General features: G+C 35.5%; 1 protein-coding gene and 1 long non-coding RNA gene across 6 annotated transcripts in view; both read left to right on the top strand.

The window, feature by feature from the left end:
- Positions 1-46,878: 46,878 nt before the first annotated feature.
- Positions 46,879-222,388, top strand: GRB14 (growth factor receptor bound protein 14). Of its 5 annotated transcripts, XM_007494274.3 has the most exons (15): positions 46,883-47,220; positions 48,527-48,659; positions 105,582-105,632; positions 162,025-162,181; positions 179,690-179,811; positions 186,357-186,431; positions 189,830-189,967; positions 205,316-205,426; positions 205,628-205,723; positions 210,522-210,602; positions 215,381-215,497; positions 215,696-215,765; positions 215,898-215,985; positions 220,233-220,326; positions 221,862-222,388. In XM_007494274.3, the coding sequence occupies exons 1-15, from the start codon at positions 47,042-47,044 to the stop codon at positions 222,006-222,008; spliced, it is 1,659 nt and encodes a 552-aa protein (XP_007494336.1). In that variant the 5' UTR covers positions 46,883-47,041; the 3' UTR covers positions 222,009-222,388. The 5 variants fall into 5 exon arrangements, with proteins under 5 accessions (XP_016289153.1, XP_007494336.1, XP_056649942.1 ...); XM_016433667.2 differs by lacking the exon at positions 205,628-205,723 and having other exon boundaries at positions 46,879-47,220; XM_056793964.1 differs by lacking the exon at positions 105,582-105,632 and having other exon boundaries at positions 46,887-47,220.
- A 59,270-nt stretch (positions 222,389-281,658) lies between these two features.
- Positions 281,659-288,358, top strand: part of LOC103105504 (uncharacterized) — a 7,342-nt gene continuing 642 nt past the window's right edge. Inside the window, exons 1-2 of the long non-coding RNA XR_008911223.1 lie at positions 281,659-286,330; positions 288,278-288,358. The exon at positions 288,278-288,358 is cut by the window's right edge and continues 642 nt beyond it. This is a non-coding gene — a long non-coding RNA (uncharacterized LOC103105504). The remainder of the gene's footprint in view (positions 286,331-288,277) is intronic.

Raw genomic sequence — 288,358 nt, 5'->3', positions numbered from 1 at the left:
CTGAGGTCAGATTTGAACCTAGGACCTCCGGTCTCTAGGCCTGGCTCTCAACCACTGAGCTACCTAGCTGCCCCCTGAAAGATGATCTTTCTTCTAAAAGCTATTTTCATTTTTTAGGGATTATGCTTGCTACTGAAGAGAGATTCTTATCTGCTGAGAAAGTGACAATGATGTCACCTATCTCTTTCCTCCATCTGTCACTACTTTCATGCTCCTTTTTTGGAACAATGAATGACCAGGTGGATTTGATTTCAGCTTACAAATATGAGCCAATTATATCATGCCATTTGAAAAAAGACCATCTGAGGAAGCCAAGCTAATATGCAAGTAATGGAAGACTTTTAAAATGAGTTTACTGAGAGTTTTTTCTTTGGTATACTGTGCCCATTACAATGTTGAATCTTAAAGGTAAAGTAAATAGGCCAATGCCTTCCAGGAAATTTGGATAAGCCTTAATATACCTACATGTTATTCCAATTTCATTTTCTATAAACTCCTTCTACAGTTATACCTAGATTTGGTGATCAGATATTTTGGGTAAAGCAGATTTAGGTGAAATGAGATCTATAGACATTCTGTAGCTTTGAGGATAAAATCAGAGAAGGTAGACATGAAAAATTACAAGACAAATTGAAAGATTTGGGTGAGGAAGGCATTAAGAGGTAGTTAATCTCATGATATTAATTCATCCATAGTATTATGCTTGCTAAAAAGTATAATATTTATTTAAGATACTTTACTTTTCTCAAAGAATACTTTCAGAACTTTATAATACTTTCCTAAATCCCAAACCTTCCTTTTACTATCAGTTAATCCTATCATCTCAACTCTACTCCAACCACAGGGATTCCTCCCATAACTTGACTTATATCAGGAAGATGAATCACTTAGGACACCTTTTCTCTTCTCAAAAAACTTTTTACATTATTTCCTAATTCAATTTCCCATACTTTCCCACCCATTTTCTCTAGTATTAGGACTTGACTTCAGATCCTGCCTCCAACATTTAAAGTCTGTAATGCCTTGGGCAAGTCACTTAACTTCCTTGGGCTTTAATTTCTTCATCTATGAAATCAGAGGGATTGAATTCATTGAATTCTGAAATTCCTTCCATATCGAAATCTATGAGCCATGTATCTGTGAATGTCCCTGGACCTTGCTACACCCCTCAAACTATTATAATTCATCCACTGATTTTTTTTCATTCTCCTTCACCTCAGTAGTAATTCTGGTTGCTTCCTTTCCCTAGTGTCAAGACTTGTGAAATTTACCTTTTCTCCCATCAAATAAATATTTCTTGCTCAGGCCTTCACCACTTTTACCTAGACCATTGTGACAACCTCTTACGTAGTCATCTTGTCTACTGGCTCCACTCTCTACAATCCATTCTCTTTAGAGCTACCAAAGTGATATCCCTAAAGCATAGGGATGATCACATCACACCCTTTGCCCAAAAAGCTCTTGTGGCTCCCTTTTGCCTCTAGGATAAAGTACAAAACCTCTCTTTTTTTTTTTTGGCATTTAAGCCCTTCACTGTCTGACTCCTGTTGACTTCTCTAGGTTTATTACACATTACTCGCCTTCATGTACTCTGTGTTCTAGCCAAACTGGCCTCCTTACTGTTCCCAGTACAGGACATTCCATCTCCCTTTCTGTGCCTTTGGACAAGCTGTCCCCAATGTGTGGAATGTGATCTCTCTTCACCTCCACCTCCTAGAATCCCAACTTCCTTCAGGTCTTAATTACTTGGCTAATTCAATTCAATTTAGTAAACATTATGTTTTTGCTATTTGAAAACATTGAGCTAGGAAAAGTTAACAGTCCCTGACCTCAAGGAGACATGATATAAAGAGGCAGCTTGATGTAGTGGATGGTATGATAGAACTGGAATCAGAAAGACCTGGGAATCAATTCTGACATTAACTAGCTGTACAACCCTGAGCAAATCTTTTAATTGCTTTAAATTTCAGTTTCTCCACCTATTAAGTGAAGAAGGTGAACTAGATGACTTCTAAGGTCCCTTCTAGCTCTGGTTCTATAATATTATGGGCACTCATAAGGAATGTACAGACAAAGAATAAATAGATAAAACGAATAAAATGAAAAGAGAACACCTGTTGACTACTTGCTCATCCTTTAAAACCTTAGATCCTTTGATCTTGCTATCAGCTTATATCTCTTCTGTCTTCTGTACCTAAACTCCTTGAAAAGGCAGTGCACAAATTTAAGAGTCTTAGAAGAATTGCCCAAGTCAAAAGTGGCTATGGTGATGGTGGTGGTGACAGGCAGCTGAAGAGGAACCCACAGACTCCAATGATCCCAGCAACTGAGTTGGGAAATACTGAAGAGACCAGGCCAAGAGGGTAAAGTAAGAAACACTTGAAAACCACCAACCACCCTCCAAACCATGGCAAAAGAAGAAAAATACCTCAAAATTAATACTGGAGTGGTGGAATCAACAGAAGAAGGGGTAAATCAGTGCTCTGGTCCAGAATAATGTGGAGAGAGAGCAAAGAGGATTCATCTCCCTGGGAAATGAGAAGAGACCACTGAACAAGCCTCATTGGAACTCAGGTGCAATATAGCTTAAGCTTCATTATATAGGCAAAATAAGGGGGGAAATAACCACTAAATGAGGAAAAGACAAACAAAAAGCCCAATGCTAGAAAAATACTTCAACCAGAGAACAGACCAAAATTTAAATTCAGAAGAGGGCAACAACATAAAAATGAAAACTTGTGAAGCCTCAAAGGAAAACATGAAAGGAAGTCAATTACAAAATGAACCCCTGGAAAACTTCCAAAAAAAGGACATAAAAACAAATCATTAAAGAACTGAGAAGAAAAATTATAAAAGAAATTAATAAAAAAATTATTTTCCATCTTTGCCTCATAATTGGGCAATCTGCATAGCTGCTTCTGTGCCTTCCTGACTTGATTAACTCCTGTTCAGCCTCAACATCCCTTGCTTTGGAACTTCATGTTCAAACACTGTATGACAATGAGGAGGTTAGTTCAGAGAGTGCACAAGGAGCAGGGCCATTGCTGACAGAGCTGGTACTTCTTTGTATTTCAGCCTCACTCCAGAATATGGTAGACTTTGAGGAATCCATGCCCAAGTCCTACATGATCAGCACTGATATGGTCCACACCATGCTCACTAACTGTGAATCTTAAAATTTTTCAGACTACTTTGTAACATTTGGCTAAGGCTATTCCCTATTTTAAACAATGGAGGTACTAGGTCAGGAATGTATTAGGAACTCTAACATTACTCCACCCATACTTAGGCATACTTTCGGGGAAGATAAAGTTGTAAACTCCTGATGGAACAATGAGAAAAAGTCCCCAACCCATACTTATAGTGAGGCCAAAACCCTAAGCTAGGTGGTCTATTTTAGATCTAATACAAAAGGGTGCTAAGTACCTATAAAGGTTAAATTAATCACTAAAAGGTCAAGCAACTTTCAAAGGGCAAGCTTAGCAAGAGGTATGAAGTTTTAGTCTACTCAGAGAAGGTGATAACAAAAGAAGATGTGAATTATGAATGGTCAGTCCTGTGGAAAGCATCTACTGTGATTAGTAGATGTGAAAATTTAGGGGAGATGACATAGGAGAAAATTTCTCTTTAAAAGGAGGTCAGAAGCTCAGAGCTGGGTCTCTGAACTTAGTTGAGTTTGGAAGCTGAATTGGAGGGTCTCTCTGAACACTAGAGCTTGCTTGAAACAATCTTGTGGTGAGTGATTAAGGACTGACTAGTCTCTCTTAAAACTCAGGCCTAGGCCAATATCCTAGGCCCTTTCCTACTATTTCCTCTGCCTCTCTCTCTTTCCTTTTCCTTAATTCCTTCATTCGTATTAATTAAAATCTCCATAAAAACCCAGCTTATTTGGGTATTTCATATTTGGAAATTTTTCCCATGACAACCATTTATTTTTGATTTCTGAACCCAGAAGACAAAGTGTATATTAAGAATTTCAAGTGTACTGGAGCAACTTGGCCTTCCTGGGAAGGACCATTCCAAATATTGTTAACTACTCCAACATCTATAAAGGTTGGAGAAAAGGACTCTTGGATTCATTGCTCACATGTGAAGAGAGCATCTTCTGTTGAGACTGATTGACTGTATCCTATCACATGCATTGGAGATAATAATCCATAGATAAGTGGATGCTGTTTTTCGAGAACACATTGAATTACTGATTTTTTCCTTATTTTATTATTGCTTTTCTTTGATTAGAATAATTGATTTTTCCTTCATATTCTTGCAATAATGTCAATGCATATCCAAAAGCTTTAAACTATGGGAACCTGCCATTTATTGATAAAATGTTATGGGACTGTGATTAATGTTTGTATCTGATTACAGAAAATGGTATAAAAACAAGGAGCACAGACTTAACCTGGAAAGTGCCAAAAAGAGCATACATGTCAAAATGAAACCAATCCATGTGGGATTGATGAACTTCTACACCAATATGAAAGGAGTTGAAATTAGTGTGAGACTCGAGGTGGCGACGCTTGACATATGTTAAGTCATAGGACTTCCTTGTATCTACACTCTTTGCGAAGTACTCATACAAGTACAAAATTTGACTATAATGCTGGCTTCCTATATCCCTGAGAGTGAAAAAAGTCAGATGAGGGAATGACACTTCCCTATCAAAATAGAATTCTAATTCTTTTCTTCTTATATTATGGCAACTTCCTGTAGTCTTGGCTGAAAATGGATAAGTGAAATATTACTGCATTCTGTCCTACAGACTTGTAGGATAGAAATTACTTTAAATTGGACGTATACAAGGGCCTATTTTGATTTTTTTTTCTCCTTATGTTTTTTGTTGTTTTTCTTTTCTTTTGATAATTGACTCATACACCCCCATAACTCAACATTGCATCCTGAGCTGAACTGGATGTTTTTTTAACACCCACTTCAGGGGGATTGTATTTTAATTTAAAACCCAAGATTTTTGATCTTTTGTTTGAGATTGTATTTTAATTTAAAATCCAAGATTTTGATTTTGTTCAAGAAAAGATCTTCAAGGAAGAAGCTTGATAACTCCTAAATCCAGAGATTATCCAGAGAATGAACTGTTGCAGAAAGATGCCAAAAAAAACCCACACTACATGAAGAAGATCAAGAATGAACTTTGGGTGTGGTTGATTGAACTGAAGTTTGATTGAATATTTATTGTAAATATACACATTTATGCCAAAAGGGACTGCCCCTAACTTGGCTTTCTGTCAATGCACCTAGCAAAACATTGGTTTTGCTTTCTTTCTTTTCTATTCCTCCCTCACTACTCTAATTTCCTCTTAGAAAATTGAATATTGTATATATCTGTAGTTAGAAGTGCATTTAGGATTACAAAATGATTATGTTAAATGATCAATGGGAAGACTAGTCTCCCAATCATCATCAGGGGGGATTGTGAATCTTAAAATTTCTCAGACTTGTGAATCTTAAAAATTCTCAGACTCTACCTTAGAACATTTGGTTAGGACCATTCCCCATTTTAAAACAATGAAGGGACTTTGGTCAGGAATGTGGGAACTCTAACATTACTCCACCCATACTTAGGCATACTTTAGGGGAAGATAAAGTTGTAAACTCCATGATTGAACAATGAAAAGTCCCTTCGTGATCTCCATAAACTGTTACAGACAAAAGAATGGTTGCCATAAACTGTTACTGCGAATATGGTTTCAAGAATTTGAATAGCCAAAACTGTAAAGATAATTTTTGTGTGTCTTGATTTTATATTAAAAATAAAGTGGAAAAATTCCCAAATATGAAATACCCAAGTCAGCTGGGTTTTATGGAGATTTTAATTAATACAAATTAAGGAATTAAGGAAAGGGAGAGAGAGTAAGAGAAATATAGTATGAAGGGCCTAGGCCAAGATGGCCTAGGCCTGAGCCTTAAGAAAGAGAAGAGTCAGCTTTGGTAGCTGAAGTTGGAGCTCGGACTAGTTGGAGTAGCTGGGTCTCTCTGAACACTAGTGTTTTGCTTGGAAGGATCTTGTGGTGAGTTGATAAAAGACTGACTAGTCGCTCTCTTAAGGCTCATGGCCCTCCATACTATATTTCTCTTACTCTCTCTCCCTTTCCTTAATTCCTTCAGGCAATTATTGAACCCTACTCTCATCAGAATTGACACAAAGTGAGTATAATAGCCATATTTAGTTAGGTATAGAAATCTCTCTTACAACACACTGGGGAAAATCTTTTTAACAAGTCTTTCTGAAAAAGGTCTCATTTCCCAAATATATAGACCATCAAGTCAAATTTATAAGAATACAAAGCATTTCCCAATTGACAAATGGTCAAAGGGCATGAACAGGCAATTCTTAGATGAAGAAATTAAAACTATCTTAATCACTGAAAAAATGCTGCCAATTACAACTGATTAGAGAAATGAGAATTAAAACAACTCTGGGATACCACCAGACACCCAAAGCCTGTATAACATGACAAAAAAAGGAAAGTGATTGGAAAGTTGGAGGAGATGTGGAAAAAAAAAGACACTAATACATTGCTGGTGGAGCTATGAAAAATACAATCACTTGGGAGATTTCTCTGGAACCATGCCCAAAGGGCCATAAACTTGCCAATCCCTTTGACTCAGCAATACCACTACTAAGTCTATATCCCAAAGAGATTAAAGAACCTACCTGTACAAAAAAATATTTATAGAAACTCTTTTTTTGTGGTGGCTAAGAACTAGAAGTTATAGGGCTATCCATCAATAAGGGAATGGATGAACAAATTATTGTGCTATATGAATTGACAAACAAGAAGATCACAAAAAACCCTGAAAGACTTATATGAAGTAATGCAAAGCGAAGTGAGCAGAACTAGAATATTTTATATAGTAACAACAATAATGTATGATTAGCTGTGAATGACTTATCAATAAGGCAAGGATTTAGGACAACTCCAAGACTCGTGACAAAAAAGATATTCACCACAAATAGGAAGAACAGAATCAGAATGCAAATTGAAACATACCATTCTTTACTTTATTTCTTCCATGAACTTTTCTCTAGAGTAAGCAATGTATGTTTTGTTTCATAACATGATAAACATGGAAAAATTGTTATATGAAAATATATGTACAATCTATATCATACCTCCTGCCTCCTTAGAGAGGGGGAAGGGTTTAGGAGGAAGAGAGAGAACAAGGATTACAAAATGTCCGAAAGCAAATATTAAAAGATTATATTGATGTGTAATCTGGAAAAAATAAAAAATTATTATAAAAAAGTCAGTGTACAATAAGTGCTTCCTCTTTCTCTCCTTTCCCGTTCTTCCTAACTCTCTATGCACTGGCTTCTGACTTCATCATACCATTGAAAACGGCTTTCTCCAAAATTAATAATGTTCTCTTAATTGTCAAATCCAATGGCATTTTCTCAGTTCTCATCTTCCACAACTGCTCTGCTGCCTTTTAAATTGTTGACTGTTCTCTTTCCAACTAACAGTCACTCAGTCAATCAATCAATCAATATCTATTAAACACCAACATATGCCAGACACTATGATAAACAATAGGGATACAAAAAGAGGCAGAAAACAGTTCCTATCCTCAAGGAGTTTATGATCTAATAGGAAAGAAAATAAATATCTACCATGAAATTACATACAGGATAGATGATAGAAGAGAGAAGGCACTAGAATTGAGAGAGATTGGCATTTTAGTTGAAACTTAAAGGAAACCAGGGAAGGGAATAGGTGGATGAGGAAGGAGAGAATTCCAGGCATGGGGCACAATCCAAGAAAAGTCCAAGTCACTGAACTAATCTGAAACTACTCTTTCAAAGTTGACCCTTGACCTATTTATTTCCAATACTCATTGTTCCTGATACCATTTCTTACTGTCTACTTTTTTATATTCTTTTGTCTGGGGGAAGAAGATAAGAGCTTCTTCCTCAATGCTGTATGGTATCCCTTGTATGAGTGAATTAGTGAATTTTTTTAATCTTTTATTTTCCCAATTCCATAAAATAACAATTTTAACACTTTTTTTTAAGTTATAGGACCCAAATTGTCTTCTTCCCTTTCCTACCCCTTCCTTAAGATGATAAGCAATTTGATGTGAGTTATACATGTACACATGTATATTCATGCAAAATATATTTCTATATTGGTCAAATTGTGAGAGAATACACATATAATACCCCAAAATAAAAACATATGCAAATAAAATAAAGTGAAAAATAATATGCTTAGATATGCATTCAGATTCTATTAGTTCTTTTACTGGAGATGAATAACATTCTTTGTCATAAATTCTTCAGAATTCACTTGGATCATTGTATTACTGAGAATAGCCAAATTTTCCAGAGTTGATCATCCTTAAAATATTGTTATTACTATGTAAAAATTTTCTTGGCTCTGCTTACTTCACTATGCACAGTTCATGTAGATCTTTTCCAGTTTTTCTGAAATCATCCTTCTTATCATTTCTTATGCCCAACAGTATTCCATCACAATCTCTACCATAATTTATTCAGGCATTCCCTCATTGGTGGATATCCCTTCAAATTCCAGGTCTTTGCCACCACAAAAAGATCTACTATTTTAATTTGCATTCCTTTAATTAATGTGATTTAGAACTTTTTCTGGTACAACCATAGATAGGTTTGGTTTCTTCATCTGAAAATTGTCTGCCTATATATCCTTTGACCAGTTCTATGACACAATTTCAATACCCTTCACAAATCTGGCTACCCTTTTCTTTGTACCCTCCAGGTTAGCAGTGTTCCTTCTAAAATATGGGGCCCCAAACTGAACATATTTCAGATCTGTTCTGACCAGAGGAGAATAATCCAGTACCATCATCTATTTTGTTCCAATTCATTGCAATGCTTTTAATAAATCTTAACATTGCATTAGCTTTCTTGATTCCAATGCCATCATATTAAGCTTACATTCCACTAAAAACCCAGAATTATTTTTAGACAAGTTGCTATTTTAAAAATGTCTTTTGTATTTCTGCAGTTGTTTTTGGACCCAGTAAATAACTTCAGCCTTTTAAAATCATTTCATTTCATTAGATTCAGTCTAAAATTCTAGCTTGTCAAGATGTTTTTAAACTTTGATTGTCACTGAGTACGTAAATCATATTTAATTTCCCAGTGTAATTCTTAAATTTCTTTAAGCTTTTTTATTTGTCTTGTGTTCTTAAAAGAATCAATGTCAATTCTTGCTTAATTTATTTTAATATGTTGCTTATTCATTTGTAGGTGTCTCTTGGAGCATCTTGTGTGGTCTCTTTTTCTACCTCACTGCTTTAGCTGATTCATTTGCTCTACAGTATTTTAAAATATATCAGAATACATCTTTGCTCATATTTTATTTTGATTTGTTTTTATTTTTCTTGTTTTTTTTTCTCCTTGTCATTTCTTTTCTATTTGGTATTGGCTTATTTGATAGGGGCATATGAGGAGCCTGGTTCCCCCTGCATTCTTTCATTCTGGAATTGTGGATTCTGATTCCCATGAATGGTTTTTGAATTATTGAAATACTTATTGAAATTTCCCACCTTCCATAAAGTAGAACAATCCCCACTTCCTAAAAAGTGTTGCTTAGGAAAATGATTTAACTGAGAAATTGTAATGGCAAATCCTGTGGGAAGGTGTCAGTACATTTATGCCAATGTGTCTGTGAAAGAACCAAAAGATGGGGGGTAGGGAGGAGTGAGAAAACATTTGTGAAAATGTTTGAAAGGTTTATATTTAGTAATAGTTTTCAAATTCCAGGTTTGGTGCTTTGGCCCCAAAAAAGGGTCTAGAAGCTGTTGCAGTCCTGGGCCATTAGATAGAGCAGGAGTTCTTAATCTGGGACATTGGATAGATTCAAGGGGATCAGTGAACTTGGATGAGAAAAATAATTGCATCTATTTCACTATAATTGGTTTCCTTGGCAATGCTATGTATTTTTAAATTTTTATTTTAAAACATTATTTTGAAAAGGGGTCCATTTTCCAGCCTGCCAAAAGGGTCCATGATACAAATAAGTCCAAAAAACCCTGTTTTACAGCAAGACTCCTCAAACCCAAGCCCAAAAGGACCATTTCTAATTATGTTCTTCAGACAAGCCTGTTCCATGGAAGTTATTATACACTGCTAGGCAACCTCAATGTTGGCCAATCAAGTGCCTGCTGTAGCACCCAACTGGGAGCCTTGTATGATGGGCAGCCTGACCCCAGGGGACTTCAGAGAGAGATTGTAGGATAAAAAGGAATTGGGAACAAGGTAGCTATGCAAAGGCAAAGGAATAAATATTAATTCATTTTGCCTCCCCTTATTCCACCTCAGAGAGTGGAAAGGAGTTGGAGTTTCTACTCATTTAGTTTAATCTTTGCACTTTCCTGAAAGGGAACAAAGCATGCTCCTCCCTATAGGAAAAGTTTTCCATGATAAATTAATTATGTGCTGGGAGGTTAAGCAGAAAATTGTAGGTTTTGGTTGGTCACACATATGTGTAACTAGGGGGTCTCAAGGCCCATTTCCCAATGGTGGAGATTAATAGCTTGGTGCTGGGTATTTGCATGTTCAGTGTTTGAGGGGCTAAGTTGGAGAGGCCTTTGAAGATAAGAGTTCCTGGTCTTTTTGCTCCCATTGCAATAGAGGTTAAATATAGTTCCAGATTCTCTTTGGTGAGGGGTCTCTGAAGGGAAAGGCTCTGGGAAGTAGTCAACATATAGAGGAACTGGTATCTGAATCATCTCCCTATCCCCAGCTTACTCTACTAGAGACTTCAAGTGATTTCCCCTTGGATGAGATCTGGAACTTTCTGGATCAAGATATCTTACTTCCAGTGGATTGCCTGGTAAATTCTTGTCTGTACAACTTCTCTGATTTCTATTTGCTATAGACTTGGATAAATGGGTTTGTTTGTTCTTCCCTATCTGTGGTTTTTGTGTAACTAGTGTTTGGTGGGAAGAGAGTCAAGCTTTTGGATATATAGCTTGGGACACATCTTCCATGTTAAAGAGATAATGATCAGAGGCACAGCTTGAACTGCAAATTATTTACCTAGACTAAAGCTCAGAGAACAGTGACCAGCTTTGTGGCCCCAATCTCCTGCATCCCCTCATGGCAGGATCAGAAGTCACCCTCGGAGAAGGAAGGGTGGAGACATGACAGACCTTTGTAGCTACCTGGGCAACATACACATAATTTAAATATGTATATGAAAAGACAAGATTAGGGTTATACAAGAAGGAGAGAAAACCAAGCATTTTGATCCTTAGCTTTAATTTTCTCTCTGCTTTCCCTTTCCCATCTCCCCATACTCAACTCATTTACCTAGGATAGTAGAAGGTTTTTGAGGAATAGAAAAACCAAAGAAACCCATAATTCCCAGAGCCCTTGGCAGCATCAGCAAGGAACCCTAATATAAATAATGACCATTATGAGATTAAAATTGGGAGGTACATCATTGAAAACCAGAATAAGGGAAGGTCAATCACATAAAACCAAGCCCAGTGACCAGGATAATTCATTTCAAAAAGCCAAATAAGTCTAAGGGCACCATATCTTTTATCTAAAGAACTTGGCACCTGGAATAGATAATCTTCTACTGGATGTGAGATCCTCTATAGCTAAAGCTATACTGGTCACTTGGTAAGGGAAAAGATGAAGGAGGTTGTTTTCCCTACAATAGGCTTTTATTGGTCCATAACTGGGGCAGCCATTAAAAAAAAAAAAAGCTTTTTTAAAAAGTATCTGGCTCTGAATTGTAACAGCATAGAAAAGCAAAGATTTAAGATGAACCCATAAGCTGGAAGGAAAGAGAAATTTCATGGTCACATACCCTTTAGCATTTTGTCTGGCAATGGTCAGAAGACATCAACATCTACTAGAGATTTTGCATTTAGTCAAGACCAGAAGATAAGCAGTGTGTTGACCTAATCAGAAGATGTAAGAGGTTCCACTAAATTTCTATTGTGTGGGGTTGTCCCTTTACATGTGTACCTTAGCCACACAGATTATTTATATAACTCTTTACGGGAAATATTTTTCTTTTATTTTTGGCTTCTACGAACAAGTACTTTCTGAGAAGGTGAGGCAAGGATTCATGAACAACAATACCCCCCCATCCCTGAACAGAAGGAGCACTCTGCTATACACTTCCACTCAGTCCTGAGAAAGTGGATCCTTACTCTAAATGGTTGCTATAAAACATTCCCACCCCAGAAACTCAAGAGTAGTGTGGCAAGGTGAGACACTTTCTGATGTTGGGATCCCTTTTCTTCTTTGTAGAGTCCCTATTCAGTTTACTTCTGGGTGTGGTATAGGTGATGAACAAGCCATTCCCTTGTCCTGCTGGTCTAACTCCTGGCTTGAATGGGTAAAGGAAGCCACTCTTCAAAACTCCTTCAAGGTCTCCTAAATTAGATTCAGTTATTATTGCCACTAGCTCTAGCATGTCAGTCCTCAGCCTTGGAAACTCAGATGGCTTTGATGAATTTCCTTGTATCACTGGACACCTGGGTATTTTCATCTCAGGATACTCATTCACCTGAGAGGTAAGGGAGAAAAGACGTCAGAAACATTGCCAAAAATTCAAGAACAGATGGCCACTAGTTGGGATGCAAGATAACCAAAGCTTCTGCCCCTCCTCATGAATGGAGTCTAATAGGAGTTCTACTGCCTCAAAAACAGCTGTGAAAAAGTGGGCAAGCATTTTTTTTTCCGTTTGAATAAGTTTACTTAGTAAATTTAGAACATTATTCCTTGGTTACAATAATCATATTATTTCCCTCCTTCCCCTCCACCCACTCTTCCCACAGCCAACATGCAATTCCACTGGGTATTACATGTGACCTTGATCAGAACCCATTTCCATATTATTGATGTTTGCACTAAGATGTTCATTTAGAGTCTACATCCCCAACAATATGCCTTCAACCCATGTATTCAAGCAGTTGTTTTTCTTTGGTGTTTTTACTCCCACAGTGTTTCCTCTGGATGTGGATAGTGGTTTTTTTCATAGGTTCCTCCAAGTTGTTCAGGGACATTGCATTGCCATTAATGGAGAAGTCCATTACCTTCGATTGTACCACAGTGTATCAGTCTCTGTGTACAATGTTCTCCTGATTCTGCTCCTCTCACTCTGCTTCAATTCCTGGAGGTTGTTCCAGTTCATATGGAATTCCTCCACTTTATTATTCCTTTGAGCACAATAGTATTCCATCACCAACATATACCACAATTTGTTCAGCCATTCCCCAATTGAAGGGCATCCCCTCATTTTCCAATTTTTTTGGCCACCACAAAGAGCGCAGCTATGAATATTTTTGTACATGTCTTTTTCCTTATTATCTCTTTGGGGTGGGCAAGAATTTTTTGAAGAAAACTTTGTTTTTTTTTTCACAAACCATACAAGGGAGAAAATTCATTCTTAGGGCTTTTTTTTTTTAATGGTGAGACTAACTTCCTTATGTGAAATTAAAAAAAAATTATTAAATTGAAATATCCTTCTGACATACCAAAGATCTCTTAATTGCCAAGTCTAAAGCCTTCTCAGTCTTCATCCTTCTTGACTTCTCTGATTTTGATACTGTTGGTAAGTGTCCCTTTTTAGGTGTCCTGACTTTTTTTTTATTTGTCTCCTTTCCTGGACCTTTATTTGGGTCATTTCCTCTAAATGTTAGTGTCCTCCAAAGCACTCTTCTGGACCCTCTACTCTTCTCTTCTATTATCTTACTAGTAGCTCCTTTGATATCTCTGTGCAGTTAATTCTCAAGTCTATTTAGTCAGCCTCAATCTCTTTCTTGAATTATAGTCTTGTATCACCAACTGCCTTTTGGATGTCCCTTACTGGATAACTTATAGGTATCTCAAACTCATCATGTTCCAAATTGAACTTGTTATCTTTTCTTCCAAACCCTCTCCTATTCAGCACTTTCCAGTTACTATTGATATTGAGAGCACCACCTGTCTCCCAGTTTCTCAGGATTATAACTTAAATGTCATTGTTGACTTTTCACTCTCATCCCCCATACCAATCTGTTGCCAAGCCCTGTAGATTTGACTGTATATGCCCCCTTTCTATCCACTGACACTGCCACCAGCTTGGAGTAGACTCTCATCTTCTCATACAAAAAATACTGCAAGTTTTCTGGTTGGTGGTGCCTCCTCAAGTCTTTCCCATTGAAACTGCCAGTGTTCTTCCTAAAGCAATATGACTATGCTATCTTCCTACTCAATATATTAACTACAGAAGCCCCCTAAAACTCCTAGAATCAAATCTAAAATCTACATTTTTAACATTTTGAAAAAAATTAACCTTTATTTATTTTAAAATGAAGAATGTCTTATTTTTTTTTCAGTTCCAAATTCTCTCTCCCTTCCCTGTCACTGAAAGGGAAGACAAAAACTCAAAACATTGTAAAAGTATGTATAGCCATGCAAAAACAAATACCTGCATTAGCTATGTTTCAAACAAACAAATAAAAAGGAAAGAAAAAAAGAAAGAAAAATGTTTCAATCTTCCTTCTGATTCCATCAGATCTCTCTTTGGATGTAGATAGCATGTTTCATCATGAGTCCTCTAGAATTGCGATGGGTCATGAGGGGTACTAAGTCTTTTGAAGACAACTTTAAAATACTGTTGTTACTGTGTAGATTGTTCTCCTGTTTCTGATTATTTTATTTTTTTTTTATTAATTCACACAGGGTTTCCTAGGTTTTTCTGAAACCATCTCCATCATTTCTTATGGCACAATAGTATTCCATCACATTCATATGCCATAACTTGTTCAGTCACTCTCCAATTGATGGGCAAATTCTTAGTTTCTAGTTCTTTACCACCACATAAAGAACTGCTATGAATATTTTTGTACATAGGGATAATTTTCCTTTTTCTGTGATCTCTTTGGGGATATCTCTAGTAGCAGTGTTATTGGGTCAAAGGATATGCACAGATTAATAGCCTCTGGGACATAATTCTAAATGGCTTTACAGACTGGTTAGACTAGTTCACAGCTCTACCAACAATGAATTAGTGTGTTTGTTTTTCCCCCATCCCCTCAGAAGTTTGCCATTTTCCTTTTTTGTTATTTTAGGCAATCTGAAAGGTATAAAATGGTAGCTAAAAGTTATTTTAATGTGTACTTCTCTAATAATTACAGTAATAATTATCTAGTTATTATTGATTTAGAACTTTAAAAAATATGATTAGAGATCACTTTGATTTGTTCCTCTGCAAACTACCTATTCCTATCATTTTGGCCATTTATCAATTAGGGAAAGATTCCTTTGCTTCTCTTGTAAAGCCTTTCACAATATAGTCTCTTTTTTACCTTTCTAATTTTTAAATACTATACTTTCCCTAACTTTCCCTACATGATCTAGTAACACTGGCTTCCTTTATGTTCCTAGAGCAGGACACTTCATACTTTTTCATAGGCATACCTGGAGTGCATTCTTCTCATCTCTGCTTCCCTGTTTCTCCTTCCTGACTTTTCCTCAACGCTTATCTCAAATTCCACCTTCTACAAGAGGGCTTTCCTGTGGACTGATTATTCTTTCATTTAAAAATATTTTCATTAAAGCTGGAAAGATCTGGGGGAACTGATGCAGAGCAAAATAAGCAGAACATTGTACACAATAACAGCAATATTGAATGATGGTCATCTGTGAAAACTTGGCTACTCTCAACAATGCAATGATAGGGACAATCCTGAAAGACATGATGAGGAATGCTATCCATCTCCATAGAAAGAATTGTTGGAGTCATATTTCACATCAGTGTACCTTTGGGGTTTTTGTTATTTATGAGTGTGCTTTTACAACAATGTCCAATATGGAAGTGTACTTTGCATGAAAATAAAAAATGAAAAAAAGTAAGTAAAATATTTTCATTTAGAAATTATTATAATCAAATACAGCACAGAAGTTCTGAGCTCAATTCCTAACACCCACATTGCACTAGTAAGCTGAATCTCTAGTCCTCAGATACTTGGGGGGGGGGGAACCTTTAGGATTATCATTCACAAGCTCCATCCACTGTATCGCAGCAATATTCCACCAATTAAATATTGGCCCAATAATAATCACTAGTAATTACTGCCCCCAATATGATGTTTAACTATTGATCTATTCACATCAGTAGCTTTAACAAAGGAATAACTACTGAAAATATGTATATATATATATATATGCATATATATATATATTTATTTACATGTAGTCAAAATTAAGGACAAAAATCTTTGAAATCAGGAAAGGACTCCACAACTTCATCCCTGGAAAGAGTAGACTCAAGTTTAAGTAGTTGCTACTAAAAATACTGAGTTTGCTTCTTGATGTGGCATTACTTTAATTGTCTGACTTTTTGTTTGAATTACCATGATGGGCTCACTATTGAGCTGAATCAAGCAGGTTGTTTCTTATGACTGTCTTGTTAATCCTGTTTGGCTACTATGGCTACTGCCACACTGCCATGGATTACAGTAGCTAGAACACTAGTGTTTTTTTTTTCCCTTTCAAATATTACAAAGTTATAATCTGATGCACATTTTTTCTCATGCTCATTTACTTAAGAAAGAGTTGTGCCATGTGTTCACAGTCATGTGGAGACAGATGGGAGAGAGAAAGGACCTCTCTTCACCTGGAGACCTATAGCAATTGCTCTTCTCCCTCACCTAAAAGCTGGCATGGAAGAGGGGTTGTCCTTTTTTTCTTGTTTTTTTTTTAACTCTTTGCATGCACATTTATTTCTAGTTCATTATCTATTTTTATCACTACCCAATAAGTGGAAAAGACGCAGTCATAGGATACCTGTACATTCTCTGAAGCAGTGAAAGTGCTCTCTCATTAAACTTTCAAGGAAACTGCAGCCAGTCTTCTTGGAAATTGCCACCTTTAAAGCACATTCTACATGCTCAAAGCATAGACCTCCCTTGGCCAGTCCCCCATTAAATAAAGGAGAAGATTTTTAAACAATTAATGTTGGATTTTTGTTTATAATTCCATTTTGAATATTAATTAATCCAATCAGAATTAGACTATAAGAATTAAAAGGAACCTCAGAGATTATCTAGTCTAACTCAGAGCCAAAGAAGAATCCCTTTTTTAGAATATTCAACAAGTGATAATCTAGCTTTTGCTTGAAGACCTCTAGTGAAAATTAAATTACCCCCATACTGAGTCTGATTCAAAATCAGAAGAGTTCCCTGGTAGTTTAGGTTCAATACAGGAACTAAATGAATACTCATGAATCATTCAACAGTTAACCAAAGGAGATTCATTTAGTCATAGCAGAAGAATATTCCACAAGAATGGGTATTGGGGACACTTCAAGTTGACTTCCTTGTCTGGGTTTCCATCATTATTTGACAGTCATGCTCATAAATAATTCAGAGAAATTCAGAGTGCTCCTGGGAACTTATTTTTTTTGCTTTGTACTTAGGGAACCAGGAAGTACTGCCAATAGTCTGAATCTTTAATCTGAGGAGCCAACAAAGATTTGAGGATGGTCTCAATGTCTTTTAAGGGAAAATAGGCTAAGTAGAAGAGGAGAAGTAAACAAAAGCCCTTTGCTTCCCAAGGTATCACATTTCACATTATAAAAACTCTGTTAGGAAGTTTTTTTCTTTATGTTAGTCCTAAATCTGTCTCTTTATTATTTCCATTCATGCCCCTTGTTTTGCCTTATGGGGCCAAAGAAAATTAATCACAATTACTTCTGCTAACTTTTTAGATATAGAATGGAATTTTTTTTCATTTTATCCCTCCTGCAATTTTTGGTTAACTAAAAGCCTGCCTTCTGTTAATATTAACCTCATTTGACCAAGACCTGTCCAATAGGCTGTGACAATTTACTTAAATATTCCTTAGATAAGAAACTAGAAGAATCTCAACTGTCCTTGAGTCCTTGGCAATATGTAATTCTTCCCCCTCAATCAGCCTATTTATGAACCTTTAAATGTAGTTAGTTTTTTAAAATTAAAGTCAAATTTTATTTTTTAATTTAATTCAATTTTTACTTGTCAATATAATTTTAATAATCATTTCCTGACATTTTGAGATCCATGATTTTGCCCCTTCCTCTCTCTCTTCCACCCTCCCTTAGAGATCAGATAGCATGATATAGATAATACATATGCTATTATTCAATACATATTTCTATGTTTGTCATTGTAGGAGAGACAAGTATTATTTGTAAAAGAAAAAAATTTACGAAGGAGACAAAGTGAAAAATGATATGGATCAATTTGTATTCAGATTTCATCAGTTCTTTCTCTGGTGGTGGATAACTTTTTTTTATCATGAGTCTAGGAGTTGTCTTGGATCTTTGCATTGCTGGTAATAGTTAAGTTATTCACAGTTTATTATCATACATTATTGCTGTTACTGTGTATGATATTCTCATAGTTCCACTCACTTCTTAGTGTATCACATAAGTCTTTCCAGGCTTTTTATGATCATCCTATCTATTATTTCTTATGGTACAACAGTATTTCATTATAATGATATTTTTAGTCATTCCATAATTGATAGACATTCCTTTAGTTTCCAATTCTTTGTCACCACAAAAAAAGAACTGCTTTGTATAAATAAGTCCTTTCCCCCTATCTTTGATTTCTTTGGGATTCAGATCTACTAGTGCTATTGCTGGGTCAAAAAGGGTATGCACAGTTTTATGGCCCTTTGGACATGATTCCAAATTGCTCTCCAGAATAGTTGTATCAGTTTATAACTCCACTAGTGTATTATTGCTCCAATTTTCCCATATCCCTTCCAACACTAATCATTTTCCTTTTTTGTCATATTAGGCAATCTGATGGGTGTGATGTAAATGTAGTTTAATCTGTAACATGATTTAGTTTACCAATAGAATTAGTTTGATGAGGTTTGTTTCCTCAGAGGATTGTGAGATTATGACTTTAAATAAATTTGTTCAGCTTTTATGACACTGAAGAAAGAAGGCTATTATAAATGTCTTTCCTTTAACTTTGATGGCCTAATCAGAATGTGCAAGAATGCAACATATGTAAAAGAATTATTCCTCTGCTTTTTTTGATATAATTTTGCCTATAAGAGGACCTGTTAGAATCCTAATAGTTGTTCAGGAATGTATATTTTTCTCTTTGAGACTGAAACCTATATTTGAACATAATAATAAAGACTAGGTTTTTATCTTTATGTTGTCTGTGTTGTGATAATATAGGTGGGCATCAGTTATCTACCACATAATCTCATAAAGGAGATATATTTCCCATAAGAGATATTTATAGCTAGCAATCATGTTCAGCCTACATCTCTATTCTAAACATTTCTCCTTTACTTTAACCTATTTTCATCCATAGAGCAAAACAGCTAATCTAGATGACCATCTTTTGAACACTCTCCAGTTTATCAATGTCTTTTCTAAAATATGGGGTCCAAAATCGAATATAGTATTCTATATGAGGCCTGACCAAGGCAGTGGATAGTGGGACTGTAACCGTCTTTGTTCTGGACATTCTGTCTCTATTAACGCAACCTAAGATCACATTAGTTTTTTGGCTTCTCCATTGCACTGTTTAGTTATATTGAGCTTGCAAGCGCATTGCAATGCTGATTTTTGTTCTCAGGCTAACTTCCCCCTTCTTGTACTTGTGAAGTTGGTTATCATTCTTCTATATTACCTCATTAGGTTCAGCTCAGTGTTCCAGCCCATCAAGATCTTTTGGGATTGTGAATGTCATCCAGTAGATTCGATGCATCAAAGACCTTTTGCTTCATTCAGGCAAAAAGGTTACCTAGTCCCAAGTACTGTCTCTGCTACTTAATGGCCATTGGATCTTGGCTCTGGCCTTTCCTGTGTAGTGGTTTTCTTATATATAGAATGGGGTTCACCCTACTTCACAGGGTTGTTGTGGAGGGATGCATCTTGCATAACGCAGAGGGCTAGGTAGGTATTCAAGTGCTGAAGAAATATAGTCAGATAAGTATAATAAGGGCTAGTTTTAAGTATGGAGATTGTGAGGATTGGGTGAAAAAATGGATGGGAAAACCATAAAAGTGCCATTCAAATATAAAGTATAAATAGTGGGCACTTAGGAAATGTTTATTCTGTTGAATAATAACAACAACATATCTGAATAGGATGGAAATTAGATACCCAAAGGAAAGACATTTGAGAAATAGTATAGAATAGTAGAAAAAAAAAGTACTGGATAAGAAAGCTTCCTATAAAACAATTTTTAAAGATTTAGAGCATGCAGAGACTTCCCATGATCTTTAGTCTAACCTTTGGCATAGTGAATAGAATACTTATTTTGGAGTTGAGAAAGCCTAGCTTTCATTTCTGCCTTTAACATTTACTTTAGGATGTAATATGCAATTAAATTACAGACCATCTAAGTTCTGGGATATTGAAATCTATTTTCATTGATACTGAAGGATTTATTAATTAGTTGGAGAGGAGAATTTTTGCCTACTATAATGTCAATAAAGATTAAGATTTAATAAAAGGCAGTAATTAGATGATAAAATTATTTTCTTTTGGAAGAAAAATCTTTTATAGATTCCTAAAAAGGAAGTAGCATTTTTAAATTATGGCTGTTAAAAAACATATTACTAGTGAATGGTAAAGATTAATTACATTTCCAAAATTATTAGATAGTTCTCTCCCTTAAAGCCACATATTTTAAGTCTAGTAAGAGTGGAGAACATGAGAAAAAATTTGGAGGTTCTCTTCCTTGTATTTATAGTGTGTTAGTTGGTATTAGTATCTTTTTGACCAGATTGGGGAGAATTAATTCTATCATAGTTCCTGGAAGGGACATATACATTTCTACTTACCTGATCTTGACTATTCCCAAAATAACATCTACATTCAGGTTTTCAATTATCAAGAAGTATTTTTAGATAATAATGCTAAAGGCAACTAAGTGGCATAGTAACCTGGGTGTGGGATTTGAAGTTATCAAAATCTGAATTCAAATCCTACCTCTGACATTTATTAGCTGTGTGAGTCTAGGCAAGTCAATTAAACCTCTCTTTGTCTGAATTTCCTTATCTGTAAAATATAGATAGTAATAGGGCCTAACCCCAAGAGTTGGAGTGTTAACATGAGGTTGATGTGACTTAATATAGAAAAAAACATTTTGAAAATCTTAAGACAATATGTAAAAACTAATTAGTTATTATTAGATTCCTACCACAAGAACTTGCCCTTCAAAAGTCCTTCTTTTTCTAGCTTTTCTGTCATCATTCAAAGACTTTTATTCATTTTTAGAAAATCTTTGCTTCCATAAAAGCACATCTCTGGTGCTACCTCCTCAGAGAGGTCTTCCCTGATCTCTCCAACTGTCAGTACTTTCTCCCTTTTGAAATTACTACATATTTACTTTGCATTTACAAAGGTCATGGAAAGATTCGCAATAGATAGTGAAATTCTTTAGGGGCCCCCATGTTCAGACAATGTTAGCGCTATAGAACCTTCTGAATGATATCCATAATTACTCAAAAGAATTTGTCTTAACTGTGTAACACCAATATTGTTCTAGTGCTATCGTATGACTATGAAGCATACAATATGCCATAGTTTCTAATGAATTAAACTGTCTGATTACCCAAGAGTAATGGAGAAGCAGATAGTGGACATGAGCGGGTCACAACACATCACACAAGAAGGTATGTAGGAGAGGCAATGAAAAAGATGTCATTAAATAAATTAATGACAGAAAAAGATCAGTTGGTCACATGGAGAGAGCATAGGAGAACAGATGGATATCATGTCTATTCACAATGTCAACAAAAACTGAAGAAGTCCTCTAACATGTTGGATTGGACTCCTTGTGGCAAACCTATGGTGGGATAGAGAGAAGAGTGACTCTGGACGGGCAGGGATGAATGGATTGTGATTTGCAGGAACAGATCTCACATAGACATCATAGAACCAAGAATCAATACATTTATACAGCTCCATCATCTACTTTTCATTTACTTATCTCTGTCTATAGATGAAATAGGATGTAAGTTCTTCAGGGCAAGGATTATTTCAAAAGAGAAATAGAAAATAAAACAATTTCTCTTTTGAATTTGTATCCCCAGGGTCTGGTTTAACCTGTCTACAGAGGTTGTTATTATTGAGGTGTGGATGCTGGTCATGCCACAACTTCTTGAAGCCACAAGTGAGAATTAGATGGCAGGTGGGCACCAAAGGTAGTTGGGTTTAGTAAGTCCCTCTTTGGGGAAGTGCTAATCCTCCTGAACACCCCATATACTCCAAGGCTTTAAACCTGTTGGTGATCCAAGAGAATATTCACCCCATGTATATAGAGACTTCTGGAGGAATGAGAAGACGAGAACAATTTGTCCCAGTGCTCACGTAGCTAGCGGAAGCAAGCACTGTGGAGTATGTGGAGCTTAGTAAGATATCAAGGATGCCAAGGGCATCCTTGGCTGTCACCAATCATCCTGATTTTTGTCTGGCTACTGAACTTCAAGACTGGAAGAGAGAGTGAGGCTGTGGTTCTTGTGCAACTCTGCCTTACTAAAATCTAATTCACACACAAGTCAAAGCATTGCTCATCATGATTTCATTAGTCTTCTTTGAAAATGAAGGATGGTGGACAAGGTGGCTCAGTAGATAGAGAGCTAGGTCTGAATATGGGATGTCCTGGGTTCAAATCTGACCTCAGATATTTCCTAGCTGTGTGACCCTGGGCAAGTCACTTAACCCCCATTCCTAGCTCTTGCTGGTCTTCTGCCTTGCAACTGATACAATGATAAGGGTTCCTAAAATAAATCAAGAAAAAAGGGGGAAAAATGAATGACAATAACCACAAGAACATCCCCAAGGTTTATCACAGTTCCTTGTGCATAGAAGTCACTTTTAAAATATTCATTGAATTGAATTGAATTATAATCAGAAAAGAAAGTACCCAAAGAAACATTAAAGATTATAGCTATACTACTAATTGGCTGTGTGACCTTGGATAAGTCATACAGGCTCTTGACCTCAGTTTCCCATCTGTCTATGAGGGATTTAGGCTAGATGATTTCTAAAGACTCACTGAAGCTCTAAGAGTCAATGATTATCACCTCTATTATTTTTTCAACAGGGTCATTATAGCTTTTTATTTAATAAGCAATTCAGAAAACAATTTATGGACAAAATGAACAATGTGCTATCCTCATTTCCTAAGTTTCCTAAGGGAATTTCTTCTTTCACTTACAAAGTCTCCTTGCATATTTTTTGAAAGTTGACTAATGTAATTTTTAATCTTTTCGAAAATAGTGCCTTTTAAAGCAACCTCTTCTCCTCTTGCCCATGGGTGGGTTATATGGTACAGCACATTTCTCAGCTTCTTTTCTTCTTAATTTTTGCCCAAACCCATCTCAACTGCTTTTGTTGAGCAGTGATTCTCTAGGGTTATAGCAGCACCTCTGCCACAAATCTTTCATGTCACAGGGACCATTTCTGATTATGCTTCTTCTATAACTTGTTGAAAGCTCTGTCATATACAGCCTTCTTTTGGTAGCTAACAACCATGTTGAGAGTCATTAAGAAATATCAAACGAGTTACCTTTAGTAATGAGATTTTTTTATTTCTCCCTAACGATGGTTTCTTCTATAAGTGTTCCATCTTATGGCTAGTGACTAAGTAGTCACTTTGAGGAAAGGAAAAAAGGGCATGGTTTCAAAACATTATTGACTAGAACTCTAAGATATATAGGTCAAACCACAATAGATATGCTAAGAAAAAAATAGTTTTTAGAAAACAAAATGCACTTAGGTGCTTTAGGGAAATGAATAATGGATGGGAGGAATTTGCTCTCAAAAGATTTTCCTTACTTTCAAAGAGTGTCTGAGGGCCTACTTTTTATTTAATACATGCATATAAAGGAAAGGAAGACTTTTGGGTAGCAAAGCTTCCACTTAAGATCTAGAATAATAATAATAGTAATAGCTCACATTTGCATGATGCATCATAGTTTCCAAGGTACTTTTTACTTATTCATTTGATTCTAATATCTAATTTGATTCTCCCAATAACCTCGTGAAGTAGGCAGGGGCAGAACTATTATCCCCATTTTAAAGATGAGGAAAATAATGTTCAGAGATGTCAAGTGATGAGTTAAAATTCATATCCACGTCTTTGGTCTTCTTTCAAAATAAAAGAATAACAATAAAAGTCACATTAGCGTTAATCCTGGAAGCTAGGTTAGAGCCCAAATCTGCTGACACTTAATTCAGTGCTTTTTATAGAATAACATGCTTCTTTTTATTCCAGAAGAGTGCTAAGTACTGCTACCAATATATCTCATTTTTTTCTTCTGAATTCTAAACATCTCATATAAATATCAAATAAATAAATAAACATCTCAAATAAATATCAGCTTTCTCAATCTTGGTCTCATGGACTCTCTGACTTCAAAACACTGTTCCTTAAATCTGTAGTTGAGCATTGTAAATCTTGAAATCTCTCAGACTTGTGAATGTTAAAAATTTTCCCATCGGGGAATTCTTAATTGGAACAAATTCCCTACTGAGAAACATTCCCCATTTTGATGTGAGAACTCACCAGGATCAGAAATGGGAGGCTCTATTCCACCCGTACTTAAGACTGCTTTAGGGCAGAAAACTCCTTGCTAAACAAAGAAAGTACTTGGATCCATGCTTATGGTGGGGCAAGGAGTTCTTTGAGCCAGGCCTGTTTTTAGAATTGATACACTGAGATGCTAGGTACCTAAAAGGGTCGGGCAAGTTTTGTCTTAATGAGATTAGTTGACTCAGCTGTGTTTTCACTGGTTCAGACTTACTGAGGAGATTTGTCGACTTAGCAGAAATTCAGATGGGCAGTCCTTTGGAAAGTGTCTACAGTGATTGGTAGATCTGTAGGGACTTAGGGGAAGTGACATGGGAGAAAAACCCCTATATAAGAAAAAGCAGAATCTCTTGAGGAGATATATCCATTTGGAGAAATCCCTTTGGAGGATCTCTGATGAGGATTGCTTGGGAAGAATCTCTTGAGAGAGGCTCTGGAGAAGGGAAGCTCTTGGAGGACAATCTCTAAGGAGGTCTCACTGGAGCTCCTCTAAGGGGACTCTGTCCCTCTGGAGGCTCTGGAGAGAGGCCCTTTGGAACAGTCTCTGGCTGGAAGGCTCTCTGGTGAAGTCAGCTGAGATGGAGCTGGCCTGGTGTCACTAGAATCCTTGTTTAGGCAGACCTTGTGGTGAGTGTTAAAAAACGGACTGACTGATTCTCTCTCTTAAGACTCAGGTCTAGGCCATATTGACTTGAGGCCCTTCATAATTATTCCTTTCCTACTCTTTCTCTAATTCCTCATTATATTATTAATTAAAAATCTCTATAAAACCCAGTTGACTTGGTATTTGAATAATTGGGAATATTTCCCTGGTGACCACCTTATATTTGATTTAAAACCAAGACACTGTAGTGAAACATATTTTCTGCAGTCAAATTTACTCACCCTCTCTTATATCTATCACAATTTATATCTTCCACCATTTTAACTCACTACAGTTTATGGGTTTCACTATTTTAAATCTCACAGCATCCATGCATATCCATCTTGACTGCCCTCTAGCATCTGATGATGCCAACTAACCCTTGTTGCTGGATACTAAGTCCTCTCTGTGGTTTTGGGGTACTACTTAATTCTCTCATAGCTTTCCTCCTCCTGACTAGGATCATCTTTCTCCATCCTTCTCCATCCCCTTGGCCATATTATCATCCATTCCCTTACTCAGGTGCATCTGTTTACCTGAAATGATCTTTCATGGACTCTCTTCTTTCACTCTAATCTGTCTCTGCAATCTCATGAGCTTCCATGGACTTGACTATAATTTCTATGTATATGACCCCCAAATCTATATCTCCAGCTACTCAGTGTTTCTCCTGAGATGCCCATCATCAATGGCCTAATGGAGATTTTGAATTAGATGTCTGTAAGACATCTCAAATTCAGCAACTCAAAAATGGAGTTCATTAACTTTCTCCTAAAGAAATTTAACTCAGTTTCTCATTTCTCATTTCTATCAAGGTCACAGACATCCAGATTCACATCCTAAGATCTATCCTTATTTTTTTCGCCTCTTTCTATGTCCTGTCAAATCCAATCATCTGCCAAGACTTGTCCATTCTACTTCCACATCTCTCATACTCATTCCCCTTTCTCTACTTGTAGATGTCTCATCTTAATATGGAGGAACAAGATAGTGCAGTGGAGAGAGTGCTGGGAACAGAGTCAGGAAGACCTGAATTCAAATCCAACTTTATCTCAACCCCAGTTTCTGCATCTATAAAGTGGAGATAAAAATAGAACCTTCTTTCCCAAGTTGTTTTGAGTATAAATAATATGCACAAAGTACTTGGCAAACCTTCAAGCACTATATAAATTTGTCATTTGGTAATCACCATCACCATTATCATTACTACTACTACTACTACTACTACTACTACTACTACTACTACTACTACTATTACTACTACCCCTTTCATCTAAAACAATTACCATAGCCTCCTAATAGTTCTCCTAGGATGCTATGGCTAGAGAATAGTTGTTCTGAAAAAGATTCAGGGGTTTTAGTGAATAGCAAGCTCAATATGAGTTAGCAATGTAAAGTAGCATACAAAAAGCTAATCTTATCTTGAACTATATTCTAGGAATAAAGAGGTCCCATAGTATTATATTTTTGCCAGACTTCATCTAGAGCAGTGATGGTGAACCTTTTAGAGACCATGTGCCCTGCCCTGCCCCCTCAGTCTGTGTTCAGTGCCCCACCTCCTCCCAGAGACCCAGTGTCATAAATGCTCCCTGTCCACCCCCCACTGCTGCCTTACCTCTGATAGGGGAGGGATAGAGGAAGCCCTGAGAGCTTTGTTCAGGGGAGGGAGTAAATGGTTCCATTGGGCTGCTGGTCAGAGGGGTGGGGAAACATAGTAGAGAGGGGAAAGGAGCAGATCTGCCAGAGTCTCTCTGCCTTTCTTGTAACTAACTCTGGTAAGCAAAGGTGCATATGCCCACAGAGAGGTTTCTATGTGCCAACTTTGGCATGCATGCCATAGGTTTGCTACTATAGATCTAGAGTACTGTGTTCAGTCTTGGACACCACAATCTAAGAAAGATATTGATAAGCTAAAAAGTATCCAGAGGAGGATAACAAAGATACTAAAGGACCTTGAATCAATGCCATATGAAGCCTGGTTGAAGGAACTTGCATGTTTGGTCTGGAGGAGGTAAGACTCAAGATGGATCCCTATGGTAATGTTGCTTAAGTACTTGAAGGGCTGCTATGTGGAGAAACAATTAGATTTGTTTTGTTTTGTCCACAAGGGCAATGATTGGAGTGCCCAAAGAGGCCAGCTAGGCTAAATGTCAGGAAGCCTTTTAAATGATGAGCCCTCTCCAAAAGAAGAACAGGCTGATGGGCTCCCATACTGGAAGGACTTCAAGCAGAGGTCTGATGAACACTTATTAGATATGTTGTAGTAAAGATATTTTTCTCGTATAAATTAGATAACATGGCTGTTATGTGGTCTCTTCCAATTCTCAGATCCCATGATTTTAGGAGGTATTTCCCATTTCAAAAATGAATATTTCTTTAAAATTGAAAAAATTTTTATTGTCATGTACAACATACTTGAGCATGCTCATACGTAATCAAAACCCCAAAATAAAACCATAAATACACTGATGTGACAGGTGACTCCAACAGTTCTTCCTCTGGAGGTGGATAACCTTCCCTGTCATAAGCCTTTTAGGGTTGTCATAGATTAGTGCATTGCTGAGTAGCCAAGTTCAAAAACTAATATTTCTCAAGCCCAGTTCTGACTATGTCTTTCCAAGAAGTACCAATGACTTCTTTTTGCTTCTAGAATAAAATAGAAGATCCGCTGGCATATAAAGACCTTTTCAATCTGGTTTGAGTCAATGCTTATTGAGCATAACTGTCCTTAATTTTCTCTCTATTCCAGCCAAACTGACCTATGTTCCTAGTACACAGTCTGTCCTCCATGCTTGGAAATACATTTTATCTTCACATCTATCTCTTTGAATCTCAGACTTCCTTCAAGTGTCAGTTTAAGAGCCCTTTCTTATACAAGACTTCTCTGGATTAGGCAGCTATGTGGGCAGTGACTAGAGCACTAGACCTAGAGTCAAGAAGACTTCAGTTGAAATATTGCCTATTTATTAGCTGTATGACCCTGGACAAGTCACTTAACCCCTGCCTATCACCTTTTCCTCAACTATAAAATGGGAATGATAATGTATCTCCTTCTCAGGTGTTGTGAGGATTGAAGGATAATTGCAAAAGTGAAGTGCTTGGCACATAACTGTCACATAATAAATATTTGTTCCTTCCTTGATCCTCCAATGTGTTAGTGTTCTTTCCACTAACCCAGAAATTACTTTGCATTTCTTTTGTACTTGCCTAGACATGAATTATTATGGCAAATGCCGGTGAGGAACTGGTTGCCCCCTTCCAGGTCCAATTACAATTTTAGCAAAGGCAGCTCCTGGGTGAAGAAGGAAAATAAAAATTAAGAGCCGAGTAGAGCCAAGCAAGCCTGTTGCCTAAACTGCATTGTTGCTATCATTCTGTTCCTTTATTGCTATCCAAGACTCCATTCCCTTTTGAAGTTCAGTCTTTTCAGCTTTCATCATTTTCTCTTTTGATTTATTCTCCAATCTCTTCTGCCCATCTGTTCCTTCCTATTAGGTATATCATGAGTACAGTAACCTCACATCCTAGATATTCTGGGACATTCCCAGTTAGACATGTTTTCTTTTCACAAATCTGTGATCATGTGTCCCAAATTTTTTACTCACTGTAACATATTTTCCACATCTCTCTAAAGATCATTAGAGAGGAAATCCTCTCATCAACATTTTCAGCTGCTATCAGTATCCTTTAGCATCAGACCCTACAAGGAACAGGAGTGGCCTCTCCCCAATCCAATCAACATTTAACACTGAACTTACTTTCATCTGAATCATACAAAGGAGAGTAAAACACAACCCTACATTCAAATATACACAATAATGTGTGATATATTTGAAGCACATTCACCTCAAGAGGGTCATAGGAAATAACTAGGAGGAAGGAGAAACAAGGAATAAGAAGGCAAATAGGTTCAAGGAGTGACATACCTCGTTTTATTATGCTTCACAGATACAGTGTTGTTTTTTTACAAATTTAAAGTTTGTAGCAACCCTGCAACAAGCAAGTCTACCGGCACCATTTTTCCAATAGCATGTGCTCATACTGTCTCTATGTCATATTCTGGTGGTTCTCACACTACTGAAACCCTTTTTGCTATACTTATGTCATTTATGATGATCTGTGATCAGTGATCTTTAATGTTACTATTGAAATTGTTTTGGGGTGTCACAAAGCTCCACCCACATAAGAGGGCAAATAATAGATAAATGTGTATATTCTGACTGTCGCCTAGACTTACCATTCACTGTCTCTCTCCCTTTCCTCAGGCCTTCCTATTCCCTGAGACACAACTTTATTGAAATTAGGCTAATTAATAACTCTTCGATGGCTTTGAAATGTTCAAATGAAAGGAAGAGTCAATCTATTCAACAAACGCCATTGATGTTTTATTTTAAAAAATCTCCACAACCACTCTAGCCTTCCGTAACCTTGTCAGTCAGCAGCCATCAACCTCAAGGCAAGATCCTCTACCAGCAAAAAGATTATGACTCATGGAAGGATCAGATGATGGATAGCATCTTTTAGCAATAAAGTATTTTTTAAAAGTATTTAAAAAATGAAAGTATGTGTATATATTTAATATATAATACTATCATACACTTAATTGACTAAAGTATAGTAGATACATAACTTTTATCTGTACCGGAAACCAAAAAATTTGAGTGACCTGCTTTAATGTGATGCTTACTTTATTGTGATGGTCTAAATTGAATTTGTAATCTCTCTGAGATATGTCTACTAGCAAGACATACATTGTGAGTTGGTTCATGAGAGAGGAGAAATGGATGGAAAGAAAAAAAAGAGAATCTGTGATCTCAGTCTGGACAAAGGGAAACAGGAGAGTGCAGACTTTTTTCTTTTCTTTTTTATTGTGGATTTTTGAATGGTTATTTAATTTTTTCATTTTTCATTTTTTTGTTGTCATGACAAACATACTTCCATATTGGTTATTGTTATAAGAATACACTCATAAATAACCAAAACCCCAAATTAAAAACAAAAAAAAAAACCCCACTGATATGAAAGATGACTCCAACAGTTCTTTCTCTGGAGGTGGATAGTATTGCCCCAGATTTCATATTCATAGTTATTTCCCATCTCTTTTCTAATATATTTTTTTCCTTCCCTTTTCTTTCTACTGTCAAGATCATAAAAATATAACAAAACCATTTTTTTTTATGACCCTTCATGACATTGGAGTTCAGGGGGACTCAGGTGGACACATATTTTTTACCCCCATACTAAAATATAAATACCTAGGTGACCCAGTGGATAGAGAGCCAGGATTGGAGACAACAGGTCCTGAGTTCAAATGTGGCCTCAGTCACTTCCTATCTATGTGACCCTGGACAAGTCATTTAACCCCAATCATCTATCCTTATTACACATCTGCTTTAGAACTGATACTTAGCATCAATTCTAAGACAAAAGGTAATGGATATATCTCCAATTATTCAAATGTATTTCTCCCTTTTATGTTTCTTTTAACTCTCTCATTATAATTTAAAATGTCTACTCAGCTCTGGTTCTTTTCAATGGGAATGCTTGGAAACCCTCTTCCATTAAAGGTCTATTTTATGTACCACATGAAAGCTACTGTGTATATCTTGGCAGGCAAATTCCCTGAAGTTATTTTAAATGGAATTTTGCTTTCTACCTCATTTTTCTGGGTTCTGTTTACAAAACAGAGAAATTATGATAATTTACGTGAATTTATTTTATACCCTATGACTTTGTTGAAGTTATTGTTTCAATTATTAGTAGACCAGGGTTCTATAACGTGTAGTTAGAAATTCTTGAACCCCTAAACAAAACTATATTACCCAAAGTTCTTTTCTGTATGGCTAGAATCCTTTTTCCTTTTCCTGCATCCCCACATTTTGCGTGATTGTATTTAAGTAGTTGTAACCCCTCCCTTGCTCTCTCTTGGACCTGGGACCAGGCTGAAGTCAGGCAGTTCTTTTGTTTTCGTTATTATTAATAAAACTTTATAAAATATAATATTTAGTTATTGATTATTAATTTTAAAACCCACACTAAGTAAACTACTATGCAAAAGTGTGCTTTTTGCAAAAAGTGGTAATTTTATTTGCTATTTGCTTTTCATTTTCTTTTTCTTGTCATTTATTTTTTCTAAACCCTTACCTTCTGACTTCGAACTGAGACTAAATATCAGTTACATGGCAGAAGAACAGTAAGGGCTAGACAATTGGGGTTAAGTGACTTGCCCAGGGTCACACAGCTAGGAACTATGTGAGATAAGATTTAAACTCAGGACCCCTTGTCTCCAGCCTGACTCTCTATCTATAAAACCACTTAGATGCCCCTTCTTATTATTATGCTAGTTAACATTTCTAGTAATATATCAAATAATCTTGCTCATTTTTGTTTAGATTTGACTAGCTCGGGAAGGGATACATGCAGGATCTTCACTTTCATAGGTTTGATGCTTATTTCTTCCTGTACCTCATTTATCTTTACTTTTAAATATTTAGTTTTTATGGATTTTGGTGTATATGTCTTAATTTACTATTACTATTATTAGTAAAATATTATTCTGAAAGCTACCATAGACAAATTATTATCAATATTTTATTAATATTCACATAGTTTCCCTGTTTATCCTTTTTTATCAAGTCTATTTTTTGTTGCCTTATCTGAACTCACAATTGCTACTTCTGCCTTTTTTTTAACTTCAGATAAACATAATATATTTTGTTCAAATCCCTTATTATTATTTATACAAATCTTTATGTTTTAAGTGCTCTTCTGCTAAACAATATCTTGTGGAAGGATTTTGCTTTTTCTAATCCATTCTGCTATCTTCTTCCTTATTATAGATGAGTTTATCCCATTCAAACTCACAGTTAGGACCATTAATTGTACCTTCCTTTCCATCTTATTGTCTTATACTCCCCCCCTCTTTTGTTTTTGCTTTCCCACCTCTATGTTAGAAGAGAAAGAAGATGGGTTAAAAGAAGAGTATGCTCAGCACCAGTGTTCTATGCTTAGTTCATTTTGCTTCAGTTCCTCTGCCTCTCTTCTCTTTTTCTTACCCAGAGCCCAATCACAGGTTCTTACCCTTGCTTTCAATTCTTTCGAACCCTTTTGTGATCCATCCTCTCAGCTTAGGGTCTGTTTGCCTTAGGACAGATTCTTTCTTCTGTCATCATTCCCTCTGGATTTCCCTTTGAGTGAAATGTTCTTCTGAACCCAATTCTTTGTATGTAGGTGCTTTTGACTTCTTTGGTCAGTTTAGAATAAAAGTTTCATTGTAACCTGCCTTGCTTTCCTTCCTGTTGGTACAGTCTTCTATTTGCCCACCTTGATTATGTAAGATGATTTCTCTCCCATTTTCCCATGTATATTCTTTTTTTTCTCCTCCTTTCCTCTCTTCTTTTAAGCTCATTAAAACATAACAAAATAACTCCCAGAGCCTCAGTCTTCTTTAACTAAATTTGTGACCCTCATGACATTAAGATTCTGGGAAACAATTGTATCATCTCCCATTCATATTTTCCTTTTTAATGTTTCTCTTGCCTGTTGTGCTTGCATTTCAAAGTTCCTATGCAGTTTTAATTTTTACATCAAGAATGCTTAGAAGTTCTGTGTTTAAAATATATTCATTTTCTCCTCTCGAATTATATTGAGTTTTGTTGAACAAAATATTCTTGGTGGTAAGTCTATATCTTTTGCCTTTTGAAATACAGTATTCTAAACTCTCTTCTTCTTTATAATGGTGGTAGCTGACTGCTAAATCTTGCTTGAAGTTTCTTAGTTTCCTAGATCCTCTCTTTCTGGCTACTTGTAGTACTTTTATCTTTAACTTAGAAACTCTGAATTTTGACTAGAGTTTTGCATCTTAGAGTGTTTTTATTTTCAGAAAGCCATTAGTGGAATCTTTCTATTTTTACTTTATCCTATCATTTTATATTATCAGATTCTAATAGTTCTGGACAGTTTTTGTTTATGATTTCTTGAAATAGAGTATCTAGTGTTTGTTGGTTTGTTTGTTTTTTTTTGTTAGAGTTTTCAGGTGTTTGTTTTTTTCCTTGACATGTTTTCCAGTTGTTATATTTGAAAGGAAATGCCTTGCATTTTATTCAATTTTTTCAGTCTTTTGATTTTGTTCCAATATTTATTGTTGTACCATGGAGTTATTTATTTCTCTGTGGTTCATCCTAATTTTCCAGGAATTCATGCACTTCTTATTCCAAGCAATTTATTCTCCTTATTCTCTTCCTTCCTCTAGAATAGTGGTAACAAACTCAAACAGAAATGGATGCCTACAGGCCACATATTGACTTAGAAAACCTTATTATCTCTGTATTAACCTTATCTATATATATTATATCCTTATTTTGTTAAGCATTTCCCAATTACATTTTAATCTGGTTTGGGAACATCCTGCATTGGATGCAAGTTTCACCTTTTTGTTCTAGACCTTTCATTTCTTTTCCATTTTTTCCTTCTAATGCCCCCCCTGCCCCCCATTTTACTTCTAATTATTGTTTCTAAACCCTTGCTTTATTTCTTCTATGAATTCTTGTTGAACTTGTAGTCATACTGAGTTTTTCTTAAGACTGCAAATATATGTTGTGGAGTCTTCTTCTTCATTGATATCTTTGGGTCCGTTTTATATATATATATATATAAAACGTATATATATATATACATATATATATATACACATACTGTAAAATTGAGATGTAAAATTGAGATTTGAACTCTGGAATTCAATCCTCACAAGCCCTTGCTCCACTTCCCCAAAATGCTTTGTAATCTCACGGAATTCTGAGGTGGGTGAGATCGAGACAGAATTTAAACTGATGGCAAAGGCTTTTGAGCTCTTTTTGGACTTCCGTTTTGGAGCAGACATGGCTCTTTCCATAATGTAGGTGAGGTCTTATCTAGGCCTCCGGCCTAGGCATGTGTTTTTTCTTACTTGTATATTCTTTAATCCTTAATCTTCAATAAACCTTTAAAAAATATAATACTCCTTGCAGAGAGAAACTAATTTCTACCTGCCTCAGTCTCCCCTAAATTTTAATTGTTACAATACATACATATGTGTATGTATATAGATACCTATAATGATATATACATATGTGTATATATACATATAGAAACATATATATATATATATATGTAATATATAGGTAATCATTGACATCTTCTGTGACTCATTTTTCCAGCTTTATTTCCTAAACTAGGATTTCGTGTCAGGGTTAGGCTCTGAACGCTTCTAAAATGAATGAAAAAGTCTTGTTTAGTCCTGATTTAGATGATCTATTATTTTGATTCTTTTGGATATTGAGTCCTGTGTTCTTCAACAACCAACCCCAGTTCTTCAGTTCAGCAAACTGTAAACTTTCAGTTCCCCAAGCGATCTGATCTAGGGAATGGAATGATAACTCCTTTCTTGGTCTGAGCTTTTCAGGCTCCAGACCCTGGATTAGGGTCTGAGTGATATTACTGTAAGCTTGCCACTAGTCAAAGCTCTTCAGTAAACAGCTGTTCGCTCCAATCATTGTCAGCATGCCAGAGGGTGCTGGCTCTGAATCACTAAAATTCAGGCTTTCTCCTGGTCCAAGTTCTCAGTCCCAGATCCACATCTGTAGGGCCTTCCCTACCCCTCCAAATACATTTCCTAGGCCTCAGGTCTGAGTGACACATCTATACACTGACCTGATCCCTGGCCCATGGTATGCTCTGGGTCCCTATAGTCCCTATCCCTGTACACAGTCCCTAAAGACCCCTGTGTGAGCCTTATGATTGGAGCCCTTTTCTAGTACCCATATACTTTTTATCAATTTTCCTGTAATAAGATGGGATAGCTAAAAAGCACTCATTTCAGTTTTCTTATGGATTTCACTATCACCACTCATACCAGTATAGTTTCTTGATCTTTCCTAAAGTATTCATGTGACAGAGTTTTATCTTTGGGTTTCATCTCACTTCATCCTCTTGCTAGCTTTACTTGGAGCCTTTATAACTGAAGTCTATCTGCAGACAGGGCATATGGAGAGTTCTGGACAATCCAGACCAGGAATGCTTTATGGAATGTGATCTTTTGGGGAGGAAGTTTGGGATTTCTATTTTCTCCCCTCCCACTGACTATCTAGCAACAGAGCAAAGCTACTTCCTTAGAAGAAGATACTTCCTGTTGACTGGGGAATGGCTGAACAAATTGTGGTATCTGATGGTGATGGAATACTATCGTGCTGAAAGGAATAATGAACTGGTGGAATTCCATGTGAACTGGAAAGACCTCCAGGAATTGATACAGAGTGTGAGGAGCAGAACCAGGAAAACATTGTATACAGAGACTAACTCACTGAGGCCTAATCCAATGTAATAGACTTTACTGCTAGCAGCAATGCAATGATACAGGGCAACCTGGAGGAACTTATGAGAAAGAACACTATCCACATTCAGAGGAAGAACTGTGGGAACAGAAAAACATAAGATCTATCACATAGTTTGATGAGGATATGATTAGGGTTTGGATGTTAAAGGATCACTCTACCGCAAATATGAATAACATGGAAATAGATTTTGAACAATGATACATGTATAACCCATTGAAATTGCTTCTCAGCTCCAGGCAGGAAGAGGGGTGGGAAAAATCATGAATCATGTAACCATGGAAAAATATTCTAAATAATAAAAAAAAAAGACGACCACATTGAGCAGTTTGAGAGAATTTGAAATAAAAATAAGAGAGAAAAGATTTATATATAAACATAGATTGAGAGGCAGTTATTAGAGGATGGAAGCACTTCAAGGAGTTTGACCTCTATTGGCAAAGAAGAGAACCAATTATGGACTCAAGAAAGCACTATTTAGGCCAATCAAGAGCTAGGCTTCAGGGAAAGACTCTGGAAGCCTAGCAGATCTTCTTGACCCAAGAGGCAATATGTAAGAACTCCATAAATAGAGAATAGACACTGGAATCCTAAAGTATCATAGTTACAAATTGTCTGAGACATGTGAGCACCCTACATGTGTGCCTCATTGTCACTGTACTCCAAGTTTGTGGCCACTCTTCCCATGTACATTTTGCTTGTTGGTGGGGAAATTCCCCTGGAGATTTTTTGGGGAAATACTTTGTCACTGCTTTCTTTACTGTGACATTTTAGTAAATGCTTTTCTTTGACCTTGGGTGTCTGAATGGGTAGCACATTAGACAGGAATTGTGAGCAAAAGTAGCAGGTGTATACACCCACAAGCTACCCTAGAACATAGGAGAGTAGTTATCTCCCTGGTGTCAACATCCACTTCAGGTGGGAGGTAGACCCAATCTGAAATCAAGTAGCTCTTGTCTCCAGAAGCCTTTCCCAGTATATCACACCCTCCTTCCAAAGATAGAACTCAGGACCTTCAGCTTGCTAGGCTGAAGCACTATCTACTGCACCAAAGCTGAAGTGGATGTCTATTGTCTGGTGAAGAGGGACCTTCCCTCAGGGGGAAACCTCTCCTGTGACAAGGTCACAACCTGGGGTTTTTGCCTTTAAACTAAGTAAACTGGGGATTTCTAGATTTCCATGTTGACACTGGGAGTGGGTACCACACATGGGTTTTCACCCTAAAAGAGGTTTGAGAATGACTATTATGGATGAACTAATTGGGAGATCTCAAAGCATTTCTTACCAAAATTCTCTTGCACTTTTAAAGTTTGGTTGAGGTCTAATGTACACTTTTCCAAAATAGTATTAAAGATTATTTATTATATATATGTTATATATAATTATTAAAGATTAGTTCAAGTCCATTACAGTTTACACACTATATTCTTATTCTAGATCCCATGAGAAAAAAGAAAATCAGCCAAAGTGGATGAGAAAATAAACCATTCTCAATAGCTAACAAAACTGAAATTTCTATCAGCTGCCCAAAGAAATTTCACTACTTGCTGCAAGGACATTAAGAAGATCCACAAGGAGAATGAAAATTCCTATGTTGAGTCTTCAAACATTATTTTTAATATACCTTCTGACTTTGGAGAACGATAGCCTTGTGGATAGGCATTATGGTTCCTAACTTTATTTCTCCACAGTCTCCCAAGCACACTCTGTCTACTGTGGTCTCCTCCATGTCTCACAAACATGCCATATTCTTCTACTATGTATTTCTTTATTTTTTTTTATCCTTGATGAGAATCTACTCCTCAAAACCCTGTCCATACTTTAAGGCTGAGATCAAGTAGCATCTCTTCTACTTCTTTGATCATGCCACTCCTTTCTGAATTCTCTATCCTATGAACTTCTCCAGTATTTCAAGTCTCTACCAGATCATTTAGCCCAGAATTATATGAAGTCATCTATCTATCTATCTATCTATCTATCTATCTATCTATCTATCTATCTATCTATCTATCTATCTATCTATCCATCCATACATAAATGATGATATTGTGTGTGTGTGTGTCTGTCTGTCTTCTCTTCCCATTTAGACTATAAGTTCCATGAGGACAGAGACAAACCTTTATTTTGCAATTATATTTCTCAAACAGTCTCACATGGTCCTAAACCCAGCACTAAATGAATTCATTCTGCCCAATCTGGAAGTGTGTATGGGGGTGTGTGTGTGTGTGTGTGGTAGCAAATAAATGGGTAACTCAATCCATTACAAAGACTTTGGGAAATTTAGAGGCAGAGCAGCCAATAACTTGAGATATTAAGAGCTTAGGGGTGGGAGGGGAATAGAAATTCATTACAAAGGATATATCTGGATCACAGACATTTGAGATATAAAGGTAAAACTAGATTTCTGAAGAGGAAAGGATGTATCTGTGACTGCCAGAATAGGCACATCTACGTCTTAGGAGAGATATGTCAGGTCATGATAAGTGAGAGAAGATAATCATGGATGCTCAGTAAAGTGTCAATTAGTAAGATTGCATGGGAATGGAAAATGTCCAGATACTGAAAAATCTAGAAAAGGGAGGGAGTTCCTGTTCAGAATTAGTAAAAGAGCTAGAAGTAAAGGAAGGCTAGCTTGGGCATTTCCTCAAAATGAGAATTCTGGGAGGACTATCATTTGTATAGCCCTTCCAGAGTTGTGGGGACCAAGTAAGATAATATTGAATAATCTGATTTGTAACCCTTAAGTGTGTGGGGAAAAAAAGACCCCTAACCCCTTATACTTGATTGGATTTTAGTGATAGTGATAGGTTTAAGATAATGAGTACTGTGATTCCAAAATGATTAGTATAAATTCCATTATAATCTTAATACAATCAGTAAAAATTCATATTTTACAAAGATTTCTAACTAAAGCATAAAAACTGTTTCTAAGGGGATATCTAACCCCTCCCTAAGTTTGTACTTCCCTTTATCATAAGATGCTGACTATCCGGATCTCATGTCCAGATATGGCACAAACATCATGCCCCCTTTTCTGTTTGGAAATAGTCATCCCTTCCCCCAGATCATATAAGAGAGAGGTAACGGTCACTTGACTTGACTAAGTCATTAGTCAAAGGACTAATATGGGCTTTCCAAAATGAACTAACCTATCAGCTTTGTAATTGGGTAACTGTTTCTAAATAAGGTCTATATGATGTTATGTCTTGTGATCTTGTATTCATTTTGTTATAAAAACCAGGTCTCAGCCTCTGGGCGTTGTCTCTTGCCAGGGTCCAACAATGTGATACATGCAAGAGACCATTTTTATTGGAGGACTTGGCCCTCTTCCAGTAAAATCTTTCTACCTTGACTTGGAGAAATTTGGCTTTTTGACTTCATTTACCTAAATTGTCTATATGGAGTCTGTGGGTTTCTATTTTACAAGTGCTATAAAAATGTAAGTGCAATCTCCATTGGGAAAAGTTCTCTCTGCTCTGCAGCAAGCAGAACCATAACCTCAGGGCACTTTCTTATCTTTTATGAATTAGACCCATAGGTGTGGATAGCTCACACTGTGAAAGCCCTCAGGTCAAGTCTGTCTTTTGAAATAATTCCAATTAGTTCTCCCCAGAAATTGAGGTAGGCCAGCTTAATTTGGGGGCTGGGGTGAATACATTTCTTTCATCTCTCATCCTGGTCCTAGCAGCTAGTGACAAGGCCATGCAAATCACCCTGGACTGCCACTTAGCAGCATTGGAGAGGGTGGGGCATAATGGACTGGCAACCATTTTCTTGATCTCTGCTTTCTTTAAATAAGTATTGGGGCATTTTAAACACACCCACTTTGGAGCAGCTTGGCAAGGCTGGAAGGAATGGAATAAAGAGCACTTACATAGTTCGGAAACAGGCAGCATTGAGTTGACAAGCCCCAAGGGACTGGAGATCATTTTCTATCCTAACATCCTAATTATACACCTGAGAATCATAGACCTTAAATAGAAGTCCCCTGGGATTGAAAAATAAAAACACAAACATTTACTACAGCAAATATTCTTAGGCCTCCCCAAGGAAAAGCATAAATGCCGAAGAAAATCAAAAGTGAATGAGAAGGGAAGAGTGTAATATGAGTCTCATTTAGGTCCACAGTCCAATTTTCTCAGTCCTCTGAGCACATGAAACAGCTCTGAGTTCCGTTGCTGGTTTAGACAGTTTGGCCTGAAATTTTTAAATCCAGGAGAAAAATCTTCTAAAGCATTTACTAGTGCCAATTTATTGTAATACAGCCATACTCTTTTTTTAAACCTAAACCTTTTCATTCTTTTCTATCTAAACTTGGTACTGCCATAAGATACACAGCCTACTCATTTGATTTATTGGCAGGATTCTCTTTAAATAAGAGATGCCTCATTTGTTCACATTTCAAAATAAAAAAAATCAATACGAAGAGAATTATACCCTAGCCACTGGAAATAATAAAAGCTGAACCATAAAGTAGCTACATACTTTAAAATTTCATTTAAAAAGTTGTTGTTGGAATCACTGCAAGCCATCTGGAATTCAGGAGTCCAAGAGAGTGTACATTTTTTGATCTAATAAAGGCGTGCCACAGGTGCAGAGAGAAGCACAAGATTGAAAGTAGTGCTTCTAGGGCTGGAGAATAAAGCATGCTCCCTAGGGTAGTGTTGTGTTTTTCTTTTCCACTTTTAAAGAAATGAAATTATATTGAATGTAGCACTCATAAAAGTGTCAGTCTGATAGGCCTGCAGCCTGAAATTTCTTCCCCTCACAAGGCAAGGGCAACACAGGCAAGAGTGTCAAAAATTTACAAATACCATCTTGGTCCTGGACCTTAATTGACATCCAAAGAGAATGATCTAACTAGTAGGTCTTTTTACATGAATTAGGTCAAACTCTTGGAGGGCTTTGACAGGATGGGGAGGGGAGAGGTCACAGAACTGTGAAATGCTTTAGTCTTTTGTGGTGATTCATGGGATCAAAGATGGAGAGCAAGGAGGAACTCCAGAGGTCATCTCATCAAACCTGCCTATTTGCAGATAAGAAAACTGGGTCTCAGGGAGGTGGAGTTGACTTGCCTAAGGACACACACAGGTAATAATTGTAGGAGATAGGATTTCAACTCAGGTCCTCTGATGCCAGAACCAGGGCTCTTTCCATCATACAGTGCTGATTGCATTTCTATTTCATGTCCTTTTTAAGGAGAGAGAAAATTCATTTTAGAATAGCTTACTTTAAACATTTGGTTGAGAAAATACTTGCTCAGGCTTACCAGGGCAAAAATGGGGTTGGTCCTACAAACTGGTAAAGTAGATCACTTTAAAGTAGAACAGTATAATTTGAGGGGTACCAGAATCCCCTATCTATTTGAAAATATACATTTTCCCCCCTCCTCTGGTTTGTCATAGAGCTGTTGTATCTACATTTATGGGCTGAAATTCCCACCATTTGTGTCTCCTGGTTTGTATAATGAAAGTATTGGCACTGTCTTTAAGGGTAAGCTTCTAAGTAACTCAGTGGATGGAGTGCTGAGTCTGCTGGAGTCAGGAAGAACTCAATTCAAATTCTGCCTCAGACACTTCTTAGCTGTGTGACCCTGGCCAAGTCCTTTAATTCCACTGGGTCCACTCCAGAATAGGATAAGAAACCATTCCCATATTCTTATCAAGAAAACCCCATGAATAACTATGGTCCATGGAATCATAAAGAGTTAGACAGAACTGAACAACAATTCTCTTTAAGAGACTGCTATTAAAATGCATTTATTACCTCAATCAGAGAGAAGCATCGTGGTCCTCTTCCATTGTACAGATTATTAGACTAGACAGTCAGTCAATCAACAAAAATTTATGAAGTGCTTACTATGTGCTAGGCACCATGCTAAATGCCAATGACAGAAAAAGAGCAAAAACAATCTTTGCCCTCAATGTGCTTAGATTCTAAAGGAAGGAAACAACATGGAAATAATTAGCTATATATGTGATAGACACAGAATAGTTGGAAGATATTCTCAGAGGGAGAAGTACTATTAGTTGCGGGGGCTGGAAAAAACCTCAAGCAGAGGATGAGACATGAGCTGAACCTGGAAGGAAGGCAGAGAAATTGAAGCAGAAATTTGAAAGTCACTGCAAAGGAAAGAGCCAGGAGTGGGAATGATTTGATTGAGGAAAAGTAAATTGGCTGATGGTGCTAGATCATAGAATTTGTAGAAGGACTGAAGACTGAAGAGTAGGAATGGCCCAGATTAATAAAGAAAATAGAAAAGCCAAAGAGAGGATTTGGTTATTAGTTTCTGGAGGTAAGAGGAAGCTACTGGAGTTTATTGAATGGGGTTAGGGTGCAGTCCATGGTAGGACCTGTGCTTTAGAAAAACAATTTTGTTGGTTGAGTGGAGGATGGATAGGAGTAGAAGATCTGAGGTAGGGAGACCCCCAACCCCTATTCCCAGAATGCCATTTCAATAAATTAGATGATGAGGATCTGGGTGAGGGTAGCAGCTGAGTGAGTAGGGATAAAGAGACATAAGCAGTAGATGTTGTGGATGTAGAAATGATAAGATTTTGTCATTGTGAACAAATGTAAGAGAAGAGGATAATACCTAGGCTGTAAGCCTGGATAATTGGGAAGATGGTAACCTTCAACAGTACTAAGGAAGCTCAGAAAAAAGGGCTGGTTTTGTGGGAAAGGTTTTAGGTAAAGTTATGTTTTTGATATGTTGAGTTTTAGATGCCTATGAGACATCCATTTAAAATTGTCCAAAAAAGCAGCTGATGATCCAAAATGTAGCTCAAGAAAGAGATTGGCACTGTATATGTAGGAGTCATTTGCATAGAGAAAGTAACTGAACCCTTGAGAGCTAATGAAATCACCAAGTGAGCTAGTGTAGTAGAGAGTAAAAAGAGAAGAGGTCCCAGCTGAGCCTTAAGGGCAGTGATGGCAAACCTTTTAGAGATCACATGCTGTTCTACTTTCCCCCCAGATACGCCCTGTGCCCTGTCCCCTACCCCTCCTGTCCCCCTTCACTGTGTGCCACCTCCCCCCTACCCTGACAGGTGGGTGGAGGGGCTCCCATTGTGCTGCTGGGCAGAAAAAATGTCCTCAGGCACAGTGGAGAGGGGAAAGGGGAGCAGCTCCACCCAAGTCCCTCCACCTTTCTAGTAACAAACTCTGGTTAGTGAGCATCAAATGGAGAAAGAGCCAGTAGAAGTTACCTATAGAAATGGAACCAGAGATGGTCCAAATTTAGAAGTGACATTTTCCTTAAAATTTTAAAAATCTCATTGCCTGTCCTTAACACTTTTAAACAATCCAACTGGATTATATAGATAGAAGATGAGAGAGAGAGAGAGAGAGAGAGAGAGAGAGAGAGAGAGAGAGAGAGAGAGAGAGAGAGAGAAAGAGGAGAGAGAGAATATTTATTAAGTGTTCATAAGTGTTCATTATGTGCCAGGTGCTGGAAATGCAAATATAAGCAAAATAAGAAAAAATAAAGATAGTCAAGGAGCTTTCATTCTAAAGAAATAAGTAATTCCCGCCCCCTCCCCCACCCCCAAGCTGAAAAATGAATATGGTGACAAGGTATTAAAGTTTAAAGAGTGAAAAACAGGACCTCAGAGAAGTGAATGTTTCTGATCCAGGGAATTTTCTCAAATGGAGATTCTGGTCAGGAACTCACCAGTTGAAGGAAGGGGCACATGGATGGAAGCATCTCCATGGTAATAAGGCAGCTAGGACAGAGGTAAAAAAAATCTGGAGAGTTAGGAGCAGAGATAGGAGAAAAGAAAAACCAGAAGAGAATGAGAGAAGAGTTGGAATAATCTAATGAAGATATTTTTCTCAAGGAATTTAGCAGCTAATAGGAGGAGAAAGATAGTGTGATATATTGTTAGTGGGGATGATAGGATCAAGTGAGGCTTTTTTTTTTAGGATGGGAGAAGACATGGACATGTTTATAGACATCAGAGAAGGAACCAGGAAATATGGATAAGTTGAATATAAGAATGAGAGAAGGGATGGAAATAGGGAAAATCTATAGAAGACAGGAGGGAATATGGGGATCAAGGGTGTATGTTGAAGGACCTTGGCAAAGAGAAGGCCCACTTCTTCATCTGAGATATGAATGAGAGGAGATAGTGAGGAAAATGTCTTAGTGATGTGAGATGAAGAGGTAAGAAGGGAGAAGCAAGACTCATTTGAGAGGATGAGGGTTTGAGAAAAGATGAGAACATTTTGAAGGGCTCCTTTAGAGAGTTAGATAGTGAATAAATTTGGGGAAAATAGAAGAATTGCTTTCCTTCTGTGACAGTCCATTTGAGATTATATAACATAAATTTGTAGTAGACACAATTGGCAGTTTTGTGATTTCCTCTGTTCAACAGCATGTGCATAGGAGTAAAGGAGACAGATGGTGATAGTTTTATAGGTTTGGGTTTTGGCAAGGGCATGATAGGATATAGGACAGGGGAGCCAGGAAATCAAAGGCAGAGGTTAATGCTAGCTTGGGAAGGAAGAACATATAGCCAATAGATGATTGATTGCCTGGCAAAATACTGATCTCTTTCAGAACAGGGTCTGCTTTCTGTCTTTATTTTCCCAGGGCTTAGGACACATAGTAGGTGCTTAATAAATGTTTGTTGACAGAGCAACAGTAGCAAGAGGTGGAGGGAATTAAAGGAGTCAGAAAGCATGGAGAAAGATGGAATGAGAAAAAAATCATTAATAAAATAATTTCAGTTAGAACCTGGATTTGATAATTTTCTAGAAGTTCTAACTTTAAGGCAATAGGATAAAGGATAAATTTCACTGTAACAGGGAAAAGATGAGTACAATGGTAGTAGCATGGAGTACTGGCAGGTGAGGATGATAGTTCTAGGTAAAGTGCTTCTCTACAGAGCACCCTGGATATCCAGGGTGGGGCAAGGCATAGAGAAAAATCAAACACTAAGATTTTAGGCAAGGGAAGATGATGAAAGGGGTTAGAAGTGCCTGAAGAGAAAAGTTATTTAAAGCAAATTGATGACTTCATGATTTTACCTAGACTTGACCTTTGACCAAAGTCTGGAAATCATCCAGGAATCATACCAGGCTTATTTGGTGATCTCTTCTTAGACGCTGTAAGTTATTATCTCAAAATATCTCTTTTTTCTCTTTTATTGTTAAATTGTAATAACTTTTTTTTTTGCTAGTCAGAATAACTGCAGGTTTTATGACTGCAAGAGTCTTTTCTGTGGAACCTGATCTTATAAACCACTTAGAAATGTAAACTCATGTAATTTGTTTGCTCATGGGTTTCCTCTGTGTGGATTATAACAACACCAGTCAGGCTTTGTAAAGACTATCAAGGTATTTCTGGGAGCAAATTCAATATTTTAGTGTCAATCTAGAAGACCCTAAGTAATTTAGGTTCTGGTTACCTTAGAAACCCTTTTTTCCCCTTGTGAGTTGCTGTTGGCTGTCAAACACAGGACTGTTTTTGAAAGTCCCTAATTCTTTATTCCTGTAGCTAAGGAGAAGTGTTAAGCTTGCAAATGAACACAGTCAGGATTTTATTTGAAGGAAAGAAAGAGTTCTATTATTATCTGGGTGGAAGGAGAAGGGATTTAGAACTGACTTTAGCCAACAATTTTAATTCTGAAGGTTTGAAAATTAAACTGAGGAGGAGGAGAAAGATATATTGAAAGCAGCTGGACTGTACTTACTTTGATTCTCTGTTATCTCCTGTCTTTTTCTTCTGCAGCTTTAGGGGAGGAGGGAAGGTAAACCAGAATATGGTGGGAATTGTCCTTAGCCATCAATTTAGCTTCTTCTCTGATCATAATAAAATTGACTGCAAAGAAATCCCACGAAAGAGAAACAGTCTTTGAGGAGTTTGGGGTTGATAGGATGAAGCTTTGTAAAATATATCCTTTTGATTTTTTTCCTTGTGAATTTCTAACTCCTCTTTTGGAAATTATGCTAACTCTGATCTACTTGCATACTCTCCAATACAGACATTCCCTTACATGTAAATGAGAACAGAATGAAATCTATGGATTCATTTTAGTATCCTGAGTATAACTTTTCTCCTAAATTCTGGCCAAAGTGTTAGTCAGTCAGTAGATTTTAGTTTTAGTTCTGACTCTGTCACTAACTAGGTGATCCTGGGTAAGTAATTTTCCTTCTCTGGACTTATGGTTCATCTATAAAAGAGTAAATTGAACTAGGTCATTTCTAGTCCCTTCTAGCCTTAGGATTCATGTTGCAGTGTTTCTCAGACTGGAGGTGTGGTGGGGAATGGCGTGTGGGGAATCTTAGGCTTTAGGAGAAGTTTATAGTCACAAGGTTCAAGGTTTATTCGTTTACTCTGGAGGCAAAATATGTTTGGCACACTAGTAGGTGGTGTTGATCAGAAAGATTCTGGTGAGCTTATAACAGAAAAGGTTCTAACAGATCAGACCACAAGAGCTGCCTGATTTAGAGAGTAAATAAGGATTTAAAATTGGAGAAGCTTTATATCATTGTGTTGTTTTAGGGGGAGGAGCCATTACTACTTTATGAAAACACTAAACATTTATTCCCTGGTGCCTCTTTTTCAGTAGTGTCTTTCTCAATTTCATGGATATTTTAAAAAGGAATTTCCAACTCTTCAGAACACTAGGTGATGACATATATGTAAAAAGAACAGAGGAAGGTTTCTTTTTCTTTTCCTGGAACTGGCATTTCAGAGACTAGAATACAGCAGAGGGAAAAAAAAAAGGCTAGCAGCTGGACAGGGCAGCTACCCTAGTCCACAGCTGGTTCTCCTGGAAAGGCTCTGGGTATTATCTGTTCCTGCCCCTGAAGTAAGCAGAGCTACACAAGTCCACCACCCTCCTCCCAGTGGCATGGACTCAACTATGGCAGCACGGCTTATAGCAAGGACCCGAAGGGCCCAAACGAACACCACTTTTCCAGCTGGTAAAGCAAGGGGCTGGACTAGCTCCCAGGGAGGAGGAGAAGTTTTTGCTTATCCAAGCCTGAACCGGAGACTACAAGCAAGGTACGTCCACCTGCCTGAGACGGTGGCTAATGCCCCAGGTATAAGGATTAGAAGAAGCCCCGGGGTCCTCTAGGAACTCCAGACCTAACTCCTAGAGGTCCCTCCTCCCTTTTCTCTCTTAGGCCACGTGCTGGAGGAAGGCTCTGCGGCAGCCGCCCGGGAGGAGCTGCAGCACCCACTCCGCCCACTCCCCGCCTTTCCCCGGTCCTGGCCGCCCACCTTGCCGCTCCGCCCCTCCGTCCGCCTCCTCCTCCGCCTCCGCCTTCCCAGGCAGCCCAGCCTCTAGCCTGCACCGCCCTCCCGGCCCCGCGAGGCTCCTGGTGAACCTAGCCACCGCACCTGCCAAGCCCAGGGATAACCCAGCCGGGGCCGCCCCGGTTTCCTTTCTCTCCCTGTCTCTTTCCTCTCTGCAGGGTCTCCTATGACGCCTGAGCCTAGCCCCTACACCTGCTAAGCATGACCACTTCCCTGCAAGATGGGCAAAGCGCCCGGGGGAAAGCGGCTGCCCGGGGCTTGGGGCTGGCCCAGGTGTGCGGCGCTGCCCAGGGGAGGGGCGACGCCAGCGCCCTGGCAGTGCGCCCCCAGGGGTTGCCCTGTAGCACTCGGGAAGGCGCCCATTTCTGTTCTGCAGACAGGTAGGTGGCTTCGGGGGAGGGGAAGCTGGGCAGCGACCTGGGGTGTGAGCTGACCAGGTATGAGAAGGACGGTCCTGATGGGAAAACCTGGGCTAGAACTCTGGCCAAGTTTGGGAAAAGTATCACAAGACAAACCCCCTACTAGCTCTCTCTTGGGATCGGTAGGACATTGCGATCTCACTGTGCCTTCTCATAAATAGCTTTGCCCATTCATTGAGAGCTGCTTCTCTTTCTCGCTCCTGACACCCGCCTCTTCCCATTAGTGTAACCAGAAGGCAGTGAAGACTCCAGGTTGATTATTTTTTTCCTTTCGAGGCCCTGTATTTTCTTAATAAACACTTGGTTTCTTTAAACTGTAGCATAAAGAAACCTCGCCTCCCACACAGACATTACCGGTACCTATCCAGAAAAAGCAATGCTCTAGATGGATATTTGATCAGTCTTACTGCCAGCAGGGCTAGGATGGAGTTGTGGGAAATATTCTCCAATCTTTACACCATTCAGCATCAAGTTCATTTGTAGCTGACTATGTCCAAGTAGGGGCAAGAAAAAGCTGCAAATCTATAAAGCCTACAGATTAAACCTATTATTGACCTTCATCAACTCAGATGGCACAGATAGAGCTTATTTATTTAATTTTAGGTACATAGCATTCTAAACTCTTGCAAAGTTATATTTCTTTTCAGTATCACCGCAGTGTACATTTATACTAGCAATATCCACTAACTTAACTGCTTTCAAAGACTCAGTACTAGTTGCTGTTTTGTAGCTTAAGCATTTGAGAAGTCAACAGACTGTGTGTGGGCAACATTTTGAATGAAATTTGAAGTGAGATGAACCACAGCTATAATTAATAAATATAACTTTCAAAATGTGATTAGTAAAGTATAATAGAACAAGTTTCTCCAAATGAAGTTAAAAAGATTCCCATGATTTCATTGAAGCTTTAAAAGAATTTCTTTTTTTTTTGTTTTTGTTTGCTTAGAGCAGTTTCCATAATAACTGCTTCTACAATTTTGGTCTATGTATTTTTACTTCAGAAAAGTTACCCAAAACTGCTGTTTACCCACATGCCTGATGGTTTGTGGAGGGTCAAGAAGTGTAAGGCTATTACAAAAGGTTTAAGTTTATTAAAGTGTTTAAAAAAATAATCCTGAGAAAATACAATAGAAAGTCTTTCAGTGTACTTTATATAATATTAGGTCTGTCACAGTACTGTTTGGCCTTAACAGTTTTAGATTCTGACAGCAATTATATTTTACATTCTGCTTTATGTAAATTATATCCTATGTTCTGTTGGTTGCAGGAGAAAAAAGAAAGATCTCAATGTTCTAGAAATGCCATCTATTCCAAATCCTTTCCCTGAGCTTTGTTGTTCTCCATTTGCATCTGTGTTTTCAGCAAGCTTATTTCCCAAAGCAAATTCAAGGAAAAAACAGGTATGAGTTTTTAGTTTTATTGTTAAAACTCTGAGCATTTATAAAATCTCATAACATCTTAACAAGCATTCAGACTTCTGATTTAGGTTTTTGTGTCTTGATTACTTAACATTAATCCTGAAAATGAGGCAGGCTTTCCTTATAGTATTAGCTTCATGGCTAAAATTTCCAATACAATCTATGAAAAATCAATATGCATTTTAACAAATTATAACATACAGTATAATATTTAAGACCAGGACTATATATATATATATATAGTATAAATTAATAGCATAATCTCCCCTTTCTCTCTAACAAATATTTATTAAGTTAAAAAAAAGCCAAAATGCAATGGTGCCTGCCATCAGAAGTTTATATTCCATTTGACCATGAGGAGGGGAACATCTGCTTACAAGTACTTACACAAGTAAACAATGTAAAGTTTCATGCAAAGTAATGCAAGAGAGAGAAACTGTTAATGGGAAGGGATGATTTTTTTAATAGCAAAATCTTTATGTAGGAAGTGGCACCTGATTTATTCCTTGAAGAAAGACATTTCTTCAAAGTAGAGATGAATAGGGATAAAGAACCCTTGATCCTCCATCACCTCTGTCAGACTTCTTTAATCTTTGAGATCTTCCTTTCCACCCATTACCTTTATCCCTGTTTTTCAGTAATTCAGTTACAAAGTTAATTGGGTTCCAAATCTTTCCCATTGCCTTATCTTCAGCATTTTGAGCTCATGTGAAAGGTTGCTTAGAGTGAAAGCCTGGAAGCTTCTGACTGTAGAGGGGAATGGTGGACAAAGATCTGAAAGGTGATATTTAGGCATTTAGGATTTTTTCCTTTTCCTGGCACATAAATTAATAATGCTTGGTGTCTTTCAAGATTTAGCATTGGGTTTATAGAGCTGTATTGTGGGGGAATAAGGATTAGTCAGCTTTACATTTAATTGTACTAATGACTCTATCCACAGGCTTGGGGGTGCATGGGGGATCAACAGGTTTCTATCTTCGGTCCAAAGAAGTAGGGGAGAAATAAAAACAGCAAAAAGAGGCTAGAGATGTAGTTGGGGAGGCAAATTTGGGCTTGATATTTGGAAAAACTTCCTAACAATTAGAGATCTCTGACTCCATGCAATTGATTACTTTGGTTTGTCCTCATCTATATTTTCTATGGTCCTCAGGCCAATTCTCTGATTTGAGATAACTATTCTTTTTACTCAAAAGTGCAGTGGACTTCCTTGATAGATGATGGGTTCCTCTCTCCTTGGAGGTCTTCAAACAAAGTATGATGACTAATGTTTGGGCACGTTATGGTGGCAAGCTGTTTTGAGTATGGTTTGAACTTGAAGGCTGCTGAGGTCCTTTCCAACACTGTAATTTTATAATCCCAATAGCAATGGAAACGTGACTGCTAACTAGTTTCCTTTCCTGCTGGTAAGCATCTAGCCACTTTATTTCACATTTGCTTCCAAAGTCATGTCAGCAGCTCAGTGCTATTTTCAAACAGAAAAACAGTACTCTTTTCAGAATGATAAGACAATTTTTTCAGGGAAGCCTTCCTTCTTAAGGTTCCTATATATATGTGTATGCATGAACATGTTTTTGCTGAGCAATTGGTTCTTCTCCATGGCTCTCTTGGGACTAGTCCTTCAGTGAGATTGTTCTTGATGCTCCTTATGCTAGGATATGCTCTCTTGTTTGTTCCTAGTCCCAGTATCCCTATGACATGCAGAATGACAGTTCACTTTTCATGACCCTTTCCTGCCTCTCTAGTCCCCAATCCATGAAAGGTACATTTGAGTTTCTTTTTTTTTTTTTTAAATATATTTTATTTGATCATTTCCAAGCATTATTCGTTAAAGACATAAATCATTTTCTTTTCCTCCCCCCCACCCCCCATAGCCGACGCGTAAGTCCACTGGGCATTAGATGTTTTCTTGATTTGAACCCATTGCTTTGTTGATAGTATTTGCATTAGAGTGTTCATTTAGAGTCTATCCTCTGTCATGTCCCCTCAACCTCTGTATTCAGGCAGTTGCTTTTTCTTGGTGTTTCCACTCCCATAGTTTATCTTTTGCTTATGAATGGTGTTTTTTTCTCCTGGATCCCTGCAAGTTGTTCAGGGACATTACACCGCCACTAATGGAGAAGTCCATTACGTTCGATTGTACCACAGTGTATTAGTCTCTGTGTACAATGTTCTCCTGGTTCTGCTCCTCTCGCTCTGCATCACTTCCTGGAGGTTGTTCCAGTCTCCATGGAACTTCTCCACTTTATTATTCCTTTTAGCACAATAGTACTCCATCACCAACATATACCACAGTTTGTTCAGCCATTCCCCAATTGATGGGCATCCCCTTGTTTTCCAGTTTTGGGCCACCACAAAGAGCGCAGCTATGAATATTTTTGTATAAGTCTTTGTGTCCATTATCCTTTTGGGGTACAGACCCAGCAGTGCTATGGCTGGGTCAAAGGGTAGATATTCTTTTGTCGCCCTTTGGGCATAGTTCCAAATTGCCCTCCAGAATGGTTGGATCAATTCACAACTCCACCAGCAATGAATTAATGTCCCTACATTGCCACATCCCCTCCAGCATTCATTACTTTCCTTTGCTGTTATGTTAGCCAATCTGCTAGGTGTGAGGTGATACCTCAGAGTTGTTTTGATTTGCATCTCTCTGATTATAAGAGATGTAGAACACTTCTTCATGTGCTTGTTGATAGTTTTGATTTCTTTATCTGAGAACTGCCTATCCATTTCCCTTGCCTATTTATCAATTGGAGAATGGCTTGATTTTTTGTACAATTGATTTAGCTCATTATACATTTGAGTTTCTTTAGGAGATGAGCCTGTGCTTCTGTGATTGAATTGTTAGACTGTGTCAAATTCAAAAAAGAAACAGTCCTACTATACTGCCCAGGCCAAATATTGACTTAGAAAACCACATATTATCTGTATTCCACTTTATTTTAATTTACTTTGTTAAATATTTTCCAAATACATTTTAATCTGGTTGAGGCTCACTTGACCATGTGTTTGATACCTCATTGTTACTCTTATTTTATTGGTAAAGAACCTTAAAGGAGGGCATTGAACCTTATTTTTTATGATGTCAAGTTATTTTTCTTTGTTACACAGCCTCTCACAGGAAGAGATCATATGTATATCTCATATATTCCACAAAAGTCCTATACTGATGCCTAGGTTGGTGTTGACCATCTTGAAATCTATGTTATTGGAGCTCAGCCTCTCCCGAGTGTTACCCAATTGGAAAGACTATAGCCCTAAGAGTGCCGGTCATTAAGGAATCAACATATAGTATAGTCAGGACATTATCAATTGACTACCACATGATGAACTTTTTCAGCCATCAGAAATTTGTGGAGCCCATCTATTAAGGGATGGTGGAGAGAGTACTTAAGTGTACAAAATAACAGTATTATTGTCTTATAGCACTGAAGTGCTCGTGTGTACAAATAAGTCTTCTTTTCAACTAAAATCCTTAGATTTAGTGGTATCCTTATATTTTCTTGGCTAGGTTATTTGATCTTGTTAAATATGTGATGAAAGAAACTCAAGATGACAGATTCTTCTTATTTATATTATGGTTGAAACATGGGAGAGCAAATGTTATGATTCTATTCTGCTTGTCTTCTCATTTTCTATTTAATCATTTATCTTTTTTTTGAGGTGATAAATTCAATTCATTTCAATAAATATTCATTTGGGGCTTTATATATCCAAGACACTGTGGGTGTTTAGCCCTCTCAAATAGACACATACTTCCAAATAGCAAATTTTGAAGGATTCAACAGAAGATTTAGAAAGAGTTAAAACTTTGTTTAACCATTAAAAAACACAGTTTAATTCATTTTATAGACTATAAATATTTTTTAATAGTTTGAGATGCCTGCATAATGCATGAGTAGCAAAGTGTATTGAAGCCACAAATAGGATGTGCTTTATCTTTCATAACAAATGAAATACCCAAGTATAAAACATTACTGGTCTTTCTTCTTTTGTATTAAAAAAAATGAGTAACTGGATTCTTTTCTATCTTTCTCCTTTTTATTATGCCAACTAGAGATATATTTTCACAGGCAAGTCTATTCATGTTCTTTCACATCCCTTATTTGAAGATTGCCTTCATTTTTTTAGTAGATGTTTGTGCAAAGTCATATATAACATTGTGTATTATAAATGGACTACTATAACTGGCTTATAAGATAATTTTATACATCCTTTATCTTAATTTTTTCTGACCTTCATTTCATAATGACTTCTAATAATTTTATTCCCTAGTGGGTAGAGAATAGAAATGTAAACAAAACTCAACACCATTCTGCTAGGGGGGGAAACCTGGAACTGAAAGGCAATTCTGACCCTTGGTTCGGCTTTTTTTAATGGCACATGATGTCATACTATGCTGGTTCTAGTCAATATGATAATTCTCAAAAATTTCCTACAATTTTTGTGACCCTCTTATAGTTTAAGAGGAAAAAAAGGTTATATTCTGGACTTGGTAAGATAACTTGGTAATTCGTGTTTTCTAGGCTATTTTGATCGCATACCCCATTAGTAAAATGTTTTTGAGTACATATCCCAACATATGTACAATTTTTTTATAAATTATATATGTATTATTCTACTGATATACTTTATAAAACACATAAAAGAAAGTTTAAAAGAATGAAATAAGGACAAAAATATTAAGATTCTATTTTATGCATAGTACAAAAATCTTTTGGTTTTGAGAACAATGTAATTATATTTTAAAAATTCCATGCATGTCCTCAGGATAGGGTGAACTTATAAATAATAATTATAACAATTGCTAGTAATTCTTCAGTTTATTTGATCAATGTAGATAGCCAAGCAGGAAAATTTCTTCTCTTTCTTTTTCTTCCTTCTTCTCTTAATTCTCCTCCTCCTTTTTCCTCCTCCTCCTTTAAAAAAGTACTTTAAAAATACATAAGCAGCCATGAGGTGATCTGTGGTTAGGGGACAGTATGTTAAGAGGCTGGAATTTTTCTAATGGCCCTCGTGCAGCTGCTGTTATGAGTGCCTAGAGTGTGGTAAAGTTATAAATCCCTGAGAGGGCTAATCATTTGTGCAGAAGTGGAAAGATTTGTAGCTTGTCCAGTTGTAGTAGTGGTGATGGGGAAAGTCAGAGAGGATTTAGACTGACTCCATTAATGGCAATCATATATGCTACCTATCTTACAATCCTTTCTGGTGGACCATACATCACTTGGGATAATGCTATGGACTACCAGGGGACTGGGGCCCTGACTTTGGAGACCATCACTTTGTTTATATAGGGTTAGAGCTTCATGCAATATTGCTTGACTTTTAAAAAATTGTTACCATAAAATATTTTGTGTTGAAAAGATGCCAATATTGTTATTTCAGAATAGGAAATATTCAACTTAAACACTGGTTCTATTCTGTTCATTTTTTTGGTATATACATTGTTTGGTAGTTGAATACATTTCCATTACAGTGTTATAAATACTGGTTAGATTTCCAGGCTATTCCACACAAAAACCTATTTAAAATACAGTGCCATACATTTTCTTTTTTTTCAGTTATGTGTAGAAATAATTTTAAACAATTATTATCTGACATTTTACTCTCCAGATCCTTTCCCTTTCTCCTTCTCTCTTCCCCTTCCTGAGATGGGAAATAATCTGACAGGTTATTTTAGTGCTGTCATGCAATATATATATCTATATTACACATGCTGTGAAAGAAGACAAATTCAAGAAAAAAACTCATGAAGGAAATAAGGTGAAAAATGGCATGCTTTGATCTGCATTTAGACTTCAACAATTCCTTCTGTGGCTGTGGATAGCATTTTTCATCATGAGTCTCTTGGTGTTATCTCTACCTTGCATTGTTAATAATAGTTTAGTCCTTTACAATTGATCATTGTACAATATTTCTGTTACTGTATACAGTGTTATTCTGGTTCTGCTCACTTCAATATGTGTAACTTCACATAAATCTTTCCAAGTTTTTCTGAACTCATCCTGTTCATTAAATCTTATGTCACTGTAGTATTCCATTACAACCATATACCCCAACTTGTTCAGCTTTTCCTCAATTGAGGAATATTCTCTTTTTCCAATTTTTTGCTACCATAAAAAGCTGCTCTAAATATTTTATTCAAATATGGCCATTTCCTTTTCCTTTGGACTCTTTGCAGTATAGATCTAGTAGTAGCTGGGTCAAGGGGAATGCATAGTTTTATGGCTCTTTGGGCATGGTAACAGATTTCTCTCTAGAATGGTTATATCAGTTCACCAATTTTCCCACATTCCCAACAACATTTATCACTTTCCTTTGTGGTCATATTAGTCAAGCTGATAGGTGTGAGGTAGCATCTCAGAGCTGTTTAAATTTACATTTCTCTAATTGATAGCAATTTGGAGTATTTTTTCATATGATTATAGATAGCCTCAATTTCAGTTTCTTCATCTGAGAACTGCTTGTTCATATCCTTTGACCATTAACTGGGGAATGATTTCTATTCTTATGAATTTGAATCTATTCTCACTATATATTTAAGAAATGAGGCCTTTGCTCTTATAATCAGAGAGATGCAAATCAAAACAACTCTGAGGTGTCACCTCACACCTAGCAGATTGGCTAACATAACAGCAAAGGAAAGTAATGAATGCTGGAGGGGATGTGGCAAAGTAGGGACATTAATTCATTGCTGGTGGAGTTGTGAATTGATCCAACCATTCTGGAGGGCAATTTGGAACTATGCCCAAAGGGTGATAAAAGACTGTCTGCCCTATGATCCAGCCATAGCACTGCTGGGTTTGTACCCCAAAGAGATAATAAGGAAAAAGACTTGTACAAGAATATTCATAGCTGCGCTCTTTGTGGTGGCAAAAAATTGGAAAATGAGGGGATGCCCATCATTTGGGGAATGGCTGAACAAATTGTGGTATATGTTGGTGATGGAATACTATTGTGCTCAAAGGAATAATAAAGTGGAGGAATTTCATGGGGACTGGAACAACCTCCAGGAAGTGATGCAGAGCGAGAGGAGCAGAACCAGGAGAACATTGTACACAGAGACTGCTACACTGTGGTACAACCGAACGTAATGTACTTCTCCATTAGTGTCAATACAATGTCCCTGAACAATCTGCAGGGATCTAGGAGAAAAAACACTATCCACAAGCAGAGGACAAACTGTGGGAATAAAAACACTGAGGAAAAGCAACTGCTTGATTACAGGGGTTGAGGGGATATGACTGAGGAGAGACTCTAAATGAACACTCTAATGCAAATACCAACAACATGGAAATGGGTTTGAATAAAGGATGTGATACCCAGTGGAATCACATGTTGGCTATGGGAGAAGTGGTGGGGGGGGGAAGGGGAGGAAAAGAAAATGATCTTTGTTTCCAATGAATAATGTTTGGAAATGACCAAATAAAATAATGTTAAAAAAAAAGAAATGAGGTCTTTGTCAGAAGATACTTGTTGTAAAACATTTTCCCCCAGTTTTTGGTTTTCCTTCTAATCTTGATTGGCTTTATTTTTACAACATTTTAAAAATTTGATGTAATCAAAATTATACATTTCACTTCTCATAATGTTTTCTATATCTTATTTGTTCATAAATTCTCCCCTTATCCATAAGTCTGACAGATACACTGTTGTGTGTTACTCTTAATTTGTTTATGGTATCACCTTTTATTTCTAGATCAAATATCTATATTTACCTTATCTTGGTATATGGTATAAGATATCCTAGTTTCTATCACACTATTTTCCAGTTTTCCTTGAAGTTTTTGTCATATAGTGAGTTTTTCCCCACCAAAGCTTGGATCTTTGGGTTTATTGAAGACTAAGTTATCATGGTCATTTAATGTGTGTTGATTACCTAACCTATTCCATTATTTATGACTCTTATTTTTTTTAAATTCTTACCATCTGTCAGAATCTTTTCTTCAGTTATATGTAAAAAAAAAATTAACATTCATTTAAAAAAAAATTTGAGTTCCAAACTCTCTCTTTCTTCCTCCTTTCCTTCCTTATTGAGAAGATAAACAGGATATAGGTTATACACATGTAGTCATGCTAAACATATTTTCATATTAGCCATGTTGTAAAAGAAAATACAAATTAAAAACCCAAGAAAATATAGAATTTTTAAAAAAGAATGTTTTGATCCATCTTCAGATTCAATTCTTTCTCAGGAGGCAGATAGCATTTTCTTACTGAATTCCTTTAGAATCAACTTAGATCACATATTGCTGAGAATAGCTAACTCATTTATAGTTGATCATCATACAATGTTGCTATTATTGGTTCTTCTGGTTCTACTCACTTCATTTTGTATCAGTTCATATAAATCTTCTTTTTATCACCACTCCACTTTCCCCTCCCTCCAGTTAACCCCCCTTCCCTTATCTTATTCCCCTTCTACTTCTCTGTAGGGTAAGATATGATTTTATACCCCAATGAGTACTGTTGTGATTCCCTCTATGAGCTAGTTATGGTGAGAGTAAATTTTAAGCATTGCTCATCACCACCATCATCCTCCCTTCCACTATAATAATTTTTCATGGCTTTTTATGTTATATAATTTACTCCAGTCCATCTCTCCTTCCCTTTTCTCTTATTGAAAAAGCCTCTTTTTCACCCCTTGATTTTTTTTTTTGCATATATCATCATAATCAACTTACTTCCTCACCCTATGTCTAAGAATATTCCTTTTATCTGCTCTACTACAAAGAATAATGTTTAGGAATTATAGATATCCTCTTCATGTGTAGGAATACATAAAGTTTGACTTTATTGAGCTCCTTAAATTTTCTCTTTCTTATTTACCTTTTTAGGCTTCTCTTGGGTCTCACGTTTGGTCTTGTAAGTTTTAAATTAATATCCAATAACCCCAAGTATTATATTTTATAAAGTTTGTTAATAATCACTAGAAGTAGAAAGAAAATAAACTAAAATAGAAGTTCAAACCTAATTATCTAACAAAAAGTAAACCCATGTGTGTAGATTCTCCTGGCTGGCAGAAAGCCTGCTTTCCCAGCTGTGTTCAGGGGAAAAGAGAGAGGGAACAGAGCTACACAAAACTTATATCCTCCCTACATTAGCATGTAATGTGAGAAGGAACATGGGAAGCTGGGATTTAGAGTCCTGGGGAGAAAAATCTAATTATACAGACTTCAAGTTTTTTGTTTACGTCTGATTTCTTTTTCAGGAGTGCTTATAAATCTTCTGTCTTATTGAATGACCATTTCCCCCTGAAAGAATATACTTAGTTTTGCTGGATAGATGACTCTAGGTTGTAAACATAGATCTTTTACCTTCCTGAATATCATATTCCATGCTTACCGATACTTTAATGTGTAAGTCTCTAAGTCCTGTGTGATCCTAATTGTAGCTCCATGGTATTTGAATTGTTTCTTTCTGGCTGTCTACAATATTTTCTCCTTGGCTTGAGTGCTCTTGAATTTAGCTATTATATTCATGGAAGTTGTCATTTGAGGATTTCTTTCTGAAGGCAATTTGTGGATTCTCTCAATTTTTATTTTCTTTCCTTTTCAAGAATATCTGGGAAGTCTGATAATTTCTTGTATTGTGATGTCCAAGATTGTTTATTTTTGATCATGGCTTTAAAGTAGTCCAATAATTCTTTAAATTGTCTCTCCTGCTATTTTCGAGGTTATTTGTATTTCCAATGAGATATTTCACATTTTCTTCTTCTTTTTCATTCTTTTGATTTTGTTTTATTGCTTCTAGTTGTCCAATTCTAATTTTTAAAGAATGATTCCTCTGTTAGCTTTTGAGCCTCTTTTTTTATTTGGTCCATTTCTTCTTGCATCATTTTTATTTCTTTTCCCCATTTTTTCTTTGCCTCTCTTAACTACTTTTTGAAATCTTTTTTGAACTCTTCCAGAATCTGTGTCCAATATATTTTTGACTTTATGTGCATTACCTTGTTTTCACTTTTCCCTTCTGTGTCTATGCCTTATACTTTGTCTTCATAAAAATTCTTTAGAGTTAGGTGCTTTTTTTTCCCCCATTTTCTGCTCATTTTCCCAACCTTTTTAATAGGTAGGCTCTGTTTTCTGGGAAGTTAGGGTACCCACTTAAGCTTCAGTCCTTCTTTGATGCTACCAATAGCTTTTCTCCAAATTTTTCTGAAAGCATCCTGCTCATCATTTCTTATAACACAATATTATTCTCTCACAATCATATACCACAACTTGTTCAGCCATTCTCCATTTGATGAGAATCCCATTGATTTCTAATTCCTTGCCACCACAAAAAGATACTTCACAAATATTTTATTACATGTAAATCCTTTCCCTTTAAAAAAAAACAACAGCTCTAAGATATAGACCTAGTTGTGCTATAGCTGAGTCAAAGGGTATATGCAGTTTTATAGTCTTTTGGACATAGTTCCAAATTACCCTCCAAAATGGTTAGAGTAGTTTACAACTCTACCAATAGTGTATTAATGTCCTTATTTTCTATATCCCTTCCAATATTTGTCATTTTCCTTTTCTTGCATCTTAACCAATCTGATAGGTAGGAGGGTGGCACTTCTAATCTGTTTTAACTTGAATTTCTACAAGAGTTTTAATTTAGAACATTTTTATATGATTATAAATAGCTTTGATTTCGTCATCTGAAAACTTACTGTTCGTACTCTTTGAGTATAAGTTGGGAATAATGACTTGCATTCTTAGAAATTTGACTTAGTTCTTTACGTAATTTGAGGAATGCGGCCCATATCAGAGCAACTTGGTATAAAAAAACGTTTCTTAGTTTTTTTTTTTTGCTTTCCTTCTAATCTTGGCTGAATTGGTTTTGTTTGTGCAAAAACATTTACTTTAAGGTATTCAAAATTATCTGTTTTATGTCCCTTAATGCTATCTATCTCTTGTTAGGACATAAATTATTCCCTTATAGGTTTTTCAGGTAAACTATTGCATGCTTCTCTGATTTGCTTATGGTATCACCCTCTATGTCTATATAATGTATCCATTTTGACCATATCTTGGTATGTTGTTTAAGATATCAGTCTATACCTAGTTTCTGCCAATGTGTTTTCCAGTTTTCTTAGTGGTTTTTGTAAAATAATGAATTCTTTTCTACAAAATGCGAATCTTTGAGTTATAAAACACTAGATTATTATGGTCATTACTAGTGGGTATTATAAAACTAATCTATTCAACTGATCCATTACTCTATTTCTTAGCCAGTTCCAGATTTTCTCTTTGTAATAGTTTGAGATTAGCCAACCCATCTTCCTTTTAAACATTTTTTTTCATTGATTCCCTTATCCTTCTGGATGATTTGGTTATTTTTTCTCGCTCTATAAAATAATTTTTTGATAGTTTGATTGGTATGGCACTAAATAAATAAGTTAATATAGGTAAAATTATCACTTTTATTATATTGGATAAGACTACCCATGAGCAGTTAATATTTGTTTAAATCTGATTTTATTTGTGTGAAAAGCATTTTGAATTTTGTTCATATGTAGGTCCTAGGCTGATAGGTAGACTCCCAAGTATTTTACAGTTATTTTACTTATTTATTTAAAAACCCTTACTTTCACCTTTACCTTTTTTCTCCCCATTAATTCCTTTGACTTTTTTTTTTAATCCTTACTTTCTGCCTTGGAATCAAGTAAAACAGTGGTAAGGGCTAGGTAATGGGAATTAAGTGACTTGCCCAGGGTCACACAGTTAGGAAGTTTCTGAGACCAGATTTTAATCCAGGACCTCCTGTCTCTAGAAATGTCAGCTATTTCTAGGCCTCACTCTCAATCAAATGAGCTACCCAGCTTCCCCCTTACAGAGTTATCTTAATTTGGTATTTTTCTTTCTCTTCCGCTGACTGCTGGTAATACATTGATATGTTGATGTTTTATGTGGATTTATTTTATATGCTGCAACTTTGCTAAAGTTGTTAGTTGTTTCAAATAGTTTTTTAGTTGATTCTCTAGGATTCCTTAAGTATATCTTCTGCAGGGAGTGATGATGTAGTTTCTTCACTGCATATTCTAATTTTTTTTCTTATCATTGATATAGCTGGCATTTCTAGTACAATATTGCATAATAGGGGTGATAATAGGCATACTTACTTAACTCCTGTTCTAATTGGGAAGGCTCTCTCATTTTAAATAATGATTGCTGATGGTTTTAGACAAATGTTAGTTATCATTTTGAGGAAAACTCCATTTATTCCTATGCTTTCCAGGGATGAGTGTTCTATTTTGTAAAAAGGTTTTTCTTTTTCAATTGGGATAATCAGATGATTTTTTTTTTGTTTTTAATCCTGATGTTGAATTATTAATTGAATATTGAGCCAGTCTTGCTTTCCTGGTGTTATAGTATATATGGTTTTTGTGAAATATTACTATAATTTTCATCCTAGTATTTTATTTAAATTGAGGTATTTGGGGTTATAGGGAGGACTAACATTTCTGTGTGAGGACTTGCTGAGCCCTTTTTAGGCTGCTCATCCACCTTTGGTATCTGCCTTTCACCCAAGACTCACCTCTGGCTCCAAGAAGCTTTGTCATGTAATGGCAGCCACTGCAGATGGGCTATACCAAGTTGAGAGTAACCTACAGGCCTCAAACCCATCTATGAGTTAGGGAGGTACCTTGCCCCAACCATGTGAAGACTTTCCTCAGTCTAATAGGCTGCTGAGAAAAGTTTGTTCCATTGGCCAAGAAGGCAGCTAAAGTAGGTATTGTGTAGTGCTTAGAACTTGATCAGCCACCAGATACCATGGTAAACCAATATACTACTGCATATTTGGCTATTGCCAGTTGTCCTAACTTTTGCTTGCCACTGGACTGCTAGTAACTCTGGAAGAGAGAACAGTGAGGCTGATAGTTTTGTGTAACTCTGCCTCATTAAATCCAATTCACATGCAAATTAAGACATTTCCTTGTGATGTCATTTTTCTCTTCTTAAATAAAAGATGAACAACATTAAAAAGGTTTTTTTTTTGGTATCAATATTCTCTAGGTAAATCGGTCTATAGTTTTCTTTTTCTGTTTTTCCTCTTCCTGGTTTAGATGCCAGCATTTACATGTCACAAAAGGAATTTGGTAGAATTCCTTCTCTGCTCATTCTTTCAAATTGTTTATATATCAGAATTAATTGTTCTTTAAATGTTAGTAGAAGTAACTTGTAAATACATCTGGCCCTGGGGCTATTTTTTTTAAGGGGCTAATTGATGGCTGATTAATATTCTTTTTCTAAGATAGGATTATTTAAGAATTCTATTTCTTTTTATTTAGGCAATTTGTATTTTTATAAATATTCATCCATTCCTCTTATGGTATTAGATTTTTTGGCATATAACTGAGCAAAACAATTCTTAATAATTGCTTTATTTTCATCTTTATTGATGGTGAATTCATACTTTTTATTTTTGATACTGGCAATTTGATTATCTTTTAATTTTTAGAAATCAAATTGACCAGTGGTTTATCTATTTTAGTGTCCCCCCCCCCTCCATAAAACCAGCTCCTAGTTTTCCCTGAAATATTATAGTTATTTTTGATGTTTAGGTGATACTTGTTTGTATCCTAGTTCATTTGCCCTTTAGAACATCATATTTAAAACCCTCTGTTTACTAAGTCTCATATATTCTGACTGTAGCTCCATGATATTTGAACTGTTTCTTTCTGGCTGCTTGCAGTATTTTCTCCTTGACACAGGAACGCTGGAATTTGGGTATAATATTCCTGGGAATTGTCATTTTAGGGTCTATTTCAGAAAGCAATCTGTATAATCTTTCAGTTTCTCTATTTTATTTTCTGGTTCTAGGATATCAGGGCAGTTTGATAATTTTGAAGAATATGGTTTCTAGGCTCTTTTTGTGATCATGGATTTTAGATAGTCTAATAATTCTTAAATTATTTCTCCTCAACCTATATTCTAGGTCCATTCTTTTCCCAATGAAGTATTTCCCATTTTCTTCTATTTATTCATTCTTTTGATTTTGTTTTATTGTTCCTTGATATCTTATTGTCATTAGCTTTCTATTTGCCCAATTCTAATTATTAATGAATTATTTTCTTCAGTGAGATTTGCATTTCTTTTCTCACTTAACCAATTAAGTTTTTAAAGGCATGCTTATCCAGTGGATTATTGTGCCTCTTTTACCTTTTGGAACATTCCATTTTTTAAGATGTTACTTTCCTCAGTATTTTTTGTGCATCCCTTATCAAACTGTTGATTATTTTTTCATGAATTTTCTTGCATCACTTTAATTTGGTTTCCCAATTTTTGCTCTGCCTCTCTTATTTGGTTTTTGAAAACTTTTGAATTCTTTCAATTCTATTTGGGCCTGAGAACAATCCACATTTTGCTTTGAGGCTTTGGATATAGATGTTTTGATTTTTTTCTTCTTTTGGTCTTGTGTCTTGATCTTTCTTTTCACCATTGTAACTTTCTTTGGTCAGGTTTATTTTTATTTTTATTTTTTTGGTGGTATTTCCCCAACATATTTCTGGATGTTTAGCTTTATAATAAAGTTGAGCTCTGCTCATGGAGTCAGTGAAGCAGTTTCCAAGCTTCAGATTTTTGTATTGTTGTTTTCAGAACTAACTCTGGGTGTCTGGAAATTTCAATTCTTCTAAGGTATTATGATCTAAGGAGACATATGGTCATTTCTCTCCTGGTCTGTTCTCTGATCTGTGAATAATTGTAAGCATTCTTTTCCAGGCTGGAACTATGAGCCTGCTTGTGCTTTTCCTACCCTTGGACAGATATATATGTGGTTATGGGCAATACAGCAGAGGCCTGTTTCTAGTGTCAGCAAAGGGTCCCTTGTAATCTCCTTTTGAAAAATTTTTTGACTCCCTTATTATGAGTGACATTATCAATTGCCAGCACAACAGGATTTAGTTACCTCCAAGATCTGCTCCTGGCTTGCCAGGCAGGACCTTTGCTTAATGTATGCTACTCTCAATCTAGTGAGATCAGCTTTTCTAGATAAGCCTATACATTGCCATGGGATAGAATATTGTTTCACCCAATCCTTTTATTGTTTCTGCTGCTCTAAAATTCATTCTGAGACATTATTTTAAGCTTATTTGGAGGGAATTTGGGAGAGGTCATGCAAATTCTTTCCTTCATGTTTCCATTTTTGCTCTAGATATATTTCTTTTAGGTGTCTACATATCTTTGATAACAAATTCTTATTCAGAAAATTTGATATAAAGTTTTAATCACCATTTGACCATTTCTTTTGTTATCTAAAAAGCATATTTTCTTTTCAATATCATGTAATCAAAATCATATTTTTATCTTTAAAAAGTTCTAATTTTAATTTTTTTTCCAGATTGCATTTTGATATAGTTTTAATATCAATTTCCTGACATTTGCAGTTAGTATTCTTTTCTTCCCTCCTACCTTCCCTTCCCAAGAAAGCAGGTAATGTAATTTTTTTTGTATTTGTACATTATTTATATTTGTATTTGTACATATATTATCACATAATACATATTTCCTAATTCCTTATGTTATAAAAAAAGATACATATTGCTTATAATAGAGAACAATTCACGAAGGAAATAAAATGAAGAATATATTTAAATCTGCATTTGTACTGTTCCTTCTATAGTGATGGATATCCTTTTCTGTTATGAGCCACTTGGACTTGTCCTGGATCCTTGCGTTGTTGATAATAAGTCATTCATAGTCGAGCACTATATATTATTGTTGTTACTGTTTACGGTGTTCTCCTGGTTCTACTTTCCTTACTTTCCATCACTTCCTAGAAGTCTTTCCAGGTTTTTTGTGATCATCCTGTTTTTTCATTTGTTATGTCACAATAGTTTTCATTACAGTCATATCACTTGTTCAGTCATTCCTCAATTGTTGGACATCCTTTCAGTTTCCAGTTCTTTGCTAATACAAAAAGAACTATAGGGGGCACCTGGGTAGCTCAGTGGATTCAGAGCCAGGCCTAGAGATGGGTGGTCCTGGGTTCAAATTTTACCTCAGACACTTCCCAGCTGTGTGACCCTGGGCAAGTCACTTGACCCCCATTGCCTAGCCCTTACCACTCTTCTGCCTTGGAGCCAATACACAGTATTGATTCCAAGATGGAAGGTAAGAGTTTTATTAAAAAAAAAGAGAGTTATAAATAATATTTTAGATCATATAGGCTTTTTTCCTTTTTCTTTTATCAACTTAGGAAATAAAACTAATAGTGGTATTACTGAGTCAAAAGATATACATAGTTTTATAACTCTTTGAGTATAATTACAAATTGCTTTCCAAAATGGTTGGATCAGTCACAGTTCCACTAACAATGTAGTAGTACTCATACTTTTCCCCATTCCCTCCAACATTTATCATTTTGTCTTTTCTTATTTTATCCAGTCAGATAGGTATGAGTATTTTAGAGTTGTATTGACTTGCATTTCTCTAATCAATAATGATTTAGAGCACATTTTTCATATAGTTATATACATAAAACTGATTTTTTTCATCCAAAAACTGCTCAGATCTTTTGACTATATATCAATGGGGAATGACTTTTATTCTGATATATTTAACAAAGTTCTCTATATATTTTAAATATGTGACTTCTATCTAAAAAACTATAAAATTTTTTCCTAACTTAACTGCTTTTCTTCTAAACAAGGATGCCTTACTTTTATTTTGTACAAAACCATTTCAGTTTAATGTATTCAAAATAATCCATTTTATATTTCACAATGTTTTATATCTGGTTTATTCATATCTTATCAAATTCTTATCTGTAAATATGATAGGTAACATGTTCCCTGTTCTAATTTGTTTATAATATATCCCTTTATACATAGATTATGCATATAGTTTGACCGTATCTTGGTAAATTGTGTAAGATATTTGTCTATATCTAGTTTCTGCCAAACTGCTTTCCAGTTTTCCCAATAATTTTTATCAGATAGTAAATCTGTATTCCAGAACTTGTATTTTTACCTTAATCTTTTGAAATTGTCTCTCTCCATGTTTTTTTTTTAATTTCAAATACTACCATAATATGAATTGTATGCATATAGATTAATTTTTCTGATGAGTTCAGTGACTCCTACATGATCTGTTTGATCTGTTTTCCAATTCAATTATTTTTGATATTGGAAGTCTTTTATTTCTTTAACCATTTGTTTTGTCAGCTAGGTGCCAAAGTGGCTAGATTGCTAGGTGTGAAATTATTAAAAAATATCTTCAATTCAAATCTGGCCTCAAATACCTACTAGCTTTGTTATCCTGGATAAATCACTTAATCCTCTTTAGTTCAGTTTCCTCATCTATAAAATGAGTTGGAGAAAGAAATGGCAAATCACTTCAGTGTCTTTGCCAAGAAAATCCCAAGTTTGTTCATGAAGAATCAGACCTACAATTACTGAACAACAAAAAAAAATTTGTTATTTTCTAATATTTTGATTTTTTTTCAAAAATTTTCCTTTTTTGCTTGCTATCTCATGGAATCATTTATTTCTATATCATCAATTCCAATTTTTAGGGAATCTATTACTTGGTAATATTTATCATTTTTTCATCTAAACTCTTTATCCTCCTTCCATTTCTTTCCTTCAGAGCTTTTTTGTATTTTTTTTTTTGCTTCATTTCTTTTAGATATTCATGTAGTTCATGTGAAAAATCCATTTTTCTATTTATGTAGTTGTTACAAAGATGGTCTCACCTTCTTCTGGACAATCTCTTTATATTTACAGTAATTTAAAAAATACTTAGTGCCTTTTTTGGTTTGTTTTACTCATTTCTCTAGCTGCATTTCCTGAATGGGGGCCTTTGTTCCAGGGTCAGGCTCCTATTTCTGCTGCATTTTTAGGTGAGATGATCAACCTTTTTTGGGCTTGCCTTAGAATTCCTTGACTCTCTTGTTGACTTCTATCTCTTGAGATTAGATCCCTCTGTATTTTGAGGTTCAGAATGCTTGATCTTCATCTGCCTCTGTGATATCTTAAGACAGAGTTCTAGAGACTTTATAGCCTTTGAATGCCTGGGCTGTCCTGGTCTGAGTGTTTCCTTGTACCACTGATCCCTGCTTCTTCCTATGATTCTCTTTTTCTTCTGATGCCTTTGGGTCATCTGTCCTGCCTGAGGTTTTCTTGGCAGTCCTGTTTGCTCTTGCTGCCTCTGGACACAGTCTTTCAGGCTACACAAATCTTTGACCCATATCTAGTTTTTCTGGGAGGTAAGAAGCTTGCCTGAGGTGGTTTTTCTCTCAGCCCCCTTTCTAATTGTCCAGGGTCTTCTAGATTTTTCCAGCAGTTTTGGGGTGGTAGTGGAATAAATCATTTGATGTATTTTCTCATAAAATTTCTTGATCGTGATTTGGTCTGGTGCCAATTTTATTTTTTTCTGGAATACTAATATGTTAGCTGAGAGGTTTGCTTCTATATGGGCAGCCATCTTGGCTAGAATTCTCAGCAGTTTAAAAATTGATGACACTTTTTTTCTCAAATTTACTTCATGATTTATGAATATTATATAGACATACTATTTGTAGAACTATTAGTTATGAATATTCTTTTACTTAATGATGGAAAGAGGTAGGGGTGGAAGGAAGAAATGGAAAAGAGAGTTCTTTTATTTTTAATTTTTATTAATTTTTATTATTTTAAACTATTTTTTTCATGGTTATATCATTCATGCTCTCTCTCTCCCCTCTTTCCTCCCTCTCCCATAGCTGACAAGCAATTCCACTGGCTTATGCATGTATTATCACTGCATATCTATTTCCATATTATTCATTTTTGTAATAAAGTAATCTTTTAAAACCAAAACCCCAAATCATATGCCCATATAAACAAGTGATAGATTGCTCATCTTTTTTTTTCCTACTCCCACCGTTTTTCTTTCAATGTGGATATCATTCTTTCTCATAAATCTCTTGGGATTGTCCTGGATTGCATTGCTGCTAGTTGCAAAGTTGATTACATTTGATTGTCCCACAATGTTTCAGTTAATGTGTACAATATTCTCCTGGTTCTGCTCATTTCATTTTGCATCAGTTAATAGAGGTCTTTCAAGTTCATATAGAAATCCATCAATTCATCATTCCTTGTAGCACAATAGTATTCCATTACTATTAGATATCACATTTTCTTCAGCCATTCTCCAGTCGAGGGATATGCCCTCATTTTCCAATTTTTTGCCACCCCATAGTGCAGCTTTGAATATTTTTGTACAAATATTTTAAAAAATTTCTTTGGGGTACAAACCTAGTAGTTGTATTGCATGCATTCTTTTAAAACTTTTAGGGTATAATTCCAAATTGCCTTCCAGAATGGTTGGATCAATTCACAATTCCACCATCAATGCATTAATGTCCCAATTTTGACACATCCCCTCCAACATTTATTATTTTGCTTTACTATCATACTGGCCAATCTGCTAGGATTGAGCTGATGCTGCAGAGTTATTTTGATTTGCATTTCTCTAATAAGGAGAGATTTATAACAATTTTTTGTGTGATTATTGATAATTCTGATTTCTTCATCTGAAAACTGCCTTTCATATTCCTTGACCATTTGTGAATGGCTTGGTTTCTTATACACTTGACTTAGTTCCATATATTTGGGAAATTAGATCTTTGTTGGAGAATTTTATTATAATTTTCCCCCCATTTGTTGCTTCCCTTCTAATTTTGGTTGCATTGGCTTCATTTGTACAACACCTTCTTAGTTTAATATAATCAACATTATTCATTTCACATCTTGTAATTTTTTTTTGTTTTTTGATTGGTCTTAAATTATTTTCTTTCCCATAGATCTGACAGGTATACAATTCTGTGTTCCCCTAATTTACTTATAATTCCCCAAAGAGAGAAGTTTTTAAGTTGAGTAAGTGTTGGAGAAGAGATTAAGAAATACACTTCATAATTATGCTTGTGTCAGCTGAGTTTGATGAGACAATTTCAAGGAGATAATGAGAGATGTTGGATTAGTTCCTCATCATGACCACCAGGTGGCATTATTCTTCCATGACAGCTAGGATATCATCAGGCTCAACAGATTGGGAGTTGGAAGTGATTTCAGTAGTCTCTTCAAGTGGTTCAGTGGCTTCATTTTAGAGATAAAGAAACTGAGGCACAGAGATAACAAAAGCTAATATTGGTAGAAAGTACTAAATTAATTATTGGCTTTCTAGTCCTTGGACTTCACAGTTTTACACTGTTCCTTTAGTAAGCAGATTTTGAGGCAGCCTTGATGAGTTTTTTTGTGTTTTATTATAAATAGGATAGGGACTGATCCTGTGTTTTCATTGATGAAAGGAACTCTTGGATGAGGAAATCCCCTTTTCAATGCAGGTTAGCTCTTTCTCTGCAACTTAGTCTTTGAATGTTGCCTAGAACAATAAGAGGTTAAATAGTTTTCCCAGTGTCACATAGTCAGTATCAAAAATGGGCTTACACTCATCTTTTCTTGTCTCTGAGACTGTCTTTATCCACTATGCCATGTTGGCTTTCTTCAATATAATGAAAAGCCTTTGATAGTTTAAAATACCTCAGTGGATATGTGATTTAATGAATGAAGGTATACTCTCCAATAATTCAGATGGAAGCTCATCTTTGTCTTCCTATAATTTACCAAGATTTCTTGACATATCAAGGAGCTGGGGAAGTTGTCTAATGGTTCTTTCTCTCTCTCCTTTCTTTCTTTTTCTCTCTTCTTTCTTTCTTTCTTTCTTTCTTTCTTTCTTTCTTTCTTTCTTTCTTTCTTTCTTTCTTTCTTTCTTTCTTTCTTTCTTTCTTTCTTTCTTTCTTTCTTTCTCTCTCTCTCTCTCTCTCTCTCTCTCTCTCTCTTTCTTTCTTTCTTTCTTTCTTTCTTTCTTTCTTTCTTTCTTTCTCTTTCTCCTTCCTTCCTTCCTTCCTTCCTTCCTTCCTTCCTTCCTTCCTTCCTTCCTTCCTTCCTTCCTTCCTTCCTTCCTTCCTTCCTTTCTCCCCTCCCTCCCCCTTCTCTCTCTTCCTCCTTCTCCCTCCTTACCTCCCTCCCCCTCTCTCTTTCTTTCTCTTTCTCTCTCTCTCTCTTTCTCTCTCTCTCTCTCTTTCTTTCTTTCTTTCTTTCTTTCTTTCTTTCTTTCTTTCTTTCTTTCTTTCTTTCTTTCTTTCTTTCTTTCTTTCTTTCTTTCTTTCTTTCTTTCTTTCTTTCTTTCTTTCTTTCTTTCTTTCTTTCTTTCTTTCTTTCTTTCTTTCTTTCTTTCTCAATGTGACCAGCCCAATATGTTTTCCAACTTTTTTTATACTTTTAAAAATATAATTTATATCATTACTTCTACAGAATTCTTTGTTTGTAATGTTTTATCTTACTTGCACCCACAGCACACAGTTCCAATATGCACTTTCAAAGCAACTCCCACAGATTTCTAGTATACTTTAAAAATTAAATTAGGATCCCTCAATTAATTTTTAAAATGTGCCAGAAATCTGTGGGAGTTGCTTTGAAAGTGCATATTGGATAGCAAGGAAGATGCTGTTGTAAAGCATCTGATTGTACCTGAGGAGGGGAGAGGCAGGGCTGGGATTTGGCTACCAACCCATCTTCTGATCTTTCTTCTTATTTTTTTTGAAACCATACTTTCCATCTTAGAATCAATACTGCATTTTGGTTCCAAGGTAGAAGGGGAAGTAAGGCTAGGCAATGGGGGTCAAGTGACTTGCCCAGGGTCACACAGCTAGGAAGTGTCTGAGGCCATATTTGAACCTGGGACCTCCCATCTCTAAGCCTGGCTCTCAATCCACTGAGTCTCCGCTAGGTGCCTCCTCTGCTCTGACCTCTAAACAAGGAATAAGCAGAAGAGGAACCTGGGCCAGAAGGGGAGAGGTTGTATTGTGAAATGAACAGGAGAAAAGGGGCTTAAAAACAAATTTGAATGGCAGAAGCTTCAGAGCAAATGGAAGAGAAAAGATGTATGATTAAATAGTTGGTCTATAGTATGGAAGTCTGAAGCAGAACCTACTTAGAAATAACTTGGACAAAGGTGGAAGGAAAGAATACTGAGAATTGTTAAGTGAAAGACTTTCCACTAAAGGTTTGCTTCAATGCTTCCTCACATTATAGAAGTAACCCTGAATTTTTGAAGATGGTGCCAGTGAGAATATCAGCTCTGACAGATCCTTTCAAGCTGCAAGAGCTCTGAGAAGGCACCACTTAGAGACTGTATTTCTGTCTGAAGAAGACCAAGCTAGCTAAAGATCAGAGGGAGAGCTAACCACTAGGCAAAGAGCAGGTATACCAATAATGCATTGATATGTTTGATTTTTTTTTGTCAGTCACCTATTAAATTGTCTTATAAAGTTTAAAATTGCATTTTGCATCAATAAAGGTGATACTCACTTGGATGAAATTATGGATCTTTTGAGGATTATGAATAACCATGACTAACATTTATATAGTACCTAAAGGCTTGGAAAGCACTTTACAAATATTATCTCATTCAGTCCTCACAACACTTCTAGGAGGTAAGTGCTATTGTCACCCACATTTGAAAAAGCTGAGGCAAATGGAGGTAAAGTGATTTGCCCAGAGATAAGTTTCTGAGACAGGATTTGAATTTAGATCTTCCTTATTTTGTCTGGTACTTTATATTCTTTGTTACCTAGTTGAGGGGAATAGGAAAGCCTGTGCTGCAAGCCAGGGAGAGAAAGATGAGTGAGAATACAGAATTTTTTTCAAGCAAGAGCAAGGAAACTTCACTTTAATGTAAAGAAGATAGAAACAGTAGAAGTGCCATTTTGACCAGAAGCTTGAGGGCCAACGTAGAAGAAAACTTTCCTCTTCTCTAAATATGATCCAATAATGCTAAGATTAAAAGAGGAAACAGTCAAGGTTCCACTTTATCATGACTGTACATATTTTGAGATTTAGGAGAAGGTAGTGGTGAACCAGAAGGAGGAATCTTAGGTTAATTATCAAGTAATGAGGTCTGTGTAGAACAAGAATGTTGGTCCCATTGGATTGTAAGCAACTCGAGGAGGGGGACTGTCTTTTGCCTCTTTTTGTATCCCTAAGGCTTAGTGCCTGGCACATAGGACATACTTAATAAATATTTATTTATTGATTTCTAAATATTAGTTTTTCAGATGGAAAACTCATATTAGGATTTTGCTATTGATGCACACGTTGGATTGAAAAATTAAAGAACATTAAGTGGAGAAGCTATGTGAAAAATTAAAGAACATTAAGTGGAGAAGCTATGTATGAGCATGATTAACAACAAAGGCTCTGTATGAGTTTAAGATACTTGACAGGCAATAAAAGATTATCACAATGTAATACATGAAAGAAATACATGAGTTCTCTAAGAAGGAATCGTATGAAGTTGGAGAAGATTATGCTAAAGATTTTTGGACTGTACTTAATTTTAATGAAATGATTGTTTTTACAATTTTAATAAATTTCAGTAAATGCTATCTTAGATATCATTTGTACCTGTTGAATTGAGCTCAAAGCACTTCAGTAATCATTGATTTAAGAAAGTCTGGTCTAGTCAAATATATTGTTAAATAGAGGCATAAAGGTGGCTGAGCAGGTAAGAGTGAAAACTTGAATTCAAATCCCTTCTAAGATACATAGCTGTACAACTATAGATAAATTGTTAATCCTCTCTCAGCCTTGGTTTTCTCTTCTATAAAATGGTGAAAATAATAGCCCCTAATTCACACAATTATTATTAGATTTAAATGAGATAATGTATTAAGCATCTTGTAAGCCTGAAACTGTTGTACAAATGGTAGCAATTATTATTACAAATTATCTTAGAGAAGGGATTATATTTTCATATGATCAAAGTGCCTAGCATAGTGTTGCACACATAATTGGTGTTCTTCAATAAACACTTGACGAGTGGATTAATAAATGAAGAATGTGACTTAGTCCTAACCAGGTTAGAGGTAATATCCTTACTATTTCTCCTAGTGCTATTCTTAGATGATATTGCATAAACTGATTTTAATCAAAGAGTTAGAATACCATTTTGTGATGATTGAAGTGACACCACCAAAAATTGAGTACGCATTTTATCAGAATAGTACATTAATTCCTTCTAAATCAAGGGCCAGTATTGAAGCACCTATCTATGTTGGGGAATTCATCTGTTTTTACATGAATAAAGAGTTTAAGAGTGACACAGTTCCTGCCCTTTTACTTTCTGTACTCATCATATATTTTATAATTAAAAAAAAATGTTATACAGGCTTAAATCTCATGACTTTTGACCCATTTGGAGCCTAGACACTGTCATTTGGATAGTACAGAATCTGTTATAGCAACATTTGGTGGGGAAATTGAGGAAGAATGGAGTCGTTATTTGTATAGATGACAGCTGACATTCTTAGCTACATATGTAGGCTGAATAACAGATAAGTTTCCTTGTAGGCTATTACAAAGGAAAAGAAGTTTAAGACTAGTATAAAAATTGAGGGAAAGATGGGAAATTTATAGACATTGTTTAAGTGAAGAAACAAGATTGAGACACTAAAGAAAACCTATGAATGTTGGTTCCAATCTCCAGAAGTGTAGCTTGATTATTGGATGCTGATAGAGAAACTTATCAGAAACAGAATTGACTGCTAATGAACCCCTAAAACATTTATCCTAAATTTGAATTACTCATGTTCAGAATGAATTCTCTTATTTTTAATTATTCTCTTATTTTTGTTGCATCATGAACATCATCAACCTCATCAACTCAATTATGTTAAAGTTGATATTTTTATGGTGGTGCATTATTGAAAAAAGACTTATTAATGAATCTGCATTTCTAGTTTATGGAAGATTACTTCCATTTTTTTGGAAAATGAGTATCTGCCTGAGAAATATTCTTCAGACAAAAAGTTTTATGGTGGCATTAACTCTGTATTGGCACAGCTCTGGTCAGTGTCTGATTCCTCTTTGGAGGCATTGTGCATTACATTACAGTATTCTTCCTGTGTATTGCCAAAGGAGATAAGGTCAGCCAGTACATTGTATAGATATGTAGGTTCAGAGAAGAGATCCTGGTGCATGCTAGCAAAGGCAAGTTCCAGGGTAAAAAAAACAAAACAAAACAACTTGTCTGAAGCATGATGGAGAAAAAAGTCTAGAGCATGACCAAAGGAAGGGGCTATAGCAAGAGGAGCATTTCCAGCATTAGCAGGCTGCTCAAACATATTAAAGAAAATAGCTTTCAGATTGAGAAAGCTTCTGGAACATGGTAGAGAAAAATCTAGAGCGTCAGTAGCGAGCACCTGACAAAGAATGAAGGCATAAACATAGCAGCTAAGTAGATGATAAGGCATCTTCTTTAGTTTAATGAATAAAACCACATTTACTTCTGGTTATTGGATCATTAACAGGGCCAAAGGCTGGAGGATATAGCATTGGATTAGGGTTTAGGAAGACACCTATGTCAAATTCTGTCTCCAACACCAGGTATATAATTCGAGGTAACTCAATGGATTCCTTAGAGTCTTATGCAAGTTCCTAGAACGGTCTTTCTAAATTATAGTTGGGTTATCATTTGATGAAGAGTCTCACATTCTGATTAAATCATGGTATTTGATTAAAAGGAATTATTAGCTTTATTAGAGGATATACATGCAAATCATGGTTCTGACCCACTTCCTATTTATCCCAGAGAGCATAGGTCAGAACATATTCACCTCAACCAAGTAAAACACACAAAAGAGTTAATCAAATATTTTATTTTGACCTTATTTATTCCTAATTTAATGCTCCTTGGACCAACAAGACTAATTACCTGCTATGGAAGTGGAGATTTGTCAAAGGATCTGTTCTAAAAGCAGTGTGGTCATAAGGCTAAGATGATGGAGTAAGGAATGCTTGAACTTGCCAACCATCCTCCAGATAAACACAACAAAGTCCCAAATGCCTCAAAACAAATCCTGGAATGGTAGAACCAACAGAAGACAGAGTGAAGCAGTGCTCCAGCCCAGAACAACTTGGAGGGATAGCAAAGAGGACCCATTTTGCTAGTGGAGGAGGGAGAACATGGTCCAGCATGTTGGGTCAGAACTCAGGCATGATATAATGAGCAGCTGGAGAACGAGCTGGGACTAGTCCAGCTTCAGGAGGAGTAAGAGAGAAACCTAAAGCTATGTGGTCAGTTATCAGCTGGTCAAAAACCATTAAATGTATTCTTGTGTCATATGTTTCAATACATGTTAGAGAAAAATTCCACAGCACAAAATCAGAATATTGATGTTTGTTGTATTTCCACTATTATATTCCACTATGATATTTTAAAAAAGAAGTTTCTTATCACTACTAATGAGATTTGTCATTTAATTTGAGAGAAGGCTAATTTTTTATAATGTTTTATGGTATAAATTGAATGGACTGAGAGTCTAAAGGGGAATATAGTTCTCAGGGTACTATACAATTAGGGAAGATTATTTAAGGGTATAGCAAGGTTTTATATTTATGTACAAAATTAATTTTGTGTTTGTGGTTGCTATAATTTTACTTCAAAAAGGCTCATGTCTGAGTGGTAACAATTGCCTTATTCATGTCAATGCTAAATTTGTTTGAATTGGAAAAAGTTTCACTTATTTAAATAGAGTAATCATGGATTAATAGGTATTTTGTTTCATGGGTTACTTTTTCCTAAATAAAAGCTCATCCTTTTTGACGTTGATATTCTTTCTGTCATTCTGTATGGCACAGTCTCCAAAGAAAGTTTTGAGTCATTCTAATGGTAGTTGAGAAGTAATTGGTGAGTTTGAGCGGGCTACAATAAATTAACACTGTAGTAACTCCAAAGTTGTTGTGGGAAGGATATTTTCAGGGAGGTGTATGACCAGAAAGAGGAGGTGGGTTGGGAATGTTGTGTGAACAAGGGATTACTAATGGAGAACTCACTTGACTTTCTTGGTAGCACTACAATGCTTTTTATTTTGTGTGGACTCATGGAAGATGGGGGAATGTGGACAAGAGTTGCACAGAGAGAAAAGGCATGGATAGGTTATATCTGCACCCATAGAGGGAGTCCCCTCATCAGAGATCTATTTAAGTATCCAGTTAGAAGGCAGACTGTGTCTTATTTATATTTTATGAAGTCTAGTAAAATAGTTCACAGAGAAGGATGTTCAATGTGAAAAGTGAAATCATTAGATTGTGTTTGAAAGTGACCAATAAGGGGCAGCTAGGTACTTCAGTAGATAGAGAGCCAGGCCTGGAGATAGGAGTCTTGGGTTCAAATGTGATCTCAGACACTTCCTAGCTGTGTGACCCTGGACAAGTCATTCAACCCCAATTTCCTAGGCCTTACTGTTCTTCTGTTTTGGTTTTGATACTTAGTATAAATTCCAAGACAATAGGTAAGGCTTTAAAAAAAAAAGAAAGAACACAAGTGACCTATAATAGAGATAATGTGTTAAATAACAAAAATAGGCTGTGAACCCCTTGTTTTCACTATGTGTTGATCTAGGTTTGTGTCTATGCCATTTCAACTGTCAAATTATTGAGATATCTGATGGGAAAGTGTTGAAACCTAAGAATAAACCTAAAGTCAGTTATTGCAGTTTTATCACTTAGTGAATTGTGTATTAAAATATTTTGGAAAAAATTATCTTGAATTTGTTTATTTCCTTTTTCTTTGGGTAATTCCATTAATATTTTGTACTTTACAGTTGCTTTCATTACTCAACTTCATATTGATAATAGACCATTCAAATTTTCTAGAAAAATGGTTTTCTGATGCCAGTGATCTTTTAGACTTGGCAGTAGAACATCTTGTCAGATTGCACATGTTAAATCACATGAGATTTCTTTTAAAAAAGAGAATAATAGATTTAACATACAGCTTCAAAATATGCATTGATTAGAGGGCATATAAAAAAAGTTATATCAATGTCTTTTTATATCATAGTCATTTCTGAGTATACTCATTCCACTCCATCCCATCAACTCACAATTGACACTGATTAGCATCTAATAAATTATAAAACATTTCACAACCTTTGACTTACACCATTCCAAGGAAAAGAGCCTGGTGTGGGTTTCCTTGCCTCTTCTTGGGGCTAATGACTAATCATTACAACCACATCGACTTCACTTTTGTTTTTTTGTCTCTTTCATCTATACTATTATAGTGAGTATAATGTTTTTATGCATCAATATCACTGTATCAGTTTATGCTAGTCTTTCAATATTTTTTCTGAAATCTTCATAGTCAAAGTTTTTTCAGTACTCAAATAGATCTGTGATCTCATTATTCCTGCTCTGCTTTTTCTGTGGTTACTTTCCTTGGCATCACAAGGGTATTAGTTAAACACTCTGGCTGTCCACTTGTCATCCCTCAATTTTTTTCATTAATTATCTCATCTTCCCTTTCTGTCATATAATTCTTTGATACAAATTGCAACAACTTGAGATTTTGCATAACCCCAATTATATTGGCAAAGTGCCAAAAAAAGGAAAATGACAACTGTCAAATGGAAGGATGGACACATGTGAATTGATCGAACCATTTTGGAAAATAATTATCCTCCCTTCCTCTTCTTTTGTCTCCTCAAAAGAATGACTAAATTGCCCATACCTTTTGACCCTATCATACTACTTCTAGATATCCCAAAGTGTAATGGGAGAAGTAATTCAAATGTACTTACTCTAATTACTTATCCAAGATGCTTAGCTAATAAGCTGATATTGTATTGCAGGTCTTCTAATTCTCAGTCTACATGCTGTTATTTTTTTTAAACCCTTACCTTCTGTCTTAAAATCAGTACTACGTATTGGTTCTAAGGTAAAAAAAGTGGTAAGGGCTAGGAAATTGGGATTAAGTGACCTTCCCAAGGTTACACTACTAGGAAGTGTCTGAAATCAAATTTGAATCCAGGTCATTCCAACTCCAGGCACCTGTCTCTCTATTTCCTGAACTACCTAGCTGCCCCTATATGCTATTTTTCTGAATCTTTCTCAACGTACCCCTGCCAGATCTTCTATTAATGTGGACCAGGGTATGGTTTGACAGTCCCCATCAATATTATTGTTAATAGTAATATTGTTGTTAAATATTAATACTTTAAAATAAAAAAAGTTATAACTTTAAAGAGTTGAGTGGGGCACCAAGGACTTAAGTGATTTGTTTAGCTAGTCAGCATTAGAAGCTAAACTTGAACCTACGTCTTCTGGAGTCCAAGATTTCTCCTCCATCCACCATGATACATTGCTGCTTAAAAACAGTTTTGCTATATTTGTCATAAGAAATTATAAAATTTTAAATATTCTATAATTATTAAGCGATAGTATGAGAAATAAAGGTTATGAATTCCCATAGACCAGAAAGAGGCATTGCTTTATTTTTGTCTTGTTTGTAGTACATTTAAGTGCCAATAATATTAAAAAAAAGATTTCAATCTGCTTTACTGTTCATTTAAAAATAATAAGTAGGAAGGATGGCACAAAAGCAGATGTTATCTCTCTGTATACCCTTTCTCTCCAAAAGAAGTTCCTAGCCTACATCTCTCCTTCCCTTCCTTGCCTTCCTTTCCTTCCTTGCCTCCCTTGCATTTCTTCCCTCCCTCCCTCCCTCCCTTCCTTCCTTCCTTCCTTCCTTCCTTCCTTCCTTCCTTCCTTCCTTCCTTCCTTCCTTCCTTCCTTCCTTCCTTCCTTCCTTCCTTCCTTCCTTCCTTCCTTCCTTCCTTCCTTCCTTCCTTCCTTCCTTCCTTCCTTCCTTCCTTCCTTCCTTCCTTCCTTCCTTCCTTCCTTCCTCCCTCCCTTCCTCCCTTCCTCCCTCCCTCCCTCCCTCCCTCCCTCCCTCCCTCCCTTCCTCCCTCCCTTCCATCCTTCCATCCTTCCATCCTTCCTTCCCATCCTTCCTTCTTATACTCCTTTCTTTCATAACATAGGTTGTATTTGAAAATAAGTAAATGTCTATTTCAAGTCTTTGCCAGCATGTTTCAGAGATAGAATCTGAATCTAATTCTTCTCAAGGCCTTTTCTGTTGCCTGTGCCATGTAACCATTCATAGCACACAATAGCCGTACCTCATTATTTTATGTTGCTTTATTAATAAATGCTTATTGACTTGATTCCTATTTGGGGGAGATGTTCTAGATACAAGCATTTTACTTATCAATGGATGTACATTTTGAACGGAGTTACTTAAAACTTAGTTTTAAGAAGACAGTGAAATAGTGATAAAATTAGATTCAAAGATCATGAACTTTAATTACTTATCAAGTTTTAAAGCTGTGACAAATAAAGATTTTTAATAATGAATAATACAATCCCCTAGACTGGTGTTAGGAATGATAATCAGAGTATTGGCTTTGAGGACAGAAAGGCTTAGGTTCTAATAGTGCCTATGACACTACACTTAATAGCTGTGTAACCATAGGCAGGTTACATAAACTCTACATGACTTAGACATCTCTCTAGCACTAATTTACTCAGGCTGAACCCCTCTACCCCCAGAGATCCTTTACTTTTTGATATTAAAATAGATTTTTTCCCCCTTTAGTTGTTTTACTTAAAGAAAATGTTAACCTCTCAATAGGACAGGCATTATTTGAGAGTTATAGATATTCCTTGCCAAATAGGGCCAGGGGACCTATTTCTTCAGGGGTGTTTTTATGATAAAGTAGACTGACATCAGTCATTTTGTTATGGGTTAGATGCTGCCTACAATATTAGAGAATGGATATGGGAACTGAATGAGGTTGCCAGACTCATGGGATACATTTATCTGATTTTTTTCCCCTTGTGAAAAGCAATAGAAATGATTTATTATATTTCTTCTGATAGATTGGAATGATTCTAAATAAAATAAAGCAATTTCTTCTAGGTCTTGGGAACTTGTATATGGCTAATAAAAGGTTTCATTTTATTATTAAATATAGATTAGATCAACATTAGTAATTTGAACATCTTGGCTATTAATGTAAAAGTGATTCCATTTTGTGGGATACATGTGGATTAGATACACTTTGGTCATCTTTTTTATGAGTAAGACTATATGCCTGCATTAAAAAAAAAGAAGGGGAGTAACACTGAAATTAACCAGCTAGTGCTTTCAGAATAATGTAGATGCATATATTTGGGACATATGTCTCAATTTTGTCTTCAGTGCATACATAAGTAAGATTTTAAAAGTATCTTTTCTTTTCCATTTCTCCTTTGCTCTTCCTCTCCCCCAAATGATCTTCTCTTAATGTGCCATGACTGTTTTGATGACATTGAACAATAGGGTTATGTCATACTTAGGCGTGTGGCTAATTTACTAGTAGTGAGGGAAATAATCAGTCATTAGATGTTCCAGACTCTTTTAGTCTGATTAAATACAGTTAAATCTTTTGTAGTTTATTTCAGGGATTAAAGACAGGAATCTGTGAAAAGTTTATTTTATTCCGCTGCCTTTTTGATGAAAAATCTGTTGCATTTTTTAAACTCAAACAGCATAATTTGCACTGAGTGACAGCTCTTGTTTGCTCAAGAATAAGACAAAAATTGTACTAAAGAAGTTCAAGGTAATTTTCAAGTTTAATGTTTCCTTGTGCCTGATTTGAAGTATAAAAATAAGATGCCAAGAAACCCCAAGTTGAAGAACATTTTATTCTACAATAATGTTATCTTTGTGTATTTATCAGTTTTTTTCTCTTGCCTTTCTAAACTATTTGCTATTTTTATCTTGTTAGACCAAATGTACTTTAAATAACTCCAGAAGTCATCAGGGAGGCCAACATAGTTATGAGAGAACCCTAGATAAATATTTCTTTAGAAACTCTAATCTGAAAGAAAACCTTTGTAAAAGATAATTTCAGGAATTTGAATTCAGTTGCTTTGGTTGAGATTGATAATTATGTTGGATTATTTACTTAAAATTATTAAATTGATTCCTTTTCTTTTGTTGATAGTAAGGGTCAAGGTCTTTTAGCAGTTCTTTGTAGGAAAAAAACATCTTTACAGTTTTAATATGTCTTTTGCATTCAGCAGTTTGAGCTGTTTTCTTGTATTGTTTCTTAGATTATGGAGTTCAGGTTTTTTGACTTGTCATGTTCTGGGATTCTTAAATTGTTTTCTGCATCCTATCTTTTTGCAAAAAAAAAATCATGTATTCTTTTATTCTCTTAACATTACTGCCTTTTGCTTTTCTTCCAGTTTGTTCTTAAGTTATTTGTATTCCCAATTTGTGGTTCTCTCATTTCTTTGGAGAGACTTGTCCCATTCGAATCAAGTTTTTCCTATCCTGCTAATCATTTCTGCTTTACATCCTATAGTATTCTGCCATTTTCTTTCTTTCAAGATTCTGATTTCTCTCTTGAACCATTCCAAATCATGCTGCCCCAGTTTCATACTCACTTGGAATTCCACAGATTTCTGTAGGTTTAATTTCCTTTGTTTTGTAATATTTATTTTGAGAAGCTTGAAAGTCTTGGCACTCATCTTCCTTTCCAATTTTAGTATCTTTTTTGTTGGTTTATCTGCTTGTGCTCTAGGTTTTTTAACTAAATTTTCTTTTTTCTTCATGCCCCAGGTTTATTCCCTGGGGTTGTACTTCAAAGTCATCCTAGCGTCCTCTCACTTTGAGGAATTTTTCAGTCCTTAGTCATGTCCAACGTAGTTTCTGAGGAGAATAAGACTAGCCCCAAATGAATTCCAGTCCTCTTTCCTTCAGGCTCATTGTAGCCCTGTAGGTTAACTTCCCTCTGTTCAGCCTCAGTCAGCAGGAAACTCAGTTCTCCTTGTGCCCATCATTCTTGGTCATTTTAGGGACTGAACAGAGTTGAGGTCTACATTTTGTTACAACAGTTAACTGGAAGAAGCTCAGAGTATTCCAGCAAAGATTGTAGCTGCAGAGCAATCCCTTTTGGATTCCAAAATACAAACCAGTGGATTGGTTGTTGTACCTTGCTAGAGTGTGGAGGTTGCTGGGGAAAGAGTGCTGAGTGAGTTCATTAAGGTTAGCATTCTCCTCAGTTTATTAATAAGAGAATTAGCTTGTTGAATTTCTTGTTTTCTTGTCTTACGTATATTAACTATAACTTTAGCATATAATTCATCTTTTTGGTGTTTTTTGAGTGGTGACAAAATGGCTAGTCTTCTATTTTATCAGTTATGGGACTCAGAAGTAGAGGGCTAGGTACTATGTAGTTGCTTAGTTTATATTAAACTTGATTTATTTTTTACAAACTTTAACTGCTAATGCATCAAGTATTATACTGTGTAAAAACTTATGATGAGAATTCCTACATGTAATATGGAATTAGAACATTATAGTATTCTAATTTTGAAGATCCCTTGGAAGTGCCCAAATAAATTTAGCTATATCTAGTCCAACATTGGTCATTGGTTCCCATAAAAAAGTGAATATAGGGAGCACTTCCATAATAATAGGTTTATAAATGGATTAGATGTTTTTGGTCAATACAAACATAATATGCAGAATATAATAGCAAAGGTCAAATGATATATAATTTATATAATGTTATTACCAACTTCCATCTCATTTAGACCTCTTCCTATGACTTTTTACCTTTTATAGCCCTTTGGAGCATTCTCAAGTAGAGGTTTGGGGTTAGAAGGAAGGAGTAGATGATGGGAAAAGTACTTTGAAAGGAATTTAACTCATTATAACTGTAATCTATTATTATTATAATCGGGTCTTCCCTCAATGATCAATGGGGATATAAGAACAAAGAATGAAATAATTCATTCTTACAATGAACTTCCATTCTAATGGAGGAAAATGCAAGGACATTTAAAATATAGTCAGCATAAATATAAAGTTAATATATATTTATTCCCACTTAGAATGTGAGCACCGACAATTGGGAGAATCAGGAAGGGCTTCATATAGAAGAAGGTGCCTTGGTTGCATCTTAAATGAAAAGAAGGATGAGGCTAAGACAAGAAAACAATATATACCAGATATGGGAAATGATTAGTACAGATGCATAGAGATAGGAGATGGAATACTTGGAGTGAAGAACAGAGTCCAGTTTGGATTCATAATATGCAGGACAGAAAATATTCAGTAAAGCTGGGGAAGTCAACTGCATTCAGGTTATGTAGGGATTTAAAAGCTAAAGGAAGGAGATTATAGTTTCATCTATTGTTATTGTTATTTATTAATTTTATGTGATGCTTTTTTTGACAGAACTGTAATTTCCTTGCTAATCAGCCCTTCCTTCTAATAAAAAGTTAAATAATACTATTGACACAATCACTATACAGATACAAAAACACAAATACATGCATTTATGTGTAAATAGACATAGGTATGTGAGGGGGGCATTTTTCTGAGGAGGGCATTTTTATTGAGGGGGGAGGACACTAGGAAAAACTTCTGGTAAAGCTAGGATTTTGGCTGAGATTAAACCAAGGAAACTAGGAGGTAGAAATGAGGAAGAACATTCCTGACAAAGGGAATAGCCAGAGAAAATGCATAGTTTTAGGAGTGCTCCTTGTACAAAGTACAGGAAGAAGGCCAAAGCCAGTGGATCACTGGATATGTACAAGACTGGAAAGGTAGGAGTGGGGTCAGGTTACAAAGCACTTGAAATAGAAAACAAATGAAGATCATTTTGATAGCTGAGGGGAGGATTAAGGGAGAAAAGGGAAGGGAATAAACAACTATATAGTGCTAAGCACTTTGCAAATAATAATTCATTTGAACTTCACAAGTTAGCAAGCCAGATGCTGATATTATCTCCATTTCCTCATTGAGGAGATGAGGCAGATAGAGTTTAAGTAACTTGCCCAGGGACACAGAGAGTAAGTGTCTAAGGTAAAATTTGAACTCCCTAACACTCTATCCACTGTACCACCTAACTGCCTAAAATGTACTGTCATGGTAAGGAGGGCATTTCCTTCCTTCCTTCCTTCCCTTCCTTCCTTCCTTCCTTCCTTCCTTCCTTCCTTCCTTCCTTCCTTCCTTCCTTCCTTCCTTCCTTCCTTCCTTCCTTCCTTCCTTCCTTCCTTCCTTCCTTCCTTCCTTCCTTCCTTCCTTCCTTCCTTCCTTCCTTCCTTCCTCCCTCCCTCCCTCCCTCCCTCCCTCCCTCCCTCCCTCCCTCCCTCCCTCCCTCCCTCCCTCCCTCCCTCCCTCCCTCCCTTCCTTCCTTCCTTCCTTCCTTCCTTCCTTCCTTCCTTCCTTCCTTCCTTCCTTCCTTCCTTCCTTCCTTCCTTCCTTCCTTCCTTCCTTCCTTCCTCCCTCCCTCCCTCCCTCCCTCCCTCCCTCCCTCCCTCCCTCCCAGGACCTTCTTTCACTAGGCCTGGCTTTCTTTATTGAGCCCTAGCTGCCCTTTCCCATTCATTTCTAGAAAAACTTTCATGGGAGATTATAAATAGATGGAGGATGGGAGGAAGATGCCCAACTTTCTTCGTGGACTATGAATGTCTACAATAGGTTCCAAAACCAGCTGATTTTGGCCAATGTGAAAGAAACAACTGTTTTAAAAGCTTCCAGAGTTATGAAGAATTTTACTGATAAGTAACTGGGATTTCAGCCATCCTCCACCTACATATATGACTGTTTAATTACATCCACATGGGTTTTCTCTAAGCTTTTGTTGTGACCATTGGCATGAATAGCCTGGAAGACCAGATGGTCTGTTAGTGTGATTGATTAAAAAGATCTCATTTAATTTAATAGTCTTTCTTAGTTTGCTAAGGAAAGAAAGTTAAAGATAGTGTGGATAAAGATAAGGTGCCCTAACAAAATTTCTGTTTGTTTTCCCTTGCCCTTAGGCACTGTGGCTAGTTTTCTGTCAATTTAGAAAACTTTCAAGGCAACTATAGCAATTGAATAATGAAAATGGTTTTCAATATGCCTAAATCTAAATTTTCAGAAAATAATATTCCTATTAACTCTGTAGTATAAAAAAAAAACAGAAAAAAACTTCTTAGTATTTGAGAATTCAGTGTATTAAGTAATTCTGCATTCTGGAGTTGGATAGATACCAGTTATTTATTTATTTATTTTTGTCTCAAATCTTGAGTAATGTTTTAGGTACTTTTATGAAGTGACCCCTTGATAGAGAAGGGGTTGAAGGATTCAGTAGACTTAACCTTTTGGATCCAAGAAGCAAATATCATCAGCCCCTGCCATTATTTGTACCCACAATCTAAAACCATTTTTCAATGTTGCCATGAACCCAACTGAGTTCTTATCTTGCCTCTTTTTAGTGATGCGTGGTGGTGATGTCATTTCACTTTTTCTTGGCTTACACTGGTTTTGTTCTTGCTTCTCTGTATCTTCACACTTTAAAAATAAAATCTTAGTTATACTTATATGTCTCAACTAACCACATGTTTGATACAATGGGAAAAATAAATGGTGTTAAAGTAAAATTGTTTTTAAAATAATAATGTAGCAGTGGACTGGCTAAACGTCCCATCCTTGTTTCAGATTTTTTGAACTTTGCCACCATGCCTTCTGAATTCCCATCTCATCCTGGAATTTACAAGGGCCTCCTCACTCTGTGAGGTACATTTTATCCTTGCAACCTTCTCACCTTGGAATGCCTCTCCCCTGTAAAAGTTATAAGAATTATAGGGTACGGGGGATAAGGAAGATTTTATAACAAAGAATGGAGGAGTTGAAGGGAGAGAGGGAATATGGCTGTTGGTGAGGTAAAAGGAGGTACCCCCTGCTGAGAGACTATCTTTGAAAATTGGGGTTCCTGAGGAATGGGCCAACTATGATAGCCTGAGGGAATGTCTTCTCTATTGAATGATGTTGAAGATACCTAGAGCAGGTAGGCATGGATCCCCCTGAGGGACAATCCTCCCCCCCCCCCCAGACCATGGTCACCTAGCAGGGGTCCAATAAGGACCGTTTATGGTTGAATGACTGTCCTTAGGTTCAGCTCTCACTGTGTTCCCTGAAATGGCAGTACTCTTATCTAACTGTGGTTATTTAAATAAAGATGAATTTTAATAACAAGTTTGGATTGGGAGGTATCAGGGAAGAGGGAATTGGAATTTCCCTAGATGGGGTTTGAGTCTCTCTCAGTTTTTGAACTTAGCTCAGGCCCTGCAGCCTGGTGGAGGGTTTCTTTTATTCCTGTTTATGCTAATCTGTGCTAGCTTTCTTAAGTTTAAAGTCTTTAGCAGTAGACAGCAAGAGGAAGAAAAGGTTCTGACTTTCAGAGCTGGTTGGGCCTGTCTCTTTGGGCTGACACCCCTAAAGACTGGCCTTACAGTTCAAACCACTCCCCTTAAGATCTTTTGTCCCATAGCAGATCATAGGGCTCCAGGTAGAGCACACAGTTGGGGAAATCCAAGAATAGAAGTCTTCTATACTGAGACAGGGAGAGAGGCTCCTTCTAGTCCGAGGGCCAGGAAAAGAGTCAGGAGATCAGCTGTCACTTCCAGAAGCCCCTCCCCCACCAACTGTCATTTTTGTCAATATCGTCTAACATTCCAACTGCTGTTTGTTCCATCTGAGTGTCAGAAAGTCCAAAACTTGCTTCAGTTTTCCTTTCCACACACCATATTGGTCCCCTACTCCCATTGGTTAGGTTCTCAAAAGGTCTCCTTCATTTAGGAAAAAGGCCCAGGCTAGCCAATCTTTATTTCCTTCCTGGCTCTGCTTCTGACTTTCTAGATGTTGACACTATGCCTTTAGGAACCAGTATCTTTTTCCCCCTTTCTTCACCCTAATTTTCAGTTTCTGTTTTATTTTGTCTTTGTCTATTAGAAAGTAAGCCCCCTGAGGCGATAGATCATCTTTCTTTTTGCTTATATTTATATACTTAGTGTGGTGCCTCGAAAATACTGTGCTTAATAAATATTTGTTGCTTTAGAAACATTGCTGGGTGTATTTCAGTGCCTAGCAAATTATAGCCACTTAAATTCTTGTCAGTTAGTGGATCGGTTGAAACTATCATCATCATATCTATTTTACCTTACCTCATAATGAGTAAAAGCATTAAAACAGCACAAACATGTGTGCACACACACACACTCACACTGTATCTGACCAAGTCTGCAATATCCTAAAGCCAGTTTCCCAAGTTTCTATTGAGAAGAGAGCAATATATCACCAGCTTTCTAGGAGCTTGATTAATTAGAATATACCTGATAATAAAGTTTTGTTTTCACTTACATTGTTGTAATCATTATTTATCATTTTTCTCTTGATTCTACTTATGTTGTTTGGCACCAGTTGATATGAATATTATCATATTACTCTGAATTCCTGATATTTATCTTTAAAAAAAATTTTTAAACCCTTACTTCTTGCCTTAGAATCAATATAATATTGATTGTAAGGCAGAAGAGTGATAAGGGCTAGGCAATGGAGGTTAAGTGACTTGCCCAGGGTCACACAGCTAGGAAGGGTCTGAGGACAGATTTTTTTTTTTAAATATATTTTATTTGATCATTTCCAAGCATTATTCGTTAAAGACATAGATCATTTTCTTTTCCTCCCCCCCCACCCCCCATAGCCGACGCGTAAGTCCACTGGGCATTAGATGTTTTCTTGATTTGAACCCATTGCTTTGTTGATAGTATTTGCATTAGAGTGTTCATTTAGAGTCTATCCTCTGTCATGTCCCCTCAACCTCTGTATTCAGGCAGTTGCTTTTTCTCAGTGTTTCCACTCCCATATTTTATCCTTTGCTTATGAATGGTGTTTTTTTCTCCTGGATCCCTGCAAGTTGTTCAGGGACATTACACCGCCACTAATGGAGAAGTCCATTACATTCGATTATACCACAGTGTATTAGTCTCTGTGTACAATGTTCTCCTGGTTCTGCTCCTCTCGCTCTGCATCACTTCCTGGAGGTTGTTCCAGTCTCCATGGAACTTCTCCACTTTATTATTCCTTTTAGCACAATAGTATTCCATCACCAACATATACCACAGTTTGTTCAGCCATTCCCCAATTGATGGGCATCCCCTCGTTTTCCAGTTTTGGGCCACCACAAAGAGCGCAGCTATGAATATTTTTGTACAAGTCTTTGTGTCCATTATCTCTTTGGGTGCTATGGCTGGGTCAAAGGGTAGATATTCTTTTAGCACCCTTTGGGCATAGTTCCAAATTGCCCTCCAGAATGGTTGGATCAGTTCACAGCTCCACCAGCAATGAATTAATGTCCCTATTTTGCCACATCCCCTCCAGCATTCATTACTTTCCTTTGCTGTTATGTTAGCCAATCTGCTAGGTGTGAGGTGATACCTCAGAGTTGTTTTGATTTGCATCTCTCTGATTATAAGAGATTTAGAACACTTCTTCATGTGCTTGTTAATAGTTTTGATTTCTTTATCTGAGAACTGCCTATCCATTTCCCTTGCCCATTTATCAATTGGAGAATGGCTTGATTTTGTGTACAATTGATTTAGCTCATTATAAATATGAGTAATTAAACCTTTGTCAGAGGTTTCTATGAAGATTTTTTCCCAATTTGTTGTTTCCCTTCTGATTTTAGTTATATTGGTTTTGTTTGTACAAAAGCTTTTTAGTTTGATGTAGTCAAAATTATTTATTTTACATTTTGTGATTCTTTCTATATCTTGCTTGGTTTTAAAGCCTTTCCCCTCCCAAAGGTCTGACATGTATACTATTCTATGTTTACCCAATTTACTTATGGTTTCCTTCTTTATGTTTAAGTCACTCACCCATTTTGAATTTATCTTGGTGTAGGGTGTGAGGTGTTGATCTATTCCTAGTCTCTCCCATACTGTCTTCCAATTTTCCCAGCAGTTTTTATCGAATAGTGGATTTTTGTCCCAAAAGCTGGGATCTTTGGGTTTATCGTATACTGTCTTGCTGAGGTCGCTTTCCCCCAGTCTATTCCACTGATCTTCCTTTCTGTTTCTTAGCCAGTACCAAATTGTTTTGATGACTGCTGCTTTGTAATATAGTTTTAGGTCAGGGACTGCAAGGCCCCCATCATATGTGTTTTTTTTTCATTATTTCCCTGGATATCCTTGATCTTTTGTTCTTCCAAATGAACTTTGTTATGGTTTTTTCTAAATCAGTGAAGAAGTATTTTGGTAGTTCAATGGGTATGGCACTAAATAGATAAATAAGTTTGGGTAGGATGGTCATTTTTATTATATTGGCTCGTCCTATCCATGAGCAGTTAATGTTTTTCCATTTGTTCAAGTCTAGTTTTAGTTGTGTGGAAAGTGTTTTGTAGTTGTGTTCATATAGTTCCTGTGTTTGTCTTGGGAGGTAGATTCCTAGGTATTTTATTTTGTCTAAGGTGATTTTGAATGGGATTTCTCTTTCTAGTTCTTGCTGCTGAGCTGTGTTGGAGATATATAGAAAAGCTGATGATTTATGTGGGTTTATTTTGTATCCTGCAACTTTGCTAAAGTTGTTGATTATTTCAATTAGCTTTTTGGTTGAATCTCTAGGATTCTTTAAGTAGACCATCATGTCATCAGCAAAGAGTGATAACTTGGTCTCCTCCTTGCCTATTTTGATGCCTTCAATTCCTTTATCTTCTCTAATTGCTACTGCTAGTGTTTCTAGTACATTGTCAAATAGTAGAGGTGATAATGGGCATCCTTGTTTCACTCCTGATCTTATTGGGAATGCATCTAGTTTATCCCCATTGCAGATGATATTAGCTGTTGGTTTTAGATAGATACTGTTTATTATTTTTAGGAATGACCCTTCTATTCCTATGCTTTCTAGTGTTTTTAATAGGAATGGGTGTTGTATTTTATCAAAGGCTTTTTCTGCATCTATTGAAATAATCATGTGATTCTTGCTAGTTTGCTTGTTGATGTGGTCAATTATGTGGATGGTTTTCCTAATGTTGAACCAGCCCTGCATCCCTGGTATGAATCCTACTTGATCATGGTGAATGATCCTTCTGATCACTTGCTGGAGTCTTTTTGCTAGTATCCTATTTAAGATTTTTGCATCTATATTCATTAGGGAGATTGGCCTATAGTTTTCTTTCTCTGTTTTTGACCTGCCTGGTTTTGGAATCAGTACCATGTTTGTGTCGTAAAAGGAGTTTGGTAGAACTCCCTCTTTGCTTATTATGTCAAATAGTTTGTATAGTATTGGGATTAACTGCTCTCTGAATGTTTGATAGAATTCACAGGTGAATCCATCAGGCCCTGGGGACTTTTTCTTAGGAAGTTCTTTGATGGCTTGTTGGATTTCAATTTCTGATATGGGATTATTTAGGAATTCTATTTCCTCTTCTGTTAGTCTAGGCAGTTTGTATTTTTGTATATATTCATCCATTTCTCCTAAATTGGTGTATTTATTGCCATATAATTGGGCAAAGTAATTTCTAATGATTGCCTTAATTTCCTCCTCATTGGAGGTGCTGTCCCCCTTTTCATCTTTAATGCTGTGAATTTGCTTTTCTTCCTTCCTTTTTTTAATTAGATTGACCAGTACCTTGTCTATTTTGTTTGTTTTTTCAAAGTACCAGCTTCTTGTCTCATTTATTAAATCAATAGTTCTATCACTTTCGATTTTATTAATTTCTCCCTTAATTTTTAGGATTTCTAATTTGGTTTTCTGCTGGGGGTTTTTAATTTGATCGCTTTCCAGTTTTTTCATTTGCATTTCCAATTGATTGATCTCTGCTCTCCCTTGTTTGTTAATATAAGCATTCAGGGATATGAATTTACCTCTGATTACCGCTTTGGCTGCATCCCAAAAGGTTTGAAAGGATGTTTCGCCATTGTCATTTTCCTCGATGAAATTATTAATTGTTTCTATGATTTCTTCTTTAACTAAACGGTTTTGGAGTATCATATTGTTTAATTTCCAATTGGTTTTAGATTTGGTTTTCCATGTACCATTACTAATCATTATTTTTATTGCCTTGTGATCTGAGAAGGCTGCATTCATTATTTCTGCTTTTCTGCATTTGTGTGCTATGTTTCTGTGACCTAATGTATGGTCAATTTTTGTGAATGTGCCATGTGGTGCTGAGAAGAAGGTGTATTCCTTTTTATCCCTATTTATTTTTCTCCATATGTCTATTAATTCTAATTTTTCTAAGATTTCATTCACTTCTTTTACCTCTTTCTTATTTATTTTTTGATTTGATTTATCTAAATTTGATAATGGTTGGTTTAAGTCTCCCACTAGTATGGTTTTATTGTCTATTTCTTCCTTCAATTCTCCTAGTTTCTCCATTAGAAATTTGGGTGCTATATTATTTGGTGCATACATATTGATTAATGATATTTTCTCATTGTCTATAGTCCCTTTTAACAAAATATAATTACCTTCCCTATCCCTTTTGATCAGGTCTATTTTTGCATTGGCTTTATCAGATATCATGATTACCACTCCTGCCTTCTTTCTATCAGTTGAAGCCCAGAAGGTCTTACTCCATCCTTTAATTCTGACCTTGTGGGTGTCAACCCGCCTCATGTGTGTTTCTTGAAGACAACATATGGTAGGGTTTTGGATTCTAATCCATTCTGCTATTCGTCTACGTTTTATGGGTGAGTTCATCCCATTCACGTTCAAAGTTATGATTGTCATTTGTGGACTCCCTGGCATTTTGATAGCCTTCCCTAATTCTAACCTTTTCTTCTTCGGCTCTACCTTTTAGTCCAGTGATTTACTTTGAAACAGTCCCCCTTGTCCCCTCCCTTGATGTTTCCCTTTTTAGTCCCTCCCTTTTTGTTCCCTCCCCCTCCCCCCTCTCTTTCCCTCTCTTTTTGTTCTCCCTCTCCCCCTCCCCCCCCTTGGTTTTCCCTTCTCCTTACCCTTGTTGGGTAAGATAGAATTCAAGATCCCAATGGGTCTGGATGTTTTTCCCTCTCAGAGCTGATTTCCCTGAGATTGAGGTTTAAGTAACCCCCCCCCCCCTCTCTTCCTCTCCTTCTTATAGGAGTTTTCTTCCCCTCCCCTTCCCATGTGAATCTTTGTGTGAGAATGATTATTCTATTTGGTCTTTCTTTACCCCCTATTTATACATTACATTTTCCCCACATATTAGTATACATAGGTTGATATAAATGTAGTCCTTATAGAAGAGAGTTTGAGTAAAAGAAGAAGATAACATTTTCCCCTTTCCTTAATATTTACCTTTTCAGGTATTCCTTGCTCTTTGATTTTCGATATCAAACTTTCCACAGAGCTCTGGTCTTTTCTTTGCAAAAAGTTGGAAGTCTTCTATTTTGTTGAATGCCCATACTTTCCCTTGGAAGTATATAGTCAGTTTTGCTGGGTAGCTGATTCTTGTTTGGAGACCCAGCTCTCTTGCCTTTCTGAAGATCATGTTCCATGCCTTACGATCATTCAGAGTAGAACTTGCAAGGTCTTGGGTGACCCTGATTGGCATTCCTTTATATCTAAATTGTCTTTTTCTGGCTTCCTGTAGGATTTTTTCTTTTGTTTGATAGCTTTGGAATTTGGCAATTACATTCCTGGGAGTTGTCTTTTGGGGGTTTAGTGTAGAAGGTGTTCTGTGAGCTCTGTCAGTGGCTGTATTGCCCCCTTGTTCTAGAATCTCTGGGCAATTTTCTTTGATTATATCTTGTATCACCATGTCCAGTTTGGTGTTTATTTCTGGCTTTTCTGGGAGTCCAATTATTCTTAAATTATCCCTTCTCCCCCTATTTTCCAGATCTATCACCTTGTCGGTGAGATATTTTATGTTCTCTTCTAATTTCTTGGTATTTTGGCTTTGCTTTATTAATTCTTGCTCTTTTACACGATCGTTGTCTTCCAGCTGCCTGATTCTGGCCTTTAAAGCCTGGTTTTCCTTTTCAGTTTCATCATACTGGTTTTGTAGATGCGTGAATTTCTTTTGCATTATTTCCAACTTTTCCTCCCAGAAGGCTTCCATCTTTTTGGTCATTTCTGATTCAAATTCTTCATAGGTTTGTGGAGAGTTTCCATTTCCTTTGGAAGGTTTTGGAGCATTTTCTTTTATATTATCTTCTATCTGCTCTGTATTTTGTATTTTGGCTCCATAGAATGTGTCCAAAGTCGCCCCTTTCTTCTTATTTTTCTTGGTATTTTGGGGCTTCTGTGGAGTTTGCCATTTCTGAATGTGGAGGATTAGTTTTTCTTGTCTCTGTCTGGTGTTCAGAGGCTTTAGTCCTGGGCAGATGGTTCTATGAGCTTTCCCTGGGTTAAACTGAATATGCCTCACTGGAACTGGAATGGAAGGTTCGGACCACGAGGCCACACTCTCCCCCCGGCTCGCTTTCCGGAAGTTGCCTTCAGAATCGCTGGCCGTGAGGCTGTTTCGTTGGCCTGCGGGGGGATGGGCTGCAGCTAGCCCAAGCTCTGAGGGCAAGGACTTTCACTGAGACTTGGATAGCAGGATCCAGCCCGTGAGGCTGTCTTGCCCGCCCTGAGGGTTGCTGTTGTTTCGACCAGCTCTCTGCCGCGGAAGCCCCAGGCAGTAACTTTCACCGGGACTGTAGAAGGCCCTGAGGGTTGTTGTTCCGAGGACCCTGCTCTCTGAGCCTGGCCCGGCTGCGGCTTCCAGGAGCCTTGGACTCTGCGCTCCTACCCCTGAGGTCCGAGGGATCTCGGGTTCTGGCTTTTAAGGGGAGCCGTACCTTTTGATCCGGGTCCAGGTCCAGGAGGAGGGTTCCCAGGGTCTGTGCTGTTGATCATTTTGAATTTCGGCACCTTAGGAGCTTATAGTTTGAGATCGGTCGGAAGGGTTTTCCGGAGATCTGAGCTTTAGCTTTCTCTAAGCCGCCATCTTAACCGGAAGTCCTGAGGACAGATTTTTGAACCCAGGACCTCCTGTCTCTGGGCCTGGCTCTCAATCCACTGAGCCATGCAGCTGCCCCCTTCATCTTTTCTTATAGGGCAATAGGGCTAAGGACTAGATGTACCATTTCAGAGCTTTAGGGAGCACTCAGTTGGGGGAACTGCGTCTTCTGAAGCAGATTGGCATCTTCTCTTCAATTTATAATATTAGACAGTTGTCAGGGATGCTGAGAGTTTAAATAAATTGCCTGGAGTCACACAGACAGGATGTGTCAGAGGCAAGACTTGAACATAGATCTTCCCGCTATACTGCTTCAAAAGAAGACAGCATAGAGTAGAGCCAGAAGCTCTTATAAGTTTTACCTCTTTCCATTTCTAGGTGGAAGGCAATTGCTGTCAGTGAAGCTCTTGGCCAGTGAAACTGATTCTTTTTCTTACAATGAGCAATCACTTAACTGAAGCCTTTCATCACTAGACTGCTTCAAACAGTTAAACCTCTGACAGATCAGTTTGTCAGTCTTCCTAATGCATCCTCAATCCTCTGATTCCTATGCCTGACTTCTAGCCTTCCATGACTTTAATGAGAGCCTCATGACTCGCAGTGATTGACTTTCAGCTTAAAAATTCACATCCCAAATTTTCCCTATGAAATTGATTGTTGCCTTTTTTCATACCCCAATCTCCAAGTGTTTTTCTCATTTTTTTAAGTTTTACCTAAAATACATAACACAGGAAAGTTGAGGTACCATAATGCCGTGCAGCCCTCAAGTTTTCATCATATTCTTCCTGTGATATCCTTGAAACTGTTTCTTTATGATTATATTCCTCTAATTTTTAATGAATGAAAAAATGTTTCTCAGAGTCTTCAAAATATCAAACTATTACCATACAAGTGTATGATCATTCTCCATTATTCCAAAGGTGATTTGAGTCTTTGTATCCATGGGGTATATGTTCCAAAATGTTCCATGAATGGTGGACTGGACAGAAAAAAGAGAACACCTGTTACTAACCACGAGTAACTGAATCAGTGGATTACTGAATCAGTAGATATGTGGGCACAATTGCTCTACCTAGAGTGCTACTCTTGATCTTTGGGGCCATTATAACAATGATAGCACCACAGTACGTAAGATTAGCAAGAAGACTAGAGGCAGACTGGTAGGAAGTTTTGCTTGAGAGTATAGGAACAAAAGGAGATGAGTCAGGCAAGGACTTCGCTGTTATAGCCTGTATTCATTGGGCAGGTGGTTTAAAACATATGAGCCATTTATTTTTATATTTTCTGAAAGGGTCCAAAATTTCTAGTTTCTTCATTTTCTTCTCATGGTTAACCATGGGTAACTGAGTCAGTGGATACTACATCATTCAGTATGGGGGCACAGCTTTATTTCATTTTCCTCCTGAAACTGCCTAGATTCTTTTAAAATCTATGCTTCCTCATATAAATTTTTAAAGTGTTTAATAAAACAAAAGTTTCTTTCCTACTTCTCTTAGGTATCATTTTTCTTATATGACATTGGAAATATCTCTTTTGACAGCTAACATACACTTTTTCCTTTATACACACACAAAAATTCTTTTACTTTCCCTTTTGACACTAAACTGTTGCATTTATCTTAAAAGGGACAGTTCAATTTACACTTGGAATTTATACGTTAGAGGTAAGACTTGAACCCACATCTTCTTGATTTCAAGAAGATGCTTCTATATTCACCATGACATATTGTTTTATATACAGTTTTATTTTAATCCTTACATTCTGTTTTAGGATTAACACTGATTATTGGTTTCAAGGCAGAAGAATGGTAAGGGATAGCCAATGAGGGTTAAGTGAGTTGCCCAGGGTTACACAGCTAGGAAGTATCTGAAGTCATATTTGAACCCAGGACCTTCTCATATGGTTTTAACACTAGACCCTTAGAGATATATGATGCGGATCTTTTTCTTATTTACTAATTTCTTATTCTAGCTGAAATTAATTTGAATGTTTATTAAGTTATTAAAATTATATTTCTTATTTTAATGATTTTTCCCTATTTCTTTTCTAGCTAAGGGTTTTTTTTTACACCAATAGTTATGAAAGTTGCCTTCAAATCACTTTTCTTAATGTGACCTTTTCTATTTAGAACATAACCATTTGGAGGTTATTGTAGTATATGGTGTAAGATGTCATTCTGAACCTAATTTCTGCTAAAGTACTTTCTGAATATTCTCAGAAGTTCTTGTTAAATATAGTCTTTCCCTCAGTAATTTGCATTCTTGGGTTGTCAAATACTGCACTAATATATTCATATGCTTCTAGGTCTTATTTATCTAATTTTAAGAGGCAGTGTAGTAGATAGAGCACTATACTTGGAGTCAGAAAAACACAGTTTTGAATTCCTACTAAGATACTATTATGGGGAGGGGTAAAGAAAGGGTTCAAACTATAAATATAAATATAAAATAAAAGTTTACTTAACTAAAGGGAGAAAGGAAGGGAAGGGAATCAGGGAGTGACTTACTTCTAACCATACCCATATATTAAAACTTTAAACTTTATAAATTATCTTAACCTAACTAATTAAAGGAATAATTAAATATAAAGAGGGATTTGTAAAGTCAATAGGGTCCAAGATTCTCATGACACCAGAGTTCTCCTTTGGGTCAAACAGCAGTCTCAGGATGAAGGGTCCTCATAGAATTCAAGGGGGAATGAGGATTAACACACACACACTGTCCACCAGTGTGGGGTAATCACTCACTCAACCACTCCTTGAAGATGGTCCAATTCCCTGGCAGCTCCAAAGTTGTTTTCCTCAGGGAGAGACACCTTCACACCTTCTCTGTCTTCTGCCAGGGAGGCACACTCAGTTAACAACTGTCAGTCCTCAATTGCCTTTCAGCTACCCAGTGCTTAGAATGTTGACCGAGGCCTTGCTCTGTGGAATCTCAGTTTAGCAACAGCCCATGCAGTCAGCCTGTCTTGTTATGCCCTGCTAGAAATCCCTTACTAGAATACTTACTAGTTGTAGAATTTTGGGCAAGCTACTTAATTTTCTTTTATACTCAATTTTTTTTAAATCTATAAAATGAGGACAAAAACATCCACTTGAGAAGATTATTATAAGGGTCAAATGAGATAAATATGTATATCTATAAATAAAGTACTTTGGAAAAATGAAAGTTTTATATAGACATATATGTATGTGTATAGATTGTTCATCTGTTTTTTTCTAAGTAAATCCTTGTATAATGTTCTAATACCTTTTCTTTATTCTTTTTGCTTTATTGTTATAACTAATATTGCTAGATCTATATAAAAGTAGTGGACAAAGATGGTATCTTTGCTTTATCCCTGTTCTTTTCAGGAAAAGTTTGTTTCACTATTATTGATATTATAATATCTATCTGTCTATGTATCTATATATGACATAGAGTTTTCCCCCGGCCCAGGTTTCCAGGGCATTATAGTGTCTGGCAAATAGTAGGTACTTGATAAATGTTTATTGGTTATTTTATTAATTTATGACATTTATTTTCATTCAGAATCATTTTCTTTTGTTTTAGTTTTTAAAACATTATTTTATTTGGTCATTTTCATACATTGTTCATTGGAAACAGATCATTTTCTTTTCCTCCCCCCAACCCCCCTGCCACCCCTTCCCTAGCCGACAGCCGATTCGTCTGGGTATCACATGTGTCCTTGCTCTGAACCCATTTCCTTGTTGTTGGTATTTGTATTAGGGTGCTCATTTAGCATCTCTCCTCGATCATGTCCCCTCAACCTCTGTAGTCAAGTAGTTGCTTTTCCTCGGTGTTTTTACTCCCTCAGTTTGTCCTCTGCTTGAGGATAGTTTTTTTTTTTCTCGTAGATCATTGCAGATTGTTCAGGGACATTGTAAAGCCATTACTGGAGAAGTCCATTATGTTCTCTTGTACCACAATGTGTCAGTCTCTGTGTACAATGTCCTCCTGGTTCTGCTCCTCTCAGTTCCTGGAGGTTGTTCCAATCTCCATGGAATTCCTCCACTTTATTATTCCTTTTAGCACAATAGTATTCCATCACCAACATATACCACAATTTGTTCAACCATTCTCCAATTGAAGGGCATCCCCTCATTTTCCAATTTTTGGCCACTACAAAGAGTGCAGCTATGAATATTCTTGTACAAGTCTTTTTCCTTATTATCTCTTTGGGGTACAAACCCAGCAGTACTATAGCTGGATCAAAGGGCAGACATTCTTTTATCGCCCTTTGGGCATAGTTCCAAATTGCCCTCCAGAATGGTTGGATCAATTCACAACTCCACCAACAATGAATTAGTGTCCCCACTTTGCCACATCCCCTCCAGCATTCATTACTTTCCTTTGCTGTCATGTTGAACAATCTTCTAGGTGTGAGGTGATACCTCAGAGTTGTTTTGGTTTGCATCTCTCTGATTATAAGAGATCTAGAACACTTTTTCATGTGCTTATTAATAGTCTTGATTTCTTTAACTGAAAATTGCCTATTCATGTCCTTTGCCCATTTATCAATTGGAGAATGGCTTGATTTTTTGTACAACTGGTTTAGCTCTTTATAGATTTGAGTAATTAGATCTTTGTCAGAGGTTGTTGTTATGAAGATTGTTTCTCATTTTGTTGCTTTCCTTCTAATTTTAGTTACATTGGTTTTGTTTGTACAAAACCTTTTTAATTTGATGTAGTCAAAATTATTTATTTTGCATTTTGTGACTCTAAGTCTTGCTTGGTTTTAAAATCTTTCCCTTCCCAAAGATCTGACATGTATACTATTCTGTGTTCACCTAATTTACTTATAGTTTCCTTCTTTATAGTCAAGTCATTCGCCCATTCTGAGTTTATCTTGGTGTAGGGTGTGAGGTATTGATCCAAACCTAATCTCTCCCACGCTGTCTTCCAATTTTCCCAGAAGTTTTTATCAAATACTGGATTTTTGTCCCAAAAGCAGGGGTCTTTGGGTTTGTCAAAGACTGTCTTACTGAGGGCATTTACCCCAAGTCTATTCCACTGATCCTCCTTTCTGCCTCTTAGCCAGTACCAAATTGTTTTGATGACCGCTGCTTTGTTTGAGATCTGGGACTGCAAGGCCACCTTCCTTGTATTTTTTTTTCATTATTTCCCTGGATAGCCTTGATCCTTTATTCTTCCAAATGAACTTTGTTCATTCAGAATAATTTTTAATGATTCCTTATTTCCCTTGTTTAGATAATAATTTTTCTTTACCAGTAGTTATGAAAACTTCTTCTTGATCTCCAATTTTTATCATCTCCTCCAACTTATATTTATGTACCTGCATATACATATGTATATATACATACATATAGATAGTAAGGAAGCATGTGTGCATATTTTATTAATGAGAGGCAGATTAGCCTATTCAGAATAGTAGAAAGGAAGAGAACCTCTTTCACATGACCCTAGGCAAATTACCTAACCCTCAGGTTTCCCCTGGGAACCCTTCTTTTTTAATTATAAAATTAATATATTTGTTTGTTGGTTATATTAAATTCCCATGTATCTCTCTTCTTCCCTCATCTCTCTGCACTTGAATCCCCTCTATATCTGTGTGTACATGATAAATATTGTATATTTATGTGTATACATATGTATATAGTAAACTCTGTCTTAGGTATTTCTTTTTACCAGTTCTTTTTCTGGAGGGAGACATTCACAAGTTATTTTTCAAATATTAATTTTGTAGCTGTATATAATGTTCTCTTGGTTTTACTCATTTCACTTTTCATAATTTCATGTAGGTTTTTTGTGTTATTAAAAATTAATCTGCCCATCATTTCTCATGATGTAGTAGCGTTCCATCACAATGATATGTCTTAACTTGTTTAACCATTTCCTAATTGATGGACATCCTCTTAATTTTCAGTTCTTTGTTACCATGAAGAGACAAGTTATAAATATTTTAGAACATATAGGTCCCTTTCTTTTATTTCCCTGATTAGTTTGGGATAGAGATGCAACAATGGTATTACTGGCTCTGAGGGTATATAATTATTTTTATAACTCTCTGGACATAATTCCAGATTGTTCTCCAAAATGATTGAGTTAATTCACAGTTCCATTAACTCTTTAAGACTAACTTGCAGGGCAATTGCAGAACTGTACTGAGAGAAGTTTCTTTACCTGAAGTTGTCTATATCAATCAAGTCATAGATCCTGTCCAAAAAATGATCTGTAAAGTATGTGTTAAGCATCTCTGCCTTTGTTCATTTATTTGATTTCTTCATGCCTCAGGACAGAGAAATATATTTAATTTTAGTATTCCCATTCAGAATAGATGCCATAAATCTTTAAGCTCTAAATTCTTCAATAGCTTTTTTCCAGTTCTGTGTTTTCCTTTTCATTTATCTTCCTGTTAGATTTATCTAGCTTTGTTAGCAAACTGAGAAAAGTTATGAAAGTATGAGAATGGAGTATATATTATCAGGGGGACAGTTGTTTAGTTTTGCTGTAGAATGGATGGGAGTATATGTAATATAACTAAAACATTTCATTGTAAAGGGGGAATAAAAAGATGTGAGACTGTTCTTACTCAAAAGAAATTTACAGTTGAGTGGCTAGGATAAAATAGCAAACAGACACATTAGAAGGCATGTGATGAGTCACACATGAATAGTTTCATATTCCTGTATTGTAAAAGGTGGATTACATTGAATAAGTATGCCATTTCAGTACCTTAAGTGTGAATAGCTGAGAATTACCATGTCAAAAAATCTTCTAAAATGACATTTTTTTTCTTATATGAGATCTCTTTAAGATGCTGAGTTTTAGTCATAGTGTAATGCTTCTCTGCATTTAAAGAATAAACCACAAAGACTCCAACTGACACATTGGATATTTGATAATAATTATAAAAATTTTGGAAAAAATGTAAAATACCTCTTTTAGGGAGCCAGGGCCCTATATTTGCAAAAGAAGGATTTAAATAATAAGTATTACAAAAATATTTTGTAATCTTTCACTTTAAAAATTTAGGACAGATTTAGTAAGGCAAAAAAGTATATGTAGATATGAAGTACAACCAAGAGCCAACTTATAGGTCTAAATGGCAAGGTTATTCTTTATAGGTTTTCCACTAGTAGAAGATGTTGGAATATAATAGTTCTCCCATTTTATATTGAGACTTTAGATGCCTCAAGCATTTATCAAAGCACTGATATGATTCTGAATAGTTCTAATATGAGAAACTTGTTAGTTCAGGTTAACTTTGGGGTGAAAATGAGATGCTCAGTTGTTGAATGGATAACAAAAGGTTTTCTGTCATGGTGACATAGTCTCTCCACTTTTTTACATAAAGAAGGTATATGTAATGAACTGAAAAATCTTAGAGAGTTTCCTTGCATGCTGAGGGGTCCATTGGTTTACCCTCGTGCACTCAGCTAGTATTTTCCATAGGCAGGACCCAAATGTTGAGATTCCTGATAATGGGGCTGGCTACCATCCACTCTATCATGCTTCTTCTTAACTCAATATTTTTAAGTTGTAGTAATAGTATTTATCATCAATCTTTATATATATATATATATATATACATATATATATATATATATATATATATAAAACTATTCTGACTTCTTTCAGGAAGTCAATATTATTTTTCAGGAAAGCAACATTTACACATTTTTTCTTCTTAGAATTGGAAGCAACTTTGGAGATAGTGATCACCTGTGTATAGGTATATTTTAGAGCCAAAAGTGTCTTCTGAGGAATACAACACCCTTACGTTATAATTAAAAAAAAAACCCAACAAAAACCGAAGTAAGTGACTTGCTTGAAGTCATAAAGATAGTTGACAGCAGTATAAGGATTGAAATCCATGCCACTTGCTTCATAAGCCAGTATTCTATTTCATATTTAACTTAAATATGATAAACCTTAATTTAAGTGCAATGTAACTAGGGAAATTTGAAGTGGAATTTATAGTCAATTTTGTCTCATGTGCCTTAGGTCAGGGCATCACTCTTCTCTATTTATTACCTTCTTCATTATCATTTTTGGTTCTAAGGCAATAAAGAAGCATATACTAATACTTCCTCATAGTAAAATAAGAATCTCTTAATTAACTTGAGAAACACTAAAATTTAAGAATACCTTGATGGATCAAGGTAAATAATTTGTTTGATGCCATACTTTTTTTTTTTTAATCCATAAGGCAAGGGAAATAGTAGAATGGAAATTGTATTTCAAAGTAAAATTATATTTTTTTTCACTGATTGATGTCCTTGTTCACCCTAATGTTAGTTTCATATCATTTATTTACTTATTCATTATTTTTTGACTTATAAAATGTATTTAATTAATTAATTTAGAATATTTTTTATGGTTACATGATTCATACTCTTTCCCTCCCCTCTTTCCCCTCCCCATAGCCAACAAGCAATTCCACTGGGTTTTACATATTACATATTATTTAATAAATATACTCGAGAAGCTCCTCATAAGCTTCTCTTCCCAACCCTCACATATTTGCATTTTTTGTGTATGTATTTCTTAACTTCCATTCACTTAAGCTTAAATAAATATCACTGACTACTCAATTGAATAACAGTACAAAAAAGAGTATCTAATAATCATCACAGTTACTTGTTTAGAATAAGTTAAAAAAAGTTTCTAAAGATTCTCTTACCTATGACAAATAAAAAGATAGAGATGATCAAGGGGGAAGTACAATGGATAATTCTGATCATATAAATTTAAAAGTTTTTACACAAACAAAAGCAATACAGCCAAAATTAGAAGGAAAGCAGGAAAGTGGGGAAAATTGACAGCAGGGTTCTCTGATAAAGGCATAATTTATCAAATATATAGAGAACTGAGACAATATAAAATAAGGACCATTCTACACTTCATATGTGATCTAAGGCTATGGGACAGGCAGTTTTCAGAAGCAGAATTCAAATCTAGGAGCTGATTTCCAGTTGCCAAGTTGGCAGAATGCCAACCACCCTCCAAGTGGCCACAGACTAAAACCAGGTTGAAATAAATACTGAAGCAGCAGAAACAACAGAAGAAGGGGTAAAGCAGTTCTCTGGCCCAAAGCAGAATGGAGAGATAGCAAGGAAGGCCCATCTTTCTGGGGGAGGAGGAGAAAGTATTGAGCAAACCTCAGTGGAATGCAAATGTGATACAGTGCAAGCTAGCTCAGTCCAGCCTTAGCAGGGGAAGAGGGGAAACCAAGGCAATACAGAACAGGTGGCAGCAGGAAGAATGAGGATCCTTATAGTCTAGTAGTTACAGCTCCCAAACTAAATAGCTACAGGCTTCCCCATGTAAGGCCAATTAGGTTGCAACCTTCAAATGTTCAATCTGGGAATGAGACAGCTGAACCCACCACAGACTCTGTGATAGATCACAGTTACAAGTAGAGAACAATGCTGCACTCCAAGCATGAAGTTAAGCTTTAGCCAATAAGCAAAATCAAGGGAAGAAATAACTCCCAAATGAGCAAAAGGCAGAGAAGAATCCTGACCCTAGGAAGCTATTTCAGCAACAGAAGATTAAAATGCAAGCTCAGAAGAAGACTAATACAAAAATGAAGTGTGAAGTTTCAAAGGAAAATATGAAGACATGTCAAGCCCAACATAAACTCCTGGGAGAGCTCTTAAAAAGAATTAAGAAAAACACCCCAAATAAGAAACTTAGAAGAAAAATTAGAAAAGGAAATGATAGAAAAAATCAATAGTTCAGAACAAAAACTTAGGGAAAAAATAGCTTTCTACAAAAGGAAATCCTCCAACAGGAAAATTTCTTTCAGAAAGGAAGTACAAAGCCTCAAGGAAGAAAATGGCTCCCTAAAAATTAGAATTAAACAAATGGAAGCTAATGATTCCATAAGAAAAACAAATTTAAGAGGATGAAAAAACAGGGGAAAATTTGAAATATCGCATTGGATAACGACTGACCTGGAAAAACATTCAGAAGAGATAATCTAAGAATCATTGTATTGCCTGATACCAGCTTGCAAGAAATTATCATGGACAACTGCTCTGATGTTCTTGAATAAGAAAGGAAAATAAAAATTGAAAGAATTCATCAATCACCTTGAGAGAAATTACAAATTTAAAAATCTCAGGACTATTATAGTGATTTCAGTATTCCCAAGTCAAGGAGAAAATACTATAATTATCAAGAAACAAAACAATTCAGATATTGAGGAACCACAATCAAGAGTACATAGGTTCTAGCAGCTTTTACCTTAAAGGTTCAGAAAGCATAGAATATGATATTTTGCAAGGAAAAGGATTTAGGCCTACAACCAAAAGTCACCTACACAGAAAAACTGAGCATAATACTCCAGGAGGAGAAATAGATATTCAATGAAATAGAGGACTTCCAGGCATTTCTGAAGAAACAACCAGAGATAAAAAGAAAATTCAATAAGGAAATGCTAACTACCTATGGAGAGAGGACCAATGAACTATAAGTACATATCAAAGCATATTTTTTTTCAATTTTTTTGTTCCCCTTCTCAAATGGCTAATATGGAAATATGTTTTACATGACTTTACATATATAAATTATATTATATGGCTTGACTTAACAATGGTTGGGGGTAGGGGCTAGAGAAAGGGAGAAAACTTGGAACTCAAAAAAAGAATATTAAGAATAAATAATAATTGAGGGGAGGTCTCTTTCTTGTGATACAGTGGCAGTGTTCATAGTCGCTGTGGTATGGACTCTTACAGTTGCTGTTACAGATATATATCTGGGAGAAAAAAGTTATGTGACCAGTTATGAACAACCCTTTATGGTCTGTTGATATCCACCTAATGACAAGAAAGCTTCTTTTTCCCCTTTTCTTTTTTTTTAGTATTTACAGGACAATATGATAAAAGTAAATATTGTGATATCAGTTATGTCAGTGCTTTCATGAAATATTTACATATTCCTTATTCAGTGAAAGAAGATAATATCAAATAGACAAAAAAGCTCATGAAAGAAATAAAGTAAAAGATAGTGTGTTCTGATTTGCCGTCAGACTCCAACAGTTCCTTTTTTGGCTGTGGATAGCATTTTGTATCATGATTCCTTGAGGGTTAAACTTACACTTAAAAAATGAATAATCAGATCAAACTTTGAATAAATTTCACATGTTGAAACTAAATATTCAATGTTATCTCCTAGCATCTTAATTTTTATTGTAATAAGGCTAAAGAGTTTCCCTAATATTCTTCTCCCCTCACCATCCTGTACACACATTGATTTTTGAGGAGATAGTAACTACTGTATCTTTGCAATTTAGATAGATTTGTTTTCTGATATTAAATATATATTCCTCTATGCCTATACTTTGTAGGGTTGGTTTTGTTTTTGTTTTTGTTTTTTGCCTAAATGAGTGTCAAAGTACTTGGTCAAAGGCTTTTTCTACATCTATTAAGACAATTATGTGGTTTTTTAATATGCTTATGTTAATTGTTTTCCTAATGATGATCAATCCTTGCATGGCTATTATAAATCCAACTTGGTTATAGTGATTTCTTCACTGAATTGTTCCATATTGACAGGATTCATTTATAGTTTTTGAATTAATGTTCACAATGTTAATGATATATTACTTTCTTGTGCTTTAACAATTTCTGGTTTAGATATTGGAAGTATATTATATAGTAAAAATAATTTGGTGGGGAATTTCCTTTTTCAATTTTTGGGAATAATTTGTATGATACTGTTACTAATTGTTCTCTAAAAGTTTGATAGGATACTCCTGAATCTATGAGGAAAGACATTTTTCCCTTTGATTATTCTTTTTTTAGCTAGTTTCTTTTCTGAGATTGGAGTATTAAGGTATCAATCTGTTTTTCTGAATCTTGGTATTTCATAATTTTTATGGTATTCCTCTTTCTTTTGGGTTCTCCATTTTGTTAACATAGCTATAAATAGTTTCTGATTTATATATTCTGATTTTGTTTTTATTTTTCTTTATTTACTATTTTGTTGATTTGTTTTTCAGTTGTTTTTAATCAGATTGACTGAAAGTTTATTAGTATTTTTAAAGGATTAGCTTTTTATTTTTCATTTCTATAGTGTTTTTTTTTGGTTACTACTTTATGTCTTCTTTAATTTTTTCAAGTCATCAAGCATTTATTTTTTTCTTTTTCCTTTACCCCTACCCCCCAGATTACAAGTAGCCTCTTTTAATTTTTGATATTTCCTCTTTTGTAGTTAGTTTAAATTTGCTTACTTGTCAGCTTTTTAAGTTAAAAAAATACTTATTTAGTTAATTAATTATCTCTTTTTCTATCTTGTTAATATATGTTTTCAGGGAAACAATTGTTCTTCTGAGGACTGCTTTAGCTACATCCCAGAAATTTTGGTATGTTGTTTCATCATTATAATTTTATTTTACATAATTATTAATTGCTTCTCTGATATGTTCTTTGACTCATTATTTGGGATTTCATTGTTTAGTCTTCATTTATGTCTATCATTTTTGCTTTTTGAACTCATTACTATTTTTATTATAGTCTATAAAGAGTCGTTTTTTACTATTTCTGCTTTTTTTACTGTACTTGCAATATCTTTGTGTCCTTAACATATAATCATTAAACTTCCAAATGTTTATAAGAATATGCATATTCATTAGCATTCCCATTTAGATGATATCCTCTGTATTTTATCTCTTATTTCTCTAGCAATTCGTTTTATATTTTCCCTTTTCATTATATTTCTGTTAGCTTTATCTAAAACTGAGAGAAGGATAATGAAATTTCCAGTGACTATTGTGTTAGTATCTATTTTCTTATATTTTAGTTAAATTTTCCTTTATGAATTTAGATACCAAAGCATTTGGGACACATAATTTTAATACTAACATTGGTTTGTTGATAGTGATTCTGTTTAGCATTAATATAATGTTCTTGTTTATCCCTTTAAAAGCTTTAAATATTTATTGTTGTTTTGTTTCATAGGATGATTCTAACTCTTGCTTTTTTTTTTTGGTTCATCTGCTATTCAATAAATTTTTTCTAGCTTTTCTTTTTTCTGTATATATTTTTCTTTCTTAAAAATGGATTTCTTTAAAAAGTTAACATTTTATGTCCCCCATATATGAAACAATACTTTTAGCATACATTTTATGAAAAATTATGAAATCCAAATGATATATACCTCCTTCCCTTTTTTCCTCACTTGCCAAAATGATAAACAATTTGATCTAGGTTATACATGTGTAATCATGCTAAATATATAACATTTCCATATTGATCATGCTATGAGAGAATATTCATATAAAACCAAACCTCCCAAATAGAAGCATAGACAAATAAAATAAAGTGGAAAATGGTATGCTTTTCTCTTCTTTGAGACACCTTCAGTTCTTTCTCTAGATGTGGATAGTATTTTATATCATAAGTTCTTGAGAATTGTATTAGATCCTTATATTGCTGGAAATAGTTCTCTTTTAGAATTGATCATCATGCAATATTACTATTACTGTGTAACGTTCTCTTGATTCTACTTACTTCACTCTGCTTTAGTTCATGTAGGTCTTTTCAAGTTTTTCTGAAATCATCCTGCGCATCATTTCTTAGTATTCCATCAAAATCATATACCATAATTTTTCAGTAATTCCACAATCAATGAATATCCCCTCAATTTCAAATTCTTTGTTACTACAAAAAGAAGTGCTATAAATATTTTTGTACAAATAGATCATTTCCACTTTTTGATCTTTTTAGGATATAGATCTAGTAATGATATTGCTGGGTCAAAGGGTATAAACAGTTTTTTGGCCCTTTAGCCATGGTTCCAAATTGATCTCCAGAATGGTTGTATCATATACATATCATATACCATCAGTGTATTAGTGTCCTGATTTTCTAAAATCCCTTCCAACATTTATTATTTTCCTTTTTTTCATGTTAGCCAGTCTAATGGGTGTGAGATAGTACTTCAGAGTTGTTTTAATTTGCATTTCTCTAATCAATAGTGATATGAAATACTTTTTTTTATATGACTAAAGATAGTTTTAATTTCTTTATCTGAGAATTGTTCTTCATCTCCTTTGATCGTTTGTCAATTGGGAAATTATTTGTATTCTTATAAATATGAATCAGTTTTCTATATAGTTGAGAAATAAAGCCATTGCCAAAGAGACTTGCTATGAAATTTTTTTCCCCAGTTTGTCATTTAATTTTGGTTGCATTGGTTTATTTATGTAGAAACTGTTTAAATTAATGTAGTCAAAGAAATCTATTTTACATCTTTACGTTCTTTATGACATCTTTTGACCTAAAATTCTTCCCTTATCTGTAGGTGTGACAGGTAAACTACTTTGTGCTCTCCATTTGTTTGTGGTATGTCACTACTTATTTCTAAATTATATATGCATTTTGACTTTACCTCAGTATGGTATGAAGTGTTAGTTTATGCCTAATTTCTGCCATATAGTTTTCTAGTTTTCTCAGTAGTTTTTAAAATAAGATAGTGAGTTCTTCTTCCAAAAGCTTGAATCTTTGAGTCTGTCAGACACCAAGTTATGGTCATTTGTCATTGTATGTTGAGTGCCTATTCTATTCCATCCATCCTCTGCTCTATTATATAGTCAGTACCAGGTTTTTTTGATGGTTGCCACTTTTTAATATGGTTTTAGATTCAGAAGGTACAGCTAAGTCACCTTCATTCATATTTTTTGCATTAATTTCCTTAATATTCTAGGTCATTTATTCCTCCAGATTTATTTTGTTTTATTTTTTTTCTAATTCTATGAGATAATTTTTGGGTAGTTTGATTTGTATAGCACTGAATAAGTCAATTAATTTAGGAAGAATTATCATTTTTATCATTTTGGCTCAGCCTACTTATGAGCAAAAGTTATTTAATGAATGTTTTTCCAGTTGTTTAGATCTGACTTTGTGTGAAAAATGTCTTGTAGTTGTGGTCACATAGTTCTTGGGTTTCTCTTGGTAGATAGATTTACAGGTATTTTATATTGTCTACAGTTATTTTAAATGGGATTTCTTTTTTTATGTCTTGTTGTTGGGCATTGATATAGAGTTATGCTAATGATTTTTGAGGGTTTATTTTATCCATTTACCTTCTTGCCCTTTGCCTTATAGGTTCTCTTCTTTCAGTTAGAATTCAGGAGTTATTTTTCTTCATTGTGGACTTTGACTTAATTGGAGTTCATCACATATGCCCCTCTATGTTCTTTCTCCCCTTCTAGTTTTACATACGCTGACATAATAAACTTTAGTCCCACAAAACAAAACATTGATTTACGTAACAGTGTGTGTGTGGGTTGTGAGTCTTAGTATGTGATATTCTAGGCCTATTTCTCCACCATTACTTCTATTTGAATTCTGCTTTCATCCTTGTTTCTTGTTTTGCTTGTAAAAACAAAGCTATTAATGGTCTTTCAGTCATTTTGTTTATATTTTTGTTCTCAGTTGCTATATTTGATTACCCTTCCTTTAATTCTGGTGTCTGGAATGTTTAAGACTAAAAAAACTTCTTCTGGGCTGGTGTATTTTCTAAAAAAAGTTTTGAATGTCTCTTTTAATGAGACATGAGACATGAGACATGGCTAGGCTTATGTCTATAGTGTGTGCCATCTTGGGTTGCATCTTGAGCTTCTTTACTCTTTAGAATACATTATTCCATTCTTTCCTTCAATTTGTGGTGGTTATCAAATAGTCTTGTATTATTTGAATTTTCTTCATTTTATATTTGGGTATCTTTGCTTGAAGAATTTGTTTTTGTCAGTAGTATTGCTATATTTTTAACCACTCCGTATCTTGGAGTTTGCAGTATAAAATTCTTTTCTACAGAAAAATTTGTGGATTCTTTCAGTTCTAGAGAGTTTTCTTATTTTTTTGCATTATGGCATTCAAGTTTTTTGACTTTTCATGTTTTTCTGGGAGACTTACAATTCTTAAATTGTGTCTATGAATTCTTAAAGAAAAGATGTTTTGTTTGGATGGCAAGCCCATTATCTATTAATGATTTTGCCTTTTGCTTTTCTTCATCCATGCTATCTTTCACATTGTATATTTGTATTTCCAATCAGTTGTCCTCTCTATTTCTTTGGTAACACTTGCTACCATGAATGGAAGTTTTCCTATTTCTAGTCATTTCTGTTATACCTCATAAACTTTGCTTTTACAATTATTATCTCTCTTTTAAGTCACCTAGCAACATTTTTCTCTTTTATACTTTCTTGCAATTACATTGGGATTTATTCCCTCATTAGGTATTGATTCATTTTACCTTGTCAGTGCTCAACTGATATGAAGTCTATATCCCCTTCTAGTATTAATAGCTTTCTTTTTGGTTTATCTTATCTAAAAACCCTGTTCAGGGTTTTTAATAGTGTGTTTAAACAAAATAAAAACCCTTACCTTCTGTCTTAGAATCACTATTATGCATTAGTTCCAAGGCAGAAGAACAGTAAGGGCTAAGCAGTGGCAATCAAGTGACTTGTGCAGGGTCACATAGTTGGGAAGTGACCTTCCATCTCCAAGTCTGACTTTATCTGTTGAGCCATCTAGCTTCACTTTTTTTTTTAATTTTAAACATTATTTTATTTGGTCATTTCCAAACATTATTCACTGGAAACAAAGATCATTTTCTTTTCCTCACCGCACCCCCTCCCACCACCTTTCCCTCTCCCATAGCCAACGCACGATTCCACTGGTTATCACATGTGTTCTTGACTGGAACCCATTTCCCTGTTGTTGGTATTTGCATTAGAGTGTTCATTTAGAGTCTCTCCTCAGTCATATCCCCTCAACCTCTGTAGTCAAGCAGTTGCTTTTCATCGGTGTTTTTACTCCCACAGTTTATCCTCTGCTTGTGGATAGTATTTTTTAGATCCCTGCAGATTGTTCAGGGATATTGCATTGCCACTAATGGAGAAGTCCATCACCTTCGATTGTACCACAATGTATCAGTCTCTGTGTACAATGTTCTCCTGCTTCTGCTCCTTTCGCTCTGCATCACTTCCTGGAGGTTGTTACAGTCTCCATGGAATTCCTCTACTTTATTATTTTAGCACAATAGTATTCCATCACCAACATATACCACAATTTGTTCAGCCATTCCCCAATTGATGGGCATTCCCTCGTTTTCCAGTTTTTGGCCACCACAAAGAGTGCAGCTATGAATATTCTTGTACAAGTCTTTTTCCTTATTATCTCTTTGGGGTACAAACCCAGCAGTGCTATAGTTAGATCAAAGGGCAGACAGTCTTTTATCACCCTTTGGGCATAGTTCCAAATTGCCCTCCAGAATGGCTGGATCAATTCACAACTCCACCAACAATGAATTAGTGTCCCCACTTTGCCACATCCCCTCCAGCATTCATTACTTTCCATAGCTGTTATGTTAGCCAATCTGCTAAGTGTGAGGTGATACCTCAGAGTTTTTTTGATTTGCATCTCTCTGATTATAAGAGATGCAGAGCATTTTTTTATGTGCTTATTAATAGATTTCTTTTATTTAAAATATATTTTATTTGATCATTTCCAAGCATTATTCGTTAAAGACATAGATCATTTTCTTTTCCTCCCCCCCACCCCCCATAGCCGACGCGTAAGTCCACTGGGCATTAGATGTTTTCTTGATTTGAACCCATTGCTTTGTTGATAGTATTTGCATTAGAGTGTTCATTTAGAGTTATTAATAGATTTCTTTGGCTGAGAACTGCCTGTTCATGTCCCTTGCCCATTTGTCAATTGGAGAATGGCTTGATTTTTTGTACAATTGATTTAGTTCTTTATAAATTTGAGTAATTAAACCTTTGTCAGAGGTTTTTATGAAGATTGTTTCCCAATTTGTTGCTACCCTTCTGATTTTGGTTACATTGGTTTTGTTTGTACAAAAACTTTTTAATTTGATGTAATCCAGATTATTTATTTTGCATTTTGTAACTCTTTTTAATTCTTGCTTGGTTTTGAAGTCTTTCCCTTCCCAAAGGTCTAACATGTATACTATTCTGTGTTCACCTAATTTTCTTATAGTTTCCTTCTTTATGTTCAAGTCATTCACCCATTTTGAATTTATCTTGGTGTAGGGTGTGAGGTGTTGATCTAAACCTAATCTTTCCCACACTGTCCTCCAATTTTCCCAGCAGTTTTTATGAAATAGTGGATTTTTGTCCCAAAAGCTGGGATCTTTGGGTTTGTCATATACTATCTTGCTGAGGTTGCTTTCCCCCAGTCTATTCCACTGATCCTCCTTTCTGTCTCTTAGCCAGTACCAAATTGTTTTGATGACCGCTGCTTTATAATATAGTCTGAGATCTGGGACTGCAAGGCCCCCTTCCTTTGTATTTTTTTTTATTATCTCCCTGGATATCCTTGATCTTTTGTTCTTCCAAATGAACTTTGTTATGGTTTTTTCTAAATCAGTAAAAAAAATTTTGGAAGTTCCATGGGTATGGCACTAAATAGATAGATGAGTTTGGGCAGGATGGTCATTTTTATTATATTGGCTCGTCCTACCCATGAGCAGTTAATGTTCTTCCAATTGTTCAAGTCTAGTTTTAGTTGTGTGGAAAGTGTTTTGTAGTTGTGTTCATATAGTTCCTGTGTTTGTTTTGGCACATAGATTCCTAAGTATTTTATATTGTCTAGGGTGACTTTAAATGGAATTTCTCTTTCTAATTCTTGCTGCTGAAATGGGTTGGAGATATATAGAAATGCTGATGACTTCTGCGGGTTTATTTTGTATCCTGCAACTTTGCTAAAGTTGTTGATTATTTCAATTAGCTTTTTGGTTGAATCTCTAGGATTCTTTAAGTAGACCATCATGTCATCTGCAAAGAGCGATAATTTGGTCTCCTCCTTGCCTATTTTAATGCATTCAATTTCTTTTTCTTCTCTAATTGCTACTGCTAGTGTTTCTAATACAATGTCAAATAATAGAGGTGATAATGGGCATCCTTGTTTCACTCCTGATCTTAATGGGAATGCGTCTAGTTTATCCCCATTGCAGATGATATTAGCTGATGGTTTTAGATATATACTGTTTATTATTTTTAGGAACAACCCTTCTATTCCTATGCTTTCTAGTGTTTTTAGTAGGAATGGGTGTTGTATTTTTTTTTTTTTTATTTTTAAAACCCTTACCTTCTGTCTTGGAGTCAATACTGTGTATTGGCTCCAAGGCAGAAGAGTGGTAAGGGCTAGGCAATGGGGGTCAAGTGACTTGCCCAGGGTCACACAGCTAGGAAGTGGCTGAGGCCAGATTTGAACCTAGGACCTCCCGTCTCTAGGACTGGCTCTTAATCCACTGAGCTACCCAGCTGCCCCCGGAATGGGTGTTGTATTTTATCAAAGGCTTTTTCTGCATCTATTGAGATAGTCATGTGGTTCTTGTTGGTTTCCTTTTTGATGTGGTTAGCTTCACTTTTTAATAGTATTTTTGTTTTTGTTTTTGAAGCCTTGAACAATTTTAACCTTTCCCCCCTAATGCACTATTTACTTTTTTACTCCTTCATTTTTAAGTGTGGTTTCTCCAGCAGCTAGATTACAAAATCATTGCATTCTCCCCTCATTCTGGGAAATTTACAGGGTACCAGCCTTGGTCTCTTCTCTAAGTGACTTCTAAGAGAACAGACTGGCCTCAGCTAGATGGTGGATTCTTTCCTTCAAGCTGAGTTCCCTTTGTTCTTTAATTCTCTGACTGAATTATGTTGTGTCAGTGTTGATAAATGCTGTTCCAACTAGAGCAAACTTCTGCCACTTGGAATTCCACAGTACTGGGAAGCGGGGTTGATCATGTTGAGTTGAATTCTCTTGTAAGCAGTGGGTTGGCTTGTGCAGCTTTGCTCCTAGAGTGTAGTGAACTGAGTTTGTGAAGGAATTAGTATCTGATCCGTTAGTTCAACAGGTTTTTATTTCATTTGATTTCTTGTGTTTTCAACCATGGAGATAGATGAAATTGCTTTATCTCTTCTTAATATTCCTGTTTTGGAGAAGTGTGAGAGGTTGTGTTGGCCAGAGAAAATATCCAGTCCTCCATCTTATTGCTCACATCTATATATTGGGGATCAATAAAATCCAGGCTTTAAAATGTAAAATCTGAAACTTAGCTTTTTTTTTTTTTTATTAACAGAGAAATAATTTCAACGGGATCTAGTTAGTTTTAGAGATGCTATCGTCAGAAGCCCACCACTAGTCTTTGTCCATCAGACAACCACCATTGTATCCAATGCCATCTTCAGCCTGGCTGATCATATCATATGTGTTTTATAGCAAAGATTTGCAGACTATGGCCCAAGGGCCAAATCTGCCCCACTTTCTGTTTTGTACGGTACATAAGCTAAGAATAGCTTTTTTACCCCCCCCCCCTTTTTTTTTCCTTTTGGAAAATTGTATTTAGTTAGTCAATTTAGAATATTTTTCCATGGTTACAAGATTCATGTTCTTTCCCTCCCCTTCCCCCAACCCCCTCCTTTAGTTGATGCGCAATTCCACTGGGTTTTGTATGTATCATTAATTAAGCTCCATTTCCATACCATTATTTGCACTATGGTGATCATTTAGAGTCTATATCCCCAATCATTTCCTCATCAACCCTCATGATCAAGCAGTTGTTTTTCTTCTGTTTCTACTTCCATGGTTCTTTCTCTTGATGTGGACAGCATTCTTTCTCATAAGTCCCTCCTAATAGTTCTGGATCATTGCATTGCTACTAGCAGAGAAGTCCATTACATTTGATTGTACCACAGTATATCAGTCCAAGAATAGCTTTTTTAATCCAGATTTGGCCCTTGGACCATCGTTTGCCAACTTCAGTTCTAGAGAGAAGGGATTTATTTATAAGGAATCCTACTTTAACAGAATCATTTCCAAATTCACATTCCATAGTGGTGACTTCATATGTTATGGTGGCAAGTCCATCTACATGGAGAAATTTACTGAAGAGGATATCAACCTGAAGCACACTGGTTCTGGCATCTTGTCCATGATAGACGCTGGACCCAATCCAAATTGGCTTCCAATTTTTCACCTGCACAGTTAAGACTGATTTGCTTGATGGCAAGATTACAGTCTTTGACCAGAGAAAAGAAGAAATCACCATTGTAAAAGTCTTGAAGCATTTCAGATTTTAGAATTTCAGGACTGGGAAGTTATCTGGTCACTTTTGTGGTGGATAACTCTTAAAGGTTTTTCTTTTTTTATCTTGGGGTCACTCTGTGATTGGGAGGATCTCAAACCTAATTTGCTTTCATGCTTGTGCTCTCCCTTGCTGTAGTTCCCTTTGTATTTCTTTCATTTTCTCTTTCAAATATCTCACAAGAATGAAGAATTATATTTATTATTATGAATTAAAAACTAAGCTACAAAAAAGAGACCTACGCCAACCAAATTACCTTTCTTATTTTGTCTGTTTATCTGATTTCTTTGTTTTATTAAAATGCTTCAGGAACATTTAGAATCATGTAACTTGAGATATGTTATGACTGGAAGATATAAATTTGAGATTATGGTTTCCATTTCTATAATAAAATAATATAGTTTAACTTTTCAAGAAAAAATCATAATCATTGCAAACAGGATGGGGTCAATGTTCCATTCTTTGGTTTTGCAGTGTGGGGATGGTTGTAAAAGAATACAAGTAGTATAAAAAGAAAAGTTATTGCTGATGAATAGGATCATAGAAGATCTTATAGGAGTAGCATTTAAATTGAACCTTTAGTTATTGTAAATATTACAGAAGCTAATGTGTCAAAAGCTATCACCTATTGGCATATGCCTCAAATATCAGAACCATATAAACTGTGGGAAATTAAGGAAACAAGCATTTATTAAAAGCTTACTATATGTGACTATATTTTCAAATGCTGTCTCATTTGATCTTCACCACAACTTTATCTCCTTTTTACAGTTGAGGAAGTTTAGGCAGACAGAAGTTAATGTGTTCCTTGTCCAGGATAACAGAGCTAGTAAGTGTGTGAGGAGAGAATTGTACCTAGATCTTTCTGACTCCAGTCCCAGTGATTTAGTCTGGGAAATAGTAATCTGTGACAGTTTGCAGAAAGAATGAGTACACATTACTTTGTTTTTAACTTATATTTATACATGTTTTATCTTCCACACTTCTTATTTCCTCTAGTAGAAAAAGAACTTTTTGAGAGTTAAAAACTTTAATTAAAAAAATAATATTGTACCTAACATAGTAGTAGATGTTTTACATATCTCTGTTAAACAACTAAAATAATTAATAATTAAAAAATAGAGTTTATTTTTTCAACAATAATTTTACATGTTTGTTGAAAGAAAGAAATATAGAAAATTTGTTATTTTTCCTTAAATAAAACAGTTTGCTGTCTGTTGTTTTTGGTACCATTTGTTGTCCTAAGAGAGTATGCCAAGCATCCTCATGACTAACTTGTTGAATTAGAGCTACTTTCCTTCCCAGTGACTTTGTAAGCATTTGTATCAGTTATCTCTTAAGAATTAAGTAACTCTTACTCATTTTTTCTACTACATCTGCCAAATTAATCTACAAAAATAATTTTTAAGTCACCTTAAAATGTATAATTTGTCCAGTGTTTATTAGTTTCAAAGAAGGCTCAATAAAATCATCTACTTTATTCACTTGTTCAACAAACATTTAGGATAAAAAATTTGGAGTAGGAAAGCATCTCATAGATCACTAAATCCGGGCCATCCTTTCGTTTTACAGATGACAAAATTGAAGCCCTAGGAGTTTTTAATTACACAAAGCCACCCAAGTAATAAGTAGCTGAGCTAGATTTTGAACCCAGGACTTCAGACTTCATATCAAATGCTGCTTTTTAGTACCTGCATAGTGCAAGGCACTGTAGAAGAATATGTTATGGTTTCTGCCCTCAAAGAATGTACAGTTTAATAGAGGACACAAAATTAGTACAAATAGGTGTCATAAACAGACCATCATAAATGTATTAAAGGAGCACAAAGTTCTCTGCTAGTTTAAAAGAAGAAACTCTTGACTAGCAGAATCAAAGTGCATTTTAGCCTTCAAGGATGAGTAGGATTCAACAGAAAGAGATAAGATAAAGACACTCTAGATATAGGGGAAATGGTGTGTGTGCGTTTATGGAAATAAGCAGTTGTTCTGCTTGACTGGAGTGTTGAATATGAGGCAGAGAAATGTGAGAAATTCTTTGAATATGTGGCTAAAAAGTTTGAACTTCAGTTCTTCAGTGGGAAGTTATTGAATATTTTTGGACAGTGGAGGTATATGATTGTGATGATGTATTAGAAAGTTGAATCTGGCAGTGTTGTTTTGGATAGATTAGATATAGGGGAGAATCAGAGGTGGGAACTTAAGTATGGTGTTTAAATGAGAAGTAATGAAGGCTTTGGGATGGGGTTATGTTGCTGAGTTAAAGCACATAATGAAAAGATGGATGGGAAAGAGAATGTGAAGATACTAAGATTTGATAACTAAAGAATGTATTTTTTTAATTAAAGTAGGAAATATACAGCAGAACAAGGAGCTGCTTATTAATAATTTATGATGAGTTTTCTTGATTAGTGATTTAAATACAAGTAATTCCATTTTTATTGTAGGGAATCAAAAAGGAATAAGAAAATTAAAATAGTTTGATTGCCATTTAGACCAAATGAATGAATCCTGGATAGTTGAATCTATTAAACAAGTCACAAAATTTATATCCTAAATATCTTTTAAGTATATTTCTCCCCTTAGCCTTCACCACTACCTCAGAATTTACTTGTTATATGTTAAGGTTAAAGAAATAAAACATGTCTGTATAGTCTGGAATTAGGTGTATTTATTAGAAAATTAGACTGAATTAGAAAATGAAGTTTGAAAAATGATTTTTTGTCTGGTTTGTTAATATGGGCACTTAAAGGTCTGGTATTGTTAAATTCAGATGGAACAAAAACACGTGGAGAGAGTGAGGAAGGAAGACAGACATGTTTTTATGACCCAAAGATGCCTTTCAATGTTTTGATGAGGCAAAAAAGTCTCATTCAGATTTCTGAACTTGAGAAAAGTTGTCTCTTAGTGAAGAGAGGAAGAGGAACTACTCAAGTTTCTAAAAGTGTAGGGTAGTTTAGGTTAGTAAAGGTAAATCTTTTTTTGTATGTCTAAGAAATAGATCCAATTTGAGATTTACTATGTTGGGAATAGATGAGAAGTAATTCAGAAAAGAATCCTCTTTCTATGTGAGACTTCATATTTTATTTCTTTAATTGCTGCTAAGCTATACTTAAAACTTTATTATTTATGTATAGCGTCTTTGAAAAAGAGAAATCTACTTTTGATTTTTTTAAACCCTTACCTTCCATTTTGGAATCAATACTGTGTATTGGTTCCAAGGCAGAAGAGTGGTAAGGGCTAGGCAATGGGGGTCAAGTGACTTGCCCAGGGTCACACAACTGGGAAGTGTCTGAGGTCAGATTTGAACCTAGGACCTCTCATCTCTAGGCCTAACTCTCAATCCACTGAGCTACTCAGCTGCCCATACTTTTGATTTTTTTTTAAAAATGTAATTTTTGGTTGTATATTCAATACTGGTCCCTTATGCTTATAATAGTATTTCTAATTACCAAATAGTAGGAAAGTTTGGAGACCATCAACGGCCTAGTACAGAAAGTGGAACTTGAAGTGAGCTTTGAAGGAAGCCAAGGACATCAAGTAAAAAGCAGAGCATTACAAGAAAAGGACACAGTCACTGAAAAGTCACAGGCACTGTCATTTTGTGGGTATAAGCAAAAGCAAAAAAAAAAACCCCATAAAAACCCTGACCTCACGGTCCCCCCCCCCAACCCCCCCACGCCGTCTCGGAGCTCAGGGCCTAATGGGGAACTAAAAAAAAAAGAAATAACAATCTTGGATCAACAAGATAGATACAAGAGAAATTGGAGATAATTAATACAGGGAAGCATTAAGGGGAACTGGGAAAGGCTCTTGCAGATGGTAGGATTTTAGTTGAGCTGCACATACCATGAGCTTCTGAGTCAATTACAGCTCTTGCCATTATTCCTAAATGGGGTATAAAATGGAGAAATCCTTTCCCCCTCCCCTTTGCTATAGTGTCCAGAGGAAATGTCAAAGAATATATCTTTAAGAGTTGATTCCCAGAGTGTGTCTAGCTTGCTTCTTATAGGCCAGGAGGGCATCTCCAACTGTCTATTGGAAATCTAGTAATGTATGTCATATAGACATCTTAAATTCGACACATTAAAAACTGAAATTATCTTCCCCCTACCCCATCAACACCCCCTTCTCTTCCTAACTTGGCTATTATTATGGAGAGACCAGATCCTCCTAGTCTTCCAGGCTCACAACCTAGGTCTCATACTTGATTTCTCATGCCCCCCTTTCCAATCAATCAGTTGCTAAGTCTTGTTTTTTCCATGTTCATAATATCGCATGTATTTGTTCCCTTCACTTCTCTGACACTGCTGTCACCCTGATTTGGGCACTTCATGATCTCTTTCTTGCCTGGACTATTGTAAGAGCCTGCGGAATGGTCTTCCTACCTCAGGTGCCTTCCCAGTTTAATCCATTCTTCAGTGATAGCTTTAAAGCACACACCCTTCTTCTAGTCCTCTTCCATTCAATAAATTCAGTTAATCAATTATAAAATTTTCTTGTTTTTTATTTTTTTCATTAAACCCTAACCTTCTGTAACCACTCTAGTATCTTTGCCAAGAAAACTCCAAATGGTGTCGTAATTAAGTGTGATTAGTGGCAAGACAAGGGGGAAAGCATTTGATTGTAGAGGATAATGTTGGGCTGAACCGATTCAGTTCAAAGGTTGAGATGGGGAAAGAAGGGGAATATTATCAGTCTAGGAATAATGGCTTAGGAAAGAAGTGAAAGATGCAGAGATTGGAGGTCACACTAAGGACAAGAACAGGATGATGTTTCATAAGGCATAAAGGAAGATAAACTAACAAAACATTAAGATCAAGTAAAGTAATTTCAGGGTTCATTAACATGGTAGTATAAATTCATGGATGATGGCATGATCAAGAAAATGACCATCTCCTTCTGTAGCTGAAATGAAGTGGAGGGGGAAGCTATGAAAAGTTAAGTAGATTGTGGAACAGGGAAGTTGGGGTATCTGAGGGAACATCACTATAGTGATGTAGACTTCCAGAATATGGGTAGGGGCTGGGGAAGAGAAAGACTGTGATTTAGATATTGAAATGGTTGAGGAAGGAAGAAGAAAACCAGGGCAGTTGATACATAACATGATCAGGATGAGGATTAGTTGATGAAATTGAATAGACTGAACTTCACAGGGACCCAGGTTGCTTTATCCAACAGAAGTGGATATTGCTTTCACTTAGCAATAGTCCTACTATATCTGTATCCCAAAGGGATCAAGGATAGGAGAGAGGATCTGCTTGTACAAAAATATTTATAGTACCTCTTATTATGATGGCAATGAAACTGAAGGGGAATCTGGCCATTGGGGAATGACTGATCAAGTTGTGGTATATGATTGTAATGGAATACTATTGTGCCTGGAGGAATTATGAAGAAGACAATCACAAAACCCGGGGAAGACATATGAAGTAAAACAAAGTGATTTGAATAGGACTAGGAGAATCCTGAACACAGCAACAGCAATAATGTATGATGATCATTTGTAAATGACTTAATGGTGATCAGTAATGAAATAAATTAAGTCAGCTCCCAGGGACTCATGATGAAAAAGGCTATATATACTGTCATAAAAGGAATTGATGGAGTCTAAATGCAGATGGAAGCATACCATTTTTTATTTTATTTCTTTCATGAGTTTTTTTCCTTGTATAAGCAATATGTATCTTCTTTCACAACATGATAAATATGGAAATATGTATTATTGCATGAAAACACATATATAACCTATATCATATTATCTACTGTCTTAAGGTGGAGCAAGGGGAGGGAGGGAGGAAGAGAACATGGATCATAACATATCGGAAAATGATCATTGAAAATCATATTTGTGTGATTTAAAAATGTGAAAATTAAAAATAAAAGAGTACATAGTGACAATTATGTTCCATCAGTTTTTTGAGAATTGGTGTCACTTTTTAGAAATTTATGGTTACCTTAGAACTTCTGAGCAAGGACTTATTGATTGCAGATGGCCATCTCTTCTTCCTTTGACAGATACAGGGGATATTTTTGCAATCTCATAATCTTACCATTCCCTGGTTTCCATACTGTTTGTTTCTCTTCTTTGGGAAGAGCCTTGTGCCTGCTATTTAGCTTCAAAGGTTCAGGGGTTCTTTTTCTTTTCTTTTCTGATTATGTCACATTCAGAGCCTGGATGACTATTAGGGATTCTGAAGAAGAGATTATTAGGTGAAAGGTGACAAGAAACCCCAAGATAATTTTTTCTGGATCTATAGTCTCTACCCTCCTCTGCTTTATCTCTCAGAAATGTTGATTTCTTTCTGGGTTCAACTTGGATGGGCAGAATATACTTCTAAGCTGATCATCTTGGATGAAGTTGCATGATGAAGGTGAAAATCTCAAATAGCAAATTTAAAATTTCCTTTTAAAGATTAATAATATGCAATGGATAATTAGGTAAAATGAAGATCATAAATGAGGTAGAGAAAATTGGTATTACTGCAGGGACAAAAAAAACATGCTTCAAAATCCAGATGATTCAGAGGATACATAATGAAATCTTTTACCCACCTCCCAAGAGAAAGATGATGGACTTAGTGTGCAGATTGGAGCATATATTTTTGGACATGGTCATTGCAGGAATTTGTTTTGCTTGACTATGCTACAAGAATTTTCTTTCTTTTCTTTTTTTCTCAATGGGGGAGGAAGGTGGGAGGGAGAGAAAATAGATTTTTATAGATTGAAAAAATTTTAATGAAAAAACTAAGCACTTCTTAATCCACAGATAACAACATTTTGAAATTTTGCTATTGCTCTGCATTGATTTCAATTAGGTTGTAAGCGATTCTATTACTATTAACAGAACTCTGTCAGCAAGAAAATATTCTGAGGTTCCCATGGAGAAGTCAGTATGTTTATACCTAGCATAAATTATATACCTGACAGTTGTTAAGAGAACAGAATTTTTCTCTAAAATCTCATAGAATCTTCACAGAAGCATAATATCTCAGCCAGAAGGGAACCCAGAGCCTTTCAAAGTCCATCTTGTACCTCAATGAGAATCACTTGTTTAACATCTCCAAATGGCCATTCAGCCTGTGCTTGAAGACTTCATTTTAGGCCAGACCTACTACTACTCATTCTACTTAGAGCTAGATTAGAGGATGGATAGGTTGGGCAGCTAGGTGGCACAGTGAATCAAGTGCTAGACCTAGAGTGACTAAGACTTATCTTCTTGGAATTCAGATCTGACCTCAGACACTTTCTAGCTATGTGACTCTGGGCAAATCACTTAACCCTATTTCCCACAGTTTCCCCATCAGTATAACACACTGGAGAAGGAAATGGTAAACCACTCACTACACTATCTTTTGACAAGTAAACCCTAAAGAGTGTCACAGAAAGTAAGACATGCCTGCAAACAACTGAACAATTACAACAGAAGATAGATAAGTTGTTAGGAGTTTTTTCTTTTTCCAAGTCTGAACTTAAACTATTTGTAGCATCTACTCCTTGTCTCTAGTTCTGCCTTCTGGGACCAATCAGAATAAGTCTAACCCATCTTCTACAAGCTAGCCCTTCAAAATCTTGAAGATAGCTATCACTTTCCCTCTAAGTCTATTGTTATCCAGACTAAATATTTATGTTGTTCATTTGTTTTTCAGTCATAGCTATCTCTTTGTGACCCCATTTGGAGTTTTCTTGGCAAAGATACTAGAGTGGTTTGCCATTTCCTTCTTTAGCTCATTTTACAGATAAGGACATTGGGGCAGAGTGAAGTGAATTGCCCAGGGTGACACAGATAGACTGTATCTGAGGTTAGATTTGATCTCTGGTCTTTTTAACTGAAGGCCGGGCACTCAATTTATTGTGCCACCCAGCTGCACAAATGGGTGATATCCTTACTTATCCCTAAATGCCCATAGTTCTTTTAAATAATACTAATATGTCATAATCTTGATGCCCTTTGGCATCCTAACACATTCTGAAAATTCTTCAGTTTATGAGTCAATGTACTTCCTAAAATGAGATATCTTTGTAATGTGTGGTTAAAATAGCACATTTTAAGCCTAGGGAGCAGTATGATGACCTGTAAGGTCCAGTTGGTTCATTCCTATTTGGCTTTAGAAAGTTTATTTTCGATGAAAAGTCTTGAATTCAGTTATAGTTGCTTTGAGTCTCCAATTAGGAAAATTCCTACCATCTAGACGTGGGCTGAATTCTCTTCCTAACCTTATGTAACATGGATTGGTGGCAGAATTTAATAAAGGGAAGAGAGAGATGGGGAGAGAGATAACAATTATGGTTTAATTGATATAGGGAACTCCCAGGTGAGGAACCTCTCTTCTAATGCAGATAAGCACCTTCTCTGCCATGTATAGTTTTAAAATTTTTAATTTAAAAATTTTCACATGTTAATACAATTTTTAATAGTCCTTTTCTGGCATATACAGTCTCTCTCTCCTACCCCGTATCCCTTCTGGCGAGAGCAGGTAATATGATATAGACCATACATGTGTTATCATACAATATATTTCCATTTTCATCATGTGAAAGAAGACATGTTTACAATAGAGAAAAATTCATGGAGGAAATAAAATGAAGAATGGTTTGCTTCAATTTGCATTCAAGTCAGTTCCTTTTATAGTAGTGGATAAATTTTCATGAGTCCCATGGAGTTGTCTTGGATCCTTGTATTGCTGATAATATTAAGTCATTTGTACATTATTATAGTCACTATGTGTTCCATTCTCCCAGTTCTGTTACCTTCACTTTCATTACTTTGTAGAAGCCTTTAGAGGGTTTTTTTGTGTGTGTGTGTGTTTGTCTTCTTCAACATTTCTTTTATAGTACAGTAGTATTCCATTACAATCACATATCACAACTTCTTCAGCCATTCCCCAATGGATGGACAATTCTTCAACTTCCAGTTCTTTACTACCACAAAAAGAGCAGCTATAAATATCTTTACACAAGTAAGGCCTTTTTCAGTATCTTTGATCTCTTTAGGATACAGACCTACTGTTGTTATTGCTGGGTCAAAGAGCATGCAAAGTTTGATGGCCCATTGGTCCTGCCACATAATGTTTTAGGGAGTTGCCTAGACCCCTGTGAGGTGCTAAATTCACACAGTCAGTTGTGTTAGAAGTATGACTTAATATAAGGTAGCTCTCTATCCATTCTCACACACATCCTGGTGAATTGGAAGACATAATGGTAGAATATATGATAGAAGCAGAATTTAAAAATGCAGGAAATTACCTAATTGGGAAATGATTTGGAGGCAATGCTGATAAAAGTGATGTGTCAAGGTGTGCTGGGTACTTAAATTGGAAAGGGGAATAAAAGGTAGCAGTAAAAGGGAGGGGAAAGGTACCTAAATGGTGGGGAAAGGCAGGATAATCAAGAGTGGGGCTTAGAGAGTGCTGTATTTTATTCCAAATAGAATCTAACCTAACAGAGTGCTGGCATTAGACTTAATCCTAACATGGCAGGCTTGGGTCTTTTCTTTCTTTGGAACCCAGAGACTTGGACTGTTCCCTAGAGCATTGAGAAGTTAAGTGATTTGTCCAGGATCATGCGTCCAAGATGTGCCAGAGATGGAACTTGAACTAGGTCTTCTGGCTTTGAGACTGGCTCTTTAACGTTTAAAAGATTTTGAAAAATATAAGATGAATCAGGAGAAATGGCTAATATATGGAATGCTTACAAGATTCATAGCAGTGAAGGTTTATTGTGAGAAGTCTGTTAGATTAAAGATGGGCTTTGTGGAAGAGGGCCATTTTCTCAACTTTTTAACCTACTTTTTATCCCTTTGAAAACTGATGTCTATGGGCTGCTATCTCTAAGGTAATCTTTATTGTTTAATTTTGTGGGCTTTTCTCAGTTCCTACCCTTTTTGACTTCTCTACTACCTTTGGTGCTATTGGTCTAATAATCCCTCTTCACTAGGTTTTCTTGGCTTAACTTTATTGTGGTTTTCTTCTTTCCTCTCTGTCTGATTGATCCTTTTGTTTTCTTTGCATGGTTATCATCTATATCCAACTTACCATGTGTAGATATACCCTGGAACTCTGTCCTACACCCTCTACTTATCTGGTATATACCCTTTCAGAGATATGGACAGTTCATAGGGATTCAGTTATCATCTCTCTGTAGAAGACTTCTCTATTCATGTATCTCACCCTCATCTCTCCCAAGTGGCAGTCCTACATCTACAGCTGTCTACAAGTCATCTCCATTCAGATTTCCCATAGGCATAGCAAAAGCTCAACAGGATCATATTGGAACTTTCTTTCCCCTCCCCACTTCTGCTTTTTATAAAGGCATCATTGGTTTGTTGGGGGAATTTATGGTTCTTTTTTTCCTAACCTGGGAGTCATCCTTTACTTTTAATTCCACTCACCTCCCATATTCAATCAGTTGCCAAGCCTTTGGCATTTGAGCTTACCCTCAAAAGGGAAGTATAGATATCAATCAAAAGAATTTATTAGTGGGAATTTATTAACTTCAACATCTTTTGTATTCACCCCCATTGTTTCACGTTAGTTGTTTCCATCTAAGACCAACCATCCTTGATCTGGTCCTTAAATGCTTCTTGTTTAGATTATTGCATTGTCTAACAAATTGTTCTCCTTGCATAGCAGCTGCCAAATGGATATTCTTGAAGTGTAGAGTTGACCATTCAATAGGCTTTTTATGACCCCTAGGATGAAAAAAAAAGATCTTTATGATATTGAAAGCTCTTTAAAATTAGTTACCAGCATTTTTTTCTAGGCCAATTACATTCATATAGGTATCTCCTTTGCCATTTCTTGTACAGGATCTCATTTCTTCCACCTCTGGGTGCTCACACGGGAGGAATGCATTCTCTCTTCACTATCATTTTGTGGATTGATACATTTCCTAAAAAGCTTAGCTTAGTTGAAACTTCTGCAGGGGTCCTTTTCTGATCACAGCCCTAGTGTGACTCCCCAAGCAATTACTTTGTATCTTACTTATAACCTGGCTTTGCTTCTGACTTTCTAGACTTTCCCTCCTCCATACCAGTTGTTTTCTCACACTAGAGATACCTCTACCCTAATTACTCCCCAGCACTCCCATTAGAGAAAGTGTCTGTTATAGCCAGTGTTCACTTCTAAATCAGCTCAGCTTCTCACTCTTTGGATTTCATGGGCCTCCTCCTCCTTTAACATTTTTGTTTTCTCTCATTTGAATATAAACTCCCCGAGGGCAAAGATTGTCTTTCTGTTTGCTTGAATTTATATTCCCAGGCACAAGTGCTTAAATAAATGCTTAATATAATTGAATCTATTTTGTGTATAAACATATGTATATGTGTGTGTGTGTGTGTGTGTGTGTGTATTTCTTGAGTCATTTTTCAGGCATGTCTGACTTTTTGTGACTCCTTGTGACTCTATTTGGGGTTTTCTTAGCAAGGATTCTGGAGTGTTTGCTATTTCCTTCTCCAGCTCATTTTACAGTTGAGGAAACTGAGGCAAAAAAGGTTAAGTGACTTGCCCAGGGTTACATAGCTAGTAAATATAAATATCTTTATATTATGGATATATATAGATAGATATTTTTACATTGATAATATCTTTATGTTATATTATGGATACAGTTGCCCCTCACTATATTGTGATTCACTTATTGTGACTTCACTGTATCACAGATTTTTTAAAAATATCTAATTCTGTATCATGGAATTTTCCCATATATAGTGGGATTTTATAGATGAATACTGTACTGTACACAATGGAAATGCAGTACACCACTACTGCTAGATTAAGTTTGCCAGAGTGAGATTGTACATGGCACACTATTGACTGATGGAATGAAAAGTGACCAATCACAGCACTGTGTTCTGTATCCTGAGTGCTGATTGGCTCAGTGTTTGTAAGACTGTGGGAAAGGTTAATAAATGTGTGGAAAAGGTTTGTAGAAGAATAAAAAGGATTTATATTTATAAAGCCTTAAAAATATGTGTGTGTGTGTGTGTGTGTGTGTGTGTGTGTGTGTATATAAATACAAATAAACATAACACAACTACTTCATGAATTTTCACCTATCACTGGGGTCTCTGGAACATAATTCCCACGATAGGTGAGGGATCACTGTATATCTATACAGATATCAATTTAAATTCTATCTAATATATATTATGTAGAATATCCTTGTATTTCATTAGAGATATATTTATATAGCTCTGTTTGTCCATCTACCCATCCTTATATAAAACACTTTAGACAAGTTGTTTCCCTTGATGGAATGTGAGCTCCTTGAGGGCATCAGACTGTTTTATTCTTGTTCTTGGGTCTCTAGCACTAGCAGAGTGCCTAGCTTAATAGTAGCTACTTAATAAATTCTTGTTAATACATTTTTTGATTGATATTCAAAGTTCACTTTAAGGATTAATCAAGTGCCACATTTTTTTCACGAGAATTTTCATGATCTCCCTTGTTGTTAGGCCATTCTAATAATAGTAATAATAATAACACACAGTGCCTAAAATGTGCCAGACAATGCACTGAATACTTTATTGTTTCATTTGATCCTTATAATAACTTGATGAGATAGATACTATTATAATCCCCATTTTATTGCTGAGGAAACTGAGGCATAAAAAGACTTGCTTAAGATCTCACAACTAGTAAATGTCCAAGGCTGGATTTAAACTAAGGTCTTCTAATTTGCTAACAGCTTCTGAGCATTTGAATAGATAGAGAGGAAGGGGTATGGGCATAAAATAATCAACAACTCACATGTGAGAATACCCAAAATGTTTTCAAGAGATGATAAACTAAACTGGCCTAGTTACAGCAAGGGGTACACGTTGATTTGTAGATGGGGTTAGACTACAAGATTAGTTGGAGGTCATTCATGTGAAAACTTGGGTGCCTCGTTTAGAATCTAGGTTTTGAGTAGTTGACCCTGGGGAATCCTGATAATTTTTTTTCCTTTTAAACATTATTTTATTTGGTCATTTTCAAACATTATTCCTTGGAAACAAATATCATTTTCTTTTCCTCCTTTCCTCCCACTGCCCCTCCCATAGCCGACGTGTGATTCCACTGGATCTGATAATTTTTTAGTGATTAACATGATTTAATTGGCATAACTTTGGATGTATCTTTACTCAGTGTCTTATTTTTTTCCCCTTTTCTCTTGATTTGATCATCTAAGCCATGATACTTTTTCATTGTTCTTTGGTTTTTCAAAGACAAAATAGTAACATTTAGTCAGATAAAATGCCACATTTAACTTTGGAGAAAGATCATTTAAAAGCTGTAAACTTCATTTTTCAAGTTAGAGGGAATATAACATTTTACTAGTTAACTGTCAAGTATTTATTTAGCAGCAAAAAGTAGATTTATCACACTTGAATAAGAAAACTAAATGTTATCTTGATTTTGAAGAATTCATATGGAAGTTTGGTAATAAAACACAAAATTGTGCTCTGGCTGCTGGGGAATCCAGTTTTACAGGGCATATTTTTCTAACCTATATGGAACTTTAAGAATCTAATTCAGCATATGTATTCTTTATTTGCTGACTAGTTGCTGGGGAAACAAAGATGAAAATGAAACTGCCTCTGGCCTCAAGGAGTTTGCATTTTACTGTGTCACAAGCTATAATAAGTGTTGGAGTGAATTTTGTACAGGGTACTGGAATTGATATAGGTGCACTCAAGAAAGAGTTTGTTGTTTTAACTTGCCAGTAAAGTGAGCCAAGTTCTTTAAAACTGAGTAAATTGTTTACGCCACAAACAGAATGATTCTTCTCTCAACTTTTACAAATCTATTCTTCCTCTCTTCCCATTCCCACATTTATAAGTTTTAGGGTAGCTCTATTTGCTTTTATTCTTTTTTAAGCTCATGATTAAAGCTAATTCTGTAAGGATCAAATTCCTGCCCCCAAACTAGATCACTTTGACTTTTCATTTGGTTCAAGAGCCATTTCCCTCCCCCAGTCTCCATCCCATAATCAGAGACAACTTGTTTTGAAGCAGCATAAGAAATAGCCAGGTTTTTATTTCATATTTTTGATAAGTTTGTGCTTGGTACACATGAGGAAAACATGTAAGTGCAAGACAATAAACTAAATCCTAATGGCACTTTAGTTGCGGAAATGATACCTCCCTCTTTTGCAGCGGATCTTCCATGTTACCAAAATAGTAATGTTATAATCTTGCAGTAATGTAGGGTATCTTTTACACTGAACTAGTATCTGCTCTCAGTTCATGGTTTAGCAAGAAGGCAGTAGGGTTAATAAAGAGATTTAAGGAATTATGGATGAATTTTTTTAATTGTGAAAACTCAGATTGCATTTAGTCTTTCAAAATGATTTCTTATTTGATATTAGTGAAAGTTTGTTTTCACACCTCCTTACAGAGATTTCATTGAACACTGCTTGTTAATGGGTCTAATTTTTGGCTAATCTATACCCCTTCATCTAAAAAAAGTTCTTTTCATTTAGTAATTCTAAGAAAAAAATTACGTAATTTGAGACCTAGATTAGTATTCTAAAAGTTTCAATTGGAAATAAATGAATTAATAAGTTCTGTGCTGTTTTTTAAAAATACAAACTTTGGAAATGAATTTTTCTTCTATCTTAAAAATCTCCCTATTTATAAATTTCATTAAAAATTAATCTCTAAAGTGTTATTTGACTGCCTTGGCCAGTCTGAGTTTAACTCTAAGTGTGGGATTTATCATTTCCAAGAAGGTAGAATGTGTTTATGTAAAATGTAACTTTTTCAATGGCATATATATGTATGAGAGTCCTTTTGAGAGCTTTCATTTTAATCTGATTTGCAAAGTCCCCAAATTGACCCAGTTACCCATTTTATGAGTCGTATAACTATGGAGTAAATTTAGTTCATCTCCATATTTACATACTTTAAATAGACCAGTGTAAACAATCTCTTATCTGCCATATGTTGAATTGCTTTGGTAAAATAAGTATATAACTGTCTAATCAACAAAGATGGCATTGAATTACACTGTTTTGAGGAGAAAAAAAAATCCAGCCCCAAGTGAGCTAAATGCCTGTTAATCTGGTTCTTTAAATATCATAAACAAAAGTATCAGAATGTGTTTCCAAGGACAAAGGAGGCGTTTTCACGAATGTGATTGGTTGCTGCCTTGCTCTGTCCCATAGTCATTCTTAATTGGCTTTGGGTAGAGTTAGATTCACATAAACAGGATGACATTTATTACTTTTGTAGTTGTTTCTTCGAACTGAGAACAGAAACTCCCAGGAGTAACTGCCGATTTCATTTCACATATGGTCTACAAGAGGCTCTAGTTCTATGAAGAAAAGACATGAGTTTGTATGCGAGAAGGGTCACCCTGCCTGCAATAACTCCAATAGTGCTGCAGAAAAGGGTAGGGTACAAATCCTCTCCTTTCTTTTCCCTCCTTTCCCCTTCTGTAAATGTCTGGGAAACTTTAGTTACAGATCCTCCGAGAATATTCATTTAGTTTGCTGAAAATGTTATTTGACCCAAATTGGGAAAAAAAAATTATGTCATAATGAAGATATTGTAGAAATAATTATTGTAGATATTGCAGAAATAAGCTACCCAGTGGAAGCAGCAGTTTCCATTTTAGATAACTGAGTGGCATTTTAGGAAATGTTAAGAAGTCTTTTTTCTGGTACTATACATATTTATCTTTAATCCTGTTTGCTTTCATTTTAATTGCTAATTCACATTTGCTATGGTGTTTTATATTGATTTATAAGGAACAGTTTGTTTCTCTGTAGTTCATAATATTTCTCTCTATTGCTGAAAGGAAATATGTAATTGCTTTCTTGTGAATTATACATTTTTCTGGTTATATTTCTAATTTCTATCAATTTTACTTGATTCTTATTTTAAATATATGTGAATATTATGAGTAAAGATAATTCCATTTATTAAAAAAATACAAATTATATCAAATAGTTTGTGTAAAGGAGCTTTCTGTCACATTTACATTGCATTTTGTATTTTAATACAAAAACCGTATGCTTTAGCATATATGTTGGAATGATAACTATAATTCATATTCTGTGTATATTCCTCTGATATTTAAGTGGTATCATTCCATAACTGATTTCTTTGTTGGTCAAGTAAAAATTGAACTAAAGTATGGTCGCTTAAACACTGCAGTCACTATTGTAGATCCTAAATTTAAGTTCAACTTGAATATTCTATCCACTTCTTCAATTTGATTATTCTCCTGTACTCCTCCAACCAAGATATTTCATTTACATGGCTTTCATTCTAGACTGCTTATTCCTAAGGCTATTTCCTTATTTTATAAGCTATTAAATTGCATATTGAACATTGTTGTACAGGTTTTCTTTCCTATTCAGAAAGCTAAATAAAGATCTGGATGTTCTCTGTACTTAACCTTTCTGTGTGTCTGTTTTCTTACCTGTAAAATGAGGGAGTTGGTCTAGCCCCTTCCACCTCTAAAATGATATAAATTTGAATTTATTTTCTTTTAGAATTATGCAAATTTAAAATGATACCTGTTTTGTTCATTCCTCGTTTTAAAGAGTGTTTCGAAAACATTAGTAAAAGATGTTATCATTTTCAAGGACATTTTTTTGTAGTATGGGTGAACAGTAGGAGCAAAATTTGAATAGAAAATCAGTTGAAGTGTTCAATGGTAATCAAGAGACTATTTTGGAAATAATGTTTGCACTTACTGAGTAAGATCTGAGGTTTTAGTTTTCTCTCAGTTTTTGTAATGAACTTCTTTAAGGTTTTCCTTTATAAGTATTAACTATATTAGGCTCAACCTTGTGGCTTTCTTTTTCAATAAACAAACATTAACATTATGCACCAAACATTGGTAAGTTGCATATGAAAGTACTCCTGGCCAACTTCCCTCACAGGGTTCATATGTCACTTCAGTTATTCTGCCCAGGCTGATACCATTTACTTTAGGGATTGGATTTTTTTCCTTATTATTTCTTTCACACATTGGATTAGACTTTATTAGGTGATGAAAAAATGATTACATGGACATGTCAGGAACTAGCATACTCTTTAGTACAGTGAAAGGAGGCTTGCAAATGAATACACCAAATTACTTCCTCACCATTTTTTTAATGCACAGCGTTGTCTTTCCTCTAAAAAGCACAGACTAATCTCATAGCTCAGCATATGGCTTCTTTATTTGCCTTGAACAGATAGGTATAAGGGTAATTTAGTAGTAGGCACCCTAATGTCCCTACAAAGTGAGTATAGTACACCTCTAAAAGTATCTGGCATCAGTAGGAAGTAACTTCTCTGTCAGTGTCTAATCTATCAGGGCTCAGGACTTTTGTTTCAATCTTATCATTGTATCCTTGGTGCTTAGCACAGTGAATAGCAATAAATAGTAAATGCTTAATAAGTGTTTGTTGCTCAAGTTGTTTGTTGCTCAAGTTGTTTGTTGCTCAAGCTCATTAAGACTGTTTTATCATTTGTGCTGTGGTAGAAACTTGAATTCAAGTGCAATTCTTAGTGTAGTGTTTCTTTTCCAGTAATGAGCTTTGCTCTTTGATACTCATCAAAATACTTAAGTTCAAGTCTTAGAGGTACCTGGGGATGGGGGAAAAGGCAAGAAACTTTCTTTCACTATCAATTGTAAATCTTTTTCTTGGTTTTAGAAACTCAGGAGTCCTAAAATTTTCATTTAAAAATTATCTCATATTTTTTTCTCTTGCTTCAACTTTTACTCTTTCCCATTTAGGAGGGAAAAAACCCCACTTTGTAACAAAAATATAAGCAAAACAAATTTTCATGTTATCTGTGTTCAAAAATGTATATATTACTCTGCATATTGAATCTGTCTAACATCTTTCAGGCAATGGGTAGTATTCTTCATTATCTCATCATCAGTCCCCCACAATGAGAACTGATGATTGCTTTGAGCAAAGTTCTTCAGTCTATCAGAATTGTTCCTTTTTAAAGTATTGTTAATTCCTGAATTGTTTCTTGGTTCTTTTAACTTCACTGAATGAGTTCATATGTCTTATAACATTTCTAAGAAACCATTTCTTTCATCATTTCAACCAGCATATTCATATATTAAAATTTGTTCTGCCATTTCCCAATTGATGAACACTCCCTTAATTTTGAGGTTTTTATCGCTTCAAAAAGAATTGCTAACATATTTTTTGTATATAGAGGGTCTTTTAAAATCCTTTTGATTTCTTTGGGGATATAAACTTAGTTCTGTATTGCTTTCCACAATATGTAGACCAATTCATAGCTTTTCTAACACCGAATTAATGTTTCTGTCTTCCCACAGTTCTACCAACATTTGTCATTTTCCTTTTTTGTCAACTTTGTTGAGAGTTGTTCTAATTTAAATTTACCTGTTTAGAATCAATTGTAATATTTTTCCTTACATTTATAGATGGCTTGGACTTTATCTCTTGAGAACTGCTTGTTCATATCCAATGACTTTTAACCATTTGGGGAAGAGTTCTAAAATTCTCGAGATGTGAGACAGTATGCATGGTGGAAAGAACACTTTCTGGAGGTAGAGGATGTTGGTATAAATCCTCATTCTGATGTTGTCTGTCTTAATTCCCTAGGCAAGCAACCTGCCCTATGTGGTCCTCACTTCCCTCATCTCTAAAACAAAGGAATTAGACCTTTCTATATAGCTCTACATCTATGATCCTATAATCTACCAAAATTCATTCATAGTTTTTCATTTCAACAATCCATTCTTTTGAAATAATTTCACCTCAACAACTGTTTTCTTGATGTTCAGTTATTTTAGTTGTGTCCAACATTTTCGTGATCCTATTTAGGGTTTTATTAGCAAAGATTCTGGAGTGATTTGCCATTTTCTTCTCCAGCTCATTTTACAAATGAGGAAACTGAGGCAAAAAGGTTTAATTGACTTTCCTAGGATCACACAGCTATTTAGTATCTGAGGCTGCTATTGAACTCAGATCTTCCTGTTTCAAGGCTCAGTGCTCTTATCCATTTCACCACCTAGTTATCTTTCTATGAAGCAGCTAACTGGTTAGGCATTTTTAGATGAGGTGGTAGTAGTAGTAGTAGTAGTAGTAGTAGTTGTTGTTGTTGTTGTTGTCAATAACTAATGCTTAGGTAAAACTATATTCCTGGCAACCCTGGCAAATAGATAACAATTATTATCCCCATTTAACAGATGATAAAGTTGAAGGAAGCAGGAATCAAATGACTTGTTGTGGGTCACACAATTAATGTTTGAGGCTTGATTTGAATTTGGTCATTCACATTTCAACTTTATTGCTTTGGCCACTTAGCCAATAATAATTTATGTCAGTAAGGATCTGGAAACATTTCAGGATGTTTGCAAATATTTGGATTTATTGATTATTTATTTATTTTAGTCACCCTTGATTTTTTATTTGTTTGCCAAAGAACTGAAAACCTCTCAGGATGAGAGGATTTCTAGAACAACAAAGAAGCATTGGTTTTAATTTAAAATCCCCTTCTGTTACCTCCAATAAAAGTATTAGGCAGCCCTTAGACACTTTAAATCCAAAGAGATTTTTTCTTTCTTAGAAATATAAATTCAGTATAGCATCCTTTCCCAGAATAAGCCTGTCTCAGCCATGTTAAAATTTTGTTGATGATCAATAAATAATACATATATGCTTTGATCGTTTTCTTCAAGCCTCGAAATATGTAGCTGCTATGTCCTCCTCTGCACAGAGGCCACTCCTCTATAACCTTTTTTTCCCATTTGAATTAGTTTATTTAGTCAAATTAGAACATTATTCCTTAGTTACAATAATCACATTGTTTCCCTCCCTCCCATCCACCCACCCTCCGCACAGACAACATGCAATTTCATTGGGTATTACTTGTGTCCTTGATCAGAACCTATTTCCATGTTGATGTTTGCACTAGGATGTTCATTTAGAGTCTACATCCCTGAACCATATCCCTTCTATCCATGTATTCAAGCTGTTGTTTTTCTTCGGTGTTTTTACTACCACAGTGTTTCCTCTGAATGTGGATAGTGGTTTTTCTCATAGATTCCTCTAAGTTGTTCAGGATCACTGCTTTGCCACTAATGGAGAAGCCCATTACATTCGATTGTACCACAGTGTATCAGTCTCTGTGTGCAATGTTCTCCTGTTTCTGCTCCTCTCACTCTGCATCAATTCCTGGAGATTGTTCCAGTCCCCATGGAATTCCTCCACTTTATTATTCCTTTTAGCACAATAGTATTCCATCACCAACATATACCACAATTTGTTCAGCCATTCCCCAATTGAAAGGCATCCCCTCATTTTTCCAATTTTTTGCCACCACAAAGAGCGCAGCCATGAATATTCTTGTACAAGTCTTTTTCCTTATTATCTCTTTGGGGTACAAACCCAGCAGTGCTATGGCTGGATCAAAGGGCAGACAGTCTTTTAGTGCCCTTTGGGAATAGTTTCAAATTGGCCTCCAGAATGGTTGGATCAATTCACAACTCCACCAGCAATGAATTAGTGTCCCCACTTTGCCACATCCCCTCCAGCATTCATTACTTTCCTTTGCTGTCATGTTGAACAATCTTCTAGGTGTGAGGTGATACCTCAGAGTTGTTTTGGTTTGCATCTCTCTGATTATAAGAGATCTAGAACACTTTTTCATGTGCTTATTAATAGTCTTGATTTCTTTAACTGAAAATTGCCTATTCATGTCCTTTGCCCATTTATCAATTGGAGAATGGCTTGATTTTTTGTACAACTGGTTTAGCTCTTTATAGATTTGAGTAATTAGATCTTTGTCAGAGGTTGTTGTTATGAAGATTGTTTCTCATTTTGTTGCTTTCCTTCTAATTTTAGTTACATTGGTTTTGTTTGTACAAAACCTTTTTAATTTGATGTAGTCAAAGTTATTGATTTTACATTTTGTAATTTTTTCTTGCTCTTGCTTGGTTTTAAAGTCTTTCCTTTCCCATAGATCTGACAAGTATACTATTCCGTGTTCACCTAATTTGCTTATAGTTTCCTACTTTATGTTCAGGTCATTCACCCATTCTGAGTTTATCTTGGTGTAGGGTGTGAGATGTTGATCCAAATGGAATCTCTCCCATCCTGTCTTCCAATTTTCCCAGCAGTTTTTATCAAATAGTGGGTCTCAAAAACTGGGATCTTTGGGCTTATCATAGATTGTCTTCCTGAGGTCATTTACCCCAAGTCTATTCCACTGATCCTCATTTCTATCTCTTAGCCAGTACCAAATTGTTTTGATGACCACTGCTATATAATATAGTTTGAGATCTGGGTCTGCAAGTCCTCCTTCTTTTGCTTTTTTTTTCATTATTTCCCTGGATATCCTTGATCTTTTGTTCTTCTAAATGAACTTTGTTATGTTTTTTTTCTAATTCAGTAAAAAAGTTTTTTGGTAGTTCAATGGATATGGCACTAAATAAGTAAATTCATTTGGGTAGGATTGTCATTTTTATTATGTTAGCTCATCCCACCCATGAGCAATAAATGTTTTTCAAATTGTTTAGATCTAATTTTAATTGTGTGGAGATTGTTTTGTAGTTGTGTTTATATTGTTCCTGTGTTAGTTTTGGCACATAGATTCCTAAGTATTTTATATTGTCTAGGGTGATTTTAAATGGAATTTCTCTTTCTAATTCTTGCTGCTGAAATGGGTTGGAGATATATAGAAATGCTGATGACTTATGCGGGTTTATTTTGTATCATGCAACTTTGCTAAAGTTGTTGATTATTTTGAATAGTTTTTTGCTTGATTCTCTAGGATTCTTTAAGTAGACCATCATATCATCCGCAAAGAGTGATAACTTGGTCTCCTCAATGCCAATTTTAATACCTTCAATTCCTTTTTCTTCTCTAATTGCTAGTGCTAATGTTTCTAGTACAATGTTAAATAATAAAGGTGATAATGGGCATCCTTGTTTCACTCCTGATCTTATTGGGAAGGCTTCGAGTTTTTCCCCCATTGTAGATGATGTTTGCTTATGGTTTTAGATATATAATGTTTATCATTTTTAGGAAAGGCCCTTCTATTCCTATATTTTCTAGTGTTTTCAATAGGAATGGGTGTTGTATTTTATCAAAGGCTTTTTCTGCATCTATTGAGATAATTATGTGATTTTTATCAGTTTGCTTGTTAATATGGTCAGTTATGTGGATGGTTTTCCTAATACTGATCCATCCTTGCATTCCTGAATCCTACCTGGTCATAGTGAATAACCCTTGTGATGACTTCTTGGAGTCTTTTTGCTAGTATCCTATTTAAGAATTTTGCATCTATATTCATTAAGGAAATTGGTATATAGTTTTCTTTCTCTGTTTTTGACCTGCCTGGCTTTGGGATCAGTACCATATTTGTGTTGTAAAATGAATTTGGTAGAACTTCTTTGCTTATTCTGGCAGATAGTTTGTATAATATTGGGATTAGTTCTTTAAATGTTTGATAGAATTCATTTATGAATCCATCTGGACCTGGGGATTTTTTCTTAGGGAGTTCTTTGATGGATTGTTCAATTTCTTTTTCTGATATGGGCTTTTTTACGTAATCTATTTCTTCCTCTGTTAGTCTAGGCAATTTATATTTTTGTAAGTATTCATCCATATCACCTAGGTTGCCATATTTGTTGCCATATAATTGGGCATAATAGTTTTTAATGATTGCGTTAATTTCCTCTTTATTAGAGGTGAGGTCTCCCTTTTCATCTTGAATAATGTCAATTTGGTTTTCTTCTTTCCTTTTTTTTTAATTAAACTGACCAATACTATGTCTATTTTATTTGTTTTTTCAAAGTACCAGCTTCTAGTTTCATTCATTAAATCAATAGTTCTTTGACTTTCAATTTTATTAATTTCTCCTTTGATTTTTAGGATCTCTAATTTAGTCTTCATCTGAGAATTTTTAATTTGTTCACTTTCTAGTTTTTTAATTTGTATGTCCAATTCATTGACCTCTGCCCTTCCTAATTTATTAATATATGAACTCAAGAATATATATTTCCCCCTGAGTACTGCTTTGGCTGCATTCCATAGGTTTTGAAGGGATGTCTCATCATTGCCATTTTCTTCAATGAAGATATTAATTGTTTCTATGATTTATTCTTTAACTAAGTCGTGTTGGAGAATCGTATTGTTTAATTTCCAATTAATTTTTGATTTACCTCTCCATGTACCCTTTCTAATTATTATTTTCATTGCATTGTGATCTGCTCTTTTGCACTTGTTTGCAATGTTTTTATTCCCTTATACATGGTCAATTTTTGTGAATGTACCATGTGCTGCTGAAAAGAAGGTGTATTCCTTTTTGTCCCTATTTATTTTTCTCCATATATCTACTAACTCTAATTTTTCTAAACTTTCATTCACTTCTCTTACCTCTTTCTTATTTATTTTTTGGTTTGATTTATCTAGTTTGGATAGAGGAAAGTTCAGGTCTCCCATTAGTATAGTTTTTCTATCTATTTCAACCTTGAGCTCCACTAGTTTCTTCTTTAGAAATCTGGATGCTATGCCAGTTGGTGCATACATGTTGAGTACTGATATTTCCTCATTGTCTATACTGCCTTTTATCATGATGTAATTACCTTCCATATCTCTTTTACCTAGATTTATTTTTACTTTGGCTTTGTCAGATATCATGATTGTGACTCCTGCCTTCTTTTTATCAGTTGATGCCCAATAGATTTGGCTCCATCCTTTTACTTTCACCCTATGCTTATCTACCTTCCTCATGTGTGTTTTTTGTAGATAGCATATGGTAGGGTTTTGAATTCTAATCCACTCTACTATTTTCTTGCATTTTATGGGTGAGTTCATTCCATTCACATTCAGAGTTATGATTACTAGCTGTGTATTTCCCAGCATTGTGATTTCTATTCTTGGCATTCCCTTTTCTTCTTTCACTATTTCCTTCTATACAAATGTTTGTTTTTAATCAATCCCCTTAATTACCACCCTTATTTTACTTCCCTTTCTATCCCCTCCCTTCTTATTCCCCCCTTTATTTTCCTTGCAGTCTTTCTAAAACTACTCCCCACCCTCTCCCTCCCTCATACTGCTTCCCTCCCCATGAGTCCATTTGTTACCCTTCTACTCCCCTATAGGGCGTGAATCTATTCTTTGCCCTAATGGATTATATTGTTCTTCCTTCTATGGGTCAATTTCAATGCACGTAAGAGTTGAGTATGTCCTATCTTCAATCTCTTTACCCTTTGTAATATTTATTGTGAAAGGAAATGGGATATGAAAACTGGGGATAATTGAGGTATTTGTATGGGGTATAGAGAAGAGAGGGGAGAGAGGGTATATTTCTTGGTGAGGCAAGGGAGGGAGATGCCCCCTGCTGAGAGGAAAAAGCAGGGGTCCGATAAGGACTCTTTGTCCTGGAATGACTGAACTGAAGTTCAGCTCCTTCTATGACCAGAAAAGAAAGTCCACTTCTCTGACTGTGAATTCAAATAATATAAATGTAATAACCAGTTGGGATTGGAGTTTTTTCTCAGCTTCAGACCTGGAGCCAGGCCCCAGAGACTGGCGGAGGGTTCTCCCACTCCCGTCTACTCTATGTCAGTCCAGTTTATATAATTCAGAATCTTAGCAGTAGACAGAAAGCAAACAAGAACAGGTGTAACCTTCAGAAGCTTGTGTCTTCCGGCTGAACCAAGAAGAGGCACACCACACCAGACTGGGCTGACAAGCTCCTTCCTCCTCCAACCCCAGGAAGCCAGTCCCCCCCCCCCGCCCCCCCGGCAGGAAGGAAGTGCTAATCCCAAGACCCAACTGCCACTCCAGGCAGGAAGGAAGTGCTAGTCATAAGACCCAATTGCCACTCCCAGTTGGCCCCTTCCCCCACAAACTGTCAGTCTTGTTTCCTTTCCACACCTTCCAGTGTATTGATGTTCTCCCCCCACCATGAGCTTCTTTGTGACATATAAATTTACCCCCTTTTGTTTCCATTCCCATTTCTTTTCGTATTAACCTCTTTTTTTAGCTCTAGTTGTATATATGTATACATATATATATACACACACGTATATGCTTTTATGCATACATGTATCTATATACTTATTTATGCCTTGTCATTTCATCCTCTACAGTTTGTCACTGTTCCCTCTTAGTGTAATTCTTCTAGGTGCTCAGTTGATAATACCAATTTTTAAGAGTTACCAATGACATCTTTTCTAATAGTATAATTTTAACTTATTGAGTCTCTTAAAAATGTTTTTTTGTTTTGTTTTGTTTTGTTTTTTCCCTCCTTTAAAATTACCTTTTGATGGTGCTCTTGAGTTCTGTGGTTGGGCATCAAATTTTCTTTCAGGTCTGGTCTTTTCTTTACAAATTCTTGGAATTTTTCTATTTTGTTGAATGACCATACTTTCTCCTGTAAGAATATAGTCAGTTTTGCTGAGTAGTTGATTCTTGGTTGTAGACCTAGTTCCCTTGCTTTCTGTAATATCATATTCCATACTTTTTGGTCCTTCAGTGTGGATACAACCAGATCCTGTGTTATCCTCACTGTGGTTCCGTGGTATCTGAATGACTTCTTTTTGGCAGGTTGTAATATTTTTTCCTTGGTCTGGTAGTTCTTGAATTTGGCTATAACATTCCTGGGTATTGTCAGTTGGGGATTAAGTACAGGAGGTGATCTGTATATTCTTTCAATCTCTACTTTCCCCTCATGTTCTAGAATATCGGGGCAGTTTTCTTGGATAATTTCCTGTAGTATTATGTCCAGACTTTTTATTTTGTCACAGTTTTCTGGTAGACCAATGATTCTTAAATTGCTTCTCCTCGAAGAATTTTCTAAATCCTCTGTTTTGTGAATGAGATGCTACATATTTTTCTCAATTTTTTCATTCTTTTGGTTTTCTTTTATAGTGTCTTGCTGCCTTGTGAGGTCACTTAATTCTATTTGTTGTATCCTGGTTATTAAAGACTGGATTTCATCCCTGGATTTTTGGTCATCTTTGTCCTTCTGGTCTGATTTTCTTTGGAGGTCATCTTTCATTCTGTTTTCCTCATCTTTCATCTCCTTTGTCTCATTTTCACGCTGGTTCATTTCGGCTTTCAAGACACTATTTTCTGTTTCCAGATGACTTATCTTCGTTTTTAAATTATTTTCCCAATTGTCTTTAGCCTCTCTTTAATTTTGTTTTGAATTTCATTTTGAGTTCTTCCAAAGCCTATATCCAATTCACTGGGAATTATGTTTTATTGCTTGCCTTCTCTTCTGTTCTGTTTGCTCTTGGTTCATTGCCTGTACAGAAGCTGTCGATTGTAATTTCTTTCTTATTTTTCTGTTGTTTGCTCATATTTACCACTTCTTTTCTCCCCGTATTTGTCTGAGCTCTTGCTCTTCTCATTGTTTTGGTTTTGGGGTTTTCTGTCAGTCTCTCCTCTTGGAGCTTTGACAGAAGATCTCTCAGTGAAGTCTGTGGGGGAGGAGTATTGGAGTTTGAGCTTCCCTGTCCTCTGGAGGCTTTTGATTGCATTAAAGTCCAGCAGTCTGTGGGGGAGGGGTGTTGGATCTTCAGATTCCTTGAGCTCTGAAGACTTTTGATGGGATTAAGTTCAGCTGGGTTGGGCTGGATGTGCTCTGAGGCCAAAACCTCCTGGAAGGCTCAAACAATATGGAGGGTCTTCGCTGCTCTGTCCAGGCTTCTAGCTCTGTGCTCCCTCTCCAGCTCTTTCCCCACTGCCTGTGTTTGATGCTCTGAGCCTGGCACAGCCCTGTCCACAAGGTACACCCTCCAGACCAGTGCCTTTGCCTGCCCAGAAGTTCCTGCTGCTTCTGTGATCTTAGTGCTCTAGGTTTGGGGGAGAGGGGTCCTGGGATCTTCCTTCTGCCTTCCCCTTAAACCAGACTGTTCTCAGATTCCGGCTTTTGGGGTGCATACCTTTTGAATTGAGTCCATCAGGAGGGTTCCTTGGCTCTGGCTTGTTGTTAGGTTTGATTTTCAGTCTCCTAGGAGCATTCAGTTTGTGATTGGTAAGAAAGGTTTTTCAGATGTCTGAACTTTTGCTGCTTCTACATGGCCATCTTGACTTTGCCCCTCCAATATTTGGTTATCAAAGAAAGAAGAAATGCTATTGAGAAGTTTTCTTCAATACTAGATTTTGATGTTAAGAATAGTTTCTTTTAGTCTAATCTTTTGAAAATTGATAATCCATGTAGTAGATAAATACTGTTAATTATAATAGTCAATTTCCCTGCCCACATAAAATGTTAAAATTTACTCAATGGAATTAATTTAGCAGTATTTAGTAGATAAAATGCTTATATTCTGCCTCTATTATTGATCATTTGATGGTGGCCGAGTCAGTTAATTGCCTTAGGAAGCTTTCTAAGATTGTAATGTTCATAGAATTAAAAAAAAATCTGACAGCTCAACAAGACCAATTTCTTTATTAATGCAAATAGTAATCATAATAATAAAGGAGGCCTACAGAGATATGGTTTATCCAGAAGTACCAAGGGCTAGTATTTGTCCATTTACATTCCCCACACCTCCCTCCTGGTGATAAACTGCATATATGATATACATTTCCCCTACCTTTTATAAAGTCAATGTAATGAAAAATTTTTCATTTGAGTAGATCTTTCTAGGCTATATAGGTAGAAAGTCTATGCTCTTCTCCTTGTTAGTATTATTCTCTAGTTCAGAGTTTTTTATTTTATGTTATTTTTAATTAATTAATTTTTTCAATTAAATGTAGAAATGATATTTGACAATTGCTTTCTGAGTTTTTAGGATTGACATTTTCTCTCTTTCTCCCTGACCCCTCCCCAAGGTGATAAAGTCAGATATGGGTTATATCAGTACTTTTTTGCAGTGCATATTTCCACATTACTTATATCATGATAGATGACACACATCACACATATAATAAAAATCTCATGAAGTAAATCATTTGGAAAATGGCATACTTTTATCTTCATACTTTTATCTTCATTCAAACTCCAGCAAATTTCTTCTTTGGCTGTGGATGGCATTTTCATCATGAATCCCTTGTGGTTGTTTTGGAAACTTGCTTCACTGATAATGGTTTAATACTTCACATTTGATCATCATATAATATTTATGTTACTGTATACATTGTTTTTCTGGGTCTGCTCACTTCATTTTGTGTCAGTTCATATAAGTCCAGGTTTTTATGAACTCATTCTGTTCATCATTTTTTATACTACAATAGTATTCTATTATAACCATATTCCACAACTTGCTCATACAGTCCTCAAGTGATGAACAACCCCTCAATTTCCAATTCTTTGCCACTACAAAAGAGCTGCTAAAATATTTGGAGATACATCATTTTCTCTTATCTTTGATCTCTTTTGGGATATAGACTTAGTAGTGGTATTGCTGGGTCAGAGGGTATGTACAATTCTTTGCCCCTTTGAGCCTAGTTTCAGATTACTCTCCATAGTGATTGTATTGATTCATAGTTTCACTAAAAGTGGATTCCCACATCCCCTCCAATATTTATCATTTTCCTTTTTAGTCATTTTAGCCAAACTGATAGTTGTGAGGTGCTTTCTCAAAGTTGTTTTAATTCACATTTCTCTAATTAGTAGTGATTTGGAGCATTTTTTTCCTATGACTATGGATAGTATTAATTTCTTCCTCTAAGAATTGCATGTTCATGTCCTTTGACCATTTTTCAATCAGGAAATGCATTTTATTCTTATTAATTTCCCTCTGTTTTATATATATATATATATATATATATACGTATATATGTATGTATGTATGTTTGGACTTAAATTCTTCCCTTATCCATAAGTCTGACAGGTAAATTTTCCCATGATCTCTTAATTTGTTTATGGTGTACCCCTTTATTTCTAGTTCAATTATCCATTTTGACTTTATCCTGGTTATATGGCATGAAATATTGGTCTATGTCTAGATTCTGCCACACTGTTTTCTAGTTTTCCCAGCAGTTTTGCCAAATAGTGAATTCTTCCCCTAAAAACTTGGATCTTTGGTTTTATCAAACCTTAAGTTGCTACAGACATTAACTGTCATGTGTTGATTACCTAAACTATTCTATTGATCTACTACTATATTTCTTAGCTAGTACCAGTTTGTTTTGATCATTACTGCTTTATAGTATAGTTTCTCACGCTCAGAGGCTCTTAACTTTTTTTTTGGAACACAGACACCTCTAGTAAAAACATGTATACCTCTTTTCAGAGTAATATTTCTGATTCAAAATGGAAGGAAATGCCAATTTTCAGTTAGATGTTAGTGAAAATAAGATGTATTTTTCTCCCATTCAAGTTTATAGATTAAGAACCACTGCTCTTGATCTCCTTAATTATGAAGTAAATATCATTATATAAATCTACCCAACAGAGAACATGCCAGAAGTCACAGATTATAGTCAAGGCAAGGGAAAGAGCATTTATTGAGCACTTGAAATAGCCAAGCACTGTGCTAAATGTTAGGGATACAAATATGAGCAAAAAAGAAAGTCAGTCCTTGCCCTCAAGAAGTTTAGGTTCTAATGGAGAACACAATGAATGAAAGGCAGCTGGAAAGCAGTGAGTATATAATATACCTGTGGTGGCGGGAAGGGGAGAGCATGTTGCTTAAGTGAAGTCATGGGCAGAGTCCAAAAGGTATGGCTGATCCTTTCCAAAATGGAGGTCCTTTAAAGTGACTCACCAGTGGGAGAAGTGGTTGGGTATGGATGTTCCAAATGAGAAGGCCTCAGATTTTAAAGGATGGAGGGCAAGCCTAGGGAGTCAGAAACAGTGCTTGAATGGCTCTGTCTCTATTAACCTGTCTGTCATTGCTTTTGGGGTCTCTTTAATTTGTCTTCATCCCTTTTCACACACATTCTTATCTACATATATGTGTGTATTTATTTTCCTTTAATGTAGTATATGTGCTTTTTGTTCTTCTTTGACTTTGTGTTATTTTATATTCTTTTAATTAAAATTTGCATTCTTGGTATTACCCCACTTATTTACTTAGTTGTCAAATCTTAAAAATCTTCTCACATCTCTTACATACATCTCTTTAAAAAATCATATAGCTACTATACAAGTTCAGGGCTTCATCATCCATCTCTTACATGAACTGTTGCAGTAGCCTTCTTATTGGACTCTCTGCCTCAAGTCTCCACTCCAAATCAAATAATGTTCCTAAAATGTACATCTGGGCCATCCTATATCTGTCCCTCCTCTTATTAAACTCCCATCATTCTTTGTTACCTCTTACACCAAATACAACTTCTTCCATTTGGCATTAAAAGCTCTTGAGAACCAGGTTCTGTCCATCTTTTTAGTTTTTTTTTCTTTTCCATGCATTCCTTTTCATGGCACTTTACAATTCAGATATTGACATTGTTCTTCATACATGTAACATTTCCCACATCTCCATGCATTGGCACTAGCTGTCCCTTGGATTAGAATGTTCTTGTCCCAATTTTCCTCTTAAAATCCCTGGCTTTTTTCCCCTAGCTGCTGATGCCTTCTGCTCTGAGACAATTTCCATCTACTATGTATTGATGTTGTATATTTTGATTTGTGTATATTTTGTCTCTCCCATTGCAATGTAAATTCCTTGAGGGCTGGCACTGTTGCTTTTTCTTTGTATTCTCAGTACTCATGTCTGTCACAAAATAAGCACTTAATTGTAATTTTTGTTAGTTCTTGTCAATTGATTCTCATATTTTATTTTTATATTTGCTTTTAATTAAATTTTAGTATTATACTAAAATGATTTGCTATAGTTTGTTTAGTCACTTGAGGTTTGATAGACAAAGAAAAATGTTGCATATGGAGTGAGAAGTTTGGATTTAATTTCTAGCTTTGCTATTTTTACTATATATGACTTTGGTGAAGTAACTTAAGAATTAGAGTACTTGATCCCTGGATCTCTTCCAGCTTTGGATGACTGGTTGATCTGTTACAATTCTCTTTTAAAAATATCTTTATGTGGAGATGATGTTTTTAGTTTATTCTGGTAGAGAGGAGATATTGTTGATATGGGTATTCCCTTCAAAGATGAAGCCTACAATCTGTTTCTGACTGCCCAGTTCTTGTATCTTTTGTTTAGATTCTCCCATAAATTTGTTCTTACCACATACTAATATTGAATTGGACTATGATCTCATTGATGTGGGTATTCCTTTTAGTGATGCATATGGCAAACCAATTATGCCTACTAGTACATCTTGTCCCAGTTGTTTACCACAGTGGGTCTGCTCATTACTCAGGGAGCCTTCCTCTAATTTTCTTTATATCGCATGGATACTACTAGCAAAATGAGTGGGCCTTGTGTTTTTCTTGTCATGTATTTCTTTGACAATATGCTTTATATTAATTCTTCTGCAAAATTTCTTCTTTGCCTGATTAAGCCCATCACATGTTTTTTCTTGCCTGGTTGTTTTTCATAATCTACAGTTTTAATTCTTTTGTGACTGTAGTGTTCCAAAACTTAGAGCCTATATTATTCCTGGAAGAATTTTGGTGTTAAAAAATTAGTTATATTCTCAATTATAGGTATTAATAATCATAGGATCTCATTATTTTATTACCTCTTAAACATACACTGGCAAATTATTCTTCAAATTATTCTACCTATTTTCATTTTTATGAAGAGGGTGTATTTATTTCCACAGAATCCTACACGGAAATTTTGGGCTCTTTCTTTGAATTGTTGACTTGTCTTGTTATTAGATGTTATTATTATTGTTATTAAATATTGTGTGGTAATTAAACTTTCCATGTACCTATATCTTATTTTCCCTATTAAACTGTAAGCTTATTCAGGGAATGAGACCATGATGTTATGCTTTTTATTGTTGTTCAGCTTTTTGTGATCTCATTTGGAATTTTCTTAGCAAAGATACTAGAGTAGTTGGCCATTTCTTTCTCCAACTTATTTTACAGATGAAGAAATTGAGGCAAACAGGTTTAAGTGGCTTACCCACTGAAGCCAGATTTGAAGTCAGCCCAGGCTAGCACTTTATCCACTATACCTTCTTTTTGCCCCTTATACTTTTACTATAGTATTTTTAATACAATATAGTGTTGATTGCATTTGCTATTGTAAGAAGTAGACCATCCATCATCACATAGGTCCTTTCTTCCTAGAAAATACTTTCTGGTCTCCCCTGCCAAAGGCATATGGACATAGTATTCTAATAAGTGCTCAATGAGAGATTGGTGCCTACTGTATTTTTTGTTGTTTGATTTTAACATGGTCTTTCTTTAAAGAATTGGATACTCAAGGGCTCAACCTTGCCTTTTCAAACTTCATCACAACGGTGTCTCCAACACAGCATCCCCATTCCCCATTCTTGTGCCAGTGATACCAGCCTGGTTGCTTGGGACACTTTCTCCCTTCCTGTCTGCTAGCCCTAATTCTACTAGTCCTTTAAAACCCAACTTAAGTTCAACCACATTCATAGGAAACATCTTGTGGCTTTTCCAGTCATAATGGTCTTTGTCTTCTCCGGCCATGTGCACTCTACCAGCCACATCTCTTGCTATGCAATTAGACATAAGATTCTACCTGTTGTTATGGTTCAGTTGCTCTTTTGCATTTCTTATCTCTGCCATTGAATTGCAAATTCCTCAAGTAGAGAGCATGTCTTACCTAGTAGTGACCCCTGTAACATCTAGCACAAGGGTTTCTGCATAATATAGTGTGAAAAAATTGCTTCCTGATTACCTTAGTTTTAATGAATTATCTAAAATGCAAAACTATTGGACTGAGTGGCAGATTCATGTATACATGGTAGCAACATCTGATAATGTCTTAGCAGATTCTAGAGGAAGGAAAAAACCTTAAAAACTTAAAAAACCCTTACCTTCTGTCTTAAAATTGATAAGTATTGGTTCCAAGACAGAAGAACCATATGGGATAGGCAATTTTGTTCAAATGATTTGCCCAGAGACACAGAGCTAGCAAGTGTCTGACGCCAGATTTTAACCCAGGACCTCCTATCTACAGGTCTGACACCTTATCCACTGAACCACTGAGCTCCCCTTAGGGGAGAGATTCTTTTTTTTTTTTTGAGGTCATCTAATTTATTTATTTTTTAAAATGTATTTATTTATTACTAAGTGCATATAATATCAAATTTCCACATAAGTTTTCTGAAGTTATATGATCAAAATTGTCTCCTTCCCTTCTTCCTAGAGGAGGGATTCTTAATCAGGGTTTATGAATTTTAGAAAATATATTTTTGATAATTTTGTTTTAATACATTTGGTTTCTTGATCATCCTTTGTTATGTTTTTTTTTCATTTTAAACATTTTAATAATACTATGAAAGGGTTCTATGGCTTAAACATTTAAAAAAAAAGCTTAAGAAGAAAGGAAACTTTATAAATCTTTGATAAATTTCTTCTGGGGGCAGCTAAGAGGTGTAATAGAGTGCTAGGCTGGGAATCAGGAAAATTTGAATTAAAATACAGTCATAGGTACTTATTAGCTGTGTGCTTCTGGTTAAGACATTTAAACTCCACCCCAGTTTCCTCAACTGAAAAATGAAGATAATACTAGTAACTGCCTCCCATGGTTATTGTGAGGATTGAATAGGACAGGATTTGTAGAGTATATAGCACAGTGCCTTTCACATAGAAGTGGTTAATGAATATCTGTTCTTTTCTTCTTCCTCCACTGATCTTCTAGTGCAGATGACAATTGGAGAAGGTTACCTTGATTTCTGGTTTTAAATAAACTCATGCTTACTTATGGAATTGGGGTACCTTTTATATTTTGTCAAATTTTTAATTACTAGGTCTAGTTTGGATATGGTCACCTGACACATAGATACAGTATATCTGAATCTGAATTTATTATGTAGTCCCTAATGACCTTAATACCTTGGTTTGTGCTGAAGATGTGATTTTGAGGGTGCAATAATTAGATAATATCTTCAATGAGACATGAAATGCATATAATGATTGCTAAATATAAAAAATCCATGATGGAATAGATATAGAATAATAATAAATAATACAGAATAATAAGCAGAGACTAATGGAATCCTTGGTAGAAGGAGAGGAATCAGAAACAGTTAGGATACAAAGGGGAAATCCTTATAGAATATTTTTTCCCCAATCATCTTTCATTACACAGCATAGTGGAAATAACATTGAACCAGGAGTCATTATTATTTGGGTTCTGGTCTTGACTTTGCCAATAACTTTCTTTATAATTAAGGACACATCAATTAATCTCTAAAATCTTCTGTTTATTCATCTTTAAATGAAGATGTTGAATTAGATGATCTCTAATAATATACCTTCTAGCTCAATGACCTTTAGAGCCCAGATAAACTGTCTCTCCTGATTCTTAAAGAACTGCTGGTAGATAAGATTTCAAAACTTCTTGGTGATGTTTGAAAGATTATGGTGGCTGGCAAATGTACTAGAACTGGAGGACAAATGTCTTGACTAAAAATAAAATAAAAATAAAAATGAGACTTGCATACTAAAAGTCCTCGGCAAGATTTCAATTCCTAGAAAGAATCTAGAACATATTATTAAAGGCATAGTAAACTTTAAAAAAGAAAGTGGCAATAATCAGTGAAAGCCAGCATGGCTTCATTAAAAATAGGTTATGGAAGTCTCTTCTTATTTCCTTTTTTCACAGGGTTATGAGATGATTTTGTGAGGACCAGAGGAATGCTGTAGATGTAGTTTACCTAGATTTCCACAAATTTTTTTTACCAAAAATTGTCATCCTTTTATTGTAGAAAAAAATGAAAAGAAGTGGGACAAACAATAGAACAGCTATGTGGATGGGAAGTTGGTTGCCTGGACCCAGGTGATAGTACTAGTTCAAGTATCTTCAGAAAGAGAGGACTCTAATTCCTCTAAGTTTTGACACAGAACAGGTAGCATAGCATTTGCAGATGTTGTTAAACTGGGAAGGTCAGCTAACACTTTAGATGTCAGAGCAAGGATCCAAAAATGTTCTGGTCAGGATAGAACATTAGGCCAGGTCCAATAAGAACAAAATTTAATAGGGATAAACATCAAGTTTTACCCTTGGATTAAAAAGTAAAAAATCAGTAATGACAACATGGAGGAGGCATGCTTAGATTAATAACAGCTAATAATGATTAGCACTGGTATTGTACTTATAGGTTTGTAAAATACTACTGTTACATATATTATCACAGCAACTCTGGTAGAAAGATGCTGTTATTATTCCCATTTTACAAATGAGGAAAGAGAAGCTTAGTGAGCTTAAGAGACTTGCCCAGCTAATAAATGTCTGATTTGAATTCAAGTCTTCCTGACTCCATGCCTAGAGCTCTACCTATGATACCACCCAGCTTAAGGTTTTGTTTTTTTTTTAAGAGAATTTTAGTGAACTGCAAACTAAAGATGACTTAGTCATCATGGCATGGCAGTCAAGAAAGCAAATGCAATCTTAGTCTCAGATCAGTTTCATACATTGTGAATGTGAAATCTGCTCCCCTCCACTCCATGATGACCTCATTAGTAGATATTGTAACATTTAAAATAGTTATGGTCATAAAATGTGGTGATTAAAAGAGTTAAAATGGTTGGAAGATATAAATTGTGATAAATATAAGAGTGAGTGAGTAAATTGTGACCGCAGAAAATATGTTTCACTACAGTGTCTTGGTTTTAAATCAAATATAAGGTGGTCACCAGGGAAATATTCCCAATTATGAATATACCCAAGTCAACTGGGTTTTATAGAGAATTTAATTAATAATACAATGAGGAATTAAAGAAAAGAGAGAAAGAGAGAAAAAGGAAATAAGTATGAAGGGCCTTAAGCCAATATGGCCTAGACCTGAGTCTTAAGAGAAAGAGATCAGTCAGTCAGTCTTTTATCACTCACCACAAGGTCTGCCTAAGCAAGGTTTCTAGTGACAGAGTCTCCTCAGAGAGAGTTCCAGCCAGAGTCCTCCTCAAAGAGCCTTCCAGCCAGAGACTGTTTCAAAGGGCCTCTCTCCAGAGCCTCCAGAGGGACAGAGTCCCCTCAGAGGAGCTCCAGCGAGACCTCCTTAGAGATTGTCCTCCAAGAGCTTCCCTTTTCCAGAGCCTCTCTCAAGAGATTCTCCTCCTAAAGGATTGTCATAAGAGATTCTGCTTTTTCTTATATAGGGGGTTTTCTCCTATGTCACCTCCCCTAAGTCCTTACATCTACCAATCACAGTGACTTTTTCCAAAGGACAGCCCATTCTAAAAACACTGCTGGGTCGACTAATCCCTTTAGTAAATTTGTACCAGAAAAAAACTTCTGAATAAGTTTTCACCTCTTTGCTCCTGGCAAGTTTACAAGTTTCCTGACCTTTAATAGGTACTTAGCACCCCATTGTATTAATTCTAAAAATAGGCATGGCTTAAAGAACTTTTTGCCTCATTATAAGTATGGGTTTAAGTACTTTCATTGTTTAGCAAGGAGTTTTATCCCCTAAAGCAGTCTTAAGTACTTAAGTGGAGTAGAGGTCCTCCCATTTCTGATCCAAGTAGAGTTCTCACTGTCAAAATGGGGAATGTTCCCAGTTGGGAATTGTTCCAATGGAGAATTCCCCAATGTAGAAAATTTTAACATTCACAAGTCTGAGAAATTTTCAAGATTCACAATATATATTCTTTACTTAGGTATTTTTGCACTTCAGTCATTTTGTGATTTTATTGAGTAAGCATGCAGTTATTTCTGAAAGATAATCATCAAAGTTTTTCCTGTAAAAATTTTGCCTAAAAGGACTACATAGTAAGTGTATTATATGAAATGTTTCTTCAATTCTCCACACGTATAACTTTTTGCACTTCTCTTTTATTTTGTAATTTTTCTTCTTTTTTTTGCGCATTGGTTAAGAGTCAAGTATAACTACATCTGAAAATAACTATCTCTAGCCCTAACCCTAACCCTAATTCCTTCCCTTCTTTCCCTCCCCTTCCCTCCTTTCCTCTCCTCTCTTCTTCATTTCTCTTCTTTTCTTTAAATATTTCACCTTTTTTTCTTAAAAACCAAAACTTATCAGGTAGAAAGACAGTTGCTACTAGATGATGAAAGACTTGGACTATGAAACTAGTGAAGAAAATATTGTGACAACCTTTCAACAAACTGGCAAACAGTGATATTAGGTGGATATGCAATAATCTATTATATACATTTTTCTACAAATAAACAATGAAGTTTAATTTTTAAAAAATATGCATTTTGATTGGGAAAATGAAAGAAAATTGAAAAACTTATAATGCTTGAGCTGGTACAAAGAAGTACATACAGCATAAATAATTAAAAACATATTTTAAGAGCCAAAATGTTAGTTGTTCCTTAACATTAAATAAAAGCATTTGGTCTGTGCAATTAAATTTTTTCCCCTTTTTTTTAAAGCTTTCATCTCTTTTATTTTTAAACCTGTACTTATCAAGTAGTAAAGGCTAGGTGGTTGGGATTAAGTGACTTATCTAGGGTCATACAGCTAGGAAGTGTCTGAGGCCAGATTTAAGTCCAGGACTTTGGTCTCTAGGCCTGGCTCTGTCTCCACTGAGCCATCTAGTTGCCCTTCAGCTGAGTTTCAAAGGAATATGAGTTCTAAGGCAGACATAAGTAATGTGCACTTCAGAGATTAGCCGGGGGGGGGGGGGCAATCTGTGCAAAGGATGGAGATGGAGAATTGACTGTTGTATGAGGAGTATTAAGATGGCTAGTTTGATTCCACTATTGCTTTTCCTGAAGTCATTGAAAAAACTCTTGCATTGAGGGCAGTTTTCAAAGAGAAAATTTTAAAATGTTTTGAGCAGAGGCAGAGTTGTTGAAATAAGTATTCTTACTCCTCAAACTGATCTGAGAGTCAGCATTTGTTTTGGTGCTTAAGTTAACAGAATCATGGAGTCTTGGTTAGAAGAGACCACATATAAACCAAAAAAAGAGTCCTTTCCAAGGGGTTATCCTAATGCTCTAACATAGGTGGCAACCCATTAAATTTTAAAATAAATCTTATTATTAGGAAGTTTTCCTTCCTATCAGAAAATAATTTGCCTCATGAAATCATTAAAATTCAGATTTGGAAGAGATTTCAGTGACAAGTTACCCCCCCCTCCCAAAAAAAGGATCCTTTCTGCATCCTACTAACAAGTATTCAACTTTGCCTAAACTAATAGTGAAGGCTAACTCACTACCTCCTTGAAGCAACTCATTTCACATTCACAACTCTAATTCTTGAAGAACCAATTGTATCTTTTCAATTAATAAGCATTTATTTTTTCTTCCTCTTAACCATTCCATCAACTAAAAAAAAGAAAAAAAAAAGAAAAACCCTTGTAATAAATACAGTAGGGGCTACATTTCTGTGAGGGGATATGTTCCAAGACCTATTACAGATGGCTGAAACTGTGGATATAAATATATACCTGCTAACCCCCATATATATGTGCTCTCTCTCTCTCCCTGCCCCAGCCCCTTGTTTTGGTGGTCTGGAGTCTCCCCCAATAAAAAAATCCCCCCCCCAAAATGAAAGGGGAAGTAGAGGAAACCACTCTCAGGAGCAGACCACTGTCACAAGCAGACTTCTCATGTTTTCTGGGCTGACCTCTGGTGTTTCTGGGAACACTTCTGGCACTTCACAGTTGGTCTTCCAATGCTTAGAGTTTACTTTGGATAATGAAAGCTATGGAAAATGAAACAGCAGATAAGAGGACCCAACTGTTTGCATAGTCAAGCAGAACAAGCAGAACAAATCTTCAGATTGGCCAAAAGTGTGTGTTTAGTTCTACAGATTAGTTTATTATTGCATTTCTGCATCTTTGACCATTGTGCGGATCAGCATTCTTAAGTCTTTCGAAGTTGCCCATTTTTACAGTTTTGTTTTTAGTGTATGTTGTTCTAATTAACATTAACTCATGAATTTTTCCCATTTTTCTCTGAAATCATTCCTTTTATCATTTCTTAAGGCACAGTAGTGTATTCAGCCATTTTCCAGTTGATAGTCATCACTTTAATTTCTAGTTCTTTGCTACCACATGAAGAGCTCCAGTGAACATTCTTTGTACATAGAAGGTCTGTTTTTCTTTATTTGACTTAATTGGGGGCTATAAGTCAAAAGGCACACACAATTTAGTGACTTTTTAGACATAGCTTCAAATTGATTTCCAAAATGGCTGGGTCATTGTACAAGTCCACCAACAGTGCATTAACGTTCTTGTTTTCTCCTAATCCTTTCAACAGTTGTCATTTTCTGTTTATGTCACACTTGGCAACTTGATGATTAGGGTCGAGGCTCAATCTCGCTTTAATTTGGATTTATTGAATTATTAGTGATTTGGAAATTTTTTCATGTGATTATAGATCGTTTGGATTTCTTCTCTTGAGAACTGCCTATTCATCAAGTAGATCTGATTGTTAGGAGGTTTTCCTTTGAAATGAGCCTAAATTCGTTCCCTTTTAAAAATTTCAGTCTGTTACTTCCAGTTTGCTAACTAAGCCAAGCTTTGCAGGATTAATGCCAACTCTACACGACAGCTCTTCAAAAACTTGTATAAATACTAGTAAGTCCTCTCCTCTCAGTCTTTTCTTCTACTGACTAAACACTCCTAGCTGCTCTAACCAATTCACACATCGTGATAGGTTTTTAAAAAAAATAGTTATCTGATTTCAGAATTGTGCCTCATTATTTTAAGAAAAGAGAAGTCATTCAATATTTATAATAATTTACTCAGTTTTCTCACTGTCTCTTATTAAGAACTACCGTCTCTATTATCTGAAGAAAGTGAGACTGTAAGTAGGAGCTCTTTCTTGTTGAGCAACTCTATTTGAATGGGATGCTCAACAGATATGTCCTGAAATTGGAAGCAGAATGGTTTTCTTGAACCCCAATGATTTTTGAGTGGGAAGGTTTATATAGAATAACCAGAAAAAAAAGGGGGGGGGACTCCTTTGTTATGAAGACGTAAGGTCTCAAGTACTTTTAATTCAGAAATTCCATGAATTTTTAAATTGATTTAGACGGTGATCTTGGGTGTCTCATTAATTTGAATTCTTCATCTGTTGCCCAATTCAAATTTTAGTTATTAGTAGCAAAAAAGGGTTTGTTGTATCTGTAGGGATGTGAAGGCTCCCTCTGGTGGCCATTTAGGATGTGAGCCTTATCTGTCAAATTGAGGTAGAAAAGCAAAGTTTTTTGGTATTGTAATGTCAAAATTAGGGTTCTTTATACATTAGATTTACACATTAAGTTCAGTTAATAAGATCTTTCTTATCAATGTAATATTGGACTAGGAAAAGTTACACATTTATGTATATACATATATGTATATGTTTATCCACACACACATATACACTTTAAAAAAGTAGAAGCAATGTAAGAGCAGTTTGGCACTGTAGATCTTGGACTGATCTTGAATTCAAGGGGAGGCCTATGTTCCAGTCCTGTTTTTAACACATACTTGCTGTTTGACCATGGGTAAATCACTTGACTTCGTAATGCTCTAGAATACACCTAAGACTATATTTTACAAATAATTTGCTGATTAACATCAATGGAGAGAATTCTAACTCCATTATTATAGAATTATAGAAATTCTATACAACTATAAAATTAGGGGCACCCTTCTCCCCTTTCGAAATATGATAGTTAGCTCTAATTGACAAAATTAATTACAAATAATACAAATGATAAAAAAAATGATTTCAGAAGATACACAAGGCAAATTTTCCCCAAGGAAAATTTCCCCATGGCTTCAAGGCCATGGTATGATTTAAAAAAATATTCTATATAGAGACAGAAGATGATGAAACTTGTCATTCATATCTTGACTGGAAGTCATGTATATATGGTAGAGAATAAGACCTATATTTTCTGGACATAGCCAATGTGAAAATTATTTTGCTTGACTGTGTATTTGTTATTGGGTTTTCTTTTTGTTTTTCTTTTGGGAGGGAGGGAAAATAGATTTTTGCTCATTGAAAGTTGTTATAATTTATGGATGCTTCTCCCATGACACTGTTCCTGTCACATAATAAATGTTTATTGACTGACAGCAGGAAAATCACACACACACACACACACACACACACACACACACACACACACTCAGCAACAAACCACTAAAGCAATTCCTCAGAGTATCCTTATTATTTCCTAAACGACAAAAGTAATACCATTGTCTATCTCTACTTTATTCCTTAGCTGTTGAAGTTATTAATTTCTGCTTTGAATTTGACTAAATAAGCATCAACATTTGTGGAGTTAAAAAATTGTGTACATATTTGATAGCTTTTGCTGATGATCTTATAAAGCCTTATGTCACTTAAATAAAAAAATCAAAACAAAAAAAAGTGACATCATAAAGCCTGATGTCACTTCAGCCTTATATAAATATTGCATATATATGATGTATAAGTCTAAAAATGTCCAGATTTCCATTTGACATGAATAAATAATTCTTCTGAGTTTTGTGTTCATTAATTTTGTTTGAGGTCTTAGTTCAGTGCCCTTCTTCCTTTGAAGTATTTTGATTCTTTTGTAGATGTTCAATTTCCTACCAACATTGCTAAGGAAATTGACAGCTTTTTCAGTTTCTCTTTTTTAAAAAAAGTCTTCCTCCCAAAGTATTAAATGAATATCATACCACTTCTTGAAAAGGAAATGGGAAACATGGGAAAGTATAAAAAGAGTTTGAGTTCTTTGGGGGGAAAGTGTGGGTAGATAATAGGATGAAGGAATTTTCTATATTAAGATTTCCTTTGTGTTTCTTCTTCACCATGCACATACAAAAGTCAGTATTTTTTCAGCTAACCCTCTTCTTATATTTCCCAATATTATTTTTAATTACTTCTAACAGATACTATAGGCACCTCAGTTTTGTGAAGGATATTTATAAAGAGGTCTCAGAGGCCCTAATCTAAACAAACAAAAATTCTCCTAAATAAGGAATGCAGTGCTTAAGATCTTATAAATTAAATTAGTTGAGATTGTCTTTTAAAAACTATTACCTTCTGTCTTAAGAGTCATCAATCAAAAATATTGGTTCCAAGACAAAAGAATGGTAAGGGCTGGGCAATTGGAATTAAATTACTTGTCTAAGATCACACAGCTTTGACATGTCTGAGGCTAGATTTGAACCCAGGAACACCTGTCTCTAGGCTTTGTTCTCTATCTACTGAGCCATATAGCTACCCTCTTAGTTGTAATCTTATAAATTATAGTATTCTATTCAATTATTTGTCCATGCCCAAACTCAAAACTTATTACTCAACACAATTTTTCTTCTATAGTAAGGTAATCCTTTTCCCCCAATTCCATAACTTTCATAATGTAAAACATTTGTTTTTAAGGAATTATTTTTTGTTCTTTAGGTTTTTCAATTATATCTGACTTAACTTCCCAGCTTAGAAAAGTTATGGCCTGGAATTTCATTTTTATATCTCATAGTACTTTAATAATAATATTATTAAATATTAAATAATTAAATAAATATTTATTTCAAACATAAGAAATGACCAATATGTGCTTGTTAAATGCCTAACTCTTTATGGAAGGGACAAAGATATGTGAGATAACTAGGGAGTTCCTTAAAAATGATTTTAAAAGTCTTTGATGTAAAATATTGTTATTTTAATTTGTACATGAGTTAATTGTACTTACATTTATGCACAAGATGAAGTTTTTAATTTATTAAAGTGAAAGTGATTTAGAATTGCTTGTCATTTGCTTTTTAAAATTACATAATTTTCTATTGTCAAATGTTCAACAAATACCATAGGTTGTCATTAAAACAGTAACTTCTCCTAAAACATTAGAAACTATTGAGACCACCTTTGTTTGTAAAATATAGCATTCTAGCTATCAGTTATGTTACACAATTAAAAGCATATGTTTAGAAACTGAAGTTAGTTTTATCAGATATATTATTTCCCATTGAATTAGATAATATCAAGTTACTTAATTCATGAACTTGAAGAAAGTTTTTTATTTTCTTTGGATATTGCTTTTCTTAATTAGGATAATTTTTTACTGATTTGAATCAGGGATATTGTGACCTCTTTTTAAAAATCCTTCATAAAATTTAGGTACATGGAGTATTTATTAAAAGTAATAAAGACCTGGGGCAGCTGAGTGGCTCAATGGATTGAGAGCCAGGCCTAGAGATGGGAGGTCCTGAGTTCAATTGTAGCTTTAGTTATTGCCTATGTGTGTTACCCTGGGCAAGTCACTTGACTCCACTTGCTTTCCTTTATCACTTTTCAGCCCTAGAATCTATACAAGACAGAAGGTAAGAGTTATTAAAAAAAAGAAATATAAGGATCAGTATTTGAAACATAAGAATAGGGTTAATTGAAGTCTGCCTGATTTTGGAATTAGGATAGGGAACAAGAAAGAAACTGGACTTGTGATTGCATTGATATAGAGGACTCCCAGTGAGGAAACTTTCTCTACCAGTGAAGGGTAGCACCATCTGGAAATCTTTTAGTTTTAGAGAGTTGTATAGAGCATTGAGAACTTATAATTGACTTGCTAGAGACACATAAGCCGTACATGTCAGAGATCTTCCAAGATTTGATGCACTGCTTTTTTTAAACATAGCTCGAATTATGAAATTTTAAAAATATTTTTGATTGAGTTGCAAAATCAGAATCAAGTATGAGATCAGATTCAGAGCAAATTTCAGGTAGTCTTATTTTGAGTAATTTTCTTGTATCAAAATAATCCTTAAATTTTAAAACATTTAAGTTTTTAAAGAATCAAATTTTGAGAATGTTAAAATTGGAATACACAAAGGCAGTTTTGATTTTTTTCCTTGGTTATAAACTATTGATTCAAACCATTGGTATACTGTCTTTATTTCTTTATCATTGTATTTTCCCTCCCCTCTTTGCTTCTTTTGCTCATTAATGCTTCTATTTTGTTAGTGCTTATTTTTTTTAAGTAGGAACCAAAATTTCTGTTCTTTCCTTATTCCCCAGAGAAAAAACATAAAAAATAGATACATTCTTTACATTAGTAATAAGATAATCTCAGATTGACTTTCATATATTTGTTTTTCTTTAATTTTTTTGTATTTACTATATAATTTTGTTAATTGCCATTAAAAAGAATTTAAGCAGAGTACAATTGTGTATTTTAAATATTTTCCATTATGAAAACAAGTTTGAGTCTTAAGTTTTCCTAAATAATTATTGTAAGTTTTCCTTTTTGTTTTTTTACATTGTTGTTAGTTATTTTAAAAACTAGTCTGCTGTAAAATACCTTATTTTAATTTCCTTTGTTTGCATTTTTATTTTTCATTCCTGGATATCATTCTTCATACCAGATTTAAAAATAAAAAAGACTTTACAAAGTGTTGCAAAGGTCAAGGTTATTATGTCTATTATGACTATGACTTTTGGGAGATACCAAACATGGTTAGTGGATGGTCTGACTGGTGGCCTTTGGCAGTAATTTTATTTACACTGATAAGTTATCCTAGCCAGGCTCTGATCATAGCCCTGCCTCTCTTGAAAGACCAGTTTCATTCCCGGTTGGAAAAAGAAAAGTTTATTCTTCTTTAGGTGAAATCCAAGCATTTTGAGGCTAGTTCTGTTGGTTAATAGTTTCTGATGATGTAGTGGAAAGATTAAAATGAATAATATTTGTCTTACACAGTAGCATTTTATACAGCAATCTAGGTTACTGTACTGGAAAATGTGTGATTTCTTTATTATATGATGTGATTGCATGAGAACTTAAGCTTCTTTTCACTTTTTGGTGTAAAGGGGAAATAGAAGACCATAGTTTAAAATGGCTTAAAAGTATGACAAAAACTATAGAACATTCTAATTCTGAGTAGTTGGTGTGAAAGTTTGAACCTTAAAAAGGAGTTGTTAAGATTTAGACTATTCCTAATTTCTTTGTGAATGTACTGTGTCCCTCCAAGGGGACAGTGGCTGTTCGCATTTTCTTTTATCTTTCTTTTTTTTCTGAGAAAGACAGAGTGACATGAAGCTACAATGAGCATTTTCTTTCAAAGGCATACTCTTAAGATGATAGTTAACCATTTATTCATATAAAATTTTACTGGAATAGGGTTTTATCTGTAAAAGACAGAATTATGTCTTTGAATAAGCATCACATAGAAAGATAGCCTTACTTCATATAGAAGTTTTGATTCAGTGACATCGATGTTCTAGCTGTAGTTCAAATAAAAGGCCATTTTTCCTGAACATCTTTAGCACCTACTCTTGTCAACTTAAGACAAATTTCTCTCTTGATTGTTTTCTGCCACTTTCTGTCTCTGCCATTTACTGTCTCTGTCATGCTGTCTCTGTTACAATCAGTCTCTCTGATCCTTCTTTGTCTCTGTTGCTCTCTCTGTCACTCTTGTTTCTCTAATGTGATCTTTTTGACTCTTTTGATCCCCATTTCTCTCTTTTTCATTGTTGTTTTTTCTTTCTGCCTCTCTCTTCATGTACCAGCACAGGGATGCAGATATGTGTGTGATATAGTCAAGATGGCTTTGAAAACCTGGCTGGATAAGTGCCAACTGGGAAATGGAATAATTGGGTTGGGTGTGGGTGGGAATAACACACCCAAACATAAATGTAAAAAGGCTCAGTTTACTTACTTCAAGGGATCTGTTACCTCATTAATGTGGGTATCTCTTCAGGTGGAGCAGATTGCCGCAAATTGATATGTTCTTCCGACCTCATTGTTCTTGTCATTTCCTACCATATAACCTTTGTTCTCTAAGGAACAATCAATAAAGAATTATTGAGTTTAGCATGCTGTAAAGTCTTAGAGTTCAGTTTCAGTGACAATGGTTTGGTCTGAGAACTAGCCTTGCTAATTATGGAAAGATTCGTGGGGAATGGGGTGATGGACTCTTTGGCTGTGGCAAAATATGAGAATTATCAGTTCAGCAGAAAATTTCTGGTGGACTAACTTATGATAGAGCTTATGGTGGACCACAAATTGAATGTGTTGTATAATTATATGTACTGTCATAGAATGCAGAAATTTTAAAGGTATTATGTAAATATTAAAGAGCATACTGTAGTATCTTTTGCATGATTTGTTATCAGTGGCAGTAGAACTTTGAAATAATATCCTGACCTTGCCAAGGATGAAAACATTTTTTTGTTCAGTGAGTTGAAAGACAATATAGCAAATCTAGCATTTTGGGGTGTTTTTTTTTTCTTTTTTGTTGTACTTATTACCAAAGAAAGATGTACTAAATCTAAGTAACTCAGAAAACAAAATTGAGAAAGAATGCTGGTTCCTATTACTTGTTACTTTCTCTTCTTTTAAAGAATCTATACTACCTCAAAGTTCCATAAACATGATACCCCTTAAATTATTATCTTTTTAATTGAATTAAATTCCATTGAATTTGACTAATAAAGGTATTAAAATTCAAAAGACTAAATTCTTGTTTTACTAGTTTTTCAAGTTTCTGCAAAGAGTATTTGACAAAAGGTAGAAGTAAATAGATCACAGTTTACAATATAACACTGACTATTGTTTTGAGTGTTTGAACTTTAAAAGATATACATTTACAATAAATGATATGAGGCTCTCAAAGGTTTAAAGGACAACTTTATGAAGGAGTTGGTGCAGATACTCCTTTTTTATATATAACTAAACTGAGTCTCAGATTTGGAATGGTTTGCTTTGTCACATGGTTAGAAAACATAATTAGACAGAAAACAAAATCCTAACTTCACAGTTAGGAGAAAGGGATAATATGATATGCTTTGGAATCTAGCTTGATTGTTTAAATGTTAGGCAATTCAAATTATTCACTGCTGTTTGGTACATTTTCTGGGTTACACATTTGAAATTTTCATTAAATTGATTAATATTATTAAAATGAATTTTTTCAAAGTGATCATTATAATATCTAATCAGTTGTGACATAAATCACAAAACTGAAAACAAAGTAGGAAGAAATCAGACAAAATATTATTTCATTTGAATATTTAAAAAATATGTCTGTTGACTTCTTTTGATTGATCATTCTTTTGGACAGGTAGTGGAAAATAGGACAATTAATAATAGTGCCATTGTAAACTTTTTCTTATTTTGCTTTACATTGTTTTTATTGTTGTCTAATACTTTATGTTTCTTTAATTAAAAGGGCAGAGTACCTTCCCTTAGTTGAATATCTGAGATAGACAAATGTAAATATGGATATAGGGATAGTGATAGGATCCAATATTTGATTGGTACCGGAAATTTCCAGGGGAAGAAACCCTTCCAATTCAGGCTATCACCTCCTCTGTAATTTATAGTCTTACAGAATTGCCTAGAGCACTGCTACTCTTGCAGATTCACCCTGGGTCACACAATAATTCTGTATCAGAGGCAGGACTTGGCCTAGGTTTTCCTGGCTTCAGGGTTCTCTGTCTACTAGCTGAATGCATTTTGGACAATTAATTCTCCTTATTTTTGGTGGGTTGTTCCTAAATGTAAATCTTTTACATGGAGTAAAATAATCCAGATGATAGTACTAAATATTGTATATAAGCCTTTTGTAGTAGTGTTTTCTGAAGATAAATGAAATCCTATTATCAGAGGAATGATGATTCTTGGAAAATATGTCTGAGTACATATTTAAATAAAGTCCTAAATATACGAATAACTTAGATGAGCTTTTTCTTTGCAACTCACTTGATGTAAAGCTTCTGATAACTAGTGCTTGGTCAGCTTATATTAGCCATATGTCCCCTTTTCTGCTCACACAGGTAATTAAAGTGTACAATGAGGATGGCACCAGCAGAGCATTGGAAGTCCCGAGTGATACAACTGCCAGAGATGTTTGCCAGTTGTTAATCCTCAAGAATCATTACATCAATGACAACAGCTGGACTCTTATTGAACACCTTCCTCATATAGGTTTAGGTAAGAGAGAGCTGATTTCCATTTCATTAAACAAGTGACAAATTCTTAAGGAACATCTAAATCTCACAAATATTCTTCCTTCCCTTTTAATGTGGTGAAGATACTTCTTCAGGTAAAACAATTTATGGAAGGTGTGGGCTTAGATCAGAGTGAAATAGACTCTCACCTTAACTTTTCCTAAAAGCATTAACAAGAAGTAGCATTGATTTCAGTAGAGGACTAATATGTTGCAAACTTACCTCTCATCTTTTCTTTAGATGAAGATCTAGCTCCTTGAATTACTTCCTTGAGCCAAAACATTGACATATCTGGGGAAATTCTAAAGTGATGGATACTTGTTCCTAATATTATAGGCCTGGAAAAAGAAGTTTTGCAACCTTGTTTGGTAGCCTAGTAAGAACATGTAGGGATCTCAATGAGATAAGTGATAATTGGGGCTTTTGCTGGGCTTTATCCTGGTGGTAGATGCTGAGAAATCTTAACTACACCTCCCAATATGGTTTTAATATATGGAATAACTATCTGACCCAAGTCTGCCCCCCCCCTTTTTTTAACCCTGACCTTCTGACTTAAATTGCAAGGCAGAAGAGTGATAAGGATTAAGTGACTTTCCCAGGGTCACAAAGCTAGGAAGTGTGTGAGGCCAGATTTGAACATAGAACCACCCATCCCCAGAACTACCACTCTATCTGTTGAGCCACCTAGCTGCCCCTAAGTCTGCTATTGAAAGCATTTTTATTTGTTTTGTCAAATGAGTTGGCAGTTTCCCCATTTGCCACTTCAGTTTCCAGTGCAAATACCTAAAACATATATTTCCTCATCTGTTATATGAGGGGAATGTCAGCATATCGACAAGCATTTATTAAACATCTACTATGTTCCAGACACTGTGTACATCACTAGGGGTAAAAATACAGAAATGAAACTATTTACATTCTATTAGGGAAGACATTATATATTTAGTAAGTATTGTATAATTTGAATCAGGTCCTCAGAGCTCTCTCTCTCAGCATCCCACTTTGGTTCTCACGTTATGTCCATACATTTTGGAGATAAAGTTTGTGTGGAATCCTACCCTGCTCTTTTCCTGCTAATGTGGCTGGAAAACTTTTCTTTACTCAGGCTTTTACTTTTATCTTTTAATTTTTTCTACTTCAAGTGATTATTAATAAATCTTATAAATATAATACTTAGAGTTATTGCATATTAATTTTAATCTTACAGTATATAAATTATAAAGTAATAGGAGAAAAATTTTTTGGGTGTGTGTATGGGAAAGCACTATTGACTGGTGAGATGAGGAAAAGTCTAGTTTAGGTTCCTAAATTGAGTTTCTAAGGAAACAAGAGATTATAAGATGTGGAGGTGGGTACAGAGAGATAAGACTGTGCAGTGTCATATGTGAGGAACAGGTTAACTTAATGGAACCTGGAGAGTAAATTGGGGAGAGGTGATAATTTATATTAATAATGGAAAGTTAGGCTAGGGCCATGGTATGAAAGCTTTAAATTACAAAGAAGCATGATTTAATCCTAGAGGTTAAAAAGGAGCCACTGGACTTTTTTGAGGATGATGTACTCAGACTTGTGCTTTAGCATTTTTATTTCCAAAACTATGTGGAGAGGCTAGGAGACCAATTGGAAGACTATTGAGGGTAGGAAAGGTGGGCTGAGGGAGAGGAAAGGGGAAAAGTATTTATATTATTCATATGATGTTTCAGGCATTATGCTAAGAATTTTTTACACATATCCCATTTGATTCTCACAATCACCTTGTGAGGTAGGTGCTATTATTATTCCCATTTTTCCTGAAAAGAAACTGAAGTAAATAGAGGATTAAGTGACTTGTCCAGGTTCATGGAGTGATTAACTGTCTGAGGCTAGATTTGAATTTAGATCTTTCTGACTTCTAGCTTTGTACTCTATTCACTGTGATACCAGCTGCCTCTCTAGAGAAGATGGATCAAAGGGATATTGGATAAGAATTGATAAAGTTTAGCAAGTGATTGGTTATATGGGATGAGAGAGAGTGAAAAAAGTAATGATGACACTAAGATTTCAGAGCCAAGTGACTAGAAAGTTAGTCGTGGCTTCTGCTGAATTGGGAACATTCAGAAGAGGGATATGTTTTGGGAAAAGATAATGAGTTATGTTTTGGATATACTGTGTTTTAGAACATCTAGCTTGCAATGGCCAATAGACAGGTGGTAGCCTGAAATTCAGAATGCAGGAGAGTGGGGCTGGATATCTGGTTCTTGAAAGTATGAAAACTGAACTCATCAAAGTTGATGAATTTACCCTAGAGTGGGCATAGAGAGAAGAGAACCAAGGACAGAGCACTGTGCCATACCCATCTATAGAGGTAGGCAAGTTCATTGTGGTCCAGCAAGATACTGAAAAAGAGTTGTCAGACAAGTAAGAGGCAAACCAAGAGAAAATGGTGTCATGAAAACCCAGAGAGGAGAGAATCCATCAGGAGAGGGTTGCCAACAATTTCAAGTGCTGCAGAGAAGTCAAGAAGAATGAAGATTGAGAAAAGGCAATTTGACAATATAGAGGTCATTGATAGCTTTGGAGAGGGCAGCTGCAGTTGAGTAATAGAATTGGAAGCTAGATTTCAAAGGGTTGAGTAGTGAGTGAAACGTTTAGGCAGTGAGTGTTGACAGTTTTTTTCTAGGAGTTTCTGAAAGGGAAGAGGGGAATGCAGGAAGATATATAGAAATATAGAATGATAGTTTGAGAAGACAGTAGGGTCAAATGAGGGTCTTTAAGGATGAGGGAGACCTGAATATGTTTGTAATCACTGGGAAATAAGTGAGAAGGAAAGGGAGAAACTGAAGATTAGAGAGAAAGAGAGTTATGGATAGTCAAATGGAAGAGAAAAGATCAAGAGTATATGTAGGGAGATTATCCTGGGTTGGGGACAGGGAATGAGAAAATATTATACATATGTATAATGTACACACACACATACAAATATGTGTGTGTGTACATTTACAAATATACATTTCTTTGACATGTGAACGCATGCAAAAAATCATTTTTTTGGATAGGACTGTGATTTCATTGGTGGAGGGGAACTCTATTGAAAGAAATTCCCCTGACATAAATTTGTTTTTATTGGCTATATGTGGGTTTTTAAAAGATCATTAGTCCTTGAAACTTGTATTTTTTAATTATATTTTATATACTTATATATGCCACCACCAAAAAATTTAACTAAAAAAATGCATAAAAGGTTATGTGCAAAACCACAAACTTCATATTGCTTATAATTTATTTAAAATATGTAAATTAGATATGTGTGCTAATATAAACATTCTCTGCTTTTGACTTCCCTTTGGATTTGTTTTAATTCTTTTTTTCTCTTGATTTTGTAGTTATTTTTAAAAAATATAAAAGCTACATGTTATTCTTATTCTCTTTTTTGTTTCTTCATGTAGTTCCTTGATTTGCTTTATATTTCCAAAATTTATCATTTCTAATAACATAATACAATCAATTACATTCCAATATCACAGTCTATTCAGCCATTTCTCCTGTTCTTTGCATTGGTGTTATTTTGAGTTATTTTGTCTTAAAGCTTCCATGAATATTTTCATACATACAGAGCTTTTTACCCTCTCAATAATGCCCTTTGGGTCTAATATTAGTAATGGGATTGCTAGGTAAATGAGCACGAACAGCTTTACAGCTCTTAATGTATATTTTCATCGATTTATAATCTTATAGAATTGCTTGAGAATTGAAAAGGGAAGTAACTTGCCCAGGTCACCAGTATGTGTCAGATGCAAGACCTAAACCAAGATCTTCCTGACTCAAAGGGCATCTCTTTACCACCATTCTACATTGTCTTGTGTGTAAATTTTTTTTTTCCAGTAGATCATTCTCATGTGCCTTTTTTGTTACCATTTATTTTTATTTATTAAAATATATGACAATATACTATGTAACATGGCAACAGTATATTTATACATAAAAGCACATATGATTTGTTATAAATATGCAATAAATTGTGATAAATATGCTTATCTTAGAGAAACAAATTCTTAAATTAGTTATGTCCAAAAATCTGTCTCAGTGTTTCTTCTTTTCCCCTCCCTCTTACTTTCCCCACTCTCCAAGAAGGCAGGTAATATGAAATAGGTTGTACATATATTATCATAATACATATTTCCCTGTCCATTATATTATGAAACAGGTCACATATTGCTTACATTAGAGAAAAAACCTTGAGGAAATGGTATGTTTCAATCTACATTCAGTCTCTCTCTGTTCACTTCTATGGAGTGGATACCCTTTTTCATTGTGACCATGTTAATTTTGAGATTTTAATATGAAGTAAAGTGAAAACTTAGATTCTTCTCTGAGACATTAACAGAGAATATAAATACATTTTAACATTTTTGTTTGTTGGAAGCTGCTAAAATAAAGGATATGAGCCAATAATCATTCCTAAAACTTTACCTAATAAAGGCTTTGGAACCATGCTTAAGTTATTTTATGTGATTATAGTAAATTAGTAAACATTTATTAATCACCTATTAGGCATTGTGCTAAGAATGGGGGGCATGGACAGAAGCAAAAGACAACCCCTGTCCTCTAGGAAATAGGTATGTGCAAAGTAAGTTTATCCATTTTAAATAGGAAACAGTTAAAGAGAGAAGGCCCTAGGGATTGGGAAAAGCCTTCTGTAAAAGATGGGATTTTTGTTAGGATGTCAGAGCAGTAGGGAAGTTAGTCAGCAAGCAAAGTTGAGGAGATAGAGTGTTCCATGGAGAACAACCAGAGGAAATGCCTGGACCCAAGAGATGGTATGTCTTATTCATGGAGTAGCCAGGAGTCCAGTGTTGCCATGTACACATTGCTTTTTGTTCCAGATTAAAATCTATGGGAATAAAATTACAAGCTTTTTATTGTAAAAATGTATAACTGCTCATAAAGCATAAAAGTATTTGAAAAAAAAATTTCATGCTTACATGATTTATGTTTTCTCTCTCCCTTCATCTCTACCCCTTCACAGAATTGACAAGCAATTCCACTGGGTTGTATATATATATATATACACATCACCACCAAAAATTTTAACTAAACAAATGTATAAAAAGTTACATGCAAAACTACAAACTTCATATTGCTTACAATTATATGTATATATGTATGTCACTTGAACCCATTTCCATATTATTCATCATAAAAGTTTTTTTAAAGTAAATTCTACTAACTTGTTACTTATGTCATTGCCAAATATAAAACTGATATATATATATATATATATATATATATATATATAATCAGTTCTTTTGCATAGCTTAGAAATAATCATGCAGATATCTTCCAGGTTGGATAGCAGCATCAAATGGCATTCTTTTCCTATTAACTTTTTTTAGTTAATGAAGATAATTCTGTATTTTTCTTAAATGTAATTATGTATAAACAACAGAAAATGCCCCTGTACTAGATAATGAATTCTTGATTCATTTCTGTAAATAAACTTCAAAGTAGAACTTCTCTGATTAAGGGAGTTGTGTTCTACAGAATTTTCTGCTGAAATCTCTCACAAGGTGCTTATCCAAACATAAATTTTCAAGATCCATGACCATTTTCCTCAAAGCTAGTTCAGTGCTATAGTCACTAGATACCATTTTGCTTCTTTGGTGCAATGTGTACACAGATAAGTGTAGAACTTGATAATTAAGGGAGAAAACATTCAAAATAGTAGGACGGGGATGATGGCATAGAATGAAAATAAAGGAATCCTTCATGGAGGTTTAGATAAAAAAATAAAACATTTATTAAGCTCTTACTGTGCCCTAGGCTAGGATACAAATACAAGAAAGACTGGTCTTGCCTGAAGAGCTTACATTCTAATAGGAGAAAACAATGTATAAAAGAGGAGTTTCAAAGAGGTGGCAATAAGGTGAAAGCTGGCTTATTAGGGAAAGGGACTAGAAGCATGAAAGATCTGGGCATGATAAGACCAAAGTTGGCCTGGCTAAACCCAGGATAGTTCCAGCAGGGATAGTTCCAAGATTCCAGTGGGGTAGAGGCCAAGATGGCCCCAGTAGGTCATGGTATGTAAAGACCCTGGAAGTGAGGTGAAAATCTGATTCTGAAAACTGGACATGAAAATGGAGTTATACTGTAGACATGTGGGATAGTCAACAAATACAAGGAAGCAGAAATCAGTCTCAAGTGTGAGGAATAGCTAGTATTCCATTAGCCTAAAATACAGAGTTCAGAGTAGTATGAAATGAAGCTTAAAAGATGGCTGGGAACCATATTATAGAAAGCCTTAAATGCCAACCTTAAGAATTTATTTTATCCTATGAGAAACTAGAAATCATTGAAGTTTTTTCAGCAAAATTGGAAAAATCAGAATTTTTATAAACTGGTATTTGATAATACTGGCAGTTTGGCATTGTTCCAAGTTGCTTTCCAGAATGGCTGGACCAATTCCCAGTTCCATCATCGGAACAGTAATGTGCTTATTTACCCATTGTTTCTCTAATATTTCTTATTTACCTTTTTTCCCCTTAACTTTTCCAATCTGTCAAGAGTGATAATTTGTATCTCTAATTATTAGTGATTTGGAGCATTTTTTTTTCCATATGCCTATTGGTAGCTTGGATGTCTTCCCCTGAGATCTGCCTATTCATATTCTTTGAACATTTATGAATTGTGAAATTATCCAATTGAATCCATTCTTTTCTTTAATCCCTTACCTTCCATCTTAGAATCAATATTATATATTGGTTCTAAGGCAAAAGAGTGGTAAAGGCTAGGTAATGGAGGTTAAATTACTTTTCCAGGGTTACATAATTAGGAAGTATCTAAGACCATATTTGAACCCAGGACTTCCCATCTCTAGTCTCTAGGCCTGGCCCTTAATCTACTGAACCAGCTAGTTGTTCCTGTCAATTTTTATGTATTTTTAAAATGAGATTTTACCATGTTGGTACACTTCTTTTTTGGACAGGATCTCAGGTAGAACTACCATCTATCTTTTTTTACTTTGCAGATAAATTCTTCATTCTGATAGGGCCATAATGAGGTTTTTAATATGCCTAGTATTTTAGCCTTTAAATGAAGAAACTATATAAATCTAGATATAGCTAGTTCAGCTCTTGCTTCAATAAACTAGGTTTGAAACAGGTCTGTGTTACCTCATATCCACTGGATGTCACTGTAGTTCCCTGGCTGCACATTCATGCTCCTATTTAGCAGAATCCAAGGAAGGAGAACTTCAATCTCAAAGAAGTCATCTGGAACTTAATGGGATCCATAGTTGCCTCCCTTTAGTTTTGTTTCCTAATTGAAGCTACAGTGTGAAACAGAGGCAATTAGCCTGAGTTATCAAGCACATATATTCAGACTACTCAGGAGTTACTTCAGGAAGAAGTCATTGTAACATAGGAACACTGAACTTCTTAGCTTAGTGATTTTAACAGCTAAAATGAATTACCGGATGCTTTTCCTGTAATAGTTTTTGTTTGCATAGTTGTCTGTGTACTACTTCTTTAAGGAAGAAGAAATTCACGAAGATGGCAAAGAGGTAAGCTCGCAGTACTCTTCTATTGGAATTATGATGGTGAGTTCCTCCCTGTAAAAATACCACAGAATTTTGTGATCTGTTTCTTGAACTGGTTTTCTAGCTTTCCATACTGCTCATGTTTCTGACAGTGTGACCATCAGTAGCAGCAAAAATAATAATTAAATGCCTACTTATTCATTGAATTGTGCTCATGTACAAAGACAGTTATATCCACCTGGTTCCTTTGTCCTAGCTTTTACCTTCTTAAAAATACTGCTACAGATATGTAACCCAGAACATTCCAGACAAAAGGGGAGAAAATATCAAGTTAGTATTTGAATGGGGAGTATTTATAGCATGTCAAATATAAATAAATTTGTATCAACAATAATAAATATTTAATTGAGAGGACCAGGGAGCAAAGCCTGTTAGGTCGAGATAGCAGGCTGCTCTTAATTGTCAAGAAGGGAAGGATTTGAGGCAGAGGTGGAATTTATAGAATACTTTTTAAAGGCTCTATTGTGAACTAGGTTACAGTGCCCAAGTTGAGAGAGGGTTGTAGACAATCTGCTAAGGACAGACTAGAATTTTTTATACATACCAGTTCCTAGCATAAAGATTTCCCTACCATAGCAAATATTCTAATAAATTTGACAGTGGCAATTTTCCTGGTGATATTGCCTCTATTAGCAAGTACTGTTGGGTTAAGAATCCCTTCAGAAACTGAACCCTTTTTTGATCGTGGCTTCTCTCATTTTTGTTTTGTTTGGTAGGTGACTGTTCATTTTTATCTGAAAATGAGACTGAAAAAAAATTTATGTAGTTTCCCCCTAGCATATGAGAGTACAAGGACCATTTGTCTCCTGGAGTTTCCTATAACAAAAGTGTAAGAAGAATTGTTTTCTGGGGGAATTAGAGGTAAAAAGCCACTTTTGTTTCTTCTCTTATCAAGTGAAGAGAAGAGTGGGGACTCAGATTTCTATTTGAGCTCCATGCTGTACTTTCAGTAGATTCAGTGAAGAAACCCAGGCAGAAGGTCACAGGTGAGCACTTTCTATTCCTGGAGGATTGAGGTTTTGAAAAAAAAGACTTTGAAGCTAAATCAACAGCTTCAGAAGGAACAGTTTTTTGTTTTTAAAGAAAAACTCTGTTCAGAAATTAAATAGAAAACAGAATTATATATAGTTACTTCCATTTGAGAGTATTTCATTCTGTTGCCACAAAACTAAAGTAGGTTGTGAAACTTCAAAGTAAATTTGTTAGTGCTCCAGAAATAAAATAGAAACTTTTCAAATTCTTAAACTATTTTTAAATTGGTTAGAGATGTCTATCACCCTTTTTTGTGCCAAAAATGTATATAGTAGAATGAATCTATAGAACAAATATAGTTTTGTTTTTATCATATGTGGGAAAATTATTTGTAGTTTTTCTTTTTTCTTTTGTTAAAGTACTGAATGTTTTTAGGGTAGGTTTTTTATTTATTATTATATTATTTAATCATTATTTAAAATATTGAATTTCTATGTTGTATTTAAATCTGAGGTGAAATTAAAAAACACAAAATAAAAAATTGCTATGATAAATTCAGATGAGATATATTTTCTACTAACTGATCAAGATATTCATTCTGAACTTTGATAATATAAAACAATATGTTTTATGGATGCTTTTTGTCTTCATATCACATTTATTTTATGCCCCATCCCTATTTAAACTGAACCATACCTTGTGACAAAAATAATTTAACAGAAGCATCTGACATTTTTTTGATCATGCATACATTATTTTCCAGTATCACTTTGTGGGTCTTGAAGAAGCATTCATATTTTAAAGTCTCATATTAAAGGAGCATCTTTATTGGTTTTCCAGAACTTAAAGTTTAACTTCTTTTTTAGTGATTTTTTCCATCAATGCTATTATAATCATCCTGTACCTTGGTCTTTTATTTCTTCTTATTTCATTCTGCATCAATTTATACAAATCTTTCTATATTTCTCTTAATTCCCCATAACTACACTATAATTATGGATTTTGATATCTTTGCTTAGTTGTGATGCTAATTTGTGATGATATATGGGAGATTTTTTTAATTTAAAAAACCATATTTTTGAACCTTTATTTGATTTTTCAGTAGGAGCTAAAGAGGAAAAAATGAAAAATAGGGAGAGGAATTCAGTGTTCTAGGTAGCCCTGATTATTTCTTTTTTACTGACCCTCAGGATTAGGCCTAGGTAAAACTGAGAAGCAGACAGACTTTGTCAAACTTTGCCCTTTGTCTCTTCAAGGCTCCTCTTTCTACATTCTCAGATCCCCTGTGTCCTCATGTTCTCTCTATCCTTCCCCCAGTCAGAACCAGCTTTTGATTAACTGTCAGTTTTTAAAAAATAATAATTTAATTTCCCATAAAGTATAAATGTTTATACATATAAATGTGTATATCTATATATACATCTATATGTAGATACATATTATATGATCAGGGAATTGTGAAAGTAAATTGCAATGTTTATCTAGGCTGTTAAATGTTCGATACAATAGATGGTTACTGTTGTTTCTTATATCCCTGGAAGCCAGCCTGTATTTTCTTGCACCATATATATTTCACGAACATAAATTCCCATGGAACACAACAAAAAGACACTGAAGGCAGAATGCTTGCTTTCTTTTAGACATGCTGCCTGATTATATATAGTATTGATGCTTATAACCAAGAATGGCATCTAATGGACATTCAGATAGCATTATATGGCTTGTGAAGCACCTTATAACTGTTGTCTGAATTGATCCTCATAGTAGTTAGGGGAGTTAGGGACCTCAAAATCAGTTTTACAGATGTGGACACTGAGGTTTTGAGAGATTCTATGGCCAAGATCTAGAATTAAAATATGATATGGTACAAGATTTCAAATAAACTTAAACTAGTTCTCCCAAATTTTCACTTTAACCCACAGTAATACTTGATCTGGAAGTGCCAATAAACTATTCCGGAAAGCAAAAATTTCTCAATTCCTAAAGCTTGCTCATGAGCCTTCCAAACCATGTTTTATAGAAATGCTTTTAAAATGTATTCTAGAATTGCCTGTTTTATTTGTAGTTAGCTGAATACAATTAAAATTTGCCTTGGTGAATCAGGGCCTTTATGAATCTTTTTTTTTTTTTTGAGGGTCTGGGCAGTGATGGAATGATATCCTAAGAAGCTTTTGTTTCCAGATTAAATTGCTCAATATGCATTAGCATGTGCATTGACTCCTTCTTTTCAGTTGTTTTTTTCACTGTGGAAAGATGAAAAGTTACAAGATCTGGGTTAGAACACTAGCCATTTTCTTCCTAGCTATAAAACTATGGACAAAGTAATCCAACTCATCTGAGCTGAATTTTTTCTCATCTGAAAAATGGCAGCATGCAGATTTATTGTATTCTCTGGCTATGTTATAGGATTGTTGTATGCTCTGAGAACTTCAAGGCACTTTATAATTTTGAGTTTTATTCTTGGTGTACTTTCTTTTAGGAGTTCCCTCCATAAAGACATAAGGATTAGAGTTGGAAAGCACATTAAACAGACCATCTAATCTCAGCATCTCATTTTTCAGATGAGGAAAACTGAGACTCATGAAATGGCCTGAGCTCACAAAATCAGTATGTAGTAGAATTAGGGTTAAGTTAGGACCTCTGATTCCAAACCTAATAGTGATTTTTATGGATTCAAGTAGAAATTTCTCAAGACTTTTATGCATTACCTTTTCATTCTCCTATCTATATACTCACCTGAGACTTTAATTTAGAATCTAAATATTAATTTCTGTTCACAAAAATGACTCCTGGAATTCTAGGTACTTTGGGGGTAATATTAGATCACAGATTTAGAGCTGAAAGGGATCTTAGAAGCCATTTTGAGACCAACATCCTCATTTGCAGATGAGGAAACTGAACAGAGGTTAAATAAATTGCTCAGGGTCATCCAACTATTGAGGAAGAAACTTACCCTGTGATGTTGACATCATTGATAGAGTTTGAACTTGTGAAGTATGTGACTTAGTGATTTTTTTGGACACCAAGGACTTTATATCTAGAATTGAGTATTTATTAATAGATGTATCTTATTTGGTAGCATATAGACTTCTTGAGCAAATTTTCCCATCCATTGAATGCCTGTGGCTCTAGAGCTATGGACTCCTTTTTTTTTTTAAACTTTTATCTAGGTAAGTTAAGTTCTTTAATATAACTGTATAAATACTAATAAGCTTGTAATTTCTATGAAGGTTATAGGAAATGGAAAAATTAGTTTAGAACACTATTTTTTTTTCTTTGATGCTTTTTTGTATTTCCTCTTATAAATTACTACTTGTATTATTTAATGGTTCTAACTTAGTTTTCTTGTAGAATCCATGGTAAGACATGGCCTTTATTATTTTCTCTGCCCACATATTGCTCTATTTTCTTGAGGCTTGCAAATGGCTCAGAGGGAAGTATGAAGTCCATAATGTGTCAGAGTGTTTTAATTAAAGCTGTAAAATGCAGGCTTCTTTCTCTATGGGATTGTTATTTTCCCTAAGGTTTACTTTACAATTAAATATTCAACATTGTAACTTCTGTGTTCAGTATATGAGGGGAATATGTAACTTTACCAAGGAACCATCCAGTCATTAAACACCTTCCTTTACCACTGTATACATCTATTTGAGTCAGTGAAAATTGCTTTCCAATTTGTTGACATTGTCAAACTTTCTGACAGCCTTTTTAAAAAACAAACTTTTCAAAAAAATGAGACTGAAATACTTGTGAAGTTTAAAAATTAACTTGAATGTAGCACATAAACTATGACTATAAAATAATGAGTGATTTTATAAGTGGCACATTAAAGTCACTCATTACTTTATGAACAGCTAACTAGTTGTTTTCCTATAGCATTAATGGGTATAATATTTCATGCTTATAAAACTATAAAAATCAGTTGATTTCTTTCTTTTCAGATTCAGAATGACCCCTATAAATTTACACTTACCTTACCATACCTGGCAAGAAAGAGATTAATTCTGACATTCCCTATAAGTTTATGTAGTTTCCTTTTATATGTTTTTGACATCTGAAGGATTCATGTATTAAGGTGGATAAATTCAAATTGTTGCCATTTGACCCCACGTTTCCTCCTTATTTACCATTGCCATATAGTTTACTAAATTTTTTCATAAAACCTGAAATCTAGTTGCATAATTTTCATCATTGATACAATAAAGGTTTAGGCTTCTGCTAATCTGGCAGGCTTTGTTCCATTTTCCTTCCTTACCTTAACATAAGGTAAGGATTCCTTATTCCTTATTTCTATTCCTATTCCGTATTTGACTGATTGTAATTTATTATTGGAGGAGTACTTGAAAATCGTTCTGATTGTCAGTAATATAACTTGTATATTTCAAACAGCAATGAGTTTTAAACCTACAATATCTCCCATTCTCCCCTACTTATTTTCATTTTCTGGACCATTACACTGGATTTTTTATGTACATGGTAACCAATACCTATTAATGCAAGTTTCTCCAGTGTTCTCTTAAGGTTTCCACACATGGTAATTCTCCTTTTTAAATACATTATGATAGTTACTAAATGTAGTTCATTTGAAAAAAAAAAACACTTATTTTATTTCTTCTTTGATTGAATTTGAAATTCAATGAATTATGTAAAATTTACATCGTTATGCTTTACATATGTTGGCATCTTGCCTGCTTTTAGTTGGAATCCAGATTCCTTCCTTTTTCTGTTTCTACACTCTCAATCCCTTACCAGTTTCCTTGGTAATAGTTTGTGGAGTTTTTTTCTTTTGAATCTGTGAATCTACAAACATTTGTGAAACAAGTATGAGGTTCTATGTCAGTATGAAAGAGTCCTTGCTTTTAAGGAAGATAAGAGATGTTGAAATATAGTAATTATAATGTAATGGATGCTATAAGGTACTATATAAGTATCAAACGAGTAACTGTTTGTAGTTCAGGAATGTGATTGATCATTTCTAGTTGGAGAGGATTACCAGGTATAATCTTATGGGGAAATTAGATTTAAGGCTAAGATTAAGTAGAAAAAGAGAAAGGGAAAACTTTTCATTCCAGGTGAGGGGGCAAACAGGAAAAAAACCCCACAGACTGAAAAGATATACTGTTTTCATGAATGAGTAAAAAGTGAATGAATAGTTACTTGGAAGGAGCAGAAAAGTATAGAGGATGGAACCAGGACTGGAAAAGTTGATAGTATTAGGTTTTAGAAAACCTAGGATGCCAAACTGAGAAGTTTAGATGGATTTCTTATCCATATTGACCTTTCTGTAACTGACGACTGGCAGCCTTCTCCTGGTTATTCTTTGTTCTCAGAGTTTTTGTGACTTCAGTCTCTTGGTTCACCTACCTCTATGACTTTTTTTTTTGCCTTTGTTAGATCAAAATCCATGTCCTTTCCTCTAACTGAGGTTATATCACAAGATTCTGCCCTTGAACCTTTTTTACTTTTGCATTCTCATAGTAATCTCTTCAGCTACCATGGGTTCAATTTTCATTTCTGTGCAGATGACTGCAAAAATCTATGTATTTGTCTCTAGTCTTCCTTCTTAGCTCCATTCTTACGTTACCAACTACCTGTCAGACACTTGAAACTTGATGTCTTTTAGGCATCTCAAATCCAACATGCCCTGAAATATAACTCATTAACTTCTCTACAAATCTTACCTTTCTTCTGAAATTTCCTATTACTGTCAGTGAGATTACCTATCATCTAGTTACCCAGGTTCACAGTCTTGGTGTCGTCCTTGACTCCTCTCTCTATCAATTGCCGTATTTTGTAATTTTTTTCCTCAAAAAATATTTCTTTCAATATGTTCTCTCTTTGTGCACACAACCACCACTGGTTGAAGTACTTATCACCTCCTGCCTAAAACTATTGCAATAGCCTTCTAGTTCCAATCCCCCCCACCAAATCTATATTACTCAGCTCCTAGAGTGATTTTCCTAATGTATAAGTCTGACCTTGTCCCTTTCCCTGCTTATTAAGTACCATTGACTCCCTTTTGCCTCTGATAGCAAGTGTAAATTCCCCCTGTTTGTCATTTCAGTCTCTGAACAATTGGGATTCTTTCTATGTTTCAAATCTTATATTCAAAGTGCTAGCCTACGTGCCTTACCTTGCACATGGCACTTCATCTCTGGGCCTTTGCACTGCCTTTGTCTGGAATAAATGCCTTCCCAAAGTCCAACTCTTAGAATTTGTAGCTTCTTTAAATCTCTTTTCTAAGGGGCCTTTCTTGGTAGCCCCTAGCTTCTAGTTCAGTACCCCTCAAGATCACCACCTATACTTTTATCTATCTTGTATGGTTTTGTTTCTCTATACTTTCTCTCCAAAAAGAATGTAAGCTCCAGGAGGGTAGGGTATATTTTTTTGGTCTTTAAAAAAAATTTACCCAAAGTAAGTCCATTGCCTGTTGTGTTGTGAGCAGTTGCTGAAATGAGTTTTCAGGAAGATTAATCTGATGATTTTGTGTAAGATTAGAGAGTGAGATAGGCAGGGCAATTAATTCGGAAGTTAGTCTAGTAGTCAGAGTGGGAAGCATTCAAACCTAAATAGCGTAATGAAAATGCAATGGAAGGAGAGTAAGAATATAGGAGATATTTGGATGGAAGGATTATCAGGACTGGTTGATTAGATGTGTTTATGAGTCTTTGTGTGGGTGAGGAAACAGAAAACTTCAAAAATGACTTTTAACACAGTGAGTGAGAGAGAGATACTGCCATTTACAGAAACTGACAAGCCAGAAAGGAGCTATTTTGTCAGAGAAATAGAGAGAATTTAGTTTCATACATTTTGAGATGGAAGTGCCAGTGGAAATGGAATCAAACCCATTCGATATCTAATTAGAGGTATAGTATTAGAACTTGGGTTGGGGGGATGACCTGGATATGTTGATGTAAGAACCATTTACATGGAACTTGATAGTGGATTAGAGTACCAAGGCAGAGTATAGACAGAGAACAAGAGAGAACAAAGGACTAAATCTTAGGGAACATTGGTTTTATGAAGTAGTAGGAAGAAGAAGAGTGAAAGAAGACAGACTAGTAATTGAAAATTTAAAAGAAAGCTCTATTATAGTAGTTGTTAAATTCAAACTCATCAAAAGGCATGGATCATTCTCTCCAGAAGTTCCTTTTAATTGATTAAGCTCTTATAAACACTGAGTGCTGTAGGTGAAAGATTACTTTTAGAATGCCCAAATCTAGGGTACAAGGCATCTAGGTGGCACAAAGGAGAAAGTGCCAGACTTGAAGTCAGCAAGACTCACCTTCCTGAGGTCAAATCCAGCTTCAGATTCTTATTAGCTATGTGATCCTGGGCAAGTCACTTGACCCTGTTTCCTCATATGTAAAATGAGCTGCAGGAGGAAATGGCAAACCAGACCAGTATCTTTGCCAAGAAAGCCCAAATGGGATCACAAAGAGTCAGATAGGAATGAAATAACTGAACAACAACAACAAAAATCTTGATAGTATGGTGCTTTTCAAATGTTTTATGAACAACTTCATAGCAGTATTGAGACCAAGATCTGTTCTCCCCTCCACAATTCTACCTGCAATGACAGTGTTTTATACTTAGAAATTTACCTCTTATGTTTCTTTTTTTGAAGTGACCACTTCTTGATCCTGCTAATGCTTGCTTCTCTTTATTTCTTGACATTTCTTGTTTCTTCTTCTTATTTTTCCCATATTTCTCCCCTCCCCTTCATCATTTATTTTAAAATATTTACATTCTAATTAACCTAGAGTGAATGTGTTTATTTACCTTTAAGTATCTATTAAATTCTGATCTGCCAGAATTCACATCATACATTTGGAGTGAAGATCAACACATGCCATTTTTTTCCAATTTTCGTTTCTGTCTTATTACTCATTGTTTATCTCACTGAGCCAGGGTGCTTTAAAATTGTGGAAGTGTGGAGTGTGGCAGCAGCTGAGAGTCTTATGAACCACTGATTAGTCAATTATGCATCATGGTGACTATGAAGGCTCCTTATCATAGTTAATTTAATTTTTCTTAGGGTTTAAATTATTTTTCTTGAATTTGACATAGTGGATAGAATGCTTGGCCCTGTAGTCAGAAAGACCCAAGTTCAAATCCCAAACATCTGCTAGTTTTATGACCCTGGGCAAGTCATTTAACCTCTGTTTACCTCGGATTCTTTGCCTTCAAAATAAGGATAATAATAGCACTCACCTCACAGGGCTGTTGTGATTGATCAGATGAAATTATATCTGTAAAGTATTTTGCATAGTACATTGCTTCATAACATAAATACTTGTTTCCTTCCCCCACCTCCTCACTACCATATTAAACCTGTAAAAGTGATTATCTCTTTGTGGTTTGAATTGTTAAAGTATATTTACTTTAGAAGAAGCAACATTTTTATTCTAGAATGGCAAAGAGATAGAGAAAAGAATTGTTTGTATGTTTTTCCTTTTTATTGTTGTCGTTCAGTCTTTTCAGCTGTAGCTGACTTTTCGTTACCCCATTAGGGGTTTTCTTGGCAATGATACTGGAGTCGTTTGCCAGTTCCTTCTCTTACAGATAAGGAAACCAAGGCAAACGGTGACTTGCTCAGGGTCGCACAGCTAGTAAGCAAATGTCTGAGGCTAGATTTGAACTCAGGAAAATGAGTCTTCCTGACTTCAAGTCTGATTCTCTACTCAGTGTACCACTTAGTGGCCCATTTCCTATACACTTGCTTATGTTTGTGATCAGACTTATTTTATAACTGATATAGCAATAGTGTTAAAATATAACTGACAACAAAAGGAATAAAAATCTTTATTTTCCAACACCACCATTTTATGTTGACATGAAGATTAATCTGGCTATTTTAGAATTGAATTAAAATCTTAATGTTGCTATAGGAATACAGAAGCTAGACTGTGGTGAAGGCTATATATTTATTCTTGATCTTCACAGAGAGAACAATAGAAGACCATGAATTGGTGATGGAAGTACAGTCAAACTGGGGAATGGAAGAAGAAAATAAGCTATACTTTAGAAAGAATTATGCCAAATATGAATTCTTTAAAAATCCAATGGTAAGTAATATCGACCAGTAGTACAAAATGCTGCAGTGGAAAATGAGTGCTTTGTTTTAATTATCTCTTAATGCCATTTTAGAAAGAGAACGTTTTTATAAATATGTCCCCAGATTTATTTCTATTATAAAATACATATTTCTCTAACTTGTTACAAATTATTTCTAAATTCTAAATATATTATTTCCAAATAGTAGACTATCTTTTTGAAATGAAACTTTTTTCTACTATGCTTTAAATAAGTGTTTGATTCTTGTTTTAAAGACAGGATGCAGTTGGTACTATGGGAAGAACATGGGGTAAGGAGTTATAAAACCTGGTGTGTGCTTTAGTTCTGCCACTTATTAGCTGTATGACCTTGGGCAAATCACTTTAACTTCTTTTTTAATGATCACCTCTGTTTTAGAATCGATGAAGTGTTAGTTCCAAGGAAGAAGATTAGTAAAGGCTAGGCAGTTGATTTGCCCAAGGTCTCACAACTAGGAATTCCTGAGGCCAGATTTGAACCCAATTCATTTAAAAAAATTTAAGCCTCAATTTCTTCATCTGGTAAATGTGAGAGGGTTGCAGTGACATACTTTACCTGAAAGTTATTTTCTTGCTATCTCCATTTGGATATTCTACTATATGTGGAAAAAATAGAATTCATCATCATAGCAAGAATTTTTTAAAAAGCAACAACAAAGAAGAACAGAAATGGCTGAGGATATTGCCTCTAGAAAGTTATGGAGTCCAGTGAATTTTGTGATGACCTTGTCTGGAGTACACTTGATTTGTCATGTCATTCTTATCTATGCTCAAAGCACAGGCTGAACTCCTTCACCAAGACTAGTAAAAGGTCTTGAAGAATGCCTTTTTATTAGGGTGAACGACATGTTCCTTTAGTGATGAAAAGAGTGGCTTCAAGATGAAAACAATAAGTAAAAAGAAGATATAGGAAAGGCAGCGTACATTTATTAAGCATATATTGTGTGCCAGGCACTATGTTTTGTTCTTCACAAATATTGGATCCTCACATCACCACCAAAAGGTTTTTCTCTTTCCAGTCTTTTTAGTTGTGATTCCAGTTAGGGTTTTCTTGGCAGAAGTCCCTGCATGGTTTGCCATTTTCTTCTTTAGCTCATTTTATAGATGAGGAAACTGAATCATACTGGATTACATGATTTGCCCAGGTCCACACAGCTAGTACGTTCCAAGACCATATTTGATCTCATGAGAAAGAGTTTTCTTTAGCCAGTGGTATTCTATCTAGTGCACAACTGAGCTGCCCTTGAAAGGGAGGTCTTATTGTTATCCACATTTCACAGATGAGGAATCTGACACACACACACGGAGGTTAAATGGTCCTCCCAAGATCATACAGCTCATAAATTATTGAGATTGCATTTGAACTCACATCTTCTAGACTCCAAGTCCGTGCTTTCTCCAGTGAGCCACCACCTGCCTGGTTAGGGAGATACTAACCTATGTGGAAGAATGTGACACAGAGGATAAAGGGAAGAAGGATCACTGAACACTTGTACTGTCCAAGGAATACTCCTCCAAGAAATGACGGTGTGAATCTGTCAGTGCTGTCCATTGAGCACCCAGAAAGTGCCAGAGTAGGAAGTGAGGAATGATGGTTTAGTGACTTCTTATTGAGGAATACTGACTCCTATTTGTCATCCTGCTCATGATTTATAGAAGTCTTTTGTTTTCCAGAGCATGTATCCAGAACATCACAGAAAATCTCCCAGATCATTCAAACCAAAGGAGTACCATCCACTTCTTTTTTTTTTCCTTTTGTGTGTTCCATTCACTTCTGACAAATTATGTTGTTTCAATTAGTACTAACAAAAATAAGGTAGAAAGATTTCTAAGCATTATGAAGTCTTAAGTAAGAAACTGAGTATCTTAGGGAGGATTGATGATATTTCCTGTGACTTCCACAATCAGGATTTGGAATGTAAAAAGTTAGATAAGATGTTCTCAAAAAATGAATTGTGGATTTTTGGACTGTTGTGCCCAATATGTCACTATGTAGGGATGGACTGCACATAACAAAGGCTAGTAAGAATACATTTCGGTAGTCTCTTGCAAATCTACTCCATAAGGGCTTGAAATGGAAGGGAAGAAAACTTTTATTTTCTAAGGTAAATGCTACAAAAACAGATACATGGTAGGAAGAAGAATAGCAGTAGACTTAGAAAAATTTGCAGGAGAAAAAAATGCAAGAAAAAGAATTAACAAGACCCTTGACCTTGAATGCTTATACACAAATGCACAGTGTTGGTAATAAGCAAACTGACCTAGAAATCCCAGTTCCAGAACTCTAATTCAGTACAATAGATAACATCAAAAATTGACTAATTGAAACTTAAGTGGCTCCTCTCTCAGGTAATTAAAGCCTTTTACAACATGGCCTCAGTCTTAAAGACAGATTGGTATAGTCCAAAAGTCACTATATTTCAGGTTAGTGACTTGGGTTCAAATCCTGTCTCATACACTGGTTGTTACCATAGACAAAGTCACTTAATCTCCCAGTAACTAATTTTTTTTCCTATGTAAAATGAGAGAGATATAATAGATAATGGTTAAAATGATGATTCTGTGACTTTTTCCTCCCTCACCAGATCACACAGTTAGGAAGTATCTGAAACCAGATGGAAAACCAGGTATTTCTGACTTCAGGCTTGGCACTGATCTACCCAAACCCTGGCTTTCAAGTTAGAATACATACTACTCTGGGGTTCAGTCAGGCTGCCTTTTATAACCATTCTTCATACATGGTAACAGGGATATAGATTTTCTGTTTTTTTTATTTATATCAACTTTAATATAGGAAAGAAATCTGAACTACAGAAAAATACATATTATTTGGCAAACTAGGAATATTCTATGTTTATTTTTATTTTTATTTTAAATTGATTTGTTTCTAGATCCATGCATATTTCTTCCATTAGTTTTTCATTATTAGAATTATCCTTTAAGAAATATTCATAGTAAATATCATAATAGAGCCTTGCCCAAGTCCTAAAATAACTTTTTTTATATTCTGTTTTCTTTTACTATATTATTTTATTCATCCAGTAACAGTTTTTAAGTGCCTCCTATATGTAAAACCTCATGCTAGGCAATGGGGGAAGTATAAAGATAATTAAGATATAGGTCTAACTCCCTGGGAGTTTGGATTCCAATAGCATGCTAGAACTGAGATTTGGAAAATAATGGGATCTTTCTTTATGAAGAAAATAATAGTTGAGTAAAAATTAAATGAGAGCATAATTTTAGTGGAACGTGTACTTCCTTGGTGTGCATCTTTATTAAAAACAAGAAATTAAAATTCATGTCTAAAGAAATGTGCCACAGTGATGGTATTAATGTCAAATGCATGCTTTAGATATGGAGTCTTTTATTCCTTAAATAGCTATTTTATTTGATTTTATATAACTAGAAGAAAAAGGTTAAGATCATGTAGTTATGTTTCCATAAAGGCATGCAAGAATATTGATGGTTAGGTTATTACGTCAGGAAAGGATTCCCAATCTGCTTAATGGTGAGCTTTCCCTCTTAGTCTCTCTTTGGGATTATTTATATTTAACACCTCCCTGATGCTTGCAGAAACTTGAGCATCCTGAATAACAAATTCAGTGCAGCAAACATTTATTAAGTACCTCCTGTGGATACTAAGACAAAGATGAAACAGTCCTTAGCATCAAGGAGTTAACTGGGGAGATTTTGTATTATATGTTTGTGGAAGAGGAATAAGAGGCATCAAATTCAATTCCAGAAACATTTATTAAGTTTCTCCTGTGTATAGAGGTAAGCACAATGACAAGAATAGGAATTAGGAATGGACCTGGGATTTTATTCCTATAGGAAATGTCTTAATGAGGAAACTCCTTCTTTCAATGCAAGTAAACATCTTCTTTTAAATGATGGGCTTTAATATGACAGTAAAGGAACATGATAAATATTGGAGGGGATGTCACAAAATTGGGACACTAATGCATTGTTGTTGTTGTGAACTGATCCAACCATTTTGGAGAGTAATTTGGAACTATCCCCAAAGAGGTATAAAACTGTGTATACCTTTTGATCCTGTAATGCCACTACAGGGTCTGTGAACAAACTGTGGTATATAATGGCGATACAATACCATCATTGTATAAGAAATGATGATCCAGATGATTTCAGAAAAAGCTGGAAAGATCTACATGAACTGATGCAGAGTGAAGTAAGTAGAGCTGGGAGAACATTGTACACCATAAACAATATTGTATGATAATCAACTGTGAAAGACTTGGTTACTCTCTTCAATACAATGATCCTGGACAGTTTGGAAGGACCTAGGACAGAGTCCTCTAACCTCCAGAGAGAGAGAAGTACTGGAGTCAGTTGCAGATCAAAGCATACTGTTTTTCACATTAATTTCTTTGTGGATTTATTTTGGTGTTTTGGTTTTATATGAATATTATCTTACCACAATGACCAATATGGAAGTATGTTTTGCATGATAACACTTAGTATAACCCAAATAAAATTGCTTGCCATTTCCAAGAGGAAGAGGGAAGGGAGGGAAGGAAACAATTTGGATCTTATAATTTTGGAAAAGTTGTGTTACAAATTGCTATTTGGGAAAATAGAGTATATTTGATACTTAAAAAAATAAATGATGGGCTTTGTTGTTTAGAGCACTGAGGGTTAAGAAGTGAAAAGGTCACACAGCCATTATGTGTCAGCACTTAAATGTGGAGCACTTAAAACTCAAGTCTTTCTGATTTTGAATTTAATTTACTATGTACAAAACCATGATTGCTTCTCTTTGAACAGTGGGAAAAATAAAAAGCTTAAATAAGTCGTGTTCTTTGCCCTAAGGAGCATTCAGTTTAGGAGGAATCAAAGACACAGATAGACATCATTGTAATACTAAATATTATTCAACATCTCCACCAGAGTAGTCTGGTACCTCATCATGGTTGTATAAATGATCCTGAATCCTCACAGAGCATATCAGTGGAACACAAAGGCTGGAAAATCCTACCAAGTTGGAAAGTTTGGATACAAATTAGACAAATGACTGTCAGCTGGGGCCCTGACTAGTTAAGTTTTTCAGTATAGTAGGTCAGACCCAGGAGGTTTAGTTACCTATGTATACAGTTGAGCTACATAAGTAGATAATCCAGTGACCTTAAATTACTGGGGGGAGATTCTGATATGTTTCTTTTTCTCCTTTTCTCCACTTTGGTTATTCTTGCTAATGAAAATGATTTTACTTTTATTATGACAAAAACTATTGTTTTTCAGTCATATACAATTCTTGGTGTCCCTGTGAGCCCTGGGATCATACTGTCTGTGGGGGTTTTCTTGACAAAGATACTCTAGTGGTTTACCATTTCCTTTTCCAATGAATTAAGGCAAACAGAAGTTAAATGCCCAGGGTCATTCAGCTAGTATCTGAGTCTAGATTGAACTTAGGTCTTTCTGACTCCAGGCTCTGAAATTTATCCACTGTGCCATCTAGCTGCCTTGATAAAGACCATGGGAGAATGTTAAGCTGATTGTCCTTTAGCAGTTAGACTTAGTCTTAGAATTCCTGATCCTCCTTATATCAAGCTTATATATTTTCTTAAAGAAAGCTTTAATTCCTCTTTAATGGAAGTAGCCAACATTTTCAGTAAATACTTGAAGCCAATTCATTTTTTGATTAGTATTTGACAATCTTACTTCTTGTGATTTACATTCATTGGGCCTTTAATTATTTTCTGATTTCTTTGAATCTTCCTCAGGATTTTTTTCATCCTATTCTAAGTAGTTATAAAGTTAGAGCTCTATCTAGAACAAATAGACTGGAAATAAGTATGGTAGAAGGTTTTCCTCACAATTTTGATGATGTGTCAGTATTATTACTGCCTACTATTTATAGTTCCCATTGATTTGAGTTAGGCACTTGATCTCATTGGGATGTAGAATGGATAGCTTTCCAAGGTCCTGGCCAAATCTAAGTTGGGTATCATTGGGTCTTTGGTAGCCATTTAAAAAAATTAAAATTTATTATTGTCTTGCAAAACATACTTCCATATTGGTCATTGTTGTAAGAGCAAACTTCTACATAATCAAAATCCCAAAATAAGACCAAAGATACGCTGTTGTGAAAGATGACTTCAACAGTTCTTTCTCTAGATGTGGATAGCTTTCCCCATCATAAGTCTTTCAGGATTGTCCCAGGTCCATTGCATTGCTGAAACCAGCCAAGTTTTCACAGTTGATCATCATCCAATATTGCTGTTATTGTGTACAATGTTCTCTCAGTTCTGCTTATATTGCTCTGCATCAGATCTCCCAGATCTTTCTAGCTTTTTCTGAAATCATATCACTTATCACTTCTTATAGCACAATGATATTCCATCACCAACATGTACCACAGTTTGTTCAGCCATTCCCCAATTGATGGACATTCTCATAATTTCCAATTCTTTGGGTGGCCATTTTTAAAGAAAGCTAAACATATTATATCCTTTTAAGTCACAATATAATATGGTCTGACATTTGTCTTTTTTAAACAGAATTTTTTTCCAGAGCAGATGGTGTCTTTTGCAACTGAAACCAATGGGGAACTCTCTCAAGCTCCTATTTTACAGGTATTTCATATTCTCATTGAAATAACTCAGCAACAATTTAATTTAAAAGTTGGTTTGAAACCTTTACTTTTACATAGGCCTCGGTTTAAAGAACTTTTTATGGGTGATTAGATTTTTTTTAAAGAAGTAAAAATAAAAACCAAACAAAAATGAATAGATTCTGAAAAGCTAACAGGTTGGTTTATTTTGACTATATTTTGTTTGGCTGTTTTTTTTTAAACAAAAGAAGACTTTATTCCTAGGAGTAATACACCCAGTTAACAGACATGTGGAGAAGGAAAAATGAGGAGGGAGAGGGGATTAGGGGAAAAACAGAGAAAGACAGACAAGGGAGAGATAGAAACTTAAAAAAACCCTGATATCTTGGCACATTCTAAATCAGCATACTCTGTGTATTACTATCAGTACTATTGCTATAAGATGTTCTCCTGGTCTGTCAATTGCCCAAGACATTAAGATGTAGTATTGTATTGAGTCTGTTGATAACAACTACCACTATTTCCACCACAACTACTTCAAAGCCTTACCATGTGATCATTGTTGAAGGTTTATCTTAGTTTGTTCTTCTGTTTTCTTATTAGAAAATAAACAACAATTGCAAAGAAGTGGAAAATTTTTCAATAAAGAAACAATAAGAGGTAGATTTTTATAAATAATCCACATCTGGTCAATATTTTTTCCTGATCAAAAGTTTTAAATATAAAATTAAAGATTTATAAAAGAGTTTTAAAAGCCCATAAAATACTTTCCCAGCATGTTGATTGTTCTTAGCAGTATTTAGATAATTTTAATGAGATTAGGAGAAAAGATTACTTGGCTAAGAACAATATATAGATACGTGTCATGAATTTTCCGTATTGATTGCTTCTTCAAGTAGTAGTGGCTTATGATACTTATTCCCCAGAAAGTTCACTTGAAGGAAAAGTGATTTGAGTTTTTTTCAGATAGATTGACTGATTATAATGCCATACATCTGATGTTACTTCTAACAAGCAATCATTAAGCAATTTCTCTGTAACTGCTGGAATTTCCACAGGGTGAGCTACAAAAGCTAAGAAACATTTTGAAATGTTATTTTCTTTCACTTTGAAATGTTAGTTTCTTTCAAGAACAGAAAATAGCATTTTTTCTCATTTGTCTTTTGTTTCTAGAACAAAGATCAGATGTGTAACATTTATTTTTAGCAGTCTTTTGGAATAGTGTTAGCATATTTCACTTTATGGCAAATCTGAAATCTTTCAGAAATGTGGCTTATTATCAACAAATACTTATCAAGCATGATAAAAGATATATTTACAGACGCAAGGAAATATCATGGGCCCTGCACTCAAGAAGCGTGCAGTCTAGTCATTGAAAAGACTTGTCCTTTTTTTCTGAAAAGAAAGTAATAAATATAAGTAAATGACTGAACCTATTTAATCTGAATCATCTATATGGCTATTTGTCCAGTAGAATATTTCATAATTGCTACCTCTGTACTTTTAAAAATTATAATTGTAGCCCAAATATTTATATTTTCCTTATAATTAAATCTGAAATGCTACATTTTTGGTTTTTCCCCAGTTTTCAAACATAAATTGTGCTTTAATGTTTTGTTTTATGATCACAATTTAAATGATCGAATTTATATGGAAATAACTGATTATTGGCAGGTGATATGACCTCCTCCGCTCTCATTATTATTACTTCTTTTGTCACCAAGGGACTCTTAAGATATGAGAGGTTAACTAAAACCACAAGATATCTCTTAGGGGGAAATCTGTGGCAACTGAGGACCATAAGGAGAATTCCTTACTACTTTGAGCAAAACTGAAATTTCACCTCCCTCATTTATCATGTGAGGAGGAAGAGGCCCTGAATATCACATCTGGGGTAAGATGATTGACACTTATAGTTCACTGACTGCCATAGCCACCTTTTGAAAGTCCTAGAAGGCTCTTGTGACCTGAATGTTACAATATTTAAAGTAATTTGGCTTGACTGCTTCCCTTTATCAGGTTAAATTGAGAAACTTCCAGGAGGATAGTGACAATAGAAGCCACATTCTTCCAAGTGAAGAATCAAGACTACTTTCTGACTGATTTGGATTCTTTTACAGGTGGTCTAGATATCTAGGTCATGCCTTTTGTTTTACTTGCCTCTTATTCTACAGGGAAGCATCGCATTTTCTTAACATCTCTTCTTCTATTTTCCTTGTTTGAAAGCACCTTGGGGATAGGTGATAGCAATGACCTCACATCTTTATGGGCTATTTCCTTACATGTTGTTGAAATTTGTCATTTCCAGCAAAAACTTATGAAGTTCTCATTGGCTTGGGAAGCTGGTAACCACTACTCTGTACCCTCCTCCCACATAGACACGCACTAACCCCAACCCAAGCAAATACCAACTGAGAGTAGGAAGCCAGAATCCAGAACTATAACTGCCAGTCCCTATAATTAGAGGGAGGTGTTGGGGAGATGCAGGGAGAGGTAGAAATTGAACAACGTCATTTTCAAGCTCCTTTCAAACTTAGTAATTCATGATAGAATGGCAAGAGGAAGGCATTACTGCCTCAGTACCTTTGGGGTAAGACAGGGACCACTGTACCACTCAGGACTCACCAAGGCTTCCTGGGGGATGTCAGTGGTATCACCTCCATCAGTAATTTTACAACACAGTGGCAGTGGAGAAGAATGTTTGGAAGTGGCAACATGTCTCCCCTATTCCAACAGTTTATTGTGAATACTGATGATAACTTAGGTATACATTATTTTTTAATCATTTAGAAATTATTTTCCTTATAACACTTTTATGCTCTATTATCTCTGTTTTTGATGGAGGGAACTGAGGAACAGAGATGATAAGTAATTTTTATTTTGTTTTGTTTATCTATGGTCACTTAGCTAGTCAGTGTCAGGCATAGAAGTTTAACCAAATTCTTTTGGCTTCACGTTTAATGTTTTTTGTACATTGGTACAGTATTATACTGCTCTCATTTCTCATTTAATCCTCTATGGGTTTTTAAAATAGCCTTTGCAACGAAGCCTTGTTAAAGGCTTTTTCAAAGTCTAAATAAATTATATCTCTAACCATCACCAGAAGCAAAACCCCAGTTTTCAAATGTATTCATTAGGGCCAATAGGTATGTTAAATGGCTGTGTCACTACTTAATTACTGTCTTGGTTGGTTACAGGCATTTAAATTTAAAAGTTCTTTCTGAGCTCTTCTTTGTGGCAGTATACTTATTGATTTTTTCTTTTTAAAATAAACTGCCATTTCTTCATGGCTTCATGAGTGCAGTCAACACCTTGCTCAGTATTTGAAATATATACAGAAGTTCATATTTTCACTTGCCATAAAAATGAAGTTTAGCCTGATCTTTAGTCAGGGAATAAGTGTCTAATTTTTTCTTTCAGAATTTTCTGAGTTCTAGCACATATCCTGAAATACATGGTTTCTTACATGCAAAAGAGCAGGGGAAAAAGTCCTGGAAGAAGATTTATTTTCTTCTAAGAAGATCAGGTTTATATTATTCTACTAAAGGGACATCAAAGGTGGGTAGAAACAGAAATGATATCTTGTGTGCCATGTGGTCATTATAAGGTGAGATGAATTTTAGTTGAGACTTTTAGTCTGATCAATTGAAGTTAAAATAATTTATTTATGCAGTTAGGACAATTTATAGTTTTTGAATAAAAAATTTGGTTAGATAGAGGTACATTAATCAATAAATGAATAAAAAAGTAAGAATTAAAGAGAAACAAAAATTAGAATATGTGCACTACATAAATTGACAGTAAGAAGGAAATAATGATTTAAGGTTAAGGGCAAAAAGAATGCAAAAGAAACTTATCTAATCATATATATCATATACAAAGGTCATGCACTCATGCACTCATTGTCAGGTACTTTACTTTTTAACCTTTGCCCTCTAGACTGGGGGTTGACAAATTATGGTCACTTCTGTCCTGCCACCTGTTTCTGTAAAGCTTTAGGTCATCAATTCAAAATTGCAATAAAACATAATCAGTATTTTCTGCTGATTGGATCAGTAGACTTCACTTAATTACTGGTATTTTACATTTCTTTGGGAATTCTATAAAGTGATTCAACCCAACTAATTAAATTAATATTTATTTAGTGTCTGATTTGTGCAAGGTGATTTGCTTGTGTTATCTCTTCTCCTTATGATGCTTACAGTCAAGTGAGAAACATAAGAAATGTACTTCAATTTTTTAAAAAATATAAAACATCAATCTTCAGTATATGCAACTTAAAAGATATACTTGATTCAATGTACTGGCATCAAAGATATCCTGCTTGTTTGTATCTCTATCCTAAACTCCTCTTATCTTCTGTAATTTTAAATAGTGATAGTGACCCTTTTTTTCCTTTCTTCTTTTATTTTTTGGCATCCCTCTTGTTAGTTACTCTCCATCTGTGAATCCCTGTCCCCAATTAAATAAAAAATATCCTCTTGTGACAAATAATCTAATCATCTAATCCCATACTGGCTTTTAAAATAGCCTTTAAAATGGATCCTTGTCAGACTTTTTCAAAGTCTAAATAAATTATGCCTCCATTCACCTCCAGAAGCAAAACCCCAGTTTTCAAATGTATTTGGTATGACTAGTTAAGCAAACAAATCCACACACTAACCACATCCAAAATATGTATCTCTATTTGTTCTTCATGTTCTCCTCATGTTTCCCCACTTTCTGAAAGGGTGGTTGGTCACTGCACTGAGTTCTCAAGCATTTTAAAACTGTTTTTCCATGTAATATGGTAGGTTTTGTATAAAATGTTCTGGTTTTGATAATTTTATTTTGTATTAATGCATATTCATCTTTACAGATTTTCCTGAATACATCCCTTTTGTCATTTTAAAACTTTCTTTTAAAAATTTTATTTCATATAACATATATTTTATCCATCCATCCCTCCCACTATCTCTTCTTGTCATTTTCCAAACAAAACAAAAGAAACAAAAACAAGCTTATAAAAGCAAATACTCATTATATAGCAAAATAAATTTCCTTATTAGCCATGTCCAAAATGTATTTCTCTTTTGGCATTTTAAGTTCATCACTTCTTTGTTAGAAAGTGAGTCGTATGTTTGTTTCATTTTCATTCTTTTGGGACTCATGGTTTTCCATTGCATTGTTCACAGTGCTAAAGTCTCAGATTTGTTTTTTTTTCTCTCTTAATGTTACCATTCTATACATTGTTCTCCTGGTTCTGCTCACTTCTCTTTGCATTAGTTCATTAAGCTCTAAATAATTTCACCCGGAATTATCCATTTAATTATTTCTTATGGCATAATAATATATCTATTACATTGATATGCCATAATTTGTTTAGCCATCCCCTAGAAGTAGGATACTCCTTAGTTTCTACTTTGGGGCTTCCATGAAAAGAAATGCTGCAAATATTTTTGTGCATATACATTATTTTCCATTTTTTGGGGGGTAATTTGTCTTGAATGTAACTGTTCCACTTCCCTCCTCCCCCCAAGATTCTAATTTCTCTCTTAAGGCTGCCTTTCCCTGTCTCCTCCTGTTTCTCAACTGAGTTGAATGTATTTCCTTGTTAAACACTGTGTGTGTCTATGTATACTCACCTCCTTAATCTGATTTCATACAAGTGTGAAGTTCATGTGATGACTACTCCTATTCCTTTCTCCATGGCTAATATCCCCTTTCTTAAGCACTTACTAATGAGAAATCACAACTATTTCCTCTACTTCCTCCTTGCTTTCCTAGTGTATTTTTTCATACTTCATCTTTTTTTTTTCTCCTGAGGTTTTGAGGGTATACTTGATTGTTCTTCTCCATTAAACTACAAGCCAGTTATTTTTGTGTACAGGAAATATTAGCCCTTTTCAAGTATCAACCTCAAATGTATTTAACTTTTTAGGTTCCTTAACTCCTGTGTTTGAATTTCAGAGTTTCTATTCAGATTTGGTCTTTTCATTAGGAATATTGAAGGGCCTTTACTTTATTGTATTAAAGGTTCCCCCTACCCCTCCTCCCCTTTTTTAACAGTGTGGAGTTATATTAACTTTTACTAGGTAAGTTATGCTTAGTTCTTGCTTTTTGTAATATCGCATTCCATGAGCTCCTTGTATTTATGGTAGCAGCTGCCAAGTTTTGTATTATTTTAATTGTAATTCTTTGATACTTGAATTCTTTCTTTCTGGCTTCCTGCACTATTTTTTTTTTCTTGAGCTATAAGTACTGGATTTTGTTTGTGACATTCCTAGGAGTTTTTATTTGAAGGTTTCTTTCTGGATATGGTTGGTAGATTCAGAATTCATTCTGTTTTTACTTTGTCTTTTGATTCTTATTAATTGGGGCAGTTTTCATTTTATGATTTATTAAAATATGGTACTAGGCTTTATTTTGGTCATCGTTTTCAGAAAGTATGATAAATCCTAGATTATTTTCTTGACTTCTTTGCAGGGTAAGTTATTCTTAATAGTAAGTTCTTTACACTCTCTCTGTTTTTTCAGTCTTTTGTTGTGGTCTTTTATATTTCTTATTCTCATTTATTTGGGGACTTTTCTAGTTTTCAAAGAATCTAAGGTGAGGTTCACAATCTTCTAAACTTTTAATTCCCTTTCAAAGACTTCTCAATATGATTTCCATTTAATTTAGAATCTCAGGTTTAATATCTTGCAGGTGCTCTCAAAATCTTTATAGTCAGCTGTTTTTCCTTTGATTTTCTGCTTGGTGTTAGGGAATTATTCTCTTCTTAGTGGGTATCCTTTTGAACATTATAACTCATAATCTATCTTTTTACTTATTTCTTTAATCTTGGATTTTGATTTAGAATTTAGTACTAGGACCAGACTCCACCTTACTTCATGATTCCTTTCTTGGTAAAATGTGTCTTTGATGAATTTCTTCTGTTTAATTTTTTATTGACTATATATATATATATATGCTATATATATACATATATATATACTATAGCTTGCTCAGACATCCTATGGGTGATCTGAAACTTTAATTCTTTAGAGGCTGGGTTAGTCCATGGTTTAAAGTCCATACATTGTCTTCTTTGGAAGAATATTCATATTAAAAATGGCTTTTGTTTCAAAGAGAAACTTGGGTATCATCGATAGGTGCAGACAAATTTTTTAAATAGAATCTGGCCTACTGTCATCCATTTTTTTAGTATTAAGCTCAGTTCATTGGAACCTCATCTCTCTCACACACATTCTGATGGTGTCACAAATGGTTTAATGCACCTTTAAACTCTAGTGGCTTAAAACAACCTAAACACTTAAAATGCCTTGAGACTTTTTAAGCACCCTATCTCTTCATCAGTCTCATGTCCCATGTACACATACAACTGAAAGGCCACTCTGTGGTTGGTCCACTGAACTGAATATCTTTGTCAAACATGTATGCTTAATCTGTGCAAGTCACTATACTAAGGGCTGGGAATACATATACAATTAGAAAGAAGATAGTCTCTGCCTTCAGTGAGGTCACATTCTAGTGGAGGAAGATAATACCACATAAAATGAAGAGAAAGCTGGGCTAAGAATCAAGAGATATAGCCTTGACTTCTGGCCCTGACATTTATTAGTTATGTGCCCTTGACACAAAAGTGACCTCCTATAAAAGGCCTTTTCTCATCCTCTTTGGAATTACTTTGAATTTACTTTGTATAAATTTTGTATTTACTTAAATGTGTACATATTTTGCTTCCTCCTTCCCTTTGTCCCCTTCCCAAAGATGAAGTTTCCTGTCTCAATATCTGGTGAATAGTGGGGCTTAATAAAGACTCACTGAATGAATGAATAAATTTGACCACACTAAAGCTTGGTTTTCTTATAAATAACACTTAAGCTAGTTATATCACAAGGTAATTATAAGGAAGTAATGCATGAACTATAAAACACTATATCAGAGTGAGTTATTGCTATTCATCCTATCCTCTCTGCCTTGGGAAGTTACTTTGGTTATTACAAGCAGGAAGATTTTTCTTTCTTTTTGTAGATTGCCACCTAGGCTAGAATAGTGAGCATTAAAAACCTGTTTACATATATTTCCTTTCACTCAGGTCCTAAAGAACAGTGGCATGCTCACTTTTCCCAAGTGATGAGCAACATTCCTTTCTACAAAGATAATCCTCTCATCCTCCATCCCCTTTCCTCCCTCTACAGAATAAATATAAGGAAATTTTTCATGTCACTACATAGATATATTGAAAAGTAACAGCAAAATTCTTTGGCATAATTGTTAACTCCAAAGTCCTTTTTTTCTCTATTTAGAAAACGTTATTTCCTTCTCTTTTGCTTTTAGGTGGTAATATTTTTTTTCCAGCTCTCTAGAGTTATTGCCAATTCCATAGGGATCTTCTTCCTTAAGTTCATACCTTTGGCCACCTGATTTTTCCCCATCCTTCCATAAAACACTATTATTTGAATTTAGCTTCCTGCTGAGAATTTCAGTTGCATTTTCAAGTCTCTTTACCTTGACTTTATCACTCACCTTCCAATGATCCAGTTCTATGGTCACCTATAGTATCATCATACAGAGAAGATATTATTTTGATCTTGAAAGAAAACCAAGTTATTTATTGGTAAGTTTGCTTATTTTTCTCAGAAGACCTTTAGCTTTTCATATGTGATAGAGATTTTTTTTCTCTTTTTACTTAATGGCAGGTCCTAGGTTGGACTATGTCTAATAGTTGTAATCATTGTCAGATCCTCAATAAACATATAGATTATAAACATCTATACTGATAAAAAGTCTTTATACATATACATATATATACATACACATATAAATTTTTTTATAATGGAATGCTATTGGGCCATAAGAAATTATTAACAGGATGAGTTCAGAGAAACCTGGAAAGACTTATGAACTGATGCAAAGTAAGTGAGCAGAACCAGGAAAAAACATTATATATAATAACAGAAAAATTGTACGATTATCAGCTGTGAAGGACTAAACTATTAATAGGAAAACAAGATTCCAAGACAACCCCAAGGGACTCATGATAAAAAATGCTATTCATAGCCAAAGAAGGAACTATTAGAATCTGGTTACAGATCAAAGCACACCATCTTTCACTGTTTCCTTCATGAGGTTTTTTTTTTAATTGTATGTATGATATGTATTTTCTGTCATAGCATGGGGAATATGGAAATATATATCACATGACACCACTGGTATGACCTATATAGGACTATATACCACCTTAGTGGGAGGAGTATAAGAGAATATGAATTGCAAAATGTCAGAAAACAATTGTCAAAAATTACTTTTACATGTAAATGAAAAAAAGATTTAAAATATTTGTTTATCTTAAGCATTCATTTCTTTTTAAATTTTGATTTCTAAATTCTCTCCAAATGTGAAATAATATAAAACATATTTATATATTAGCAATATTATAAAAAAATCAAGAATAAGGGAAGAAAATTGTACTTCAGTTTTCCTGCAGTGTTTATCAGTTTTCTCTTTAAAAGTAGATAGCAATTTTTAATTACAATTCCTTTGGAATGAATTGTCTTGGATCATCGTATTGATGGTGGTATCATTAGACCTATTTTTTTATGGTGTTATTTTCCTCATTATTTTTGGTACCTTTTTTTGCCAAGCTGTTAATTCTATTTTCATAATTTTCTTGCATCACTTTTTCCTAATTTTTCTTCTTTAACTTATCTTTTTTCTTCAACTCTTCCTAAAATTATTGTTGGACTTGTGTCCAGTTAGCATTTTTCTTTTGAGTCTTTGCTCTTAGCTATTTTCATATTATTGTCTTCTCTTGAGTTTACATTTTATTTTTCCCTTTTGCAATAGTGGCATTTTATGGGTAATTTCTGTTTTTGTTTGTTTTTCTTTTTTTTTTTTAATATATTTTATTTGATCATTTCCAAGCATTATTCGTTAAAGACATAGATCATTTTCTTTTCCTCCCCCCCACCCCCCATAGCCGACGCGTAAGTCCACTGGGCATTAGATGTTTTCTTGATTTGAACCCATTGCTTTGTTGATAGTATTTGCATTAGAGTGTTCATTTAGAGTCTATCCTCTGTCATGTCCCCTCAACCTCTGTATTCAGGCAGTTGCTTTTTCTTGGTATTTCCACTCCCATAGTTTATCCTTTGCTTATGAATGGTGTTTTTTTCTCCTGGATCCCTGCAAGTTGTTCAGGGACATTACACCGCCACTAATGGAGAAGTCCATTACGTTCGATTATACCACAGTGTATTAGTCTCTGTGTACAATGTTCTCCTGGTTCTGCTCCTCTCGCTCTGCATCACTTCCTGGAGGTTGTTCCAGTCTCCATGGAACTCCTCCACTTTATTATTCCTTTGAGCACAATAGTATTCCATCACCAACATATACCACAGTTTGTTCAGCCATTCCCCAATTGATGGGCATCCCCTCGTTTTCCAGTTTTTGGCCACCACAAAGAGCGCAGCTATGAATATTTTTGTACAAGTCTTTGTGTCCATTATCTCTTTGGGGTACAGACCCAGCAGTGCTATGGCTGGGTCAAAGGGTAGATATTCTTTTGTCGCCCTTTGGGCATAGTTCCAAATTGCCCTCCAGAATGGTTGGATCAATTCACAACTCCACCAGCAATGAATTAATGTCCCTACTTTGCCACATCCCCTCCAGCATTCATTACTTTCCTTTGCTGTTATGTTAGCCAATCTGCTAGGTGTGAGGTGATACCTCAGAGTTGTTTTGATTTGCATCTCTCTGATTATAAGAGATGTAGAACACTTCTTCATGTGCTTGTTAATAGTTTTGATTTCTTTATCTGAGAACTGCCTATCCATTTCCCTTGCCCATTTATCAATTGGAGAATGGCTTGATTTTTTGTACAATTGATTTAGCTCATTATAAATATGAGTAATTAAACCTTTGTCAGAGGTTTCTATGAAGATTTTTTCCCAATTTGTTGTTTCCCTTCTGATTTTAGTTATATTGGTTTTGTTTGTACAAAAGCTTTTTAGTTTGATGTAGTCAAAATTATTTATTTTACATTTTGTGATTCTTTCTTTATCTTGCTTGGTTTTAAAGCCTTTCCCCTCCCAAAGGTCTGACATGTATACTATTCTGTGTTTACCTAATTTACTTATGGTTTCCTTCTTTATGTTTAAGTCTCTCACCCATTTTGAATTTATCTTGGTGTAGGGTGTGAGGTGTTGATCTATTCCTAGTCTCTCCCACACTGTCTTCCAATTTTCCCAGCAGTTTTTATCGAATAGTGGATTTTTGTCCCAAAAGCTGGGATCTTTGGGTTTATCGTATACTGTCTTGCTGAGGTCGCTTTCCCCCAGTCTATTCCACTGATCTTCCTTTCTGTTTCTTAGCCAGTACCAAATTGTTTTGATGACTGCTGCTTTGTAATATAGTTTTAGGTCAGGGACTGCAAGACCCCCATCATATGTGTTTTTTTTTCATTATTTCCCTGGATATCCTTGATCTTTTGTTCTTCCAAATGAACTTTGTTATGTTTTTTTCTAAATCAGTGAAGAAGTATTTTGGTAGTTCAATGGGTATGGCACTAAATAGATAAATAAGTTTGGGTAGGATGGTCATTTTTATTATATTGGCTCGTCCTATCCATGAGCAGTTAATGTTTTTCCATTTGTTCAAGTCTAGTTTTAGTTGTGTGGCGAGTGTTTTGTAGTTGTGTTCATATAGTTCCTGTGTTTGTCTTGGGAGATAGATTCCTAGGTATTTTATTTTGTCTAAGGTGATTTTGAATGGGATTTCTCTTTCTAGTTCTTGCTGCTGAGCTGTGTTGAAGATATATAGAAATGCTGATGATTTATGTGGGTTTATTTTATATCCTGCAACTTTGCTAAAGTTGTTGATTATTTCAATTAGCTTTTTGGTTGAATCTCTAGGATTCTTTAAGTAGACCATCATGTCATCCGCAAAGAGTGATAACTTGGTCTCCTCCTTGCCTATTTTGATGCCTTCAATTCCTTTATCTTCTCTAATTGCTACTGCTAGTGTTTCTAGTACAATGTCAAATAGTAGAGGTGATAATGGGCATCCTTGTTTCACTCCTGATCTTATTGGGAATGCATCTAGTTTATCCCCATTGCAGATGATATTAGCTGTTGGTTTTAGTTATATACTGTTTATTATTTTTAGGAATGACCCTTCTATTCCTATGCTTTCTAGTGTTTTTAATAGGAATGGGTATTGTATTTTATCAAAGGCTTTTTCTGCATCTATTGAGATAATCATGTGGTTCTTGCTAGTTTGCTTGTTGATGTGGTCAATTATGTGGATGGTTTTCCTAATGTTGAACCAGCCCTGCATCCCTGGTATGAATCCTACTTGATCATGGTGAATGATCCTTCTGATCACTTGCTGGAGTCTTTTTGCTAGTATCCTATTTAAGATTTTTGCATCTATATTCATTAGGGAGATTGGCCTATAGTTTTCTTTCTCTGTCTTTGACCTGCCTGGTTTTGGAATCAGTACCATGTTTGTGTCGTAAAAGGAGTTTGGTAGAACTCCCTTTTTGCTTATTATGTCAAATAGTTTGTATAGTATTGGGATTAACTGTTCTCTGAATGTTTGATAGAATTCACAGGTGAATCCATCAGGCCCTGGGGATTTTTTCTTAGGAAGTTCTTTGATGGCTTGATGGATTTCAATTTCTGATATGGGATTATTTAAGAATTCTATTTCCTCTTCTGTTAGTCTAGGCAGTTTGTATTTTTGTATATATTCATCCATTTCTCCTAAATTGGTGTATTTATTGCCATATAATTGGGCAAAGTAATTTCTAATGATTGCCTTAATTTCCTCCTCATAGGAGGTGCTGTCCCCCTTTTCATCTTTAATGCTGTGAATTTGCTTTTCTTCCTTCCTTTTTTTAATTAGATTGACCAGTACTTTGTCTATTTTGTTTGTTTTTTCAAAGTACCAGCTTCTTGTCTTATTTATTAAATCAATAGTTCTATCACTTTCGATTTTATTAATTTCTCCCTTAATTTTTAGGATTTCTAATTTGGTTTTCTGCTGGGGGTTTTTAATTTGATCGCTTTCGAGTTTTTTCATTTGCATTTCCAATTGATTGATTTCTGCTCTCCCTTGTTTGTTAATATAAGCTTTCAGGGATATGAATTTGCCTCTGATTACCGCTTTGGCTGCATCCCAAAAGGTTTGAAAGGATGTTTCGCCATTGTCATTTTCCTTGATGAAATTATTAATTGTTTCTATGATTTCTTCTTTAACTAAATGGTTTTGGAGTATCATATTGTTTAATTTCCAATTGGTTTTAGATTTGGTTTTCCATGTACCATTACTAATCATTATTTTTATTGCCTTGTGATCTGAGAAGGCTGCATTCATTATTTCTGCTTTTTTGCATTTGTGTGCTATGTTTCTGTGACCTAATGTATGGTCAATTTTTGTGAATGTGCCATGTGGTGCTGAGAAGAAGGTGTATTCCTTTTTATCCCTATTTATTTTTCTCCATATGTCTATTAATTCTAATTTTTCTAAGATTTCATTCACTTCTTTTACCTCTTTCTTATTTATTTTTTGATTTGATTTATCTAAATTTGATAATGGTTGGTTTAAGTCTCCCACTAGTATGGTTTTATTGTCTATTTCTTCCTTCCATTCTCCTAGTTTCTCCATTAGAAATTTGGGTGCTATATTATTTGGTGCATACATGTTGATTAATGATATTTCCTCGTTGTCTAGAGTCCCTTTTAACAAAATATAATTACCTTCCCTATCCCTTTTGATCAGGTCTATTTTTGCATTGGCTTTATCAGATATCATGATTACCATTCCTGCCTTCTTTCTATCAGTTGAGGCCCAGAAGGTCTTACTCCATCCTTTAATTCTGACCTTGTGGGTGTCAACCCGCCTCATGTGTGTTTCTTGAAGACAACATATGGTAGGGTTTTGGATTCTAATCCATTCTGCTATTCGTCTACGTTTTATGGGTGAGTTCATCCCATTCACGTTCAAAGTTATGATTGTCATTTGTGGACTCCCTGGCATTTTGATTGCCTTCCCTAATTCTAACCTTTTCTTCTTCGGCTCTACCTTTTAGTCCAGTGATTTACTTTGAATCAGTCCCCCTTGTCCCCTCCTTTGATGTTTCCCTTTTTAGTCCCTCCCTTTTTCTTCCCTCCCCCTCCCCCCTCTCTTTCCCTCCCTTTTTGTTCTCCCTCTCCCCCGCCCCCCCTTGGTTTTCCCTTCTCCTTACCCTTGTTGGGTAAGATAGAATTCAAGATCCCAATGGATCTGGATGTTTTTCCCTCTCAGAGTTGATTTCCCTGAGATTGAGGTTTAAGTAACCCCCCCCTCTCTTCCTCTCCTTCTTATAGGAGTTTTCTTCCCCTCCCCTTCCCATGTGAATCTTTGTGTGAGAACCATTATTCTATTTGGTCTTTCTTTACCCCCTATTTATACATTACATTTTCCCCACATGTTAGTATACATAGATTGATATAAATGTAGTCCTTATAGAAGAGAGTTTGAGTAAAAGAAGAAGATAACATTTTTCCCCTTTCCTTAATATTTACCTTTTCAGGTATTCCTTGCTCTTTGATTTTCGCTATCAAACTTTCCACAGAGCTCTGGTCTTTTCTTTGCAAAAAGTTGGAAGTCTTCTATTTTGTTGAATGCCCATACTTTCCCTTGGAAGTATATAGTCAGTTTTGCTGGGTAGCTGATTCTTGGTTGGAGACCCAGCTCTCTTGCCTTTCTGAAGATCATGTTCCATGCCTTACGATCATTCAGAGTAGAACTTGCAAGGTCTTGTGTGACCCTGATTGGCATTCCTTTATATCTAAATTGTCTTTTTCTGGCTTCCTGTAGGATTTTTTCTTTTGTTTGATAGCTTTGGAATTTGGCAATTACATTCCTGGGAGTTGTCTTTTGGGGGTTTAGTGTAGAAGGTGTTCTGTGAGCTCTGTCAGTGGCTGTATTGCCCCCTTGTTCTAGAATCTCTGGGCAATTTTCTTTGATTATATCTTGTATCACCATGTCCAGTTTGGTGTTTATTTCTGGCTTTTCTGGGAGTCCAATTATTCTTAAATTTTCTCTTCTCCCTCTATTTTCCAGATCTATCACCTTGTCGGTGAGATATTTTATGTTCTCTTCTAATTTCTTGGTGTTTTGGCTTTGCTTTATTAGTTCTTGCTTTAAAGCCTGGTTTTCTTTTACAGTTTGGTCAAACTGGTTTTGTAGATGCGTGAATTTCTTTTGCATTATTTCCCACTTTTCCTCCCAGAGGGCTTCCATCTTTTTGGTCATTTCTGATTCAAATTCTTCATGGGTTTGTGGAGAGTTTCTATTTCCTTTGGAAGATTTTGGAAAATTTTCTTGTATATCTTCTTCTATCTGCTCTGTATTTTGTGTTTTGGCTCCATAGAATGTGTCCAAAGCCACCCCTTTCTTCTTATTTTTCTTGGTATTTTGGGGCTTCTGTGCTTCTGTGGAGTTTGCCATATCTGAATGTAGAGGATTAGCTTTTCTTATCTCTGTCTGGTGTTCAGAGGCTTTAGTCCTGGGCAGATGTTGGTTCTATGAGCTTTCCCTGGGTTAAACTGAATATGCCTCACTGGAACTGGAATGGAAGGGTCGGACCACGAGGCCACACTCTCCCCCCGGCTCGCTTTCCGGAAGTTGCCTTCAGAATGGCTGGCCGTGAGGCTGTTTCATTGGCCTGCGGGGGGATGGGCTGCAGCTTCCCCAAGCTCCGAGGGCAAGGACTTTCACTGAGACTTGGATAGCAGGATCCAGCCTGTGAGGCTGTCTTGCCCGCCCTGAGGGTTGCTGTTGTTTCGACCAGCTCTCTGCAGCGGAAGCCCCAGGCAGTAACTTTCACCAGGACTTGGGTAGAAGGCCCTGAGGGTTGTTGTTCTGAGGACCCTGCTCTCTGAGCCGGGCCGGGCTGCGGCTTCCCGGAGCCTTGGACTCTGCGCTCCTACCCCTGAGGTCAGAGTGATCTCGGGTTCTGGCTTTTGAGGGGTGCCGTACCTTTTGAACCGGGTCCAGGTCCAGGAGGAGGGTTCCCAAGGTCTGTGCTGTTGATCGTTTTGAATTTCGGCGCCTTAGGAGCTTATAGTTTGAGATCGGTTGGGAAGGGTTTTCCGGAGATCTGAACTTTAGCTTTCTCTAAGCCGCCATCTTAACCGGAAGTCTTTTGTTTGTTTTTCAAGTGCATTTTTGTCTTTCAACATTAATTTGAAATTGGACTCTACTTATCTAGCACTGGGAAACACTATCACAAACTTAAGATTCTTTTTGTGCTGCTATTTTCAGAGCTTTTTCTGGGGGACTTCATGTTTTGGTGTTTCTTAGGTGGTGTGATTTGGGAGAGGTGTGGTCACTGCTGTCCTCATCTTTACTTTGGTCTTTACCCTGCTCCCTTAAAACACAAGTGTTGGCATTCCTTGGAATTATGACAAGGGCCCATGCTCTCCTGCAGCCACAAGTACTAATCTTCTTCTCTGACTTGGAACTGTGATCAGGGCCCTTGCTCCCTTGTGAATGACCACAAATGCCTTTTTCCACCTTTGAACCGTGACTTAGAAGTGTGTATGGGAATAATTGTCCATCCCTGCCAGGTGAATCCAGTACCAGCAAAGGCTCCCTTATAATAAATATCTTGTTGGCCAGTTGTCCAGCTTCCTTACGGTCTCTGGGTTGAGAACTCTTGAAGTTATTGCTGCCCCCTCCATTTTAGTAGCTAGTTCTAAAGCTCTTGGTTGGAGCTGCCTTTTCTTTCTGGGTTGACTCCCATCCTTCTGTTATAGACTCTTTCTGTAGGTACCCTAAATTGTCTTAGGCTAGAAAAATATCTCACTCTGACCTTTTGTTGTCTCTGCCACTCCAAAATGTGATTTAAGGAATTCTTTCAAAGTTATTTGGAGGAGAATGTTGAGATTGAACTGTTTCTAATCTACCATCTTGTCTATACCCTCTTAGTCATAGGGTATTTGAGTTAGATAAAAAATTTAGAGATTATCAAGTCCTCTACACTGATTAAAAGTATAAAAAGCAAATGTAATCTTAGTCTTCATTAAGAGAAGTACTGTATTTAGAACAAGAAAAGTGTCAGCTTTGCTACAGTGTATCTTGGACAGACTACTGCTGGACTATCATGTTTGTTTCTAATTTGAATAATACTTGGAGGAAGAAAACCAGAATGGGGAAGGATCTTGAAGTCATGTCATGCCATTTTAAGAAATTTTGAGGAGAGATGTAGAGAAGACATAACTACTTCTACCTTCAAGGATTTAAGTGATTAGATATACATGGGATTAACCTTAAACTTTATGTTTATCCTTAAAGGGAAGAACTTGGAGCAATGGGTTGAAGTTACAGTGCTTGAGGCAGATCTCATTTCTACATTCAAAAAAATTCTCTAGCAATGACAACCCTCCAGAAGACTATTGGGTCACCTCAGAATGTAGTAGATTACTTCTCATTTGGAAGTCTCATAACTTTATGGTTTTACAATATACTAATAAAGTAAGGGTCAGAGATGATCAGTGTCATGGTAAGGTCAAACAGAATGGCATAGTTGTGGCTGAAATTCTTATATCCTGACTTCCATCCTACTTTTCTTGCCGTTGTTTTCTGCATGTTTCCTTGCTTATATAGCCTTAAGAGATATAGCCTCTTAGAAATAGAAGAGCTTGGACCATCTCTGATTAAACTTTAAAGCAAGAACTCTAGCACAACCCTGTGTTATTAACCTATTAGAGAAGCAAAATGACCTAGTAATTTCCCATGACCACATACTAAATATCATTGATTTCCTAGGGAAGAGATAATCAAGATTCTGCTTTGCCTTTAAAAAACAGACATAGTTCAGTGTCCACTAATTTAATATATAGTTCTATAGCTCACATTGATGCTGTGTAGAGTGTGTGATTTTGTAGCTAAATGTAACAGTTGGTAAATTGAGAAAGAAGCTGGAGCCATTATGTTCACTCTCTTGTGAAGGTCTTTATTTTTTGTTTGTTTATTAGCTGCTGTTTGAGATTGTCAACTGTCTTAAGTGCTTTTGTTATGTAAGAAACATTAGAAAAACAAGGCAGGGAAGAAAATCAGGCCAGTTTGGTTATCTTCTTTCCTTTCAGTAGGTCTAAGGTAGAGAGTTACTATGACATTGGCAAAGTTGTAGTTTACTTGATAGGCAAAATTTTTTTTCAGGTATCAATAATAGATTTTTAATTTGTGGATGCAATAGGTTTTTTCTTTGATATATTCTTAGGTTCTTTTAAATAGGGCAGGAGTAGAAGGATTATTTGATGCACCATCTTAGCTTTTTTGCATTGGCCATGAGATCCCTTTGGCAGCCTAGCAAAAAATACAGACTGTTTATCAAATGGATATTTTTTAATGCATAAAGTGAAATGTCCAGGATTAAAGGGGAAACTTTCTATAAAGTAAAAATGTATTTTTTTTCATTATTAAAGTTCATGGGCCCCTTGAAATTGACTTTTGACACCCACTTAAGCCTTGATTAAATGATACATTGACTTTGGTCTTAAAATTATTTTAATTTGTTTTTGATTACATGTAGAAATAATTTTTGACAATTGCTTTCTGCCATTTTACAATTCAGATTCTCCCTCCCCTTCTGGTTGTAAATAATCTGATTTATGTTATGCCAGTGCTTTTATGCAATACATATTTCCTTATTGCTTATGCCATGAGACACATATCATATATCATATGTATAATTTATCATTTTATTGTTGTTTGTTTGTTTTGCTTTGGTGGCATTAGGGTTGGATTTTGTTCTTAACCTTCTGATATTTTAAGATTTGGCTTCCATAGTACAAAATAGGCAATTATATTAGGGGAAAAAAGTTTTGAATAATCCAAGATTAGTAAAAATGTTTCCATTTCATTCCCTTTTAGGAACCACGGCATTTACAGTTTTTCAGTGAATTTGGCAGTAGTGATATTTATGTGTCATTGGCAGGCAAAAAGACCCATGGAGCCCCAGCAAACTATGGATTCTGTTTAAAGGTACAGGCTTACTATTTTAATAGATGCATAAAAGCAAGCCACAGCGTTTTTAGGTAAGCTTTAGTTTCTTTTAACTTTTTCTTAAGAAAAAAATAAAGAAGCAGCTTTCTCATAAATAGGAGAATTTTAGTGGCTTTTATTTCAACAGGTGTTACCTTCAAGATATGCATTAATGCTAAACAATGTGCTGTGGCCTTCTAGCCTAACAAAGCAGGAGGGAGCCGAGACCTGAAACTGCTCTATGCAGATGAAGAGCAGAGTAGGACGTGCTGGGTGACAGCGATTAGATTGCTTAAGGTACTTTATTCTTGTCAAATAGTTATTCCTTATGAAGGAGAGAAATTTTCCAACATTGAATGTTATCAAAAGATAGAGGCTTTATCTGTGTGTTTGTGTATGTGTGTGTGTATATACAGGAGGGAAAAGAAAATCATCTGTACACATTTTTAAACTGTAAGAGTTTAATTAGAATATAAAAACTTCAAGTTTATCCTTTCTTAAGACTATTATATTTAAGACCATTTTGATTTATTTCTGCCTGAAATGAATACAACACAAATAATGGTAATCTTTAGCATTGTAACATTTTCATGATAAAATAGCATCTGTCTTTAGAGACCTTCTTCTTCAATTATAAAAATGTTACTAATATTACAGATGATGGTCATCTATTTATAAAATGTACCCTGCTAGTATTATATGTTTTAGATTTCTAATTATTAGAAAAAATTCGGGGGCTTCAAGTTCCCTTCTAGCTCTAAAATGATAATTTCTTCAAATCTTTAGTAAATTTTGATTTGATCTGTATTTGTACTACATAAGAATTATTATGGCAAGGAAGACAGTTCTTAAACTTTTCAGTTTGTGTAGAACTCCTTTGGAGGTCTTGAAGAAGTCTTTTAGTTGAATATACACACTGGGGAGAGGGTCTAGAAACAACATTCAAATGATGGCTATAGCATCACTTGGATACAAGTAAGTTTAATGCAGATTTAAAATTGTTCACCATATCTTAACAAAGATCCTTATTTTAGGGGTAATGACATAGATGACTTAAACTTAAAAAAATAGAACTTTTACTTTCCATCTTAGAATTGATGTTAAGTATGGCTTCCAAGGCAGAAGACCGATAAAGGCTATGGATTAAGTTACTTGCCCAGGGTCACGCAGCTAGCAAGTGTCTGAGGCCTGATATGAACCCAGAACCTCCTGTCTTCAGTCCTAGCTCCCTATCCAGGAAAGTTGAGGATCCTTTTTTTTTTTTTTTGCATTCTGCTAGTTGATTTTAAAAAATTGTTATTAGCACCTTTGACTCTGTGACCTTGAAAAGTCACTTAACCTCTGTGCTCCAAACAACTCTAAATCCTAAACATTACAAAGTAGCTGCAGATCTGCATTGGTAGGAGGAATATACTGTATAGCTCACTTCTGATTTGTGCAATTAATAAATCCATGTGAAGTGATAACATTATTAGAATTCACACTCTATATTATTAATGGGCTGGATCACTTACCATATATTACATAATTATAACTTCAAATTGTTCAAATCTGGTCTTAGACACCAGCCTTGTGACTGGGTAAGACACCTAATCTTGTTTGCCTCAGTTTCTTATCTATAAATTGAGTTGGAAAAGGAAATGGGAAGCCACTCTAGTATCTCTGCCAAGAAATCTTCAAAAGGGGTCACAAAGAGTTGGATATGACTGATCTAACTGAATAACAACAAAATATTCAAATAATATGGATTTGAATAAGGTGACAACTTTATGGAATTCATTCCAAATAATCAGGTGATATTTAATATATTTATTTATTGTTTATAAATTAGGTATTGAGGGTTAAAACTAAAATTCTTTTAAAAACTGAAAAAACATAGGATAAAGAATGCATGACTAAGCAACAGCTCATAAGAAAAAGATCTAGGAGGCTTAATAAACTGTAAGTTCATGATGAGTTAGCAATGTGATATGAAAGCCAAAAAATTGCAGTCCTTTTTTGGCTGTAATAATAGAATCATATCATTGTGAACAAGAGAAAGGTGGTTCCACAGTGCTCAAATGTGGGAGTCACCATTTAGTGAGAACATTGTTAGTGTGTATCATGTCTAGTGGAAGACAACCATGATGGTGGGGGGACTAGAAACTGAATCACTGTGGCATCTTTGGAGTAGACATCAAGCTCATAGAAAAAATCTTATGGCATTCTAGGCCACTCAGGTATCAGTTTAAAATAGCACCATGAAGATAACATTGATGGGGAATTTTTCTTCCATTTAGATTTTGTATAGGACATCTTCTATGATACTGGAAGGCACCAGGATATCACCTAGCAGCCTAGACAAGAAAAGAAAAATCAATTTAATGATAAATAAATATTATCCAGAACATGACATACTTTTCTGATAGCCTGATGATTGAGTTAGTTTATTAGTAGTACATCTATTTTGGGTAGACACCAAGGATGGATTATCATTGAGGCCCTAGAACTAAATAAATGGATTCCATTTGGAAATTTTTGTTGCTCTTTAAGTAATTCCAATGTGCTCCCGGTCATGAACACATACTTAACAAGTAGTGTTATAGTAATATGTGGATGCAAATCTTGGAATGTTACAATCTTAGACTATAAATTTCAAATGACCCAGATGATAATAAAAAGGTATATGATGAGTAGAAGTAGACTGTAACCTAATTGAGGGAATGGCTTTTATTGACTCATACACAAGAAACCATTTTAGCCCCATGACTCTCATCAAAATATAATCAGGAGACATGCGTGAATACAAAAGGAAATAGGTGAATCATCTCATTAAACAAAGGGTAACATAGCATATTACCCTGCTCATAAGTTGCATTGGCATCTATAAAATATGAAAAGACCCAAAGGACAAGGCATTGGGTAGATGTTCAGAACATTTGCAAGAATCTTTTTTGAATGAGAAGGCATGTTTAAATTGAGATATGCACCTTTGAAGGTATATAGCCACAAACATGAGCTCCCATGATCATTTTTATTAAAAAAAATCAGAGAATTGAAGATTGAAAAAGGAATTCAGTGGAGATTTATAAATGAAGGTGTTTATCTGTATGTGATAAAAAAAACTTCAAAAAAGTTATCTTTTTTCTTTGATCTAAAAGTATTGGTGCATGCAATATATGTTTTCCATTTTTGAAGCAAATATGCATACATATGTGTATGTATCTTTTTAAGAGGGAAGTAGTTCTTCTGAATATTTTGAAATATTTCCAACAGTATATATCCTGAGGGTGAAGTTTGCATTCCACCATATCCTGTCTTTCTTTTAGGGAAATTATGGTTCTTTGCAAAGAAGAGGAGGGAGGGTTCTTTGCAGGGAGCAAAAAGAAATCTTGTCCAACTGATGTTTCAAATAAAGTAGAATAAGCCTAAAGGAGCAGCCCCCAGTTTCAAGAAACAACTATTTAAGGACAACTTTGTGGAATGTAGTTGCATTTTTCATGTATCTCAAACCATAATACCAATTGTACTCTAAATCAGAGATTCTTAACTCTTTTGTGTATGTCATGGTATTCTTAGTGAAACCTTTGGATCCCTTTGCATAATAATTTTTAAAATACACAAAAGAAAGTATATAGGATTGCAAAGGAAACCAATTATGTTGAAAAACAGTTCTCTAAATGTAATATATATGTATATACTTATAGGTTTATATGCATATACACACATGTATATATGCACAAATATAAATTTAAAAATATATTTATACATATAAAATACATTTAATACTTACAAATAAATATATATAAAGTTTGTGTATATGTACACATATAAATTTCCTAGACTTCAGTTAAGAATCTCTGCTTTTGATTGACTTCCTAAGTATTTTCTTGCTGCTTGATTATTTGTTGTGTTAATACCCACAGGATGAATAATGTAAAGAGTAATGTTAAAAGTAAGTTACTGGGGTATCTGGGTTGCTAAAGTGGATTGAGAGCCAGGCCTAGAAACAGGGGGTCCTGTGTTCAAATCTGTCCTTAGATGTTTCCTAGCTGTATGACCCTGGACAAGTCACTTAACCCCCACTGCCTAACCCTAACCACTCTTCTGTCTGGGAACCAATGCACAGTATTCATCCTAAGCTGGAAGGTGGAAGTTAAAAAAAAGTTTTTTTTAAAGAAAGTATCTTATTCTTACAGCCCCATATTGTGTTTTTTTTTTCTCTTTTGTGGTTGAATATAGTATGCTTTTGCCACTTCCCTACTTCTTTCTTTGAATGCCTAGAATTTAAAGCAAAAAATGACAAAAACAACTTAATACTGTTGAACTCACCAACATTTTTATTTTTCCAAAAAAAATTGCCTATTACCCATAAAAACAGGGCTGCAGGGGTCATGGCTATGTGAGAATTTGTGAAATAAGCTAGTAGGGACCTTGATTCACTCTTCTAAATCCTGTGATCCTCTGTCTTAAGGAATCTTCTAAAGGTATAGCTTGGTCCTAATTAGCACAAATAATGAATCCTGTGAAGTGGTCATGCTATTTCCATTGGAATGGAACCAGGTACCATATTTTACATAATTGTAATTAGTGCAAATTCAACTATATGCAGCTATTTCACGGGATTCCTTATTAGAAAAATGGATTTTTTCCATGTCCCATGGAATCTTAAAAGATTTGAGAACAATCTGTGTAGCAAAATTTAAGCAGAAATGTTGTGATCTAATAATTTGTCCAAGTAGGTTTCCCAAATGGCAAACAGGTTGCTTCACTAAATAGAAGATTTTTTTTGAAGTTTAAATAAGTAAGGTAGAAACTATTTTCTGTGATCTTTGGAAACTTGAGTTTTGGGGAGATGGAGCCTTGCACTAGATTACATTCCATAGTATTTCTTTTCTTTTCTTAACACAACTCAATTCCATTTTTTTCTTTAACAAAGCCTCTGATTTTTGTTTAGATTTTCAGAAGTTTTTTTTTAAATTAAAAGTGTACAAGCCCAAAGGTATATGTTAAAGTCACAAGTAAAATATGAACACCAAATTTTTGTATGACAAGGGCATTTCTTATCTATAATTTATGGTATGAAAGTGATGAAAATATTAATTTCTCTTTACAGTATGGGATGCAGCTGTACCAGAATTATATGCATCCATGTCCAGGGAGAAGTAGTTGCAGCTCTCAGAATATGTCACCTATTGTAAGTACTTTATCAGTGGACTAAATTTGTACTTTTCTTTAATATGTTGAGCTTCAGTTTGGTATTCTAAATTATGCTGCTTCCTTGGGAAGAAATAATGAAGTCATGTTTTATTTTCTGTTCTCTAGACTTATCACAGAAAGCTTATGTGATGAAATCCGTTGATTATGTATTGTATTTTACTTTGTTAATGATTTATAATTTATTTTTATGGTTTTATTAATGCCTTTTGATTTTACATATTATTTCTTGATATCTACTATTCCTGTTTAACCCTTATTTATTCCTTTCAAGTTCATTGAATCTGTAGTTATGTTTCTGAGATGCATAATTGTTGACTTATCTGAGAAAAGTTATTTTAAATATAGCTCTCAGTAGTGAAGTCACAGAACCTTTTCCTCTATAATTCAGATAATATTAATTTCATGAGTGAATTGGTTGGATTGTGATAGATTGAATATTCAAATTTAGCCAATAGTTTGGACCTGTAGGTCATGACACTTTTTAACTCTTGGCTCATGACCTGACCCAACAACATATTTATAAAATGACAAATGCAGATTATCTTCTAGAAAAAACATGAATGGCAATGTAAGATTAGTATATGAATTATAGGACCCTGCCTCCCTGATCCAGTATAAATATATTTATTGGTTTATGCATTACAGTGTGGGGTCCTTTAAAATATGTCATGATACAAATACCTATTTCTTTTCCTTAAGATCTGACTTTAATTTCCTGTATATTAATTCAAGAAACACATTCCTATACTTTAAACATATAGTGTGCTCTCTTGGAGGTACTACATAATGATAAATATATTTTAGAATTTAGTTTTCTATCCTAGTGTAACAAATAGGTTAACTTGCATTTTTGAAACCTGCATTTGCACTTGGATTTAAAATATTCTCTTCATGGCTGTGCCCAAGGAAAGAACATTTACCCTACGTGTAATGTAGCAGTTGAAATGCTCAGTTCTAGGAATGAGGCATGAAATAATGTTGATTAGAAAGCTTGATAGACTATATAGGAAAAGAGCTCCAAAGCAGTTAGTGATGTTACTTTAAGTTACAGAAGAGTAAGTTTCCATCATAGTATGGTTCTGCCTACAAACCACAAACTAAGAGCTACAATATCTTGTTGAATTTTATAAAAGTGACCACTTTAAAATGAACATTTTGCAAATAACTTGACCACTTATCCTTGTATTTGAATTACTGTCCAATGAAAAGTAGATTTGTGTGTTTGAGGGTTATTGTATTTTTGTGATGTCTGGAGAATGTAGTGTAGAGAAGCATGTTGGGTAGCCCCTTTGGTTCATGGGTCTGGATGGTGGTCACATTAAGATAAGAAGGCATTAGTGAATTGTAATCTGTATCATTGGGAAGAAATATCTACATCAGTGAGTATTTCATATCCACTGGAGTGCAGGAGTGATTGCAGACCTAATCCTATAGGGTTGTATGTGTGTTTATGTGTCTGTGAGTGTGACACACAGAGAGATCCCAACATCTTCCTTTGGTTGCTGCATATTCTTTCTAAGAACTCAAATTATGGTGTTCAAGTTATGTGATAGCAGTTTGATAGTTTTGGGGGATAATTGCTTAATTTTTAGAAAATATACTTCTTTCTACTTGTCCTCATCATTCAAGTACCAACAGTAATAGTATACAGATGTCACACTGTCATTTTATTTATTTGAAGAGAGTACAACTGTTGAATGTCTTCTGGATTGATTTATAACTGGAAAAGACTGGTATGGGATTAGTCCTTTCCACACTGGGTCCTTTCATTTATTAGTGCCTGGCTCATTACCCAACACTACAATATATTTATAAAATGAATGCAGATCCCTTGAAATGCATATTATGTTCAAGAAAAAAATAAGATTTAAATAGAAACATAAGAGAAGTAGTTGAACCACAGGATCCAGCCTCCCTGATTCATCATTAATACAACCAGGGCATTTATTTGTGAATATACAGATCAATGGGATAACTATTATGTTAAAAAAAGGGAAATTTTTGAAAGCCTGATTTTAGTTGTACTACTGCTATCCTCCACTATTTTTAAGCTGTATTTAAGAACTTTTTACATCAAGTTACTCCTGCGGTTTCTGTTGCTGACACAGAATCCCACTGGCATATGTAACAGAGTGTTTTGTTCATTCCTTTCCAAAATGCTCTTGAGGGTTTAAAAAAAAATAATAACAAGAAGAATTTTAGGAATAAAGCTAGCATTTTACAGTTCTTTTCAAAGTGCTTTACAAAATCTTATTTTATCCTCACAACAACCCTGGAAGGTAAGTATGATTTATAAACACATGTGTATATAAAATTATCATATAATGTTATAATCCTGATTTTACAGATGACAACGAGACAAAGACTTTAAATAACTTGCCCAAAGTCCCACAGCTTATAAAGTGAATGAGGTGGGATTGGAATTCATTTCTTTCTGACTCCAGGTCCTTTACATATTCATTGTGCCACCTAACTGCCTAATGAGACATGCCAATAGTTTTTAAAATATACGCGGGAATGCCAGCTGAGGCATGAACATGGGGAACCTCCGTTTTTTTGCTAAAAACTGAACTTCTGACCCAGGCCAGCTGTATCACAATGGGAGTTAAAGTAGAATTAGGTGATAATGAGTACTTTTGTCCTTTATCAGTCCTAGGAAAAACAAGGAGAATCCAAAATTTATTGATGATGGCTTAGGATATTATCTGTACTAAGTGACAAAGCAGCAGAAACATTGCCTTCAGAAACATTCAGAATTCTTTACAGGGAGCATTTTACCCATTCCACAGAGGAAAGTGCTAGAAAAAGGAGATTTTTTGACTTGACTTCATGCATTCTTAATACTGCTTTTACTGTTGCTTTCCTATATGGTAGAGTGAACAAGCTGACAGCAACTGTTTAAGTCAGATTATCCCTCCCGTTTCTGTGTTAGAGTTAAATCCCTCATAATTTTTATTTCTATTATGTCAGTGGAAATAAATTCTTTCTGTATTCCTGCATTTGTTTTCTTCCTGTTTATATTCAAGTAATTAGGAAGTATAGGAACTTGTTTTTTCATTGCTGACTTAGGTACTCAAAAAAGGGAAAAAAAAACACCTGGTTGTGTTTATTTTTTTTTTTTCTCCTAACAGTATTTCTGTGTTATCAGGAACTTTAGATTACAGAGCCCATCTTGGCATGTGAAGATAGAGATATTCTGAGGATAAAGCTATCATTATGATGGAGGCTAGATACTCAGTTCAGACCTACGTGTTTGAGGCAGGTGGAGGCGTTTCATTAATGTCAGCAAAGCAGAAGTACATCTGGCTGGTCGACAGCCGTGCCCATAAGATCACGGGGTGAAAAGGGCAAACTAAGGTGTGACAGCAAATAGAGATTACAGAGACAGCATCTGTCTGGAAAGAGCAGCTGTCAGTTATAACATAAAGGAGCCTCTAACAAATGGAAGATTGCATGCAGGATCTCTAGAAATAGAGATGCACCATAAAAAGATGGTTGAGTGCTCCAGGATGGTTTGAAGAGAACATCACAATATGGTAATAGACTCTGAAGTGTAACATGGCACAAAGTAAGTCTTTAAGTTTTTTTTTTTGTGGGGAGTGTTTTCATTCAAGCACACACTTGACTGTGATCTGTTACATGAAACAAGGACTGGCTGGATCTAAGAAGACAGCTCTAAAAAGTCCTTACTGAACCATGGGGTCCCCCAGATGCAGGTAGGACATGAATTTACCACTAGAGCTTCATTTTAATTTTTGTCCATTGCTTATTACTGGATGGGGAGTAGCTGTTAAAATCTCTATCTAGGTCCTTTGGGAGGGCTGTTGATATTTTGGGGAGGGGGAGGGGAACTTGACTCTATTGTAGCCAGAATTTAGACTCTTATGACTGTTTTTTTTTTTTTACAATTATATAGTCTAAGTACAACTGACTTGGTGTTTGTTGTTGGCAAGACAAATCTCATCTATTACCTCAAAAAAATCATGTATTACCAATCAGTTTCTATTTACAGCTTAAGAGGAAAGAAATGAAGAAAGTTGTTGAATTAAATCAAAATGACACATAATCTTTTTAGTTCTTGTTGATATGAGACAATGTCTCTCTCTTGCTTTTATTCAACAGTTAAGATACCAGTTTTTAGAGCTCTTACATTTATTTGCTCTACCTCACAAAGTGAAAATCGTGTTTCATAAAGTTGTGGAATAATTTCATATGTTCAGTAAACAGAGAAATTATCCTATAACTTTATAAAACATGATTTTCACTATGTGAGGAAGAACAAATAAATGTGAGAGCTCTAAAAACATTTCTCTTAATGCTGATTAAGAGATGAGAAAAGCATTGTCTCATGCCAGCAAGAACTAAAAAGATTATTGAAGGCCATTGAAATGATTATTCCCTTCTGAGTTATATTTTTCAACACTAAATGAGAGTGTGAGCAGATAGTATTGCTTCACTTGACAGATGGATTCACTCTGTACTGTATGTTTTTAATCTTTGTATTCTATCAACTTAATCTTATTGTACTAACAACTCTAAAATAATCCAAACAAAAAATATATATTTTTTTCTGTTTTAGGATCTCCATAATGAAAAATAAAAGTGTTTTAACTTCTTAATTTCCTGGAATGTTTATAGTTTGGTTTGTCAGCCCCCATTGCTCAGTGGATCACCATGCTCTAGAATGAAGAACAATATTGGAAGACAATCTGCCAAAAAATTTTAATATTTCAAAGTGTTTGTTTTTTTTTTCAGAGAAGCATCTCAGAGAATTCCCTTGTTGCAATGGATTTCTCAGGCCATAAAAGCAGAGTTATAGAAAATCCCACTGAAGCCCTTTCAGTTGCTGTTGAAGAAGGCTTAGCATGGAGGGTAAAGAAAATGCATACATACATACATATATATATATATATATATATATATATATATATATATATATATACACACACACACACACACACACACACACACACACACACACATGTTTTCCCCCAGAATATTTATTTTTAATCTGGGGTTTTTGTTTCTCCATCCAAAATTTGAAAAGTGTTTTTCCCCTTCTATGCTCAGAAAAAAGGATGTTTACGTCTGAATACCCATGGTAGTCCCACTGCTCCTCAAAATTCTTCAACAAACCTAGGTATGTCTATATTATTGGAAACAGAATTCCTGTCAGTGTGTAGTTGAACCCAGGAGAGATGTAGTAGAAGATTCATTTGACTATGTAATTTTAAGAGAGAAATATTTAAATATATGAGTGTGATTTCTTTAGCTCTTCATAAGGCACAGCCATGGTTTCATCACAGAATTTCCAGAGATGAAGCTCAGCGCCTCATCATTCAGCAAGGACTTGTAGATGGGTAAGTAGGATATCCAACCTCTACTCTCATTAGGAAGTGCAGATTCCCCTGGGTTGAGTATGGTTGTTGTTTGCTCCTCCCATAGTCAATAACTGGTCTTTTCATTGTCACAAGGAAGTTTTTAGGTTATAAAACAGATGAAGGTAAAAACAAATCAAGATTTCAATTGATTCCTTAGCCATCAGTTACATTTCCCACTCTGTGCCAATTTGAGAAAGTTTATTGTTGGTCACAGATGTTAATTATTGAAAAAAACAGAGTTTGCTTTTTGGGTGCCAGTTAAATTGGCAGTGGTGGCAGGGGAAAAAATGACAACAACAGATATGTTTTGATTTAAGCGTACAACTAATTTGCTATGTTAGTGTGTACATATTTCCTCCGCAAAATTATTCCTACTAATTACACTTTTAAGGTGACTTTTTTTAGAGAAAGGAATAATTGTCCCCCACTCCAACCCCCACCCAGGGAAGGAAAGGGAAGAGGTAGAACTTGTCTTAACAAATTAGATGCAGATTCTTTTCTATTTTTAATGCAGATTTCCTGCTTATTTTCTCTATTAACTTTTAATCTTCTATAGCTCATCTATATTCAAAATTGGAAGAGACTATGAGCAATGTTAAGTGTGATTTGGGGCTAGTGTTTGTTGTTTTATTCCTATGCTTCTTTTGATAAATTAAATAAATTCAAGCAAAGAACTTTGTAAAATTTAATATGTGAGTAGTTCTCACAGGACCTTTAAAGACTTTAAACAAGTTTATATTGTAAGGTAATACAAGGTACTTTGTGAGCACATGATACAATTACTTTATAGGAGTTTATTTCATTTTTTAGTCTAGTCCTATTCTTTGTGACCCTGTTTGGGGGTTTCTGGATAAAAATAATGGATGAAGAATCTGAGGTAAACAGGGCTAAGTGATATTTACCCAGAATGACACATGTAGTGTTTGAGGCTGAATTTGAACTCAGCTCTTCCAGACTTGGCACTCTATCCACTGTTCTAGCAACCCACCCCTCATGGGAATTTATATATATCTTATTCCATTATGATGATATTGTAGTATCGTCTGAATTCCCATAATGTCTATTATTTCTTAACCATTCCTTTTATCTTAATTTTAATAATGTATTAGCAGTATCATATAGTTGAAGAATATTAAAATTTCCTGGGTTTCCCAACCCAATCTGCCCCCAAAGTGGGGACTATCATCTGCCACTTAAGAACAAATGCTGATAATCAATCAATAAGGCAAGCATTTATTGAAGCACCTTCTATGGGCCAGGCACTGTGGAGTCCCAAAGTATTCAGGTACAAGGAATAAAACAATTCTAACTTGCAAGTAGCTTATTTTGTAACAGGGGAGCTAAGTATATACAAAAACATGTACAGCTATTTATAAAACATATATCTGCATCTGCATTTATACATATGTGTATGTATGTTTATATATCTGAATACATATTTATATATAGAGAGAGGATGAAGAAAGAAAAGAGAGAGAAAGAAAGGAAGGAAGGAAGAAAGGTAATTGGGGTGATAGACAAAGGAATTGGTTGTGTAAGGGTATCATATGGTTAAATCTCTGCTTTAGGAAAATTACTTTGGTAGCCTTGTTGTAGGATACAGTGGAATGGGAAGAGATTTGAGACAGAGAGATCAATTAGGAGGCTGTTAACATAATCTAGATAAAGGTAATGAGAGCTGAACTAAGGTGGCAGCTATGCTCATGGAGAGGAGTCAGAAACAAGAGATGTTGTGAAGGTAGAAACAACAAGATTTGGTAACTGATTGGATATCCCAAGTGAGATAGAGTGAGGAGTCAATGATAATGCTGAAGTTACAAACCTGAGAGCCTGAATGGATAGTGATGCCTTTGACAGAAAGTGAATTGGAAGAAAGGAGATTTAGGGGGAGAGAAAATGAGTTCATTTTTGGACATGGTGAGTTTAAGATTTCTCCAGATTATTCTGTTTAAAATGCCTAATATAGAACTGATAATGCAGTACTGAAGCTTATATGGGTCTGGGAATCATTTGCATTGAGAGAGAGAGAGAGAGAGACAGACAGACAGACAGACAGACAGCAGACAGACAGACAGACAGAGACAGACAGACAGACAGAGAGAGAGACAGAGAGAAAGACAGAGAGAGACAGAGAGAGAGAGACAGAGACAGAGACAGAGAGAAAGAGGAGAGAGAGAAGAGAAGAGAAGAGAAGAGAAGAGAAGAGAAGAGAAGAGAAGAGAAGAGAAGAGAAGAGAAGAGAAGAGAAGAGAAGAGAAGAGGGCTTAAAGAAGAATACACACTTCTATTTTGGAGCTCAAAGGGAAAAGACTAGGAACAATTGAGAAGAGTATTTTGTAAAGTAAATATTGAAACATGGGTCTCAAGAATAAGGGAATTTCATAAGAATTTTGCAAACTTATGAAAAGTTTTTCATGAATTGATAGTTGGGAAACAGTAGATGGATGGATACTGTGTTAGATCTTGTGAGCAATACAAAATATGACACAACTGGTTTCCTGCTGTCAAACTATTTAAAAATCTAGTTAGAGAATTCTATTTTTCTGAAAATGTTGAGTGCCTCAGAAATTTCCATTAATTCTGATTCATGTTTGTAGTTATTCTAAATAAGGCTTTGTAGCTTGCATACACTAAATAAGAAAACATTTTTATATTCAGTGTAGCCAAGTGGAGCTGGTAATTTCACATCAAAGATATTTTAATTTCAGTTGAAGATTTTATAGGAACTTGATCATGATATCTAGGTAAATGAGATCCTTATGTGAGGGATTATCACAAGCACTTTTTGAAAATGGAAAAATAATTAATATTTGCAAATAGAAGTTGATCAAGCAGCATTTACTGAATGCCTGCTATGTGCCAGACAACCTCCCAGGGTTGTTGTGAGGAAACTGCTTTGTTAACCTCACAGCATTCTATGGATGTAAGCTATGGCACATACTTTATTAGAGATTTTTAGAGAGAGACTACCTGAATTACAACCAATGAGAGTAGAAAGCATATAGGATTCTCAAAAAGCCTAATGTGATTTTGGGGAGGTTTTCTACAGTGTTTTTCATCCACCTTCAGTCTTATGTCATTTTGATATTACAAAAATAAAGGAAGCTATACCTTTGTTTAACTTTGTTCTGCATCACCTTGGAAGGAATAGTTGGTCCACTAGGTGGTGGTGGTGTTCTTCTCAGGAGTGAAAAAGATTTACAACTTGATTTGCCAATAAAATTCACTTTTGTCCTATCTGCCAATGATGTAATGTCTGGAATTTCACACTAACACAAATGAAATGGGACCATCACTGGACAGGCACCGCAACTCAAATCTAAATGCCTTTCTAACTAAGCACCAGGGAAAGTAGCACAGGATTATTTGCCAGTAGGGTTTGTTGAAAACAGGCTGTTTGCCAGCAATTAATACAAAACTGGTTTTGTGCTGTCTTGCCAGTAAATAAGGATCCATGTCTGGCAGCATTTTTCTCTTAGGCCATTAGGCCATGTCTTGTTTTCTAGCTTGATATATCAGAAGATTTTTTTGCCTCATCTTTCAAGGTTAAAGTGAGTTTTGTTTTCTTTTACAAATCTTTTTTTTTCTATAGTCTTGATGGTCCCTGTGTTTTCCCCATTTTATTCAATTTTCTGCTTTTATCTAAACAAAAAATCATTTCAGAATTATGACATTTCCTTTCCTATTTTTCTCATTGTATAGTATGTCTGTAACATTAGCAACCAACTAAAAACAAAGAAGAAAAGGATCATAAGTAAGATACCCAAGTTAAAAAGTAGTTAAGCCCTCTTTCCAGGTGGGAATTTTTTTTTCCAGGGCCTAATGTGACTTGTGAGATAAAAAAGAGGATACCAATGGCATTTCTTTTAGTTAATAGACTATTCACATTTAATTGGCAGTACTGGATTTCCCTATATGAAAACTACACATTGCCAGTTGTTGATGCTTAAACAGCATTTTATTTTTGAAGGAAAGCTATCAAAAATGAAAAACCAAGCCAATTAAAAATGACATGCTTTAACTTAGATGACAGTTGCAGAAAAAATGAATGAAATCTCTTTACTTGCTGAATTTATTTTATGTAATTGAAATATACATACATGCATTTGTGGATGGATTTACTGCATTCAAACATAACTGGCACATTTACTACTGTTTGACTTTCTATTTCTCTGAAATCCATGCATTCCTCTGAAACAAATCAAACTGCCTTCTTTCTTTCTTAGAGTTTTCTTGGTACGGGACAGCCAAAGCAACCCCAAAACCTTTGTACTTTCATTGAGCCATGGCCGAAAGATAAAGCATTTTCAAATTATACCAGTAAGTAATTTATCATTGTGAATTCTTGTATTGGGAATTATCTTGAGGAGTACAATTTTGGAAAACTTTTTTAAAAAATTAAATGCTATTTGGAAGCTTCTGTTTTGACTGAAGCTATGCTTGGCACAAATATCTCTTAGGTCTGAATTAAAAGAAAGAATAGAGAAAATGTTTGAAAAATTGAATTTCCTTCAGTCATATAAAATTTATTTAGCAATGTTGTATCCCTTGCCACCTGTTGTTATAAGACCCCTAAAGAAACCTTCTTCTGAATTTGGTTTAGTTCTTTCTCTGTGAAACCATTATGTTACAACTTCCATCTCTTCTATTCTACTAATACTATGTTTTATAGCCTTGCAAGGAAATATTGGTTCTGTGAAACATTGGGGAAGTGTTAACATGCACATTTTTTCTGAGCTCAGGTCAATTTCTAAACTACTTTTTTGAATAATACATTATTACAATGATGTCAATTATATCATTCTCATCTTTTTTCAGTGGGGTTCAGATAGAAACAGTCCACAGGCAAGTTGCCATCAGGCTATTTATTGCTTCTTTATAACCAAGTTTTATGGAATTAATTAGGTAGATTATAAAAAACACCTGATTTTTATAGATGAATAAAAGAATTGGGATGTAAATTCATCCTCTGTAGGCTTACTCAAAGTGTCCATGGAACAATTGAAATGACATGTACCTCATACTGTTCCCATATTATTTTAATCTCCTTTGCTAGGTTATTATTACTGGCATTACTACTATTACTATTTGTCTTATTTTTTCTTCATCTTTGAGAATCAGATGCTGTCCAGTGGTGAAGTTATTTAAGAGACAGAACTTGAAATATTGCCCTCTACTCTCAAATCAAGGACATTAAAACTTCCAGGAACCATTCAATAAATATAATATCCTTGTATTACTTATGAATTTTCCTCTCTTCAGAATGATCTGGAACCTCTAAATTGTGCTCTCCAACTTTCTTGATTATATCATCAGTATTTTCTTGCAAGTATCAACTCTAATACCACAAAGTTTAATGCAAAAAAGAATTATTAGGTTGAGATTTCATTGCTTCCGAATGAATTTAATGTTGCAAACTGTGAATATTTATATTGAATATACTGATTGGAAGTGAAGAGAATAAAGTTAACCCTGGAAATGCCTTTTTTATAAGATATAATCAATTGCTTTCTATAAGATATAGTTTATTGCAATCTTTTGTTTACTTTGGCATAGAATTAAGGCATACACAATTGTTTTTACATCCAAATAAATCTTATCAGGTTAATAAGCATATTTTAGTGGGAGTAAAATAGAGCTACATTGTATACCAGAAATACTAAGTTTGAGTATGTCAATGATATTAAACCCAGGAAGTGAACTCTTCCTTAGTTCTACTTCCAAAGTTGCCTTATCTCTGTGGAACTATAAGTTTGGTACCTAAATGCTCACATATGTGATACTCAGCAGACTGTTGTTCCTCTAAGTCATTTGCATTTTTGCCACAATTCAACAGTTTCTCTTTGCCCTTTCAGCTAGAAGATGATGGTGAAATGTTTCATACGCTGGATGATGGTCACACAAGATTCACTGATCTCATACAATTAGTGGAGTTCTACCAGCTCAATAAGGGTGTGCTTCCTTGCAAGTTAAAACATTATTGTTCTCGGATTGCTCTTTAGCCAAAATAGAAGTTACCCCACAAAGAGAGGAGAGAAAAAATATTTCAAAATGATTTCTTAAAGATCATGTCTTGTGGGAAAGCCGTCATGGTGAGACAAATACACAGCTCATCGACAAACTATAAAGAATGGTCTGTGAATCATAAGTTAGAGGCCACCTGCAATTTGCATTGAATTCAGTATTTTAAAATATATTGTAGTCTAAATTAAACATAAAAAAAACTTATTTTTGTGTGTTCTGGTATAGTGTTATAGTTCTGTAATTTTTCCTTCAAACAGGAATCTTTTAAACACTTTTGGGTTTATTTACTCAACTAATGTTGCTGCTCTCTCTTACACATGAATAAAATAAAAAAAAAATTCCTTGAGCTCAAAGTGAATTGTTTGCAGACTCAGTTCTTCACTTCTGTCCTATCTTTGATTGGTGTCTCACAATTTATAGCATGGCCAGGAATGGTGGTACATGCCTGTGATCAGTCCTCAATTCTGGGGAGAATAAGGCTGGCAGGTCTCTTGAGCTTTGGTGTTCTGACTTTAACTGGACTAAGCCATTTGGGTGCATAAATCTGGCACCAATTTAGTGAGCTTTAGGGGGCAAGGGAGGAAGGTGAGGGTGTTTAAGGAGGAGTAACCTGACCCAGATGGGAAAACAAGCAGATTTGAATTTCTAAGCTAGTCAGAGTGGGATCAAGCCCATGAGTAGCTGCTATACTTCCAATCTGGACATGAGATTGGAGACGTCCCAATCTCCAAAAAAAAACCCCAGCATAAACATTGTATGACATTGCTTTTACTTATCAACTGAAGATATACTACATACCATTTGTAAATCTCAATAATTGTACTATTGATTTCACCTAGTTTTTTTTTGGCTATTTTAATAATATTTTTTCTCAATTACATGTAAACATAATTTTTAATAAACATTTCCTGACATTTTGTAATCCTTGTTCTCTCTCTTGCTTCATCCTTTCATCCCCCCTCCTACCTTCCTGAGAGAGCAGGTAATGTGCTAGGGGCTATATGTGTGCTATCATGCAATACATATTGTGGAAGAAACTTACATTAGAATCAAAAATCATGAAGGAAATAAAATGACTCCATCGGTTCCTTCTGTGGCAGTGGATAGCCTTTTTCATCCTGAGTCCCTTTGATTTGTCCTGGATCTTTTCACTGCTGATAAGTCATTCATAGTTGATCATCATATTTTATAGCTGTTATTGGGTACAATATTCTTCTTGTTCTGCATAGAAGTCTTTTAAAGGATTTTATTTTGTTTGTGTGTTTGTCCTGTTTTTTATTTCTTAAGACACAATCGTATTCCATTGCAATAATTTACTGCAACTTGTTCAGCGATTTCCCAATTGATGGACATCCCTTCAGTTTCTAATTCATTGCCATCACGAAAGAACTGCTATAAATATTTTTGTAGGAATGCGTCTTTTTCTTTTATCTTTGATCTCTTTAGGATACAGACTTAGTAATGGTATTGCTGGGTCAGAGGGTATGCACAAGTTTATGGCCCTTTGTGTGTGGTTCCTGATTGCTTTCCAGAATGGTTGTATCAGTTCACAGCTTCACTAACAGTGTATTCATGTCCTGATTTTTCCACATCCCCTCCAACATTTGTCATTTTCCTTTTCTATCATATTAGCCAGTCTGATATATGTGAGGTATTAACTTGGAGTTTCTTTAATTTGCATTTCTCTAATTAATAATGGTTTGGAGTATTTTCCCTATGAATTTTTGTGAACTTCAGGTTTATTGATAATCTATGAGAAAAGTCTTAAAAATGGAGTATAATACATTGATTTATGTCAGGTAAGTCATATAAAATTAACCAGCATACTGTTGTTTACATTAGCTTGATTATTGATGAGATTGTAGAACATGTTAGTTATTATGGCCCATTTCATTTTTTCCTGAGTTTTAAACTTAAAATTTTTTCTAACTTCTACATGAAATATTTTAATTTTTTTCCATATTACATGTCGATACAATTTTTAATAATTGTTTTCTAACAGTTTGAAATCCATATTATCTTTTTGCCATCCCTCTCCACTCCCTAAGAAGGCAGGCTATATGATATAGGTGGTCTTTATATCATCATATAATATATAATTCCATGTAAATCATGTTGTGAAACAACACATATTGTTTACATTAGAGAAAGATTCAAGCAAGAAATAAACAAATGATGTATTTCCATCTACATTCAGGTTCTAACAGTTCCTTTTATTTAAACCCTTACCTTCTGTCTTAGAATCAGTGCTGTGCATTGATTTCAAGGCAGAAGAGTGGTAAGGGCTAAGCAAAGGCGGTCAAGTGACTTGTTTTGGATCATATAGCAAGGAAGTGTATCAAGTCAAATTTGAACCCAGGACCTTGCATCTCAGGACCTGGCTCTGAACTACCTACTGAGACTCCTCACTGTCTGCTCCATCATGATGTTCCTTCTATGGTAGACTTGTTTCATTTTTGTGTTGACTCTGAAATGACTGACTAGACCTACTGAAAAATATATGTATAAACATACACATATTTTCTGGGAGTATACAAATTATGTCTAACATTTTCCTAGGATATACTCTTTACTATGGTAATAGCCAGCTCAAGTCCTCAGCAGTAGAAATTGTGTGACAAAACCATTTGGTTAGTTTTTGCCAAATATCTAAGACTGCCCCCTCACCAAAACAATTCATGCTAAGGAGTAAACCACTGCTCTTCCCTTCCTCTGCCTTGAAGCTCTTATACCTTGTTACTACAGTAATATTATCAGAGAGGTGAAAAACTTACTACTTCACCAGTTAGCACAGTAAATGCTCTTTGATTGACTGACTGACCCTGGCCCATCTTCTCTCTCCATAAACAGACTGAGATGCTATTGGTGGGGTGAAGTGATTTTGCTTCATCTTCCCTTTGGGACACGGTCTGAAGTTTTATTGAGAATATTCACTTGGTGCTTAAAAAACTGATCCCTAATAAATGAAATATTTTATCTGAGCTAGTTATATAACATTGAAACTCTGAAAGAAAATTCTTTTGATAACATCATAGCAATGGAAAACTATTATCTTTCTAAGATATCTACATTTATTTTTAAAAGATTAAACATTAAAGACGTTAATGTATTGCTATTAAAATTTAGGGAAGGGGGCAGCTAGATGGCATAGTGGAGTGAAAGCTTGAACCAGCGATTGGACATCCTGGGTTCAGATCTTGCCTCAGACACTTTGTAGCTCTGTGCCCATGCCTTTATTGCTCTGCCACCTTGGAACCAATACCCAGTATTGATTCTAAGATGGAATATAAGGTTTTTATTTTTAATTAAAAAATAAAATTTAGGGAATTCTGGAATCATTCATTTTTTAAAAATACACATTTTAGTTACAATTATGAAAAAAATCCTTAGAATAACTCATCTTTTCTTCTTTCTGTCTCTTCTCTCTCTTCCTTTGCTATTCTCCTTCCTTTCCCTCTCCCTCTCTTTTCTTTCTTCTTCCCCCCTTCTCCCATGGAGAGTATTCACATTTATATGTCAGTACTCCATGTGTGCATATGAAAACCACTTCTTATCATTTGATGATGCCTCCATAGCATCATCTCTGTGCAGGGCAAGCTATCAGAAGTGGTCAGCTGAGCCTGTTAAAAGTGACATATCTTTATGTGGGTGGCATTTGCATTTCACATTTTCTGAGAAAATTATCCAAAATTTCTTTTGTTTGCTGTGTTTATTCCATATAACTGAAACAGACATGAAGTGAAAAACTTTATGAATGAACTTAGTGCATTGCAGACATAATTGTGTAAATTCCTAACACTGACACAGCTCATCTGTAAAGTACAATCTTAGAGATTTGTTTGGGAGATGGCAAGTGACTTGTCCAAATTCCTACAGCTATGATGCGTTAGTCAGATCTTGACTGAAATCTTCCTGGCTCTAAAAGCAGTCCTTTGACCACAACTCCATTATTTTCTCTTCAAACAATGAGTTGTAGAATGTAAATTTACTTGGCCATAGAATAATATTTGGAGTTTCCAGAGACCCCCTGAAAAGAACATAGAATATGTGAATGGAATAAGATAAGGATAGAATGGAAGAGAGAGAGAGAGAGAGAGAGAGAGAGAGAGAGAGAGAGAGAGAGAGAGAGAGAGAGAGAGAGAGAGAGAGAAAGAACAAACAATTCCTATAAAAACAGTACTGTTTCAGTTTATTAAATGGCTCTGTGTGGACTCAGCTGAACCTGTAATGAAACTAGCAACTTTGTCTCTAGTACAAATTGGCACTATCAGTAGGTGTAATTTTAAAAAATTGGTCCTGGATGACCAGTTTGTCAGTGTCTTTGATATTTGGTGACTATAACTTATTCTTCATTACACATTGCTTTGGAATCAGATTGCTATTGAGGTGTCTGGGTTTTGTAGGCTGTTGCTTACTTGGCCATGGAGTAACTTGCAAGAAGATTAAGGAGGAAGGTTGGGACAGGTAAACTGGACAGAGTTCTCATTTCCTCCTTATTTTTTAGCCTTTACAGTATGGTTTTTTTTTTAATCAAAAGTACGTGATTAGAATAGTAGAGATGCCTACATTCAAAGTCAGTGAATATTGCAGAGTTGTAACAGAGTTATAGGAAGTAAAATTAAAAAATAGGGTAGAAAATATTTTAAAAAATATAAATGTTTTTAGATTGTCCCATTTGATTTTCCACTTCTTTTTTCTACCTTCTGCCATTTAGATAACTAACCAAACCTGGACAGACTTTTATATTATGGTTTTCTTTCTTTGATACTTAATTTGTTATAGTTGACACACTATATCCTTTCATCAGAGGAGAAAATTTTAAAAAATAATTTCTGTCAAGGATTTTTTTTGTTATTTTTTATTCTTATTCTCCAGCAGCACAATATTGAGAAAAGAAGGAATTATTAATTTATATTAAACAAATAGCTGGTCTCATGCAAAGACTAAAATTTATTTAAGACTACACCAAAATTTCTCTATATGAATTTCTTTTAAAAATAAACAAGTATAATTAATTACCAGTATCCCCTTTAGATTATGCATTTTTGGAGTATAGTAATGTGTAGTCTCTAAATTCTTTGAATGTCTGAATTATATGATGACAGTGTTTATACTATTTTGAGGAGCTATCCCCAATATCTTTTTGATTAATCTTCCTTAAATGCTGCTTTTGTGTTGTCACTCTCCTATTCAGAACATCTGGTTCAGATGGTCTTATTACATAAAACATTTAAAAAAGAGGAGAATATCCAGGAATTTGTGTCTGAACCCACATCTAAACTAGGAACTTCGCTCAGCATCTGGGACCTCCTCACTGAGGAACACCGAACCTTCTTCCCCTAGGGCCTTTTCAACCTGTAACATCTTGCGATAAGATTCACTTCTTGATATTGGTGAGTTCCTCCTGTAGTCTCTACTTTGTCACTCAATGTAATTTCTTTTCTAAAGTAATTTCTTGACTTCTTTCCTAATAACAAATCAAAATTAGAATGTGATTCTGTCTTGTAGCTATTTACCCACTTATTTGTGGGGTCATTTGTAATATTTTTTTATGTATTTTTCTTCCCTGAGAGCAGTAATTTTTCCTTAAGGATGTTTCACTCATTCATAAGTAGCTTCTGTTGGAATATTCCAAATGTTTCCTTTTCTACATTAGTACTACATGCTGGGGAGCATGGGGATATTCAGGAAAGATTAGCACTTCTGCTGTGAAGGTGTGTGGAGTAAGCCCTTTTCAGGGCTGCTCATCCATCTTTGGTGTCTATTTTTTACCCAATTTTTATATGTGACTCCAAGAAGCTATAGCATGTGCAGCAGCCCTGCAAAAACATAGGCAGGTTAAACAAAGCTTAGAATAACTGACAGGCCACAAACAAGCCACTGACTTAGGGAGATATCTATCTCAAGCACGTGAAGATGTCCCCCAGTGGAACATGTGGATGAGAATAATTTGTTCCGACCATCATGGAGTGGGGCTAAAGAAGTTACTGTGGGGTTCTCAGAGCTTGATTGGGAGAAACCAAGGTCATCCACTGCATCACAGGTCATCACCAGTCATCCTGACTTTTGTCACTGGACTTTGATGACTTAAGCTGAAGACTTTATGCAACTATCCCTCACTTAAATCCCCATCATGTCATTTGTCCTCTTCAAAGATTAAGAATAAACAACCAACTGGCTAAGGATACAATTGTGCTCCTTTTTTCTTTTTTTGTTCATAAAAATCTCATTGCCATTTTTGTCCTTTGTCCACAATTGCCAGGTGGTTTCTAATAATGTGGCATTGTATTAGATGACATAAGAATAAGAAATATCTAATTTTTAACAAAATTACTTTTAAAATTTTTAATTTTTAATAAGATTTTATTTCCTCAATTACACATTATAACAATTTTCAACACTTTTTTTTGGAAAATTTTATTTAATTAGAATACTTTGCCATGGTTACAAGACTCATGCTCTTTCCTTCCCCTCCCCTCTAACCTCTCCCACTTCTGACGCAATTCCACTGGGTTTAACATGTGTTATTGATCAAGATCTATTTCCATATTATTGATATTTGCACTAGGGTGATCTTTTAGAGTCTACATCCCCAGTCATATCCCCATCGACCCACATGACCAAGCAATTGTTTTTCTTCTGTGTTTCTTTTCCCACAGTTCTTCCTCTGGATGTGGATAGCGTTCTTTCTTATAAGTCCCTTCAAATAGTTCTGGATCATTGCATTGCTACTAGTAGAGAAGTCCATTACATTCTATTATACCACAGTGTATCAGTCTCTGTGTACATTGTTCTCTTGGTTCTGCACCTTTCACTCCGCATCAATTACTGGAGGCCGTTCCAGTTCACATGGATTTCCTCCACTTTTTTATTACTTTGAGCACAATAGTATTCCATCACCAACATATACTACAATTTGTTCAGCCATTACCCAATTGGAGGGTATCCCCTCATTTTTCAATTTTTTACCACCACAAACAGTGAAGCTATGAATATTTTTGTACAAGTATTTTTCCTTATTATCTCTTTGGGGTACAAACCCATCAGTACTATGACTGGATCAAAGGGTAGGCAGTCTTAGTGCCCTTTGGTCATAGTTCTAAATTACTTTCCAGAATGGTTGGATCAATTCACAACTCCACCATGTTAAAATTAATTGTGATTGGACTCTGAATATTTATATAGGTGGTCGCCAGGGATTTAATTTCTAAATCCCCAAATGAATTACTAAAGTAAATTGAATTTATGATAGTTTATTTACAATAGAGGTAAGATATTAAGGAAGAGAGAAAAGGGGAGAGATAGATAGGTAGATAGAGCTTTGGCTTCTTCTGATACCAGTTAGAATTTCTAAGCCCCAACCAGGGGAAGAGAGTCTTAAGACAATGGGCCTTTCTCAGAGGTTTAAAGGCAGGGTCACTAAGTCAGTCTTTCACTCTCCAATGGTGACCATCTAAATGGAAAGAAATCTGGGTATCTGTCTTCTGGTTGCTCCTCAAGTGTCTGTCTTCCAGTCTCTCCTCCAAGTCAGAGAGCTATTCCTTCCAACTTGAATCTTGAATCAAATATCTCTTCTTCTGGTCTCTGGTGCTCTTTTTAAAGATCTTTTTCTCTTGTGTCACCTCCCCTAAATTTCACATCTGTCAATCACAGTAGATGCTTTTCTACAGGACTTCCCACTTTTTAGTTCACACCTTCTTTGGTTAGATTATACCTTTTTGGGTTACGTGTTTTCAAGAGGGAGAGATCTCTAATAGTTGAGAGGATCAGGTATTGAATTGAATCAATCAAACCACCTTCTTTTAGAAGGTGGTACCTAAACAGTGCTTTGAAGAAATCTAAGAAAAGAGATACAACTGATCGGAGAGAGTTTCCAGACATGGTGGACTACTTGGCCAAAGGTTCAGACATAGAAGATGAAATGTGACATTCAGGGAATACTTTAAGCCAACTTGACTAGAAGGGGAAATGTGTGTAGAATAGTATGAAACAATAAGGGAAGAGTAGATAAAGAGAAAGACAGTGGAAGACTTTAAATGTCAGGTGAAGGATTTCATATTTTATCCTGGAGGCACTAGGAAGCCACTGAAGAGTTTACCAAAGTTTCTACTGCTATAGGTTGAAAACTTTTTCATTTGACAACATTTTAATAGAACAATTTAATAGAATCATCCTCACTTATTTACAAATTCAATGTCAAGTAAGTATTTATTTTTGAGAGCTGAGCCCATGGTCTCCCAAAGTGCAGGATCCTTCTAAGTGGAGTCGTCAGGTGAATAAGAAATGAGAGACAACTGAGTCTCCAACCTGTGCGTCATTCAGCCATTCTGCCTTAGCATGGGGGTTTGTTTATTTTATAGTGTTAGTGAGTACTTCTTCTGGCTTTTCTGGCAAACAATCATTTTTCAACATACATGAACTACCAGATAATTGGATATGTCACACATTAACAAATCACTTAATCAACATTCTGTGATCATCTACTATATTGCTACAACAGAAAGGTTTGTGATGGAGATAAATGACATGGACAAGGTGATCTGGAGGTTAGTTCCTCCTGATCAGCCAGGAGAATCATTGATGCTTTTGATCAGTTTTCACAATCAATCACAATTACTTAGGAGATGGGTAACAAAACATTTCATAGCTAGGTACAGGGTTAGAGGGTAATTTAAGACAGACCAGAATCAGGAATTTCCTCAATTTCCAAGTTACATTTTTCTCATGTTTCATTAAGGCACCTTGGCGATGTTGCCTGGTTATTGTAAACTTAGAAAAGCAGTGAAGTGTGTCAGTGACTCGTATTTCTAGAGGAATGATTGATTGAGGCTTGTGGGTTTGCTTAAAGTGGGTGTGGGGCCTCTGAGTGTACTTCTAAGGGAAAAGGGAGGAGTAATGGGTGACAATCTTTAGGTTTTAATTCTGTGAATGTAATCTTTTTAGGGTAATAATCTGGGGGGGAATAAAGCGGGGCATATGTGTGTTAACCCTATATCCATGTTCTCATCTATTTTTACTGGAGATAAGTAAGAATAATAATCATAGCAATTCCAACAATAAGGGGATTTTAATAAGGAAAATCACTTAGGGGGGTTTCAATGGATGTTTCCATCCTTCCTGCTTTGCAGTCCCCAGTTTTCACATGTGACCATGTCAAACAGCGTGGTCTTTGATGGCTCCCAACATTTATTAAATATCCAGTATTTGCTAGATATTAGGTAGTAATGGAGAGACAGCTAGCTGATTCAGTGGATAGAGTCATGAAGGACTTGAGTTTAAATTTCACCTCAGGCACTTACCAACTATTCCATCCTGGGAAGGTCACTTAATTCCTATTTGCCTTAATTCACTAGAGAAGGAAATGGCAAACTAGGTATTTTTGTCAAGAAAACCCTATGGATAGTATTAAAATGCTATGGTCCACAGATCCAATCAACAAAGTATTGGACATGACAACATCAGATAAAAATAGAAGAAAATATGAATGAGAAAAGTCTTCTTTCAAGGAGGAGAAATGTATTTGTTGAAGCAATGAAGGAACATGAATAATTTTAATTTTTAAAAATTTCCTAAGAAGGATCCAAATAAAATAAAATCCTGAGGAAGAAAATAATATTTGTAATTGTGGGGATTGGGTTCTGTTAAGAGAGTTTTTTAAATTAATTTCTCCTTTTTTATATTTAAGAGGAAAAGGAGCAATAATATTTTTCAGTAAGAGATCCCCTGCTGTGTAGTTTGGCAGTTAGAGATGCCCTGCTGTGCCTCTTGGCAGTTGTTGACAGAAGGGTGTGCCTGAGTTGGTTTGTAAGTTGCAGACTGTTGGAAAAGGCTTTTTGTCTGGCTCTCCTGAGGAGAGGGTATGTTGCTAGCACTCTTTCTGATTATTGACAGAGAAACGGAATAAGACTTTAATAGCATTATTGATTATTGATTAACTTGGGTAGATAAGGTAGATAGATAGTGGTTATATTGTCATTTATAGAGAGTAGTGAGAGTAGGTGAGGACTTTGGCTTAGAAGATTCTGCCCTTTGATGAAGATAGATGTAGGGCTTTCTAGAAAAATTTAGTTAGGATTGGGATCTTGGATATGGTTATAATCTATTATAAGATTACTTTCACTTTCCTCCTTCCTATTTCCTATCCGTATTTCCTAATAATAAACTAAATGTTTTGCATTTAATAAACTGCATACTGGCTTTTGATCAAATTCCTGCCCCTCCCCTGCAAAATTTAGCCCTTTACAGTTAATAGAAAAGATTACATTTGGGCAGGAATACTACCATTTTCAACATTAAAAATTTTGAATAAGAATTTTTGGGATATATGGGTTTGAAGTCAGAAGACAGGAATTCATATTTATATAATACTTAGTAGTTTACTAAGAACTTTATATACCTTGTCTCTTTAGAAAGAATAATCCTGTGTGAATAGTTACTACAATAGTAGTACCACCATTTCATAGATGTGGAAGCTGAAGCACAGAAAGAAGAAATAACTTTACTTAGGATGCATAGTTGATGCAGCTAAGTTGCTCAGTAGATAGAACACTGGACTTGAGTTCAAATCTGAACTCAGACACTTATCTGTGTAATCCTAGGCAAGTCACTCAATCCCTGTTTGCCTTCATCCACTGGAGAAGGAAATGGTGAACTAATCCACTATCTTTGCCAAGAAAATCTCACAGAAAGAATTGGTGTGCTATAATCCACAGGGTTGTGAAGGGTGGGATGTGACTGAACAACTAAACAGCAACAACAAGGACACATAGCTAGTGAGTATAAGAGATGAGACTTTAATCCTTAGAGGAACTAGGTATAGGTTCTGGCAATGATTCTAGCTGTGTAACCTTGAACAAATTCACTAATCTCAGTTTCTTCATCTATAAAATGGAAATATAGTAGTAAATGTGTTATATAACCCATTATGTAATTAAGTTAATTTATTTGATTAATTAATTTAGAATATTTTTCCATGGTTACATGATTCATATTCTTTTCCTCCCCTCCTCCCTCAATCCTCCCATAGCCAAGGAGCAATTCCACTGTGTATAACCCATTGTTTAAATAATATATAGTGGGCTACAAACTTTTGGGCCCATAGAAATATAAAGAATTGAAAGAGAAAACTACCTCCAAAAGGAGATAGTTTAATGGGAAGGACAGAGAGGGATTGGAAATGGAAAAAAAAACCCAACTAGGAAACTCCCAGGGCCAGTGAAGCACAACCTTTGCAATTATAAAAAAAAAAAAAACAAATTTATTGAGGGTAGGGAAATTATAAATAAAGTCCTAAATCTATACAACTATAACTCCTTCCACCAATCTACACTCCCCCTCATAGGGTTTGTTTTCTGGCCTTCTCAAGCCCTTCTTATTCACTCCCTGATCTTATCCAACCCCAAAAGCTATTTGACTACCTTTGTACTACTGATTGTCTTTATAAAGCTGAGGATGCAGGACTCACAGATGTACTGAGTCGTTACCCAAAGCCTGGGATTGGTTTCCTAGGTAAACTCAAAGCCCTAGGTGACCAAACCCTTGGGTTTACCTTAACCAAGTTGTTTCTGATGGATTGATCTCTGTAGGTCTCCTCCAAGCAGCTTTCCAACCCAGGAATTTCCTAATCTTTTCATATGATGTCTTTTCCCAGGGGATGCCAGAGCAAAGATCCTCCTTATCAGCTCAGAGGAAAGCCAGATTAGGAGAGACTTTTAAACCTAGGAAACTCCCAAGATCCTCCTCTTCTTCCAGAATCTTCTCCCAGGGTTTGTTTCTAAATTTTCCTCCTTTCCTCTTAAAGACATTTCGTGCATTTTTCTCTATCCCTTATCATTTATCCTTACAGACTGTCAATGATTTTGTGCAATTAGGTGGGCCTGGTGCTGACATACCATTTTTTCTTGAGCTAGACAATTCATAGTTGAAGAAAATACCCATCAAGTTGGAAACTCAGTTTTAGAGAGTTCCCTATAACTCTGAGAGGCCAAGACCTATCCATAGGTCACATAGACAGTCTGAAGGGGAACTTAGTCTTGACTTCTGACTTTGTAACTGGTTCTCTAACATCATGCTATTTGTCTTGCCTATGGATGAACCATTTCAGCCACCCCAGGTTGAACTGTAATAACAGGTCTGTGGTGCTTTTAGATGCATATTGGTGTGTCTACCCTGTGATATCAGACCTGGCACCTCCTCTTTATGGTAGGGATTGTACATTTCAGTTATTTCCTATGAACATGGAACTTTAGTAAGAGTAGCTTATTAGGAAGGATCAGAAATTCAACATCACTTCTATTGACTTTATTGTTCTTTCCCAATTCCTCTTAATTCTAATGGCTTCCCTTTGGTCATCATTTCCAATTTATTATGTAGTTTTGCAGGTTGTCTTTCATTAAATTGTGAGCTCTCTGAAGGCAGGGATTGTCTTTTTTTTTATATTTCATTGTATCCTTAGAACTTAGCTCAGAGCTTGGCATTTAGCAGGCTTTTAATAAATGTTTCTTGACTGATTGACCTTGACTTTCTGTATCCATAAGACCTCAGACTTTAGGCCTGTAACTGCATGGACAAGAGCTTTGCCCATTGGAGTACTGAGAAAATAGACACTATGGGTTCTTCCATTACTATTGAGATAAAGTAACTGCCATTGATCCTAAGAGGATTAAGGTCATCAACTGTCCTTTGGTTATCAAATATACCTTTAATTCTCAGTTCCTCTGATTCAGAGTCCTAGCCTTTCTAGGTCAACACTTCTTCCTCTGCACCTACTTTCTGTTCTTCATGTTCATGTACCTCACTCCAGGGGTCTTGAATCCATAACCTTTTTTGCCCTCCATAATTCCTATGATATTTTTATAATTTCTATGGTGTGCTTTATATTTGCTATTCCAATTAACAAATTACCTTTCATATTTGACCTCTTGATTTCATACTCCTTCCATATTTTTGGGCTCACAGAAGCCTGGATATTCAGAGAAAACTATATCCCTTAGGATAGTCTTCAGTTCTGGTTGCAGCTTCACTCATTCATTCCATCTCCTCCTCTCCTCCCCGGAGGACAGGAGGGAGGAATAGGCAATCTCCTTTCTTCTCAGTTGTCACTCCCAGGCCCTCCCTCTCCTGCCAGTGCTCTCTTTTGAGTCATTTCATTCATCTGTAACATCAGTGGATGTGAGTGTCCTTGCAGAGGATTTAAGAGACCTTTCGTACCTTCTTTATCTCAAGAGATATATTCTGCCAAAACCTGTTATAATAATTAGTCCATTTTAAGACTATGTGCAATATAATTCTGTCTCAGGTCCACATAATTCCCTCCTTGGATATTTTAGGGAGTTTATATTAAATGAAAAGTTGGGAGTATATCCCCTATTGCTCAGAGCCCCCAGTTAGGAAAATTGCTAACATTTATCTCTGCTTTAATTTAAATTTATATTTGTCCCTAGCTAACCCTGGTCTCTATCATTGAGGCAAAATTCAGGCTACTCCTAACATTTGGGGAAAGAAGTAGGAAGACTATATTACTGGGTCTGTTAATAGATAGATCCTGGGAGGAGATGACTTTTGCCTGTAACTTCCCTCAGTCTTTGAGGATGTGTGAATGCTGACTTTAGCCAGTATTCTCTTCCATGATGTCTGTAGGGTCAATTGACCTCCTAGATCTTTCTTTTCTCGATCACAATTTAGCTCTACTTTTTTTTCTCCTTTTTCTGGCTACAGCTTTGCTGTTGATTCCTTCCAGTTCATCTATTGAGCTCATCTATCCTTCCCTTTACTCCTGCTAGACCCTCAGAAGAGGGAGATGGGAGAGAAGAGATGGGGAGAGAAAAAAAAGTGAATGGGACGGAGGAAGAAGGAGAGGAAAAGGAAGAAGAGAGGGCAGGGAAGGGGAGGCAAGGGGAAAGAGAGACAGACAGAGAGAGAAGGAGAGGGAGGAATAGAGAGAGAGTTAGGTGTGTCATTTAACCAGTTCCTAGGGTGACATACAAACCTTGTTCACAACTAGTTCACAGCAGTGATTGAATCAATCAAGAAATGTTCTCACCTGATAGAGGTTTCAGAGTAAGTGTAGGAGGTGAGGAGGGAGGTAATTCTCTGATAGGCTCAATCAACACCCATTGGTATATACTATATGTCACCCTGTCCAGAACCAGATTGTTGTTATCTACCAGTCTCTAAGCCATTCTTCTTTCTCAAGGAGTTTAACACCCGTCTTATACTCATTCTCTACCAAACCCTTCTCTGTTACTTGGGGATTTCAATATTAAAGATGATGTTCCTTAAAAAAAAGGCTAGGCCTCCCAGCTCATTAATATCTTAAAATCCCATAATCTTTAACTTTACTCAACCTCATCCATAGAGAACGATGGTTCTATGCTTAATGCTACGATTGCTCATTAGTCTTCAACCTCCATGATCCAGAGCTCTGACATGCCTTCTCTCTGACTATAAGCTCCTACCCTTACATCTCTCCCTCTGCTTCATTCTTCCTAAACCTATTTTTTCCTCATCATGAACCCCACTCACTGCAACCACCCCTGCTTTCTCAGTCCATTTCCTTTGTTCAATTCGAGCTTTTCTTCCTTAATTGATGATTGAAAGGAAAGGATATTGTGTCAAAGGTACAGCACAGAGGACCGCTCAGGAAGAACTACCCATTCAGTAGATTTTAAAAGACAAGATGTGACTTGCTCTTTCTTTTCTTTCTTCTTTCTGATATGTATGGCAAGTAACTTTAAGAATTTCTGTATTGGGTGGCTTCTGTCTTCTCTGACAGCCTGATGGTTACAAATGGCAAAGGACATATACGTACCTGGGCAAACCTAAATATCGGTCTTAGGATAGTGGCTGATTCTTCTGTTTTATGTTTCTTTCATAAGCATAGGAAATCTGGGAGAGTATAATAGTTAAATGTTGCAGCTTCTTTTTTTGTTTTTCAAACATGCTCACAAGTCTGTGTATTAAATGTTTCTGCTGTGTGGAGGAAATATGTAGCTAGCTATCCTATGACTGATTTACATTGAACACTGAATACCTCTCTACTCCCCACTTCTAGGGTTACCCTAAACATGAAAGTCCAAGCTATAATTGGTTTTCCAAAGGTATCCAGGGTCAGATGGGTGGGTGGTTACAGAGCCAGAGAGGTCAAGAAAAGAGCTTGACTTCTCTCAAGAACAGGGGTTCCTAAAAAAAGGGTAGCACCTTGGAGTCTATGATAGGTTATAGGGAGGCTGTGAATATAGATGAGAAAAAGACATCTTTATTTTCATTAATCTTTAATTTCCTTTCCTTTGTAATCACTTATATGTTATTGACTGGATTTAAAAATAGAGTTTTAAAAGAGTTCATAACTGGGAGAATATTGTACACAGTAACAGTAGTATTGGATGATTATCTTTGAGAACTTGGCTAATCTCAACAATTCAGTGATCTGGGACAATACTGAAAGATTTATGACAGGGAAAGCTATGGATAGAAAGAACTGTTGGTTCTTTTTTTATAGTGTTATTTTGGAGTTTGGAATATGTATATGTTTGCTCTTACGACAATGACCAATGTGGAAATGTGTTTTGTGTGACAATAAAATAAAATTTTAAATTAAAAAAAGGGCCTGTAGACTTCACTATGCTGCCAATGGGAATCGTGACATAAAAAAAGGTTAAGCAGTCCTGCTCTAGAAGGCAAGGCTTCCCCTAGGACTGATCTCAGTATGCAAGTGTGACTCCAAAGTGGGAAAGAGAAAGATACAGAGACTGATAGGTACATAGAGACAGAGAGACCGAGACCCAGAATGACTATATTTATCTATGTACCTATTGTATTACCCACAAAAAAGATGGAAACTTTTTCATGTCTTGTATTCCCAGCACCTACTCTAGCCTGTTGCTTTGTACAAAATAAATGCTAGCCATCATTAAATGCTTGTTGAATTGAATTGAACTGAATTGACTTGATGATCATGCAAACCACCACATGAGTGAGATTATGACTCCTCACATATAGGTACATAGATGGCACAATAGATAGAGCACTGGACCTGGAGGCAGGAAAAAGCCTAGTTCAAATCTAACCTCTCATACTAGCAGTGTGACTCGGGATGTGTCCTTTAACTTGTCTGCCTCAGTTTCCTCATCTCCAAAATGAGAATCATAATAGCATCTACTTCATAGGGTTATTGTGAGGATAAAATGAGAAAATAAATTGTAAAGCACTTTGCAAACCTTAAAGTACTCTCTCTATATATGTATGTACAAATGTATGTACACATACATATATGTGTTAGCTGTTATTATTATTAAGATTATTATCCATGTATCAAAAAATTACTCAATGAAATGCTTTTGTTCAAAGTCAGATCAAGAGAAAATAAGCGGTAAAATTTAGTTATTTTCATAATGGAAACAATCTATTCAAAGGAATTGGGTATTCAAAAACAATGGGAAAATAGTGTGTTTTTTAAGTGGCATTTCCAGGCAGAACCAAAAAACCATCCCTGCCTGAACTCATTCCTTAACAGTCTTCCTTGTGAGGATTTTGTTATAATGAAGAGAGCACTCAGTTTGCATTCTAACTCTTCTTTTTCTTTTCTTTTCTTTTCTTTTTTTTGATACTTTTGGGCAATGATCTTTGTTACTCTAAAGTAAAGGGTGTAAACAAAGTGATTTCTCATATTCTCTCTTGCTCGTGTGATTCTATGGTTGCAATGCCAGGAGGAGATTTGAACATACTCCTTCCTGTACACTATTACATCCAAACTATTCCTTGGGGAGAGGAGAGACTGAAGCTAAGGCCAGGAAGAGGCTCTTCTTGCTAAGTGGTTTGTGAACATGTAGGAATTTGGCCAAAAGGCTTTCCTCCTAAACTGTTAGACACTCATCTTGGGTTCTGAATCATCTTGCTATTTTGTAGAATAACTACAAAGTACAACCAAGTTTCCTCTACCATTACCAATATACTTCCTTTGCAAGGTTAATCTCAGTCATCCAATAGCTTTCAAGGACTTCTAAATTGATTGAAGACTTTTTACACTTGTTCTAAGTTCTATGGTTGATTGATCAATTCAATTTAGATATTTAAACCTTGTTTATACCTAGTTTATACCTAGGATTGATTGATTATTCAATCCAGACAGGTATCTGGATGTAGCATGTGTCACTCTAAGTGAGATGAGGTTTTTAATTGACTCAATCTACTCCCTGCACTCCCACTCCTTTATCTTAAATGCCATTGTTTCTTCTTAATAAATATTGCAGAATCATTGTTATATCATTATTTTTGACCACTTTCAGTCTACTGTGTGACTGTCGAGGTGTGATCTGCTGGATAAGATAATCAGTAAAAGTTTGCTTATTTCCTCCTTTTATTTTTATAAGGCTCCATCAAAAATGCATTGACCATTCTCATAAAAATTTTATAGAAATTAGAAAGTAGACACATGACTCAATAAGTTCTTACATCTCAGCCACTTCTTTTGTGTATTAATACTACTATTCATGATCCTTTCCATTCTTTTAAAAAATTTCCCTTTGAGATACTTTAAAAATCAAATTTTCTATGCCACACTTGGCAGAATTCCCTTCTTATATATTCAGTCTGGCCCACTATTCTTTTAAACTTAACTTTTAAGTGTTTTTTCTATTCCATTCATGAAGCAAATGAGTATTTAAGTGGTAGAGCACTTCTATGGGATTTCCACTGACATTAAGGAAGAATTGATTACTATGGGAGAATGAGCAAATTTGTGCTTTTCATATAGATTTGCTTCCTTCTTTCTAGTTTCTTTTTTTAGGATACATTTATATATATATATATACACATATATATATATAATTTTTTCCAGATTACATCTCAATGCAATTTTAGAATATTCTTCTGATACTTTCCAATCCATGCTCTCTCTCTTTTTCCCACCTCTCTCCACTCTCCAGGAAGGCAAGTAATATAGATTAGATTGTGCATATCATATATTATATATTTCCATGTTCATAATTTTTTTTAAAAATTAAGTTTATTTAATTAATTTTGAATATTTTTCCATGGTTACATGATTCATGTTCTTTTCCTCCCCTTTCCCCCCCTCCCATAGCCAACAAGCAATTCCACTGGGTTTTACATGTGTCATTGATCAAGACCCATTTCCATATTATTAATATTTACACTAGAGTGCTCATTTAGAGTCTACATCCCCAATTATATCCCCATCAACTCATGTGATCAAGGAGTTGTTTTTCTTCTGTTTCTACTCTCATAGTTCTTTCTCTTGATTCATCATGTTTTGAAACAATATACATATTGCTTACCATAGAGAAAAATTCATGGAGGAATGGTTGATTGATGAAAAGAATAGCACATTTCAATTTGCATTCACACTCTGTTCTTTCTGTGGCATTGGATATCATTTTTTTTTTGGCATGTACCTTGGAGTTGCCTGGATCCTTGCCTTATTGATAAAAGTTGTTATTCACAGTTGATTATCATACATTATTGATATTATTGTATACAACATTCTCCTAGTTCTGCTTACTTCACTTTGTATCATTTCATATAAATCTTTTTAGGTATTTTGTGATCATCTAGTTAGTAATTTTTTTATGACACAATAGTATTCTATTAAAAGGATATATTATAACTTGTTCAGTTTTCCCCCAATTGATGGACATCCTTTAGTTTCCAGTTCTTTGCCACTACAAGAACTGTTATAAATAGTTTTGTTCTCTTTCTTCCTATCTCTTTGGAATACAGGCCTAGTAGTGGTATTGCTGGGTCCAAGGATATGCACACTTTTATGACATGGGTTTCAGATTGCTCTTCAGAATGGTTTTATCATTTTGCAGCTCTACCAGCAGTGTATTAGTGGCTCAGTTTTTCCACATACCCTTTGACATTCATTATTTTCCTTCGTTGTCATGTTAGCCAATATGATGCTTATGAAGTTGGTACCTCTGCATTGTAATGTGCATTTCTCTAATCAGGAGCATTTTTTCATATGAGCCAGTTTCATTTATTAATTCTGGATGATTTGGCTTAGTTGGGTATCATGTCAACTTTTCTAGAAGTAAGTCTTTTTGTTATTCTCCTCTGTTTCTTGCTTTCATATAACATAATATTTATGTACTTTTTCAGTCCTTACTTTCTGTCTTAGAATTGTTATAAAGTATCAGTTGTAAAGCAGAAGAATGGTAAAGGCTAAGCAATTGGGGATAAGTGACTTGTCCAGAATCATATAGCTAGGAAGTACCTGAGGTCAGATTTGAACCCAGGCCCTCCCAACCTCAGACCTGTTTCTTGGTGCACTGATCCCTTTAGCTGCCCTTATTCCTTTTTAATATTTTTTTTTGCAAATACATTATGTACTAAAGTTTTGCCATTGGCTGCCCTATATTTTTGATTTATGCACATTTAATTTTCATTTAGATGTCTACCTTGATTGTGGATAATATTAAATGATTGTCTAAATAAAACATCTTGTTCTTCTTGCATTGAACAGGAGACTAAACAATAGTGTAAGGGATTTGGTCATCTTGAATGGCATGGATTTTATTAAGAAAATCAAGGTAAGTAAAGTGTTGGGAAAGAGTTTTGACTAGTAGTCAAGATTTATGAGTTACTTAGGAGAAAACAGTTTCAATGGAGTCATGGCATTGGAAGCCCAACTAAAAAGAAATGTGAAGTGAGTAGAAGGTGAAAAAAATGGAGTTAATGAGCATATATTAAAAAAAGTTTGATTATGATAATGAAGAGAGATAAATGACAATAGTTTAAGGGTAATAGCTTGGCAGGTCAAGCAAACATCTTTTTTTAAGGATTTGGGGCACCTGGGCATTTTGTTGACATTAAGGAAGGAACCAATGGATAAAAAAGAATGTAATCTAAGACATAGAGGGAATGACCAATAATCAGCAAGTTCCTGGACTAGATAGGAGTGTATGGGATCAAGGACAAAAGTAGAAGTGTTGGCCTTGGTAAAGAGACAAAAAAGACAGAATAGAATGAAGTTGAACGTTTTTTGAGGTTTATAATTGGGGAGGATAGGGAGCTCATGACAGAAGACTTCTCTTTTCTTGGTAAAATAGGAAGAGAGGAAGAGTGAAAGGCCAGTGTGAGTGGGTAAGGAGAGAAAAGAAGTTATGGAACTGTTAATGTGGGGAGAGTGTACTCAGATGAGAATAAGAGGATTGTCCTGAATCAATATGGGTCCAGTTTAAATTAAATAAGATAAATTTGTAGTGGGTCCAGTCACCACTATTTTGTACATCAGTGTTTAGTAGTACTTAAACTGAGAAGGCAAATGTTAGGAGTACGCCTGTGCAAGGTTGGCTATGCAAAGCATGAACATTAATAGGAGGGAGCAAGTGTTTCAAGGGTAGACAAAAGAATAAAATAGAATTTGTTCATTAAAAGTCAAGGTTGAGAAGGGGAGAAGGTGATTGCAGAGCAGGGGTGGTATACTGGGAGGGTAGGAAAATGATTGAGTGGCTGTATGGCTTGATAAGAATACAGAGTACCTCTACAGTTCTTTTTTCAAATTCAAATTTGTTTGTTGTTACAATAAAATGCCAATTTAACCATATCTCTTCCTTCCTTCTCCCCATTAGAAAAGGCAACATTTGACCAAAAATGTGTATATGTAAAACTGTTTCTAATTTCTATTCATCATTTTTTTCTCTGGAGGTGTACCAACACAAGCTAAACATGACGTCCATGAATTTTTGTTTTTTAGTATTCTGATAACTGAATTTCAATAGAATTGCTTCCCTCTTCAATCCTGTTCAATCTGATGTGTTTTACGCATTTAGAAATATCGAGGACAGCCTCTGTTTTCTCTACCACATTGCCAAAAAGATCCATAGCACAAATATAGTTAAGAACCTCTAGTATAGAATGAATTAGAAGAGTGAGAGCTTACATGAAAACAGTTGTGGTCTGTGAGCAATTTGAGAGCTCCAAATCACTGAACCATTGTGTTTGATGGTAAGATCAAGGATCTGATGCTGCCTATATGTGAAAATAGTATGAATAAAACCAGATTTGAGATGTTAAACTATGTTTAAAAGGACATTAACATGTAGGCTGAAATAGACATGAGGGCAGAATTTGGTTTGGAGAGGAAGAAAGGGAGCTGATGCATAATGCTGTTTTCCATTGCTTACAGAAACAATGAGCAGCAGTGGATCGCAGTGGGTAGAGAGCTGGCCTCAGAATCAAGAAGGCTTAGGTTTATTCAGATAATTGTCTATCCCTCATTTGTAGGGGGAGTACACCAGTCTGCATAGGTAGAGGAAATTCATCACCAGAACTCAAATGAAAAAATAACACTTTTGACAAAAAAATACAGGACTAACATGAAAGCTACCAACTTTTTAAGTCTGGGAGTCTAAGGAGGCTTCTTACCAACGAAATCATAGGTCTGGTCAAAAACAACTGTAACAAGGACAAAGGATTGCTTTGGCACCCTCATGAAAAGGACCAAATGGAGGATTTACACAAACGTGAATAAAAATTATACATGAGAAAGCCCAGGATTTGTGGATGATACTATATCAGGAGAGGGAAGCTTTTCACTAGTGAGAACATAGACCCATACACTGCTCCATTACTACTCATGGTGCTGCTGCTGCTGCTGCTGCTGCTGCTGCTGCTACTGCTACTGCTGCTACTGCTGCTACCATCACCACCATCACCACCACTACCACCACTACTACTATTACTATTATTACTACCACCACTACTACTATCACTACTACTACTACTACTACTACTACTACTACTTCTATTACTACTACCACAACCACTACCACCACTACTACTACCACTACTGTGACAGAGGCTGGCACTAGAGAAAAAGTGCCAAGCTGAAGAGTATGTGAAATTGATCACCTCGATGGGGGAGGGGCCCCAGGTGTGGAATGCAAAGGAGGAGAAGACTCTGGCTGGAAGAGCAGTGAGGTCTCTAGGTCTTGAGAAGCCGAAGAGAGAAGTTGGGAAAAAGACTTTCTCCTGAGGGTTACCCACTTTTCCTGCTGGTGACTGGAAATCTTTCCCCCCCAACACTTCCCAATTGAAGGAACTTCTGAAGAGAAACCTGAGCAGACTTTACCTCAGCTCCTGTTGCCCAGGGGTGAGTCAACCTGACTTTCTCTCAGGGGGCTCAGTATGCCAAGGCCTGAGTTCCCCCCAGACTCAAAGAGGGAGGGGAAAGGGTTTAGATAGAGACAGGGACATCCTTTCCCCACTTTCCTTTTCCCATTCTTCCCTGACTGTTATTCGTTTTGTATTACCTGATTAGGTTAACATTAAAACTTATCTGTTCCCCAAGTTGAGTGTGAGTGAATGGATCAAGGGGAGACCCTTTTGGTCTCGAATAGTGGAGGGGGACAAGAGGGACAAGAGTTATTTTTTCTATTTCATGACAAATTTGTGTTCTTTAATTTTAATTAGTCTTTCCCTGTAGCAAGGCAATCCTTTTATCCCATTCCCAATTCTCCTAAAATGTTAATAATAATAACACCTAATATTTTTTAGTGCTTACTATGTACCAGGTACTATGTTAAGTGTTTTTTCTTAAAAAAAAAAAAACTCTTAGCTTCCATCTTAGAATCAATATTCTGGATTGGTTCCAAGGCAGAAGAGTGGTAAGGGGTAGGCAATGGGGGTTAAGTGGATTGACCAGGGTCATACAATTAGGAAGTGTCTAAGGCTGTATTTGTACCCAGGATTTCCTGTCTCTAGGCTTGGATCTCAGTTCACTGAACCACCCAGTTGCCTCCTGTCTTAAGATTTTTACAGTTTTTATCTCTTTTGATCTCACAGCAATTCTGGGAGGTAAGTACTATTATCAGCCCCATTTTAAAGATACAGAAACTGAGGCAGACATAGGGTAAAGAGACTGGCCTAGGATCACACAACTTGTAAGTATCCCAGGTTAAATTTGAACTCAAGTCCCCTTGACTCCAGGCCCAGCTCTTTATCTACCAGTATTTGTTTTATATCAACTTGTAGTGCCTGGATTTGTAGTGAGCAGCCTGGCAATAGATGTATAGGATGACTTTATTCCCTAAGTTTCAAGCTTTCAGAGGTTAAGAACTTGCTGGGCTGAACACAATCAACATAGAGTAATCCAATGAATGTTAAACTTAAGGACAGGCCTGCATATTTAAAAGTTAATGATTCCTATTTTTATAAGCCAAGCACCACTTTAGTTTCAAGGATTCAGGACAATGTGAAAGGACAGCCTGTGGATGTCAGCAGTGTACCATGAATTCCTAAAGTCAACAGTGACTTTTGCTGTTACCTTTCAGAAGTGGCCATGACTGGTGGTCATCTTACACCTTCTGAACACTGCTCACTTTTTGTCTTTCTGTATAAATTATTCACTGGTTCTGTACCAATTAGTTTTTAACCAGTTGCTAGGTTTGTTATCAAGTTAAGCTTCAAGACAAAAACCTGAACTCAAACTATGAAAAATTTATCAGCAGTTGATTAAATATGCAGCTATTCTGTGAAGTGCCTTCTTGATACCATTATATTACCTTTTTAATACTAATGATTTGTATAATTATTTTTTTAAACAAGCCTGAATGAATTTAAGAAAGCAGTATATCTTTAAAGGAAAGAGGGTTAAATGCAGCTAAGTTCATGGGCCTTTGTATTAGAACATATTTAAATTAGAAATGATAAAGCTATTTGGTTAGAGAAATGTTGTTCTGTTCTCTCACTCACCCATTCCCCTTCTTTCTTTCTTTCTTTTTTTAAAGACCATATTGTGGAGTTCTAAAATTATTTTGGAAATTCTGCCTTGTGGATCAGTAGCATGTAGACTAATTAAGTACACTTTGTGAATTGTGTGCTTTTCCTCCAATTAAAAATCTTAATTACTCCAGTGAATTTTCCAATTTGAAGGTTTGTTGTGAAGTATAAGCATTGAAGCGTGGATGTCCAGATCAAATTGGGACTACCATGGAGTCCCCCTAGTTTACTATAAAGCTATTTCTAGTTAATTATGAAATCACCGTAGGTAACCTGGGCTCCAAAATTCTTAGCAAAGAAAGACATTTTTCTCAAGTGCGTGAACTCTTCTTGCTAAGGTTATAAGCAGTTCCTCATGCTTCATTTTTCCTAACTATGATCAGATCTGAGGGCAACAAAAGATGCTTACAACAACGCTAGGTATATTTCAAAAAATTGACTCAGTGTACATACCTCCTACTATCTTGGCATGAGTATTTGGGTTCTTTTAAATGTCAAAATGGGTCTAAATCGTTGTCCATGCTTCTTGGTCAGAGATATACCCAGAGCTTCTCAGAGACTAGAGGATTCAATATATCTCTGAGACTGATTCTTTATGTTCTAGCTAGAATGATTCCGGAGACAGAGCCATAGAAGCACTTCTAATTTTTCTAACAATGTCTCTTTCTTCTTTTTATTTCTGAAGAAGATATAGTTTTTTATACTTATTCTCCACTTAGGGAAGGTATTAGGGAAAGTACTACTGACCTTACTTTGAAGATGGGAAAATGGTATCTAGATTGAGAAACGTTGCCCAGGGCCATTTGAAGAACTGACATTGGAATCCTGAACAGCAGAATTCAGTGATGTTTTCCTCTGGTTAATTCATAGTTAATCAAATCTATCTCTTGATGATTGCTTCTTATCTTATGTTAGTTTCAAACCTCCCCTATTCTCTAGACCAGGGGTCCCCAAACTTTTTACACAGGGGGCCAGTTCACTGTCGCTCAGACCATTGGAGGGCTGGACTATTAAAAAAAAAACTATGAACAAATCTGTATACCACTGTCTGGGATAGTGGAGGCTGCAGCACTGGCTGTGATGGGCCTGTCACACCTTGTACAGGCCTATCACTGCCACCACTATACCGGGCAGCAGTATACACAGTGCAGAATCCCCTCCCCCAGATTGCAGCTCACCATGCTGAGGTCTTCCATTATGCAGCCATATCATCCTTTGTGTTACTCTCAGAACAAGGCGCCATGCAAAGGATTATGTCACTGGAAGTAGTACTGTAAGTGAGGGATGCCTCACTTTGTGGCACTGCCACATACAGTGCTCCTCTCACTGTCCACCAAGGAAAGAGGTGTCCCTTTCAGAAGTGTGGTGGGGGCTGGAAAAATGGCCTCGGGAGGCCACATGTGGCCCATGGGCCTTAGTTTGGGGACCCCTGCTCTAGAGCTTGATCTGGGTCTCCATGTCTTATTCCAACATTCCAAACTCAACATAGCTTAGATATCTTCTCCACCTTTATTTGTGTAACCATCATCATCTTGCTTATCTTACAAATACAATATCTTGGCCTAAAAAAAAAAAAGAGAAAATCATCTATTTTTTCCATCTATTCAGTTGGGTGGTAAGTTCTGCCGCTTAATATTAAAACTTTTCACTGTCAAAACCATTTTCCTCATCTATCTCCCTCCTTCCCTAAAAGATTAGATAAGACATAGTTCCTATCTTCATAGAGATTGCATTTTAGTAAAGAGATAAGAAGCAAACACAGGCAACTATAATTCACACTGCAAAAGTAGAGGAGAAGGAACAGTCAAAGATAAGGTTCTCTTATATGCTTAATGCATTAGAGGGTTGCAGAGCAAATGTGAATTCTGAAGAGTGAAGAAAGACCATTGTTGACCAGAGAGATCCTCCAGAAAGTTTCATAGAGGTGGAATCTGAGCATAGAGTTAAAAGGTGGTGGGAATTAAATATTGACGATGAAAGCAGCTAATTCTAGTCATAGGGAACAATATAAAGAAAAGTTCTAAATTGGGAAAACAGTTATAACAGTTTTAACAGAGAGTGTACAGTTAGTAGCAGAGACTAGGGCAGTTAGGTTGAAGTTTCAAATGTGGAAGGAATAAATATGAAATAAGATTGGAGATGGTTATATTAGATTGTAGAGGTCCTTGGATGCCTTGGAAAGGCATTTAAATATTATCTGTTATGCTTTAAGGATGTTTAAAAACTTAACCCCCCCCTTTTTTACTTTCTATTTACTTAAACCCTTATTTTCTATCTTAGAATCAACACTGCATATTGGCACCAAGGTAAAAGAACTTTAAGGGCTAGGCAATTGAGATTAAGTGACTTATCCAGGGTCATACAGTTAGGAAGAATCTAAGGTCAAATTTGAACCCAGGACCTCCTATTTCTAAGCCTGGCTCTCAATCTACTGAGTTACCCAGATGCCTAGGCTATTAACTTTAAAAATAAATTTAGACCCTTTGATTTGTCCAGAGTCAGGTTTTGGAAGCAAAAGCTGTGATTCACTTTTTTCTCTTCTACAGCCCCCTGAAGGTGAAAAAAAAGAGAAAAAAATGAAATTTCACTATAGATATCGAAAGGAAAAATGTTTTCTACATGGAGTATATAACATTATCTACTCATGACAACTTACAGACAAAAAGGTTAACTCCCACATCTAGCATCTGTCTCTTAAAAAAAGTTTATATGAAACATCCATTCAGTCAAAACCAGCACACTCTCTCCCTTAAAATGTCATGAAGGTTTTTTCAAGAAGACATAGAGTACCTGGTTATCTTGAAATATCCTCAGAAGACTCTGTAAATGAATAGATGACAGGATAAATACCCCAGAGTCCCTTCAAATAGAAGAAGGAATAGATAAGGTCAAAAAGGTTTTCAAACTCCATATACTTTCCCCTTGCCTTGAGTTCTTCTCCTCTGCCTCATTGAAAACTGTCTTGAAATCCAAGCTTCCTTCATTCTGTGCTATTAAAGCCTTCCATACCTTTAAATGCCTCTTTTACCACCTAATCCTTGATCCACCACCACTGCCTCCAAAGCCGACTTTAGATGTAGATTTGGCCTGAAATTGACAGTTTCTTGTTTTGGTTGCTCCCCTACCATTTTTGGCTGAAACTTTTCTTATCTTCTTCTATATTGATATCTATAAAACCAAAACCTTCTTTTTGATTCCGTTGTGTTTCCTCGTGTTTGATTATCTTTGCAATACAAGATCCATAAAATGATTCAATGTTTCATCTGTAGTAACTTTCATTTGGCCTCTGGGGTGAAAATACATGATTGGCTCCTTTGTATTAATTACTTTCTATCTTTTTAATTCCAACCTGATTGTTCTGCCTTCAATTTTCCATTTTGTTACCAGAATCCAAATTTTCTCTTGTATCTGAAGACAAAAATTCAATGGATTTAGGTCTGCCTTGATTCTTTTGAGATATACTGATAGAAGGTGACTTCTCAAACACACTTCATAGACCCTCAGTGGCTTTACAGGCAAGCTTATTTAGCAGAAGTATCTTCAATTTCACACTGACTTCTTATCCCTAGTCCAGAAATTATCTATTTTCCTGTTGAATATTCAAGTCCTTAACTTTTCTCTCTTGTATAATCCAGAATAAGAGCCAGCTTTCAATCTCTGTGCTTTGTTTTTAGTTTCCTTTTAAGACATCCATATCTGCTTCTGTATGAAATTCAGGAAATTAAATTCTTTTGGGTGTCCCATCCTTGGAACAGACTAATCTAACTTCAATAGCACCTTCAAACATATCCATTAGTTGCTCTTGTGTAATTAATAAGACAGATTTTTTATAAATAGTGTTCTTATATCTATCTTTCTTACTTTCTTTTCTTCCCCGTTGTTTTTCCAGCTTAATTTAAGAATAAAGAACTTAACAGAAAAGGAAAATGACAGATTTTGCAGGAGATGTAGGCAAATTGGGAAACTAATGTACTGTTTGGTAGAGTTGTGAACTAGTTAAACTTTTCTGGAAAACAATTTGGAACTACTCCCAAAAAGCTATAATACTATGCATCATCTTTGACCCAGTAATACCACTATTAGGTATATATTCCAAAAAAGATCAAAGGAAAGGGAAACAAAACCATTTGTACAAAAATATTTATAGCAACTCTTTTTGTGGTGTCAAAGAATTGGAAATTAAGGGGATGCCCATCAACTGAAGAATGGCTGAACAAATTGCCTTTTTTAATTATGGTGAAATATTATTGTGCTATAAGAAATACTAAGTAGTATGATCTTAGAAAAATCTGGGAAGACACATATGAACTAATGCAAAGTAAAGTGAGCAGATCCAGGACATTGTGCACAGTAACAACAATATTTTAAGGATGCTCAGCTGTGGAAAACTTAACTAATCTCATACAAACAATGACCCAAGACAGTTCTAAAGAACCCATAATGAAAAATTGCTATCCATTTCCAGAGAGAGAACTGATGAACTCTGAATATAGATTGAAGCATACTTCTTTTTATTCTCTTTATTTTTATTGTTTTATTTTGTGTTGTCTTTTGCAACATGGCAAATATGAAAATGTTCGGCATGGCTTTACACGTATATAATCAATATCAAATTGCTTGCCTTCTCAAGGTGGGGAAATGGATAGGAGAGAAGGAAAGAATTTGGGGAAATTATTGCCAAATTTTTCCAATATGATTTAATTTTTCCCTCAGTTGTACGTAAAAATAATTTTTAACTTTTGGGTTTTTTTTTTTAATTTTGAGACAAATTCACCTTTACCTCCTTCTCTTCCCTATCCCATCCTTGAGATAGTAAACAATATGGTATAGATTTCAGATGTGCAATAATGTAAATAATTTTTCCATATTAGTCATTTTGTGGGAAAAAACTACAAAAATGAAGAAAGTGAAATATAGAAGAAAAAAAATTCAGCATGTATTCAGATTCTATCAGTTCTTCTGGTGACAGTTGGCATTTTTCATCGTGAATCCTTAGGGATATTCTTGGATCATTGTTTTGTTGAGAAAAGTTAAATCATTGACAATTGTTCATCATACAATATTACTTATTCATTCTTATCCTGAGTTTCAGGTAATCATGAGATATAGTCTGATATTTCTGCATTAATGATTAAAATGCAACATATCACTCAAGCAATAACTAACTGTATCAATTAGCTCTGATCCCCTTGCCCAGTTAATGAACTATTCTTTAAGAAACTGGGAAAACCTGTTTTCTCAAAAATATTTACCCATTTGGGGCCAGTAGTAAACACAAAACATCCTATGTGGCATTCAAAACCCTTTGTAAGTTAGTCCCTTCTTATCTTTTTAGTCTTTTTACTTTTTTTCTCTTTGATCGTGTGACTCTAGGCTTCTGCCTAAACCATGAACAAAACACTTCATCTTTCTCTACTCAGAGCATTTTCTCTCAATGTCCTCCATACCTGAAATACTCTCCTTCCTCATCTCTGATTACTGACCCCCTCTGACTTCTTTTAGGCCCCAACTAAAATCCTACCTTTTACAAGAAACCTTCCTATCCAAACTTTATTAGGTAGGAAAATGAAGTTTCAAAGAATGGTGCTTATGGTGTGTCTGTAAGTCATTCCTACAGGTTCTCATCTGCCTATGTTGGAGGTAGCAGTCCTCTGGTCTGTGTCTATGACAAGATCAAACAAGATCCAAGATTTAGAAGCAGGAGGGAACTCAGAGATCAACTGGCTTAATACTCCCATTTTACAAACAATGAGGGGGGGCAGTTTGCAATGGTAAAAGAATGAATTGAAAATAATTTTTGGGAAGAATACATTTGGGCTACAAGTAGCTTGTCTTACATATATAATCTCCTTGCCTTTTATCATTTCAGTGGAAGACATTTCATTAAAAGATATTTAAAGAAATATCAAGGTGAACTATGAATGAGGTAATAGCTACAGTATCCATATCCTAGCATAATGAGGGTCGGTGTTAGAGTTGTGGGAGACTTAAACAATGGACTTAATCAGGATGAACGTTTGCAGAAAGTAATGGAATTTAATAATAAATAATTCCAAGAGGCCTCGTTAGGCTGGAACATTATCATCAACGTGAATATATATGTTGACAGCCGAACCAATAAATTTTAGAGCTGCAAACATGTTACACAGAAAAATAATAAAGGCTCTCGCAGGCTTGGTTGCCCTTGAATTAGGAAGGGGAGTGCCTGGTGATACTCAATAACTTTATATTTCCTCCATTTACCACAACTCTACTGCTTCTGATTTCTTAGAGGTGAGATTAGTAAAAATAAATGTAGCCAGTTAAAATGACCTAATAACCTCTATCTTAGAAAGTTTATCATAGCAGACAGCAACATAGACTACATGGGTGGCAGATCAAAACCATTTCTTCTACGATCCTGCCTTTTGTCATATTGTTATACTACATTTGAATTTTGACAACGAATGATTCAAGATATTTAAGGGCCTTATCTAATGCCCAGATGTTAATTCTAAGTCCTGATTCGATGCAACGCCTTTAGATAGAATTGCCATGCCAAACCTAACAGTTACACGCAAGTAGTTAAAAAGTGAGATTAGATTAAGTTGTTTTGTCACATATCAGTGAGTACTTTTATAAGAGAAGACAACAGACAAGCAAATTCAGTTATATTTAAGAGAAATCTTATGTAGGATTATAGGGGAAGATTTTTGCCTTGAGAGCACCTTAAATTTTGCTGTATCTAAAGAAAGAATAAGTGGGGCAGCAAGGTGACTCAGTGGATTGAGAGTCACACCGAGACATGGGAAGCCCTGGGTTCAAATCTAAATCCAGACACTTCCTAGATGTGTCACCCTGGCAAGACATTTAAAGCCTCTTGCATAGCCCTTACCCCTCTTCTGCTTTGAAACCAAATATACAGTATTGATTCTAAGATAAGAGCTAAGGGTTTTATTTTTAAAAACAAAGAAAGAACAATGTAATCATGATTAAAGCTTAGATCTATTAGTGGAAGATTAAATATGTTAGAGAAGGTAAAGTATATTAATGAAATGACAAAATAAGTCACTCTGAGACTAATTTCAGACATTGTTGTACTCTCCCTGGCATTGTTTGAAATAACCAGAGATGAGCTCCTTTAAGAGGTAGAGAAGACCAGAGAGGATGAGCTCTGTCCAAAGTATCTCTTTATTCCTCATAGGACCCTCACATGGAATGTTCCTTTTCCTTGTATCACAGTATAATGGCAACTGGTAAAACAAATAATAAAGAGCCAGCTAGTATTCATATAGTGCTTTAAAGTTTAGAAAGTACCTTACATATATGATCTCATTTTCTTAGTGAGAAAAAAAAATAAGAAATTGGGAGGGAGTTTGATAAATCAGTTTATTAAGCAACAAACTCTAAATGAATCTACTTATTGAGCAAGATATACTTTCTTGTCCGTATTTTTTATTTAATGTATTAAACTTTGAAGTGGTCTTGTCCTTTATCTCCCCTTATGTATTCCTTATAGTAAGTAGAGTTAAGAAGACTTGGATTCTGAATGGGCTGAGAAATAAAATGGATTTGAGGAAGGACAGATGTTGCCCCGAAGATGACATCAAGAGGCATTTGAGAAGTTTTTTTATGTATAGGGATTCTTTACTAAAGATATTTAATGTATTTCCATAAAAAATGAATATTTGTACATAGCGTAGAGTACTATTCCCCTCCTCCCTTCCATTCAGGTATTGTCCTGATTAACATTTGTCAGTCAGTCAAAAAACTCTTCATTTTATCCTTATGTCTAAGGTACATTGGAGGCAGCTGGTAGAAGAGTGGATAGAGGATTACACCTGTAGATTCAGGAAGACTCGAGCTCAGATCTAGCTCTGACACCTACTAGTTCTGTGAACCTTGGCAAGTCAGTTAACATCAGTTTGCTTCAATTTCCTCAATTCTAGAATTAGATATAGGATAGTTCTTATTTCATGGAGTTGTTGTTGATGTGATATTTGTAAAAATTTATAAAAAGCACTTGGCATAGTACCTGGCACACAGTAGGCTTTTTGTAAATGCTTATTTCCTTCTTCCCTTACTTGCAAGGCACAGTGCTAGAAGATCAATAAGATACAGTGTTCATCTTCTACAAACTTATAGCTTTGTGAGGGTAAAAAAGCAGTATACATATATCATAATATATTACACATAGATAGATGAATAAGAAAGGAAAGGTTTTGTGAAGGATCATGAAGGAAAAATTTCCTTGTAGCAAGGTTGACTAGGAAAGGTTTCATTAAAGGAGTTGCATTTGAAGTTCATCTTGAAGGATTTGGACCTGATTTGGGCAGACAAAAGTGAGGAAAGGCATTCTGGGTGTAGGAAACTGAACAGGAATCTGAGAACAGGAAAGCATGACAAATATTTTGGAGATAACAAGTTTGAATACAGTGTAGAGAGGGGCAAAGAGAATGGTAGTGGAAAGATTGGTTTCCTTCCGATTATTGGAACTTTATTACCATGCTAAAGAATTTAGTGAAAGGGATCCATTGAAGGCATTTGAAGAGTGGAGTGATGCGATGAGAGTTGTACATTAGAAAGATTAATGTGTAAAACAAATTGGAACTGAGTGAGTTGCAACATCTTGGAAATTAATACAATGGTTCAGGTAAGAGGGAATGAATTTGGAATGGTAGAGAGGAGAAAGATGCAAGAAGGAATTTGGAAATTATGGTCATTATGATCTATGAAAAATTGAATGTGGGGTGTAAGGAAAATGACTGGGTCAGTGATGTTATGAGGTTTGAATATGGGTGACTGAGAGAATGGTGATGCATAGCAAAAAATTATATCTCGTTGAGGAATGTGTTTTAAAGGAAAGATGAGATGTGAGTTAGACAAATTTATTATGAGAGACAGGATTGGGAGAGTAGAGAGAGCGCTGCCCTCACATTCAGGAGGGCCCATGATGAAGTCCTGCTTCTGACACATTCTTGTTGTGGGACCCCCTCCTCAAGACCACTACCCTGGGACTACAGGAGGCAGAGCAAGATAAGGGGAGCATCATCTTTGGGAGTTCCTTATCCTGATAGTCATAAGACTGGCTTAAAACATAAAGCCAGAGGACATCCAGGCCCTGGAGCATCAGAGGCATGAGTTGCCTTGGCCACAGGGGTTCAAGGTGAATTTTTCCATTACCTACCTACTCTTACATGCTGGAATTTCCAGTCAATCAGAGATTTCCTGATCAACTCCCTCCTTGCATCTGCTTTTACATCATTGATTCAATTCAATTAAGCAAACATTTATTAGACACAGGAAAATCTAAGAAGGGAGAAGGTATTAATAACTGGCAAAGGGGCTTAGAATCAGAGAAAGCTTCAGGGTAGAGATAAATATCTCATTTAATCAAGAGAGGAGGTAGAAAGTTAAAAAGGTGTTGCTTTGCTGATGAAGAATCTGTTACTCAAAAAATTCAATAACTTTTAAAATAATAAGTGGAAGCCAACTTTTCTTATAGTTTCTAGTATTTTTTAACCCTTACCTTCCCTCTTAGAATCAATACTGCATATTGGTTGTAAGGCAAAAGAGCAGTTAAAGCCTAGGCAATGGGGGTTAAATAACTTGTCCAGCATCACATAGCTAGGAAATGTTTTGAGTCCAGATTTGAAACCAGGACTTCCTATCTCCAGACTTGACTCTCAATCCACTGAGACACCTGGCTGCCTCCTAGTGATCTTTCCATTATAATAGGTTACGTTTCTAAGGTAGGTAACTTTTATTTGAATAGGGTGTCCTTTTCAGGACCTCTCAAATTTCAAGTATTTGCCTCAAAAAGTTAAGTACTTAATCATATAAACTTCTTGTACCCTTAAGACTCTTAACACAGAATTAGTGGTCTTGCTGAAAAAGGAATTAAGGAAGGAAACAAGCATTTTTAAGTGCCTACTATGTGCCAGGCATTGGGCTAAGCACTTTATAAATATTATCTCATTTAAGACTTAAAAACCCTAGGGGACAGCTAGGTGACTCAGTAGATTGAGAGCCAGGCCTAGAGATGGGAAGTCCTGGGTTCCAATCTGATCTCAGACACTTATTAGCTGTGTGACTCTGGGCAAGTCACTTAATCCCCATTGTCCTTACTGCTCTTATGCCTTAGAACCAAAACATAGTGTTGATTCTAAGATGGAAGGTAAAAGATTTTAAAAAACAGACTTAAAAACCATGAGAGGTAGATGCTATTTATGTCTCCATTTTATGGTTGAGGAAATTGGGTCAGAGAGAGGTCAAATGTCTTGCCCAAACTCATACAGCTAGGAAGTGTCTAAGGCCAGATTTGAACTTAGGTCTTCAATGACTCCAGGCCCAGCATTATATCCACTGGGACATCTCTCTGTCTCTAAAAAGGTCTTATAGTCAATAAGTAGCTAAGTCTTGTCAATCCTACCTTTGCAAAATTCTTTGTATTCATCCATCCATCCATCTGTCCATCCATCCATCCATCCATCTATCCACTCATTCAGTAAGGCCCTGTCCCTTCTCCATTCCCAATTTCCCCACTTTTATATAGCCTTATTACTATCCACATGGATGATTGTAATAATAGCTTGTTATTAGATCCTCCCACTTCCACTCTACTTATTCAGTGCACTATTTGTCATCACAATGGCTAGGTAGAAGTAGTAGGGTGGAGGGGAACAACTTGGCAGCTGTTCTCTATTTGTATTGCTATTATCACTGTGTAGGGTTAAGAGAAGGAAGAGAAAGGGAAGAATGGTAGTGATAATGGAAGGGCAACTGGGGACTGGCTTTAAGACCTGTGCTAGGGAAGGAGTTAAGAAAAGCAGTACCTCTCTTGTGAATGAGATATGGAGGAGGAGGAGGGGAAAATTATCCAGGGATAATTGACTCCTCAGTGTCTTGAAATGAGAAACTTTGCCCATTTCTTTTAAAGGATCTACTTATTCCTGTTAATATCCAATAAATTAGATAAAAAACCCAAACAGCTGCCAAGTATAGGCCCTGGTTTCAATTGTCTGTGCCAGTGTCTTATATGTATGTTCCTCTCCTCTCTGCCAGCTAAGATCTTGATGAAGGGAATCAGTTTATTCTACTGCAGTTTGTTATAAATAATACAATGCAGTGATATACAAAACACAGAACATTCCTATTTTTTGTTGTTGTAGCTAATAAGATGGCTGGAAATAATATCAGCAATAAACATTGACATCAATTTCCATTTATGAGACAATTGTAATGAATGTAAAATACTTTTCAAAAAATGGAAGTATTATGATATATGCTTATTTGTTTGTTTCCTCTTATTTCGTTCATCTCATCTCTCACTAGCCTTCAATTAGAAGTGGGACATCTCAATTCCTATTATTCTTTTATATTTAATGTTCTGTAAGTTTTTGCACAGGTTGATAAAATGATTGCTTTTAATAATTGAATAGGGATATTGGGATGTAGACTCATCTTCTGTGAACTCACTAAAAGCATCTTTGGGACAACTCCAGGAGCAGACAGGATGACAGGGATGACATCATGTACCTCACCCTCTTCCCACATAGTTTCAATTTCTTCTGCCAGTCCTCTTTATATTTGGAGATCTTTTTCTTCAGGCACTGCAGTGGATGAGAGTTCCCCATAACTAGCCCAACCCAGACTTACCATTCTGATGTGCTCTGCTATCTTCATGCCATTCTGCCACTCACTGTGCCCTTTCTGTACCCCCATTATACCTTCAACTTTGGGAACAGTAATTAATCAACACTACCTTTCCTGGAAAGACAATATCAAGTATTTTCCCTACAGTATCATTAGCAATCCTTACATCTTCCCAGTTCAAAACAACCCTCCTTAGCTGCCACTCAATTACATGCATTGTCGTCTCTTATTAGAATGCAAGCTTCTTGAAAGTAGGGACCACCATTTTGCATTTTGTCACCAGAGCTTGACAAAGGACCTGTCATACACATAGCACTTAAATTCTTTTTCTTTCTTTATTCATTCCTTGTTTGGAGATGATCATCAGGCTGATTTCCAGTAGAAAGAGCATCACAGTGACCAGGGTACAAATTTCATTAGTATTATATTCAGAATCTAATTTAGTAGCATTTCTAGGTTCTTGCCAGACCTTTACAACTACCCTTATAATCTCTGAAATTGGTGTTGTACATCTCTTAGGCTGACATCTTTCTTCTTTGCCATTAAGATTATGGAACAGGCTTTGAGGAGCCTGTCGTAACAATTTTCTTCCTCTTCCCCCATATCCTCCTCCTCCTTCTCTTCCTCCATCTCCTTATTCTTCTTCTCTCCCCCCCCTTCCTTGTTGTCCTCTTTATACTTCTCCACTTCTTTCTTTTCCCACTTCTCTGAGTATCTTCCTATATTCTAGAACCTCTGATGGATGTGGAATGTTGGGTTTACAAGGTATCTTTTTTTTAAAAGGACTCATGTATTTTACAATGTGTACAAAGTGAGTTTACATTTTAAATTTGTTTGTGCTGCTATAGGAGAAAGCAAAACAAAACAAATTGATACCAGGGGAAATGTCAAGCATACTGCACAGATTTGTTAAATAAACATTACGGTGTGTGGCATTAGTAAATGTTATTACTTTCTGTCCCTGGTGCTTTAAAAATTATCTATATTTCTGAAGAATGTATATATTTCATGGAATTTAGTAATTGAAGCCTGGGGGCCAAAATAAAACCTCCAATATTCAGTTGAAAACATTAAAATATATATATATATATATATTTTTTTTTTTGTGGCTATTGGCTCACATGTCAAAATTCCCCTACAGTAGGGAATATTTACTATCTAAGCTTAAAGATGTTGAGTGTATAGCAACTATCCATTTTAGCCATGAAATAGATAACATATTTTCTAGAAAAGTTGATCCCCCCATATTTTTGGCTAGTTATTGTGCTCATTTTTTCCTTTGCTAAAATGGTTTTAATCTAAATCCCAATGACCAGTAGTAGGACAGAATGGAAATGACCAACTAGTAAGTTATAATGAGGGTATAAAAATTATTGTAAGGATTGACATCATAGGAATCACTGAATTTTAGATGTATAAGGGATTTGAGAAATTTTCAGTGGAGAGAGGACTGACCTGAATTCAAATCCTGCCTTTAAGATTAAACTAGCTGAGTAATCCTGTTAATCTCTCTCTATTTTATTGGGGGCATCTAGGTGGCAAAGTGAATAGAGTGCTGATCTTGGAGACATAAAATCTGGGTTCAAATCCAGCTTCATACAGTAGCTGTGTGACTCTGGGCAAGTCATTCAACCCTAGTTTGCCTAAATACCCCTCCTCCCCCCACCCCATCACTGCCTTGTCATGGCAGAGGACTTGTGAATCTTTGAGCTATGCTGTACAGAGTTATCCAAGATGGACATGTCATAACGCCAACTTCTGACCAAAACAGGTGATTTGCCCCTAGTACAAACATTAATAATATGGAAATAGATCTTGATCAAAGACATGTGTAAAATGGAGTGGAATTGTGCATCAGCTATGGGAGAGGATTGGGGGAAGGGGATGGAAAGAACATGAATCTTGTAACCATGGAAAAATATTCTAAATTAACTAATTAAATAAAAATTTAAAAAAAAGGTGATTTACCAGAAAAAGAAATGGCAAGGCACTCCAGTATCTTTGCCAAAAAACCCCAATGAGATCAGAGTCAGACATGAGTAAAAAATTGAACAATAACAAGAAAGTATTTCTATTGCACTTTAAGATGTACAAAGTGCTTTAGAATTGTTTTATCTCCACAACTCTGGGGTTTAAAATAAAATATCCATGAGGTATCACCAACATCCTTTTTATAGAGGAGAAAAGTGAGTGAGTCAGTTTAAGTGACTTCAGAGTCACCTAGCTCTCAAGTTTCTTAGGTTGGATTTGAACCCAGATTTTCTTGGTCCCAAATCTAACACTAACCACTATGGAGCTTATCTGCTAATCTGTAGTCATAGAGAGTTTCCTCACTGAGGTGCTCTGTACACAGATGAAATAGCAGATTTGTTTTTCATAGTTCTAAATGTTTATCAAGTGCCTAGCACTGTGCTAGACTGAAAAGTTTGAGTCACTCAACATCGTTCTTCCTTTTTGATTCTAACAGTTATAACACTGGTTGATCCATAGGGGACCGAACAACCATATTTTCCCAAATTGATTTCTTCATTCATTTTCAATTTCCTTTCCATGATTAACTATTAGTGCGAGCAAGTGTTTGGGGTCCTTTTAACCCACTCACCCTAAGTCGTCCTCCTGTTTCTAAGCAGGTCTGTGATTTCCCAGTATAGCATGAGGCTCTGCTGCAGAGTCCTTATCCTGAAGAAGCAGGTTCTGCTGGGGGTTCATGCTTGAGTCCATTTTTCTTATCTTTCTCAAATGACCAAAGTTAACTGATTTGAAAGGGCCTCATTTTAAATTACATTCATTCAGTGAAAACAGAAATTAACACTTAGAGACATCTATATGCTAATGATTGCAGCTCAGGGAATACCCTTCCAACCTTTTCAAAAGGCTCCGGTGAAAAGCCATTTCACTTGAAAGTAACTTAGTAAAACTGGTAGATTAATTAAATACCATAAAATTTCCCTAAAATCTTTATTTCATTTATCATTTATATCATTATTTTTCTCTTTATGAGGACTAACTTAGCCTAGACTGCCTTCCTTCTACAGTGGCATTTTTTAGCTCCTGTGACCATGGCTGTGGGAGAACCCCGACTAGGGAGACCATGTGTTTGGGGCATGGCAAGAAAACTAAGCCAAACAAAGGGAACTGGCTTATTGCACATGTAGCCTGGATCTCTTTAATAACTGCTAAGTGGAAGTACATATTGATAGTATCTACTACAAGCTAGGCACTGTGTCAAGTACTTTTCCAAATATCTCCTTTGATCTTCATACAATCCTGCAAAATGGTTGCTATGATTATCCTCATTTTACAGTTGAGGAAAATGAGGAAAACAGAGGTGAAGTGATTTGCCCAGGGTCATAGAGCTAGTAAGTGTCTGAGGCTGGATTTGAACTTAGATTTTGGTGACTTGAGGTCCAATGCTTTATCCACTGCCCATTGACTTCCTCTAGCTTTTTTATGGTACTGCACCAAAAGGAATTGCCAAAAGTCAATCAAGCAGAAGAGTACCTTATAGGGGAGCTGTCAAAAGAGGTAGTTAGGACCTTGAGGGACACGGCCCTCTCAGGATAGTGAATTCAGCTAAATATAAAGATCTGGCCCTAGCCTCGAAACACTGCTCATTCCTTTTGAACAATAAGGAAGAGATGCAGGAAATAATGGAAAATGGGACAAATGAATGAGAAGCACTTTTAGGGGAAGGCAAATGCCAGAAAATCAACTGCCCAAGTTTAGCAAAGACAGTGGACTCTTAGGGCTGAGTAGAGGAAAGTACAGTAGGCATAGAAGACTGGTCCAAAATTCGTTTTTTGTTCTTTAATCACAGCCACGACTTTATTGGTGGAAAGAATTCTCAGTGAGGAAACTTCCTCTAGCTATATAGATCAACAATTACTCTGCAATTGAAAATTTCAAAGGAGTTCTTACCCTTTTGTGTGAATCACAGGCCCCTTTGGCAGCATGGGGAATTCTTTGGATCCCTTCTAAATGTTTTTTTAACTGAATAAAATAAAATTCATAGCATTGCAAAGGAAATCAGTTATGTTGAAATTCAATTAACAAAAAAATTCATAGCCCCTTGGTAAAAACAAACAAACAAACAAACAACTCCCGAGAAATGTAACTACCATGTTGAGTCAGTGACTTGACCAGGTTCTCATAGTCAATACTGTTGTTCAGTTGTTAAGTTGTCTTCATGACCCTGTGGACAATAGCATGCTAAAACTCTCTATTACCAAAAGTACTAGAGTGGTTTATCATTTCTTTCTTTAGCTCATTTTACTGTTGAGAAAACCAAGACAAACAGGGTTAAGTGACTTGTCAAGGGTCACCTAGCTAGTTAGTATTCAAAGTTTGAACTCAGGAAGATGAGTCTTCCAGACTCCAGGCTTGGCACTCTCTCTACTGTGCCACCCTGATGCTTCTCATAGCTAGTACAGGTCATAAAGAGGGTTAGACTTGACTAAGTCTTGGCTAAGGCAGTTAGTTCTCTTACCACAATACACCATTGCCTCTTATACTTTCCTCATTCCACCTTGATTAATAATCAGTGAATTCATTGATTGAGGGATTTCCATTATGAAGACTGCTGTCCATCTATGCTCGATTGTTCAGGGTGAATCTTGATCCATTTGCTCCCAAAATATCTTGGAGTCCATCTTCAGTTTCTCCTGACATTATAAAAGGCCAGCAGAGCATTCTAGTCTTCCAACTGTTATATCTTGCTCTAGCCATGAGGCCACCCCATCTTTTCTTACTGTCATATAGTTTTTCAAGGATGGTTTTGTTAGTATTAAAATTTTTTTGGAGACTATATTAAATCACAATTGTTTATTAGATAGTGAAAGCAGGTTGAAGAGAGAGAGAGAGAGAATGGGAAAATAATCACATGGCTGGTTACCTAGCTAATCTGAGTTTACTCTTCACCTCATGCATCTGTTATCTTTTTTTGGGGTAGCCATAGTTTATTTGTGTACATTTACATCATCAGAATTGGCATTATCAAGGCTCTTAGAAATAGTGATTCTGTCACATTCATATAGTAAGGCTTTTTTCAATAATATCTTTCTACTTTCCATCACCATTACATTTATATATATGGAATGCTAAAATGTGGTCAGTTACAGCACTGCATCAATTATCATTTGATTGTATATATATATACACACACAGATACAAGACTTATACATGCTTTCTCAATCCCTAACATAATCTTGGTGATGTCACTCCTTCTGGTTCTTCCTGGTTGCACAGACTTGACCCTAGACCTGATCAGAGGCAAGTTCTCTAGAAATCAGGAGTCATGTGTGATCCTGGGCAAGTCACTTATGCTTTTACCTGCCTCGGTTTCTACTTTTGTAAAATGGAGATTTTGATAGTACCTACTTCCCAAATTTGTCATGAGGTTGAAATGAAATGATATTTGCAAAGCACTAGGCAAATCTATAGAGCTTCATATTTATTATTGCTGTTATTATTATTATTATTATTCTCTTGCAACCTGCTCACTACCACCATACATGGTGGCATTGCCCTTTGTGTGATGCTCATCTTTAGTTCTTAGGAGGCAGTGGCATTCTAGGTCCTGCTGGCAGATAGCAATACTGGTAAAATCTCTGTATCAAAAAGGTGAGCCTTTGCTTTTATGTTATAAGCTTGGGGTCAGTGAAAGTGTTTTGCAATTTCTCAAAAGCAGTCCAGTTCTCGTTCTTTTTCCTTTTCAACTCTGGGCCCAAATTATTGTTTATCTTCATTTTCTGTCTTAGCTATTCATACTATTGGACAAGCTTTATAGTGGGTTTATGCAAATGCATGTTCAAATTTGGTTAATAGTCCTAGAACCCTGTTTAAAAATAAGAAATCATACTTATAAAATATTTCTAGAAATTCAAAGCATTTTTCTCACAACAATCTTGTCAGGAAGATCATTAAAATATTATTATCCCCATTTCCAAGAGGAGGAAATGTGAGGCTCTGAGTAATTATAAGAAGTGGCTTACCCAGGGTGACCATATTGCTATTTAGTTTCTCAAGCAGAATCCAAGCTCAGGTCTTTTGATTCCATCTCCAGAACTCCAACCACTGAAGCACAGTTTCTGTTTTCATAAGGGGTCTCAGAGGACTTTCTCCTGAATCTCTTCAGTGACTCAATCTAATGACCAAAAATGATTAGTACATCAAGCCAGTGAATATTTGTAACATTTAATTAAATTCAGAAGGCAAAAGTAAAAGCAGGTATGTCACTCATATTTAAAGAAGTATTATAGACAGACAGCCTGAATGTTATACTGGTATGCATGAAATATTAAAAAGAACCAGAGAAAAGCCTTCAGCATTTTGGGGAGAATCTTTATGGAGTATGTATAAAAGGACAAAGACAAGAATCATCGTTGAGTATAAGTAGATGTGGATGGTTGACAATGTGTGTCAGTGGAAGGAATATTTTTGGTGAGGAAATATAAATCAAGTCAACATTTATTTAATGCTCAGATTAATGGGCAAGACAGCATGCAAACAGCTAAGTACAAATTCTGTATGTTGGAGATAATCTTAGAGGGAAGGAACTGAGATAAAAAGATTAAAGAGGATGGAGAAAGACTGCTTGCTGAAGATGGAACTTTAGCTAACCCTTGAAGGAAGTCAGGGAAGCCAGGAAGCAGACAGAGGTCAGGAAGGAGAGAATTCCAGGCAAAGGTGGTGGTGGTGGTAGGGGAACAACCAATAGAAATGACTGGAGTCAGGAGATTCGGTGTCATGTTTGAGGAACAACAAGGGGTCTGTTGTCACTGAATCCTAGAAAATATGGAGAGGAGTCAGGTAGAAGAAAATAAAAAGGAAGGATCCAAGTTGTGAAGGATTTTAAAAGCCAAACATTTTTGTATAGTCAATCCTGAACACCATAGGGAGCCACTGGCAATAGGGAGTATTGAATGAGGTGGTGACCTTACCAGACATGCTCTTTAGGAAAATCAATTTAAACACTGAATGGTGGATGGACTGGAGAAGGAAGAGACCTGAGAAAGACAAACCAGAAGTCTCTAGCAATATTCAGGGCATGAGATGATAAGAGCCTGAGTCAGGATAGTGGCAATGTTACAGGAGAGATGAGAACATAAGTGAAAGATATTACAAAGGTAGAAATTCTGAGAAAAGTTTTCTTAGGTAAGATATGACACTTCTGCTACTGATAATGATGGACAGAGCTTTAGGAGAACCCATACATGGTCTGTTTTGCAAACTTAAGTCACCAGTCAGAATAGTTCATCAGTAAAGTATTGCGGTGGTGGTATTAGCAGTCCCTTAATAGCTGCCAGTTGATTGGTGAGTACCTTGTTGATGCTAATGAAGATATTTTTACACTGATAGCTATATTATTCCCAACAATTGTCATGGTTACATGAACAAAAGGAAAAGCTTAATCAGAAACTTTCTGAACAAAGACGATGGTATGAAATTTGAATCATTCAGTCATTTACTCTAACAACCAAAACAGGTCCTTTCTGGAATGAGTTAATGAACTCTCTGTTACCCTGGGGAGAAAAAAATCCAATGCTTATAACAGTTTCCCCATCTGTAAAACAAGGGGATTGAGTTAGACAGTGTCTAACACTCTTTCCAGCTTAAAAATATCTATGAATTTCTATTCTCTCAGTCTATGTTCTTATTTCCCAGTACTTTGCATTTATGTCCATTACATTCAAAAAGAGAATCAAAATAAATTTTTATTTGCTAATTTGGAGTTTTAGTTGAACAATGAATTTTGTTGGAGGAATGTAATATGCTAGGAATTTCTGAAATTGTTACTACACAGAAAATACAATTTTATTGTCTTAGGTATAATTCATAATATGTTGAAAATGTTTGGTAGTCACAAGAGAAATGAATTTGAATTCAGGAAAGACTTGGGTTTAAATTATACCACAGACAAGTATGCTGTGTGACTCTGGCCAAATCACTTAATCTCTCTGAGTGTTAGTTTCTATTTTAAAAAATGAATATGATATCTGTACTTATCTTAAAAAGGTTGTCATGAGGATTAAATGAAATAATGTATGTAAAATGCTTTGACAACTTTAAAGCACTATAGTTATTAATGTGTGGAAATTTGTCGCTGATTAGTGTGTGGAAACTTCATTGAGATATAGGCAAACCAGGGACACTTGCCCCATGTAAATCAGTCCAACTGATGTGATATCTGGGAGTTACATTCACATTTGATATCTCTTCTAAACTCACCACCATACTACTCAGTCAAGGCTTGATTGGCATCTCCTCCCTCAGCTCTTCTCCCCTCTAAATGGAGGAATAGGGTACCAAACTTCTCTCGGTGCCTACTCCTTTCTATTGTAAACTCCCTGAGGGAAGTGACTGCCTTTTTTGTTATCATTTATATATTTTATGTATAACAACATAATTTGTAACATAAAAATAACATAATAATATGATTTATTATAGATATGTGGCAGGATGGGTGTTTGAGAGGAATTTGTTCCAGTGGTCATGAGGGTGCCTGAAGCAGGCACTATGGAGTGCCTTAGAGCTTCATCAGACATCGAAAGAGCTAAGATCTTCCACTGCATCCCAGGCCATCAGCAATTGTCCTAAGTTTTCTCTTGTCACTGGACTTCAATGACAATTTTTTGCAACTCTGCCTCACTTTAGTTCAATTCATGTGCAAGTCAAAAGCATGCTGTGATGTCATTGGCCTTCTTCAAAAACAAAGGACTAATAACAACAATAATTTCTCACTCACTATTTGCAGGAAGATTGGACTCAGTGAACAGGAAAACTGTGAATAAGCAGGGTTTTGTAAAGGGGGTGGTATATTTGTTAGATTTGTCACTCTCTTTAGATATCATGAGGACACAGATATGGTACCAGAAGCACAGATCTAAAAGAAACATGGAAGAATCAAACCATCGTTTTCTCTAATTTCTAGGGAGGACTTCTTTTAAAACAGTGCAGAAAAGGCATTTCAGAAAATCACAAGGAAGTGGATTTTTTTTTGGATAATATGTTTTAATTTTTATAATTTTTTCCAAATTGCATATATACAATTTTAATAACCATTTTATGACATTTTGTGATTCATGTTCTTTCTCTTCCTCCTCCCTGAGATGGCAGGTAGTATGATAGAGATTGTACATATTCTATCATACAATGCTTAATTCCATCATTGCCATGTTGTGAAAAAAGATACATAATGCTTATACTAGAGAAAAATTTATGAAGTAAATAAAGTGAAGAATGGTATCCTTCAATCTGCATTCAGGTCCCATCAGTTCCTTCTGTCATGAATCCCTTGGAGTTGTTTGCTGATTATATTGCTGATAATAGTTAAAGCATTAATAGTTGATCACCATACATTATTGCTGTTATTCTGAACAATATTCTCCTGGTTCTGCTCACTTCACTTTGCATCACTTCATATAAGTCTTTCCAGGTTTTTTTGTGACTGATAAAGTAGATATAAATGATAAATTTATCATATAGCACTCTTCCAGCTTGTCTGGTTTTAGGTACTCAGAGTGGATAACTGACTGCTTCGATTAATATTAGCAAGTTTCTAGTTGCCATTATTTGATCTGAATACATTGAAATATGAGCAATGTAGGGAGAATTCAAAAAGGAAATTGATATTTACTTGTTGTGTGCCCTGGGAGCAATTAACCTCTCAGGGCCTTATTTTGCTCATCTGTAATGTTCTGGATCACGAATCACTTGTAATCTCTACCTCCCAGCATTGTTATAAATCTCTAGTTAAATGCGAGTGGCTACTAGCTATAGAATCAGGAAAACTTGAGAATAAAGCCTCAGACACTCATTAGTTGTGTGACGTTGGGAAAATCACCTAAACTGTGTTTGCCTTAATTCACCAGAGAAGGAAATGACAAACCATTTCAGTATTTTTTTCCAAGAAAACCCTATATGGGACCACTAAGAGAAGGATGCTGCTGAATACCTACATGCAAGTGAATGGTGATCACAAATTTTCTATGAGTGATACAGAAAATGAGGCAGTATGAATTCAAAGGAAGCTGGTCAGATCTCCATGGTTAGGGGGGTCAGAGAAGGCTTCTTAGAGGAGGTAAGTGTTGAAGGACTAATAAAATGTAGATGGAAGGAGCAGAATGAAGAGGAATTTAAATAGGAAGAATGGATGACAAGCAAAAGTATAGACAAATGGGGAAGTTGAAAATCATTTTGGGGAATTGTGGTCAGTTTGATTGCTGTGTAAATTTGTAATGGGAGCAGTGGGAGATGAAATTTGAAAAATAGATGGGCACGAGATTGTAGAGAGCCTTGCATGCCGGGTTACTGATTGAATTAGGTTGAGTTTGACAATATCAGCATCCTAAGGTTAGAATCTTATGATCTTTATGAAGGAAAGACAGTTACTCCCATCAGTGTTGAACATGGGAATGTAGGATATAAGTGAGTACTTTATAATGGTTCAAAGCCCTTTCTTATTTACACTGCCTGAGTAGTCTTTCCATGTTTCATTAGTTGCCAATAAGATATTCCTTTGTCTCTGTGTTAGGTTTTATGGATTCCATTGTTGTAATGATAGGAGCACAGGGGAACCATGTAATGACAGGGAGAAGTACTCGCAGGGGGAAAGAAAAAGCCACTTTGAAGTGTTGGGTCTCCCACGTGGCACCTGGGCACACTGCCAACATTCTGCTGCTGCAGACGGAGCCACACAAACAGGTGACAAAGAGCCTGTAATCTGTCCACGATAAAGGCAGCTGACATCGACACCGAGAACCCAGCTCGCTGATCAATAGTTTAATAATTATCTCATTGAAACAATTCATTTGGCTGAATTTAGGGAATTTGTAATCCATCTGCAGTAGCTGCCTGCTTTTGAAGATAACCCAAGCGTCCTGAGCAGAATTTCAAGGTTCCCTCTTGTACTAGGATTGTGAAACTCTTAGATGTGGCTATGTTACCTTATAATATTTTGGAAGATTTTATATCTTAGAATAACATTTTCTCTCATTTAAAGTATATTATTTATTTATTTATTCATTCATCCATTCCTTTATTGATCTATTTAGCTTTTCCATATTTGACAAATTATTTCTAAATATTTATTAAATCAACTGAAAAGTCCAACAAGTAGTTGGAGTTCTATACGTGTGTTTGTAGATAATCTAAGGGGTTGTGTGAGAACTGTTCAAAATGAACCACATGAGATAATAGACTTTTGAGCTTCTAAAGGGACTTTAGAGATTATGTTGGCTAACATTATCTATTTAATTTCATAGGTGAGGAAACTGAGCCCAAAGAGATTGAGTGACTTTCCCAAGGAAAATACCAACTCTTTAGCATTTAAAATTCTTCTACAACTTGGCCCCTACCTTACATTTTTATTCTTTTTTACGTCTTATTTCCTTGCATACACTTTCTAATGTAGCTACTTTTTCTTCAAGGATATTTCTCCTCTCATTTTGAAATCTTTACACTGCCTGGAATGTCTGGCCCCATTACTTCCACTTGGTGTTTTCCTATCTTCCATCAAGACTTAGTTCAAATGGCACCTTTTGTAGAAGGCCTTATCTGTTACTTCTCTCAGAATTCCTTCTGTCTACTCTTGTATAAATCTTGTATGCCTGTACCTAAATATTAATATATCACCTTTCCCATTAGACTGATTGCTCCTCAAAAGAAAGGACTGAGTTGGTGGGTATTTTTGCTTGTTTGTTTAGTTTTGCTTTGTTTTTGGCTTTTTTTTTTCTGTTTACTTTTATAGTGCTTTGCAGTGTCTAGGAGTTGCTAAATGCTTAAAGGATTGTTTACTGACTCACTGAGCATTATCAGTGAGTAACAGGGGTGGGGATTTGAACCTGAGTCCCCTATACCATCTTCTATATTCCTGCTTTATATCAGTTTAACCTAATTGTGATTATTAGCTCCTGAGCAGTTACCACATATGGTAAAATTGGAAATAGAACTTCAGATTTTTATACTCCTCTCTACCCTGGAAGTTTAAGCATTTTTATATAGAATTATTTTTTACTTGCCAGTCAGTGAGCTTAGTCTAAATCTTGATAGATTTTCTTTTAATGAACATGGAAAGGGTTTTTTTTAAGTGGAAAGATGAAATAGAGTATTTGAAATAATTAAGAGAATTGGAATCTCAATCCTAGCTGTGCTACTACCCATGAGCCCTAGAGCAAGTCATTTGGCTTTTCTGGGGCTCAGTTTCTTTATTTGTCAAATGAGAGAGTTGGACTAGATGATTCTTAGCTCTTTCTTCCCCTTACCCCTCTCCCTCTATATCTATATCAATGATCTTATGAATTCACTTATAAAGTCACAGGTCATCTGTATGATCTGTGAATCTCCCTGGTGCAGAACTTGAGGTGGATCATAACTATTTGGGTTGTAGGAAGTCCAACCTTAATGAAAATTTTAAGGTTTAGCCCAGTGGCTCTAGAAACAAAAGACCCAGGTTCAGACCCTACTTTAGACATTGATTTATTTGTGTAATCTTAGGCAAATCACTTAATCTAATTTAGACTAATCTAATTAGGTTTAAATTCTCTCACCATTAAAATAGGGGTGGAATGGAGAAATTTGAACTAGGTGGTTCCCTAGTTCTTTTACAGCTCTACATAGGATTCTGTGTTTCTTGTATTCAATCTGCTTGCTGAAGCTCCCCTCAAAAGGCTAGCTGTTATCTGCTTATGGACTGCCTGGATTTTCTATCTTCATATCTTCCTTGTCTTTCAACTCTATGTAAAATAGGTAGTTAATTGTAGTTTTAGATGTAGTTATACTGAGATTTGGCATATGGTACTCCGAAATTATGAAGTCAAGAAATGCAGTTGTTCAATTGTTTCAGTTGTGTTTGATTCCTTGTGACTCCATTTGGTGTTTTCTTGGAAATGATACTGGAGTGGTTTTGCCATGTCATTCTCCAGCTCATTTTTACAAATGAGGAAATTGAAGCAAACAGGGTTAAATGACTTGCCCAGAGTCACATAGTTAGTAAGTGTCTGAGGTCAGATTTAAATTCAGGGAGATGAATCTTCCTGACTCCAGGCTGGGCATGCTATCTATACACCGTGCTACCTAATTCTAAGGCACTGAGTTAATGCAAAGGTTATCTTTTGTTCATTGCAGCTTTTCTATTGCTTTTCAGTCATTTCAGTCATGCTTGACTCTTTATGACTCCATTTGAGGTTTTCTTGGCAGAGATACTGGTGCCTTATAACCACTGATAACCTAAATAAGATCTTGTGTGGAATGCACTAAGCAAACCTTAAAGCACTATATAAATTAATATCAACTAAGGATAGGGAAAGAGATCCTGTAGAAAAATGAACTTTAAAAAAGCCAAAGAAGGCAGCAAGTGGAACCTCTAGGTAAGGAAGACAGAAAAAATCCCAAGAACCAAAAGATGAAGTATCTTGTTTGTGGAATAGCAAGCATGCCAATTTAACTAGATCAATGCATGGGGAGTAAGTTGAAAGATCATTGTAATGTTTGGAAGAGGCTAGTACAGGAAGGATTTTCAATGCCAAGAAGATTTTGAATTTGATCCTGGAGGCAATAGGGATCCACTGAAGTTTATTGAGCTGTAAGGTAAGTGATCCAACCTGTACTTTAGGAAAATCAAATTAGCATCTGAATGGAAGATTGATTGGAATGGGGAGAGTCTCCAGGCAGACAGACAGTTTACTATTATTATTCAATTATTTCAGTCCTGTTCTACTTTTCATGACCCTGTTTGGAGTTTTGTTGGCTAAGACACTAAAGTGATTTGTCATTTCATTCTTCTACCAGCAGGCTATTGTAATGGTTCAAGCATGAGGCGAGAGGTTGTATTCAAGAGATGTTGCAAAGGTTAAGTCAAGAGATCTTGACCATAGATTGGATAAGAGGGGGTGACAAATAGTGAGGAGTTCAGGATGACTACTATGTTGGAAGCCTGAGGTACTAGGAGGATAATGTGGCCCTCAAAAGTAATAAGGAAGATAAGTAGAAGAATTTAGGGTAAAAGGTAATGAATTCTGTTTTGGACAAAATGTCAGATAACAACAAACATTTGTTTAGTACCCGGGATGTGCCAGACATTGTGCTAGTCAGTGGATGTGGGAGTGGAAGAAGGGGATAAGATACAAAGACAGATTTGATTTTAAGGAGCATGTGTTATAGCTGAGAGTGAGACAATATGTATGTTTATACATAAAACAAAATAGATTGCAGGTGGGGAAGGCACCAGCATCTGGAGAGATCATGAAAGCCTTTATGTAGGAGATGATTTTTGAAATGAGCATTGATGATGATGACAAAGATGATGATACCTATGATTGATAAATGAATTAAAGCAGGATAATTTCAACTGGTATTCACATAGTATGAAGACTGATATTCCATTTTGATGCTTTATTTCACAAAATCTGGAATGTTCTATTTTTGAACTCTGGAGAAAATAGAGGATATAGACAAAATTTATCTTGAATAGCCTTCCAATTTTCCTTTTAATATCTCCTTCCCCACTCTTTCTTGGTCCCCAGGTACTTCTTCAATGTCTCATTACTGTAGGACATTTCTCTCAGTTCTCTGTTGACTTATTTTTCCTAAGGTGTCAGCTCTCCAGAGAGATACTGTTTTTTAATAAATGCTTCTGAAGATGGAAAGGAATACCAAACCCCAAAGCACAAAAAACTTATGCCCATGTGGCATTTTAATATTTATAAAGCTCTTTTGTATCTATAATACAGCAAGAATGCTAATGAAAAAATTAAATTATCATCCCCTTTTTACAGATGAGAAAACTGAGTTTCAGGTACTTGACCACATATCCTACAATTAGTAAATGCAGGATTGAGGCTCAGACTGATTCCAAGTGCAATGAGTGCTCTTTTCAGAACACTTGATTGCCTCTTGAATTATAATCATGGGGAAAAGTGAGGGGCAATTGTCCCTCACTCGATTGCCCTCAGATCACCTCAGGTTAGCAGCTAGTTGCTCTATGTCTTCCTAAAGTCAGTCCGGGCTGTGAGATGAATAGACAAATTTCTTTGGTTTCCTTTCTCTTTTGTAATTTTAACATTCTTTTTGTGGTGGAAAGCAGTTGCAACTTGGTATACATTATGTATTGGGGCCTATTTTATTAAGGTTCCAGAAAATCCCTTTCTCCATGGCATATTTAGAAAGTGCTATTGGCATTCCGTCCTACCATGTTACCAGTGAATGACATGTCAATGTCTTGATGCCTGATGTTAATTATTCACTCTCTGCCATTTCCAGAGCACAGAGATGACTTTTGTCTATGCTGACACATAGAATATTGCAAACAGCATTACTGGATTCTAGAGATGAAGGTGAGACCTGGGTGGAGGAAAAAATAATATGGTCAGGTAAAAGCTGATTGGTCAAATAGACTCGATGGAACCTTGGTGGGAGATCATGACCTTATCCTCTCCAAACATGAAACATCAATGACTTTCCCTTTCCTAGTAGCCCACAAATGTGCTTGGCGGAAATATAAAATCTTACCTACTCATATTAATTCAATATTTGCTCTTCAGAGGTTTATATAAGAAATCACAATAGCTGTGAAAACACTGAGGGCAATTAGAAGCGTTATACAACTGCAAGGGATTATAATTCTGCTTTATAAAAAGCCAAACAATAAAAACTGTTTTCTCCTATTTTTCTTTTTTTTTATGAGATTCAAAGGGAAAGTTCTGACTCAAGTCACTATTATGCCATTATTCTTTCATGACTAATATTCTGCAGACAATTGAAAAAGTATATAAAATAACAGGTTTTTTTTTATGATTGAATGAATGTATTAAGAGATGGGCTCATTTGTAGGGTCACTGAAAGCATTTTTAGGACAAGTCCAAAAGTGGATTGGATGATGGGAATGATATATAGCTTATTCTCTTCCACATGGCCTTGACACATTTTCTGCTAGGTTTCTATATTTTGAACATTTTTCATTCCTCATAGACTGGAGATTATGAGTGTTTACTTGGCAAACATCTATTAAAATGTTATTCTTACATTTTTATGGAATAGTGTTATCTCCAGGAGATTGTGGGCAGCAGTTTTGATTATGATAATGGTCTGTTTCCAGCACCATTTGCTTAGTGAATCCTCAAAGAAATTTTGAGTTCTATATTTTTACTGTGGAGAGTGGTTGCCTCTTAATTTATAAAAGACCATTTTTTTTTGTCACAATGCCATGCTTACTAGATATTTGGTGGGTGCTAAATTTTTGAAGTTCACAATAATGCTTCATTTTTATCATTTCCCCACACAATATGAATTGATCAATCAATACAAGGCTCCTGGATTAACTTTTATTTGTGGGCAACAAACTGGAAAGAAAGAGGTCTTTTTGGAAAGGTAAGAAGTTAGTCCCCGTAAACAAAATGTTTTCCTTTGATGAGTCATGCACTAATAGGTCATAACTGTAGCTTATCAAAAGCTTAAGGACAGCTTCCTTCATTTGCTCCTTACTAGGTCTTTCTTCTTTTCAACCCTAAGGAATACGGTGTTCCTTCTCACTTTGGAAGATTGTTGACTGAAAGGTGAGTTCTGTTACATGGGGAATTGGATTGTGGTGGTGAGGGAGTGATAGGAATTGAAAAAATGAATACCTTAATGTCACTTACTGCCCAAATTAACTTCCATCAGGTTCATTAACACTGGAACATTATGGTATTTGCCAGTTAGAATTGGAAAACAACAAAAACAACAACAAAAACAAACAATAAACCCTGTGAATGAGGGAAATCTTTTATTGAGGAACAGATATTTTGCATGCTATGATTATGATAACCAAAAAAGCATTAGATGATGACAAATTTTGAACTAGAGTTCCAAGATGGTTCTGGTTCCTTGAGAAAAGTCAGGTAATTTGCATGAGTGGCAAAGTCAAGGTTAAAGGGAGAAAAATTCCTTGGGAAATAGCAGAAAATTCTTTAGAGGTATTCTGGTCTTGGGTAAAAGGTGAGAGAGATTAGGTGAAACTAGATAGAACTGCTTCTATTAGACACATCACTGTTCTTCAGTAGTGCCTTTTATGATATAACATTTATTGATTTTTTTTTATTCACATGAAAACCAATTTAATAAACTTCTTTGTAGGAGAATGAATACATGTATCAAGTTAAATAAAGGATGAATTTAAAAGAAGAATAAGCAATATTAAACACTGATGCAGATGTAAAAAACCAAAAATTTACTATTCTGGTTATTCCTGATTTTCTCATTTTTTTGCTGATACTTAACTATGAATTTAAACTTGTTAAAACTTTAAGAAATAGAATTATTATAAACTTACCTAAAAAGACAATTAGCAAAATAAAAAAGGGAAAAATGTAAAAGGCAGATAAAAACTACTACTTCTAGATTTCAGAAACAATATATACATTTTAAAATTTCATTAAAAAATTAACAAGTATTTTCTCCTCCCATTTCCAACCCCCACAAAAGGATGAACAAAACCCCTGAAAATATGTATAATCAAGCAAAACAAATTCTCACATTGGCCATGTCCCAAAATGTCTTTTATTTTGTATATTCAGCTCATCACTTTTCTTTAGTTGGATTAACATTCTTTATCATCGGTATTATGGAATCATGATTGGGCATTGTGTTTATTACAATTCTTAACTCTTTTTTAGTTATTTGTTTTTGTAATATTGTTCTTGTATATATTAGTCTCCTGACTCTACTCACTTCACTTTGTATCATTTTATAGACCTTCCCAGCTTTCTCTGAAACTAATCCCTTTTTAATTTCACAAAACTATCTCATTACAAACATATACTACAGTTTGCTTAATCCAATTGATGGCCAATCTGTTAATTTCCCATTCTTTATCACCCCCAATCTGCTACTACAAGTTTATTTTGTGTATGGGGCCTTTCTTTTTCTTTGATCTCTAATTGTGGCATATAGTTTAGTAATTTGGGGGGCATATTTTCTCATTACCTTCCAAATGATTGAACCCATTAGCAGCTCCATCAATACTGTATTAATGAACCCCAAAACAACACAACTCTTAACAAACTATGTATTAACCAATTCAAGGATCGTTTTTTCAATTCCCATTAAAAAAGCATCACAATTAACAGTGCTAAAAGAGTAAATCTAGGCTTTCCATTCTTTAGAATGAAACTTGCCTTAAAGCTAGTTTTAATCACTGTATAGCTTTGGCTAGATTTTTTCAAATGCTGGAGAAAAGTAGTTGTCCACTTGTTTCATCTCCATGCAACAAAAAACAAAATGTTAGAGGTAAGTCATATATCACCTGGGTTGTACTAAAGCAGATATTCAGACTTTTTTTTTGCTGGTTTCAGGATGAGTTCTTTGATAAATTTCTGATTCTAAGATAAACTCTTATAGTTCCTAACATATTTTCAAACTTAAGTGGAATTATTCCTTTTGCAAATTTGCTTCAGCCTGCAATACCAACCCTATTCTTAATGAATGCTTTAGTGCTTACTTACTTGAATGAGATACTATTACTATTGTTGAAATCACAGCCCAACACATGTCCATTCTATAGATGTTTGACATCAGTTTGAGTAGAATTTGCCTTTTCATCTTCACAAAGTATCAAATCTGAGACTCCATACTCATTTTGAGATGATTATGGTTGGAGATCTGTGCACAAGTATCTAAGCACCAAGTTCATCTGTCATCTACTTTTAAGATATTTTTCCCTTGTAGAAAAGATGTGTCTGAATCATTTGGATATAAGACAAAATTTTTCTTTCAAAGAAATGTTAATATAATCACTGAAAATATTTTTCCTTGCTCCAATTTGGCCAGAATCAGACTCCTCTGTTCTTCAAGTTCTTCCAGGGTAAAAACATCTTCATTAATGATTAGAGCTAAAACTTGGCTACTCTAAGCATGCACTGATCTGGGATCCTATCCATCTCCAGAGAAAGAACTGTTGGAGTCATTTTCACATCAATGTATTTATGGTTTTGTTTTGGGTTTCTGGTTATGTATGAGTTGCTCTTACAACAATGACCAATATGGAATTGTGTTTTGCATGACAATCAAGAAATTAAAATATAAAAAATTATCAGAGCTCGAATTTAACAGTCTGAACATAGTCATCAGGAGTTGAGGGTGGGTACTCCAGGACAAAGAAGGCATATGTTCAGGTAGATTTCAAAGGATAATTGTAATCAATAATGATTCAGGAGAGAGTAAGGACTGAAAGTTGAATGCTTGACCAGTAAAACAATCATGTGACATCTTCATATCACAATCTAACAATGTTGATCACGACATTGCTAAGTTGTTTTCCCTTCTTTACTTTTTTGGACAGTAAGCATTAGGTTGACATGTAACTTTTTTACACTTGGAATTCATAATTGTAAAACCTAAGGGGAAAAAACATATCCTTTTGCTGAGATATCTGAATTGCTAAAGAACCAAATATCTATCAATCTTTTAAAATTCCTTTGGACATAGGCTAATTTACTAATATAAAGATCATAAGCTACACATTTATTCTTCTGCAACTCTTCTGCTTCCACTTCACAAACTGGATTCTCCAATACAGCTCCTTTAGCCTACTGCTGGGTATCCCAAATGTTGCATATGATATAAAAATGGCATTGGAGTCCTATAGTCATGCCAAGTACATTCTGAAGTTCCTCACTAATGATTTCCATTTAGAACAAAACATTTAAAATATTCTTTCAATTGCTTCATGCTATTATTAGTGAGAAGTTTGGTTGGTTTCTTTCTCTCAAACACACACATTATTTTTTACTTATAATAGTGGCATTTTGAGGCTTTGGATATTTTTTTTATTTGTTCATTTTCATTCCTTGAGGCTTTGAATTTTTTACCTTTTCTTATATTTCATGTCCTTCAAGAGAAATGATCTTGATGAAGACATAGAAATTGTTAAGATGAGGAAGGTTTTCATTTAGTAGAAGTTACTCCAATTTATTGAGGCAAAATTTGGTAAAATACTGGACAATTCCTACAATGCTGAGTAAGTTTTTTCTTTTTTGCTGCTTTGGATATATTCACAATATAGCTCTCTTAAAACACAATACTGGATGAATGGGACAGTGCTTAAAGGAAATCTTCTCTATTTTGTCTTTCTCCTGCTGCTCTTTCTGCAGCTTCTCCATGATAGTCCATGTACTATTTAGATAGTGGCTACATTTTGAGTTTTTTTGTACTTGCTATGTGGCCATTGTAAAAATTAAAATTAATGTCAAATAATTAAAAGTATTACATTAAAATTTATTTTATATGCATTATATACATATATTAGTGATCATTAGAAATAAAGGAATAAGATGGTAACAATAAAAAGCCACATGCCCATGGATAATCAGTCTGTTCAAAACCCCCACACTTACCACCACCATCCTTGCCAGGAAGCCAAAGACCCTAAGCAGGACTACCCACTGAATTTATCCCCTGTCTACAGGAAGTATGTAATGACAGGAAGTCAGTGGGCTCCCAGGTAATGTAGTTATTTTTTAGGGTACCAGATTTTCAATTATATATTTCTCCCCTGATGATCATTGGAAGACTTGCCTCCCCAGTTGATCATTTAACACAATCAACTACAATAATTTGGGGATATAAAGGGAAAAGAACAAACCAATAATTGCTAGGCACATTAACAAAAAGCCAGTTAGGGGGCAGTCCCCTTCAGCATAAGAGTATACATACAAAAACAAATGCATTCAACCCCACACAGTTCAAGTCACCACATCCCAAAATTCACTCTGGATCTTCTGGTGCAATGTGTCATCTGTGCAGGCATCTTCATAGTGCCTTCTCCAAACAGTTCACTTTCTGTATTCAAAGAGGTAGCATGTTTCTTATCCTAAAATTACTTGCAGCTCCAGAAGAGAGTTTGTTCTTTTGGAGTTTATGGGGGAGGTGTGTGTGTGTGTGTGTGTGTGTGTGTGTGTGTGTGTGAGTGTGTGCGTTTGTGTGTGTGTGTGCGGGCGTGCTCGTGCAAAATTCTCTGGATTGCAATTTACTTATCTATAAGAAGCTTAGATTGGATAGTATTCATATTCCCTTCCATATATTTGTGATCATGTCTTTAGAATGTAACTTGCACAAGCTCACACATTTTTAAGTAGCCAAGCCAGTATACAGACCTTAGGCTACTGATTTTGAATCCAAGGCTCTTATATCACACTGGAAAATCATATATACATTATATACCTATCTGGCTCATGTCAACCTATGAAAATTGGTTTGGATTTTACTCTAACTGGAAAGGTGATATTAAGTAAACACTTTAAAATCTATGAAATTTCACCATTTTTATGCTGACTTGACTTCAACACACTGTGGAAAAAGCAAATTTACTGATCTCTGTGAAAAGGTTAAAAATAAATAGATGAGGTGAAGGGTACAGTGATTAAACTTGAATAATGACCAAGTTTTGTTTGTCCATTTAAAAACAACTATTGATTTTGATCAAATATTCTTCCAAACCTTGGTCCTTGGACTATGTCTAATGAACAATGCATTACTGATGAGATTGCTGATATTTCTCAAGGAAGACATACTGCCTGGGATACAACCAGGTATTTTAGCAGCAAATGCTTTAGAATATCACTGAGAACTAAGTGGAGTCTGTTGAAGAGACTGAGTCTCTATATAAGATAGCAACAGGAAAGATATCCTTAAACCTTTCTAGACTGACTTTTATGAAGGCTGAGTGGGACACCTTGATATTTTTAAACCTTTGAAAATTCATAATTGTTGAGTTGTTTTTCAATTATGATCCTTTTGGGATCTTTTTGATGAAGATACTGCAGTGGTACCTGACACCCAGCTCTCACTTGTGACTCCCAGTAGCTGCTAGCATGCAGCAGTGGCCACACTCCAGGCAATGGCTTCGACAGGCCAGCTAAACTTTTGAGGGTAGCCATCGGGTCGTCGACCCCTGGTGAAACAGGGCTTTGCACACCCAGCATGTGAAGACTGTTTCGGTGGAACAGGCAGAAGAAACCAACAAGAAGGTTCAACGGCTGAGATGGCGATGCAGCAAAGCACTGTGGAGTGCTTAGGGCGTGTTGGAGCACAAAGGACAACATGGCCACCCAATGCAGCTGAGGAGGTCTCCAGGTGTAATGACTTTTTGTGCCACTGGACCCAGGCTTCCAATGCCGAGAGAGTGGGACTGTCTCTGTGCATTGACTTTTCCACTTAAATCTCTTTCACGCACAAGTATCTTTGATTGTCATTCTCGGCTTCCGAGAGACTACTACTACTACTACTGGAGTGGTTTGCCATTTACTTTTTCAAATAAGTAGACAGGCAAACAGAGTTAAGTGACTTGCTCATGATCACACAGCTAGTGTCTGTGGTACAATTTGAACTCAGGGTCTTTCTGACTCTAAGATCTATCTACTGTGCTACTGACCTGCTCCTCTGAAAATTTATATACTCCATAAAATCTTACTCTGATGTCTCATTGTGGTATGGAGAAAATTTCTACTCACCTATTGCAACTCGGCAACTGTTCTGTCACTTGTAGTCTTAGAGACTTGCTTCAGGTGACTAAAAGGTTAAGTGAATGACTTGCTCAGAATCATATAGGCAATATATGTCAGAAGTAGGAGTTGAGATGATTCTAAGATCAATTCTCTGTTCATTGACCTGCTGCTCCTTCCATAACTTTCTCATCACACATTTGGTTGAAAGATTTAGAGAATACAAGAATTCAGTATGCTTATTGCTTATTTATTATTAAAATAGCACTTGATTTAGCAGAGCAAATTCCTACCTTAGAAACTCTTGTCCCAGAAGGTGTGCCATATGCCTCAAAATTATATGAAATTTCTTCAAAGTGATAAAATGAATAATCTTCTTTGATGATTCTCTTACACTAATATGAACTGTGTATAAAACAGGGAGATGTATGTTTGCCAAATATTCACTATAACCATGGAGCCTTGGAGGAGTTGTTCCTTATAGTCCTGATATAGACATTCCCTATGGGTGGTAACAGACAAGAGATCTTTTCATTTGCAAATAACAACAGTTGCATTAAGCACTTGAATCTTATAAAACTTCTTAGATGTAATTTGTGTCTACTTGTTATGATTAAAGTTCTTTGGAGACTGTATCTTAATTCATAATTATTTATTAAATAATAAAATAATTTTAAAAAAGTAGACCAGAGAAAGAAGCCACAAGCTATGTGTGGCTAGCTGCCTTCCCTTCTGAGAGCCTGGAACACACACTTCCTCTCTCTGAATTCCCAGAAAAAAGCCCCCACTTCCTCCTGGTATTCCAATTTGTGATCTTCATGATGTTCCTTTTCCAAGCCTCTGTGATTGGAGCAGTCTTACATCACTCTGAACAAGAGGCAAGTCTTCTAGATACCAAAAGACATAAGAACATTAGAGTAGCTATATAGCATGCATGCTCACTTTCCTCTACAACACTATCTTAAGAGGTTTGTTTATAGATAAACAAAAATCTTTGTCTCTACCTTATTCAGCCAGAACTGGGGGGAAGGAATATTATAGCTTCAATATTAAGATTAAACTTTTTTTTCCTTTAAAATCCAAAGGTTATCTTGGGGTGTCAAAAGGGGGTACTGGCTAGTTTTAATTTTTTCATATTTAAAAGAATTTCACCTAGTCGTCTGTGTAGGGAAATCTAATGGATTTAAAATGCCTATTGTTCATATTATAGTATGCATCTAGAGAAAGCATCTATAGATCTTGCCAGTATATTTGTATCTCTATATCTTAACATAATCTATATATCTTAATATATAGATACATATATACAAAACAGACAAAAAGATATGTATAGACATATATGTGTTAACATATCTGTCTGTCTCTCAGATAGATACTACCAAAGGAAAAATGTGTTAGCCCTAGAATTGGGCAGGAGGAGAATGGCTTAATTACCTTTAGTAAATCACAGTTCTTTTAATGAAACTTAAATTTCTCCATAAAAAAACCTTTCTTAGAAAAAAAGATTGGTGATTAAACAGTTTTGTTACATAATCCATACAATCCAGATGTTCTTAACCTTTTTTTTTTTAATTTCATGGGCTGCTTTGCCATTCCAGTGAAACTTATAAACATTTTATAATAACATTTTCAAATACATAAAATAAAATACTTAGGAATATATAGGAAACCAGTTATATTGAACTATAGTTATCAAAATATTTAAAAAACTGAGTTCATAGACCGCAGTCTAAGAACTTCTGCTGTTTAAAATAAGTATCACTTGGAAGGCAACCCTAAAGCGCATAATGGATATGACTAGGCCAAAGCACAGATACACAAGGAACTGTGGAAGTACTATGACTAGAGAAAAATATCTCCTTTGCCAATAAAAAAATTTCATGACCATAGATATGAGTAGCTCAAAGCACATAGTACATGAAGCTTGGGATATACTCCCAGGTCCAGACAAAAATACCCCCTTTGGCAATGAATTGATTTCAGCACCATGGACAGCCACATTTGCTCCCCTATCCTACAAGTTTTGCTAAATCTCTTCTGTAGCTTTCACATCTGTTTTGTTGTTATGTGTCTTAGCTAATGGGTTGATAACTGTCCTCCCACACTTATCTTTTCTACTACACCCATGATATAATAGAAAGATAATTCCTCAGGCTTTTTTCTGTTAAAGTGATACTTTGCTTGGGTGCAAAAGAAGGAAGGACAATGGAATCACAGAATTTGAGGTCGAAAATATCTTAGTGCTTTAGTGACTATCCTGTCCTACTCAGGCCCTAAAGAAATTCCCATGATAATCATATCATCTTAGAGTTGCAAAGGACCTCAGAGGACACTGAGTGCAAATGATAGTGTTTTGCAAACTTTAAAGTGTTACATAAATGTTATCTGTCCAGTATTCAATGGGAATACAGATTTGTTAGGATTAAGTGTTGTTAATCCTTCAATTATCCAGATACAACCTCTTAAAAGAACTGAACAACAGGATTTAGCAAATACTTTACCTTCACCTCCTCTTCAGTTTCTTGTGCAGAGACCTCTGCCCCCTCTTGGACCAGTTTCTGTGGAGAAGTTTTTGGCACATAAAATGCAAAATGGACAGAGATCTACATTTATTCCTTTGTCTGTCTTGAACACTTCAGCAATTACATCTTCAGCAGTTACATCCAATTCAGCAAATTTACTTATTTCCACACCTGAGAGTGAGCGCACTGAGAAGCTCAAAAAATCTTTAAAAGTGAAAACCCGATCAGGGCGGATTTCACGGCCACCAAAATATAAAGCTAAAGATTACAAGTTCATTAAAACTCAGGATTTAGCTGATGGGCACCAGTCAGATTCTGATGACTATTCAGAACTTAATGTGGAAGAGGAAGATGACAAGAGAATCTCCTAGAATACCTCTGGTAATGGGACGATCTCCCAAAGTATCACATTCCATTTTTGGACAGCTATAATTGATTTTCCTCCTTTTGTGCTGCCAAACTCTCTTCTTGAACACGAATCACTTCTACAATATCTTTAGTAAATAGCCATCTGAGTCTTAGATAGAAAGTTTATCATGAAAAGTGATCAAGGATTTCCATAGTATTTTTCCTCACTCAAAGCAGGCAAAGCCCACAGAGAAAAACAAAAATCTGGAATACTTGTTATTTTACTTTCTTTTTTTCCACTTCATTCCCTAATTGATTATGATAATTTGATAGGATAGCTAAGGAAGGTGACAATTACTGGAGATAGAAACTATTTCCATGAATGGAAAAAATATGTATGTCACATTCATGATTTGCTGATTTTATTTTCAGTTTGAGTTTTATGTAGTTAATATCCCAGGACACAAAAGTGAACAACATATCACCACCTCTGACAAGTCTCTTTAGAAGAAGGGAAGAGTGAGGATATTTTTTTTTCTTAGAGAAGCAGGAAAAAATTCACTTAAATGAAAGTCATGTGATCTGGATTGAATTCTGTCTGTTATTTGTGTATGTGATTTTTGCAAAGTAATTTAAAGTTTTTAAATCACAGTATCTTCATGAATAAAAAAGGAAAAATATTCATTCTCCCTAACTCCATGAGTTGATTTGAAGACAAATTGACATAATGTGCATATAGCTATAAATTACTATATAAACTTCTATCTTTTGTGAAGAAATGATGAAATAGGATGGATTTAATCACAGCACCACAGAGTTGAGGGCACCTCCAGGGTCACGGAGTCCAATCTGTTCCAGAATAGGAGTCCCCATTAGAGACCTCCCTTTAGGTCAACTCATTAATTACTACTTTTAGTATAACACCTCTTCAGTTTTTCCAAAGGTCACTGCCAGTAGTCAAACAATCACATATACTTTTGTATATGTGTATGTATGTGTGTATATAGTTTGATTTTTATGATTATCTTAAGATATAGTTCATTCATGCTTGGTTACTTGATCTTATTGAGGGAAGTTCGCTGCTTCCTTACCATATCCCAATTTATTGATCTAAGAGACAGACAGGTTGTATAGTGGAGAGATCACTGGATGTCAAGTCAGGAAGATGTGAGTTCAAATGTGACTTATTATATTTACTAGCTGTGTGTTACTCAGCAAGTTATTTAACTACTAATTGCTTAAAGTTTGCCATTTGTAAAATTCATATAATAATAACATCTAATCCTAGGATCTTTGAGAGAATCAAATGTGAAAATATTTGTTATGTCCTTTAAAAAAAAAAACCCTTACCTTCCATCTTGGAATCAATACTGTATATTTCTTCCAAGGAAGAAGAGTGGTAAGGGCCAGGCAATGGGGGTTAAGTGACTTGCCCAGGGTCACACAGTTGGGAAGTGTCTGAGGTCAGATGTGAACCAAGGACCTCCCATCTCTAGGCCTGGCTCTCAATCCACTGAGCTACCCAGTTGCCCCCTGTACAGTCCTTTTTAAACCTCAAAGCACTACATAAATCTTGTCTGATAGTATTATCTTATATTTCCTGTATCTGTTAAAACATGTTTATTTTATCCTCTACTTAGAAATCATTTGATTATCAATATAAAGAGTAATCAAATAAGAATTGGGTATTTCTTCCATCTCTCCATGGTCTGTTATCATTATCCAATCCATCCTGTGAAGCAACCTTTCATTTCTTTGAGATTCCTTTTGTTTCATAATTTAATGATAAAATCAAACATTTTGTTCTCCTAAACTTTAATTAATCTTTGGTTACTTAAGTTGATCACAACAGTTCTTCTAAAATGATGCCATGCTTTCCTATTCATTAATTGTGCTTGCTTTCTTCCATCTTCTTTACATTTCATTAAATAATATTCAAGTTGGTTAATGAATTTCCCGTGTTCCCATTCAGTTAATTCTATTTAGATAACTCATCATTTTTCATTCTCCTTGGAATCTTTGTGTTTGTGATGTTGGTTAAGACATTCTAGAGTAGACCAGTTTTGAACTGTATCTTGAAGAAAATATTTTTAAAATCACCAATTTCATACTTTATTTTAGCATGTTAAGTTTTTTTTTTCTCAGTAGTTTCCCAAAGAGTGATGAAGATAGGAAGTATCACCTGTCTTAACTAAAAGCTGACAGGAATAGCATAATGAATAATCTTTACTCCATGTTACATGGTTGAGATGTTATAAAACTGACATTAAGAAAGCTTTCATAGGTGTTTAGAATAAACCTTCATGATAAAAACTCATCATTGGACTCTTACTTATGACTCCTCTCATTGTCCTTCTTGAGTTTTAATTATAATGCATAGATTTTTGATTTTTCTCCTTTAATATATAGGTTTCAAGTTGTCATAAATTCTCCCTTTTAGGTAACCACAGCATTCTGTAGTGCTCACAAAATGAACCCTCTCACATGTTGAGGTAACCTGGCTGAGAATCTCAAGCTCCTCATTGGTATGAGGACATAATCAACAATTAATATCCACTCTCTTGCCCTCAGAGATGCTGGATTTCCTAAGGATAATTGATAAAATTTGTTACCAAAGTGATAAGGAGAGTGCTGGTGCCATCCTGAGTTCAACTCATATTTTAAAATTATCCCCAAATGGTAATGAGCTACCTTGATAAATAGTGGGTTCCTACTCATTAGAAGTATTCATTAAGAGTTTGGAATAGGAGTGTCAAAATGTGTAGCCCACTGCTGCATTGTGGCCCAGAATGCTCTAGCATATAGTCTAAACAGGATTAAATTGTAATTGAGAAATATTTAAAAAAATAAATAAAAATTATAATAGAACAAAGAACATGTTAATATGTGGCTTTCTAAGTAAATACATGATTAGCAGGGATCCTTTTGCATGGTACAAGTGCCCCCATTTCTATTTGAGTTTGATACCACTCATTTAGTGTGCTGTAATAGGGATCCTTTATGGTTAAGAGTTGGAAGAGATGACTGCTGAGGTTCTTTCTGACTTTATAATACTGTGACTCCCTTGTGAATTTGCAGAGAACTTGAGTCTCTGAAACCATCAAAACAAGAAGCTTTGATAAGTATTAAATATGCTTGAGAGAAGGAAAATCAAATTGTATTCTTCCAAGGCCTCACCATAGAATAAGCTTTTGCACCGGAGTTTGCCAAGGTTTAACACTGGAGGTGGAGCAAGGAAGGGCAAATGCCATTACATATGGAAAAGAAAAGGATTTGATGGATGGTGAAGGTCCATTTAGCAAGTCAAGAAAAATGTGCCATTGCCCTGTTTTACCTGAGCAGAGCACAAGGAAATAGCACGTAAGTGATGCATGGCATTTAATGAGTCAGGACTGAAAACTTTAATTAGCTTGTAGGCTTTTTATTATTATTATTTTTTGTTCATTATAGTTTCTCCTCAGTCTCTATGGATGTTCTGCATTTTCATCATCAAATGACTGGCTGGCTATTTTTGTCAAACAAGAAGCCTGAAACGATCAAGTCTGAGAGCTGAGACTGTCTGCCCATTCTGTCAACAGGATGAAAGTGAGTCTCAGGCCTTTTTAATTACAAGGATAACATGTTCGCTCATCTAATAATGAAGATGGTTAGCAATTTTAAATTTTAATAATCAATTACTGAAAGTAATTCTCCATTAAACCACAAGAGAGCCATTAAATCTCAAAAGATGGAACATGCTGTATGTAACACTAGCAAAATTTCTATTTTTAAATATCATTAGGGAATATCTGATTGTTTCATTCCTCTGCATTTCTTTTACCTTTTTCCTCATGCAGACCATCTCATTTTCAGCAGGAAGACAGCACATGATCTCATAAATAATAAAAGAAAACCCTTGCAAGACTTGATCCAGGGGTGTGAAATATGTGCTAAGAATGTAATTTATTTCAGTCTGGCATATTTTGACTGAATAATAAGGAAGGTGACTAATTAATATTATACTATGCTGTGGGCAAGGCAGAGCAGTGGGCTAATCCACTCTCCTTTCACCTCTGGAGACCTGCATTCAAACATTATTGATGTCACTGTTGCTGAACCAGGTTTTGGTGGGGTGTGGGACTCCAGTGCCTTCCTGGTAGTACAGATCCTGGCCCAGGCTTTAAAACCAGGCTTTATATTTGCTTAGTCTATGTGGCAGTTTCTGCTGGGGAGAGAGTAAGGGAGGGACAAGGCATTACCCACTGCAACTGGGGCAGTTTGACAGAGTTTTGTAAGGAAGAGAAACTATTTCACAGGCATCGGCTATTCCTTGCCCTGGTCCAACTGAGCTAGCTCACTTTCATCCATTTTCAACATTAGCCAAGAGGTGAAATGAAAAAGGAAAAGAAATGGGAGGAGGAGAATGGTAGTGGAATGAGAACCTTCAAATAATGGAACACCTGGGATCAAAATTATTTAGGTTCCAGTACAAAGCAACTGATTCCACTTCCATGGTATCTAAAGCTCAAAGAATCAAGGGGGCACTGGGCTTCATTCCTAAGACAGTCTGAATGCCTTTCAGACCATAGGAATGCTGCTTTGATTCTAGCCAGTAGCACAGTATAGTACACCAACTGCCATCTTGTCTGTGGGTGGCACTCTCTCAAATGCCGTGAACAACATTCGTTGTAAAGGAGGTTTCTGTCATCTCTCGTGGTTTTTTTTTTCCTGATGGAGAACTTGCCTATGCTTCTGAACTCCACTGACCTTTTCAGTGGGCAGCACTGTGCCATCCCTAAGAATAGGTTGCACAGATGCTATGATAAGCCATGGGTTAAAAGAAAAGGAGATTCTTGTAGACTTCTAATTAAAAGACAATTCATTCAGAGCAAGTTTGTAATTTCTGTATATCTCAGACTCCTTGTGAGTCCTCCCATCCTCTGCATTTTGGCTATATTGCTGATCATAAGCCCATCTCTTTTAAGAGTCCAGTCAAGGGAAAATGAAGGAAATTAATCTAAATGGACTCAAATGTCCCCTTTGTTGGCCTATCTGAGGAATGATTTAGCAATGAAGGAGAGATATTATTGGTTAAAAATATTTCAACACTCCAATGAATTCCTGATTCTACCAGTGTTGGTTGTCTCTCCAAAAAATGTAGATTGTAACCTATCAATGCGTGATCATCCTGTTCAAATATCATATGTTCTCTTCCATAAATTCACCAAAGATGATCTGCCTGATATGCTGGAGTTTTCCTTGTAATCTCTATAATGTAGTACAATGTCTGTCCTGTCCATCAATCACCTCTGCTTTAACAATGTGAAGTGCAGTTAAAAACTTCTATATGTGTTTTTTTCCCCATTAGAATGTGAACTCCTTGAGAACAGGTACTGTGTTCCTTTTCCATCTGTATCCCCAGTGCCATGCACAGTCCTTTATATATAGCAAACAATAAATAAATATAATTTTATTTATTCCTTATACTATTTTGTTTCTAACCCTTTACTAACTGTTCATATATCTACCATGCATTTTTCTTTTTTCCCTTAGGTTATTTTCAACTTTAATTCTTTGAAACTGCAGTTCCATGATTTGAAGCTATACAGTGTCATCAAAAATGGTTTTGGTAAA

This window comes from Monodelphis domestica, chromosome 4, assembly GCF_027887165.1.
Source record: "Monodelphis domestica isolate mMonDom1 chromosome 4, mMonDom1.pri, whole genome shotgun sequence".
NCBI lineage: Eukaryota > Metazoa > Chordata > Mammalia > Didelphimorphia > Didelphidae > Monodelphis > Monodelphis domestica.
Note: the sequence above shows the minus strand (reverse complement) of the source record. Positions and strands in the feature narration are given on the sequence as shown.

Excerpts from the sequence above, each read along its gene's own strand:
- GRB14 (XM_007494274.3), top strand. The coding sequence starts at position 47,042 with ATGACCACTTCCCTGCAAGATGGGCAAAGCGCCCGGGGGAAAGCGGCT. Across the intron at positions 162,182-179,689 it reads CCTTCCTCATATAGGTTTAG|AGAGAACAATAGAAGACCAT; the intron begins GTAAGAGAGAGC and ends TGATCTTCACAG. Across the intron at positions 220,327-221,861 it reads AGCATTTTCAAATTATACCA|CTAGAAGATGATGGTGAAAT; the intron begins GTAAGTAATTTA and ends TTGCCCTTTCAG.